Below are 263,362 nucleotides of genomic sequence, written 5' to 3'. Positions count from 1 at the left end.
AGGAAAGTGAGAGGTAGAGTCAACACTGCCAGCTTGAGGCCCACGGGCAGGAGGGCAGAGGAGGGAGGACAGTCCAAGGCAGAACGTGGTTCAACCAGAAAGCAAGCAGGCAGCTCTAGATCCTGTGGAGGTCATCAGCTAGGGCTAAGTGAGGGCCGGGGAAGACGCAGATAGGGGATATGATGGGATACACTGGGAAACCTGCCAAGCCCACAAAGCTGGGAAGAGGCAGAGCGAGACCCAGCCCATATACCCTTCCCCCCCTCGATCCAGTATTCACTTGAACAGCTTCTGACTTCTAACTCAGAGGTGTAGGTGCCTGGCTCCAGTCCCATCTGAGGGTACAAGAACATCTCCTGAGAGATTTCTGGTCCACTGAGAGATCATTTTGGCAGTGAGAACAATGGCCCTCGAATGGCAGGGAAGGGCCCCCAAAGCCCGCTGTGGTGCAGGAGCCAGTGGCTGCGCTCAGTGGGGAGGGGCTCCTGACTTGAGAGCAGCAGCTCCTTTCACCTGGTGCTGCTGTAGCTGCAGGCCCCGGGAGTTGGCTCCTTGGCCGTGATCTGAGAAGGGCAGAGTAGACTGAAGAGCAGTGGGGGCCCAGCTTCCGTGCCCCGGGTTAACCAGCCAGACCTCACCTCCTCATAGCTCATTGCAGCTCGGAAGCCCATACAAGGCCACGGAGAATCCCTATTGCTCAAGAACTCCCCCACTAGGGAACACCACGCTTCTCCAGGGACCCAGGAGGGAGACTTCAAGTTTAGGCTTCTCCGCATCCTCCATGTCATTTGCAAGGAACTTACTTGGAGAAGAATGAAATCAAGGGGTGGAGGCTGTGTGTGGCCTTGCCCTGCCAGTCAGCCCGCCACAGCCATTCACAGCACCAGAAATGAGTGACCTTCCGGTTTGCACTTGGCAAGTAGACCAGAACCGTGGGCAGGAGGAAGGGAAGAGGATCAGAATCCAATGGGGAGGAAAGTCTAGTAACTAGGTTCATTCACTCACAAAACATTTTGGTGCAGGGAAGAAAAGGTATAAGTTAGGCACAGAGGCAGGAGGATTGGGAATTTGAAGTTATACAAAACTGTATTGACAATTAAAAGCCAGCCTGAGCTACGTGGACTCTGTCTTTCAACACCCAAATAAGTGAGTAAATAAACCCCAGCAGGAAGGACGGTGGTTCAAGAGATTGTTAGGGTTTGAGGCTAGCCTGAGCTACACAGTAAGATCCCCGTCTCAAAATAAACAAGTAAATGCATCAATAGCCCGGTGTGGAACTGCATGTGTGTAATCCCACTCTGGGGAAGTGGAGGCAGAGGCGTCAGAAATGCAAGGCCACTCGAGGCTATGTATCAAGTTGGAGGCTAGCCTGGTATTCAAGACATGAGAGTCCGCCTTAAATACATGCATGCATACACACACACACACACACACACACACACACACACACACAGACACACACACACACACACACACACACACAGGGGCTAAAGAGTTGGCTCGCAGTTAAGAGCATTTAGTCTTCTACAGGACCTGGGTTCAAGTCCCAGCAACCACATGGTGGCTCACAACTGTCTGTAACTCCAGGTCCAGAGGATCAGGTGACCGTTTCTGACGTCCAGCAGCAGTAGGTATGTATATGGTGCACTGACATTCACGCAGGCAAAATGCCCACACACACACACACACACACACACACAAACCACATGAATGCACGCACACATACGAATATATAGGAAGACATAATGAGGGAGGTGGGGAGGACAGCCTAAAGATACAGACTTAAGGATTAAAAGCAAGTGTATTGGGCTGGAGAGATGGCTCAGTGGTTAAGAGCACAGATTGCTCCTCCAGAGGTCCTGAGTTCAAATCCCAGCAACCACATGGTGGCTCACAACCATCTGTAATGGAATCCAATGCCCTCTTCTGGTGTGTCTGAAGACAGCTACAGTGTACTCATATACTAAATAAATAAATAAATAAATCTAAAAAGCAAGTTTATCCCAGGAGACCAGGGGATCAGCAACCTAGTTCAAACCCCACTAATTCAACCATCCCTGCAAACAGCTCTGAGCCTTTATCCCTGCTGTGTCTCGTCTTATCTGAGGTCTGAAAGCAGGGACTCTTTCGAGAGGAATTTGGTGTGTTGCGGGGGGGGGCTCTGCAGTAGAGAAGAGAAGCAGGGGACACAGGTCACCCCCTTACTGACAGTGATATGAGAAGCACTGAAGTCTATACCACATTTAAAGCAGTTTCTGGTATGACCCCACCACAGGCCAAACTTGCCAACCGAGAAGGAGAAGGCCAAGGCCTCAGACATCTGAATCCGTTCTTCACACGGCCCCCACCTCATTTCATGCCGGTCTCCCAGGCTGGGACGGCAGTAAGGCAGGGCTGGCCTCAGTGGAGCTGTGCTAAACACTGGAAGAGTTTTTATGTTATTCCTGCTGGGAGGTGAGTGGAACAGAAGACCCATTTTACAGAAAACTGAGGCCTCAGCAAAGTAAAAGTGTGTCCATAGGATTCCAAAGGCTCAAGTAGTTGACCTTCTCTCTATTCACCCTGCTCCCTTTCTCTCTCAGTAGGTCTCACTATTAGACCAGCAGACTGAGCTGGCCTCCAACTCACAGATACCTAATTCTGCCTCCTTAGTGCTGGCATTAAAGGAATATAACACATGCCCAGGTTCTTTACTTTAAAATGGGGTCTCTTGTGGGCTGGAGAGATGGCTCAGGGGTTAAGAGCATTTGTTGCTCTTGCAGAGAATCTGGATTCAAGTCCTAGCATCCACATGGGAGTTCAAAATTACCCATAACTCCAGTTCTAGAGGATCCAATGCCCTCTTCTGGCCTACCCAGGCACCAGGCGTACATGTGGTGTGTTGGGTTTGATATGGAAGCCAAGAAAACTCACTTCAGAGACAGAAGCTTAGAAATGAAAGCTGTACTTTCTGAGCACTCAAGGAGGCAGCAGTTCAGGATCTGAACTGTGTCCCTGACGGGAGGTTGTACAACATATTTAAGGAATGGGAACACAAAGTCGGGGGCGGGAGGTTGGGGGGAGCTGCAGGATTATCCAATTGTATTTTGATATTATGGTTTAAGCAAGAGAGTGCCCATCAGAGACTGCTATGACCACGGTACCTGGTCTCAAGGCACCTTAGCTTTTGTAGCCAGGTCCCCTCCTGGACTCTGACCAGAATTTTAGAATGATAAAGGACAAAGGAATGGGCAAGTTACACGGAGTCATTTAGGGGGAAACAGGCAAGTGGTTATATTTTTTAGATAACCTTGGTTTAGATAACAATTTCTATATGCTTTACCAGTTAACAGACAATTAGGAAAACATCTCGAGAAATGGGATGGACCTTCATTCTTAGGCCCAGGAACATGAACTTGTTTGACCCTGCCAGCAAGATGGAGACGTTGTCCTTGAGATGGTTGGATCCAGACAACTGTTTCCTCACAAGTTGTCTCAGAGATGTGTGGACTCAGACAACTGTTTACAACAGAAGCTGTTCAGCTATGGGGAAGTCCACAGCCCCCTAAGGCCTGGGACCTGGAATTTGGCTTCTCCCTATGATTAAATGGATTCTGAAAATGAAATGGTGGTCCTTAGAATCTGTTTCTCTTGCCTGTTCCCAACATTCCCCTCTGTGTTTCTGTACCCGAATCGTATCCTTGATATTTTGCCTCCTGTCTATTATATAAAGTATTGTGTTATGCTCTCAAAATTACTGGTTGGATAGGATTAGTGAAGTTTTGGATAAACCGTGAAATGAGGTTTTTCATGCAAGGGATATCAAATGCAAGGCTGGATCAGGCTGGTGGTGAGACCAGTATATCAGTCCTTCTGACTTAGCATTTCAGCCTGTTAGGTGGGACAATGGACAATGTAATCTCTTCTGTCACTACTTCCAGCTCACATTAGGACGTTGTTATCGGGGATCAGGAAGGCTGAAATGCTAGTCAAAGGCTGGGCAGTGGGCATTTGTCAGAAGCATCTGATTAGCATCTGGAGAAGACAGAAGCCATCCCATCAGCTGGGCTGGTTAACATCAGCAAGTCCAGAGCTGGGGCCACAGGTGATCCCTGGACGGAGTCTGCCAGCCAGGTGAGAATCTGCCGAGAGAATCAGACTAGCGACAGAAGTTAAAACTGTCTAGTAAGTGGGGAAGGTGAGCAATCCCAAGACCAAGGGAAAAATCCCATTCTCAAGAACACGTGGGCGTACCTATCTGGAGTCCCTTTGATCTGTGGCAGGTGGATTCAAATCTTATGACTTTTTTGATTCTCTGATGCCTATGTGAATTTTACTTAACAAAAGATGTATATTAATTAGTATTAGCATTGTATTGAAATCTATATTTTAGAAAAGCAGTTAACAGGCGTCTGTAAGGCGGCAGGAATTGGCTCAGGCCTTTGAGACCTAGCAAAAGCTATAGGTTTGGGTCAAAAAGCGTGAACATTCTTTTCTTGGATCAGAGGGCTGGATACACAGATGTAACAGGACGTTTTTCACATGATGAGAAATATCTTTATGTCCATATTCACAAGACAACCAAAGAGAATTTAAAAGCTTGTGTTCGTGGCGGAACTGCAAACAGACAGTGCTCTATTGGCTTATCAGAACTCCATGGATCGGTGTTAAAAATCTGAATTTTTGAAATCTTAGTATAACAGTAGCATAGGAGGACATATGAAACATTTTCCATTTTTAATGTATCTTAAATCATCGTGAATTATAGGTGTGCAGAATCTTGCCTAGCTTCTGTTTTTTTGTTTTTTTCTATTTAAAGACAAAAGTTTCACTGAGAAGCCTTGGCTGGCCTGGAACTTGCTACATAGCCCAGGATGGCTCAAGCTTGCAGCGATACTCCTACTTCTGCCCACAGAGTGCTGGGATTACTGGCCTGTGTTGCCAGACCCAGTCTAACAGCACCTAAAGAGTTCTTCGACTTTCAATCCCTGCCCCACCCCTTAAGTGCATGGCTGAAAGACCGGCCAACTCCATACTCATAAAGGAAACAGAAATATTTTGCATACTTAGTATGAACCACTCTGATGGCTCAGCAGATAAAGGTTTCTGCCCCACAAGCCTGATGATCCAGGTTCGAAGGTCCCATATGGTGGGAAGAGAGAACCAACTCTCCAAGTTGAACTCTGACCTCCACCATCGCACTTTGGCAAGCCCTTGCTCTCTGCTCAATAAACAGATGTAATTTAATACTCAGTTCTTCATACTCCCTCCCGCCTTTGTTAGGCAGGAAAACGAATCCAGGGCCTTGCCACAGGGCACTCTACTACTGGACTACATCCCAAACCCCAAAGACTCGGACTTAGAGCAAGCCCAGGGGCTTCCTCAGATCTTCAAGCTCCCTTCCTAAGCCCACTCCATCCTCGAGGGGAAGAGCTGACTAAGGTTCAGAAAGTGCCTGCAACTCAAGTTGTCGGCCATCTTCCAGCTGGCGGTGGGGGTGAGGTGATGCTTACTTGATCTCTGAGGTTACCTACAGCTCTGGGGTCCAGGCTAGCATTTTAAAATAGCTCTTTCAGCTCTGCCCTCACGCTAGACTAAATCAAAGCCTATGTAGGGAAAGGGGCGGGGCTTAATGCTCAAACCACGCCCCCACCACTTTACCCTGAGCCCTATCACTTTTCTACCTTATAGACTGCTAACTAGGAATTTATCAAAGCTTCCTCCAAATATTTGAGAGTCCCTTAGAAAAGGGACAAGCTGGGCCCTGTGGTGGCACACACTTTTAATTCTAACATTTGGGAGGCAGGGGCAGGCAAATCCCTGAGTTCCAGGCCTGTCTGGTCTACACAGAGAGTTCTAGGACAGACAAGGCTAAGTAGGGAGGTCCTGTCTCAAAAAACATAGGTGGAGGCCAGAAGAGGTTGTCTGATTCCTGGAAATGAAGTTACAGATGATTGTGAGCCACCGTGTGGGTACTAGGAATCCAACTGGGATCCTCGGGAAGAGTGGCCAGTGCTGTTAACCACTGCTTGCCCCACCATAGCCCCATCCCCCTTTATACATTTTGAGTCAGGGTCTCAGTTACCCAGCCTGGCCTTGAACTTGTGGTCCACCTTAGCTACTTGAGTGGCAGAGATTCCAGGCCTGTGCTACCACAGTTGACAACTCGAAATGTCCTGCTGGCTCAGGACCTCTGGGTCACTTCCTTTCAGCCCATTGTCCTCTCTGGAGTCTTCAGGGTCCCTGGGCCTCTGAGGTCTCTGAGGAGTCTGTGATGTCTTCCCCCCCAACAACCCCACTCTGTGTTTTCAGTTGTTAATTGGGGAGGCACCAAGTGCTTGCAGGATATTTAGTATCGTCATTTCTATAATCCATTACCTGCAAGCTGCGATGGGTGCGTCACAGAAGGTCTTGTCACCCTCAATCTGGACAAAGACAACAGTCAGATGTGGACTGGGCTTAGCCCTGCTGCTGCTGGCTCAGAATGAGTAAATGCTGGAACCTCTCCCACTGTGCTAACAGGTTTGTTGTTTGAGGAAGGAATGTGGTCCAATAAAGAGCTGGCAGCTGGAGCTGGGGCAGAAGAGCAGGGCAGAACTAGCAGTGGGACAGAAGGACAGAGGCAGGAGACCTGAGCATGGACTGGAATGAAGCTGGGAGGTAAAAAGAGAGCCACATGGAGAGACAGGAGGATTCAGGCTGTTGGAGGCCAGCTGAGCACTGCCCCAGCAAAAGGCTAACAGCCTTAAGCTGTGTAGATGTCTCCACATCTTCATTATTAAACCCTGAGCAGGATCCCCTAGAGACCCATAATATTCTTGTTTTCTTTATGCGTTCACAATTTCATGCACATAATGCACCTTAGTCATACCCCCAACTCCCTCCCTTACCCCATCCCCATCCTACAGGCCCCTTCTTACTCGCAGCAACCCCCAACCCTGCTTTCGTGTCCCTCGTGTGTGCCCCATTTCACTTAATTAGGGTTATTTACTCCAGTAATGGCAACTTACCAAAACCTACACCACCAAGGGCTCTGACCCCCTCGTCCCCGGCAATCAGAAGGAGCTACAGCTTTACAGAGAGGGGTGGGCCTCAGGAAGCTCTCCCCCATCCGGATACAATGACACTAAGACCAATTTCTTGCAGATTTTATTTTATCTTTGTGTATATGAGTGTTTTGCCTGTGTGTCTGTGTACCACAGTGGAAGGGAAAGGCTGAATCCCTCAGAACTGGAGTTTTGGATGTTGTGAGCCCCACGTAGGTGCCCGGGAATTGATTCTGGGTCTTCTGAAAGGGCAACAAGTGCTTTAAACTCTTGAGGTATCTCTCTAGGCCCCGTGATGAAATATGGATGGGTCCAGTCTTGTGCAAGCAAACACCACTGCCTTGGGTTCCTGTGTGCAACCGCCATGTCCAAAATAGTGTCTTACCACACTCCCTTCCTCCAGTGCTTAAGATGCTTTCAACCCCTTCTTCCTCCACGACCCCTGAGTCTCAGAGTGGGCTACACAGGTGTCTCCTTTATGCTGAGTACTTAAAAGTGACTTATTCTCAATAGTTTTGATTTTTCTTTTTTTAAGCAGAGAGGTTAAGTAACTTTCTACTCGAAAGGGTAACATAAACCCCATTTGTCTCCACGGTGAGCACCAGGCCTGATTTCAAAAAAGGCCATAAGGCACCGGCTTCAGGAATAGACCACAAGTCCCAGAAACTAAGTTATAAGACACCAGCTCTTGGAACAGACCATAAAACCCAGAACAAGGTCATAAAACCCTCTCCCAAAGAACAGCCGGGGGGGGTGTTGGGGATTTGCTCAGTGGTAGAGCACTTGCCTAGCAAGCGCAAGGCCCTGGGTTCGATCCCCAGCTCCGAAAAAAAGAATAGAAAAAAAAAAAAACAGCCCGGGATAACCACAAAAATGGGGAAATATTTTCTCTCAGAATGGGCCACCTGGGCTGGGCAGCCCTATCTCACCTATGGTTGAGCATTCATGACATAGGAATGCAAACCACTAATCACCCGTGACTCCTTAGCACCCACCAATGAAAGTTTAGATTACCTGATCCTTCTAGAGCACCCCCACCCCACCCCCATTCCCTATACAAAGGCCTGCATGCTTTTGTCTGAGGTCGCCATTCGAGAGGATGGTTGACCCCCGCATGCTGGATGTTTCTGCAGAATAAACGCTCTTTGTTTTTGCACACTGAGTCTGGGGTCTTCCTTCAGCAATTTTCAGACCCTTACATGCTAACCACACAGACAGTAGAGAACCAAACGCCTACCTGGCGGTCAGGCCAAGCCTCCAAAAAAGCATCAGCCTCTAAGCAACGCTGATGGGACCTCTGGATGCTGATCCAAAGCTGCTTCTAGACAATGCTAATGGGGCCTCTGGATTCTATATCAGCGGGGAAATGCCCTTGCTGCCTGCCTAAGGATCTGAGTTCAATCCCCAGGACCCATGTGGTAGAAGGAGAGAACTGACTCCTGCAAGTCATCCTCTGACCCCCGCATGCATGCATGTGTTGAGGCCAGGGAGCTGTCACACGAACCATCAATTTCAGTTAAACAGGGCTGGTTTGTTGACCACACATCCCAAGACCTAGACTTGGGAGCTAAGACCCCCGAATGGTTCCCAGGGCCAGTTTATAAAGGCAAAACCCACAATGAGTTCACCTACGGGTGCAGAGAGTGTGCAGATTCAAACGGTCTTGGAAGTCTAGGCACAACCGTTCAAGCTGACCTTTAATTTGATTGGTCCTAAGTGGAGCTTACGCTTGTGGAATTTGAGATTAACAAACCTCAGAACATACAGATCATAACAAGGCGTGTGGTCATCATGACCCTGCTCTGAATCATTATCGTTCTATGCCAGTAGCAAAATGAAATGACTGGGGTTGGGGAATCATTATCGTTCTATGCCAGTAGCAAAAAAAAAAAGAACAAAAAAAAAAAAAAAAAGAAAAGAAAAAGAAATGACTGGAGGGCATGGAACGAAATGGTGTGTGTGCGAGCGCGCGCGCACACACACACACACACACACACATACACACTCACACTATGTTTAAAAGTAAGTAGAAGGGCTTGACACAGGGAAGATGCTGAGTGAAACCCAGGAGTGAGCCCCAGACTATCTGCGCTCATTTTGTATCTTGCACACCATAAATATGGGTGTGATCAGTAGGATTCTCCACAGGCCTGACAGGCCGTGGCACAAACATGGCAGCCACCTTCTGTTGGTGCCGGCCACTGCCTTAAGTAATTTTTTTCTGACACACGGTTTCTCTCTGTAGTCCACTGTCCTGGAACTCACTCTGTAGACCATGCTGGCCTGCAGCTCACAGAGATCCGCCTGCCTCTGCCTCCCGAGTGCTGGGATTAAAGATGTGCACCACCACTTCTCAGCTTAGAGTAATTGGTAATTACATTTATTTGTTTAGTGGAGAGTTGTTTCTTGAAACTCTGTGGGCCCTGAGGAATTGAACTCAGGTGGTCAGGCTTGGCAGCAAAGGTCTTTCCTGCTAAGTATGACAGAAAGAATTTAGACTCAAACAAATGTTAGCGGTGAAATCTCACACACCCACAGTACTGTGCCTCCAGGCAGCTGCTGTGGAAAATAGAGCCTCGAGCCTTGCTCAGGCTCTGAGTTAAAAGGTGTATTCTCTTTCACTTTGTCTTTGTGTTTGGTGTCTATTCCATATTCTATAATTCTTTTGGGTTTTTTAATGTATTTTTCTTATTTTGTTTATATTTACGTGTGTGTGTGTGTGTGTGTGTGTGTGTGTGTGTGTGTGTGTGTGTGTGTGTGTGTGGTCCTATTCTATCACTCTCTGAACTCTCTGATTATTCCCTTGAGACAAGTTCCCTTACTGAATCTGGAGCAAGGCCAGCAAGGCCAGCAACCCGTGGGACGTTGTGGTTTGCCCTGAAGTTACTGTATTTTGATGCTAATTCCACTGCCCCAAGGACAGCTGCCTAGTCAAGGACTCAGAACTCTGGTGACTTCACCAGAGCCACCTCCATTGAATTTGTAAAGTACTGGTGAGGGGCAGGTACAGGATAGAAGGAGGCCTGTCATTGGAGGAGAAGGAAGGATGGGTGGGAGAGAAGTTTGAAGGAAGAAGAGGAGAGAGAAGAGACGGAGAGAGGGGAGAAGCCATGGCAGGTGATGTTAAGATTCTGCTCTGTGTATTTACAGGTTGTTATTAATGTTCTCAAGGGATGGATGGTACCGGGCTTTGTATGTTTAAGTGGGCAATTATATTTTACCAATTGGATCTAAGATTATTGTGTTGTGTGTTCTTATATGTGAGGGTTTGAGTGTAAGAAAGTGCGGCTGGGCTGTGTTTCCACCAAGATAGCTAGCAGATATCTTGGGACACCGAGGTGCAGACCTAGCGGGGTAAAAGACACCGTTACTCTTTTTATTTTTGTATTTTTACAACAACAGTGGGAGTCCTCTTGGATCTGCTTCTTTTTTTTTTTTTTTTTTAAAGATTATTTATTTTGTATATAAGTACACTGTTGCTGTCCTCAGACACACCAGAAGAGGGCACTGGGTCCCATTACAGAAGGTTGTGAGCCACCATGTGGTGGCTGGGATTTAAACTCAGGACCTCTGGAAGAGCAGTCAGTGCTCTTAACCACTCAGCCATCTCTCTAACCCTTGGATCTGTTCTTTACAGATGCTGGGCTTACAGGGGAGAGCATGGCTATGCCAGCTTTCTGCATGGGTGCTAGGGATTTGAACTCAGGTTCTCATTACCTGCTGTGTCATCTTCCCAGCCCCCTTTTCTAAGAGATGGCTCAATGGTTAAGAGCATTGGCTGTTCCTCTAGAAGTCCTGGGTTCAATTCACACCACCCATACGGCAGCTCACAACTGTCTTGTCTAACTCCAGTTTCAGGGATCCGACACCCTCACACAGACATTCAAGCAGGCAAAACATCAATGTACAAAAAAATAAAAATAATTAAAACAAACAAACAAAACCAACAAGACCAGCTGATGTAGTGGTGCAGCCTTTAAGCGTAGCACTCAGGAGACAGAGGCAGATGTGGAACTCACAGGGATCTGCCTGCCCCTGCTTCCTCGGATCAAGGATAAAGGTGTGGTCATCACTCCCATCTTGGTTCAGTTTTTGAGACAGACTGTTTGACCGTGTAGCTTAGGCTAGCTTCCAACTCTGTCCTCTTGATTCTTCCTTTCTAGTGCTATGATTACAGGTGTGTCTTACCAAGTCAGGCCTGCTTTTATGACATTTTTATTACTATATAGATCCCTATAACCACCATCTCAATCAAGACAATCATTGCCCTACAGAAACTCCCTCACTTTGCCCTTTAGAAACACAACTGCATCAAACCACTGATCTTCCCGGTCCTGTCTGTGGATCTGTGGCAATGCCTGAAACCTGTAATCCGGCATTTGGGAGACAGAGGCAAGATCATTTTGATTTGATTTGATTTAGACATCATCCAAATAATAAAATAACTAGGACCAGCAAGGTGCTTAACAGGTTAAGGCATTTGCTATCAAACCTCAAGACCAGAGCTTGATCTCTGGGACCCATGAAGCGATGCGATTAATAAGGCCTTTGTGTCTGGCTTTGAATGGAATGTATAGTAAAGCCTTTGTGTCTGGCTTTGAGTGAAATGTTTTAGCAAAGCTTTTACTATGTTGGCTCAATTGCTTTTGAGGCCATTTGAACTTTGAAGAAATGTCTGTCCGGAGAATCTGCACCTGGTGCTACGTGACAGCTTACAGCTGCCCCAGCCTTGGTCCTAAGAGACTCCTGGCAAACCTGGAGTTCTTACTTTTGCTTATGGATAGCCATGGCCAAAAGTGAGCTAGCCTGGGTGTCCATCTTTCCCGAGAAGGCTAAACCCCTCAGCTCCTTCCGAAAATGAAGGCTTAGCATCTTGGTGAGTTTCTCTCTCTACTTCAGCACCTACGACCGACATTGATCATAGACCTGCATGGTGGAAGGCTTTTTTCTATTGAGTAATAATGTTGAACATGTGTTTTTGTTGTGTTGTTTTGATTTATGTATTTATTTTTAGACAGGGACTGGCCTGGAACTCTATGTGTAGCCAAGGCTAACCACGTACTCATGGCAATCCACCTGTCCCAGCGTCCTAAATGCTGAGCACAATTCAGAACACCCACTTTGTAAGCATGTTTCTGTGTGCTGTCCATTGTGGGTTAAATCGTCCCCCCTGGAAGAAGTGTTGAGGTCTTTATCCCAATGACTGTGAATGTAGTGTTATTAATTTGATGCCGATCAAATTAATCATTCATCTTTTTTTCTTATTTTTGATACATGGTTTCATTATGTAACTTTGACTGTCCTGGAACTCCATATGTAGATCCAGTTGACTCCAAATGAACTCACAGCAAGCCTCCTGCCTCTGTCTCCTGAGTGCTGGGATTAAAGGAATAGCTTTCATTCTGGCTTCATTCATCTTTTTTTCCTCTTCTTAGTAAGTGTGGGTCAGAATCCACTGTGGAGACCTTAGACAGAGAAAAGACAGGAATGAACACAAAGAGAAGCTTGAGTGGAGACACCGCACTGAGGAGCAGCCAGTGAGGAAGGAGTGCTCTGGAGCGGCCAGACAGGGAGGGAGACCACAAACCTAGGAGAACGCAGTGACCTTGGCCACAACTGGATTCTGGACTGTCAGAGACTCCTGGGTCCCCTGCAATGTTTCACCCCCTTGTCAGACCCTTCTGGGTCTCTTGCAGGGTTTGACCCCTGCTGAGCCCAGCTGATGCATGTGGAAGCCTTTTGTTCCTAACAAAGGAGCAGTCTGGCCTGGTACAACACGTTCCTGCCTTTGGTCTTCTCGTCTTTGTCTTTGAAATTTAGGCTGGTCTTCCTGGATTTTTCCCTAGTTTATTCAGGGCACGTGGTCGGTGTTTTGTCACCAAAGTCTGGAGCCAGGGTTTCCCACTGTGCTTCCCAGATATTTTCTACCTGGTGAACTTGGGGTATATATTTGGTGAATAAAGCTACAGGAGCCCCTTCCTCTTCTGGCTTGACACGAATAACCTGTGTGTGTGTGTGTGTGTGTGTGTGTGTGTGTGTGTGTGTGTGTGTGTGTGTGTGTTTCTTTAATCCCGCAGGCTTTCGCCCGATTTTCGGTACCGTGTCGTTGCGGGCACCGACACTGGACTTCTGGCCTCCAGAAGGTTGCGGGATGTATTTATGGCCCTGGGAACCAAACTCCTGTTCTCTGCAAGAGTAGCCAGTGCTCTTAACCTCTGAGCCACCTCTCCAGCCCCCTGGCTAATTTATTTTTAATCAATGTAAAGCTCTTGCTTTTGATAATTGTCCTATGTGTATCAGATGCTAGCATTAAAAGACTTAGGGGCCGGGTTGGAGAGATGGCTCCGTGGCTAAAGCATCCGTTGCTTCTACAGAGCACCAACAGGTGTCTATCAACTCCAACTCCAGCCCCAGGGCATCCGGCACCTTCACTGAGCTAAATCCCCAACCCCCATCTGACACCTTCTTATCTCTCCAGCCCAGATAAAACACTCTTATACTAAAATAAATAAATAATTCTTGCATTACTATTACATTCTATGTGTATGAATGCTTTGCCTGCATGTAAGTATGTGTACCTGGCACATGGCTGGCACCCTTGGAGGTAAGATCAGTATGCCAGCTCCCCTGGGATTAGAATTACGGTCAAGTGTGGGCTCCCATGCAGGTTCTGAGAATCAAACCTGTGCCTCTGGAAGAAGGAGAAACAGAAAAATATTTTAAAAAAAAATAGTGAGGGCTGAGAAAATGGCTCAGCAGCTAAGGGTGCCTGCCACCAAAACTGGGAACCTATATTTAATCCCTGGGCCACACACTGCTGACTTCTACCCATTGCCCTTTGACCTCTGAGCACTCTGATACATGCACATACACACATCCAGTTTGATTAACCAGGACCATTTGTGTCATTATTGAATCGAATTAATTCCTTCTCTGAGCCTGGTGGTTTTGTTTTGCCTCACATGTAGCTCGGTTAACCTCAAACTTGCTATGTAGCCAAGGATGACTCCTGAGCTTCCTGAGTCCACCTCCCAAACGCCAGCATTAATAGGCATGTCCCACCACGCCCAATTTCTGTAGTGCTGAGGATTAACTCCAGGCTTTCCGCACCGACCAGCACCCGACCAAGTGAGCCGCATGCCCTGCCCTCTAGTCCTGCTGTCAGGGGGATTAACTACCTGTTTCCTTGCTCACCAAGGCTCTGGCTCCACCTTTCTCTGCTCTGCTGTCTATGCTCACACCTCACCGCATCCCCCAACCCCCCACCCCATCTTTCTCCTGCTGAGGTGGAATTGCCTTCCTTTGTTTTTTGAGACAGGGTTTCTCTATATAGCACTGTCTATCCTGAAACTCATTATGTAGACCAGGCTGGCCTTGAACTCACAGAGATTCTCTCTCTGCCTCCTGAGTGCTGGCACTGAAGGTGTGCACCACCATTCCCTTGCTTTCCCTTTCTTCAGAGTTCAGTTCCTCCTTGCCTGGCCCAGCTTCTCTCCCCTTAGCATTTACTCATTGCTTGGTTGTGTATTTCCTGGCTGGTTTCTTTGTCTTTTATAGACCTAGACTCTGCAGAAGCTGCGTTTTATTGTTATTGTTTGATTTTATGTGTTTGACTGTTTGTCTGCACCTAGGTTTGTATACCACATGCCTGGTGCCAGTAGAGGCCGGAAGAGGGTGTCAGAACCCCCGGAACTGGAGTTACCAGTTGGATGCTGGGAGCCACACGTAGGTCCTCTGGAAGAGAAGGACCAAGTGCTCTTAACCTCCAAACCCTCTCTCTGGCTCGGTGGGAGGATTTCGTTTTTTGTTTTCCTACTTGTTAGCTGGTGAATTGGTTTTGGTTTTTCTCTTTTAAACACAGCAAAGCCTGGAGTACCATGAGCACTCTGGGAATGACTGTTTGGTGAATCGATCGGGGAATGAATGGGAAGAGAGAAACTGCCCATTCAGAAGAATGAGGGCTGGGGTGTGTAAGGTCCAGTGTTGGGATAATCTGCACTGTGTGAAGATGTCTCTGTCCTTCGTCAACCGCCTCAGCACCTTCTGATTTGTTTAATAAAGAGCTGGGTGGCCTGTAGACAGGCAGGAGAGGACAGGCAGGACTTTTGTACAGGCTTCTGGCAATTCTGGGAAAGAATTATACACAGGGGTTTCACCAACCAAACACGGAGGAAGAAATGGCTGCTGTACTGAGGTAACGAGCCACATGGCAGACCGTAGAGCGGTATGAATGGGCTAACTGAGGTTATAAGAGCAGCGGGGAACAGACCGGGTACCTTCTGCCCCTCGTCTGGCACATCACGACCCTGGTAAAGTGCTTCCATCCTGTGTTCTGCCTCCTTTCACAGGTGCCCGGACCTGTTGGAGGATGGTTTTGTACACTGTGTGAAGCCATGTCTCTGTCCTTCCTTGCCTGCCTCAGGCACCTTCTTGACTGGCTAAAATTAAAAGCCTACGGCCTATAGCAAAAGACAGGATAGTAAGGTGGAACTTCAGACAGAGAGAGGAACTCTGGGAAAGAGTGAGGCTTGGAAAGATTCACCAGTAAGTCCAGGAGGACATATAAAACCAAGGAGTGGTAACCAGCCATGTGGCAGAACTTAGATAGGTAGAAACAGGATAATTGAGTTTCAAACTAGTTGGGAACAAGCCAGGCTTAAGGCCTTTAATAATAATAATAATGATAATAATGATAATAATAATAATAATAATAATAATAATAATGTCTCTGTGTCAGTGTTCAGACCAAGGGAAAGCATAGAAAAGCCCAGACCTGCTTGGCCAGTTGGCCTACCTATCTGCTACACAGGGATAAAGTCATGTTTCCTGTCCTCGCTCTGCCATCCAAAGACACTCAGGCCCTATGACCTCTAGCACACGCAGCCTGCTGGGGCGCCTGAAGTGACTTTTGCCTAGGTTTGCCCAGAAACTGCCAGGATAATTTGACCCCAAGATACTACCATAAGCCTGAGAGAGGTTTGCAGGAGGCCCTCACTGTGTTCCCCGCAGCACCAGAGAACTAGGCATCATCCCAGCTCCACCATTCTCTAGCACATGGCTAGAATAGCTACGTTTCTTAGGGTCTCTGAGCATCTGACTACATACAAACCAGCCTGTTTTAATTTTTTATTTTTTGGCAGGCTTCATATAGCCAAGGTTGGGTTCAAACTCACTCTGTAGCCAAGGTTGGGTTCAAACTCACTCTGTAGCCAAGGTTGGGTTCAAACTCGCTATGTCGCTCAGGATGTCCTAGAACTGAGTCCTCATGTCCATAGCTTGAGTGTTCAGATTACAAGTGCAGGATACCACACCCAGCTTATTATATGTTTATTTGCTTTATTTCTATTACATTTTTATGTCTACTGATTTACAGGAATAAATCACTTTAGGAGAGATTCCTGCTGTTACTATGCTTTCCCTGTTATTATTAGACATATGTAACAATCGCTAGGCATTAGCCCACCCCTTTGGAGCAGATCTCTGCAGATCTACGAAGATGTACTGTCTCTGTAGTGATGCTATACAGACAAAGATGACTTCTTAAGTCTCTTTTTTTTTTTTTTTTTCGGAGCTGGGGACCGAACCCAGGGCCTTGCGCTTCCTAGGCAAGCGCTCTACCACTGAGCTAAATCCCCAACCCCGACTTCTTAAGTCTTAATGATGATCCTGTAAGAATTCCTAAAATTATATCAGTGATTATTAAGCTCTTTTATAGTGGGACAGCTATTAGGTCCTTTTCTGATAGTCGAAACTGCTATGAGAACTCTGCCAGTCTCCCAAGTGTCACCAGTTTTGAAAGAATAAAGATTTTAAACTATCCCCCACTGACCCTGCTGTGAGGACAAGTGCACCTCACAGCAAAGAATAACAAAATGTTTTGGGGATGTAGCCTGGCCACAGCCACCACAAACCATCTGGCCTCGATAAGGCCTGACTCAACAGTCCTGAGAGAAATGAGAACTAGGGTCAGCTTGCCCCAGAAGCAGGGTGGCCTAGAGTTGAACTGAGTCCAAGTTACAAACCAATGAAATTGCTTTGTGTGACTGTTGCTAACTGCCTATGTAATTTTCCCTATAAATCCCTTCCTCTAATTGGGCTTGGGGTCAACTCCTCTGTCTCCTGTGTGAGATACGTGTCGTCCCCAGAGCTCTGGTTCCTCAAATACACCTCTTGTTTATTACATCAAAACCGGTTTCTCGTGAGTTCTTGGGGGGTTGCGTCGTCTCAAGATTTGAGTGGGGGTCTTCCCCACCCCGGTGGTCTTTCAGTTTCTCTTAGATAGTAACCAGACTTTCTCCTACTCAGAGTGCATTCCAAGAGGTCATAAAAAGGTAACTAACGATTTGTTATAGGTGCTAGGACAGAAGATAAAATATTGACTGGGTTTATCTATCCAAACTTCACTAATAACTTAGTTATGGTTTTAAGCCTTCAGTGAACCTGTGGAGCTGAGACCGGTGGGGTTTAGCCAGAAAATTACTGCTAATGGATATGCGTGTAAACGCTCTCTGTTGTGAACGTCTAGTTCAATTTATGATTTGATTTTATGTGTGAACTTGTGATGAGCTTTTTAACATGTGATCATGTGTTCTGAAAGGTGTAAGTGCTGAGGACAAGAGATGAGAAAAAAACTTTTCCCTTGCCCCACTTAGGATCTTTCTGCTTTTCCCCTTTTTCTTAGATAGCTTTCGCAGGAACTTTTTACAACTTAGTGTAGCAATAAACTTTATCACTGTAAAAGCTATAATCTCTTTTCAATTGTCCCTTTTCCTTCCTGAGACTTCCGACTAGGCTGAAAGTTAGAGCCACTCAATTTCTATGGAGACAGAACAAAGACCACATTACCTAACCCCTGCTGTTAGGCTACAGGAGTCAATTGCCTAAGCCAGAGGCTTTAAGGCCTCAGAAAGAGCAAGAAAGATTTTTAGGAGTTTTAGAAAGTTTTAGAAATTATCATCAGCATTTCAGTCCAGTTAGGGAGCTAGAACATCCAGAGACCCTCAGACCTTAAAGCCACACCAGAGACCTACTGTGCCCAGTTTCTACCCTCTCCAGGCAGCGAGGCTCGGGCAGAGGAGAACTTACAGGAGTTGGTTCTCTCCTTTCACCAGGAGCTTAGCCATCTCCTACGTTTTCACTTTTGTTTTCTGTTTATTATTGTTTAAACCCTTTATTACACTTATTTAATGTACACGTGTGCCTCATGTGGAGATCAGAGGATAACCCGTGACAGTGAGCTCCTTCCACCAAGTAGGTCCCAGGATGACAAAGGGGGTGTCAGCCTTGGTGACACAGGCCAAGCCATCGCTAAGCCATCACTTTGGCTGCTTTTTTGGCTTTTGGTTGTTTTTTTTTTTGTTTGTTTTGTTTTTTTGTTTTGAGGCAGGACCTCAGTACAGATTGGCTCTGTGCATCGGAGGACGACCCTGAACTTCTGACCCTCTTGACTCCACCTCTGAGTGCTGGGATTCCTAGCGTGTACCACCACTGGGCTTATGCGATGCTGGGAATTGAACTCGGGGCTCTATGAATACTAGGTAAGCCCACCATCAATTCAGCTACATCCACAACCCTCATTTTTATATTTTAACTTGGTGCTCTAAAATTTCTTTTTAGATGTATTTGTGTATCAGTGTTTTGCTGTATGTACACACTGTGTTACAGTGTATGTATATTCATGCACTGTAGAAATGCTTGCTAGAAGCATTTCTATCTCTGAAGAAGGCGCCTGGAACTGGAGTCCTGGGTGGTTGTGAGCCATTCTATGTGTGCAGGAAACCAAACCTGGGTCCTCTGGAGGAGAAGACAAATGTCCTTAACCAAGGGGCTCTCTCTAGTCCCCGCTCCTAGCTTTATGGTCCTTATTTCCTCTGTGGTGCTGGGGATGGAGCATAGAGTCTATCCCTTTCCCTACAAGCTGGGCAAACCTGGGCAAACTGCTTAATCCCTGTGCCTTAGTCTCCTCAACTGTGAAACGGGGGACTCTTAACACCTGGCTCATGAGACTGCCATGATGAGGATTAGGACTGGGCTTGGCATACAGCCTGAGCATGGCCCACTGGTCGGTGTGCTCCTCTGTTGACAGCACATGGAAGACATGTTTTATAGGTCGGAGGTCACATAGACAATGCCCTGTCATACAGGTTTGTGTTTACACCGGGTCAAATGCCAAGCTCATGGACTCATTCAGTTGAGTTCGAGCCTGATGCCAGAAATACCTGGGGCCAATGGGAGAAGGAAGGTAAGCATCTGTACTCTGGATTGAGAGGGACTCGGGGAAGACGACCGGAGTGAAGGGGGAGTGGAATTTGGGAATGAGGACAAACTAGAGTTGACCATGATACAAAGAGCATTATGGAAGATAGGGGAAGCAGGCTACACAGAACTACACATGGTCAGTCACAGACACTTCTGTTAGAGCATCAGGGAAGTTGATTGCCCCATGAGCACCCTGTCCCAAGCCCCTCCTACTTCTGTCCTGGAAAGCTGGAGAGGTAAAAACTATGTCTTCTACATCCTACCCAGAGTTTCAGTCAGGTGAGACTTACACCTCAGAACTTCGGTGGACACAGTTCAGTTGTAAACAGATCCAGTGTGGCCTTCTCTGAGGCTCTGTACTGTGTACTGAGGCTCCAGATTCCTGCATCGCAGGGGTATGTTTGTCCGAATGTATAGTTTTGTGGTTTATTTGAGATAGGACCTTGCTATGTAGCCCAGGCTGGCCTAAGATCATTCTGTCCCAGCCTCAAGAATGTTGAGATTACCACACTTGGCTTAGTTCTTTTCTTCCCTTAAGGAACTGTGTGTGTTCTTCCTGTGACATGCCACCCCAAGTAGCTCTAGTAGATCCAGCTGGAAGGACCTCTGCCCAGGAAATTCTAGCAATCCTTGAAGACATTCTCCTAATCTTCCGGGAAGCTACCACACTCTGGTTCCGATTGTCCCAGACTCACTACTCCAGAGCTTTCAGACTGTAGGCATTTATATTATCCATGCTCTACTCATCTAACTACACACACACACACACACACACACACACACACACACACAGAGAGAGAGAGAGAAAAAATGAAAAAATCCATCAGTTGGCCCATAGGATATTTTCTTTCTCTTTTTGCTAGCTATATTTTTATATATATATATATATATATATTTATTTATTTATGGATACAGTATAGGCGTCATCAGGTGAACCAGAAGAGGGCATCAGACCTCATTACAGATGGTTGTGAGCCACCATGTGGTTGCTGGGATTTGAACTCAGGACCTCTGGAAGAGCAGTCAGTGCTCTTAACTGCTGAGCCATCTCTCCAGCCCTTGCTTTTTGTTTTGAGGCGAGGTCTCACCACCTAACTATAGCCGGTCTGGAACTCACTCTGTAGACCAGGGTACCTCAGACCTAGAGAGATCCAGCTGCCTCGGCCTCCCAGTTGCTGGATTTGAAGGTGTCCTCAGAAGCGTTTTCTTGAGTGATGTGAGAGAACACAGCCCTTGTGGGCTGGACCACTGTAGGGCATGTTGTTAGCGAGCAGGCATCTCCACAGCCTTCCCCGGAACCCGGTGACAAGGGGACACGTCATCACTAGCTGCTGAGATGGGACACACTCCCACGGACACCAGGCATTGCTGTCTTCCTCTGCATGCGCCGTCCCTTTATAAAAGGCCAAGCCCTCCTTCCTTCCATCTTTCTCCTCCACGCTCACCAGAGCCTCTCACAGCCCCTCCCGATGAGCCTCACAGTGAGATCTGTGGAATGGTGTGACTTTATTAAGAAATGTAGTTGAGCATAAGCCTGGAGGAGTCTAGTGAGCAGCATTCCGCCATGGCCTCTGCTTTGGGGTCCTTCCCGACCTCTCTTCACTGTGGACTGGGATAAGCGCATGTACCTTTCCTCCCCAAGTTGCTTTTGGTTATGATGCTTTATTACAAAAGAAATTAAACTAAGAGAGTAAGGTCCCGTGTGGCTGAGCATGGCCCTGAAGGTCTGATTCTCCTGCCTCCACCACCCTAATGAAGAGACTGTTATCACACACTGCACCTGGTTTATGCAGTGCTAGGAATTGAACTCAGGACAGCACGCATGCTTAGTAGGTGCTCTACTGAGCCACATGCACCCCTAGCCTTGGTTTGGTTATTTGAGTCAGGAGCCCAGGTAGCTCAGGCTAGCCCAAAATGCCTACCTTCCTGTCTCTTTCTACACAGAGCTTTGGTTCCAGGTACACACAACCTTTTATGTATGTGCTGGAGATGTGAGTTCCTATCTGAGCGCTCCTATGACAAGCACTCTCCTCTCTGAGCCATCTCCCGAACCCCATAATATTCTTGAATAGCAAAAGGATCTAATTTTGATTATTTGTCAGTTTTTATGGCTTTTGTTGGGGCAGTTGAGACAGGGCTTCATACTGTGTCTCAGGCTGGCCAGGAGGTCTATACATTGGGCTAGGATAAGGAAGTAAGCTCTAGAAAATACAGCCATGGAATGTGCTCCTTGTATCTTGATCATCTTGATAAGTCCCCAGAAACACTGACCTCTGGACCTTTGTGCATGCCTTGTTTGTTCCTTGACTACTTTATTTACGTCTTAGAACTATTCACATTCTTCGCATGTACCAGGAATGATAAAGAAAGCAGACCGGAAAAAATTAAACTAGTTTCAGCACTTGCTGGGATCATACTATAATGCTATCTAATTGTCTTTTCTCTCTCTCTCTCTCTCTCTCTCTCTCTCTCTCTCTCTCTCTCTCTCTCTCTCTCTCTCTCATCCCCACTCCCTCCCTTGAGACCAAGGACACCATGGGAAAAGAAATCCCAAGCAAAGGAAAACAGAAAATTTGGGCCAGCGGAGAGTAAGCCCTGTAAAAACAGGACAGAGTAATGGCAGAATGCTTCTTGTTCATATGCTTAGAGATATGCTAAAATCTAGAGGAGCGAAGATAAGTCAAAAACAGTTCTATGATTTTTATAGAAGAAATTTGTCCCTGGTTCCCCGAGAAAGGTAGGATAAATTTACAGACCTGGGGGAAGGTGAGGGAGAGGATAAAGGGTACTACCCATTCAACTCACGGTCCTGAAAATATTCCCATGGATGTCTAGCCTTTGGATTCTAGAGATACTTTAGATCCCAGACATGAACATATAAAATTAGGAAAGAAATTGGAAGGCACATATAGTGAAAGCCAGAGGAAAGACGAAACTGTTCCATCTGCACCTCTTATTTACGAGGTTTCAGACAAGAGAGGGACAATGACGAGCCCCTTGATCCCGGAGGCAAAACTGAATTGGAGGATGTCTTAGTCAGGGGTTCCATTCCTGGATCTCCTTGGACAAGGGAGTCAACTTACAGTAAGACCATTTCCAGTGCATTCAGTGATGGGATTCTTGTTTGCTTTGTGAATAGTACGGATGATGGGTGTGTTTCTTGTTCACTCCAATTGGAAGAAAAACGTTTTACAAACTAACTCAAAGCACAGAGACGGGAATGTCTGTACATTATGAGGAATTTGCCCCTGATCCTCATGAGATACAACCTCATGAATCTAGACCCACGGAGAATGTGGATCGGGCATTTAACAAAACTGTTAGATGGAAAGAATGTTCAAATCAACCCCCAATGCGGTTTAATGATTCCCATAATATGTGAATTATTGATTGGGCTGGGGATCAGTCAACCACTGGACAGAAGGAGATACCCACAGGTCTTTGGCTCTCAGATTAAGCTCATTTCCAATGGCATGTTTGGAAGTTAGCTGCAGCTCTCTATGAAGTTACATTAGAAACAGATAAAATTGGGACAGGATCTAGATTTCGAACAAGTGTTAGTGCAAGTATTAAGGCTCCTGTTCTTTTATTAATTGGTCAGGTTAGAATTCCTTTTGTTTCTTCTATGGTATTTAATGTAAGTTGTGTTCACTGCACACTTTCCAATTGTGCTAGCTCGTTGGAATCTGGTGTGTCTGTTATGGTGCTCTGTCAACTAGCTTTTGTTTTATCGCCCATGAGTATAACAGGACCTTGGTATTCTGAAAAAAGTTTACAAATATTGGAAGAAGTGAGTCAGGCTTTAAGGAGAAGCAAGAGGGCAGTGTGGGCTTGATCATTGCTGGGATAGCAGCTTTGGTTACATTAATAGCTAGCGCCACTGCTTCTGCAGTCGCTTTGATGCAAGAAGTTAAGACGGCCACTTTTGTTAATTATTTAGCAAAAAATGTTACTAATGCTCTGTGTATTCAAAAGGGTTTAGACAGGCGCTCGGAGCGATGGACCGATGCTCTTTATGCTACAATTCAAGTTATAGGAGAGGAGATTCAGAGTTTCAGAGTAAGAAGTCATCTGCAGTGCCACACTAAATATCAATGGAATTGTGTCATTTTTTTTTTTTTTTGTTTTTTTTTTTTTTTGTATCTGTGTACCGAACCCCGGGCTTTGTGCTTCCTGTGCAAGGGCTCTCCCCCTGGTCTAAAATCCCCAACCCCATGTCATTTCTAAAATTTACAATGACAGTCACTATAATTTGGAGAAAATTCAAGGACACAGGGTATTTGCCAGAGTTCTAACACCTCCCTGGACATTTTAGCTTTGAATATTGAGACTGAATTTAAAGGATGCTGCTCCTCTGAGTTTTGACGCTGTGGATACTGCTGATAAAATTTTAAGGTCAGTATTTCCATCTTGGCCAAACCTCAAGGATGGCTTATATAGTTTGATCATGTTGGCCCTTCTTGTCCTGGAAATTCTTTTATTCCTGCCCATTTTGATAAAACTTGCCTTTAACAACATCAACATTTTAGTGGCCAAAATACATGGCTTGAAACTTAAAAATGTATCCAGACAAAGCCGCTGGTTAAACAGGCTGGCAGTTAATGACAGGTAAGATTCTACACAGAGCCTTCCCAACAAGACTTAAACGCGTTGCCTTGGATAATGCATTTTCCCATGTGGTTGCTGGGATTTGCACTCAGGACCTCTGAAAGAGCAGTCAGTGCTCTTAACCACTAAGCCATCTCTCCAGTCCCAGGATAATGCATTTTTTTTTTTTTTTTTTTTTTTTTTTTTTTTTTTTTTTGGAGCTGGGAACGAACCCAGGGCCTTGCGCTTCCCTAGGCAAGCGCTCTACCACTGAGCTAAATCCCAACCCCAGGATAATGCATTTTCAATGACAGGTAAGGAAGGCATTCTTGACAGAACAACCTAAGACAGATGCAGTCTTGTTTATGAAATAAAAAAGAGGGAGATGTGGAAAGCTTTTGGTTCCACTTCTATGAAATTGGCAAGAATATCTGACATGGGCTAGAACCAGAAAGTAATACAGCCGAGAAATGTGTTCCTTATATCTTGATTATGTAGTCACTAGAAACAGTGACCTCGGGACCTTTTTTTAATGCCTTGCTTGTTCCTTGACTACTTTGTTTATTTATGCCTTCAAACTGGCCATATTCTATGCATGTACCTAGAATAATATAAAAGTGGACTGGAAAAAGTTAAACCCACTTCGGCACTTGCTGGGGTCATATTATAATGTTGTCTACTTTCTTTTTTTTCTTTAATCCTTGCTCCCTCCCAGTTGACTGACTGAGCTGGCTTGATCATTTTTTTTTAAGATTTAATTACCTATTTATTTAAAAGATTTATTAAAAAATTTAAAGATTTCCTTTTGAAAGATTTAACACCTTTAATTAAATTATTATTATTATTATTTTTTTTTGGTTCTTTTTTTCGGAGCTGGGGACCGAACCCAGGGCCTTGCGCTTCCTAGGCAAGTGCTCTACCACTGAGCTAAATCCCCAACCCCTAATTAAATTACTTAAATAGATTTAAAGATGTATACATGTATTTAAAAATAGATTCATTTAAAGAATCCTGTATACATAATATACAGAATAATGCCCAGAAGAGGGCACAGATCTCATTACAGATGGTTGTGAGCCACCTTGTGGTTGCTGTGAATTGAACTCAGGACCTCTGGAAGAGCAGTCAGTGCTCTTAACCACTGAGCCATCTCTCCACCCCCATTTCCTTTATTCTTTCTCTCTTTTTTTCTTCTTCTATTTTGACAAGGTCTTACTCACTATTCTGAATCTATATAGACCAAACTGGCCTTGAACTCACAGAGATCTGCTTGCCTTGTAAGTGTAATGGATTAAGTCGTTTTCAGTACAGAATATGATTTAGCTTGGTAAATGTTCCACGTACACTTGAGAAAAACAGGGCACTGCGTGGTGCGCACCTGTGTTCTGACCTGCGCGTAGCTGAACCACAGGACGGGTTCTAGGATACACAGGGCCTGAAGTCGACAGGTCAACTTATGCAAGCTCAAGGTCACACTGAACCATAGAATGCATTCCAGGCCACACATGGCTACCAAATGAAACCTTGTTTTAAACCAATGACACAGCCAACTGTTGCAAGATATTTGATCATACTGTGAACCCTGGGATTGTGTTACTTACTGAAAAACCCTGTTTCTAGTTATGGTGTGGCTAGGCCTTAGCACACACCTTTTTTTTTTTTTTTTTTTTTTGGTTCTTTTTTTTTGGAGCTGGGGACCGAACCCAGGGCCTTATGCTTCCTAGGTAAGCGCTCTACCACTGAGCTAAATCCCAGCCCCTAGCACACACCTTTAATCCCTCTGGTTGGAATACAAACAGGCCCTTAGTACACACTTAACCCCAAGCAACGACGGTAAAGTTAGTTTGTAGAAGGAAGCACCTGTGTTTGAAAGTGATTTCTAATTGAATGGAAGACAAAGTGACAAATCAGAGAAAGATATGACAGAATAGGGCATGCCAACCTCTCACGAGAAGAGAGAAAAGGAAAGCTACTTAAGGGAGAGCTGGGGTGGGGGTGGGGCAGTTTACCCAGAGCTGTTGTACAGAGTCAGGTTGCAGAGGGAGAACAGGGTACACACAGGTGAAGACAGAGTGAGCCAAGAGAATGAGAAGGACCCAGATTAGAACAGATTGCCAGATGTAGTTTGAGGCCAAGCCAAATTATCAGTCAGAGGCTGAGAGAGAAGCCAGATTGAACCAGTCATCTTGAAGAAGAGTTTGGGCCAGAACAGCTGAGTTGAATCAGGCAGGCAGATCTCAGAAAGAACTACAAAAAGGTGAGCTTATTCAACAGTAAATCACAGAGGCTAAAAACATTGTAGGCCTAGACTAGATTGTACAGAGGCTAGAAGCTTCCAGGACTAGGCCTAGGTTATCAGATGGAGGCAGAAAGCCACAGTTACTTCAAGAGAATAAAGTTACTTTTATAACCAACCAACCAACTAGAAAGAAGAAGATATTTAAAGAAATCACAGGGCTGGAGAGATGGCTCAGTGGTTAAGAGCACTGACTGCTCTTCCAGAGGTCCTGAGTTCAATTCCCAGCAACCACATGGTGGCTCACAACCATATGTAATGGAATCCGATTCCCTCTTTGCCATGTCTGAAGAGAGCAAATGTCTATTCATGTACATAAAATAAATAAGTAAATAAATACATAAAAAAGAAATCATAAGTTTGCTGTTGTTCAGTGGAGCTGAGTACAAATGTCAGCTGTGCACACCAGAGTGGCCATGTTGGTGTTTTCCTAATTTGCTGGGAAAGAACTATAGAAATATTTGACTATTGTAGACTCATCTGTTTTCCCTTATAGTTCAGTCACATTTAGCTTTTTTTGTAGTTTAAAGCTCGTTTTCAGTGAATATTCAGGATTGCTATAGTTGTGTGATTACCATTGTATTATTATTATTACTATTATTATTATTATTATTACTGTTATTATTATTTAGAGATAGGGTTTCTCTGTGTAACCCTGGTTATCCTGGAACTTGCTCTGTAGACCATGTAGGCCTTGAATGCACAGAGATATGCCTGCCTCTGCCTCCTGAGTGCTGGGATTAAAGGTGTGTGCCACCACTGCCCAACACATTTTTACCTTTAAAAGAATATATTTAGGGGTTGGGGATTTAGCTCAATGGTAGAGCGCTTGCCTAGCAAACGCAAGGCCCTGGGTTTGGTCCCCAGCTCTGAAAAAAAAAAAAAAGAATATACTTTTTTTTTCTAGCATGATGCCACATGCTTTTAATTCAAGCACTTGGGAGGCAGAAGCTGGCAGACCCGATTTCGAGGCTAGCTTGGTCTACAGAGCTTCCAGGGTGGCCAAAACTACATCATAAGACCCTATCTTGAAACACACACGCACACACACACACACACACACACACACACACACACACACACTATTTTACCTGTATGGGCGTTTTGCCTCTGTGTGTGTGTGTGTGTGTGTGTGTGTGTGTGTGTGTGTGTGTGTATACCACGTACATGCGTGATGCCTCAGGGGCAGAAAAAGAGCACTGGATGTCCTAGAACTAGTTGTCAGTGGTTGTGAGCTACCCCATAGGTGCTGCCATCCTCGCTGTGGTCCTCTGCAGGAGTGAGGAGAGCTCTTGCACTGAACCACTTCTCAGCCTGTGACATGCCCTTCTTCAACACCAGTATCATTCCCCACTCAGAATCCTATTCGTTGGTTCTGTTTGAAAACAAAACAAAAGAAACCCACTGTGGTTCCTGTTTTGAGTTCAGGGTCTATGTAAGGTAGTCTGAGGTCCATAACCAATTCCAGCATGTTAGGGGAGTTCCTGGGATGCAGCTTGACAATCAACACCCAAGCTACATGGGCTTTTCAGTGATGTAGCTGCCAGGAGCCACCAGTGCTCCAGTAAGCATGGCCCCAACTGCGCTCCTGCAATCAACCTCAATAAACTCACTGGTTCAAACTGGATTTGGTAGGAATTTTTCTTTGCTCAGTGGTTACCAAATCTGGGATGAATAGGCATCTCCCTAGGAAAGCCAGCACAACGAATCAAATTGAGTATAGGGAGTTAGTATAGGGAGTTAATTAGTATAGGGAGTTAGTATAGGGAGTTAGTGTAGGGAGTTAGTTAGTATAGGGAGTTAGTATAGGGAGTTAATTAGTATAGGGAGTTAGTATAGGGAGTTAGTATAGAAAGGAGTTAGTGTAGGGAGTTAGTATAAGGAGTTAGTTAGTATAGGGAGTTAGTAGGGAGTTAGTATAGGGAAGTTAGTATAGGGAGTTAGTGTAGGGAGTTAGTTAGTGTAGGGAGTTAGTGTAGGGAGTTAGTTAGTGTAGGGAGTTAGTATAGGGAGTTAGTATAGGGAGTTAGTGTAGGGAGTTAGTGTAGGGAGTATAGGGAAGGAGTGCACTGGGCCTGGCCTGAAATGAGGCTGGTCTGAGGAGATGGCAAAGAAAACAAGAGCCTACAGATGCTGAGGCAGTAGGATCCAGGACTTCCTTTCTTGCTTCATCTATGGCAAAAGCTCACTGCTCCCACTCTTGCCTCTCACCCAACCAGGCTGTATTCCCACAGAGGCCCTGGAGAGATCCCTTTAGACCTAAGTCAAGCGTCTCATCCTTGACTCCCTCCATTGGCCCTCATGCTTCAGAGAAGCCCTGGACCGAGCCCTCACCTGTTAGCCTATTCACTAGTTCCTCTCTGGCCTCCTTCAACAAACCAGAACCTGTGTGCCTGCCATGGAGCTCTGCTCAGACACCCCTGCTGCACCTTCTCAGTGTCACCTCCTCAGTGAGGCTCTCCCTATGCTCACTGACGATTCCACCCCGAAGCCAGCACCTCTACATGCCTGGCACCTTTTCCATTTTTCTTTGTGTGGTCTGAGTGCCCGAGCTCTTGTGGTCACATGAAGGCCAGAGGAGAACATGTCCTACTCTATCATTCCGTACCCTAGTCTCTTGAGACCTGGGGAAGCAGGCTAGTAGTCCGTGAGCAGACCTTCCTCTCTGTCTTCCCACAGTACAAGGATTGTGACTACACCCTGGTTTTTTAAATTGGGCACTGAGGATTTGAACTCCAATCCTCACGCTTGCACAGAATACACATTTACTTCCTGCTCTCCAGTCTTTTTCTGTCCTCTTTCTTCTTTCTTTCTTTTTTGGAGGGGGTGCTATTTCTCTGTGTAGCCCTTCCTGTCCTGGCATTCATTTTTTAGAGCCGGTTGGCCTTGAACTCAGAGATGTGCTTGCCTCTGCCTCCCAGTTTCCAGATTAAAGGCATGTGCTGTGCCTGACCAGTGGCAGTTCTTACCTCCTAATTTTTAGGTAATTCACTAATATTACTAATATTAAGTTGCCCAGGGAGGCCTTGAACATTTGATTGTCCTGCTGCAGCGTTTAAGGGGAGCTGGAATTACTGTCGTGCCTGGCATTGTTTTTAAAATTATATTTGTGTCTGAGTCTGCTCGTATAAATGGGAAGAGCGCCCTCTAGTGATAAATTGAGTAGCAAATGGCTAAAAAGGCTGTAGAGGGGTTGGGGATTTAGCTCAGCGGTAGAGCACTTGACTAGTGAGCGCAAGGCCCTGGGTTCGGTCCCCAGCTCCGAAAAAAAAAAAAAAAAAAAAAAAAAAAAAAGGCTGTAGAGCTCAGAGAACAACTTGTTAAGAGTTGGTTGTCTCCTTCCACCATATGGGTCCTGGTGATTAGATCTCGTCATTAGACTGGGAGCAAATCCTTTAATCCTCAAGACGTGTAGATGCCCCTGCTCCCCCCTTTTTTTAGATAGGATCTCACTCTATAGCCCTAGGCTGGCCTCAGATTTATGGTGATCTTCCTGCCTCAGTCTCCCAATTTTCTGGGATTATAGAAGTGTGCCACTATGCTCTGCTCACTACATGATTTCAAAGGTTGAGTAGACCTGAGCTGAAGACCAGACAAGGGAGTCCTCACCGGCTTGGGGCCTGGGAAGTTGAATTCACAGGAGAAGAGGAAATGTTGCAAGAAAAGAGGTCAATATGGACACAGAATTTAAATAAAAAGATGAACATGGGGTTGGGGACCCTGGGTTCAGTCCTCAACTCCGAAAGGGGGAAAAAAAAGATGAACATGGGAAGTGAAACAGATATATACCTGGGGGAGGGGGAGATTGCCACAAAACTTAGGAGGAGATTTTCTTTTTCTTTCTTTTTTTTTTTTTTTTTTTTTTTTTTTTTTTTTTTTTTTTATTTTTTTTGTTTATTCTTCCTTTTTTTTTTTTTTTTTTTTTTTTTTTTTTTTCCGGGGCTGGGGACCGAACCCAGGGCCTTGCGTTTGCTAGGCAAGCGCTCTACCACTGAACTAAATCCCCAACCCCAGGAGGAGATTTTCAAGAATTGGAGAGGCTGAGATTGTAGGATTAAAGGTAACTAGTAGGTCATGGCTAGCCTTATGGGGGAATGAGTCGGGAGGACTTGAACCGTTAAAGTCAACAGGTGATGGAGAGGATGGCTGAGACCAAGAGTACAGGGGCTGAGGGGGGCAGCAGACACTAATGCTGCCACCCTTTAATACAGTTCCTCGTGTTGTGGTGACCCCCACCTGTAACATTATTTTGTTGCTACTTCCTAACTGTAATTTTGCTACTGCTGTGAATTGTAATATAAATATATATGAGATGCAAGATATCTTATATGCGACCCCTGTGAAAGGGTTTGATTCCCAATAGGGCTTACGATACACAGGTTGAGAACCACTGCCTTAAAGATTCCTTGGACCAGAGATTTCTTAGGCCTATGAATTCGCAGAGTCCGAGTTAAAAATGGGAGGAGCACCTTCTAGCTGATAAACTTGGGTAACGATGAGGACGCTTTAAATCTCCATTCTGTTTGCGACTACACTGGTTGCCTGAGTCCTAACAGGCAGAAACAGCTTTGAATAGAGGGTCTGGCTATTTCCCCGGGATGAACACACACGCTGAGCTTTTGGGGTGTTGAACAGTCAACGTCTTCGCACAGAACTTTCCACCTAACCCTAGCAACTTGACGCTCTGCTTCGTGTCAATCCGACACACCCAAGCGCTGCTCCTTTTACAGGTGCAGTAAGCGTTCCCCGAGGCCGGACAGGGATCCCCGGCCTACCGACTGTGCTTTCTCTGCTGGCAGCCAGCCGCAGTAGGACCCAGCCCAAGGCAACTCTGCCTACTGACCCTAGCAACCACTCACCTGCTCTTCTTTCTCTATAGGCTAGAAATTTTTCTTTTCTTTTCTCATTGGTCCGCGTAACTTTACCGCAACCAATCAGCGGTAGCCACGGGAACAAACTCACTCCTACACAACCTGCGTTGTGGGGGGAGGTGACCTGGGAAGATATATATCTGTTTTCCGCATTGTTTTTTTAGAGAAGCGCTTTACTTTTTACTGTGTCGTAGCTGTCCCTGGAATGAGGCGCTTACACAGTTCATGCCTAACATAAAGTCTGGCCCTTGCTCGCTCCTGCCCCTCCTTCAAATGGCTCGGCCCGCGGAATGCCCCATCTTTCAGGCACTTGGAGAGCCGGAGTCTTGGAGGAGTTTAGGGTGGTGATTCTACAACGGTGACTGACAAGTGAGGGGCTTCAGCCCTCTCCCGCGACCACGCGTCACATCTCTCACTAGTTCCAGCTGCCTGCGCGTGGGCCCCAGAAGCGCGGGGAAAATTGGTACACGCAAAGCGTACTTGGTACGGTCCACTCCGCCGCGCCCCGCGCCGCCGGAAGTGAGGTGTCTTACCCCCGAAGTTCCGGTTCGCAGGGGGTGGGGAGTGTTGTTAACCGGAGCGGCTGCCGCAGTCGCGGTGATTGAGCGTGCTCGCGGCGCTGGGCTCCTGGTGAGTGGACCGAAGTCTGGTCCAGATTGCGGATGGGGTTGGGGGGTCGACGTGTAGGACTTTGCCCTCCTGGGTCACTGAGATCAGCCCGCCCCCCTGCGTTCCGCCGTCAGTTTTCGGCCTGTCAGATGGCTGGAGACCTCAGGCGGCGGCGCGGCCACGGTTCCAGAGGCCGGGCCCCGCCTGCGAGGTTCGCAACTCCTAGCGTTCACAGGTGCGCGAATGTGAGGCGACCTGAGCGGTTCTCTATCCTGCCGCTGCACCCTGGCGGTCGGCCGTTTCTCCGGTTCTCGGAGTGGACCCTGCTCGGGGGTACGCCAGGGTTCCAGACTGACGTACCCCGCTGGGCGCGCGTCTGCGCTGACCACCCTGGCACAGCTGTCACTGGTGGTTCCGCCTTCTCAAGCTGTGCCCTCTGCACCTTGCCTCCTCCACCCCTGGCGGGCCCAGCGTTCCCGCCTCTAAAGCATATCATCCCAGCTCCTTCAGAGGGTCAGCGGTGGCAGCCCCCCTCCTCCCAACATTGCTGCTTTTCCTCATTGACTTCCTAGAGGAGGCGTCTTGGCAGGCAGCATGGAAAGAGCCCTAGATTTGAAACGAGATTGACCCAAGTTCTAGGCCTTGCATCAGTGTAAGCCTCTAACCCCTTTGAGTCCCAGTTGCTCGTTTGTGAAACAGGGAGTTTATGCTGTTTTGAATCTAATGGCTGTCAAGGTGAAATGAGTGTTTACCCTTACACTCTGCCAGGGACCATGCTAGGTTTGCACAGTATGGATATCACAAATGTCATTTTCCTTGTGCAGGTCTCTGGGCCAGGGCAATGTTCCGCACCGCAGTGATGATGGCGGCCAGCCTGGCGCTGACCGGGGCAGTGGTGGCTCATGCCTACTACCTCAAACACCAGTTCTACCCCACTGTCGTGTATTTGACCAAATCCAGCCCCAGTATGGCAGTGAGTTCGGGGCTCAGGGAGGGAAGGAGGAGTCTACCTGGGGTAGAGGTGGGGCTATATGTCATAGAAGGATGGGAGAAATAGCCTCTGGCTGCCTAACTTAGAATAATCTGTGACAATCTTGGGGACCTGTCAGAAGGATGAGCCCCAGGTAGAGGAAAGTAGAAAATGACCTGAAACCACAACTTTTCCTCACTCCTAGGTCCTGTACATCCAGGCCTTTGTCCTTGTCTTCCTCTTGGGCAAGGTGATGGGCAAGGTGTTTTTTGGGCAGCTGAGGGCAGCAGAAATGGAGGTAATAAGTTGGTGGCCCCAAAGGACAGGGTCCAGAGCCTGGCAAACAATGACTGGGTTCCATATCATCCCCTGCTCACCCCACAGCACCTCCTGGAACGGTCCTGGTATGCTGTCACTGAGACTTGCTTGGCCTTCACCGTTTTTCGGGATGACTTCAGCCCTCGCTTTGTGGCACTCTTTACACTCCTTCTCTTCCTCAAATGTTTCCATTGGTTGGCTGAAGACCGTGTGGACTTTGTGAGTTGGGAGTGGCTGATGGGCATACTGGTGGATTGGGGTATGGGGCAACCCCAGCCATCTTGACGGTGTCCCTCTCTGCTCTGCCTCAGATGGAACGCAGTCCCAACATCTCTTGGCTTTTCCACTGCCGCATTGTCTGTAAGTGAGACTCATGAGGAGGTGGGGGTTACTTGAGGGGAAAGGGACCACTGAGGAGTATAGTGTGAAAAGTCAAAGCCTGTGAGCCAATACCTAGAGCCCTGGCTGCCCCCCCAGTCCACAGCTGCACAGGAAAGATAATTTAAGAAGTTACTTTGCATAGTCTCTACTCTGTTCCACTCCAGGGCTTCCTAACTGCCTGGGCACTCGGCTCTCTGCCTTCTCCCCTGGGCCTGGGTTGCCCCAACTCGCTGCCTGGGCAAAAGTCCTTCCCAGAGGGCTGATTCCTCTTGGGTATACACATCTAAGTAGATGGCTGGGTCTGTGGCCGTGATGGACATGGGGTGGGACCGTCCTAGAGCAGGAAGTGGTTGTCGGGCCTCTGCTCACCTCACTTCGCTCCCTCTGGGGTCTCCACAGCTCTTATGTTCCTCCTGGGCATCCTGGACTTCCTCTTTGTCAGCCACGCTTATCACAGCATCCTGACCCGAGGGGCGTCTGTGCAGCTGGTGTTTGGCTTTGAGGTAAAACTGGTTCGGGGGACAAAGCTGAGACGGTACCTCATGTGCTATGAGCAGTCCTACAAGTGCTTCCTGAGAACCTGCTATGTCTCCACCCCTTACTGGCCACCAGGGAGCCTCTGTCATTTGGTCCTGGCCACCCTCGTACACTCCTAGGCTGTTGCTGAAGGGCACCAAGAAAGGCTGGTATAGTTTAGAAGATTCTTGACCTGGGTATCTTAGCAGGCCTCCCTGGAAGCTGATGCCACAGCTGGCTATGAATGGAAAAGAGAAAATTGCTGGGTAGATCGCCCAGGAGACGTGTCCCGCTCACATTGGCTGAGTGCTTCCCACGTGCCAGGCTGTGCTGTGCTCATGAGTTACATCTCATAACCAACAGTGTCAGTGCTTTGGAGGTTGAGCCGGTCGCTCCCAGGCTGGGAGGACCCCAGTTGTATCTGAAGCCTGTGTTGGTATCACTGCACCTGCTGTACTGAAGCCTGGGCCTGGCCAGGGCGAGGAGAAGCCGGTGCTTACACCGTCTCCTATCCCTCCCTCCCTCCGTCCCTCCAGTACGCCATTCTGATGACCATGGTGCTCACCATCTTCATCAAGTATGTGCTGCACTCCGTGGACCTCCAGAGTGAGAATCCCTGGGACAACAAGGCCGTGTACATGCTCTACACGGAGCTGTTTACAGGTAACAGGATCCTGGGCCTCTCCCGATCCACACCAGCATCCTGCAGTGTGTCTGCCAGCCCTGTGGCGAGCTGCCGCCTTCCTTTCCTCCTCAGGCTTTATCAAGGTCCTGCTGTACATGGCCTTTATGACCATCATGATCAAGGTGCACACATTTCCGCTCTTTGCCATTAGGCCCATGTACCTGGCCATGAGGTAAGTCCGGCCTTGTCCCTTTACGCATTCTCAGACTGATCACTCCCATGACTTCTTACACTCACTGACTTGTCTCTTCAGGCAGTTCAAGAAAGCTGTGACAGATGCCATCATGTCTCGCAGAGCCATCCGCAACATGAACACACTGTAAGTGGGCTTATTCTGGCTATTCTCCCAAACTCCTAGATCCCTTGCTCCCAGTTCTGGTCTTGACATGTATTCTGCCATCTTAACTAGGTACCCGGATGCCACCCCCGAGGAGCTCCAGGCAATGGATAACGTCTGTATCATCTGCAGAGAAGAAATGGTGACCGGTGCTAAGAGATTGCCTTGCAACCACATCTTTCATACGAGGTGGGAGAAGGTCTGGGGGACCTGCATCTTGGGCACAGGCTCATGGGGACCTGCTGACCACTGCCTGATCTTACTCCCAGCTGCCTGCGCTCCTGGTTCCAGAGACAGCAGACCTGCCCGACATGCCGTATGGATGTTCTGCGGGCATCATTGCCAGCCCAGTCACCACCACCCCCTGAGCCTGCTGACCAAGGAGCACCCCCTGCCCCTCATCCCCCACCACTGCTGCCACAGCCCCCTAATTGTAAGTGGTCCTTCATTTGCTCACAGAGGACCTTCCTTGTCCTCAGGTACTTGCCCTGGGCTGAGGAATCGTTCATTCTGGGCAGGAAGGGGTGAGAAGATGAGAAATAGACAAATGAGGAGTGGTAACCAGGGCCGGCCAGAGTGGAGGACAGCTCCTAGTAGCCAAGCTCTCTGCCTGGGAGTGGGGACTGTCAACCCGCCTGCCCTCTTCTCACTACTGTTTTGTCTCTGTAGTCCCCCAGGGCCTCCTGCCTCCTTTTCCTCCGGGCATGTTCCCACTGTGGCCTCCAATGGGTCCCTTTCCACCTGTCCCACCTCCCCCGAGCTCAGGAGAGGCTGCAGCTCCTCCGTCCACCAGTGCAGGTGAGCCTTTTGCGTGCCAGAGCAGCTGGGGGTGGCAAAGTCAAAGCTAGAGACCTGGAGACTGACTTCCATTGTGTTTTTTGCCAGCCACTTCTCGACCCAGTGGAGCAGCCACCACCACAGCTGCTGGCACGAGTACTTCTGCCCCAGCATCTGGCTCTGTACCTGGCCCAGAGGCTGGTCCTGCCCCTGGCTTCCCTTTCCCTCCTCCTTGGATGGGTATGCCTCTGCCTCCACCTTTTGGTAAGTTCGTCGCTCTGTGGGATCTTCAGGTTAAAGAGGTGAGGCCCAGGTAGCTCAGACTGACCTCTGTGTCTCCTGCCAGCCTTCCCCCCGATGCCTGTGCCTCCTGCGGGCTTTGCTGGCCTAACCCCAGAGGAGCTGCGGGCGCTGGAGGGCCATGAGCGGCAGCACTTGGAGGCCCGGCTACAGAGTCTGCGCAACATACACACACTACTGGACGCCGCCATGCTGCAAATCAACCAGTACCTCACTGTGCTGGCCTCCCTGGGGTACGCATGCCAGATTCTAGTAGAGCTCACTTGTGTTCCATGTACCCTGTAATACATTCTGCTGCCTCAGGCCACTTGTCTACAGGCACGTACCAGAGCTCTTGGCCATGCTGGCTGCTTCTATCCTTCATTCCAGGAAGTGCATCCATGGCCATGTAGGAGCAGTGTATTAGTAGGCTGATGGTGACATTTACTTGTTTCTTCTAAGTTCAAATTATTGTTGACATTCGCTGCTATAGCTCCTGACCTCACACGTCTGCCAGTGCTGACACTGGCACCTCCTGACACTGAGGGAGCAGATAGCAGAAAGTCACCTGAAGCCAGCCCATGTTCAAGTGCTAGTGTCACCACTTGCTTGAAGACTTCCTGTACGTTAGGATAACAACCAAATTCCTAGCCAGGTGACACGTGCAGAGGGCTGGCAGGAAGCTGGAGTCCAAGAATTGGGCGTTCTGACCTCAGTAAACACCCTCTACAGTGCCCACCTCTCAGTGGAGATGGGAGTGACAGGAAAGCGTCAGCTGTCTGCCTGCAAGTGACTTAGAATCCACGAGGCCAAATCTCTTGACCCTTTGATTGTCCACCTGTAATCTAATCCACCTATTCAGTTATGCCTACTCCTCACAAGGACTCAAGGACAGCTTGCCTTAGAGCTTGTCCTGCAAGGCTCATGGTGGTGGACAGACGGTAGGAGAATCTGTGCAGCCCAGAATGTTGAGGTCAAACCTCTTGTCCTTTCTCTTGCCAGCCCCCCCAGGCCAGCTACTTCAGTGAACCCCACTGAAGAGACTGCCTCTACAGTGGTATCTGCTACCCCTTCCACCAGCGTCCCCAGCTCTGAGGCTCCTACCCCATCCCTGGGAGCTTCCCCACCAATTCCTGAAGCTGAAAAGCCTCCTGGTAAGTAAGTAACCTTTAGGGATGGGATGAAGGGTTCTCTGGGTTTCACTTCTGCTCTCTTCCTAGCTCCTGAGTCAGTGAGCACTGCAGAAGAGCTTCCTGAGGATGGAGAGCCTGATGCTGCAGAACTCCGCCGGCGTCGCCTGCAGAAGCTCGAGTCTCCCGTTGCCCACTGACACTGCCCAGATCTGGCCCTGCTCTCTTGAGTAGCCCTCACTGGAACACGTCCTGCCACCAAGTGCCAGCTCCCTCTCTGTTTGCACCAGGGAGTAGTAACCCCAGTTGAGAAAGACTTGGCAGGATCTCTGAGGATCAAGAAGTGTCTGGGCTTCCAGTTGATCCACCCCAGTGCCCCTGGCAGCCATGGGGGTGTTGGTCAGCTCTAACCTTCCTCCTCTACTTCTGCTATGTTCTACTGGGGCCTTGAAAGTAGAAGCTGAGCCTCTGGCAAGCCTTCTCTCCCACGCTTTTAGGGAGAAGGTAAAGCCCCTCTAAGCCCTGCTTGTGAGTATGGGACCATGCTGCAGTGCCGAACAGTATTAGCTTCTGTTCCCAAGTGTGGAAACCCAGAGGGGCTGAAGACAGACCAGGACCTTGCCCCACTCTCTGCCAAGACTGGTACCAGTCTCTTTTCCTCTACCCGTCTTCCCAGAACCCCCTTTGTGATGGTGGCTGTGCCCCCTAAGCCCTGTGGCATTTCCATGTCTTACTGGCAACCACACAACTCAGGGAAAGGAGTGCCTGGGGGTGGGGCACAGGCGGGCAGCACTGAGGGATCCTGCCCTGCCCCTCCCCAGCCTCTTTCCCCATCTCACCCAGCAGCCACTGCCTGGTGGGCCTGGCTAAGGGTGTGCTGCTCCTTAAACCACTGCTCCCCTGAACCCAAGGCAGGCCACCTCCAACCTGTGGGACTTGAGTTCAGGATTGGAACTATTTCTGTACCTAGTGGCTTTGGGCTTAAATTTGTCTTTTGAATTTGAATGCTTGACCCCAGGAAGGAGCAGTATGGGGCTAGGTACCTGGACTTTCCAGTTTAGAAAAGCTCTGGGCCAGGAGGGGACCACGGAGCCAAGGCCTAGCTGCTGCTTTCTTTTGGTTTTGTGTTACAGGAGTTTCTGGAGAGTTTCAGATGATTATTTAATTTGTAAATATTGTATAAATTTTAATAGCTTAAATTGTATATACAGCTAAATAAAACCTTGCATTAATGACTGGTGGAACTTGTCACCTAGGATCAGGGCTGAGCTCCTTTTACTTGCTCAGTCTATAGACTTAGGAATAGCCTGTGGTTTCTGGGATTAGGATGCTGAAATCATTCAACTAGAGAGCACTGGGAGGTTGGTACCTCTCTACCTTAGATCTGAGGTCAGACAGGGTAGCCAGGCACTATGTATGAACACTGTTTAACATTGTTTATCCAGTTTAATGGTGGGTTAGACATATGGCTTGTGGGGGGAGTGCCAGAAGTGGAAGGTCTGCATTTTGTCTTCAAACACATAGTTGATTCCAGGTCACAGGGTGATTCCCCAACCCTACCTAGTATAGCACTTAGTACCTAAGACATTCTGTCTCATCCACTCCAGTCCACGTCATTGTCCTGCACTGTGTCATCTGTTCTCCATAGCTTCCACCATGCCCCATCTATAGCAAAAGCTCCAGGCCAAGGATGGATTCTCTGAGGGGTCTACCCTGTGAAGCCCCCAGAACAGGGTTGGGTGGTTGCTTCCAGAATGGCTGACATAAAGAAATGTGCGCCAGTTTATAAAGGCACGGCAGTTTGTAATCTCAGGCTTTTCCACTGGTGTCCTAGTTCCTGAATTATGACTGACGGGCTCATTGTTAGGCCTTAAACAAGGCTTGTTCCCACTGGTTCACAACTCATTTAACCCATTAAAACTATTCTATGTCTGCCACATGGCTGGTTAGTTACCTCTCAGTCCCTCAGAGTCCAGGGCGAATCTCCCATCTAGAGTTCCCTGTCCGATTTCCCACAATCTAATCCTGCCTCTAGCTCACTGGCCATTAGCTTTTTATTGACAGGTGATGCTTCCACAGAATGCACAAGAGATTGTCTGTACAGCAGTCATGTCTGCCTTGTTAGCCTGATGGTTGCTGTGACCTCCTGTGTTGGATAGCTTTCAAGTGGACACCTATACATACCGGTCAACTCCCCCTTGACGAAAGCAAGGCCTTATCTCAAAGCCCTTTCATCCTAAGAATAAATTCTGCTCTTTGTGTCCCATTCCAGAGACTCCAAGTCCACTTCCTCCCTGGAGGCCAGTCTGTGGAGAGCACTGCCACACGGGCTGACCACCAGGCCTCAGAAGCCTTTCTGTGGCGAGCACTGCCACACGGGCTGACCACCAGGCCTCAGAAGCCCTTCTCAAGGAGCCAGGCTTTAAGTTGCTCATCAAAGTAGCCCTTGACTCGAAGAGTACCTGTCACCTCATTAACCTGGGTGACAGGCGTCTTTCCCAGCAGTGGGCTCAAAAATTCTTCCACATCCTTCTGTAGAGCCTGGGGAAAGATAAACTCTAGTCACCAGTTTCTTATTACAGGATCCCACCCCTTCAGCCCTGGAAGAAATCAGGCACACACCCAAGCCACTTACCCAGATGTCACCTTCTACCTTGCGAATTAAGGTCATCTGTCGGTTGCCATGTGTGATCTCCTTATAGACAGGGATGTTGTGCATCCGAGAGCGACGAACAAAGTAGGGCAAGCTGGGAAGGGGATCTATACAGGAATACAGAATAAAAAGCTTATAGCCTCACCCACCTCAACAAGGCCTTCCCCTGCACAAAAGCTGCAAAGGGCTCTGTCGGGGTTTATTGGTTTCAAACTATGTAGTTAAGACCTTGAACTTGTACCCCCCCCCCCCCCTGGAGCTGAGGACCGAACCCAGGGCCTTGCGCTTGCTAGGCAAGCACTCTACCACTGAGCTAAATCCCCAACCCCCGACCTTGAACTTGTAATCTTGTTCCCACCTCCCAAATTCTAGGATTATAGGCCTGCTGTACTTGCTATAGTGTGTTAAATCCTACTGGACAATACTGCCTCAGATTTCAGAGAGCGTTTCCTCTGTCTTTCCTAAGAGTCAAGGCTGAATTTTCACCTTGGTCTTCTAAGGTCCCACACAGACGTATCATCTAAGTGCTCAAGAACAACAAAGCTAGGCACAAATAAATGCTTATTCATGCCTATAAGTCAGAAGCTGGGCATCTTGGTCTACACCTTTAATCCCAGCACTCTGGAGGCAGAGACAGATGTATCTGTGGGCCCAGTCTGATCTACAAAGTAAGTTCCAGGACAGTCAGAGCTACACAGAGAAACCCTATCTACAAATGAAAGAAAACAAATGAAGGCAGGCACAGTAGCAGATTCCTTTAATCCCAGCGGAGGAATTGGAGTTTGGAGCCAGTCTGGTCTACAGATTAAAGACCAGGCTGTCAGGGTTGCACAGACACTTTTTTAAAAACAGGGGTTGGGGATTTAGCTCAGCGGTAGAGCGCTTGCCTAGTAAGTTCAAAGCCCTGAGTTCAGTCCCCAGCTCAGGGGGAAAAAAAAAAAAAAAAAAAAAAAGCCACAAAAACAGTTTACTAGAGTGTATGTATCTCTGCATCTTTGGGGACCCCCCCTCCCCAACCCTCAATTGAGAAATACTCTCTCCTTTCCCACTGACCCAGTGAGGCTGACAACTTCTGAACAAAGAGATGGGAGTTAAAGGGATTCTGGTTTTTATGTGAATTAGTGACTTGCCTACATACCTATGTCTGTGTGAGGCTGTCGGATCACCTGGAATTGGAGTTACATATGGACGGTTATGAGCTGCCAGGATGGTGGGTGCTGGGAATTGAACCTGAGTTCCCTGGGAGAGGAGCTAGTGCTCTTAACCAATGAGCAATCTCTTCCCCTTTGTTTGTTTGAGACAAAGTCTCTCTGAAGCTCCAACTGTCCTAAACTTTGCACTGGCAATGAGACTTTAAAAACAGAATCACACACTGGACTCTGTGCTAAGATTTTACATACTGAGCAGATGATACCCATTTTCCTGAATTCGAGGTTAAGAGAAACTAAATGACTAAAGAAGTCACACCAATGAAGGACAGAGCCAAATTCAAAACAGGCGCTCCACTTTCCTGTCTGCTAAGCTGCATTCTCTGTTACCCATGGTCAGTTGGACTGGAAGGAGAGAACTCAAAACACAGGAGTCTTCTCTGCTTTTTCACCACAAGGGAAGTTCACCCCAGTAACATAGGGGTCTACTGCTGGTCCCTTTCCTGGGCTTAAGACAATACTAACCCTCCTACATCTAAGAACTTCTAAGCCCACTGGAAAGTCCAAAGCCTTTATCGCTTGACTCACCTCTGGGAGGCTGCCAACCACTAGGAGTGGGATAATGTTTATGTTTTGGTGGCTCTGGGATTTTGGTAGGGGGGAGCAGGCGCTCCACAAACTGGTATTCATCCACAGACTCCACAAAGCTGGGGTTATCAGGAGGCCCCTGGGTCTGGCTCTAAGGCAAAACAAACAAACAAACCATCTTTCCTTTAGTTTAATCAACACAGAACTTCAGTTTAAAAAGAAATAGCATGAGTAAAACTTGAACTGGGAAAGCACCAGACTTCGATTTTTCAGTGTGCATGATAGGAGAGTGGGGGTGGGGGGCTGAAAAAACAACTCTCAGTCAGAATCCCAAGACTTCTCTAGGACTCAAACAGCAAACGTGCATATTCCTGAAAAGTCGATTAATTAAACGATTGACCAATACAGTATCCTTCAGTATTTTTCTCTAAATATGGTGTTGAGACGAATGACATGCTTGATCGAGCGGGGACATACAGCTGCTCTCACGTCTTAACCAACTGGAGGGATGCGGCAGCCACATTCCAAAACCCAGACTCTCCAAGTGCAGTCCAGACTCTGAACCTGCCCTCTCCACCTTGCATCTACCCTCCAGACAAGTATCAGCTGGAGTACACAGGAAAACTAAGACCTCGTGAGGGAATACAAAGTTCATGAGTAACAGTGAGGTTCACACACTGCCTTTTGTCCTCCGGGTTCTCACCAGCTGCCGTCGCCCGTAGCTCCACCGCACGCAAGTCTTCCAGTCATGGAGAATGACTCGGAATACATTTGCTGCCATCTTTGCTCCTCCAATGAGTGACATCTGCGCGCGCAGCCGAACTCGCCCCGCCTCTTCCTGCGCGCGCAGCCCCCAATGAACGAACGCCTGCGTAAAGCGTAAGCGGCGGCCTAGGACGGTGGTGGGCGGTACAAACAACCAACGATCTGCGCGGTCGCGCAGTAGTGACGTGGCACGCAGCAGGCGGTGAGGACGTGCGCGCCCCCGCTCCTTCCTCTTTCTTGACTCCATCTTCGCGGTTGCAGCAGCGGCGTCCGCGGGTAAGGTGAGACAAGGGGTGCGGCTGGGCCTGGAGCACGCGGTAGTAAGCGGTCTTTGAGCACAGAGGGTGCGGGGGAAGGCAAAGGACACGGGCGATTCTGCGGCCTTGTCTCCGTTTTCATCCGGGTCCCTGACGAGCCCGGCCTTCCGCATGTGAGACCGCGCAGTCCTCTGCCCTGATTCCTATGCCCGGACCTTTCTCCTGGAACGCTCCTTATTTTCTCTCACAAGCCTTTCTTTCTTCAGTAGCCAACATGCAGCTCTTTGTTCGCGCCCAGGAACTACACACCCTCGAGGTGACCGGCCAGGAGACGGTCGCCCAGATCAAAGTATGTAAAGATTCTTGGTCCCACCTAACTTTGCCCTTTTATTCCCAGGCCCACGGAGAAATTCTGTCTACTTTTAAACATTGCCTCTCTTTTGCTTTTAGGCTCATGTGGCCTCACTGGAAGGCATTGCCCCCGAAGATCAAGTCGTGCTTCTGGCAGGCTCGCCGCTGGAGGATGAGGCCACCCTAGGCCAGTGTGGTGTAGAGGCCCTGACCACTCTGGAGGTAGCTGGCCGAATGCTGGGAGGTGAGTGCTTTTTCACTGAGTTAATGGAATGTTTGTAGTTAAACCGTATGACAGCTCATTTAGGGACATTAGAACATAGTGATACTTAAGTCTTTAACCAGACTGAGGTTCTCAGTGTCCCCACTAAATTCTCCAAACCTGGTGGTAGCCCACCTTTAATCTTACTTCTTGGGAGGCAGAGAGCCGGGCGGATCAAAGTCTGGTTTACTAGGTTCTCCGTATGCTCCTGTCTGTTCTGTATGTAGAACGATAGCTGAGAGTATGGACTTCTTTGTATATACCAACCTTCAGCGCTGCATAAACTGGTTGTGACTTGGAGGTGGGAGCAACCATGGACAGCTATTTTGTGACCATGTCTCTAAATCTATGCAACTCTGTTTCATTACTTGTTGGGTCCAACTTGTCATTAAAAAGCTCAAGAATTGATGGGGAAGAAGAGTTGTGTAGGGCATGACCTTGCTACTTACCTGATGCCTTTCTCCCACCTCCAACACAGGTAAAGTTCATGGTTCTCTGGCTCGTGCTGGGAAAGTGAGAGGTCAGACTCCCAAGGTGAGCCATGCGCTTGGTATTTGGACTTTGTTTCTTTTCTGTCAAAGCAAAGTGAAGACCTTTGGGTTTCCTGTCTGTGTTCTCTTTTATGGAGAGGAGCTGGTGGGAAAGATGCCAGGCGTGGGAGAGGTCAACCAGGGTCTGATCAGTCCTTCCTTTTCCCAGGTGGCCAAACAGGAAAAGAAGAAGAAGAAGACTGGTCGGGCCAAGAGGCGAATGCAGTACAACCGACGCTTTGTCAATGTTGTGCCCACCTTTGGCAAGAAGAAGGGCCCCAATGCTAATTCCTAAGTCCTGTTGTGATCCTGCCACACTAATAAAGCCACTTTGCCCAGAATTTCTTATGCGTTCATCATTTGTAATGCTGTGGCCAATTTGAGGCTCACAAAGTGCCTTGGTCATCAGCACGAAGGCTGGCTTCAGAGTACAGGGAACCTGCCTTTAGTTCCAGCACTTGGAATCTACATAGTGAGTTCAGGACAGCCAGGGCTACCTAGACACCTCAACCAAGCAAACAGATGTACTAAAAAGGCGTTTGTGTTTAGAGGTAGCAGTGGAAGGGGGAGGGGTTTTGGGTAGAAGAGAACCTTCTGGATTTGGGTAGCCTCAAAAAGTTCAAAGCACAAGGAACATGGTATCCCTCAGCTTTAGATTGCCTGACTATCTTGGCATCTAAATCTTACCTGGCCTAATTTAATCACCACTGTGACAGACCTGATTAATGGTTCCACTCTCCTGGACTCCATTCTGCTCATCTATGTTTGTGACCTGCTTTCTTGGAATGTGGCATAATCATGGAGTAAGGCTGAGTTTGGACATTCCATCCATTCTCTCTGATGCTTTGAGACCAGTGTCTGGTCCATTGTAAATGTGACCATTCTGTTTTGTTCTATAAGGGCTGTGACTGTGTTCCATATTCATGTGTAGGTTAATACATCCTTCAGGTCTGTTGTAGGGATGGAACTCCAGTTAGAAATTAGAAACAAGTACTTGGTTCTTGAGACTCAAGGTCTCAAACTGCAGGCCAGGCTGGTTTTGAACCTCCAAAGTGCTGGTATTGGTATAAACACTCTATGCCTGAGTAGTACGCAAGGCAAAAATGCAGGAACTCATATAACCTACTCAGACTCTGTAGAGAAAAAGTAGTACAAAACTAGAGATTGAGCCAGGAATAGCCCAGGGGAGACAGATGGATCTGAGTTTGAGATCAGCGGTCTACATAGTTAAACCATAGCTACACAGTGAAAATTAGCCATGGCTGGGCTGTAGTGGACTTGAATCCCAGCACTCAATCCCAGGCAGGGAGGCCTCTGAGTTTGAGGACAATCTGGTCTACAGAGTGAGTTCCAGAACAGCCAGGGATAGACAGGAACTTTTAACTTAAAATACTGGAAAAGGGGATAACATTTGAAACTTAAAAATATCCAATAAAAAAAGAAAATAGTTAAGTGTGGTGCTGTACTGGGGTGGGGAATTGGCATTGTTTTCAGAAGAATGACCCTAGAAAAAGCTTAGTGTGTTCCTCCTGTCATTCCAGTACTGGAGAGTGGAGGCAGGGAGATAAATTCAAAAGCATCCCCTGCTATACAGGCAGCTTGAGGGCAGCCTGAGCTGCAGACCTTGCCTCAGGAAGCAAAAAAAAAGCAAAGAAATCCTTAGATTACAGACGTCTAAGAGATGTGATTAATGAGACTGAAAAGGAGAGCTGATCCGAACTACAGAAATTTGACAATGTGACAAGTGGTCATTGAAGGTACAGATTCTACAGGCTTTGCCAGATAGCTTTCTGGTTTGTGTTGGTCCATTTTCCAGTATGACTGGACACTAATACAGTATTTCCGTCACAGGCACACCCTCCAGATAATCCACTAAGGCCTACCTCTCAATAGGCCTCATAATACTTAACAATGCAAACAATTTCAATACCATCGGAGGGATGTTTTGCCTATTTGTATTGCTTTGCTGTGCTTTTGTTGTTTGAGACAGGGTCTCAGGTAGGCCCAGGCTGGCCTCAATTTGATATGCTTGCCTGTTATGTATTTTGAGCTCCAGATTTGTTAAACATGCCTGGTTTATTCTTTTTTTTTTTTTTTTTTTTTAATTTATTTTATGTATATGAGTACTCTGTAGTCTTCAGACGCACCAGAAGAGGGCATCAGATCCCATTACAGATGGCTGTGAGCCACCATGTGGTTTGCTCACCATGTGGGAATTGAACTCAGGACCTTTGGAAGAGCAGTCAGTGTTTTTTGTTTTGTTTTTTTTTTTTGTTGTTGTTGTTTTGTTTTGTTTGGTTTGGTTTTTTTTTTTTCGGAGCTGGGGTCCGAACCCAGGGCTTTGCGCTTCCTAGGCAAGCGCTCTACCACTGAGCTAAATCCCCAACCCCGCAGTCAGTGTTCTTAACCACCAAGCTCTCTCTCCAGCCCCCTATTCATTTATTTTTGTCTGTTGTTGTTAATAATATTTTGCTGGCCTTGTTTGTTTGTTTTCAAGATAGGGCATCAGTATGTAGCTCTGACTATCCTGGGATGCACATGAACTCACAGAAATCAGCCTACGTTTGACAACCCAGTGCTGGAATTAAAGGTGAGAACAGCTACGCCCTGCTAAGACCCTGGTGTTTTTTGTTTGGTGGTGGTGCTTGGTTTTGTTATTTAAAAGATAGTTTATTTTTGCACAATTTGGTACAACCACAAAGAACAAACTGGGATTAGCGACACAGTTTTTCAGAATTCGGCGAGCCAACGTGTTGGGAAGAGCTTGGGCGACTTCTGCGCTTGCCCAACGAGCTACTTTGGAGAGTTACTGAGAAGTCCCAGAAATGTGCCGAAAGGAAGCTACGCGCCTTCCCCCGCCCTCCACGCACACAAAAGCGGAAATAACCAAAGAAGCGCCGGAAGTGGCGGAACTGGTACAGGACAAGCGGCACCAGTTTCCATGGAGCCCGCGGGGCTCTGCGGCTTCTGCCCGGCCGGGGAAGCTGTACCAGCGCGCTACACCTGCCCGCGCTGCAACGCTCCCTACTGCTCGCTCCGCTGCTACCGGGCTCACGGCGCCTGCGCCGAAGACTTTTACCGCGACCAAGTGCTAAGAGAGCTCCGCGGCCGAAACGCTTCGCCCAGTCGTCTGGTGGGCGCATTACGCCGGCTGCGTGAACAACGCGAGGCCGAGGATGAGCCCGAGGAAACAGGCCTCCGGCCCGGCACGCGGCCGGGCGGTCTTTCTGGACTTTGGGAACGTTTAGCGCCGGCTGAGAAGGCGGCATTCGAGCGGCTACTGAGCCGTGGCGAAGCCGGACGCCTCCTGCCTCCGTGGCGGCCCTGGTGGTGGGGCCGCGGCACCGGCCCACGTTTTCTGGAGGAGCTGGATGATGACGCGAGCAGAGATCTTGCGGAGCCGGAGCTACTCCCTGCGAGGACCGGGCTGGAGTCCGTGGATGATGCCGCTGCCGCTGGGGAGCCACTTGCTGAAGACTCCAGTGTCGCCAGACCGCCCGCAATGCCCGCCCGCATCCCAACACTGGCCAGTCTGAGCCGCAGCCCTACCTCGCCACTGGTGCGCTTCCAGCTGCCCAATGTGCTGTTCACCTATGCTCACACTCTCGCCCTGTATCATGGAGGGGACGACGACGCACTACTCTCTGACTTCTGTGCTACTCTGCTCGATGTTTCTGGGGCCCTGGGAGCCCAGCAAGTCTTTCACTCTACAGAGGAAGCCCTGCAGGCCGCAGCCCACGTTCTGGAAGCGGGCGAGCACCCACCTGGGCCCCTGGGTACACGGGGTGCTATGCAGGAAGTTGCCCGAATCCTTCTGGGCGAGGGTCCTATCAATCAGAAAGGCTACACGCTGATAGCATTGGGACACCTGGCTCAGACCCTGGGTCGAGCCCGGAAACGAGCTGTGGTTGGTGAAGAGCGAGATCGCCTTTACCGGGCTCGGAAGAAGTGCCAGTTCCTGCTGGCTTGGACCAATGAAAATGAGGCTGCTCTCACACCCCTGGCTCTAGACTGTGCCAGAGCCCACCGAGCCCATGCTGTGACAGCTGAGGAAATGGCAACCCTTACTGGGGAGCTAGAACGGCTTTGGGGAGGCCCAGTACCACCTGCACCAAGGATTCTCATTGAGGAGCTTCCTGGCTGAGCTGGGCATCCATGTCATTACATTAATAAAGATGTGTCTGCTCTGCCCAGATGTTGGCAGTGCCTTTCTTTATAGATAAGCTTCTTTTGAAGTTACTGTGTAGTTGAAGATGACCTTGAACTTCTGATCTGCTTCCCACCCGGACAGTGGGAGGTTACAGGTGTTAGCTACCTTGCGGATATGCAGTGCTGGATAGCAAAGGCTTCCTGTGTGCTACACAGGCACTGTATAACTGAACTACATCCCCAGGCCTGAAGTGCCCCTTTCTGAGGGTAACCAGTTGTCTCACTCAGGCTTTTGGACCCACAAACCACTTTTAAGCTTTCATTAGTCAGCTAGTCATCCCCAAGCCTCAAGTCACTGACCCCAGGATAGAAGAAAAACAGCAAAGGTTGAAAACATTTATTCAACAGGGAAAAATTTCCTTCTGGGAGCAGGGGCTCCCTCTTGCTTTCAACGTTCTTGTTTTCGACGTGCTGAGCATCCCTGCCGAGTAGAACTGGTTCTGCTTCAGTAGACATACGGTATGATTCGGTAAGGCACGCGCTTGCAGTATTCCTGCCAGGCACGGCCATACTTTCGCAGGCACTGCTGCTCATCTCGGGCCTCACGGTGCACCAGCAGTGCAGTGAAGTAGAGCAGGTAGAAGTAGGGCAGCAGGTGGGACAGCCCTGTAAGGAAGGGGCTGCGTGGTCAGCCATCAGGATGAGCACCGGTTCATAAAGGCTTTCACAGCTGATGGCACATGGGGTGTCAGGCTTCCTAGGCCCTGGGTCCGCTCCAGTAACTGATTAGTCCCCACACCAGGCACACCGACCTACTCCAAAACCCACTCACCACAGGGCAAGGACCAAGCCAGAGCCATGATGAGGTCTCCCAGGTAGTTGGGATGTCGAACCATACCCCACCACCCAGACACCAGCAGCTGCCTCCCCGTGGCAGTAGGGATGGTCTCAAGACCTAAAGAGAGATAGCAAATGAAATGGAACCACAAAGCCTTGCTGTTTCATCTCACCCATGACCTAAGAGGCCCACTTACCAGCCACACTGGGGTCAGAAGGATTCTTTCTGAATGTATTTTTCTGGGAATTGGCCCCTCGGAAGATGTAGTAACCAACAGCTGAGGGAAAGCATGAGCAGATGGTGAGATCCAGGCCTTTTGCCTAAGTCTACCAAAGCCTGTCCAAATCCCAGGCTGTGCTATGATACCCAGGAGCCAGTTCCCAGCTTTAGAGGAGCATAAGAGCCTGCGACTTACCTGATGGGTACTGAATAAAGTATGAATGAAAGGGGAAGGGGAAATGAAGGACCCTCCTACTGACCCTTAATGAGGCAGATGAGCAAGGCCATGGGCAATCCCAGAGGCTGTGGATGGTACAACAGAAACTGGGCCTGCAGGCTGTAGGTGAATGGTACCCAGGCCAGGTCTCCAAAGACCAGCATGAAGCCAAAACCATCATGTATTATGTCCATGGTGGTGAGAACAGACTCCTGCAGGAACATGACCCAGACACTGGTTTAGTCCAGATGACATCCTCAGGATTCCCTGCTTGCCTCCTGCTGTCCAATCCAGCCTCACCTCATACCAGAGGGCATCACCCACATACAGCAACTGGAAGCCATTGACCAGCCACATAGCCAGTGAAGGACTCCCCCGAAGCTCCGCCTCCTGCATCAGCAGGGCCAGGTTGATGAAGACCTAAGGGAAGTGGGGACAGGGCCACTGTCTGAATAGGAGCATCCGAGTAGAACAGTACCAACCTCTCCCCTCCTTTGAGCTGTCTGCTAACATGTTGAATGGATCCAGGTTCTGTAGTCTCGAGACACTGGATTGCAAGTCTGCCTTAACTTAAAACCCCTGCTTTTGAATCTGAGCTTTGTCACTCAGGCAGAATATGTATCTTTGCTAAAGCTCACTGTCCCACTGCCACTGCCATGTGATAAACAGAAATAATCAGGGCTCTGCCTTGAGCTCTTGTTTGAAAATGAATATGTAGAGATAAGGATTGGCTTGTTATGAACCTAAACTTTGCACCCTCCCCTTCCTCCTTTTTATAATAAGACAGGGTTTCTTTGTGTATCCCTGGCTGTCCTGGAACTTCTTCCATAGACCAGGCTAGCCTCAAACTCACAGAGATCCATCTGCCTCTGCCAAAGTGCTGGATAAAAGTGTGCACCACCACTGCCTGGCTTTGCACCCTCATTTTATTAGCCCCAGTGGTCTGACTAGGGTAGCCTCTTTAGAAATACTGATGTAGTATTTTCCTTAACAAACAAAAATAAAAGGAGTCTCACTAAGTCGCCTTGGTTGACTTGGAACCGTGCAGACCAGGCTGGCCTTGAATGCAGAGATCTGCCTGCCATTGCCTCTGGAGTGCTGGGATTAAAGGTGCACCCTACTATACCCAGCCCTCACAGATAATCTTAGAGTGAGAAGATAACATTATAGTCTGGTGCATACGTGGGCAGGCCAGTCTCCAAAGTGACTCATGGAGGGACTAGGCCTGGTGGGATTACAGTAACTGTAATCCTGGTTACTTGATTAGCTGAGGGAGTGGAGGGGACCTAATCCTGGTTACTTGATTAACTGAGGGAGTGGAGGGGACCTTGAATTTTGAGACTAGTCTGGACCATCCTAATGAGACCTGTTTCAAAACAAACCAAACCCTAACTCAGATTCAGAGGACATTAGCACTCCTGCCTCTGTAAAGGATATCCTTTATGGTGATCGCAGGACCTTGCCCTTTGGAGCTCTCCAGCCACCAACCAGGTATGTATGATCTTAAAACAATGAGAGCTGGTGTGTTGTCAAGGTCACCAATGACAAACAGGGTATTAAATCTCAAAATCCCCAGAGGCAGCTGCCTTGTTCTCCAAGCCTCTTCCTAGTTGTCTTTGAAGTCAGTTTTGTACTTGGCCACTATATTCAAAGCTGCATGTGCTCTCCCAGCTCCCTGCCTGTTTTGCTTCCCCCACACAACCTGCCATCACCGTCATGCTATATAGATTGTTTTGTGGTGCTAGGGTTGGAACCTAGGGCGGCTTTATGTGTGCTAGACAAATGCTCTTCTCTCTCTCAAGATTTGGTATTAAAACCCCTCTTGGTCTTTTTCTTTTTTTTCGGAGCTGGGGACCGAACCCAGGGCCTTGCGCTTGCTAGGCAAGCGCTCTACCGCTGAGCTAAATCCCCAACCCCTCTTGGTCTTAATATTAAAGCAAAACCATGGGTTCATAGCATAGTAACATATTGGCAAATGAATGAATGATTGCTGTCCACCCAGCAATGCTAGCCCTCTACTCTTCTCCTTGCCCAAGACCAGCAGAGTTAAGTCCAGCATACCCAGCCGATGAGGCCAGGTCGCAGCTCACAGAAATATTTGAAGTCAAAGGAACCAAGGCGAGGGTTCAGCTCCCGTCCGAGAAAGAAGTCATACACAGAATTTCCTGGAGAACAACAGAGAGTGAAGGCACAACGGGTAGACGTCCCACCTATCTCACCCCTACCTCACTGGGACCCTGCTCACCTGAGTTTCCCCCAGGAGCCAGGGCTGAGGCAGGAGCTACCAAAGCCTTTGCATAGAGAAGGAGGCTGAAGATAAAGCTGGTGAGAGTGGTCGCAAAGGCCAGGGACAGGAGCATTCCAGGGAGTGCCCCCAGGGGCAGCCCAACTGACACCCCTAGCCCCACCAACAGGGCTGTTAGCACCAGAGCCTGGAAACCTGAACCACAACACAAAGTGAGCCCTGGGGTGGCTTGCATACTTCCATGGCCAACACATACACACAGAGTTCTGGGCCTGGAGCCGAGTAACAGCAAAAGACGTGGAAGTACAGCCAGATTCCCATAGGGAACATGTCATCAGAGCTAGTCTATAAACCTCCCACTACCCTTGGAACCCACCCCAACCCAGATTAAGGGAGGAGGAGGGAAAACCCCAGGCACCATTAATAGGGTAGCGCAGGCGACTCTTGTCCTTCAGTTCCAGCCCCTCGGCCACCTGCGGGTACAGGGCAAGTTTAATAAGGGCTGGACCTTGGTCCAGACCTCCCTGCACCCTCGTGTGTTAAAACATAGCGCACACCTTGCGTGCAGGCAGCAAATAGAGCGCCACCTGCAGGCCGAGCCAGATGAACAACAGCAGCAGAGCCCGTGGGCTCCACAGCTCCTCCAGCTCAGGCAGATAGGCTGGTAGGGCCAGGAGGCGCGCCGGACCCGAGCGGGCCGCCAGAAGCAGGTGGAACATGGTGGCAGGCAGCAGGATCAGCATCGCCGTGACGCCTGGGAAGAGGGCCACTGTGTCGCGTGACTGCTCCCCAGAGCTCTCTCAAGTCCACAGGCGCCTTGAGTCACCTGCCTGCTTAGCGAGTTCCCAGCGCCATATTCCTACCCTGATTTTCTTCTTTGTCCTCTTACCTCTGTTATTCCCAAAGACCATCCTGCTCTGCCAACTGTCTTTCATTACACAAACTCCCTGCTGTGCAGCCGTCAGCACACAGTCCTTCCTCTCCCGCAGACACCCCGCCACCCGCGCACCTGATCCTTCTGCCAGACTTCCCAAAAGCCTTCTAGACAGCTCGTATCCTACCCTACTCCCGTTAAGTAGCATCGGTTCAGCCACCTCCCCGAACCTTCCCATTTACCCAACGGCCCCCCGAATTCCAGTGGGGCCTGGGAGGCCTCACGAGAAGCCATGATCTCTCCTTTGCCGGGAAACAATGGTTCACAAAGTCGATCAGGGAAACACAGCCCACCCCATCCCAATGGCCTGGCTACGCCTCTGCATCAGTCCCCGAGGTGGAAAAGCTGCTGCTCAGTGATCTTTAAATGGACGCGCCCTCTGCCCACCCTGGGCCCAGCACAGTAGCCAATCAACGCTGGGAGGCGGGCCCCGTGCTGGCGCCTCAGAAGCTTAGGCACTGAAACCCAACCCCCGGCAGGTTCCGCCCCTGCAGGCAAGAGGAAGGAGGAGGACATATAAATTTATTAGTGGTTCACAAACCCGCCAGCGGGGAAGGGCCTCCAGGGTGAGAACAGGGCACGGGGAGGACAGGGCGATAGGGCTGCTCCGGGACTCGTCAGTGGATTCTAGCCGCGCTCGCAGATGACCTCGACAACACTGGGTTCCATGGGCACTGGGTCGGGACAACGTAGGGCAGCTGAGGCTACTACTTCGTCCAGCAGCAGGTGCACTAGCTCCTCATCAGCCACAAAGCGCCACAAATAGAGCTGCAGAAAGTGGCAGTCCACCTGCACCTGCTGCAGCCCGAAGCGCCCAAAGGTGCGCAAGCGCACACACTCCAGTAGTGTCTTCAAGCTGATCTTAATAATGCCAGTCAGCACCGACACCTGTAAGTGAACAGATATGGATGCAACTCAGTGACTGAAGGCTTTGGGGGAGGAGCATACATCCAAATTCTGAGCAGAGGCAAGGGAGAAAAAGACAGAAATGTCTAGGGCTCAGGTAAGGAGGGAACAATCCAATGTTGCCGCCATGAAGTAAGGGAGCAAATAAGCCCCAATATTCAGATCAGAGATGGGGACAGCATGAGTATGATGGGCAGGAGTCACCACTGAAGAAATGGAGGAAAGAGTTCCCTGAGCTTGGGCTGCTGTGAGGCAGAGATCCAGCAATGCCTGGAAACCCCTGAAGACTCAAGGCTATTTTGGAGAATAGAGTGAGAGCAAAGAAGCCTTGAAATCAGCATCCTGATGGACAAGGTGGTTTTGCCTTGGACCACCTAGAGATAGGGACTAGATAGAATGACCATTCGTTAAGCTCAGATTGGGTCCTAGGGCTTCCTGGATTGATGTGGGAGCCAACCTTCCCCCTGGGACCTAGATGAGAAGGTACTTCAGACCTTATTGAATTCCACAGGGCTGAACACATCGATTCGTTCAGAGAACAGCTTCTGAATATTGCTCAAGAGGTTTGTGTCCATCGGAGCACTGGAAGGGGGAAGGAAGGAGTCAGAGACCACTCTGCCCACCCTCTCTCTTTTGTCTATCTCAGAGAGGCTCCCTCCTAGCCAGACCTGGGTGTGTAGCTAGGTGCATAGCGGCCCTGCTGCCGGGAGCTGCTGTACACAGAGAAGGTCCTTTTGCTGGAGTCACTGCTCTGGGCCTTGCGGACACCCTCTTCATACAGGAGCCCCACCTGGTGGAGAAAAGAGGTGCTGCAAGGCCAGAGCATGGGTTACTGACAGAAACTTCCCTTATCTGCTTGTTGAATCATAGGTATAGTCACCACTTACACTCGGGAATAGAACAAAGGCAGGGCAAAAACTAATCTGAAACCCGATTTTTCAGCCCACCCCTACTTGAGCTTTTTGGGGGTTCTTGACCTGTATACTCCCTAGGGATGAAATGGGGGTTCTAGTGGCACAACACAGGTACAGTACAGCCAGACCCTTTGTCTTGGTCCTTGGGGAGCCGTTATCCAGGAGCCCAGCATGCCTGAGGCAGCACCTGTACATCAATAGCTGTAGTGTCCTCCACCACACGCTTCATGACAGCACGCACGTTCCGGGGCTCCAGAGTACTGAGCCAGTCCCGTGTCTCCACACTCTTGCGTAGCATCTGTGATATGACCAGGCCTTGCACCTTCACATAGTGTGTCAGCAGCCGCCGTGCTGTCTCTCTGGCCTCTGCACACAGTGTGCTCACAGGTGTAACAGGAGACTGATCCTAAGTCGGGAAAGCAGAGGACAGAGGTCAGAGGTACTAGAGACAGATCAGAAGCCACCACCAATGAGAAATGGAGGCTGAGATGGGTGCAGACCCCCAGTCTGGTTCTGGCAACAGGAGAATATCAGCCTCCTGTGTTCCCAGCATTAGTGCCCTTTCCCTTCTCCTGAGCTACTTCACCTGCACCAGAAACTGTTCATCGGTGAGTGTGAGGATGTAGGAGATGGTGGCTGTCTCATAGTCCAGGCAGAGGCGAGAGAGCAGCAGGAGCAGGGCAGGTGGCGTGGCACCTCCCTTTTCCCCAGGGCTGTCACAGAAGCCCTGGGCTGTCTGACACATGGAGCGGATGAAACCCACGATGAGGCCCTCACGGACTCCCTGGCTGCAGAACTCACCCTGTGAAGGGAAGCCCAGATCCACTACCAGTCCTTTCTTGTAAGCTGGAGAGGTTCAGTAAAGACAGGGAGAGCCCAGGGCTGTTCCTTGTTCTTTGCCCTAACCCTACTCTAAAGGACAGCCCCACCCTGCTTCCCAGCCTCACAGGTGGTAAGTGGCCGCAGTGAGGTCCCTGGTACCTAGCTACATAGCATTTCCCCCTCCAGACTGACTCCTGAGAATGTAAATCCACATGCAGCGTACTTGGGACAGTACCAAACACTAGTAAAAGGTGCTGGGGAGGCCAGTCAGAAGAATGAATAGTCCAAGGACAGACATACCCTGAAGTAGGGCTTATTGGAGAAGGAGACCTCCTTGGCGGTGAAGAGATGCACAGAGGCCAGTGAGGCCTTGATGTGGCTCAGAATGGAGCTGGCCACATTGGCCAGCAACTCAGCCAGGCTGGGGCCCTCCTTCCCAGCTAGGCGAGGTGCTGCCAGGGCCTGGCGAACATCTGTCAGGCAACTCAGGAAAGCAGCCTTCAGACCCTGCAGATGGTGGCTCAGGCGCTCCCGGGCCACTCGCTCCACAATCTCTGTGGCCGACTCTGAAAGCCCAGCGGCAGCCAACAGCGCCCCAGGTGCTCGAAGGCGCCGGTGGAAGCGATCTAGTGCCCGCACCAGCAGTGAGTTGTCACTGCCACCCTGCTCCTGGGCCAGCCGCCGCTCAACCAGTGCAAAGTAGCGGCCACCCAACTCCTGCGCGAAGGCTGCCAGCTTCTCTGCACCAGCAGGGCCCTGAGCGGCAAACAGCTCCTGGTAGGCCGCTGCCACCTGGCAGAGGCCACCCACAAAACCATTGCCACCACGGTCAGTGAACTCTAACACATCAGGTGCGGGAGGGGAGGGCCCCAGCTCGGTCTCCAGGCTGCTCAGCTCTTCTTCCAGGCGACCCCGAGCGTGTGCCAGGAACTCCTCACACAGCTCCTCAGCGGGCTCGCCTAGGGCCAGCAGCAGCTCCACGCACTCAGCCTGCTCCGGGGCACCTGAGCAGCCTTCCCTGTGGTGACAGAGATGCAGTGAGAACAGCTTGTGGGCTGCAGGGGAGAAAAAAATGTGGGGAGCACTCGATGTGATTGGAGAACAATGAGCAGGCCCGGAAACCACACCTGAAGCGCTGCCGCAGCTGCTGGGCCAAGCGGGCTGTGATGACCTGGCAGTCATCCTGGATGGCGCGGAAGGAGGGCAGGTGCTGGTACTGCTGCAGCACGGCCCTGGCACGACCCTGGTAGCGCACAGCCTGCCCATAGGCACCCAGCTCCACGCACTTGGTGAGGCGCGAAGGCAGCTCGAACAGGAACTGCAGCTTCCGCAGTAGTGCATGGACCCCTAGAGGACAGGAAGGGCACGTGAGCTGCAGAGCTCAGGGTGGCTGGCTCAGGGCCTGGCCTGTCCAGAGCCTACCTGCTAGCTTGGTGATGCGCTCGTGTCGGTCCTGTAGTGTAGCGCTGATTCGTGCGCTGAAGTTGGTGATCACTGCCATGTTGGTGGCCAGCCGGTCCATCTCGTCCTCCATCTTCCGGAAGTCATTCTTCATCTTTCGAATGGTGTCTAGAAGGGCAAAAGCCGCAAGAAGGAAATCAGTGATTTGAGTGAACTGGACTGGGACTTGGCATCAGCATGCATAGACAAGAAGGTTATCGTGTTGGTTCAACAAACCCTGCTCACCCCGGAAGAGAGTGAGACTACTTTTTAAATCTTTTTTTAAAAAATATTTTGTTTTATTTTTATTCATTTATTATATATAAGTACACTGTAGCTGTCTTCAGACACACCAGAAGAGGGCATCCGATCTCTTTACAGATGGTTGTGAGCCACCATGTGGTTGCTGGGAATTGAACTCAGGACCTCTGGAAGAGCAGTCGGGCTCTTAACCGCTGAGCCATCTCTCCAGCCTTTTTTTAATTTTTTAAAGTTTATTTATTTATTATTATATATGAGTACACTGTAGCTGTCTTCAGATACACCAGAAGAGGGCATCAGATCTCACTACAGATGGTTGTGAGCCACCATGTGGATGCTGGGAACTGAACTCAGGACCTCTGGAAGAGCAGTCAGTGATCTTAACCACTGAGCCATCTCTCCAGCCCTGGTTTTATTTTTAAAAAGCACCTACTTGCTGTCTTAACTGATTCCATTTTGTCCAAACATGCTCTCCCTTTTTCCTTTTCAGCTCATTTTGTTCTAGAAGGGAACTGGTGCCTGGCACCTACCAGACCTGTGCGAGCTCAGGGTTCCAGACCCCTTAGCCTGACAGAGGTTGTTGTACGTACCTCTTAGCTCCCTGCCTCTGTCCTATCATATATAATCCTGGAATTACTGACTAGGACTCAAACATGGAAGACCAGCTCTTACCCCAGCTCAGCCAAGTGGAGAGTAAACATTTCACTTTCCTCTGTGTTTTGATCCTCTCAAGATGATGCACACAGAGCTACTCTTTGAGAACCCCTAGAAGTGAACCCAGGAACAGGTTTCTGGCACCAATCTCTCCCATCAGACAGTATCCAGATCCCGACAACAGCCAGACACTTTGCAGGGCCAGCACTTCTTTGATTCATTGAAACATAAGCTCTGCACAGGCAGGGACCACCTGAGCACTCAGTCCTGGAATGCTCTCGGCACACAGCAGGTCAGATTATAAACTTGCTCACTCAGAGCTCCTTGTCATATGGTCCAGATTGTCAGTGGACTTCTAGAACATGCTGCATCTTCTGTAAAGTCCTTCTCCTTTCAAATGCTAAGGGCCTAAGCTAATACTTTTAACTGTCTCTGTGTCTCTTCTCTTCAAATCCCATTTTAGAAACCATGTTTACCTTTCTGTTGCCAACCCTATTATGCCATGCCTACTGGCTTTCTCTTACCTCCTTCTTTTCATTGCTTGCACATCAACAATCTGAATGAAGTTCTGGCCATTCTTGACTGGTTGCTTACATCATTAATCCCACCTATTCTTGCCTCTGGTCCACATCTCTTGACCATCACCTGGCTGTCCCTCAGCCTCGAGCCCTGCCCCATTCTGTAATCCCACCACAATCCTAACTCAAGTTGAACATTTATTTTCATTCTGGCTTTTTGAGACATGGCCTCCCTATGTAGCCCTGGCTGGCCTGCAACTTGTTATTTGGACCAGATAAGTCTCCAATTTACTGTGATGTGCCTGTGTTTGCCTCCGAAGCAAGCGCTGGAATTCTATTTAAGCACCACCAATTCAACTTTTTTTTTTTATTTATTTACTTATTACATATAAGTACACGGTAGCTGTCCTCAGACACACCAGAAGAGGGCATCAGATCTCTTTACAGATGGTTGTGAGCCACCATGTGGTTGCTGGGAATTGAACTCAGGACCTCTGGAAGAGTAATTGGGTGCTCTTAACTGCTGAGCCATCTCTCCAGCCCTCAATTTAACTTCTTAACTTCTTCCTTTTTGAGACAAGGTCTTATTGTAGTTCTGACCTGGAACTCTGTAGACCAGGCCAGCCCCAAACTCACTGAGGTCCTTTTGCCTCTGCCTCCCAAGTACTGGGATTAAAGGCATGAGCCATTCTGCCTGGTTTTCACACCTATTTTTTACTTCAAAAACATGAAAAACATGGGGCTGGAGAGATGGTTCAGCAGGTAAGAGAACCTGTGGCTCTTACAAAAGATCTGGTTTTCTAGCACCCAAATGGTGACACACAACCATCTGTAAGTCCAGTTCCAGGTATCTGATGCCCTCTTCTGGCCTCTGCTGGCACTACATGCATGTAGTACATAGACATACACTACACTGACAGAAGCACCACAGACGCACACAGTGCACCCACATCTTTTTAAATAACAAAAACAAAAACAAAATCTGCAGACCTAACACTTGCAAAACAATGAGATTTTTATTTTTTTCCACAGAGAAGTTGGTTACCAATAGTGAAGGGAACTCTTTTTTTTTAAAGAGATATGTTTATTTATTCTATATTAAGTACACTGTAGCTGTCTTCAGACACACCAGAAGAAGGCATCAGATCCCATTACAGATGGTTGTGAGCCACCATGTGGTTGCTGGGAATTAAACTCAGGACCTCTGGAAGAGCACTCAGTGCTCTTAACCACTGAGCCATTTCTCCAGCCCATGAAGGGGGCTCTTTACATCGGCCACACAACACATGAAGCAAAAACATTCACACTGTTCCTTTCCCGTAGACACAGAGCTTGAACCTAGGGCATCTCACATGCTAGGTTAGTGCTCTACCACTGTGCCACAGCCTTAGCCCTCACCTTCTTTTTGATTTTATAGTTCAACAGCAAGGACAATTATTATAAAATAAAAATGCCAGATATAAGTTATATGAGGAACAGAACTGGGAGAAGGGCTGTCCTGAGACAGCCCAGCCCTCAAGGATCAGCCTGACAAGTCATTGTAAACACTGGTCCCAGGTAAAGTCCCAGGCCAATAAGGACACAGATGGCACTGTCTTAAAAAACAACACAGCCAGGTGTATGGTTGTAGTGGTGGCAGCAGAAGTGAATGCCTTTAATGCCAGAGCACCAGGAAGGCAGAAGCAAGCAGATCTCTGAGTCTGAGGCCAGCCTGGTCTACAGAGTGAGTTCCAGGACAGCCAGAGCCACACGAGAAATCCTGTCTCAAAACTTAGCTTCCGGGGTTGGGGATTTAGCTCAGTGGTAGAGCGCTTGCCTAGCAAGCACAAGGCCCTGGGTTCGGTCCCCAGCTCCGGGGGAAAAAACAAAAAAAAACAACTTAGCTCCCAACCACACCCCTCAAAAAGAAAATGCCATAATGAAACACATCTCTTTGCAAGTTAACTTACTACTTTTTTTAAAAGGCAGAATTCAAGGCTGGAGAACTGGTTCAGCATGTCTGTAACTCCAGGATGTGACATCACACACACACACACACACACGCACACAAGGACCCGGGCAGTGGTACACATGCCTTTAATCCGAGCACAATTGGGCAGAGGCAAGAGTATCTCTAGGAGATTGAGGCCAGCCTGGTCTACAGAGTGAGTTTCAGGAGAAAACCTGTCTCAAGAGAAAATCAATAAAACACATTCATTTTCTCCTCATTTTTTTCTTTTTGAAATAGCATCTCACTATGTAGCTCTGACTGGCTCAAAACTCTACCTGCCTCTGCTTCCTGAATGCTAGGATTAAAGTTGTGCATCACCACACTCAGTCCTGTCTGACATCTTCTGCATAATGTAACTTGGTTCGTCTCACTTTTTAGCTAACTAACACTGTTTTTGGGTCACATCATTTATTCATCCATTTACATAGTCAACAGCTATTTGGATTGCTTCTACTTTTTGACTAAAAAAATTGTGTATGAAGTTCCATGTGAACATGTTTTCAGTTTTTTTTTTTTTTTTTTTTTTTTTTTTTTTTCGAGCTGGGGACCAACCCAGGGCCTTCGCTCGCTAGGCAAGCGCTCTACCGCTGAGCTAAATCCCCAACCCCATGTTTTCAGTTTTAATTTGTGTATGTATACATGTGAGCACATACAGAGGCACACATAGTATATGGACCTATGCATATCTGTATGGGATGTACTCACCACGAATACAAACATGGGAGGTCAGAAGTTGATGATAGGTGTCTTCCTCGTGTGTGTGTGTGTGTGTGTGTGTGTGTGTGTGTGTCTGTGTGCACATATGTGTGCAGGTGGCCACAGAGGCCAGACAGAGAGACGGATCCCTGTAAGCCAGAGGTTTAGGTACTTGTGAGCTGCCTAGATCTGAAGTGCAGTCCATCTCCCCAGTCTTCCCCAGCCTTCCTTTTACAGACAGGGCTTCTCAGTGGCCTGGATCTTGCCATCTCATCTCAGCTGGCTGGTCACCCAGGAGGCCCAGAGACACCCCTGCTCCACCTCATAGACTGAGGCTTCAGATGTGCCCTGCCACACTCTTTTCTGTTTGTTTGTCTAAGACAGGATCTCACTATGTGTTCCTGGCTCACTCAGAACTCAGAACAATGCTGGCCTCAAACTCTGAAAAATCTTCTGCCTCTGGAGTACGAGAGTTAAAGGTATGCTTTTCTTTTTTACATAGGTGCCAAGAATTTGAACTCAGGTCCTCAACCTTGCACAACAAGCACTTTACCCACTGAGCCTTTCCAGCACCCTCACTTGTTTTTTGTTTGTTTGTTAGGATTTGATATGAATGCTAGGCAAGTGTTGAATTTGCAGCAATCCTCTTGTCTTTGTTTCCAAAGTGCAGAGATTACAGGAGCTGCTTTTGTGTGTGTGTGTGCTCATATGTACACACACAGACACACACACAGCAATCATATTATATAATAGTAATATATTATCAGGAATGGAATTGCTGCTCTTGGGATAATTCTGTTAGCCTTTTGAGGGCTGGCGAAGCTTTTCTGCAGGAAGATACAGCTCTGTTCCCACTGCTATGTTATCAGGTTATATATCCTCCACATCCCATCCAACATGCAATACCACTAGGAGTGCAGAGAAGTCATGCCTCCTTAATTGATGAGGCGGGACATCTTTATAGGAGCTTGTTTTTCATTTGCATTGGGGGGGGGTGCTGTGTACACTGAGCAGCTATGCATGGCATATTACTCACATTGAGGTCAGAGGGCAACCTAAGGAAGTTGGTCTTCTCACTCCACCACATGGGTCCCATGGACCAAACTCACCCCAAGCACCTTTACCTGCTGAGCCATCTTAGCTGGAAATCTGAAGGCAGCACACCCTGTGTCTGTTTAGGAGCTCACTGTGTTTTTCCTTATCTAAAGGGGCTCTGAGCAGTGCACAGGCATGCAGCTTTCAGCTCCTGAATCTGTGAGCCGTTGCCTTAATCAATCAATTTTGGGGTGTGCATTCAATAACCATCCCTGTCCGACAGAGATTAGTGTTCATGTGGTTTGTGGGGTGACTCCTGGACGCCAACAATTTAGCTCAGTGGTAGAGCCGCTTGCTAGGGAAGCCAAAGGCCCTGGGTTAGGGTCCCAGCTCGAAAAAAAGAACCAAAAAAACCAAAAAAAAAAAAAACAAAAAAAAAAAAAAAAAAAAAAAAGAACTGCTATTACTAAATCTTTTTTTTTTTTTTTTTTTTTTTTTTTTTTTTTTTTTTGGAGCTGGGGACTGAACCCAGGGCCTTGCGCTTCCAGGCAAGCGCTCTACCACTGAGCTAAATCCCCAACCCCTGCTATTACTAAATCTTTTTTTTTTTTTTTTTTTTTTTTTTTTTTTTCTTTTTTTGAGCTGGGGACCGAACCCAGGGCCTTGCGCCCCTAGGCAAGTGCTCTACCACTGAGCTAAATCCCCAACCCGCTATTACTAAATCTTAAGGAGTGAGGACCTAGTCAGAAAGGAAGGGAGTGGGCTGGAGAGATGGCTCAGCAGTTAAGAGCACTGACTGCTCTTCCAGCAACCACACAGTGGCTCACAACCATCTGTAATGAGATCCGATGATGCCCTCTTCTAGTGTCTGAAGCCAGCAACAGTGTGCGCACATACATAAAATAAATAAATAAATCTTTAACAAAAAAAAAGGGGAGTGACAAGTTTGCTCTTAAGGCAGACTGATCAAAAACAAAGGTTACCACTAATAGAAATTTTCTAAAAAATTTCAATGACTCTTAGATGGCTTAGCACAGGTAAATGTGTTTGTCATCAAGCCTGATAACCTGAGTTCAATCCCTGAGACCCTCATGGTGGAGAGTGCAGACTGCAGAAAGTTATCTTCTGACCCCCACACAAATGTTGTGGCCCCACACATGCATGTACACAAAAGCTAAAGCACACTGAGACATCTTGGTGCTTCCTATGTGCTGCAGAGAAACTCTTTTTATTCTTCCCAGCTCTGGTCCTTAGGACAACCCTCCCACAGGAGTCATCACTTCAAAGGCAGTGGATTAAGGTTGGGACCCAACTGTAATCTGGGTCTCTTTCCTCTAATCCCTGTTTTTCTCAGCACAGGACGTGGGGTGGGGATGTGTAAGACTGTGAGGAGTGTGTCCCAATGGGATCACCTGTAGCTGAGATGAACTTGTTGTAGTTCTCATAGACAAGGGTCTGCATGTCGCTGTCTAGAGCCCGGATCTGCCGCACCATGTCCGTCTCACTGTCCATCAGCTGGGCCAGAGGACACTCTCTACGCAGCTAGAGAAGCAGGTAGTAACATTCAATGTTAGTGCTCACTCATGTCCCCCTGCCTTGCTTTCCGAGCAAGACAATCCTGATCCCATCCTTATCAGGAATTCCACATATGGAACCTCTACCATACTTCACAGGTTACCAGGTTAGACCCAATTTGGGATTTGTCAGTCTTCAGGTTCAGCTTAAAGTCGACCTAGGCCCAGCCTAGCACCTGTCAGAGCATGGCCACGCCCACTACCCCGGGCCTATCAAAACAGCAATGAAGACCTCAGGCTCAGTATCACCTCAGGTCAGTCCTAACTGGCCCAGGCTTCCTTATCCTCCAGATCTGCCTCTATTGCCTAGTAAGGACTGTCCTCCTCTTAGGAACTCTCGCTCCCGTCACCACATCAACAAAATCGGGGACATGATCTAGGGTCCAGTATATTTGGGGTCTGGACCCGCCCTACTTCGCACACACACCTTGTCCAGATAAACTTCCGGGTCGAAGTGCGCCCCATTGAGATCTGTTGGGTCTAGAGGGTCAGACCCAGCGGAGTGCCCCGTCGCCTCCCCTTCCGAGAGACCGTAGTAAAGCTTCAGCATCCCGTGAGCCTTCCGCCGACGCTCCGGAGCGTCTGCCTCGGAACCTTCTGGGGAATCCCCAGGCCCGGACCCTAGGCCAGGCCCCACAGCTGCCGCGGCCGCCATAGCTCCAACCTCAACACAAGGGGGTGAGACAGGGGAGGGAAAGGATAGCACTTCCGGGGACCATAAACTTGTGATACCAGGCGGTCCTTCAGGTGAAATGTCCCTCTGCAGCTGTAGGATATGTGAGACTAAAGTTCCGTCTTGCGTTTGTTCTTCAGGAGCGCAGAGGTTTCACTGAGGTTCCGGCTCCTTGAGCTTCTGTGATTTTGCTGTGCTACATGGGCGAACCGTGGCGAACCAATTCTGCATCCGCACGGGAAAGAGACTCACGGAAGATAGAATATGCGTCACAGGGAGTCTACAAGGTTCAAGTGCCCGTTCTGTAGCCTGCAATATGACTTTAACGAAGTGTTTCCCAAGGTCCTATCTCCAAGGAGTCAGTCATTCAATATGAGAAACTCTATTCTACTTAGAGAACAGGTCCTGTTAATCTTAAGAAGTTGGTGGAATGTGATACATGAGCAATTGGGATTGAGGATAATTCTTAAGTTTTAAAGATATAGGCATAGAGACGAAGCTGTTAAGAGAGGAGGGAATGAGGTCAGATTGGTTTATGCTGAGTTAAATAGAAGAAAATGAGACTTTACTAATAATGTACGTAAACGTTACCGAGGATAGGCTGATAGGGTGCTGAGCTGCCAAACACTGACTACCATCTGTTTTTATCTGAAAACCAGAACGTAAAAAAAAATCTAAATGATATAAGTTTTATTGTTTTTTGTTTTTTTCAAGACAAGAGTTTCTCTGCTTAGCCCTGACTGTCCTGGAACTGGCCTGTAAACCAGGCTAGTGTGAACAACTGCCTGTCTCTGCCTCCCAAAAGTTGGGACTAAAGGCATGTGATACCACTGTCACCAGCTCCACTGCCAAGGAAAAACAGTTCTGAATAGTATTAAAATTAACTTGTCATCCATCTGTCCAGCCCCCGGTATTTATTGTTTTTAATTATGTGTATTTGTGTGTGCAGAGGCCAGGGGCCAAAAAGTGTTGGATACCTCAGAGCTGTATTTACAGCAAGTTGTGTGAACTGCCCACCATGACACTGGGAACCAAAGTGCAAGAGCACTACACAAACTTCACCATGAGCCATCTTTCCACCTCAAGCCCCTTTCTGTCTTTCTTTTCTCCCTTTTTCTTTGATACAGGGTTTCACTGTGTAGCTTTGGCTGACCTGAAACTCACTATTGTAGACCAGACTGGCCTCAAACTCGGAGATCTGGCCACCTCTGCCTCCTGAGTGGTAGGATTAAAAGTGTGTGCTACTATGCCCAGCGCCCACTTCTTGACCTATCATTTATGGCTGCTTTTGTCGCAGACTAAATGGCTCAAAAAACCTAAAGCATTTACTCCCTTGGTCTTGAACTAAAAAGTTTCTTGACTTCTTGTTCAGTGGGCTATTCAGAAACTATACATTTGCAGATTTCAGTCCACGGAGCTTTGAGAAAGTGAATTTGAGCTAGAGAGATGATGGTTTCACAGTTAAAAGCACTTGCTATTCAGTTCCCAAGTTCACAATTGTCTGTAACACCCTGGGGGATTCAATGTCTTTTTGGCCTCCATGGGGAGCAGAAATACATGTGCACGCAGGCAAAGTACTCATACATCCAAAAAAATAAAAAGCCAGGCACGGTGATGTGCATCTACCTAGAACATTGGAGGGCAGAAGTGCAGGAGTTTGAAGCAGCCTGGCCTACATGAAAACTGTCCCAAAGGCTGAATAAACAACAAAAGGGCTGGAGAGATGGTTCAGCAGTCAAGAGTAGGTTCCTGAAAGCTGTCCCCTGACCATCACATACGCATCGTGGCAATGCTAACACTCTCACTTCACCCACACTAAAGTGAATGAGGCTAGACATGGTGGCACAATCCTTTGATCCAGGCAGTAAATCTCTGTGAGTTTGAGGCCAGACTGGTCTACAAAAATGAGTTCTGGGGCTGGAGAGTTGGCTCAGTGGTTAAGAGCACTAACTGCTCTTCCAGAGGTGCTGAGTTCAAATCCCAGCAACCACATGGTGGCTCATTAAACATCTATAATGGGATCTGATGCCCTCTTCTGGTGTGTCCGAAGACAGCGACAGTGTACTTACATATAATAAATAAATCTTTTAAAAAACCAAAAAACAAAAGTGAGTTCCAGGGTAACCAGGGCTGCCCAGTGAGACACTATCTCAAAAAACAAAACAAAAAACAAACAAAAAACCCAACCCTAGGTTAATTAGTACTAATTAAATGTCATGATCTTTTTTTTAAAAAGATTTATTTATTTATTTTATGTAAGTACACTGCTTATAGTCTCCCTGTCTTCAGACACACCAGAAGAGGGCATCGTATCCCATTACGGATTGTTGTGAGCCACCATGTGGTTGCTGGGAATTGAACTCAGGCCCTCTGGAAGAGCAGTCAGTGCTCTTAACCGCTGAGCCATCTCTCCAGCCCCCAAATGTCATGATCTTTAAAACCCTATTTTCATGCTATAAAAATATATGGGCCTTGAGAGTATACGAACCAGCACTGCACAGAGACAAGGAGGAAAGCACAGGATCTAGGTGACAAGAAGCACCAATACCAGAGAACAAGACAAGGCTGACTACCCAATCAAAGGGAAGACTACATTTTGCTGTTTCTGATTTCCTATGAAGTCTGGTGGCCAGAACTGAGAGGAAGAAGGCAGATTTACTGAGGTTGGGACAACTAGTCTGTAGTCATCCCAGAATACTATCTAAAGAAGGGGTGGGGCTGGAGAGATGGCTCAGTGGTTAAGAGCACTGACTACTGCTCTTCCTGAGGTCCTGAGTTCAAATCCCAGCCACCATGGCACATGGTGGCTCACAACCATCTGTAATGGGATCTGATGCTCTCTTCTGATGTCTGAAGACAGCGACAGTGTACTTATATATAATAAGTAAATCTTTAAAAAAAGAAAGAAAAGGGCAATTTAGATTCAATTTAGTTTGTGGTAAAAAAAAAACAAAAAAACTGTTAACTCCAGTGCTTCAACTAGAGCCTAGGATGTGACCAAAGTCTTCTTTTGCTTGGAAAAGTCTTCAGCTATTCTTCTAGACCCTAATCATCTGCCCAAACCTTGCTTGTGGAGCTGGGACACACCTCTCTACCTTTCTGAGTCTGGGCCTATTCCTTATACAATGTCCCCTGAGGGAATACTGAGCTGCCCATAAATGCAGTGGATGGAATAATGTGGGCTGTGTCCCCATCCTGATACCACAGGCTCCTACCACTACTCAGCACATTCTGCCCACCCCTCCACAATGGAACATCCTCAATACCCAGACATATTCCATTTGTTGGAATCAGGCTGCGTTCTAGAACCTTGCCCTCTCCAATGCCTTCCTCACTCTGGAACACACTGCTGTTTCCCACAGGACAGCCTAGCATGGCAGGATTTTGCTGGCCCTGGACAGTGACTTGAGAGCAGGCTGTGAGCAGGATGCGCTGGCGGGACCGCTTAGCTGTGTTATACTTCCCCCCAGGCCTGATGCTCACTATAGCTGCACTCATTCTCTTCTTCATACACATGGGTGTCTTTGCTAGTGATGTTCACAACTTCTGTGTCATCTACCACTACGACCGCATGAGCTTCCCTTACACGGTTGTACTGATAGTAAGTCTGGGGTGGGGCTCAAGAGCTGGTTGGGCAAAATCAAGGGGCTGATGGGAGTGTTTGTGATGTCAGGGGCCACTCTCCCATTGGATTGGTCTCCCAGTTTTCCCAGGTGATCAGCATCGGCTGGGCTGCCATGGGGTCACTCTACGCAGAGATGACTGGTGACAAGTTTCTTAGATGCTTTGCTTTGACCATCCTGAGTGAGTGGGGAGGTGTGCTACAAGGAGGGGGAGTTTTGAAAGCCTGAGACATGGCATGGAGGGGACAAACATGTTGAGCTGATGGGCTCTCTCCTCTATCCAGTCCTCAATGGAGCCATGTTCTTCAACCGCCTGTCCCTGGAGTTTCTGGCCATCAATTACCGAGAGGAGAGACACTGAGGCCTGGGGATTGGGGACAGGACTAAGAAGGGAGATGGAAAAAGCTGCTTCAGATGTTTTAATAAAGTCTGTTGTTTATTTGTACCTGTCTGCTCCTTTGAGGGTTGAAGTAGAAGGATGAAGACCCAGAGGCAAGCAGGTGAAGACCAATTTGATCAAAAGGGCTACAGACCTGGCCTTGTAGCCTCAGCCTCCAACTGTCTTGGCCAAGGGGATCTTAGTGTCTCAGGAATGAGGGAGAGGAGTAAAGCCCTCAAGCCTTCCCACCTTCTCTCCCTAGGACTCCAGGTCCTAAGCTGGCCCAAACATGAGCAAGGGCTCAGGAAGGACCTACACGGATGTGAGGGTTCATGAGCGGGTCCAGATTGGGATCACTGTCTGCTGCAGCCCGGCCGAGTCGAGACATAAGGGCGAGGAGCGCCAGGAAGCCCAGCAGCCCTAACAGGAGCAGCAGTCCTGCCCGCTGGAGCAGAGTCAGTGGCCGCTTCCGGGACCCAGCCCGGCTCCTAAGAGGAATGAGAGAAAAGTCAGGTCAGGCCCTGGGTCCCTGCCCTGGCACAGGGAGAAGCCTTAGCCACTGCCTTTGTGGACTGGAACTGGTCACCCTGCACTCCTGTATTCACCATCATATTGCGTTATTATGAAGCTTGAATTAGTAGGACACAAATTATCCTGGGAGCCTGAGTATGTTAAATATGAGGGACACTTAGAAAAGTCAGGTGGTACCACAGCGGGAAGGGGCCTCAGAGCCCAAACCCTTTATAGGAGGAAAGGGCAGAGACCCTGGGGAGGACATGACACACCAAAGTTGCCTGTCAAGCCAGGGCCTCACTGTGGCCCTGGCACTGAATGTTGTTTGTCCCCAGAACAAGTTCCACTGTCATCAAATTGTCCATGATGGGGCCTCTCCTTTCTGACGTTCCACCCTTGGGCCTGTGTACCTGAGCAGCTGGGCCAGCCAGCCCAGAGCAGGCCGGCGGCGGTATTTGTCGTCGTCACAATCTCCATGAACGCCTGCTGTCCGGTCATCATCCCGTGTGTCATACACTTTCCTTGGGGCTGTAGAGATAGAGACACGAGTATCAACAGGTTCAGACAAACTGATCCTGTGGCATGGGTGGAGGTCATATGAAGGATTTCCTGCCCTTCCCAACCTAATAGAGTACCTTAGGAACTGTGGGGAAGCAATATCTGAACTTGGAGTGAGGAAAAGCCATTCCACATGAGCTCCTGAGCTTACTCCACCCAAATCACCCTATATTTTTTGTTTTCTGTTCTCTGACTGGGAACAGTTCCCCAGCTCACCGTGTGTCAGGGCTTCAGTACTACCCATGTGTATGACTGTGTGTTGCTCGGGATGGCTTGGGGAAGGAGGAGGGCGGGGAACCTGGCTGTAGAAAGCTGGAGCAGCTGCAGTGCTCTCTCTCTCTTCCTGTACAGGAGTGGTGGTGGCTGTGGAAAGACAGAACTCTCAGTAGAGCAGGGAGGCAAGGTTCAGACAGCAGACAGAGATCACCACTTACCATTAAAGCTGGACCAGTCAGAGAAGTCTGAGGAATTGAGGGGCTCAGGCTCTGGGCTTATCACCTCATCGATCTGCAGAAAGGAATCTAAGTCAGTAGCCCGTCCACTCCTGCTGCTAACCCATCCAATCTGCCTCAGGAGAGGCCGGCACAAACAGATGGTCAGACAGACAGAGAGACTCTCACCAGAGGGAGGCCCAGTCCTGCGCGGGCCCAGTTGACTGTGGCTAGCTTTTCTCTCAGTGCTGAAGCCACTGGGCCAGCTAGGTTAGCTGGGGGGAAGATGGGGCCGTTACAGCTGGGGCACTGGTAGCCTGCAGGCGCTGTGTTTCTCGGTAGCTGGGCAGCACGCTCATTGATACAGGCCCAGTGAAAGAGATCTTAGGACCCATAAAATAAAAAAGGACAGACATAAGAGGCAATTCTTTGAGCTCTTACCCTTGACCTAGCAATCCCATAACCCCGAGGGCCAGTGTACAGCAGGAATGAATATGTGTGGATGCCCAGGGCGGCTCCTTTTCTCCTCACTTCAGGTCCCTAAGGCTTCTTGCCATTGAACCAAATCAAAGTAGAGTCTACCAATTTGGCCAGCCCATGAGAAGGTGTGACTGGAATGAAAATGCCTTCCACCCTTTCGAGAGTCTTCTCAGGTCTAAAATCATCATACTCCTTGGCTAATGACTACACAACACTTTCAGGCTGGGTGTGGGGCAGTGCCTATAATCCTAACACTCAGACTGGGTGGGGGCTAGTGCCTATAATCCTAACACTTGGGAGCTAAAGGCAAGAGTGTCAAGATTTCAAGATCAGCATCATGAAATCCCAGTCTCAAACAAACAAACAAAACCCTACATACAAGGACACTTTCAGGGAAGCATCCCAGACACAGATACATGCAGATATGCAGAGGCACAAATACACATGTGCTTAGAAATACACAAGCAAACTCAAGAGCCATTCCCTTAACGCACACAGTAGTCATACATGTAAGACATACACATCTGTGCACTCATGTCCCCTAATACTCAACCCCCCCACCTTCTTGTCATCCTGCATCCCTCGGGACATGGGCTCATATACACCCTTTACCCATCTTCTCACCCACAAGTACTAGTCAAGGTATACCTTTGTATGAGCGCACACACAGTTTCACATGGAGAATACAGGTGAAGCTGCCCCTTTTGGACCAGCACCTTGTAAGGTGGGTAGCTTCCTCTTGGTTCAGTCTTAAGAGTCAGTAACGTTCCCTAAAGTGGATCTTGCTCACAGCCACAGCTCATAGTCATCTCTAGCTCTCCAAGACTAGCAGAGCAGGAAGTAGGAGCTTTAACCTGGGGAAGATTCTAAGGCCTAGGAAGGGAAAAAGCTTGCATAGGCTTAGAAAACAGTACAGCAGCACCTAAAAGAATCAGGGTCTGAGGTTCTGCCCTCCAGGCTTGAGGGGCCCATTGTATTGCTGCTAGAAGGGTGCTATTAAACTGGTCTCCAAGCTGGATCCTGGGGCTGCCCTGACCCCTTCCCAGGCCTCACCATAGCAGACAAGGCGGGTGGTCTCCCGACTGGCCAGGGGTGTATTGCACAGGCGGCAATTGGGGTTGTAGTCACTATCTTGTAGCCACTGCAAGTAGGACTGCACGATGCACTAGAAGGGGAGAGAGATGTCACAACTGGTGCCCCAGGCTCCACGATGAGCATACCACTCCAAGGCCCAACTGCCTTGTTTCTCCCATCAGACTCAACATTTCATGTTCCATCAATGCACATTTATTGAGCAGCTACTGAAGGCATTGCAGAGCGCATCATGCGCCAAGTCCTCGTCCTTGTGGAGCCTTCAGTCTAGCATAGGACCCCTCGTGGATTTGGAAGTAGCCAAGCTTGTCTGTCCACCCACCCTGCTCAGACACTTCTCTAAATGCCCCACCTTGGCGTGATTGGCTACCAGGCAGTGCTCGCAGACGTTAACTCGGTGTTCAAAGCAGAACAGGTTCGTCACCTTCCTCTTGGGACACTTGCAAAGTCCCATGACCGATCCTAGGGAAAGGTAATCACTTAGCAGAAAGCCAGGTTCTGGTGGCTGCCACTTTGTTCTCACCAACACAGTTCGTCTCTTCTTCTAAATCCCCCAGTCCTGTCCCACACCAGTCCCATCACCAAATTCTTCTATATTGCCTCAGCAAGGGTAAAGCCACGTCCCCTGTACACAGATCGTACCACAAATGACTGATCCCTCATTCCATCAAGACCCAGACCCTAGACAGATCTCTCCACAGCAACTCCAATACCACCAGTCCCGCCCCCAAAACCCCACCCCCTCTTGACCCGCCCCCAGCCGGCAGACCACATTCCGGATGTTGGCGAACCTTTGCGATGCCGGTCGTGACAGGTGCGTACCGTAATGGAAAGAGCGGAAGGCCGGGGACTGCGCTCACCAACTCCGGTAGCTGCAGCTCCGCTCCCTTCGGATCCGGCCTCTCTGATTATCCCTCCGCTGCCACGTCTCTTCCGGGTGCGGCGCACAGTGATGACACCACATCACTGCTAGGACACGCCTTTGCTTTACGCTTGGCGTAAAACCTGTGACGGCAAAGAGGGGTCGGCCTCCTGCCTTGTGTCACTTCCGCCTTCTCGCTAGCCGGGCGGGTAATTTGAACGTTTGAAGCCGCAAACCTCCCGGTTGGCGCGAGCCTAAGTAGGCGACCGCGGCGGAAACTGAGCCCGACCATAGACATGTCGGAGCGGCGAACACGATCCGGAGGGGCCGTCCAGCGGTCTGGTGAGCGAAGGGGGCACGAGAGCAGTGGGCCCGGGTTGTTTGGGAAACAAAACTTGGCTCCTGGTGGAAGACGCCCCAAAGGGGTAGTTGGAAAACAACTTCTGCTGTTCTGGACTCGTCAAGCGTCTTGTTTCGTTTGGTTGTTGTCTTTTTTTCGAGCAAACTTGCTCAACATTAAACATGTTCTCCTTTCCAGGGCCCAGAACTTCACTTACTAAGCTTTCAAAGTCGTCCAAGCGGAAATCTGGCTCAGATCTCCCGAACACGTTCCCTGAAGTCTGGCCGAAGGTGAGTTCCTAGGTCATCAGGTGTGGGGGTTGGTCTTGTGCTCTGTGTATTCAGATGCTAATTTCCATACCCAGGTATCTCGAGTCAGGCTAGCAAGGTCAAGCATCTGCTCACTCACTGTTTTTTATCATCTCGGATTGGTTGATAAGAGCTTATCAGCCTATGGCTGGGCAGGAGAGGACAGAGGAGGCGGGGGCATCCGAGCCCGTTGCGGAGTCTCAAAGAGACCTTAGAGAAAGAATTAGGAGAGGGGGAGGTGTGGAGGGACCATGTAGTTTCCCCTTGAGGTCGAGAGGAGAAAACAGTCATGAGGACACACGTGGACCAGAGTAAGTCAGGGCAAGACTCAGATGCAGGTAAAGGACTATATGGCTGGGAAATAGGCAGCCTGAGAGGGTTAGAGTAGCTCAGAACCTGCACAGCATAGTGCCAGCAGCCATTTAATACCTCGGTGGCATTTACTCAGGCAGAGGGAAGTGGGGGGAAGACATGTTCTGCCGTCATTTAGGAGCAAAGACACACACACTGTGTTTCTATAGTTGCTGCCTAACATGGGGCGAGAACTTACGAACTAACAAACTTAGAACCAGGCTTAGAGCCTAAAAAGTCTTGGGAGGTGAGAAAAACATTTCTTCTTCTTTTTTTCTTTTTTTGTTCTTTTTTTCGAAGCTGGGGACCGAACCCAGGGCCTTGCGCTTCCTAGGCAAGCGCTCTACCACTGAGCTAAATCCCCAACCCCGAGAAAAACATTTCTTAGCAACCCCCTTCCCCCTAAATTACTTTATACTGACCTAGCAGGCTTTGAACTAATGTAAAGCTTCTGGCTAACACGTTCGTTTGTTTGTATGTTTGTTTCAGACAACTCCAGCAGCTCCAGTCAGAAAAGCCATCATCTTGAAGAAGATCGTACCTCGTGCAGTAGAGGTAAGGGGCTGAGAGAGGGATTTGGGAGTGAGATGTCAAAACTGGGCTGAGAGAGGGATTTGGGAGTGAGATGTCAAAACTGGGCTTAGCTATTGATCAACTGGTTGATGTTATCCCTGCAGGTCCCAGATGTCCACACACCAGTTCGCAGGAGTCCTAGGGTAAGCTCAGTTCCATCTGATTATATGCATAGGACTTAATTTGTTCGCCTTAGAGAGTGGGCATACTAAACACTCACTCCTGTCCAGGCAACAGCTTCATGGCTTGTCAGTTTAGATCTCACTGTGTAACACAGTTTCCTGAGCTGGAAGTTACTGTAGACCAAACTGGCCTTAAATTCACAGAGATCCACCTGCATCAGTCTCTGAAGATAGATTCAAATAATAGAGATGGGCGTGCTACCTACCAGGAGTGGCTCTAATTACCATTTGTGTTTCCTGCCTGCAGGTGTTACTCATTTTTAGTTCTTTATGCTCTGAGCATTTTCACTATTTTTCCTAAAAAGTTATGCCTTAAGCATAGGTCTGTAAATTGTTTTGCCACCAGGTAATTATGGTGGTACACATCTTTGATCCCAAGATTTGGGAGGCAAAAGCGGGCAGATCTCTGAGTTTGAGGGCAGCCTGATCTTCAGAGGGCTAGGACATCCAGGGCTACACAGATAGGGTTCTATCTCAAAACAACAAAACAAAACAAAACAAAAAGTTTGTTTTACTCCCAGCATTTATTTATGGTTGTAGAATGAGTTATGTTAGGGGCTAGAAAGATGGCTCTGGTTAAGAGCAGTTTTCAGATTAAATCAGATCCTAAACACCTATACCCCCAGTGTCCAGTGCCCTCTTCTGACCTGCACAAGCACATGCATACACAGTGTAAAAGATGCCCTGTGGTGGTGCACACCTGTAATCCCAGCACTCAGAAGACAAAGGCAGGCAGATCTCTGAGTTAGAGGCTAGCCTGCTCTACAGTGTGAGTTCCAGGACAGGGTTACATGTGGCCAAGCCTGGCCCTGAACTTAGTATGTGCTTAAAGCTGGTTTTGAATTCCTGATTCTCCCAAGTGCCGAAATTATAGACACACGCCCAATGATATTTTGTTCTTTGAACAGGGTTGTGTTGATCTGGCTGGCTTTGGTACTTTTCGAGTAACATATGCTGGCCTTGAACTCAAGGTTACCTTCTTTCCTTGGTCTCAGTGTGCAGGGGATTACAGGCGTGAGGCAAAGTGCCCAGTTTGATTTGTTATTCTGATGTGTATGGTGTTGGAGATCAATCCCAGTCTAGTCCCAGGTCCATACTAAGTAGGTGCCCTGCTGGTGGGATAATCCCAGCCATCTTTTTTTGGGGGGGGGCGGGGGGGGAGCCAAGGCATTGTTTTTCTGGGTAGCAGCCCTGTCCTAGAACTTGCTTTGTAGACCAGGCAGGCCTCAACCTCACAGGTTCATTCTCCCCAACCCCCCAGTGCTAGGATTAAAGGCATGCACCACCACGCCTGGCATCCCGACCAGCTTTTGACCCAACCAACTTTTAACCAAAGTAATGACATAATAAGCTGAAGTTTCATAGGAAGATTTTTCTAAACATAACCTTTAGAGCGGGAACTTCTGCGCTCAGTGCCAGCCTGCTCTCCAGAGAGACCTTGTCTCAAAAATAAAAATCCGCTGACTTTGCTGCAGATGACAGAAGTAGTGGTCAGCGGTCGTTCCTCTCTTGATGACTTCCTTGTATTAGAGCACAGGTGTCCTTGAGTTTGTCCTTTTTTTTTTTTTTTTTTTTTTTTTTTTTTTTGGAGCTGGGGACCAACCCAGGGCCTTGCGCTTCCTAGGCAAGCGCTCTAACCACTGAGCTAAATCCCCAACCCCGAGTTTGTCCTTTTACTATTTTACTAGGTGTTGGCCAAGTTTCACGTTCATCAAGTCAGTGAGCCTCCAGTGTGCAGGATTCTGCTGTACATGCTGGGCACTGACAGTTAAAACTAGACAGCTGGTGGTCCCCGATATTCCAGAAGTTTCCCTGTCTGGATGGCATGAGTGAATTAACTGAGTCACAGGCCGACTTCAGATAGCCGTGTTGTGATCGTAGAAGTAAGAGTGTTGTGATGGCATAGTTAGCAGATGAAAGCCTAGGCTGCATCTCAGGCGTGAACAGCCTCCCTGAGGAGGAACTATTTGAACTGAGAGTGGAGGTATGAGTAACCAATGCATTAGCCTCAAGTACATGTATCAGGTTGAGCTTTTGCTGTTGACAGCTTTGCCATGACCCCACTGGCCTTTAGCCAGAGCCCTTAAGATGTCCACATACACAGAGGTTACGGCATTGCAGTGTGCTGTAATACCACTTCTGTTGTACCTTCCTCTTCAGTTTCTGGATCATTATTTTCTGACCTCAGCCATACTGGCCCCTTTTGTTCCTTGAACCTGACTGAAACACCTGGTCCTCAAGGCTTTTGTGTCTCCTCTTCCTACTCGCTACCTAGAACACGGTTACTCCAGATGTCCATACAACTCTGCTGCACTCTGTCAAACCATAGCCTGTGTCCCCTTCTCAGTGAGCCTGCAATCCCAGCCTGCCCCCAAGGTTTGTCCTGCAGCCCTGGCTGGCCTTCAACTCAGAAATCTGCCTGCCTCTGCCTCCCAAGTGCTGGGATAAAGGCATGCGCCACCACCACTACCACCACCCAGCCTGCTCTGCGTTTTAACCCCCAGTTTCCCTCATTTTGCTCTTATGGCTACAGTGGAAGCACTGAAGTGCCAGTGGCTTTTTGTTTTCCTTGATGTATTCACAGTTCCCAGAACAGTCCCTGGTATAGGACAGGTCACCAATGGATAGTTGGTCAAATGAACATTTTTGAAAAATCTTTAGCAGTTATGTAGCTGGTAAGCCTGGATGCAGTAGTTAGGATGCCATCGAGCCAGCTTAGATATGCTAACAAGTGTAGCTATTTACTAGGTACACCTGGTGGTAGCAACAGGAAATAACTTGTCACAAGTGCCACTCCTTAGGAACAATATGGTTCTTCCTAACAGTGGGCATGGAACCCAGGGCTTCACATTGTGGGCATGTGTTCTGTGGCTGCATTTGTTGCTTAAAGTCTATCATGGACTGGGGTGGAGCGTCACAGCATGGTGTTTGCTGACGTTGGACAAGGCCCTGAGCCCCATCCCTACCCCATGAAGTACAAAGAAGCAGTAGAAACCCTGTGTGTCTTGTAGGCAGTCATTCCATCCTGAATTCCCTAGCTGATTAGACTTCTGTCCTGTCCTGATACAGGTCTCTTTTATCTTGGAAAAAGAGAACAACCCTCCGCTCAAGGTGCCCACTAAGGAGGACCTCTTCAAGATGTGTAGTGTCCCTGGCACTCCCTCCAGCACCCCCGTGCTGTGCACTCAGAATGTTAAGTCTAACTCTAGAGAAGTGGAGCCGGACACCAGAGATTTGGAAATGTCTCAGAAAGTCAGGCGGTCCTACAGTCGGCTACAGAGCCTCCATTGTGCCTCAACCTCCACCCCCGGCCGCCGATCCTTCTTTGGCTTTGAGGGACCTGAAGACTTGCCTGGAGTCTCACCTGTCATGCGTTCAAAGTTAAGGGAGACCCCAAAGGTGCCTGTGAAGAAACACTTGGTTCCAGATAGAATGCTCCCTGGAATCTCTCCCCCAATTGCGAAAGAGAAACGAAAGAAGAAGGTTCCTGAGATCACGGTGAGTGAGCAAGCAAGGTGTGCAGGGCCAGGCAGCTCTGCCTCGTAAGGGAAGGCAGTGCCTGAGGGTGTGGGTGGCGTGCTCTGGCCAACATGGCTGCTCTTCCCACTCATGTGCCCTCATTTCTTTCCACCAGAAGTCAGAGCTGGATAAGTGGGCTGTGGCCATGAATGCTGAATTTGAAGCTGCTGAGCAGTTTGAGCTTCTGATTGAATGAGATGACTGGGATGCCAATCATGACTGGGCTGAACTGGCCGACTTCCCTCTTCCTGTACATACTGCGCCCTTTGAGTAGAGCAGGATATATGGATTCCTCTTCACTAGCCTTGTTATTCATAATGGTGTTGCTGGCCCCTTATCTTGTGTCTAGTTACCCTGGACTTTCTACCTCTACAGTGTTGGGAGTGAGAAGCCATTTCTGCTCTAGCCAGAACTACTGTCAGGAACAGGTTTAGCTGTGGCCGTCCCTGCTGCTGGTTCAAGCCACCAACCAGTAAAGAGGTTCTGTGTTCTGCTTTGTTTCTGTAGAGAGAACTCAAAAGACTGGGGAGACAGTTAAATGCTCGAGGGAGGATCTGGACATTGAGTCTGTGGAGTCCAGGATATGAAAGGAGAAGGGGGGCATAGTTGGTTTTTTAACACAGTGACTGTCGTGTAGGAACCGGTCTGTGTCTGCTCTCTGCTGTTGACATTGGTGAAGGGTGTGCTGCTGCTTACAGCAGAGAGAGTGCACTTGACAGTGTGGGCCTCAGTGCACCAACGTCAGGTTTATAGTCTCTACTTTGACCTCTTTCTTCACCCACATGTTAAATACAAGCTGCGTGGTCTCAGCTCTGATATGATGTCACGTCACCTCTCACGTGCTAGACAGCTGGAGCACTGATGGCAGCTTTTGCTGTGAGCTTAACTATTGTCATGTAAGACCATTTCTGGGGTCTGGGAACACAAGTGGATGTATCATGGTTTCTGCGGCTCCTGCCTGCCTGCCACCTCCTCTCAATTATGGTAAAAGCTATGGTTTAAAGGCCATTGGACTTCCAACATTTACAAGTTCATTAGAATAGAAGCAGCCGGAATGAGAACTCGCGGAAGTGCCTGTCCTACCAGGATGCTTTCAGTGGAAAGCTCCTGCAGGGTTTGTTCTCACCTGCTCCTGTGGGCCCCGAGCTGGGTCATGCTGAGTCGTTACCACCACTGCAGCCTGTCTGCCTTTGAGGAACTACCGTGCAGCCTAAGGGAAGGGTGGCTTGATTTCAAATAAACTTTTTAGAATTTTGTACCTGTTTGTAGACTGCTTTTTATTTGATTGAAGATAGCCACTGCAGTGAAGCCTTCCATGCCATGTATTTGGGCTGCCTCACCTGTACGAGCTGCCAGCCTGGCCTCCATCCAATGACCCCCAGTTCCCAGTTTCTTCCTCCAAGCTAGGGCTTCCTGGAATGAAGGCCCAAGCTCTCCTACCAGGAGGGAAGAACTTGGATCTGAGGAAGGCTGCTAAGCACTCTTTCCCAGAGGAGGTATATATGGCATCGACTACAACTAGCCCTGTTTCCCTTTTCCTCAGGCTCTATCCAATGGAGGACCTGTGGCCCAGGTATAATAGCTCCTCTTGGACATTACCCAGCATCCAGGCTGGAGCACCCCTGAGAGGCTGACCTGAGACAGTGTGATTCCTAGGTCTGTCGTGTAGGTCTGTCTAGCTCATCCTCTGGTGAAACCTAGGCCATTATGTTTTCCCCAGAGCTCTTGCTAAGCCTAGAGTACTGTCTCAGCTAGACCGGCTGGCCAACAAGACCTCAGATCTGTTTGTCTTACCCCTTCCCACCTCTAGGGTTAAGATACATGCTACCACATCTGGCTTCTGTGTTGGTGGGGGATCTGAACTCAAGTCCTCATACTTGCATAGTAAGCCCTTCATTCACTGAGTCATCTCTCCTTTGCTGTACCATCATGTTGCATGCTTAGAGGGCATCTGCATTATCATAAATTAAAATGATACTGGCCAGATGTGGTAGCACTCACCCATACTGTGATCCCAGCACTAGGGAAGCAGAGGCAAGTGGATCTCTGGGTCCCAGGATAGCCTAGTCTTCATAGTTCTAGGTCAGGCCGAGCTATGTAGGGAAACTCTTATAAAACAAACGCCCAAGTTGTGGTAGCACATGCCTTTAATCCCAGCACTTGAGAGGTAGACGCAGGCCAATTTTCTGAGTTCAAGGCTATACAGAAATTCTGTCTTGGGGGAAAAAAAACAGCTGGACACTAGAGCTTGGCCCTGTAAGGACCTGGTGTTGGCCCCTCTTCAGTGTTGATGCTCTTGAGAGATCAGCCAGCCCATTCACAGGTACCATTATGGCAGTACTGAAGGAAGGGAGAACAGGGGTAGCAGGTAGCTTCAAACTTGTAACGGGAGGAGATGCTTTATTTCCATCCCAATAGATGGGACCTATGCTACACTGAGTAGGGAACACCCTCAAAGCAAGCCCACCAACGACAGACAGGATCTTAAGGAAGGGACGCTTACTCAGCAGGGAACATTTGTCTCTGTGTAAGCACAGCACTGGGGACAAGTTTGCAATTATATTAAAAAGAACTATTCTGAGTGAAGAAATGATGTGGGGTTGAATCTGTCAGCCAGCTGTGGTGGTGCCTATCTGCCATCCCTGCTCTTGTGGGGTGGAAGGGGCAGAAGCTCTAAGCCACTGTGATAAGTTTGAGACCAGCCTTTCTCAAACACAAGAACAAGACAAACCTTTGGTGTAAGTGTGCACCCTGCAGTGCTGTACATTTGGGGTGTGTTTATGTGCTAGAAACTCCTTCAGGGGCTGGAGCTCAGAGGTAGAGTGCTTGCCTAACACACATGGGCCTTTGGGCTTTGTCTCCAGTACCACTTACATGAAACGATTGAATATCTGTAATTGAATTGTCCTGTCTGTGTGTCTGCCTGCCTTCCTCTGTTTTTCGAGACAAGGTTTGTGTGTACCCCTGGCTGTCCTTTAACTCAGAGACCAGGCTGGCCTTGAACTCAGAGATCTGCCTGTCTGCCTCTTGAATGTTGGAATTAAAGGCATGCACAGCCACCACCTTGCAAATGTCCTGTATTTTTTTACATTATTTATTTTATGTATGTGAATACACTTGCTGTCTTCAGACACACCAGAAGAAGGCATCAGATCCCATTACAGATGGTTGTGAGCCACCATGTGGTTGTTGGTAATTGAACTCAGGACCTCTGGAAGAGCAGTCAGTGCTCTTCTGAGCCATCTCTCCAGGCCCTCCTGTATTTCATATGGTGATTTTTACCAAAGCAGAATTGAGCAGAATTTTGTCACATACCTCCCTTCAAAAAAGCAAAACCAAAAACCCAACCAACCAAAAAAAACCCCATAAGGGCTGGGGGAGAGGAGGAGGAGGTGATAATATTTAAAGGAGCCCCCTACTCTTGTATGAGTGGGGAATCACCTCAGCTTGCAGCATCAGGTGGGTGTAGCAGTAGAATAAAAACAGGCACAACCGGTTCCCACATGTCACCATTCCATGCTCGGCCCCTGGCACTCTCCCACATAGGTGGTTGTTCCCTGGCATTAGTTCTAGTGCCATAGCTCCATATGGAACTAACCTTAATTTATCTCAGCGGTGACTGGCTTCAGTGAGGCACCATGCCACGTTAGCCTAGCTAGCTTCTGGCCCCAGCAGGTAGTCACCCTGGCCAGAGGGAAACTCTAGTCCCAAATACCCGTTAATATCAAGACTCAACAAGGGGTTGGGGGTAGCTCACTGATAGAGCACTTACCTAACAAGCACAAGATCCTGGGTTGGGTTCTCAGCTCGGGGTGGGGTGGGGGGGGGCTTAACAAACTGTAACCCAGCAACCAGATTTATATGTTAAATACTCTTATATGTTAAATACTCAAAGTGTAACACATCCACACAATAAACTTACAACCAGTTGATATGGACATAAACCACCCACCTAGATAAGATAAAGTTTGCTCATCTAGACATACAAAATCCTATACAGGCCCATGCCTTAGGAATAGTCATAACAACCTGTAAATGTGCAGAGAGAAATCTTAACACCCGCCCACCGCCATGTTCTCTTCTTGGCTCCCTCTCCTCCCTCAGGTCTCCTCTGCCTCTCTAAAACTTTTCTCCCACCCATGCTTCCTTCTTGTCCAATGACAGGCCTCGTTCTATCCTACACCTGCCTTCACCTGCATAATGACATCACCCTTCGGGTGGGTACTGAGAAGCCGGGCAAAGAGCCCCGGGGCTCCCGAGAGCCCTCCTCCTGTTACTGCGCTTCACATTCTGTGTTTTGTCTGTTTCTCCAGAAAGGGTTTCATGTAATCTAGGCTGGCCTTTACACTGTTATTTACCTGAAAGGTGGCTTTAAATTCTTTAAATTCTTTATGCTCCTGTCTCCACTTCTAAGTACTAAGACTACAGCTATGCCTAAAATACTCACTTTTGGGATGTAATTGAATTTATACCCTGGAGATGGCTGTGGTCTCTGGAGGTGACTCAAGGTGTACAGACTTCAACCACACAAGCCTAACACCCCAAGTTTGTTCCTCGTCAGTAGTGGAAGAAAAGAACCAATTCCTGAAAATCATCTTCTGATGGGCCATACACACACACACACCTGTACTCGCTCACAGTGGTAATAAAGTTTTTCAAACACTGTCAACTGAGTGTATTGATTCTTTTTTTCTCCTTACGACAGAACAGCTCAGTAAGGTAGGATTTGCCTTGGTTCACAGTCTGCGGGTATAGTCCACCACGCAGGGAGCAATGGCAGCAGGCGTTGAGGAATCTGGTCGTGTAGCATTTGAGATGCAGGGAGAGAGGAGTACCGTGCTCAGAACTCTTTCTGCTTTTCCTTCTGTCTTGGACCCCAGCCCGTGCAGCAGTGTATCCTCCAAGAGAGGGTCTTCCTCTTCAGTTTACCCACTCTAGGAACTTCTTCACAGGCATGCCAGGAAATTTGTCTCCTAGGTGATTGTAGATTGTCAAGGTGACAATATTGACCATTAACACTGGGCATCCCGTATTGTACTTGCTGAGGGCTTTACCATCTGGGCTGGGCTTTGGTTGGGCAACACCAGTTCTGAGGACTCTGGCTTGCTGAATAGTGCTGGTAATAGGCGCTAGACCATTATTACTGAGGCCAGTTACTATCCAAAGAAAGCCATTGGTTAGAAAAGGCAAGCAAGCAAATGGATGGGGGAGGTGGGTCACTGACCAGGTCTGTGTCTCCTCAGTCTTGCACAGCCAAGAAGATCGCCCTCTACAAGCAGATTTTGAAAACAGCCATGCAGCCTACTGAGCCACAACTAGAAGAACCTAAGGACTCCGACGTGGAGGTGACAGCAAAGCTCTAGTGGCTCCCCATCTACTATTGACCCTAAGACAGAAGGCAAGAAAGATAGGCAGGCTGCAGAAATTCTTCCTTAGCCTGGGCCAAGACTTGTATTTCTGATCCTCAGTCTCCCACTGTGGAGTATCTCAGGTCCTTCAGCAGCCAGAGGGCCTCCTCTGGGAAATAGATCTCATTTGCTCTGGCCTTTCCACTGCTTCTTCCCCAGAAGCTGAGGGTTACAGAGATCAAATCCCTGTAGAGAAGAGAGGTGGACAGAGCCAGAAGGGGAAGGAGGGCTGGGCTCTTGGGTTGGAAGCCTTATACCATTTCAGTCACCAAAGCACCTTCTCTGCAAAGCCATCTTCAGGGCAAATGTTGGACGAGCAGCCGGAACCCACTGTCACATTCCTGTTCACACTCCTGAACACTCCTGAGCCCAGAGATGAAGAAACGTAAGGCTCCCTGAATGGTGTGCGTCTGTGAGTTACTTGAGGGACTTGGGAGGCAACTCCCACTCAAGACCATATGAACCTGCTAGGATTAAACTTTGGGCTGGACAGCAGGGAAGTCCACACGTGACTGATGGGGCTGGGTCTCAGGCTGGGAGACCCTGAGGTCCAACTCTTACCTCCACAGGGACACAGAGATATTGGAGAATCAGTTCGTGGATCAGGGTGATTGGGGCCCTAGGCGGACCTCAGAAGAAATACAGCTTTTGCAGATGGACTGCAATAGGTGAGTTTCAGGGACAGACCAATGGGTCAAAGTTTGCAAGACAGGTTGGTGAAGCCAGATCTAGTTCTTAGCTGAGGGCTTGGGCTGCTGTTGCAGCTTTGGGTCTCTGCTTGCTCTGAATTCTCTGCCTGTGTTTTTTGTTGTCTTTATTCTGTCAGGGCCCTCGACTCTCAGACAGACGTATCCTACAGGATCAGAATCTGTCCCATTGTTAGTGACCATAGCCATGGCCGAGTGGCAGGGGTCTAGTGTATTGCAGATTCTTACATTTAACTGTCAAAAGAACTGGAGAGGTAGTTGGTTGTGGAGGGGTTCTGTTCTGTGATGTCAGTCAATGGAGTTGGGGTCTACTCCATTCCTCCTGGCAACAGAGGTCCAGGGATGGAAGCGATGCCTCTCCTTCAGCGCTCCATGCCTTTGACCTTGGATCTGAGCAATGCACTTTTCCACTCACACTCCGCTGGCACTGAGCTCTCAGGCAGGGCTGATTCATACTAGAAACCTTCAGAGTCTTGAACCAGACCTTACAGAGCTCAAAGAGATAGCCAGCCTTCTGCCCTGCTCCTTGGAGACTGCAGCCTACCTGATAAGCAATTGGCTTAAGAAGAGCTGGGTGTGGTGAGGGGCTGCAATCCCAGCGTTTCGAGACGGAAGCAGCAAGATCAGGGGTTTAACATCATCCTCTCTCAGAATTCTAGGCCAGCCTGGGCTACTTGAGATCTTGTTATGAATAAGTGAATAAAGGTCGAGCATGTAGCTCATTTGGTTCAGCGTTCACCTTTCAGGAAGCTATGGTTTGAATCCCAGTACTGTATAAACTATGTGACAGTGTGTGTCAATCAGCAGTGGGAGGTGGAGTTAAAATAATCAAGAGTTCAATGTTGGGGGCTGGAGAGATGGCTCAGGGGTTAGAGCGCTGACTGCTCTTCCAGAGGCCCTGAGTTCAATTCCCAGCGACCATATAGTGGCTCACAACCATCTCTGATTAGGAATCCAACTACCTCTTCTGGCTTCTGAGGGCATCAGTCACTGGAACAGTCATAAACTAAATCTTTTTTTGTTTGCTTTTCTTTTCTTTTTTAAGATTTATTTTATGTATATGAGTACACTGTCTTCAGACACACCAGAAGAGAGCATCAGACCCCATTACAGATGGTTGTGAGCCACCGTGTGGTTGCTGGGAATTGAACTCAGGACCTCCTCTGGAGGAACAGTCAGTGCTCTTATCCACTGAGCCATCTCTCTAGACTGCTTTTCAAGACAGGGTTTCTCTGTGTACCCCTGGCTGACCTGGAACTCATTATGTAGACCAGGCTAGCCTGGAATTTACAGATGTCCACCTGCTGGGATTAAAGGTGTGCACCACTACTGGTCAGCTGAAATAAGTCAATCTTAAGGAAAATGCTGGCCATAGTAGCCCACTCTTTAAATCCCAGCACCAGGAGGCCGAGGCAGGCAGTTCTCTGTGTGTTGAAGCCAGTCTTGTCTATACAGTGAGTTCAATGCCGGCCAGGGCTACATGATGAGACATCTTCTCAGAAACAACAGAAAAGAAAAAGAGAAAGAGCAGGATTGGTTTTTCCAGACTGTTAATGCAGGTTATATGGGAGCAGCCGTTTCCTCTGCAGTGCTGATGTGGGGGATGGAGGCACCAGTCACAGAGCTAGTGCTGGAGGTGTGTGTATTATAGGGGCAACTGGGAAAAGAGCCTGGGGGTAAGGGAGCTCCTCTTTTGCCCTAGGCTTCAGGAAGCACTGTACGCTAACCAAAGGGAAAACCAGATCCTTGAAGAGAAGCTAGAAAACCTGGTGAGTCCCTCGGCCCCAGAGCCAAGCTTCGCCTGGCTCCTCCCTGCCCCCAGCCTTGACCCTTCGTTCCTGAGACTGAACTTAGCCCTGCTGGTAGAGCCATCTACCTCAGGTCCTGTAACCCTCTTTCCTAGCCTACCTTGTTGTACGGGGACCTGGAGGACATTTTGATCAGTCCAGAGGAATCTAGGGTCACCCAGGACACAGATAAAAACACCAAAGGCCAAGCAGAGAACATCTATGAGGAAGTAGAGAACATCCATGAGGAAGCAGAGGACATCCATGAGGAAGCAAAGGACATCCAGGAGGAAGCAGGGGTTACCCAGGAGGAAGTCCAACCTCTTGCACAACCAAAGAGTGTTTCTGGCCCGCGCTACTCCATTGATGTTTCCATACCTTTGCCAGCATCCAGCGTATTCCCAGAAGATTCATACAGGAATGCCCCATCAGTCAGCCCCTCTTTAAGCCCCAGCAATAAAGATCCCCACTGATTGCAGAACCAAGCATCCATGGGTCTCAGGTGAGGTAGACATCCAGCCAATCCAAGGAGAGCTAGGTCTCTGGACTTTCCTAATCCCATGGTGCTGCCCTCAGACTCACTCAAGGATCTATGATAGATAAGTTCTGGGGTAGGACAGGGAGGGGTTGTACTCATCCTTGAGGACAGAGGCTGTAATTTCAGAGGACAGACTAAGAAGGTCGGGAAGAACCTTATGTAGGTCATGGGGTGGGGAGCAGGAAGAGGGTGGGAATTCCCAAGGACTTAGAGATGCATTTAGATGGGGGGGGGCGTGACTGCTTGAGGGCTTTGCCTGTCAGTGTGTGCCCAGCCTGGGGGTCCTCACTAGGTTTCCACAATTCCTGAGGCTTTATTTATGACATAAACCGTGTGTGTGAAGGGAAGTCCTACTTTCTAAAGCCTGGGGAGGCGTCACTCAAGCTGAAGTACCTGGGTTGGGATCTCCCAAATCCACATAACAGTGGGATGCATAACACAAGTGGCCATTCCAGCACTTCCAAGGAGTGATGGGAAGCAGAGACAGAAGAGCCCCTGAAGCTCTCAGGCCAGCTAACCTACCTGGCCTGTGCAGTGAGAAAACCGCAGAGATACCTGTGGTGAGAAGTTTTGGATTTGGATTATTTTTTTAAAAAACATAGAAATATAAGAATATGTTTGCATTTTAACCCAAGGTATGGGATATGGGGCTGCTTCAGACTGTCCATAGCAGCTATGATTTGTCTCGTGCTCTAACAGGGGCGTGATTTTGCCAGCTGCAGATAATTTCTGCAATTGTGTGACGGCATTTGGAATCCTGGGGACTTTTCTAAGGGTATATAAATACTAGTGCCCCTGAGAGGTAGTATGGGTTCATTGGTTGGTTGGTTGGTATTGGTTGCAATTTGTTAAGTAATCATGGGCATAGAAGAACCAAGGAAATTTAGATGTCCAGACAGCGAATATCATACTTGCCCCAGGGACCTTGACTCCCCTAATCAGCAGGAAGTGGCCTAACCCCTGACTCTATTCATGGATGTCTCTCTTCCCCTCTATCGTTTTCTTTCCTCTCTAGTGTTAGGGGACTGAAAAGCTATAAGAAAAGGGTGAAGAAAGAAGAACCCGCATAGTAGTCAAGACAGCTATAGATACTGTCTAAACTGACAGCATGACCTCGATGGTACGGATAAGGGGAAGCTTTTATTGTAGAGATGAGAGAGAAGAGCTAGGGGCATTTGAAAGGTCCAGAGCAGAGAGAGAAAGAAGTAAGCTGGGCATGGCCAGGACTATTGGTGAGAGAGAGAAACTAGCAGGGGATGGAGAAGAGAGGAATCATAGTGAAAGGAGAGAGAGAGAGAGAGAGAGAGAGAGAGAGAGAGAGAGAGAGAGAGAGAGAGAGAGAGAGAAAAGAACAAGCATATCAAGAATAGAAGGGTTAAGCTGGGGAAGAGAAGGGAAGCCTGTGGTAAAAGTCAGTTACATCCTAATCCATTTTGGAAAATCTCTTAATTTTATGGAGCCTGAGCTCGAATTTCTCTCCAATCCTCCAAGAAAGCTTACTGAGGACAGGAAACCCTAGAAAGGATGAGGCTGGGAGTCAGGCCACGTCTGTGCCTGTTCTTGGACCTCCACACACCATTGGGAAGGAGATCCCTGCTTGTGGCTCCGCCTCCAATCAGGCTTGACTCTCCAACCATCCACAGTGTTGTGGCTCAAACCCAAGGCCCCACTGAGCTAGGCACTAAAATACAGCCCCAGCCCCTCGCCTCTGTTTAACTTTGAAGAACCCTGGGGCTGTTCCTAGCACAGTAGCTGAGGGAACACTTGACAGGGCACATTTGACCCTCTTTTAGCTTAGGCTGAACAGAACTCACACCTTTAATTCAACAGTACACCTCTTCAGAGAGAGACCCCATCTTCATCTGCCGGTTGGAGGCGAGTTCCAGGCATCCTGTGACCCACTTCCTGCCAGCCCTGGACCAGCGGCCCAGTGGAACAGTCTTATCGTTTTCCCTAAGGGAATTAATTATGCAGTAACGAAGCTGACCAGGGATGTTTTGGCCAACAGTTAATGATGAACCCATTTATCAGACTAAGGACCTCCTCCCGCATTTATTAAAAGACTATCATTTATTGTGTATATTTCCCAATATACACAAATTTTCCCCAGTTATGGTATTAAACCTATTCCCACTTCGTGTTCCCATTATATTGAATTTAGATCGGCTCAATCTTGAAGTATAATCCAGTAGGACTGGAGACCAAATGCCTAAGGTTCTGGGCAAATAATAAAGTGCTCATAAGCCTTTTGGCTCCTTAGATGGTTGATATTAATAAGGAAGAAACTTTCCAGAAGTCCTGGGTTTAATTCCCAGCAACTACATGGTGGCTCACAACCATTTATAATGGGATATGACGTCCTCTTCTGGTGTAGCTGGTGAAGGCAGCTACAGTGTAATAAAATATATAAAATAAATAGATAATTCTTTAAAAAAATAAGGAAAAAATTTTTTATTATTTTTTTTTTTCGGAGCTGGGGACCGAACCCAGGGCCTTGCGCTTCCTAGGCAAGCGCTCTACCACTGAGCTAAATCCCCAACTCCCTGGAAAAGATTTTTTAAATTAAGGGGGAGGCATATATGCCACAATGCTCGTGGAGGTCAGAGGACAGCTCTGTGGAGAGTTCTCTCTGTTCACCTTTACATGGGCTCCAGGAATCAAATTTAGGTGCCAAGGCTTGTGGCAAGCTGAACCATCTCTCCGGTCTGCAACCAATTTTTGACGTAAAAGAAATACGTTTGTCTCCAACGGTAATTTCAAGCTCTTGTCAGCTTAATCAGAGGGAGTCCATAACACATCCTCTTCTCAGGACTTCACAGTCAGCATCTACTGATTGCTCCACCCCACTTTTATGTAAACAAGCCTCTTTTTCTGACCCTGACATCATTTTTTATAACTCTTGTTATTCAAATATCTAACTCAGTTTCCCTTTGGGTGGGAATTCAGACTCCAGAAACTCACAATCAAACTGCCTTGTTATGCAAATAAAATTTACTTTCCTTGCCTAGTAAGAGACAAGATAGAACTTAGGTACAGACGAGACTGACACGGTCTGTACTGGCTTTGTCTCTTTCAAAGCAGAGTGAATATAAACTAAGGGAAATTCTGGAAAGGTCGAGGGGTTCCAGGGAAAGAACACTCACCTTAAGGACTTCCCTCAAGAGCAGACATCGGTGTAACCTGACTGCCCTGTTCTCTGAAAGGTCTCAGGCCTGGGAACCCAGTAATGTGGAATCTTAGGCACTACCAAGGCTGCTGGGCTGCAAGGAATCAAGTGAATTAGCCCTCAGCTAGCATTCAGGCACAGGGGTTTAGGTGTCCCCAGTCCACCTGGCCCTGCAGTTCCCAGCTTCAGTGTGTGCTGTTCTAAACTTGGTCCCTATGGCCACTCCTGTTGACACTGCCTGGCCGTACCAGCCTAAAAGTCTCATTCAAACCCAAGTCTCATGGGGAAGCTGTGATGGTTTTACAAGGCCTCTCAGTTCACACACGGCTGCCCCAGATTTGGTAGTCAAAAGAAGGTTTTGTGTGTGCTGTACTGTCCTCCAGACCCCTCTGTCCTCAAGACACTGGGCTAAGTGACAAACCTTCCTGTGTCCCGTCTGGTGCCATCTTCTGGGAAGTGCTGAGGCAGGAGATGCTTTCCTGCAGCTGGATGGTGCCGAGTGCGCACAGAGCTACAGCCTCACCACAGCTCTGTCGTAACCACAGCTGAGGCCCCTGCAGTTACGGGACCATGACTGGACAGACTTTGTGTGTAGCACAGTTGGTGACAGCTCAGAGGCTCCTCGGCATCAAAGGCTTCAGTGTGATGTATCCTAGTGAGTTAATGGTTATTTGCCCTCTGCCTGGCTTGAAAGGCCCAGGAGAAACACATTTTTTGTTTGTTTGTTTGTTTGTTTTGTTTGGGGGGGCGGGGTTGTTGTTGTTGTTGGTTGTGTGTATGTGTTTGCATATCATGTGCACATGTGTCACACATATATGTGTGGGTGCTTGTGCACAGGAGTCGGAGGGAGTAGGACTGAGTCACACCCTTGAGTTATTAGGGCTCCCAGGGTGGAGGCTGACCTCAGATGGGGACAAGGACTGCTTGCTCTGCAATGATATCAAGAGGGCAGGACAAGGGAAAGGGCCAGGGCTAGAAGACTGAGCATCAGAGCAGTGACCTGAGAAGCAATGGTCAGCTGAGGGCTGGGCCGGGACAAGGCTGTGGGCTTAAGAGAGGAGAGGCAACAGAGCTCAGTGAGTGACGGAATTTCTACCAAGCCTGATTGCCTGTGTTTGATTTCCAAAGGAAAGGAATAAACCGACAACCAAAGGTTGTCTCCTGACTTCCATATGTTTGCTGTCATATGAACACATACATCTAAATAAGTGGGCTTTGGGGGGTGGGTGGTGTTTTTTGGTTTGGTTTTGATTGGTTGGTTTTGATTGTTTTGGGTTTCTTTTAGATCTATTTTATTATATGTGAGTATGATCAAGCCAGCTCAGTCAGCCAACAGGTTCTCCAGAGCAGGATTAAAAAGAAAAACTAGACAATTAGACAGCACTGTAGCACGACCCCAGCCAGCTCTGAGGCTGAGGCGGATTGTTTTTTTCCAGTTTGCTTTTATACCACTTTAGGTACACGCAAAATGATAAGATCATTTTGGGTCAAGGAACAAGCAAGGCAATAAACAAAGTCCTTCAAACACCTTTCTGGGGGCTCATTAGAATGACCAAGGCGAAAGGACTGCCACACTGCCTCAGCTGAGCCGCTCTGAGCTTTGCATTAACGCAAATGTAAATGTTCTTAATCTGATCCTATTTCCTGAGTCTGAAGTCCAAGTCAGATTCCCGCAATTGAGTTTACTACTTTTTTTTTTTTTTTAAAGATTTATTTATTTATTTTGTGTATGTGGGTACATTGTCACTGTCTTCAGACACACTAGAAGAGGGCATCGGATCCCATGACAGATGGTTGTGAGTCACCATGTGGTTGCTGGGAATTGAACTCAGGACCTCTGGAATAGCACTCAGTGCTCTTAACTGCTGAGCTGAGCCATCTCTCCAGCCTGATTGGTTGATTTTTGAGACCAGGATTTCTGTGTGGCTCAGGCTTTTCTGGAATGGAATCTGTGGCTGGCCTCCAACTCAGAAATTCACCTGCCTCTGCCTCTTGAGTGCTGAGATCAAAGGTGTGCACCACCACTGCCTAACCCAAATGACTAGTATTTTATTTATTTTTTCTTTTCTTTTCTTTTTTTCAGAGCTGGGGACCGAACCCAGGGCCTTGCGCTTGCTAAGCAAGCGCCCTACCACTGAGCTAAATCCCCAACCCCATGACTAGTATTTTAAAAGCAGAGAGGACAGGGTATAAAACTGTTATCTGGGCCCAACTAGGATGTGTGGTGGGAGGACCTGTTATAGGACCTGACAACGCTAAAGATGGTTTTCTAGTTGTGCTCAGAGAAATAGTTGGGAGTGAAAGCTAGATGCAGCTGCTTGCTGAGGCCTAAGCAGACACTCCCAAACGTGAGGCCTGTTCCATATGTTCTGTGCCTGACGCCCCCGGGGTCATGTGATTCTACCGCACAGGCGCTGACTATAACCTGCGCGTGTTTTTTCCCCACTGTTGGTGCCTGTAGCAAAGAAGATGAAGGTCACTGACTGGGCCAGAAAACAGAGAAGGAAGAGATGTTAAGTGGCTCTCCTACCACAGGGGGGAGGGAGGGAGGGCGCTCACATGTTTTAGCTCCCTGCAGAGACTTCTTCTACCAATGCTCGAAGTCTAGAATGTTCAGTGCCCGTCCAGCCGAGGTAGCCCAGTGTCTATGAAAGTGTGAACACCAAGTGATTCCAGCAGCTAGAGCTCATTCCCTTCTTATTTATAGAGTGTTGTGTATGCATCGGTGTTTGTACGTGTGTGTACAAGTGTGCATGTGTCTGGAGATCAGAGGTCAGCATCTTCCTTCATCCTCTGCCTTTAAGATTTATGTGTATGGGTGTTTTGTGTGCATGTGTGTCTGTGTGCTGTGTGCATGTGTGTCTGTGTGAGTGCGTGTCTCTGTGTTGTATGCATGCTGGTGCCTGCAGAGGTCAGAAGAGAGAATCAGATCCTCTGGAACTGAACTTAGGTGTGACTGGCTTGAGAGCCACCATTTTGGTTCTGAACCTGGGTCGTCTGCAAGCTGAGTCATCCCTTCGGTCCCTTCATCTTATTTTTTGAGATAGAGTCTTTCATTGAACCCAGAGCTCCCTGATTTAGCAATATTGGCTGGCCAGCAGATCACTTTCCTAACCCTGGGGTTGGGATTCTAGACATAAGTTACCATGCCCAGGCCTTGTACAGAGGCGCTGGGGGTGGCACTCAGGTCCTCACCCTGGGGACTCAGGTCCTCATGCTTGTACAGAAGCACTTCACTGACTGAGCTTTCTTCCCAACCCTTCTTATTTTAGGCAGGGTCTCATGGGGCTGACGTCAAACTCACTGTTTCCTAGGCTGGTCTTGAACTTCCAATCCTCCTGCTTCTACCTCTAGGGGCCTGGCTTGAGTTGATTTTTCCAATGTTACACAGACAGATGTGGTTCACCATGCTCTGAGGCACAACCCAGACTCAAGCAAAACTATGCACGCACTCTTGCCTCTGTGCCCACCTGTGGCTTCAAATGTTCAAAGAACTAAATCTTTCCAGGATAGGGTGTGGCTATGCCCTGGGTGTCATCAGAACCTCTGCTCAGCTTATCAGCTAACCTTAGCAACTGTCCCCTAGTTCCTCTTTAAGGAAGGTATGTGCTCTCTAAATTGGCAATCTTCTGATAAGGCCCAAGGCCATCACCTGGGCCCTGATAATCAGCCTTTATATCTCTCCTGCTGGACTTTGCTTCCCCAGGGCCTGCCATGGAGCTGGCCCAGAGCTGAGTAAGTGAGGGTTAGAGCAAAGGAGGGAGTGTAAGTGGATGGATGGAGGGGTTGGTGGGATTAAAGCGATAAGTGGAAGAGCAGAAGGGGAAAGTGATGAGAGGAAGATGCATAAGCAGTGGGATCGTGGAGGAGGAAGGGGAGGATGGTGGAATGGGAAGAGAAGGAGGAAGAAGATAGTGGAAGGGGAGGAAGAAGAGGAATATGGTGGAAGGGGAGGAGGAGGAGGAAGATGGTGGAAGGGGAGGAGGAGGAGGAAGATGGTGGAAGGGGAGGAGGAAGAGGAATATGGTGGAAGGGGAGGAGGAGGAAGAGGATGGTGGAAGGGGAGGAGGAGGAAGATGGTGGAAGGGGAGGAGGAGGAGGAAGATGGTGGAAGGGGAGGAGGAGGAGGAAGATGGTGGAGGGGGAGGAGGAGGAGGAAGATAGTGGAAGGGGAGGAAGAAGAAGAAGATGGTGGAAGGGGAGGAGGAGGAGGATGGTGGAAGGGAGGAGGATGGTGGAAGGGGAGGAGGAAGATGGTGGAAGGGACAGATAAGGTGACTAAGGCAGAGCATGGTGGAACAGCCTCTAATCCCAGCAGAGAGGGGCAAGCAGGGCAGATGTCTGTGAGTTTGTTACTAGCCTGATCTACTGAGCTGTAGACCAGCCAGGGCTACAGAATAAGATTTTGTCTGTCTTTGAAAAAAAAAAAAAAAAGGATGATGGGTAAATTCCACATCCGGGGATATCGACCTTTGCTTTGCCTGGGCAACGGGTTTCCTGATTTAGCTTGTAAAACAGGCACCCCCTTTAAGAGTCCCACAAACTGAAATGTCTGAGGGACAGAGACAGACAATCCTGCCAGACTTCACTCCTTTCATGCTCTGACACTGGGCTAAACATTTCTACAGCGGCGGCAGCATCTTGCTTCATAAAGACAACAATATGGTTATGTAAGGAAAGTCTTTATCGTCACTATTTTCTAGCAAAGAAAATGGGCTCAGAGAAGCTACGTGAACTGTCTAACATCACACAGCACGTCTAGCAAAATGACATCATTTGAACTAAAAAATTGGCTCAAGCCAGCAAGATACCAGAGTCAGAGACTGGCCAACCCCAGTGAGGACACAGCAGGAAACCACGCTCACAGTGGGGCAGTCAGGATCCTGACTCCCAGGCCTGATATGGTATCCATTTTCCAGGGAGACCCCGAAAAGGACCATTCCCTTTGCTGGTAGTGTGTCCTTGCATTGTCCTGGTTCCCTCGGAGAAAGGCAAAATGTGGTCCAGGTGTCACCTCCCTGCTGGCCCTGCAGGATGTCTCCTGGCTCTTCACCCATAGGGGCAAAAGAACGTCACCACCCATAAGTAATGGTTAACCAGCCAGACACCTCATAAATAAGGAAGCCCAGCCAGGACTGCAGGGCTGTTACCACAGGATGCACTGGGCGAAAATACTAGGGGTGGGCATCGGGGCAGCCGCCCTCTTGGGGCTGGGGATCATCCTGGGGCACTTCGCCATCCCCAAAGCAACTGAACCTCTGGCCTCCAGTGCTTCAGACTCCCAGGACCTGGACCTGGCGATCCTTGACTCTGTAATGGGACAACTAGATGCTAGTAGGATCCGAGAGAACCTCCGGTGAGAAGTAGGTCTGCTCAAAGAAACCTGTTAGCTAGAGGCTTCCTCTGATAAACTCCACTCTCCCCTGCCCACCTGCAGAGAACTCTCCAAGGAACCACATGTGGCCACCAGCGCTCGGGATGAGGCCCTGGTGCAGCTGCTGCTGGAGCGCTGGAAGGATTCGGCGAGTGGGCTAGACACAGCCAAGACCTATGAGTATACGGTCCTGCTCTCCTTCCCCAGCACAGAGCAGCCTAACATCGTGGAAGTCGGTGAGGTCAAGCCCAGGGATGTCGGGGTGGTGAGAGCTGCTGCTCGGTGCACTGCTGACTCCGCCTTCTTACTCTTCTCAGTGGGCCCCAATGGGACGGTCTTCCACTCCTTCCAACCCTTCGAGAAGAATCTGACTGGGGAGCAGGCAGAGCCCAATGTGTTGCAACCTTATGCTGCCTACGCTCCCCCTGGGACCCCAAAGGTGAGCTGGAACACCCCTCCCCCCCATTATGATATTCTAGCTCTCCTTGGTTTTCGCCTCTCTCCCTCTAAAGCAGAGGCATCAGAGAAGTCTTCAAGTGGAGCCTCAAACCCCCTCCACTGATCTTACCCGTGTTGTTATTCCTATCCTCCATCAGTCATAGCGATCCCTGCCCAAAGCCTTGCGTAGCACATTAGAGAAGAGAGCAACTATCTTTATCTCCAGCTCTGGGTAAGGTGGGGAGACAGAACCAAGAGTCTTCTTGCTGCTAATCCATCTTTGTAGCCCTTTGTAATTGCCTTTGGATAAACCCGGGTACAGCTCTCTCCTTCTGGTCTCAGGGCCCCCTTGTCTATGCCAACCGAGGCTCGGAAGACGACTTCAAGAAGTTAGAGGCTGAGGGCATCAACCTTAAAGGCACCATCGCACTGACTCGCTACGGGAGCGTGGGGCGTGGGGCCAAGGTGAGTAGCATTCATCGTGCAGGGATCTGGGTGTAGGACCAGCAATGGACAGGAAAACAGGAGGAAGAGGACAGAGAGGAAACAGGAGTGGAAAGAGGAGGAGCATTAGTGTCACATGAACACTTGAGCTCAGCTCATGGTGCCTGGTACCACAAAGGCCAACAGGAGAGACACCAGAAGAGGGCATCGGATCTCTTTACAGATGGTTGTGAGCCACCATATGGTTGCTGGGAATTGAACTCATGACCTCTGGAAGAGCAGTCGGGTGCTCTTAACCGCTAAGCCATCTCTCCAGCCCTCCTCCTCCTCCTCCTCCTCCTCCTCCTCCTCCTCCTCCTCCTCCTCCTCCTCCTCCTCCCTCCCCTCCCCTCCCCTTCCCCCCTCCCCTCCCCTCTTCTGGTGCGTCTGAAGACAACAGTATACTTACATATAATAAATAAATCTTAAAAAAAAAAGAGAGAGAGAGAGAAAGATTGATTTATTTCTTTCATGTATGTGGGTACATTGTCGCTGTCTTCAGACACACCAGAAGACATCAGACCTCATTACAGATGGTTGTGAGCCACCGTATGGGTGCTGGGATTTGAACTCAGGACCCCTGGAAGAGCAGTCAGTGCTCTTAACCGCTAAGCCATCTCTCCAGCCCCTGTGAAAATTTAAAAACATTTTAAAAGTTCTTTTTAAACCTTTTTTTTTTTTCGGAGCTGGGGACCGAACCCAGGACCTTACCACTGAGCTAAATCCCCAACCCCTAAACCTTTTTTAAAAAACACTTTTATTTATTTGTTTAATTACTTTTTGAGGGGAAGATGCTCCTTCTGTGTGGAAACAGAGACAACGTTTAGCGGTGAATTCTTCCTTCTTCCATCTGTGTCCTAGGGTCAGGTTGTCAGGCTTGGTGACCAGGACATTTTTTCCTGTGATGCCATCTCGCCAGCCCAGGAATCGAGTCTTTAAGTTGTGTTTTATTCAGAGACTTGGTGATCTGTGAAAGTAGCAGGCTGAAGCCAGTTACAAACTGGCTTTTCAAAACAAACAAACAAAAGCCCCAGGCATTTCTAGCTGGGCGGTGGTGGCACACACCTTTGGTCCCAGCACTTGGTAGACAGAGGCAGGCGGATCTCTGAGTTCTAGGACAACCAGGGTTACACAGAGAAAAACCAAATCAGCCCAAATCTCCTGGCTGTGTCATTTCCTCCACAGCCAGGTTACAGAGTGAGAAGGCAGAGACACTAAGGCAGGCAGTTACTCTGCAGCTCAGTGGGCCCGGCCCCTCTGCTAACGGGGGCAGCCACACTTCTGAGATTTGCTGTGTTTGAGTCTCCTTTCTTCCTACTGTGTGCTCCTTCCCTGGGTGCTGAGCTCAGGCCCTGAGTCTGTTCAGTGTTTGCTGATACCAACTTTGTATCTAGGGCCTGAGGCAGGGTTAACTAAAACAAATAGACCTATGATATGATATGGTATGATATGATATGATATGATATGATATGATAACATAGGATATGTTACTAACATGTCCTATAAGCTCCTTCTGCCACACAGAGGACCCTGGGGCTCAGTGGATGGCCAGCCAGTCTAGCTGAATTGGCGAGTTCTAGATTTCAGGGAGAGAGTCTATCTCCAAAAATAAGGTAGAAGTGGGCATGCCTTTAATCCCTCAAGAGGAAGGCAGAGGTGGACAGATCTCTGTGAGCTCCAGGCTAAGCTAGGTCTATGTTGTGTTTTTCAGGTCAGTAAAAAAAAAAAGCCTGGCTCAGTGTCAGACACCTTTAATCCCAGCAAAGACAGGAGGATCTGCATGACTTTGAGACTAGCCTGAACCACATAGAGAGGTCCAAGGCAGCTCCATAAACAAAGCAAAAGCAACGACCCAAACAAACAAGAAATTAGGCAGAAAGTGATTGAGGAAAACACCTGTCACTGACCTCTGGCCTCCTATATGTGTGCACAGACAGAAGAACACACACACACACACACACACACACACACACACACACACACACACACACACACACACGAGAGAGAGAGAGACAGACAGACAGAGAGACAGACAGACTGACAGACATTGGGGTTGGGTGTTACCGGTAATTTAAGCTAACCACCCTGGTTAGTCCATCAACCAAGGTGATCTCCTGCTTCATCCTTTAGAATGCTAGGATTACAGCTGTGAGCTTCCGTGCCTGGTTTTTCTGTCAGCATTTTAAAGTCTGGAAGTTAAGAACATCGGCAATGTGCACCATTGTCACTGCCCCTGTTCAGCACCTCAGCATTGTTAAAAACCAACATTCTGGGGGCTGTAGAGACAACGCAGCTATTAAAAGTACATTCTGCTCTTGCTGAGGGCCTGCATTCAGTTCCAGATCCCATGTCAGGGGACTCACAACCACCTAAAACTTTAGTGCCAAGAGGATCTGGCACCTCTGGCCTCCTCAGGGACTTACACTTATGTATACAAACACACATACAGACACACACATACACACAGACACACACAAGTGAAAAAATAATAAATCTTGCAATGGAAATTCCCCTCCTCCCACCTCACTCCATCCCCCTTTCTTTTTTGTATTTTGAGACAGGGTTTTTCTGTGTAACAGCTCGGGCTGTCCTAGAACTCTATTTGTAGATCAGGCTGGCCTTGAATTTATAGAGATCTGAGTGCTGGGGTTAAAGGTGTGGGTCCCCACACCTGGTTTTTTGTTTTTGTTTTTTTGTTGTTGTTTTGTTTTTTTTTTTTTTTTTCTGAAACTGAAACTCTACTTAACAATTTCTCTTCACTTTGTACCACAGGCCTCTGATAACCTCAACTCCGATTTCTTTTGTAATTTTGATTGATGTGTATTAGTGTTTTGCTGGCATGTAAATGCAGTGCCCACAGAGGCTAAAGAGGGCATCAGAGTGTCAGATCCCCTGCAACTGGAGATGCTAAAGAGCTGCTGTGTGGGTGCTGGAAGCTACACCCAGGTCCTCTGGAAGAGCAGCCAGTGCTCTTAGCCACAGAGCCATCTCTCCAGCACCACCCACTTCCTTATTTTATTTTTTTTTAAATTTATTTATTCATTTATTATATGTAAGTACACTGTAGCTGTCTTCAGACACACCAGGAGAGGGCATCGGATCTCTTTACAGATGGTTGTGAGCCACCATGTGGTTGCTGGGGATTGAACTCAGGACCTCTGGAAGAGCAGTTGGGTGCTCTTAACCACTGAGCCATCTCTCCAGCCCCTTATTTTTTTTAAAATGATAAAGGACTTTAAACATTTGCTTTTTGTCTGTCTGTCTATGTGCCTGTCTGTGCATCCTTATGTTGTGTGGGTGCCTTTAGTGTCCAGAAGAGGGTGTCTGATTCATTTGAGGTGAAGTTTATTGTTGGTGGGGTTTTTGTTGTTGACTGTCTGTTTGTTGAGACAGGGTCTCTCTATGTAGCCTTGACTATCCTGGAACTTTCTGTGTAGACCAGACTCTCTCCCCTAATTCACAGAGATCTGCCTGCCTGTGCCCCCTGAGTACCGGGATACAGGTTATGCAAAACTGTGCCAGCAATATGTATTTTTTATATTTGACTTACTTAACCAGTTTAACATTTTAAGGTTTCTTGAGGTTGTTTGAGGACTTTATTCCTTCTCAAGGCAGACTAGCATCATTCCATTGTTGGACTGGGGATGTGGTCAGCTGGTAGAGTGGTTTCTTGGCATGTACGAGGCCCTAAAGTCTATTCCCAGCGGCCCATAAAACTGGATGTTGTAGCACATGCCTGTAATCTCAGCACTGGGGAGGTGGAGGCAGGAGGATCAGAAGTTCAAGGTCATCCTTGGATAAACCACCCCTTTCTTATTCATTCGTACCCTGGTGGACAGTTGGGCTGTTCACACTGTGGATGTCCAGACCAGTGCTGCTGTGAAGGGTGCACGTCTCTTCCTTTGAGACTCTGAGTCTCCGTCTGTAGCCGTGGCTAGCCTCAACTGCACAGCAATCCTTTGCCTCTGCTTCCTGAGTGTTGGTATTGGTAGGCTTTGGCCACCACAAATGACTTACATCTCACTCTTTTATACCTTGGTAGTATTCCACCACGGGATACCTACTTTTTTTTTTTTTTTTTTTTTTTTTTGCCAGACCATCCCCTAGTGGCCCAAGTAGTTCTACCATAAATGTTTTGGGCCAACACTACCTTGCTCATGGGAAGACAGCACCTCTGGTTTCCAGGTAGAGAGGAGAGGGGGAGCATAGGGCGTGTCCCCACTTGTCACTTACACATAGCTTGTTCTGCCTTCTGCAGGCCATCAATGCTGCCAGGCATGGAGTTGTCGGAGTGCTGGTATACACGGACCCTGGTGATATCAATGACGGGAAGAGCTTGCCTAATGAAACCTTCCCCAACTCCTGGGGACTGCCCCCTTCTGGTGTGGAGCGAGGCTCCTACTATGAGTATTTTGGGGACCCTCTGACTCCCTACCTTCCAGCCCACCCCGTATCTTTCCGCCTGGATCCTCATAACATCTCGGGATTTCCCCCAATTCCCACCCAGCCTATCGGCTTTGAGGATGCGAAAAATCTGCTCTGGTGAGCCTGTGCCCAGTCTGTCTTGACCCCAGACACCTGCAGATGCCAAACTTACCCTCACAGTCATTCTCTCCTCCCCAGTAACCTCAATGGAACATCCGCCCCCGACTCCTGGCAGGGAGCACTGGGTTGTGAGTACAAGCTGGGACCGGGTTTCGAGCCAAACGGAAACTTCCCGGCTGGCAGGTGAGGCAAGGCGTCTCTCTTCCCTCTCTTCCCCCAGTTCCCTTCTTCCCTTGACACCTTCTTACCCAACATTCCTTCTTCAGTCTTCGAGGCGGTCTCCCAGCCCTTTCCAAAATGGCTTAGTCTTTGGGGGAAGCTCACTGAAAGGAAATGACCCACCAGACCCCATGGGGTCTCCCTGCCCCTCCCACCCACTTCCCACCCAATTCAGCTACTACTACTTCCTTTGACCCTGCTCCTAGACCTGGGCAGTGCATTCCTGGCCCCTGTCCGCTTTCCCATCTGAACGTCCCTGGCCACCAGGTGTCCCCTCTTTACAAGCTAAGAAGGCTCCCAACCCAAAGAGAGCAGCTTTGCTTACTGCCTTTCTTGGTCCTACTGGGCAAACGACTGATGGTGTCACCTTCCCTCTCTTGCCTCACTTTCTTCTGAATCTGATAGGAGGACAGGAGAAGGCTTAAATTCTAATCTTATCCTTCGTCCCACCCCTAGTGAGGTGAAAGTGAGTGTCTACAACAGGCTGGAGCTGAGGAACTCCTCCAACGTCCTGGGCATTATCCGGGGGGCAGTGGAGCCTGGTGAGCCTGTTTGCACCAAGTCCTGCGCAAGTCTCCCTGGGTCCTGCCCTGGTTGCAGCCCACCTTGGCCTGCTCCCCCTCTGTTGTCCCTTCTCTGCCCCCTGATTCCAGTCCTCCCTTCAGATCGATACGTGATCTACGGAAACCACCGGGACAGCTGGGTACACGGGGCAGTGGACCCCAGCAGTGGCACTGCTGTCCTCTTGGAGATCTCTCGAGTCCTGGGGACCTTGCTAAAGAAGGGTGAGGCCATGCTCTCTTCTGGTCACTCCCCCAGAAGCCCCAGAGTCATTTCCTGCCCACTTCTTCTGTTTCCTTCCTCTCCAGAGCTTACTTGAGCCAGGCAGGAGCCCTGGAGGCATTAGAACCTGGGTGCCAGACCCTGGCCTTGGGAGCCTCAGGGCACAGTAACAGATTATTGATATATGCAGTCGTCCCCAAGATCCTTCTATGTGTGCTGGGAGAGTCAGGCCCCACAGGCTGCGAACATGATCCATCCAAGCTCTGCCCATAAGGTGCCTTGCTTTTAAAGCCAGGTCTCTCCATTCTGGAGACATTCCAGCACGGGAGACACTCAAGGGAAGGCATGGCTCCTCAGAGCAAGGAATCATAGCTAAGGAGGAAGCTGAGCGTCAAGGGATGCTCAAGGTAATGAGAGGAGAGGGCAGGAAGAAGGTTGAGGGCTTCTGTCTCTGGGTTGGAAAAGACACTTGTGAGATGAACTGGAGGGCTGTTAGCAACGATGGAAGGTCAAACAGATGTGGCAGATGCCAGCAGAGGAGGGCAGGTGTCAGCTGGGAGCAGCAGGTAGGTCCCTGGAAGACTGTGGCCAGCCAGTCTAGTCTACTTGGGTGAGTTTCAGGCCATGGAGCCCTCATCTCAAACAAGCAAACAAACAAACAAACAAACTTGGACAATCCTTTTCTGATGCATTTATTATAATTTAATCTCTCAAGTATAGGCAGAATCTAAATAATGGATTTATCTAAATAATAGATTGTCAGGAATTACTAATAACTAGTATGGAGTGTGGGCCCTCTAGAAACAAGAATGAAAACCAACAAAATCCCTAAGCTATGGACTGTACACACAAACGCCCTGGCACGGACACAGCACCTTGGCGATCTAACCCAGGACACACAGTGTGTCTCACTGTGTCCCTTTGTTTCTAACAGTGCCTTAGTCTGCTCTGTGTCTTTTGTTATATTTCCCTCAGCCTGGTTGACCTGACTGCCATCAGGTCATACATTACTGGCAAGAGAAAGTGTGGGATTAGTAGCTGCAAACATAATTCACGCTATATTTAATGCCTTTCTCTTCAGCCACAAGGTGAGTGTTAGGTGTGGTGGCTTATGTCTGAAGCTCAGTCCTCAGGAGGCTGTGGCGAGAGGCGTGCAAGCCGTTTGAGGCCAGTCTGGTCTACAGAATGAGTGTCAGAGCAGCCATGGCCACAGAATGAGACCCTCCCTATCTAATGAGTAAATACACCAGTGAATCAATAGGGTCTGGGGTTGTAGGTCAGTTGGTAAAGCGTGGGTAAAGTTGTAGGCCTAGCATATAGGAGGCCCTGGGTTTGGCAGAAGGAGCAAGAGAATCAAAGTTCAAGGCCATCCCAGCTACACAGTGAATTTGAAGCCAGGCTCTGATACAAAAGATGAGCTCTGGAATGGTAGCACATGTCTGTGATAGCAATACTGGGGAGGCTGAGGCAGGAGAATGGTGAGTTTAAGACCATTCTGTGTTACATAGGTAGTTCTGGGCCAACCAGGACTATATAGCACGACCCTGTTTTAGAAAACAACAAAATAAGAAACAGACAATAATGATCAGATGATCCAGCTGCAGCCAGAGGTGCAACAAAACAGGGAGCACGGAGCTGAGGGAGCACAGAGCTGAGGGAGCACAGAGCTGAGGCCGAGGGAGCATGGAGCTGAGGGAGCACAGAGCTGAGGCCGAGGAGCACAGAGCTGGGGAGCACAGGCTGAGGGGAGGGAGCTGACAGAGCTGAGGGGGGCTGAGGGAGCACAGAGCTGAGGCCGAGGGCGGAGCTGAGGGAGCACAGAGCTGAGGGGAGCTGAGGAGGGAGCACGGAGCTGAGGGGAGCACAGAGCTGAGGGAGCACAGAGCTGAGGCCGAGGGAGCACGGAGCTGAGGGAGCACAGAGCTGAGGCCGAGGGAGCACGGAGCTGAGGGAGCACAGAGCTGAGGCCGAGGGAGCACGGAGCTGAGGGAGCACAGAGCTGAGGCCGAGGGAGCACGGAGCTGAGGGAGCACAGAGCTGAGGGAGCACGGAGCTGAGGGAGCACGGAGCTGAGGGAGCACGGAGCTGAGGGAGCACAGAGCTGAGGGAGCACAGAGCTGAGGCCGGGGAGCACGGAGCCGAGGGAGCACGGAGCTGAGGGGAGCACAGAGCTGAGGGAGCCGGAGCTGAGGGGAGCACAGAGCTGAGGGAGCACGGAGCTGAGGGGGAGCACAGAGCTGAGGGAGCACAGAGCTGAGGGAGCACAGAGCTGAGGGAGCACAGAGCTGAGGGAGCATGGAGCTGAGGGAGCACAGAGCTGAGGGAGCACAGGGCTGAGGGAGTACGGAGATGATGAAGGGGCAAGCATCAGAGTCTCAAGGGTGTGGCTAGGGACTGTGGGCAGGTAGCCTGGAGGTGGAAACTGGGCCGCAGAATGCTGTAGGAGGCAGGGTCAGGCCCTGGGTAAATAAATCATACGCCTCTGGAACCTATGTCTGGATTTGCACCTGGCTGTGCTGCCTAGTGGCTATGACCTAGGGCAAGGCATTTAACTTCTAAGTGACTCCATTTCTTCAACTGTGAAGTGGGAAGACACTTTCTTTTTCCTTTATTTTTATTTTATGTGTATGGGTGCTTTGCTTTTATGATTGTCTGTGTACCATGTGCATGCAGTACTGTGAGGGCCAGAAGAGAGCATTGCATCCTCTGAAACTGGAGGTTGGAAGCCTCCATGTGGGTGCTTGGAGTAGAACCTTGGTCCTCTGGAAGAGCAGCCAGTGCTCGTAATGGTTGAGCATCTCTCCAGGCTCACCCTTCCCATCCCCCCATCACCCCTGTTGTCAGGTTGATTTGGGACAAAACTATTCAGCAACTACCAATCTATTAGCAACAAGTGTTTTGTGGGATATTTAGAGATTGAGGGTAGAGGATCAAATTTTCTCAAAGCAGGCCTACAATGGACCAGAGAGGAGGTGGGGCATTCAGGTCAAAAGAGGCCCACTGATCCAAGGATCTCAGGGTACAGTGTGTTGAAGGTGGGAGGCTAGAAAAAGGACTGTCTCCTGCAAGACTGGCAGAAGGGTGCCAGGTGGTGTGGTCTGACCATCTTTTCTAGCTCTTCCCTCCCTTCCATGTCCCCAGCCTACTCCCTAAGTCTCCTTGGGTCAGAGGACCCTGCCCTTCAACTCCTCATGGCTTCTTCTTCTGTCCAGGCACCTGGCGGCCCCGTAGATCCATCATATTTGCCAGCTGGGGAGCAGAGGAGTTCGGGCTCATCGGCTCCACAGAATTCACAGAGGTGAGTGAGCCTCACAAAGGAGTGAGTAGTAGGAGTCCTTGGATGGGGCAGCAATGGACTAATGGACTGATGTCGCTTGCCCTCTCTCCTACCCTCCCTTGGCACAGGAGTTCCTCAGCAAGCTGCAGGAGCGCACAGTGACCTACATCAACGTGGACATCTCTGTGTTCTGTATGGGAGGCTTGGCTAGCTGGGAGTGGGCTGGGAGAGGAAGGGACTGGGTCTGAACAGGCCCCCTTGCTTCCTCTCACAGCCAATGCTACCCTCCGGGCACAGGGGACACCCCCTGTACAAAGCGTGATCTTCTCTGCCACCAAAGAGGTACAAGGGGGTATGGGTGGATTATGCAGTATAGGGTGGGCAGGGCCGGAGCCCACAGGTCACATCTGGTTGTTGAGGCTGGGTTTCCTGAACCAGTGGATGTTCCTCTGTACCAGATCAGTGCACCAGGCTCCAGTGGCCTCAGTGTCTATGACAACTGGATCCGATATACTAACCGCAGTAGTCCAGTATATGGACTGGTTCCCAGGTGAGCCCATAAGTCAGATGGGTAGGGGGCCTATAGGCCCAGCTTGACTACCTGGCATCCCCAAGACCCCGTCTTCTTCCCTCGTCTAGCATGGGCACACTGGGTGCAGGCAGCGACTATGCCTCATTCATTCACTTCCTGGGCATCACCTCCATGGACCTTGCCTACACCTATGACCGGGTGAGTAGAGTCTTCCACATCACTCCCTTCCCAGCACTGCTGGTCAGATCTCAGGGAAGATCTAGTCCAGACCAGATCTGGTTCATTCACTAAACAGCTGTCAACTGTGTCTTAGTTTTGTTTCCTGTTGCTGTGACAAAAGCGACTTTGAGGAGGAAGGGTTTATTTTAGCACAAGCCCAGGTCCTGGTCTATTAGAGCAGGTCACAGTGGCAGGAGCACCAGAGAATGGAACACATTCACACTCACAGTTAAGAGCAGAAAGTAAGGAGTAGATGCTCAGTGGTTACTAAGCTCAGCCAATTTCTCCATCCCTGACCTAGGAATGGTGCTGCCCACAGTATGGTCCTGGCAGGGAGAAACACCAGCTCAGGACCCCAGACCAAGTTTCTAGCACAGAGTGACAGAGGGCAGGGAATATGAGATAAAGACAGGAGATGAAGAATGAGGGAGAAGGGGGAAAGGTATTTATTCTGAAGGACGAACAACTCTCTGAATAGAGACAGACAAGGTCCATAGGCAAATGGCGGTTTAAACATAAAAGGGGAAATCCCATGTTAGGATGAAGTGTTGAATTTTAATTGGGCATGCTAACTCGGTAAGCCAAAGGGGTCTTTTGATTGCTGGATTTCAATGTTTTGATAGCTGGACCTCAGAAGGAGGGAGTGGCCAAATAAGGGGATAGACCTTGGTGGCCAGCTTTAGGAATATAATCTAACAGCACTTAGATTAGCAAGGCAAAGGGAATCGGGGAGAAGGGCAGGGCCTGCCCAAGCTGGCCAGAGTCCCTTCAGTCCTCTCACCTCAGTAAATGTAATAAGATAGACTGACTCCCACAGACATTGCCACAGGCCACCCAGGACTTGTCCCAGGTGTTTCTAGATTGTATCAAGTTGACAGTTAAAACTAGCTGTTAGCATTGGGCAACACAGGCCGGCTTTCCTAGGCCTTGTTTCTGCTCATCAATAACCTGCATTGGCTGTATTGATTTGAAGTTGCTCCACCTTACTCATTCTGCAATGCTGTCATGTCCTGTTAGGCCTTATTCAGGACTAGGAAAAGACAGACTGCTGTCAATCAGTTGTAGAATGGCAGTGACTAAGCAGAACTGAGTGTGCAAACGTTTGTGTGGGTATCAGCACGACTTAAGAAATGTTAGGGAAAGATTCACTCGTGGGGATTGAGGTGGGAGCTACAGTGCATGCACCCTGTAGCTCGAGTGGATGCTCTCAATCCCTTTCCCCCTGGCTGTGCTGTCCTTGAGGTGGAGCTGGGATTCTCACATGCCCCAGGCTCACCCTATTTGGGTGCTGCCAGGCAGGCCAGTCCCTGACCCTCAGCTCCTCCTCTGAAGTGGAGCTTCTAAAGCCCACACGGTTCACATTGTGGCACTGTGGGTACCCAGATTTCCCACCCCAAGCCTACCCTACCCCCTCTTCCTTATTCCTCTAGAGCAAGACCTCAGCCAGGATCTACCCAACCTACCACACAGCGTTTGACACGTTTGATTATGTGGAGAAGTTTCTGGACCCTGGTGAGGAAGGGACAGGGGCATTCTGTGGCTGACAGAAGGATGGGCTGAAGATGCAGCCCTAGCCTTGTGTCCCCTCCATAGGTTTCAGCAGCCACCAGGCTGTGGCCCGGACTGCTGGGAGTGTGCTGCTCCGGCTGAGTGACAGCCTCTTCCTGCCCCTCAATGTCAGTGACTATAGTGAGACACTACAGAGTTTCCTACAGGCTGCTCAAGAGAACCTTGTCACCCTGTTAGAGAATCATAACATCAGTCTGGGTATGCACACCCCGACATGGAGTCTTGGGGAGCCCTGTATCCCCGGGCAGGGCTAAGCCAGGTGTTCCCTACCCAGGGCCCTTGGTGACCGCAGTGGAGAAGTTTAAGGCAGCAGCTGCAGCCTTGGACCAACACATCTTGACGCTGCAGAAGAGCAGCCCTGAGTGAGTGTCAGCAGTGGGCAGGTGCCTGGGAGGGGGCACTCGTGCACCAAGCCAGCAGCTGAAATGCTGGCTTGCAGAGTGACACACATGCTCTCCAGTCCTCTGCAGGTACGGATGGTCAATGACCAGCTAATGCTCTTGGAACGGGCATTCCTGAACCCGAGGGCTTTCCCAGAGGAGCGATATTATAGGTGAGCCTGTGCCAAAGCTCTGGGGAGGAGGGGTGAACAATTACCTCCCACCCTACACTGCTGTAAGCCCTGGCTTTCAGAGACCAGAAAGGAGTTTTATGCTTGCCTATTGACTGTGCTGAGTCCCAGGTAACCTCTCACTGACCCTTGCTTGCCCTTTCTCTTCAGCCACGTGCTCTGGGCACCCAACACAGCCTCTGTTGCCACATTCCCAGGTCTGGCCAATGCTTATGCTAGGGCCCAGGAAATCAACTCCGGAGCTGAAGCTTGGGCTGAAGTAGAGAGGCAGCTTAGCATTGCAGTAGTGGCCCTGGAGGGCGCAGCAGCCACCCTGCAACCTGTGACTGACCTCTAACCCTAGCCCTGTCCCTGGGGCCTTTTCTTATCTTGCACCTCTTGCACCTGTTTCTCTGGGTTATGTCCCAGTCCTTTCTGAGACCAGGAGTAGGTACAACCAGGAAGCACTCTAGAGTTTCTATAGCAACAGCTGGGAGTCCCTGGAGTTAAGGACACCTGCTCATGGTAGTGGGTGAATCTGGGGCCAAAGTAATATAGAGGCTAAGCCCTTGCTCAGCCTGCTTTCCTGTTCCTCTCCTCTATCTCCTCTCTTAACCCTCAAATAAACAAAGTCTAGACGTTCCTGTCCTTGTTTGAAAATCATAATGAGTTCCTTTTATTGTCTGGGAGTCGTGAAAAAGAGCCCTAGGTGTTCGGATCCAGGTCTCGTGGGAAATGAAACCGCTCAAGTGGGAGACCCAGGTCTGTGAATGTCCTTATCTTCCTCTGCCATGACCACTTCCTCCAGGGTGTGTCCCTGCAGCTTGCTTCCCACTAGTATGTGGCAGGTACCAGGGGATGGGAGTCCTTCCTCAGAGTACTGACCCCTCAGAAATATAACTCTATCTTTATCCAAGGTCAGTCCGTGGGCCTGGCACAGGTCCTGCGCTTCCTGGAGCCCATCCAGGGCCAGAAGGTGTACTATGAAGTCCAAAGGCAGGGTTTGTCCTCTGGGAGTGCTCAGGGCACGGGACAGGCGGGACAGGGCTTTTCGGCGGGCATAGCCAATGTGTTCCTGCACGGCGCAGCTCTGTAGGTAGGGCAGGGTCCGAAGCAGACGGAACAGTCGGGCATAGTTGTCTTCACGGAAGGCAGAGTCAACAGCCAAGGCAGTCTGAAGGGGTGGGCAGGCACGCAGGGCGGCAGGCAGCTGCAGAACCTCCTGCAGGGCTTCCACGGAACCTATACAAACAAGGATGCTCGATGCTTTCCGCATCAGGCGCAGCTCACATCCCATGCCCTCCAGCCCCACGCCATGTACACCTCTAGTTCCAGGCAAGCCCACTTCCAGAGCTTGGTTCTGCCTACCTGCCAATCTGTCATGTTCCCTCAGAGAGGCTAACCCACTTCTTCTCTCCTCTTCCAAGAAAGATCCAGTCTTTTTGAGGTGCCACAAGATCAGACCTCCTTCTGTCTAAATCCTTATGAGGCAGAAGTGGGCAGTGTTTTACATTTATATAGGGGCACGGCCAAAATAACTTGAAGGCTTGCCTGAGGCTGTCCTATAGTGCAGGCTATTATGCTGGACCCTAATTTAAGATTTCTGACTTAGGTTTCCCACTGCTGCTCAGTAGCAAAAGGATTTTAGGTGCTGGCTTCGCTACACTTTCTCTATCTGGAAAGGTCATTTTTTTTGAGGAAGACTCTGCACTAGTTTCCTTTCCAGGAAATCTTGGCCACTGGAACCTTGGGTCACTTTTGGAAATTAGTGAATTTAAGAGTCACTGTGTGTGTGTGTATGATCCAAATATACTGTATCTGCATATAAAAATCACCAAAATATCTGCCTGCCTCTGCCTCCAAAGTGTTCCAATACAAGGCACCTGTCAGCACGCCCACAGGGCTTTCTTATAATTAAGTAAACCACCCACAGAAGGGAACCTTTTAGCAACTCCTGTCAGATATATTTATGGGCCAGCCCACGGAGTAGTTCTTACAAATTTGGAAACTTTCTAGGTCAACTTCTCAATACTATCCTACTTTCTTCTACATCTACTATGCAGAAAACTGCCCAATTTGAGAATGACAGGCCTGGGGGGTCCCAGTCGGGACTCTTAGGAACTGACTTTCCCAAGGAGAAGCTATTGCTGAAGGATGGAAGCTACCGTACTCCCAAGCTAGAGTCTGCCGTTGTTGCTAGCTAGAATTGCTTCTCCCCGACCCCAAGCTCCTCGGGTCCCCGCACTTTGTTCTCCGGGATCCGACTCACCCAAGTTGTAGAGCAGAAAGAGGCCCTGAAAGGCAGCCTGGCGGGGGTGCGGGGCCTTGCCCCGCGCGTAGCAGCGCCGCAGCGAACCGAAGCCTTCTTGCACTTGAGTCTGAAGCAGCACTGGGTCCGCCACTCCGCGCGTCTCTTCAGGCCGCACCCGCGCCACCACGACCAGCAGCGTGGCCAGCGCCGGCTCCAGCACCGCCGCCGCTTCCGCGTCGTCCACGCCCTGCAGCGACAGATCCAACCGCACCGCCCGCAGGCGGTCGGCCACGAAGCTCGCCACCTCCGCGCACGACACGTCGGTGCGGTCGGCCACCTCACCCGCCAAGTAGCGCACGGTGGCCAGGAGCACTGGGGGCGGCCGCAGCAAGCTTGGCGGGGGCCGGGGTTTGCCGGCTGCCGGACGGCTGTACTCCTTCACTGTGCGCCTCGGGTCGGCTCGGGGAGCATTCCCACAGCCGCCTGGCTCAACCTCCAGTCGGTGCAGGCGGCGCTCGCGTTCGCGTCGGGCGCGCTCCGCAGCCGGACACATGTCTGGGCACAGGCCCATGGGCAGTTTGTAGTGGGACATGGCTGGGCTGTGGGTAGAGGATGCACACTCAGCATCGCTGGGCCAACGGAAGCGCGGTACTGCATCCTGCGGTGGGCTCGGGGAACAGGCTTGGGATCCAGTCTGGCTAGCACACCCCTCTTCACCCGGTTTTCTCGATTTGCGGCTCCGGCGGCCTTTAGAAACGCCTCCCATAATCCACCGCGCCTGGCTTCGGTTTTTCTCCTTTAAATCGTCCCATGATGCACCGGTTTGTAGTCCAGCCATGAGGTCACACCTCCCCAGGCCTGGGATTTGCTAGTTTAGCTTTTTGTTCTTAGGGCTCTCGAAGTAGGTAGTCCTACTTTGCCTATGTGTCCATCATTTCTTTAACATGCTAAACTAGTGCTGCGTGTCTGTCATTCTTCATTGTTTCTCTGGAGATATTCTCCTAATGCTTTTGTTTTAACACAAGATATCACTATGTAGCTCTGGATGGTCTGGAAGTCATTATATAGTCTAGGCTGACTTTGAACTCACTAGACACCCGCCTGCCTCTGCTTTCCAGTTCCCGGATTAAAGGCGCGGGCCACACACTCATAGGTATGATTTGCAAGACACAACTTATTCAACTCTGTTAGACGATGTAAACGCAACCACAGACAATAATAAGCAAACGGATCTGGTTGTGTTCAGATGTGTTTTATTCACATGTATTTAAATTTTATAAATTTTTCACTAGTCAAAGAATCCTTTTTCTTCCAACCATTAAAAAAAAAAGAAAGACCACCGAGGGCCTTACACAAAAAGGCAGTAGGCCAGGTCTGGCTACAGACCCTGGCTCTAGATGTGTGAATTGACAGATAAGTGGCCCAGATGCCACTCACATAAAACAGATAAGCAGGACCAGAAGTTCAAGTCTGATTCCAAGGAGGCAGGCAGGTCAGAGCTGAGAAGTCTGCTTTTTTCACACTTGACCCAGTTAACACAGATATGGCTCCTAGGGTCACAAGATCCAGTTAACAGAGACATGGCCCCTAGGGTCACAAGAGCAGGAAGCAAGGAGAGGCATGGAGGAGGCTGGCAGTGCTGGAGCTGACGTCCCAGGAAGGGTCCACCCCCTCAGGGCAAGTGTGCGTGAAGGGTCTCTGCCCGCTTCAGGTACTCAGCTGCCTTCTTCTTCACACCTTCCCTACGGGCGGGGGATGGGTCACCTGTAGAAAGCAGATGGCCCAACTACATTCAGAACCCCTGGTCACAATGTGTGTGTGTGTGTGTGTGTGTGTGTGTGTGTGTGTGTGTGTGTGTGTGTGTGTGTGTGTGTGTGTTTTCCCTCCCTGGGTCCTAGTGTCTTTGCCCCATTTTATGAGGCTATTAAAAAAATTAAGGGAACGTTCTGCCCAACGTTTCCAGTTGACCTGTGGGAAACAGGCTCATAGTCGCTCTTTCTTCTTTAGAATATGTCATATGTGTGTGACGAGCATGTGAGGGTCAGCGGACGGCCTTAGTGTAGGTCTCCCCAGACCTTCACCGTGTCTGAGATGAGGGTCAGCAGACCGCTTTAGTGTAGGTCTTCCCAGACCGTGTCTGAGAAGAGGTTTCTTTGTCGTTCTCTGCAGCCTATGCCAGGATCAGCAGCCCACAAGTTTCTGGGGATTCTCCTGTCCCTGCCTCCCATCTTGTCACTGGAACACTTGATTTCCTGATTCTGCTGTTGCACAGCATTTTGTGTGGGCTCTGGGCACTCTAGTTCAGTTCTCAATGCTTGCGCGGCACCCCCCCCCTCCGCCCACCCCAGCCCTTTGCCTTCCGCTTTCCCTCCGTACTGTCCTACCCACCTGAGACGCCCTGAAGCAGGATGTGCACCCCCTCTTGGTAGCCTTGGAGCGCAGCAGCATATGCACCAGCCTTTTCATTCCTCAGGGCTTGAGTGATGAGCTCTGTGGCCTGGCTGAGGTAAGCCGGGGCAGGGTCTCCATCCTCAGCCTCTTCCTCCTCCCGTCCTCCTGGCTCCCAGGGCTCCTGGTCCAGCCTTTTGGACTGTACCTCCATGGCTGCCAGCTCACTTGTGTGGGTAGGGCTGGGGCCTGTACTTTCTGTAATAAAACAGGGAGGAGTCAGAGCAGACTGGCCTTCTCTTTCCCAGGGCTGTTGCCCACCTCAGGCGTCAACAGAACACCAACCTGTTCCACTGGAGGGGAAGAGGCTGGACATCCCGGACTGACTTGAGCAGAAGGAAGCAGCAGGAGGTTGGTAAAGGGTTCAGAGGTTATTGCTGCGTGCGTGCGTGCGTGCGTGCGTGCAGGTGGGAGCAGGCCATGGCTGGAGGGCAGGATTTGGGGTTGGTTTATCATCTATGGTAGAACCTGGGCATGGGACCACCTGGGTATGGAACCTGGCTACCAGGCTCACAAGCAGGGCTTTGACCCTCTGAGCCACCATTCTGCTGCTCTACTGCCTTGAACCGCTGGTCTTTCTGCTTCTGCCTCTCAAGTGCTGGGACTCAGGGTGCGCACCACCAAGGCCAGCCACAGCAGGTCCGTGAGCCATAGGACCCTATGGTGATGTGCTACCTGGAGTTTGCTCAGAGAGGAGGACTCAGCTCCAATCTCCACGGCTCCTCACAGAGCTCCTCACAGCCGTGGAGGTTCTCCCTTCACGCGCCACGCCCCACGTCCTCTACCCCACACCCGCTCCTTACCCTCTTTGGAGTAAGGGTCGAAAAGGGCAAGTTCGGCCTCAGAGAGGGGACCTCGAGCTGGGGAGCTGGAAGCTTCTTCAGTGCTGTCACAGCAGAAGAGAAGGTCCAAGGCCTCCTGGGCAGGGCTGGATGGGAGGGGATCCACTGGGGAGAGACCACAGGGACACTGATGCCTGCACTGCACTTTCTGTTTCTCAGCTTTCAAAACAGAATCTCCATCTTGATTAACCCTTGCAGCAGCCATGGGCATTGACAGAGCCACAATCAGGTTGCTCAACCCTATTTGATAGACGACAAACTGAAGCTCAGAAAAGAAAATGACCCATGCAGAGGTCCTCCCCAGGAGGACGGTAGAACTGCCCACCCCTATGCTTTTCTCCCCCCCCACCCCCCGAGGTTCTCGAGGAGGACTCATTCCTTCCCTGACTCTGATATACCTGGCACCTCCAACTCCTCCTGGCCTCTCCTTTCTGCAGGCAGTGGCTGGAGTAGCCGGGCCTCATCAGAAGGTGGTGTGGGAATGAGAGGGGGTGGCAGGATTTGCAAGTCCCTGGACACCTCAGAAGGCCGAGTCACCTCTCCGCCCTGCAGGAGACAAAGTCCAGCAAGGAGGGATAAGTAATGTAGCTGGGAGGGAGGGGAGAGCTGTACTGGGGAGGGGGAGAGCAGACAGACTCACCCGGAAAAACTCCTTGAGCTGAGGGCTATTGTTGAGTGCAGGGATGGGCACCGTGAAGCGCAGCAGGTCCTCTGCACCCTTGCGCCGTTCCTCAATCACAGAGGCTTCAAACCGACCTGCAGACCACGGGGCAGGAGACCAGCAGTGTCACAAGGGCTTCTGGTTCACCCCACATTTCCTGGTTCTGCCTATATGTGCTGAGCAGGCTACTGGCCATCATCCCCATGTCCCCATAGTCTTTCCCAGCTCCTCCTCCAGATGTGCAATGACCCCTTCCTGCTGGCTTTGGGTTCCTGAGGAAACCAGCTCCTGTTCTCAAGGTATCACGCCAGAGACAGGGAAATAAGAAAGCTCCGTCTGTCCTCTTTCTTCCCGCAACACCCTCCCTCTGTTCCCTCGCTCTCTGTGTTCCCATGTTTTCTCTCTGTCTCTGTCTCTGTCTGTCTCCAATGTCTCATTATGTAACTGGTGGCTTCTGAACTTGCTGTGAAGACCTCAAACTCACGGAGATGCGTCTGCCTCTGCCTTCTGTGTGCTGGGATTGCAGGTGTGGGCTATCATGTCTGACCAGAGGGCGGTTTAGGGCTTGGATGTGATCAGGAGGGAAGTAAAGCGCAGAGAAGGAGGTGACTTGCCCAAGGTCACAGCGCAAGACGCTATTTCACGGCTGGGCAAGGTGGAGCTCACCCCTGTTAGCCCATGCTTGGAAGACTGTGGCAGGAGGATCATCAGAGGTTCAAGACTAGGAAATGGAAAAAACAAAACCCAAACCTAGCCACAACAGATGCGAAGCTCCATGTAGTCTAGTCCAGCTCTGCCGTAGTGCTGTGCTGGGGCATAGCCTGCACCTCACCCCGCTGTGCTGGGGCACAGCCTGCCCCTCACCCTGCTGTGCTGGGGCACAGCCTGCCCCTCACCCTGCTGTGCTGGGGCACAGCCTGCCCCTCACCCTGCTGTGCTGGGGCATAGCCTGCCCCTCACCCTGCTGTGCTGGGGCATAGCCTGCCCCTCACCCTGCTGTGCTGGGGCACAGCCTGCACCTCACCCTGCGATCCACGGTGGTCGCATTAGCCCAGGTGACTGCCAGCAACACATGACTCTGGGAACTCCTGTCATAATGGATTAATGGACTCCTGGGTTCTCTGTTATAAAAACTAGCTCGGTTCTGTCACTCATGTCTTCCTTGACTCTCTCTGTGTCATGCTCCCTGCCACCTTGGGGCTCTGCCAGCAACAGAGCCATCAGCAGATGTGGCCTCTGAACCTTGGACCAGAGCCATATGCCAACATAAGCGTCTTTTCTATAGTAACCAATACATCGTCTGGTTGCTGCAAGGGAGAACAGACTGATGCTCAGACACAGGCCTTTCTCCTTGATGAGCCTCACTTGCTGGGACTGTTCATAGCCCAACATAATAAGGGGTAGGCTGCTCTGAGCCTCAGTTTCCCCACATTCAATGAGACCATCTCAGAAGGCCCATCCAGGTTTCCAAAGATGTCTATTCAGGGTACAGGGTCACACAGCCCCCACCAGACCAGTTCCCCTTTGCCTAAATCTACCTGCACACTGGGGCAGGGGTTCAGAGTCAATACTCACCAAACACCTGAGCACGGGGGAAAGCCGGAAACTCCTCTAGGCGACGGAAGAGGTTGCGGTGAGTGTAGGCCAAGTCCCCGTGGAGCTTACGGAAGTCACTGTATCGCTTCCAGACTACTACCTAGGAGGCAGGGGAGAACTGACGTGGACCAGCAGGTGCGGAAAGCGGCCTTCCCGTGCTCAGTCTATGTTCGCTCGAGACTGAGAAGGACTGCGCACACCCTCTCCAGCACCAGCCATGGAAGAAGGCAGGTCCTTACAGTTACCAGCTACTCCCTTACGGATTCAGTGTGTGTATATGGGAACGGTCCCCCTTTCCCAGGAGTCTTACCTCTTTGATGTCCTCCGGGTCCTTCTTTGAGATGAACTGAGAAAGGAAAGGCAAGAGGGTGAGACGAGAGCCTGGCATGCAGCCCTACGCTACCCTCAAAAGCCGAGGGCCTCCAGTGTCCCTCAGAAGAAAGTGACTGCTGGAGTAAATGGTCCTGGATTTAAGGTTTTGACCAAGTTCTCTTTTGGGTTTTTGCACACAGAGTTTCATGTAGCCCAAGATGGCCTCAAACTGATCATGTAGCAGAGGATGGCCTTGTACTCCAAATCCTTCTACCCCTGCCTCCCGAGTGCTGGGATTACAGCCTGCACTACTAAATTAAACTATTTTATTATTTATTTTTGGTACTAAGGACTCAGGACTTCTTGAGATCTGGGCTAGCCTTCTGCCGTTGAGGTACATCCTCATCTCCTTGTATAGCTGTATCTTCATCTGGAAAAAGTGAGGGTCCTGAATACTTGTCTAGATAGCCCCCCATTCAACATTATTATTGTTATTTTTTTTAAACCTTTTCAAATGTTTTATTTATGTATTTTTTTTTTAATTCTTTTTTTCGGAGCTGGGGACCGAACCCAGGGCCTTGCGCTTCCTAGGCAAGCACTCTACCACTGAGCCAAATCCCCAACCCCGTATTTTTTTTTAAATCTAGGAGTGCTGTCTGTGTGTATACTTACATGCCAGTAGATGTTTTGTGTTTTGTGAGCCAAGCCACCATGTGGTTGTTGGGAATTGAACTCAGGACCTCTAGAAAAGCAGCTAGTGCTCTTAACCACTGAGCCATCTCTCCAGCCCAACTTTATTATTTTTTAAATTGGCTTTTTTTTTTTTTTTTTTTTTTGAGGGGTGACAAGGCTTCTCTATGTAGCCCTGGCAGACCTAGAACTTGCTTTGATGGTTAGGTTGACTTCAACGTCACAGAGATCTGGCTGCTTCTACCTTAAGTGGTTGAGAGTAAAGACATGTGCCACCAGGCTTGGCTCTCAATTTTTAGCCCAACTCCTTCCTAGGGCCACGGCCTGGTATTCAGAAAGCAAAAAACTACACTTCCCAAGAAATGAGAGTCCAGGGGCTGGAGAGTTGGCCCAGCAGTTAAGAGCACTGACTGTTCTTCCAGGGGACCCGGGTTTGGTTCTCAGCACCCACAAGGTCACAACTGTAACTCTAGTTCCAGAGGGTCCAACAACCTCATACTGACATAAATGCAGGGAAAACACCAGTGCACAGAAAATAGAAATAAATAAATCATTCTAAAAAGTGAGAGTCTGTCCCAGGATCCAGTTCTTCCTTAGGAGAGGAGCTATGAGCTCGCCTACCCATGAAGACAGAAGCAAGCCAGCACTGGGTTGGGCACTCTGGGAAAACAGAATTGGCTGTAGACAGAAGTAACCCTTAGTTTTTGCTATTATGTTATAGAAGTTTTACAGTAAGTTTGCACAGTTTAGAATCATTAACAACAGTTTTCAAAAACATCCTTTCCTTTTTCTACTAGATCTCAGCAAATCACACAGGATCAAGATGCCCATTTAAAAGCAAGGATGGGGACTGGAGAGGTGGCTCAGTAGTTAAGAGCGTGTCCTGACCTTCCAAGGACTACAGTTCAGTGCCCAGAACAGCACCCACATTGTGTGGCTCACAACCTTTTGTAATTCCAGCTGCAGGGGATTGGATCTGTTGTACCTTCCTCTGACCTCCACAGGCATAAGCACAGTCGTGATACACACAGACAAATGGGGGGGGCGGCGCTACAGTGATGATTCAGCAGTTAGAAGCACTCACTGCTGTGGCTGAGGACCCAGGTTTGGTTCTCGGCATGCAGATGGCAAGTAGAAATAATTTCTAAAAAAGTCCAATCCCAGGCCATTCAATGTTTTTCTAACCTCCGAGCCTATGAGGCTTGTATTGGTGCATATACATAAGTACAGACAAAACAGTCATTAAAATAAAAGTAAATAAATCTGGACTAGATTGATGACTCAGAGGTTAAGAACACTGGCTGCTTTCTAGAGGACAGAAGTTCTATTCCCAGCACCAACAGAAGGCACACAATGACCTATAATTCCAATCCATAGGGATCTCCCGCCCTCTTCTGGCCTCCTTGGGTATTGCATGGATAGCGCACTGATACATGCAGATAAAACATACTTGTTTGTTTTGTTTTGTTTTTTTTAAAAACCAACTACATTTTAATTTTTAAGTAAATAAGCCAGGTGGGGTGGCACACACTTTTAATCCCTAGGGAGGGGAGGTAGAGGCAGGTGGAGCTCTATGAGTTCAAGCTTGATCTATAGCACAAGTTCCAGGACAACCAGGGCTAACAGAAAAACCATGTCTCGGAAAAAAAGAAAACAAAATTAAGTAAATAAATCTATAGGGTTGGAGAGATGGCTCAGTGGTTAAGAGCACTGACTGCTCTTCCAGAGGTCCTGAGTTCAAATCCCAGCAACCACATGGTGGCTCACGACCATCTGTAATGGGATCTGATGCCCTCTTCTGGTGTGTCTGAAGACAGCTACAGTGTACTTACATACATAAAGTAAATAAATAAAATATTTAAAAAAAATCTATAAAGTAAAAGGATCATCCCATTGGATGCTGTGGCAGGTGAGAGAGAGAGAGAGAGGAGAGAGAGAGAGAGAGGAAAAAGAAGAGGAGGAGGAGGAAGAGGAAGAAGAAGAAGAGGAGAAGGAGGAGGAGGAGCGGAGGAAGAGGAGAGGAGGAGGAGGAGGAGGAGGAGGAGGAGGAGGAGAAGCACTTCTAGTATGTGGGAGGCCCTGAGTTCAACCCTAGCACTGAAAAAAAGGAAAAACTGTAAGCATGTGTAAGGCATGTGACTAGGTCTAAAACGCTCACAGGAAGACATATAAGAAAGGGTTATGAATGTTTTTTCATCCTTTCTACCCTCTGGCCATCTTCCTAGAGACAATTACTATATTTGTATTTTTTTGGCATGGGAAAAAAGCAAGGCATTGGGCATACCCACACTCTTGAGGTATTTAAAATTCTGGCTTACATTGATTTGGGAGCGATTTTTACGTGTTTCCTTCCTTTTAACAGTTGACAAGAGCACTAATCAAACAGTTGCCTAGTTGAAAAAAATTTAAGTATAAGAAAACGTATAGTCAGCCTTCGGGCAGCAACCCGATTTCTTCTGCTGTAGGCCTCCATAGTTACGCACCCATGGGTAAAATTCTAAAAGCATTCTTTCCTGCTGATGTTTCTACAAGCTCATTTTAAGTTTTATTGTTAGACACCAATTCCAGCTTGACTTCCTTATCTGTGAAGAGCAGTCTTTTTGAATTACGTTTTTAAAACCACACAAATATTGTATACTGTATATATAATAAATGTATAAAATACATTATATATATTTTTTTTTCTTTTCTTTTTTTTCGGAGCTGGGGACCGAACCCAGGGCCTTGCGCTTGCTGGGCAAGCGCTCTACCACTGAGCTAAATCCCCAACCCCTATATATAAATTTTTTAAAGAGCTTTTTATAGTCGGGCATGATGGTGCAAGCCTTTAATCCCAGCACTCAGGCAGCAGTTGCAGGCGGGTCTCGGTGACTTCAGGGCCAGTTTGTTTACATAGTGAGTTCAGGACAGCCAGGGTTGTCTCAGAAAAAGAAAAAAATAAATAAATAAAAAGGCGGGGGGGGTGTTTACGTATCAAGCAGGAAAAATTACCAAAAGTTACTCTAAGAGATTAAAGAGGAATATTGAGTTAATCCGGAATTTTTTTGCTTTGAGAAATTCGTAGACCGCATCTAGACACCATCATCAACAGGGGGGGGGTGGTGCCTGGCTGGGCGCAGAGCACTGCTCCAGAGTTTAAAAATGACCCTTAGCCCCGCCCCAGGCGGTGAGGCTCCTTAAGTCTTCTGCCTCAGACTCCTCTTAAAGGGGAAATCCATTTGTGTAGGCCAAACCGCGACCTCCCCGGAGCTCCTTACCTTTAAGGTACAGCACGGGTCCCGAACTGCTTAAAAGGGTAATGTTCCCCGCTGGGTCCCACCTCACCTGAGCAGTTACTTTGTACTCGGTGTAACCCTTGGGGTGGGTCCTGGGGTCCGAAACTGTGTAGTGTCGCAGGAAGTCATCCTTCTTCGCCTGGCGCGACATGACAGCGGAGCTGGCCGCCGGCTCCTCCTACTGCACGTCGCCCCCGCTCCGCGTGTTGAGCCTGCTGCCACCGCCAGGATCCGGCCTGCGCCCTTCTTCAGGCCTAGGGACCAGTCGCAAGTGACACAGCCGTTCTTGGCTTGGGGGCGTGGCTAAGGGAGTGTCTGACAAGTTCTAGGTCATTGGTAAAGCGGAGTTGTAGGTAGAGATTAAGGATTGGTTGTTTAGGAGAGGATTTACCAGCTGGCATTGTGGCCTGTGATTAAGCCCACCTCACCCTAATGTAAACCCTCCTTACAGACCTCCAAAACGTCTCCCTTATTCTCTTATTTATGAATTATTTTGAGCTATGGTCTCTGCTGTGTGGACCAATTTCTGGGCTTAAAATATCCTACCTAAGCCTCCTGAGTATCTGGAATTTAAGGTGCTTGGCATAGGGCCTAACCCATGCAATTTTCATTGTGTTCAAAATGTGCCTGGCAGAGCCAAGTTAAGTTCCCTGCATCTCTGTGCCAGAATAGCTGGGGGACTGACATATTCTGATGCTGAAAATGCTGGACAGTGACAGAGTCTCTGAAATCACAACACTTGCAGCTATTTGAATTCCCCTTAACTGCTTCAAATTTGGGGAGGTGGGACATTGAGAGGATCTCATGTAGCCCAGGTTGGCCTCAGACTCACTATTGTAGTTGAGGCTAGCCTTGAATTTTTGATCCTTCATTTTCCACCTCCCAAATGCTGAGGTCACAGATAAGCATCACATTTCCCTCCCATGACTGCATGCACCTGGTTTTTCCTCTATGGAAAGGTGTACTTGTCGCTGTATCTTCTGTAACAGATCAGATCAAGAGGCATGCTGGCAGAACACAAGTATGGTGAAAACCCAACACTAGGGCAAGGCCAAATTGCTGAGGAAGGTGTATCAACAGTGTTATCCCTAAACATAGATTCCAGCACATTCCCCCACCACCAGAAATCCCATCTTCAAATGAAAAAAGTGAAAAAAAGAACCATTAAAAAATCTGAGGAAATCTGGCTGTGGTGGTGAATCATGTTTTTAGGTGGATCTCTGTTTTGAGGGGAAAAAACAAAAACCAATCAACCAAAAAAACCCCAAACCATTTGTTATGGTTTGCATATGCTTGGACCAGAAAATAGCACTATTAGAAGATTTGGCTCTGTTGGAGTAGGTGTGTCACTGTGGGTGTGGGCTTAGAGACCCTCATTCTATTTTTTTTTTTTAAGATTTATTTATTTCATGTATGTGGGTACATTGTCACTGTCTCCAGACACACCAGAAGAGGGCATCGGAACCCCATTACAGATGGCTGTGAGCCACCATGTGATTGCTGGGAATTGACCCCAGGACCTCTGGAAGAACAGTCAGTGCTCTTAACTGCTAAGCCATCTCTCCAACCTGAGACCCTCATCCTAGATGCCTGGAAGTCAGTCTTCCACAGCAGCCTTCAGATGAAAATGCAGAACTCTCAGCTCTGCCTGTACCATGTCTGCCTGGATGCTGCCATGATGATAATGGACTGAACCTCTGAACCTGTAAGCCAGCCCCAATTAAATGTTATCTTTATAAGAATTGCCCTAGTCATGGTGTCTGTTTACAGCAGTAAAACCCTAACCAAGACAGAAGCTGATACCAGAGACTGGGGTATTTCTGTGATAGGCCCAGTCGTGCTTTTGTTTAGAAAAATGTGGATTTTGGAACTTTGGATTTGGAAAGCGGTGGAATGCTTTAAATGGGGGCTTAATGGGCAATCCTAGTAGGAATATGGAAGACTTTGTTACTAAGAATGATTTGAATTGTATGGACTTGGCCCAAGAGATTTCAGTGGAGAATTTCAATATGTGGCTTATATATTATTTTTGTGGTATTTTGGTGAAGAATGTGACTACTTTTTGCCCTGTCTGAAGAGTCTGCCTGAGGCTAAGGTGAAGAGACTCAGATTAATTGCATTGACAAAGGAAGTCTCAGAAACGCCCATCATAGACTTTGTTCTCTGGTTAAGTCTCATGAAGAGCAATGTAAATGAGCAGAGCAAGCTGAGAAAGAAAAAATATAAACTATATGGTTCAAGGGCACCAGGGGCACCCGGAAGTGAAATGGAGCTGAATCCTGTGTTCTAGGAGATAGCAGATTAAGGGAGTGGGACTTTGGGGCAATATCCTACCCAGCTAAATTTTGATCTAGGAATGGTGGTACGTACCTTTAATCCCAGAAGATAAACCAAGCAGATCTCTGAGTTCAAGATCAGCCTGGGACAGAGCAACTTCTAGGTAAAGAAAAGATTAAGTCCAAGCGTGGTGGAATCATGGTGGAGACAGGCATGCAGATCTCTGAGTTCAAGGTCAATTTACAGAGCAAGATCCAGGACAGCCAAGCTTAGGCAGTGAAGGAAAACAGAAAGCTAGTGATAATGTAGTAGAACAAGGGGGTCATGTTCCAGCTCCTGCAAGCAGCAAAACTTGGCAACTTCGGCCATGTGTCTCTAGCTTTAGAGTGAAAAACAGAAGGGACCACTGGGACAGTTGATGCTGGTTAGCTGGAGCTAAGAAATTAGAAAGAAAATGCTGGGAAGCATTTTCTGAGAGCACAAAGAAGCTGGGTTCTAGAGATAGCCAAGGCATTTGGTGATGTGTAAGCATCACCCAGGTGGTACTCGTCTTGAAGACATGAAGGGGTCATGAAGAACAGCTGAGGCTTGGCACTGTGAGAGGCCATGTAAGACCACTGGTGAAGGTGCAACCTTGGTTGTAGTTGATGGCCCAGGACTGAGGGGGTCATTCAAAGGAGTTGAGGCTTGGCACCATGAAGAGAATCTATGAGGGGCTATTGGTGAGGTCTAGCTGCAGCAGAAGACCCCAGTGTATTGGAGATGCCAGTACCATGGGATGATCACTAAGAGCAACAGTGGCAGTGGAATGGATCACTGAGCTCAGAGTGCTACAGAAGGCAGAGCTGGAGAGGTGACGCCAGCCCTTTGGAGGAGCCCAGAAGATCATGTGTGGATCCCAGACATTGAAAAAAGAAACTGTAATACTGAGGTTGCCTTGGCGTCCCCAAGATGCTATAGCCAGGGCCTATCTGCCGAGGAAAGCTACTAACAGGGAGTGGAACCAGCCCAGGAGAAAGAAGTTTGTTGCAGTCAACAAAGATGAAAAAGGAGTTGGAGATCTGAAGACTGCTTTGACATCAGACATGGAGATGCAGAGTTTGGAGTCTGCCCAGCTGGTTTCCTGTCTTGCTCTGGGGATTACAGTTAAGTGATTGGATGAATCTCAGAAGAGTCTATGAACTTTGGACTTTTAACATTGTTGAGACTGCTATAGACTATGGGGCTTTGGAAGGTGAACTAAACGTACCCTTTTATTATGCTGTGGGTAGGTTTGGCCCCATAGACTCATGTATTTGAACAAGCCTAGTAGTAGTAAAATGTTATGGTTTGTATATGTTTGACCCAGGGAGTGGCACTATTAGAAGGTGTGGCCCTGTTGGAGTAGGTGTGTCATTGTGGGTGTGGGCTTTAACACCCTCATTCTAGCTACATGGAAGTCAGTCTCCAGCCAGCATCCTTCAGATGAAGATGTAGAACTCGGCAACCCTTGCACTATACCTGCCTGGATGCTGCCATGCTCCCGCCTTGATGATACTGGACTGAACCTCTGAACCTATAAGCCAGCCCCAATTAAATGTTGTCCTTTATAAGACTTGCCTTGGTCTTTGTGTCTGTTCACAGCAGTAAAACCATAACTAAGACACCATGTAATTGAGAGTTGCTTAGGTTTAGTCCATTATCACCATGGAGATACAAAGGCAGACACGGTGCTGGAGAGGTAGTTGAGAGTTCTACATCTGAACCCACAGACAGCAAGAAGAGAGACACTGGACCTGACACAAGATTTTGAAACCTCAAAGCTCACCCTTAGGGACACACTTGCTCCAACAAGGCCACACCTCCTACTCACTTTTAAGTAATGGCATTCCCTAATGACTAAGTCTTCAAATACATGAGCCTATGGAGGCCATTCTTATTCAAGTCACCACAGCGCTGTGGTGGTGGTGGGGAAAGCCCAGGGACTTGGTTAAACACAAAGGGGATGTCCCCTGTGAAAATTAGACCGAGGCAAATCACTAATGATGGCACATCCACTGGTGCTCAGGATACAGAGGCAGTGCTGCACTGTTCCCCAACCCCAACACACGCACCCACACACAGAGGCACACATCCCAGCCCACACACCTCAGGCTGACCTTGGCTGCTGGCCTCTGTGAATTTGAAGGGGTTGGGGGTGTGAATGGTCCCTCTTGGCTTAGCACTTGATTGGAGACAAGTAACTGGTGTTAACAGAATGAGTTCCACTAACCACTCGTCTTGGGAGCAGAAAGAATTGCCAAGGAGATGGAGACAAGCAAGACCCAGTGGTTAAAGAGTGCTCGAGGGCTGGAGAGATGGCTCAGCGGTTAAGAGCACCCGACTGCTCTTCCAGAGGTCCTGAGTTCAATTCCCAGCAACCACATGGTGGCTCACAACCATCTGTAAAGAGTTCCGATGCCCTCTTCTGGTGTGTCTGAAGACAGCTACAGTGTACTTATATATAATAAATAAATCTTAAAAAAAAAAAAAAGAGCGCTCGTTACTCCTCTACAGGACCAGAGTTCAGAACCCAGCACCCATGTCTGGCAGCTCACTCTACTGCCTGTGACCGGCACCCTCCATGCACACAGGCACACAAATATAAATCTGAGAAGAAAAATTGGAGAGGAAAGGGGTGTGCTGTGGTAGCCTTTAATCTCAGCACTTGTGAGGCAGAGGCAGGCTGGTCTACACAGAGTTGCAGGCTAGCCAAGATTACCTTGTGAGGTGGTGAAACTTGTCTCAAAAACAAACAAACAAAAAACCCCGAAATACCATAAACATATATAAACAGTACCTATACACAGTACCAAAACCAACAAAATAAAACCAAAGGAGAGATGACTCAGAAGGTGAAGGTTCTGGCCATCAAGCCTGACAACCTGAATTCCATCTCCAGGACTCAAAATGTGTGCCCAATATCTTCATGTTGGTTTTTTTTCCCTTTTTAAAAATGATTTATTTTATTTATATAAGTACACTGTAGCTACACACCAGAAGAGGGCATCAGAACCCATTATAGATGGTTGTGAGCCACCATGTGGTTGCTGGACTTGAACTCAGGACTTCTGGAAGTCAGTGCTCTTAACCACTGAGCCATCTCTCCAGCCCCTTCCTATCTCCCTTTTTTTAATTCTTTTTATTGGTTTGGTGATGAAAGAGTAGTAGTCTAGCATGCACAAGGCCCTGAGGTTGAGCCTAAGTACAGTATTATTCAGATGCTAACACACACACACACACACACACACACACACACACACACAGGCAGCAGCTCACACAGCCCCAGCTGGCCTCAAGCTCTCTGTGTAGCTGGCATTATAGATGCACACCATTATGCCTCGCTTCCTCACTTCCTGTTCTCCTTCCTTCTCCTTGGCCTTGCTAAGCTCTTCTGTCTGCAGCAGTATAGTTCCTGGCCCTGTACAGATTTCCAGGCGCACCAGATGCCAGCAGAAGCAGTAGGGAGAGGTGACTTTGTGCCCTGTGTTTCCTGCCATGAAGTGAGGGCTCAATACCTGCTCTCTACTCGGTCCTGCAATGACCATAACCTTGTTGCTTTCCACTCTCTGCCTAATTCACTTCTCCCTGCTTACACACACACACACACACACACACACACACACACACACACACACACAGAGAGAGAGAGAGAGAGAGAGAGAGAGAGAGAGAGAGAGCACGAGCACCAGGAGCACTGGCACTGGGGTGACTCCATTGTATCAGTATCTGAATGCATAAGCTCCCATTGTTTCAAATCACAATCATAGCTGACACTCACCCAATGCTCATGATGCCCCTGACACCAGTTGATTCCTATCTATAGCAGGGGCTGACATTGTCTTTTGCCAGCCAGCCAGAAGCCCGGATGAGTCAGGCTAATGGGTGTCTCTGGGGCCTGGGTTTTATTCTTGCTGGGGTTGAAAGAGTGGAGAGAGGGTCAGCTACTGCTGTCACCTGATAAAGCTGAACACTTGAGACTTAACACGCATGCACAGCACAGGGGCTGGGGACAGTGCTTTTTTAAATAACAAGCCAGTGCGGCTCATTGTTCTTACTGCCATTTACTGTAACCTTAAAGCCTCCTCTGGGAGTTTTGACAGGAACTGATGGAGTTTCTAGAGGTTGCTCTGGCTAAGGACAGTGAACACCATGCTAACCTAAAAGAAAACATCTCCGATCCAAACAAGGCTGTTTGCTGGTTTCTGGCTGTATTATGACCGATTCCTTCTCCATGTTCTGGCCGCCATCACTCCTGAGTGACTCTCCCCGGACCCTGAGACAACAGTGTGTTCCTTGATGCCTTGGAATGTAATTTAATCAGCACAAAGAAAGCTGTGCTTGGAGTGGTGATGGCCAACCTGTGTTACACAGGGGAACTCCATCTAAAAGAAAACATTTTTGAGGGGTTGGGGATTTGGCTCAGTGGTAGAGCGCTTGCCTAGGAAGTGCAAGGTCCTGGGTTCGGTCCCCAGCCCCCCCAAAAAAGAAAACATTTTTGAGGAAGATCAGGGAGAGGCGAAAAAGGAGAGATCTTGGGAGAGCTGAGCCTGGTGTCTTAAGGTTTTACTGCTGGGAACAGACACCATGACCAAGACAACTTATAAGGACATTTAATTGGGGCTGGCTTACAGGGACAAGGTTCAGTCCATTATCATCAAGGTGGGAGCATGGTAGTGTCCAGACAGGCATGGTGCTGGAGGAGCTGAAAGTTCTAAATCTTCATCTGAAGGGTGCTAGGTTGAGGGTATTTAAGTCCATCCCCACCGTGACACACATACTCCAACAAGGCCACACCTCTTAATAGTGCCATTCCCTGGGCGAGCATATGCAAACCAGCAAACCTGGACAGGGAAGAACCTTTAAGTCCCTCAGCACTTCCGTTTGAGGACTGGAAAGGACAGTTGGGTTCTAGAGGACTGTTTTATTCTGAGGCCTGCGTTCCCTCCTTAGGGACCCAACCAGGCTTTTTTCAGGCCTTTGCTGCTCTGGAGGTGGCGTGGGCGAGGACTCAAGCCTACTGTGTTATCACATTCCTTTGGGTAACTGCCCTCCACCCTGGGACACAGTCCATTGGGCTTGGTGGCATCAGGACCTTGTTAGTGATTGGCAGGGCCCCCGCCAGTTTCTGCCTTGGGCATTTCAGTTTCAAGCATGAGCAATGACAGAAGATGGCAAGTCTAGGCTTAGACCTGAGGTGGCAGAATGCAGGTCCCAGGTGGGTCAAGTTTCTCTGAGGAAGGGATACTCGTCTATGGAATAAGGCGAACCCCGCACTGGGCCCTGGAGACAGCCTGGCTAGGCAGCTGAGGCCCTAGAGTGGCCCTGCTAGTTGTAGTCATCCCTGACTGACATAGCCACCTTCTGTACACCCTTCCCTCTCTGTACACCCCAATCTGTTATCAGCCTGTCTGATCCGGCCTCCTAAGCTGTGCAGGTTGCCCTATGTGCACTGGAAGCTAGGAACTGAATTTAAACTATTCATGAGTCCAGACTGAGGCTGGGAGAAGCCTTGTTTTTTTGTTGTTTATTCCTTTGTGTTTTGTGTGTTTTTTTTTTTTTTTTTTTTTTTTTTTTGTAATTAAAACTGATGAAGGCAGGTACTCCTTTAGGGAATTGGCAACCCCTTCTCAGAAACCTCTTCCTCCTTGATTCCCTCTTTTAGTGTCTCTTCCTGGAGGAAGGCTGCTTGGTCACCTGCAGAAGGATCCAGCTAGCCCTGCCCTGAGCTTTCATGCTCTGCCCATTCCTTTGACAAGGGAGGACTAAATCAGCCTTCTGCTCTGCTCGGTCCCCTCTGGACTCAGCATTCCAGGTGAGCATTAAAGTCATGACTCACAAATGGCCCAGCCAGGGACTGGGTGAGGAGGACTTTATTCTCACTGCTGGACAGGTGAGGAGGCGACACCCAGGATCCTGGCAGCAGCAGGCAGTCCCTCCCAGCCCAGTCTTTCCTTTTGGCATGGCGGCTGCAGGCCACTTTGGGAGATGGGTGACAGCCCTCCTCCGAGGGAACAGCAGTGGGCAGCAGTAGCAGCAGCAGGTCACGGTGGGGTTGGGAATGTTAGTCTGGCCAGCTGGTGCTTATCCCTCCGGCTGGTGTCAGATGAGGACAGGGACCTGGACAGTGAGCTGGGACACTGAAGAAGCTCAGTCGGCAGTAAAGACACGACTGGAAATGTCATCGAGGAGCCAGTCGATGCCAGGCAGCAGGTCCTCCCCTGTGACGGCACTGCAGCCCTGGATGCGCCAATGGTGGCTGCGGATGGAGTCCAGCTCCAGGGCCTGGGGACAGAAAGGACAGGTGGAACCACCACATGGTGGCTCACAACCATGTGTAATGAGATCTGATACCCTCTTCTGGTGTGTCTGACAGCTATATAATAAATAAATCTTTAAAAAAAAAAAAAAAAAAAAGGATGGCTCAGGTGGAACCACTGCTCTTCCAGAGGTCATGGTTCAATTCCCAGCAACCACATCTGGCTCACAACCATCTGGGAGATCCGATGCCCTCTTCTGGTGTATCTGAAGACAGCTACAGTGTACTTATATATATAATAAATAAAATAAATCTTTAAAAAAAAAAAAAGGAGACAGCGTGGTGGGGCTCCTATAATACAGTAGTACACTGGGGGAGGGGGAACCAAATCTCAAACAAACAAAAGTCAAGATGCTGAGCCTGCTAGAGGGATGGTTATGGTGTACCATGGCTCCAAGGCTGGGTCAGCATAACACACAATCCTGGCCTGTTTACCTACTATGTGACTGACATCGGGCAGGCTACCTAGCCTGTGTCTGCTGCACCCTCTGTAAGGTGACAGACTCTCCCTCATGGATTGTAGTACAATGGGGTGAAGAATGAAACTTGTGAACCTACACACGGCCCACAGCAACGGGAAGACTCCCTGCTTTCTGGCTGCTGAAATCCTGAGGTGATCTAGGTACAGGTCTGCCTCCTCCCAGACCGCAGGGCACTCCATGTTATTAATCATCAAGTCCCAGGACCTGGCTAGGTCTTGCCACCCAGCAGGAGCTAATAATAGCTGTTAATACCAATTATTAGCCAGGCATGGAGGTGCATGCTTGAAATTCCAGGTAGGAGGACTGCTGCTGAGTTCGAGGCCACCCTGGACTACAAAGTGTATTCTAGAACAGCCTAGGCTATAGAAATTGTATCAAAAATAAATAAAATAAGATGGGGCCTGGGGGTGGAGCTCAGCAGAGCTGCCTGGCATGCACAGCCATGGGAGCGAACGCTAGCACTGCAGAAACCAGACATGGTGGTGCACACCTGTAATCCCAAGTACTCGGAGGTGGGGGCAGGAGGATGAGTGAGCAGTTCAAGGTCATCCTCTGCTTCCTAGTAAGTCTGAAGCTTGCTAGGGCTGCCAAAACCCAGTTTCAAAAAAACAAAACAAAACAACAGTAAAATCAAAATAATAAAGTCCTAAAGACCCTTCAGCTTTACTCAGCACCAGGGCCTGACTCACCTCCTGAATAGCATTACAGGACAGTGCTCCAGGCAGGTCCTGCTTGTTGGCAAAGATGAGGAGGGTCGCTCCAGCCAGGCGCTGGGGAAAGAGAAGATGGGTTGGGGGTGGGGGAAGCTTCACATACAGCTTGATCCCTTTGGTATAAGACATGAGGTTGGTGGTCAGTATACAGGTCAGTAAGAGAGCTCCAGGCTGTGGAGGAGGCCCACATGGGGCAGGCAGTAGACAGGGCTACTGATGCTACCACACGTGGGTATCTCTCTCTTCCAAGCCTCAGGAAGAGGGTGTTGCCTACAATGATCCCCAAGCCCTCTGTAGCTCTGGCCATGTGCAGAAAGCATAGGTGTGCTGGGGGCTGCCCTGGGGTCTGGGATAAAACAACCTGCCCTGTCCTCCCAGTTCACAGAATCCTTGTGTTTTACTTCCAGCAGACGGCCCTGTTGGTCTCTCTACTTAATCCCCTTGGTGTGCTAGTCTTTGGAACCTCTCCTGGGCCTAGCCCTGCTGAGCCTTGACTCAGCCTCTGACAACAGTGACCTCTCTAGACCTCTTCAATGCTCCAGAAGGGGCTGAAGTCATACCAGGGGCATGTGTAAGCCTACAGTCCCATGCATCCCTGTGGTTCCCATACAGCCATTAGCAACTCCCTCTTACTCTCGCAAAAGTGCCCTGGCCTTCAACTAACTGAAATGTGGCAACATGATCCAAGTTCCAGAGCAGACAGAGCACATTAAGGGAGAAATGGCAGTGTCCAAATAAAACTAGCAGCTGAAGGTAATGGTAATGCCTGAGCATGGCTAAGGGGTGCTCACTGTAAGCCTGGCATTCAGGAGGCTAAGGCAGGAGGAGAAAGAGTTTGGAGCCAGCCTGGACTACATAAGGAAACCTGATCTCAAACACCTACCCCAACCCTGCTGCCAAACAAACAAACAAACCCAAAACCAAACACCTGCCCAAACAAATGAGTAGCCAACAATGAAGGAGTGTGGCACGCACATCATTTGGGAAGTAGAGGCAGGTGGACCAGGAGTTCAAGGACAGTGTTAGCCAGTTTGGGCCAGCCTGAGATGAGTAAAACTCTGTTGTCAACATAACAAGTCTTTCGATCCAGACAACAAATGGCAAGATTGGCCTAATCACTGCTTTAGGAATGTGGGAGTTAAGGCTCAGGTTATGGGTCTTCCGGAAGCCACACAACAAGGTTAGATTCCTGTGCAAGCTTCACTGCCCCCCTGAGCATTGCTGGCACCCTAGCCTTGAGGAAGCCCCTGCAGCAATGGGACTGAAACTCAGGGAGGTGGGGAGGAAACCAGTAAAAGCAAAAATGTGCGTCTGTCCAGGTCTCAGCCCAGGGCCCACTAAGTGAATGGACCCCTCCCTCCCTCCCTCCCTGAGTGTCCCAGTAAACCATGGCACTTGTGGCAGGCTGTGGCCTGGCTGCCAGTGAGCACAGGGCACACCTCCTCCACCAGTAGACTCTGCAGCTCTCGCTGACAGTCCTGCATGCGCTGGCGGTCAGCGCTGTCCACCACCCAGATGAGGCCATCTGTGCTCTCGAAGTAGTTCCTCCAGTAGGAGCGCAGAGACTTCTGGCCACCCACATCCCAGATGTTCAGCTTGAATCTGGGAAGGAAGGGACAATGGAGGTCAGTCTGGTCCTGCCCTCCCAGCCTCCTCCTAGCCCCACAATGGCCCTCAGTGACTCCACTCACCCCCGGTGCTCCAGGGTCTTGATGTTGAAGCCCAGTGTTGGCGAGATGGTGTCCACATCTTCTCCATTGAACTTCTTGAGGATGGTTGTTTTGCCAGCATTGTCCAAGCCACTGGGGTACACAAGCTAAGGAGATGTCCCTGAGCTCTCCTGGAGGACATGTCATCACCTTACCACTCTCCTAGGGACTGGTATTTCCCTACTGCATGTTGAAGCAAGTTGAGCACACACCTGACCCATAATTGGCCTGAGATAAATGTGGAAGTATGAAAATGGAATTCTATCATGTCGGCCATCTCAAAGTAACTTAATTTACACACCAAATATTGAGTGCCTACTAAGTGCCAGGCCCCCTCAGCTGTTAGTGGACAAAGCTACCACCCTTATGAAACACACTAGCAAAATGACTAAATAATGGGGCTGGAGAGATGGCTCAGCAGTAAAGAGCACATGCTGCTCTCACAGAAGACCTGGGTTTAGTTCACAGCACCCAATGTTGACTTCTGTGGACACCAACCACTCATAATGGTGCACAGACATACACGCAGGCAACGTTCTCACATGCATAAGTAAGTATTAAACATATTAAAGACTAAATAAAGCAGAAGAGAAAGCTGGGTACTTGAAACCAGTGAAGGACACTCCTAGCAGCGATGGCTTTCAGCTCAGGGACCAGATAGGCTCTGTGGGGTCTTGAGGCCCAAAACAGATCGGCCCGGCCTTTTGAAGGCCCAAGGAAGTGCAAGCATCTAGAGGTGGCAACCACCACCATCTGTTTCTGGAATGATCCACAGCCTCTGCTGCAGAGAACAAACCAATAGGTGAACTCAACAGCAGGTGAGAATGTGGGGCAGCCAAAACCTGAATGGAGAGCTCAGAAGGACAGGACAGGCTCTGCCTTTAGGACTTCTTCCTCCTCATTTGACCCTGGCCCACTGACTCCCACCTCTGAGAGGCATGAGTGAGTACCTCTCACCTTCTGCAGCCCAACTCTCGCCTTGAAAAGCCAGCTGATTACCCTGTCCTTCCAACACCATCCGCTGCCCCACCTCACTTGCTGCGGCAGAACCGTCTCCACCCACTCCCCCATCATCTGCTGAGTCAGTCTGTGGTGCAGCCTGGGAACAGGTGTTTACACTCAACCGCACCATCTTTGTGCTTTTACTGTTGTTTCTTCCCTGGTACTCCTTGTAAAGCAGTCTGGCCTCAAACTTGTGGAGGTCTCCAGATTCTGCCTCCTGAGTGCCAGGATTACAGGCACGGAACACCATGCCGGACCTTTCCTGCATTTTGTTTGAGTTTTTTTGAGAAAAGGTCTATGTAGCCTTGGCTGGCCTGAACTTGCTCTGTAGACCAGGCTGGACTCAAACCCATAGATTCACCTGCTTCTGCCTTCCAAACGCTGGGATTAGAGGTGTTCAATACCATGCATTTTTTTTTTGTTGTTCGTTTGTTTAAAATATTTTGAGTTTTTGCCTACATGCCCACTGAATCAAGATGAGGACATCAGGACCCCAGGACTGTTACACGAGGCTGCGAGGCACCAAGTGGGTCCTGGGCACTGAACCCCTGTTCTATGGCTTTTAACTACTGCAACATCTTTAGCCTCTTGCTTTCTGTAAGTCTACTATTATCAGACTGGCTCCTGATGCTTCCCGAAGCCTCTTCTTGCCAGGCCGATCTCAAAGACCTCCTGACTGGCTAGGTGGCCCATCTTCTGCTCCACCCAGCACGGCTAGTCGTTCCTTGGTCCTCTCCCAGATCCCATCCCTGTCTGCCTCATCTGACTTCACAGAGTGTCTACGCCTGGGTCTCAGCACTCCCCAGCTGGGCCATCCCATCATCATTTCTAGGCTGGTGGCTGCCACCTACCTAGCCAAGCAGTCAGGGATGGGGTCTTCCAAGGAATGTGCTTCTCTCACCTCAGCAAGTGGCTCCTTGTCCTTCTGATGACTCTGGCCAGAAACCAGTTCATGCTTGGCGTCATCTCCCTCATATTGTCCTCCCAGCCGGCAGCAAGTCCTCCAAGCACCACTGTCATAATACTTCCACCCTGGTCTAAGTCACCAGCCTGTGGGCCTTTCATAGTACAGCTGCCTAAAGGGTCCCAGCAGGTGGGCTCTCCCTCACTCCAGCCCTTTCCTCCTCTTCTTCCCACCATGCCTGTCTTATCCTCCCCAGGGCCTTGGCACTTGCAGGTCCTCTGCTTAAGTTTTCCCAGATATCTCTATTTCCCTTAAGTCTTTGTCCAACAGTTACTATCTTGCCATGGCCTTTGACCACTTGTGGACTATATTCTTCTCTGGCCACACTACACATTTTATTTGCTTTATCACTTTTCTCTCCCCTCTTATCACCTGAAGTGAAGGGTTTTTTTCTATTTCCATGTGACCGTATTCCCTAACAAAGTAGGTGCTCAGAGGTCATCTAATGAGTGTCTTTCTCAGAATTGTCTAAAACAGTCGCGAGTAGTAAAGTTCTAAGTGCACATTAATTTTCCTTTTTTCCCTCTGACACTTCGTGGATCGCAGATGCCTAATTGGCCTGGCACAGTGCAAGACGGGTGATGCAGGTGCCAGTTAATTCAATGAAAGGTCGGCAGTGGCCCTAATTGACAGTTGGACCTGTGGCCAACCAGTCCACGCCTACCCGTGGCAGTCCTCAGGACCCTGGGATTCTGACCCTAAGGGAACCGCCAAGGCCTACACCCGTGGATGAAGGGGAGGGGGTCAGCGCCGGGGAGGAGCAGGGCCCATGCTCCGATCAGCCGGAGCGAGTGTGACGTCCGAGTCATCACCACTGCGTCGCGCCTCGCAGTGATACTGGAGTCCCCCGTCTAAGCCCGCTCTTGAGACCACCGGTTTGCCTTTTGCACGCCATCCCCCGCCCTGCAGAGTGGTATGGCCCGACCCGGCCCCGCGCCGAGCAGTGGTAGCGCCGCGTGCGTGACGCACCACCGGCAATGGGTACCCACGGCGGCCGCGCCCCCGCGCCCGGCTCCGCCCACCCGGCGGGCCCCGCTACCCTCGCGACCGTTCTGGTGCTCGGAGGATACAGCATGAGCAGCCGCAGCTCTCGCTCTTTCTGCTTCATCTTCTTCAGAATGGTCAGAAGCCCCATGATCCCGTAGCCCCCTCCCGGCCGCCGTTTCTTCTAGTCCGGGGACCCCGCTCCCGTTTCCTATTGGCCAGTCTGGTGCTTGGTTCCGCCTTCGTCATCACGTGACCACAAGAGTGCGGGGCGCCGCCCCCTAGCGGCGCGACAGCGAATTTGCAGTCTGCTGCCTTAACCCTTCTCTTCCAGAAAGCTGAAGGTCGGTGGACTCGGGAGAAGTCCCTAAGTCTTCCGCCTACCAGAAGCTGAGTTTCTCGAGCTGTATCTCGTTTAGGTAGGGAATATACCCGCGAAGAGGTTCTGAGCCAGGAATCAAAAAAAAGAGCTTCACAAAGAGCTGATGAATCATCCGTGGCCCGTAAGATGGCCCAGTTACCCCGTGCATCTGTGACTTCCATTATCCCCATTTGCCAGTAACAGAGGACCCTGGTCCAGACTGTCGGAAATGACTCCATGCGTTTAGTTGAGGGGGATGACTCCCCTAGGTGCCATTTCTAAATGTGCGGGCAGTATGGGCTCCTTGGGTTATTTAGAGTTCTAAGCTCCCTGCCTGCGGTGCAGGAATCAGACCCGCACAAAGGATTGATTACCCTGCCTAGGACCCTGTCAGGTTGAGAAGCTCTATTCCAACTGTTAGGATAAAACTGGCGAGGCATGGTAGTGCAGACGTCAATCCCAGCACCAGGAAGGCAGAGACAGGAAGATCTCTGAATTCAAGGCCAGCTATGGCTAGTAGGCAGTAAAGAGACCCTGTCTCAAAAAACAAAGAGATAAAAAAACCTGAAGCCCACCTGGTGCTTAGCCTCTTGGCCGCCGGCATGTAATAGGTGTACAGTCAGAATATCTTTAATAAATGACTTTGACCAAGAGTTCGTTTTTAAAAAATAATTTACTTTGCTGGTCGTGATGGCACATACCTTAAATTCCAACACCTGGAAAGCAGAGGCAAGTGGATCTCTGTGAGTTTGAGGGCAGCCTGATATATATATATATATATAGTGTGTGTGTGTGTGTGTGAGTGTGCGTGTGTGTGTGTGTGTGCGCGTGCATCTATGTCTGTTCCAGAACAGGAACGACTACACATACTGAGTGCCTGTCTCAAAACAAACATTATTATTAGTGCGTGTGTGTGTGTGTGTGTGCGCGCGTGTGTGCGTGAGTGTGGCTGCACATACCACTTTGTGGAGCTGATTCTAACATTTTTATGTGAACTCAGAGCATCAGACTGTCTCGGCAAGTGTTTTTTATTGGTGAGACTTCTCATGGGCCCAAAGAGCTAGTTTTTCTTTTAGTCCTCCCCTTGTCTTTTTGACTTGTTGTAACAGGGTCTCAGGCAGCCAAGGCTGGCCTTAAACTCAGTGTGTAGATCAAGATTAATTGGAACTCTTTCTTCTCAAGTATAGGTTGGTCCACCATGCTCAGCCCATTTTTTAATGGGGTTTACTTTTTAAAAAGTTGTTTGGGGTTGGGGATTTAGCTCAGCAGTAGAGCACTTGCCTAGCAAGCACGAGGCTCTGGGTTCGGTCCCCAGCTCCGAAAAAAAGAAAAAAAAAGTTATTTGTTTAATTTACTGTTTCATTTTTACTGAGAAAGCCAGGCTGATTCCATGACAGGTTTCAAATTGGCAGTTAAGGCGACTAGGCCTAAATTTCTGTTTCCAAGAACCGGGCAATTCCAGGCAAGTCCAGGCCTCAGAAGCTGCCCCACCACCTGGCCTGAGGCAAGGACAATGGGTCAGTAGCAGTTTCCAGACTTCCTCAGCAACAGTTTCCAGATCTCCCCAGCAAGTTTCCAGCCCCCACGTCCTGATAATGAAAAGTCCATAGAGGTGGACCCAACAGATTAACATAGAAGTCACCTGCCAACCTCAGAATTCCCCAATGTGCTTTAAATCGAGCCTACAAGCTCACTTGATGGTCTGTCTTGGTAATGGGAGACCCTAGCATGCTGGACTTCTGCAGAATGAAACATTCTGTGTGTTTACATACTGCTTGAGTCTGGGCTATCATTCTTTGGTGAATCATGAACCCTTACATACATTGTGTATACAAAGGTTTGCTTACATGCACATCTGTCTGGGCATCAAGTGAGTGCCTGGTGCCCCAAGAGGCCAGAAGATGGCATTGGAGCCCCTGGAACTGAAGTTATGGTAGTTATGATCTCCTAGTATGCGGAGAGGTTAACTGATGCGTCATCTCGATGCCACCCCCCCTCCTCCCTCACCTGCCACCTTTGCGGTTGTATTGTGAGACAGGGTCTCCTGTAGTCCATGCTGGCCTTGAACTCCCTGATCCTCTTGCAAATCTGGGATTGCAAGTGTGTATCACTACCAGTTAAGGCTTATGGGGTGCTGGGGATTGCACCCAGGGCTTCGGGAATGCTAGGCAAACACACTAACAACTGAGCTACACTAGAGTAGACCTTGATTATCTTTTAAAGACTGGGAAGAGGTGTCTGGGAGCAGCTGGAGGGATATTTGTAGGGGTTGGACAGGAATTCAATACAGTATACGTACACACATGAACATAATAATAACAACAACATCAACCACCACCACCAAGATTGGGGTCTAGCCTAGGCTACCTTTCCATTTGTCTCATGGAAAGGAAAAAAGGCTATTCTTGTAACCTGTGGGAAACATCCTAGAGAACCAGGAAGACGCTATGTAGACCTGGGATTCTATTTAACTGTGACTATATATGTGCTCTTGAATGTGTGTACATGTGCTTGTGGATGCGTTCATATATTCGTGCGCATGCGCGCGCGCGCGCGTGTGTGTGTGTGTGTGTGTGTGTGTGTGTGTGTGTGTGTGTGTGTGTGTTCCTCCACCCAAAAAAAAAATGTAGCGAGACTTTTTTTTCTTTAAAAAAGATAGACTATTATGGGAAGATGGTATCATTTTAATCCCAGGTGTGGGCTATGGGGCTGCTTCACAGCTGCTGGCTGTGATTTGTCTCATGCCTTAGCAGGGCGTGGTTTTGCCAGCTGTAAATAGTTTCTGCAAGGGTGTGATATCTGGAATTCTGGGCACTTTTCAGAAGGTATATAAACTACCCGAGAGTTGGTTATTGGTGGGTTGCTGTAGTCGTGCACAAAGAGACAAGAACAAGAAATTAGATATAGTGACGGCAAGATCAGACTTGCCCCTAATCAGCAGGAAGTAGTCTATCGTTGCCTCCTTCCCTACCCCTGACTTCTCTCTCTTTCCCTCCTATCCCTTTTTATCTCCTACCTAGTGTTAAGGGATTGAAAGGGTGGAAAAAGAAGGGTGAAAAAAAAAAAAAAGAATCCGCAGAGTAGGTAAAGTCCACTACAAAATAATAATAAATTTTAAAAATGTTGATTTGTTTTGTTTTCTGAAAGAGAAAAAGAGTGCAAGCGAACGCTAGGATGTAAGGCATGTACCACCACTGCCCAGCTAAAGTTGAAATTCTCATAGCCAAGTGGAATGTAGCAATGTATGCCTCCAATCCCAGCACTCTGGAAGGGGATTCAGGATCAGGACTCAGGGTTCATCCTCAGCTCCTTAAGAGAGTGAAGAGCTGGGGTTGGGGATTTAGCTCAGCAGTAGAGCGCTTGCCTAGGAAGCGCAAGGCCCTGGGTTCGGTCCCCAGCTCCAAAAAAAAAAAAAAAAAGAGAGAGTGAAGAGCTACTGTCTTAGGGCTTCCATTGTTGTGAAGAGACACCATGACTAAGACCGCTCTTTTTTTTTTTTTTTTTTTAATTTATTTATTTTATGTACAGCATTCTGTCTGCATATGTGACTGCAGGCCTGAAGAGGGCATCAGATCTCTTTAGAGATGGTTGTGAGCCACCATGTGGTTGCTGGGAATTGAACTCAGGACCTCTGGAAGAGCAGTCAGTGCTCTTAACCGATGAGCCATCTCTCCAGCCCGACTAAGACAGCTCTTATAAAAGATACCTGGCTTACAGGTTTTGAGGTTTAGTCCATTGTCATCATGGAAGAGGCATGGCAGCATCCAGGCAGACATGGGATTGGAGGAGCTGGGAGGTCTACTTCTTGTTCCAAAGGCAACAAAGAGAAGACTGGCTTCCAGGCAGCTAAGAGGAGGGTTTCAAAGCCCACGCCCACAATGACACACTTCCACCTAATGGTGCCACTGCCTGGGCTAAGTGTATTCAAACCACCACAGCTACACCAGACAATTGAGACTTAGTCCAAAGACACAAAACAAAACAACCTACCCAAACCTCCACAGTTGTCAGAAGAGCTGCCTTTGAAGAGAGGAGGACCCCTTAAGTGGACCGTGACCCACGGCTGAGTTCCTGAGGCTCTGTGCAGGGCTCTGTTGACTTGGGGAAGGAAACGACTTAGCTTGACTTTTGCTGGAACCTATGGCTGGTGCTTGCTAAGACTAGAAGGTGGCTTGAACCAGGACTGTAGGATAAGCAGGGAGACAGAGTGAGACTCCTCTCAAAATTATAAATAAGTAAAGCACATGTCACCTTCCACAGAGCCACTCCTCCTTCCTGTCCCTTTGAAGGCAGTAGTGAACATAACAAACTCTTTATCTGGAATGGAAACAAAAACTACTAGGAGTCAGGGGTTTAAAGGAAAATTGCTAATCATTAAGCATTAGAAATATATTAATAAGGGGTTGGGGATTTAGCTCAGTGGTAGAGCGCTTGCCTAGCAAGCACAAGGCCCTGGGTTCGGTCCCCAGCTCCGAGAAAAAAAAAAAAAAAAAATATATTGAAGTATTTGCATTAATTAAGCATTAGAAGGATATTGAAGTATTTGCACTCATTTTTTATATCTAAACATTTTAAAGGTAACTTTAGATACATTTTCTATTTTATACTTCTGAGAACTATAATGCTGCCTACAGCCATACCACCCTTGGAAGCTAAGCAGGGTCGGGCCTGGTTAGTACTTGGATGGAGAACTCTGGGGACAGGCTTGCACAGTGCTGGAGTTCCTAGCCAGCACCAAAATAAGTACTAAGGAAGGGGGTGAAGAGAAAGGAAGGAGAGCCTGATCTTCTCTCTGGTAAGATATGTGACACTAGTATTTTTCTTGTCACATGCCCATTACAGAGGCACCGACCAGCACTTGGTGGCAGCATACTCAAATAAAGGTTTTGCCCAGTTAAATAGCAAAGAAAGTAGAATGTGCAGCCTGAATATTGAGACAGTTACTATGTACAGACCAGTTCTGTCCTGGCCTGCTTGAAGACTCCCACACCTCATCTCCCAAGGAGTCTCCAGTGTTCCAGGGCAAACCCTGTTGTCCCCAGGGTTTGCTCCTGACTTATCGAGTGGGTGTGTGCTCCACACAGGACTCTGTCAGGGACCTCAGAAGACAGGTCTGAACACTCAAGCTTCTTCATTCCAGGCCTCAGCCCAGCTGCCTCTCGTGGGCGGCACAAGCAGCGTCTCACGCGATTTGCAGGTGATGCGATTGATTACTGGCCCTCGGCAAGGCACTGGCAGGCATGTGCCAGCTTCAGGCCTCCCCAGAGCCTTAGGAGTTGGGAAGTACTTGAAACTCGAGTTGCTGGCAGCCTCTGCACCTGTTTCATCAGTCACCATGGTTCCCTTAAGAACAAGACTATAGAGGGACAGTATCATATATCATATATCTAATCCTAGTACTCAGGAGGCAGAGGCAGGGGGATTGACACTAGTTTGAGCTACATAGTCCCAGCCCAGCTTAGTCTCAAGAGTGAAACCCTGTTTCAACATGGTAACCTGCACTTGAGAGTCAGAGTCAGGCAGATCTCAGTGAGTTCTAGGGCAGTCTGGTCTACACAGGGAGTTCCAGGACAGCCAGGGCTACATAGACCCTGTCTTAATAAAGAAGAACTCGAATCCAAAACCCAACAACAGAAGAAACAAACAACAACAGGACCTCCCCCGGAAAAAGCTATCACAGTGTCTCCGTTGCTTATGACTCCTAAAGACCAGCTGATGACCTAGTGGGAGCAGCTATGTGTCTCCAGGTGTCCCTCCTCGCTGGGCCTGACTTGGCAACCTGAAAGGCAGAGGCAGCTTTGGTCTCCACCCACACAGCCACTGTTTACCTGGAGAGCTGCAGCAGCTCCTGCTGGCTGCTCTCTCTGCTCCTGTTTCTTCCAGACCGAATCTTGCATGTAGCCTAAGCAGTCCTTGAACTTACGGCCACCCATCCTGGACCCTCCTGTGTGCGGGGACTCCAGGTGTGCCCACTGTGGCTGGCTCTACAGGGTCCTTTCATCCTTCTCAGTTTGTGTCTCCAGAGCGTCCATGTATGTCTCTTACTTGTGCGTTTGGCCCCTTAGATCAGTCCTAGTCTACTGCTCCCTGCACATTAATCCCACCTGGGCCTAGAGTACACCACCCTCCTCTGCCTGCCACCCAATGCCTCTCTTTTCTTTCTTTGCTCTAATGCCCAGTGTCTTAAACTATATGTTTCTGTGCAGACACTGGTTGGGACTTTAGTTCAGTGATCTAGAGCTTGCCTGGCATAAGGCCCAGGGGAAGTCTACAGCACCACAGTCAGTGTCTTAATTAAAATAGTCGGGAATGGCGAAACAAACCTGAAATCCTAGTAGTTAGGAAATTCAGTCAGGAGAATCAAGAGTTCAAAGTCGATTGAATTCCAGGACAGGGCTATTCAGAGAAACTTTCTAGAGAAAAAAACCTCAAGGTCATTGTCAAGTACATAGCACGTTGGAGTGGAGAGGCCAGTGTAGGTGGCAGGAGACCCAGTCTCATCCAGAAACAGTGTCACCGTCCTAGAACCCAGCATGACTCCATCACATTTTTTTTTCCTCAGGTGGCTGTCATGGCACACGCCTCTAATCCCAGCATGAGGGAGGCAGAGGCAGGCGGATCTATGTGAGTTCAAGGCCAGTTTGGTCAATAGAGCAAGTTCTAGGATGGCCAGAGCTACAGAGTGAGACCCTGTCTCAAAAGCCCAGAGTAAATAGATTTTCATTTATTTTTATTTTGTATGTCTGGGTCCTTTGACTGTATATATGTCTGTGTGCCATGTGTGCCTAGAGTCTGCGGAAGCCAGGTGAGGGCATTGAGCCCTCTGGAACAGGACTTAAAGGCAGTTGTGAGCTGCCCAACATGGATGCTAGGAACTAAACTCGGGTCCTCTGGAAGGGCAGCAAATGTTCTTTGTTATGATCTAAGCAATGGACGTCATCAAGTCACATCATGTGACAGATCTCATGTAGGAGGTTTATTGGGCAGACAGTAGACAGAGGCTGCCACTGGGCAAGGGTGGAGGGGAAATAAGGGGAGAGGAGGGACTGGCCTTTTACGAAGGGTTGTAGCCCATGCACAGGGTGAGGACACGTGACTAGTGGCATCAGTAGGAATGTGCCACATCTTGGCAGGTAGTGAGGAAGTGTTCGTTCTGTTGTTGCAGGTCCCTGCAGGCAGTGGAAATGCCTGATTGCTAACACCCCTCCCCTTTGTTTGTTATAAAAGAAGAGGAACTAGAAAGGGGTGCTGGTGAGGCAGGAATGAGGGTGGTGTGCTCTTTAGGCTACTTCCTGCTGACTGGGGGCATCCTCATTCTTGAGGCACTGTTGTTCTTCACCATGGGGGGGGCACTCGTAGTCTGGGGGGAGCCTCAGGCCCTGTGGCTAGCAGTTGGCAGGCATGTAACCATAACTGATTGTTTGATTATGGATTTTTTTGAATTTGTCATTGGAGAAATGCAGGGTGAGACTAGTAAAAGCAGAAAAACGAGAGGGAACGGAGCTAGGAAGGCCAATATCTACTTCCATATGGGGTTTTCAAAGACCTGGGCTTGGTTGGAAGCATTGAGTTGTTCCTTTCTAGAGATCTGTTTGAAGTTGCTGGATTTTGTTTTTTCCCAAAGGGTTGATATAGAAGCAGCATTTGTCTTGGAGGAGGGGGCAAAGACCACCTTTTCCAGCTGTAAGATCTATTCCCCGTTAGTTTTGGGTTACCATCACAGCCAGGGAGTCGATCTGTCCTTGAGGAGTGAGTATGGTTTGGGCCACCTGCTGGAGGTTACAAGGTCAAGGTCAAGGACATGGTCTGTCCTGCTGTCCCAGTGGTGACACCCGCAGTTATTCCTGTGACAGCCAAGAGGGGCATGATTTGAACTGCCCTTTCATTAAGTCAGTCAGGTACTGAGTCCTTTACTGGAGTCGGTAGGGACTCTTCTCCATGTATCACCCCTATTGGGGAAGAGAAATACTAGCATGCAAACTCCTGAATAACTAGCAGGTAGGGGATGGTAGATTTGAGTATCACAGAGAATCGAGGTGTTATGGGCTGTAGGTCACTGGGGCAGAGACAAAGTATCAAGGGTTATGGTCTTGTTATAATCTAAGGGATTTAATGCTCCTACAGAATGTCTCACAAATTCCATAAAACCGTTTGCCATTGCCAAAGAGAGTGATAAGAAAAAGATAGGGAGCCGTGGCCACACTGGCTCAGGGCGGTTGGTAAATGGCGAGGTGAGGTTATTTGTCAGGGTCATGGGAGAGGCTGTAAGCCGCAGTTCCTCCTGGGACACACAGCCAGCAATCTCCAAGGCGGCCAGCCAGGTTGGGTGACATTCAGAAGCAGGTAGGCTGAGGTCAGAGTCTGAAGCAGGAGATGAAATGACAGGTTTGTATTATTTAAGAGACAGGATGTCAATGAGGCAACGGCGTTGGAAGAGTGTTTTGTTACCTCTTCTACTTCCCCTGTATCCAGGGGTCAAGTGATTGAGATATTATTTTCTCTGGATATTAATCATGTTTACTGGGAGTCTGGGGTTGAAGCAACTGTAGAATTTACCAGCAGTGCCTGTTTTCCACCTGTACTCCATGGGTCCTGAATATAGAGGTAGAAGGTCTTATCTCAAGGACAGAAGAGAGAATCAGGGTGGGGTTTTAATGTTAATGATATTGGCAAGACCAGTATGGGTACGTGGGTGGCTAGGAGGAGAGAAGGGACTGCTAGTGAGCTTGGGATCAGGTGGATGGGGGAGCAAAGGAAATAGAGGCTCCAGCTTTGGCTAGGAGATCCCTTCCCAATGAGGGGACGGGACTGGTTGGCACCACCAGGAAAGAATGAGTGACAGGAACACCCCTAAAACTACAACCAAGGGGTGGGGTCTGGTGAGGTTGGTAAAGCTGTCCCTCTACCCTGACGATAGGGAAATGAAAAAGGAGAGGTGGGTCCCCAAAACTCCATCAGCACCGAGTAAGTGGCCTCCTGGTGTCCAGGAGGAGGATGGGTCACTGACACTGTGATGACTACCCAGGGCTCCCTGTCAAAAATGGGCCAAGGGAACCTGGGCTCCTTCAGTTGTCCTTGGCCAGGCCTAGGAGATTATCTGGGAGTGATGCCCCTGTTCCAGGAGGGATATGGGGGCAATCAAGAACTCAGTGTCCCAGGGGTTGGGGATTTAGCTCAGTGGTAGAGCGCTTGCCTAGCAAGCACAAGGCCCTGGGTTCAGTCCCCAGCTCCAAAAAAAAGAAAAGAAAAACAAAAAGAACCCAGTGTCCCTCTTGATGGCACTTTGGACATGGTGGGGGTGGAGGTGCTGTAGGGATTAGGGCAGGCCCAGGCTGATGACCCTCTGAAGTGGAAACTTCTGGTTTCTTTGGAAAGTCAGTTATGTCAAATGATGTTTTGCTGGGGCACACAGGTAAAAGGATGTCTTGCTAAAGTAGACATGTGAAAGAATGTTCTGAAGCAGACACAAGTGAAGGGATGTTTTTCTATAGCAGACGCATGAAGGGACACATGACATTCGGAAGGAATATAAATATGACCCCACAGACAGTGGGAGCTCAAGCACTGGTTTGCTTTTCTCCACCTCCCATTGTTGGCTAAAGACACACATGTATTGGTTCGCCTTACACTGTGTTACTGAGCTCTGCTTGTGGGCTTGTGGCAATGCCTTGGAGAGAAACTGGCCAAAGGACTTCTTGTGGCTTCTGGCTGCTTCCACAGACTCGGGCTGGTTGGCAAGCCTTGGGGTTTCTTCTGGATTGAACTGCCCTTGCTGGTTCGTGTGTGATGACTGCCAAGTGGGCTGGCCTGCAGCTGCTGATTCATGTTCGGGCTTTGCTACTGGGATGAACTGCTGATATCTTGACAATGAAGACTGGACTCATCCCCCAAAGAACTATTTCTAAACAGTCCACTTCCCCCATGTCCTAATAACTTTTTTCCCCATTACCTCTGGTGATGGACTAGAGGGGAGGTTGAATGTTTATTAAAGTAGGTGATTAAAAAAAAAAAAGGAAAAAGTCAATATATGATATTGGAAGGAAATGTTCTGTTGTTCTTGTTATTTTCTTTCTGTGATGCTAGGGATTAAACCCAGGGTCTCAAACTTGCTAGACAAGAACACTTCCTGTGTCCCTAGCCTGACATGAGATGATCAATTGGAAGGATATTGGAAACTCCTGGGGGCAAGAGGAATGAGAGCACAGCCTGCTCTTCTAGGAGACCCAAGTGCAGATCCCAGGATCCACGCCAGCAGCTCACTACTAGTAACTCGGGCATAAGGATCCGATGCCCTCTTCTGGTCTCCTCGGGCACCTACACAAGATGGTATACACTCACAGAGACACACACAAACAACAACTACACAAGATGGTATACACTCACAGAGACACACACAAACAAAAAAAAAAAAAACCCAATCTTTTCAAAACAAAAGAATTTCTCCCCTCACCTGAAACTGTCCTTAGAACTTTTGCTGGCAGCTGAAGACTTGATACTTAACCCGCCTGCACTCCCTGAAAACCACTAGCTGGGGAGATCAGGAAGCATGTGTGGTAGCTGTGGGGTCATATGTGTGCCCAGAAAGTGTGGGAGAAAGACAGAGGCTGAGGAAGAACAGACCCAGGTCATGGGGGCAGGGCAGACAGATCTATCTCTAAAGTATCAGCTTTCCCCCCAAAAAACTGTGTGAGATTTCATGTCTTTGTTTGAGACAATCTCATATAGCCCAGGCCAACTGTAGCTGAGGATGGCCCTTGAATGCCCATCTCTAGTCTCCTGTGTGTTGAGATGGCTGATGTGTTCCACTGTTCCCAGCTTAGATTTTAGTGTCTTAAACAATGTCTCCAAATCCTGAAACATCATTTTAACATGAGTGAATCTTATAAACAAAACATCATTTGTCATAACTGGCTTTCTAAGGAAACCAGAAGTCTCTATGTCAACCCTCCTGACTACATCTGAAGCTGAACTCCTTCAGGTCCTGGGGCCTTAGGAGGCAAGAGAGCCCAGGCCATCACTGATGCTGGTTGGCCACTTTGGCCTGTGTTTGGTATTTTCACCTGCAGGCTTTTTCATCTTTCCCAGGTACACCTTAAAGGCCAGCACCAAGACTTCTGCCTGTGGAGTTACGGGTTCTCTCTCCAAGTGCCTAAGCTTAGAGCTATATCAGGGAAGCTCTGGGAAATGAAATAGGTTATGAGGAGCTGTTTACCCTCTGGGTTTTCGGGGCTTAGATTGGTGTACTGGAAGAGGGAAGAATTCTTAGAGTCATTTCTAGGAATCGAGGCAGCTTTTCAGGTTTGTCCTGGATGACCTCTAGGGGTGTCTCAAGGTTTAAGGACAGATTTACGGAGACCTGCAGGGAGGCAAGTTGCAAAATGGTCTCTAGTCAGAATGCCCCCTGGGTATTGTAGTTCCATTGTGGATCCTGGTCTGTCTGGTGGGACCTGCCTCGCATTAGTTTGGTGGGCTTCATCTGCATGTGCTCTAGCCTGTTCCCAGACTCGCCTGTGTTCCTTGGGAAGCAGATTAGTTAGAATCACACATGTGTCCCGGAAGATGAGAGTATAGGCTTGGGTAGTATGTTGGAATTCTCTAATGAAAGTAGAGGAGTTAGAGGTCTAGGACCCCAGGATTTTTTCTATTTGAGGGAGTTCACTTAATAAAAGGGGGGACATGTACCCTGACCATGCCATCCGCCCCATCGACCTCCTGCAAAGGGAGAACTGAGGCTGGGTTAGGCCATTTGGATTAGTTATCTAAGGGCTGCAAAGGCATATACATTTAGGAGCCTTTAAGTCAGGTACTAGGTGCAGTGTTCTGAGGTTCTCCAAAAGACACCCCAGTGGGGAGCTCGGAGGTATTGGCAAAGACACAGCTCCCGCGGGTGAGGGGATGAGTCAAGGCCCAAGACGTCCACAGAGTGGGGAGGGAGAGGGAGGACTATGTGGAAAATAAACGAAGCCTCACCCAAGGCAAAAGGTCAATGGTGGGGGTCAGCTAGGAGGGTCAACTGTAGCCTTAAAGACCGTGGTTGGGAATACCCGCTTTTCCAAAGGAGTGCAGGACACTCAGCAGTCACTCCCTTGGATCCAGGGAGTGTTTATGTTGATCAGGAAAGGAGGGACTTACCAATGTCCAGTGTTGCATGGAGTGCCCAGCAATCAGCTGAGAGAGAAGTGAGCCCATTGCAGGTGGACTGGGAATAGGGTTTCAACCCATGAAGGGGAGCACAAGCAAAGGCAGAGCCTTCTGAGACACTCAACATCAGTGTTATGATCTAAGCGACAGACACCATAACGTTAGACCATGCAACAGATCTCTCATGGGAGTTTATTGAGGAAGGGTAGACAGAGGCTGCCTCTGGGTGATAATGGAGGGACGGAGAGGACGGGGTCTTTTATGAGGAGATGTAGTGCATGCGCAGGGTGAGGATATGGGACTCACAGTAACGTAGGAACATGCTGAATCTTGGCAGGTAGTGAGGACTCATCTTGCTGTTGCTGGGTCCCTGGGGTGGGCAGTGGAGATGCCTGATTCCCACTACATTTAACCGCCGAGGCATCACTCCAGGCATGACTGTTTTGTTTTCTAAGTCAGGGTTTCATGTTGGCCAGCTGGCCTCAAATTCCTTTGTAGGAACGATGAGCTTGGACTATTCTTATAGATGTTTCCAGTTGCCTAGGACAGGACCTGCCACGTAGTAGATGCTCCAAGAGTCTTTCTGTGCAGTGCAGGCGAGAGGACTTGGGTTGGATCCGCATAGCCCACAACAATGAAACAAAACAAAACAAAAAAACCCAAGCAAACTAAAACCTCATGGGACCTGGTGACACTTATCCAAAGGCTCACTGGTCGTCTAGCTCAGCCTAATGGGTGAAGTCTAGTGAAGAAAGAGACTGGAGAGATGGCTCAGAGGTCAGAGTTTACTGAAGCCACAGAGCACGTGAGTTTGGTTCCCAATACCCGTGCTGGGTGGATTGTAGCCACTTTTACCTCCAACTCTGGGAGATCTGACCCCTCTTCTGGCCTCCATAACTGCACACATACATGGTACATATACACATAGCGGGGGGTCTGGGGGAAAAATAAACCCAGCAAGGTAGAGAGGACTCACTGAGGTTGACCTCTGACCTCCATATATGCGCATGTACAGGAACATTTATACACACACACACACACACACACACACACACACACACACACACTCACTCACTAAGAGGGGCAGAACCTGAGTCTCCTTGGCTTTGCCATTTTGACTTGACTGTCCCTCCTCTTACTGAGCCTCAGTTTCCCCAGTTATAAAGAACTGGTCCTTCCTTCCTGGGTTATGTCCCCAAGGGTTGCTTCCTTAGTCCCTGACTGGCAATCAGCTGCCTAAATGGTTCCCTTCTGCTAGCCTTTGCCTTCCTGTGTGTAGCTGATTCTCAAGACCTTGCTTCCCAACTCCAGCTGATGATAAGGAATGGAGAGAAATGGGTCAGGATAAAAGTCCCTGCAGAGGCTGGATAGACCATTTATAGGGTCCTGTGGTTGTGAGCACCTCTCCACCAGCCTAGCCCAGGTGCTTCCTGGTCCATCCCTATGTCTTGGCACTGTCTGAGGTGCTGGGTTGGCCAAAGGCAGCCTCTGTGTTGGGCCCTGTGAATTGCTGGCCTCCCTGGAATGGGCAATCTTCAGTCTACTCCAGCTAGGTCTCTGGTTACTTGCTCCTTGACTCTTGCTGGCTGCTCTCCAAGGACAAGAACAAAGAGACTCACTTTTCAGAAGCTCACTAGTGACCACCATCCATGTGTAGCTTCAGTCATGATGGCAAAGAGAGGGGAATTTCGGGCTGGAGAGATGGCTCAGTGGTTAAGAGCACTGACTGCTCTTCCAGAGGTCCATGAGGTCAAATCCCAGCAACCACATGGTGGTTCACAACCATCTGTAATGAGATCTGATGCCCTCTTCCAGTGTGTCTGAAGACAGCTACAGTGTACTTGTTAGATATAAATCTTAAAAAAAAAAAAAAAATAGAGGGGAACTTCATTTTGTTTGTTTGCTGGCTGGTTGGTTTTTTCAAGACAGGGTTTCTCTGTATAGCTTGGCTGTCCTGGAACTCATTCTGTGGACCAGGATAGTCTCGAACTCATAAAAATCTGCCTCTGCCTTCCAAGTGCTGGGATTAAAGGCATGTTCCACCACTGCCCGGTAGGATTTTCATTTTATAGACAAGGAAAGTGAAGCCCAGAGAAACCAGGCCTTAGCCAAGGTCACAAAGGCAAAAAAGCTTTGGGAGAGAGACTCTAGGAGCTGGGCTCCCAGCCGCCCCCAGAGCTCCGTTTGTTTACTATTTATACTTCCTGCCCTCCTCCAGAGGTTCCGGTGAGCTTCCTGGAAATCTGTGTGATTTAAGGAAAGCACAGCTAAGTGTAAGCAATGCTTCCCAGGCAGCAGAGGGCTCCTCAAAGAGTTCAGCTCTGCCGAGGCGCCCTGGATGTACCATCTCCTACTTCCTCTCGACTGGCACCGCCCACCATTAGGAAAGGACGGATGACAGAGGTGACTTCATAGAACTGCACAGAACTGCTGTTACCTACCCCTCGGGAGGCCTCTCATTAGCCATCCATGACTGGCGTGCTGAAACTGAAACTGGTCCTTGCTGGGTTATGTCCTCGCAAGTTGCTTCCCTATTCCCTGACCAGCAATCTTCTGCCTAGAATGGTTTTCTTTGGCAAGCCTTTGCCTTCCTGTGTGTAGATGACTCAACACCTTGCTTCTCAATTGTAGCTGATGGTTAGGGATGGGAAGAAGTGGGTCAGGATAAAAGTCCCTGCAGGGGCTGACGATACCTGCTTCAGTTCTCAGGAGGTGGATCAAAAATCCAAGGGCTGAGGCTGGAGAGATGGCTCAACAGTTGAAGGCACTGACTACTCCTCCAGAGGACCCAGGTTCAATTCCCAGCACCCACATGGTGGTCACAAACATCTGTAACTCTAATTCCAGAAGGTCCTCTCTGGCCTTCTTGAGTACCAGGCATATGTGCAGGCAAAACACGCATGCACAGGAAATAGTAAAAACATTTTTTTTTTGGGTTTTTTTTTAAGATTTATTCATTTATTATATATAAGTACACTGTAGCTGTCTTCAGATACACCAGAAGAGGGCATCGGATCTCTTTACAGATGGTTGTGAGCCACCACGTGGCCGCTGGGAACTGAACTCAGGACCTCTGCAAGAGCAGTCGGGTGCTCCCAACCGCTGAGCCATCTCTCCAGCCCCAGTAAAAACATTTTTAAAAGAACTCAAGGTCATCCTTAGCTGCATAGCTATGATGAAGCCAGTCTGGGCTGTGTGAGACGCTGCTTCTAACAACGGAGTCTGTGTCACCCTGGGAAGGAGACTAAGAGGAAAAGGAATTCCTGCTGAGTGAAGCTACCTAGATTGCTCTGAGCCCAGGATCCTCCCAGGACCCACTCACCACTTGCCCTTCTGGCAGCATCCTGATGGCTGTGGGACTTAGCACGTTCTCACTTCTTGTCCCTGTAGTTTAGAGAAGGCTAACCCCAGCTCCTGCCAAAGAGCAAGCCTGGGACCCTGGCTTTGCCATTCTCATGGATAGCAAGCATGCACAGGAGACTCAGGTCAGACCAAGGACTGGAAAGGCTGGGGAGACATTGTCGCACCTGCGGGGAAGTGTGGGAGGACCCCTTCTCAGAGCAGCTGCTTGTGGGCAGCTTGGTACAGAAAGCCTGCTTGAGAATGTAGCCAGGCCCACAAGTGTGTGTATGAGGGCGGCTCCTCTTCCTTCTCTTCATCATCTTCTCCCCCCCCCCTTTTTTTTTGAGACATGGTTTCTCTCTATAACCCTGGCTGTCCTGGAACTCACTCTGTAGACCAGGCTGGCCTTGATCTTAGAGATCTGCTTGCCTCTGCCTCCCGAGTGCTGGGACTAAAGGCATGAGCCACCACCACCTAGTGGGCTTTTTCATTAAATATGTACATACTTAATATTCTTGTATCCTGGAAAAATTGGGGTGGGGGGCCTAGGATCCTGCTATGTAGCCCAGGCTGGCTTTAAACATGAGACTATCCTCCTAAGACAAGACAGAGAGAAAATTATGGGGACCTGAAAAAGAGAAGCACACTTTACCCTGGATTCTAGATGAAGCTTCTTACCAGCTGAGAAGCAAGGACAACACAAACATTTGCTGTGTGTGGGGCTGGAGAGATGGCTCAGCAGTTAAAAGCAATTATTGCTCTCGCAGAGGACAGCTCGATTCCCAGTGCCCGCACTAGGTGACTCACAACGACCTGTTACCCCAGTTCATCTGGCTTTGAGGCACACGTTGTGCGTGTAAAATTGTGCAGATGCACATACAGACAAACCTCTAAATAAAATGCTGTTAAGCACATTTATTTATTATTGTATTATGAATATCTGTGGGGGATACACACACATGGCACATTCTGCATATGTGGAGATCACAGAACAACTTCGTGGAATTGGTTCTCTCCTACCATGTGGGTCCTGGGAATTTAACTTTTGATCATAGGCTTGGCAGAGAGTACATTTACCTCTGAACCACCTCACTGGCTGTAAATTATCTTTAATAAACCTCAACTCTGCTTCATACTGGCTCATTTTAAAATTGTTTTCTGTTTTGAAACAGATGACTTGGTTTTACCTGCGTGGAAGTCCCTAAAAAATTAAAAGAACCGATCAGGCTTCTGAGGCAGTGGCATGGAGCTGTGCTTCTATCCCTGTTTCCACTGCTGCTCCTGCCTCGGCACCCTGAGTTCTGAGGTCGCAAGTATAGGTCCCCATGCTTGGCTATTGGTGATGATGGTGTTGGCAAAGAAGGAAAACCCAAGTCTGGAACGATCTGAGCAACAAGAAGAAGAGACACCCACTGACTCCCTGTGTTAAAATCCAGTGCTTCCTTCTGTGGCCATGTCAGGTGACGTGCAAAAATGACTCAATGTTCTTTTGACCAGAAGACCCACAAAATTGTGCAAATCAAGAGGAGCTGACCTCCTTCTCCAGAATCTACCCAGATAAGTGTGATGTGCACCCCTCACGGAGAGAACTCTTTGTGACAGATGGGGAATACACCAACTGGTTACTCAATACCAAGTGGTCAACCCTGAAATAAGGTACATGCAAGTAACATTACACAGAATCAGCAGGTTAAATATATGCGTGTGTATATGTGTATATGCAACAACAATTAAAGGAAAAGCGACTATACATCTGAAAGGAAGGGGATACGTGAGAGGGTTTGGCAGGGAAGGTCAAAATGATGTAATTATAATCTCAAAAAGTTATTTTTAAAAAGAGGGTCAAATCTTCTTGTTTACTATGTAGCTGAAAAAAAAAAACCCTCAAACTGACCCATTTGCCTCCACGTCACCAGCCCTACCTAGCTATGAACCCCAGCATCTATGTTGAAAGATGTCACTTTAAGGTTTGGGTATGGTGTACACACTTTAAGCTTCAGTACCCAACTGGTAGACAGAAACAGATGGATCTTTGTGAGTTCAAAGCCAGCCTGTTTTACAGGGTGAGTTCTAGGCTACATAGTGAGCCCTTTCTCAAACATGGAAGAATGGCTAAAATGACAGAAGGCAGGAGGATCATCCACAAATTCTAAGCAGTGAGTTCCAGGTTGTCTTCACACACACACACACACACACACACACACACACACACACACACACACACACACACACCATAAAAAGAGAATGAAAATTACTTTAAAAATTAAAAACAAAAAACAAAAGACAGCTGGGCAGTGGTGGTATATACCTTTAATTCCAGTACTCAAGGTAGAGGCAGGTGGATAGGTGGATCTCTGTGAGTTTGAGGTCAGCCTGGTCTGCAAAGAGAGTCCTAGAACAGCCAGGGGCTGTTGAATAAAGAAAGCCTGTCTTGAAAAAACAAGCAGAAAAGTAAAAGACTTTTGGTTATTAAAAAGCAAAACCGGGTTGGGGATTTAGCTCAGTGGTAGAGCGCTTGCCTAGCAAGCGCAAGGCCCTGGGTTCGGTCCTCAGCTCCGGGGATGGGGGGGGGGAAGCAAAACCCCCAAATCTTGCCCAGATGTTGACTTCTGCTGTGCAATGTTCTAGGCTTCATCAAATCCTTATTAACCCATTTTACAGAGGAGACATGGAAGAGTGAGTGGACTAGCACAAAGCTTACTAGTCCTCTAAGTTCCTCCCAAAGAACTGTTACCCTGTAAGGCCTTCCCTGACCTCCCGGACAGGAAGCATCCTACACACATTTGAGTAACAAACTAAGGCTCAGCTTTCAGCAGGTCCTTCTATATGAAAAGTCAGGCCAACCTCAACCCTTTTCTTCCATGCTCTTCAAGGGCCAAGGAGGCCAGCTCTAAAACAAGGGGTGCCCAACACGGGAAGACTTAAACCAAGAGATCCTTGTCCCCACACAGCTGGAGGCCGGAGCATCCATTCCAACCCCAGCAGGTATGGAAGGACATTGGGACCAAGCACCAACACATTCTGGGTTGTTCCACTAAGCGATCCCCTCCCTGCACCTCAGTTTTCTCACTGGCTAGAAGCCTCTAGGTGTGTAGATCCTCTGGCGGTGAGTCTCCCAGGGAAATCTCGGGGATCCTGGATGTGTGAAGTCTCCACACTGAAGCCTTTAGTTCATTCACCCCGTGATGACGGAGCATCTGTTAGGTGAAGGCAGTGTTCACTTCCTAGAGCAAGGCAGCCACTTGGACCTCCAGAACTGGGGAACCCCCAACTTCCACCCACCAGACTGCAGGGGCCACAGGCCCCCAAGAGCTCGGTAGAGAAGACTGAGGGCTTGGAAGAAAGGGAGATTGTGCTCTCCTTCCAGCTCTGCCTCATGGGGTGGGAAACCCTAACTCTGGATTTTATGACCCGGCCCTTCAGGAATGTTCTTAATGTCTGTGTTTCCTCCAAATTCATGTTTTAAACACCACCTGGGCTACATAGTAAGACCCTGTCTAAAAAAAAAAAAAAAAAAAAAAAGAGGAGGAAGAGGAGGAAGAGGAGGGGGAGGAGGGGAGGAGGAAGAGGACAAACAGTATCAGTAGCAGAAGCAGCAGCAGCAACAGCAGCAGCAGCAGCAGCAGTCGCAGCCGCCACCTCCAAGCATGTGGCTCACTAGGCAGAGGCAATTGGTTTAAGGCCAGCCTGGTGCACATAGAGTTCTAAGCCAGCCAAGGCTACCCAGTGAGACCCTGTCCTAGAGAATAAGAACACTAAGCACTACGGAACTATAGAATGTGGTGCCACACACCCTTAATCTAAGTGCTTTGGAGGCTAAGTCCAAAGCATCGCTATAAGTTTAAGGCTAGCCTGGGCTACACATGAGACCCTAGCAACTCTTGACGAGAGCTGAAACTGCTGGTGTCTTGTTTTGGGGCTTTTCTGCCTCTAAAGCTATAGGAAATAAACATTGTTTAAACCATCCAGGCTATAGTATTGTGTTGGTGTGAGCTGACGAGGGTAATGTCTGAGTGAGGGGTCAGGGTGTGTGATCTCACTGGTCTGGGAATCCGTTTACCTCTCAGGGAAGCCTTGCAGGGCCATTTAAGGTTAAATATTACCCTGTACCCATCCCTGCCCGCCACTCCCTCTCCCTTCTGATGATCAAGCCATAAACACCTCTCTTTCCTCTCCCTCTAGAGATATGGTCCCAGGAGAGGCACTCCTGTGGACTGTCCACTTTCTCCTAGAAGTCACTGGTCTAGGAGGTCAAGGGAGTCTAGCTCTGGTTAGAGCTACAGACTGAAGGGACACTGTCTCCCCAATAGGTGCTTTTGGGGTGACATCATACCCAAGCTTCCTCCAGATTGTTCCCCTGTGGAGTTCACAGACCAGCTTAATGAGCCCCTCAGGTGCCTGCATCCAGCCAGCGGCCCTACCTGATGTTTGGGAAACAAGAATAATTCCAAGAAATGGGCAGCCTCGTTGTACCAGGTCAACCCAAGTCAGCTTCTGTCCCCAGGGCTCTCAGAAGCAAGGTGATAGGGTCCTGCTGGCATGTCCAATCTCACCTACCCAGACAGTTTTTTAATTATGAACATACATCAGTGATCCTAGAATCCAGATCCACTGTAAGTCTCCAAAGAGGAGATGCACCTGGCCAGACAGTCCTTTCTAATAGCTGAAGGGCTTATCTCATCCTGTTCCTTCCCTTCAAATGGCTCTGTGAACTAGGACTGATTTAATCATCCACAGCAAAGGGGTGAGCACACAGAAGCTACGGGCAGTAAATCTGGTGGGCAGAGCACCCGGGCTCAGTCAAGTCTTCCACCTCTTAAGGCTCAAGCTGGCTTTAGGACCAGTTCTAGAGATGGCAAAATATTGCTGCGTTCCAAAACTCCAGTCATTACAGACATTACTAATCAATCATAACATGGCAGACATTACTAATCAACTGCAGTCTTTTAACTTTTATTTATTTTACTTAAGAGACACCATCTCTTATAGCCCAGGCTAGGCTCCAGTTCTGAGTAGCCAAAGATCTCCTTGCCCTTCTGATCCTCTTGCCTCCAATTCTCAAGTGCTGGGGTTACAGGCATCTGCTCCTGTGCCCAGATTTAGCACTTTTTCTTTTCTTTTCTTTTTTTTTTTTTTTTTTTTTTTTTTTTTTTTTTTTTTTTTTTTTTTAGCTGGGGATCGAACCCAGGGCCTTGCGCTTGCTAGGCAAGTGCTCTACCCCTAAGCTAAATCCCCAACCCTTTTTTTTTTTTTTTTTTTTTATTAACTTGAGTATTTCTTATTTACATTTCAATGTTATTCCCTTCCCTGTTTCCCGGTAAACATCCCCGTAACCCCTCCCCCTCCCCCTCTATGTGGGTGGTCCTCTCCCCATCCTCCCCTCATTACCACCCTCCCCCCAACAATTACGTTCACTCAGGGTTCAGTCTTGGCAGGACCAAGGGCTTCCCCTTCCACTGGTGCTCTTACTGGGCCATTCATTGCTACCTATGAGGCTGGAGCCCAGGGTCAGTCCATGTATAGTCTTTGGGTAGTGGCTTAGTCCCTGGAGCACTTTTTCTTTTTTTAATATAAATTTGGACATATAGGTCCCTTTAAAATTCTTATTTTGGGGGCTGGAGAGATGACTCTGTGGTTAAGATCACTGGCTATTCTTCCAGAAGATCCAGGTTCAGTTTCCCGCACCCACATTTTTGCTTAGAAATACCTGAAACTCCAATTCCAGGGATCCAACACCCACTTTTGGCCTCTGAGGACACTGGGCCCAGACATGCAAGCAAGCAAAACACTCAAACGCATAAATTAAACTTAAAAGGTTTAAATCCTTCACCATCCCTGGGACAGGGTCTCATCGTTTAGCCCTGGCTGCCCTGTAGCTCACTCTGTACCTCACTGACACCTGCCTGGCTCTGCCTGAGTGCCGGGATCTAAAGGCGTGGGCCATCACGCCAGCTCTGACTGCGTATTTTGGCAGTCATGTCTCCAACATTGGTCTCAGAGAGTTTGGAGTGGTCATGTCGTCACAGTTCTTTTGTCAAACCCAGGAACTTTTATATTTTGGGATATTTTTAGTTCTTACTATGTAGCCCAGGTTGGCCTCAAACTCGTGAGTGATTCTCCTGCCTCGGCTTCTCCAGTGCAAGCACCACACTAAGAATACCCAGCCCCAAGCCTGGGAATTTGCTTCACCCTACCCACATCCTTTATAGATAAGGAAACCAAAGTTCAGAGAAGGTGAGTCACCTTCTGAAAGCTGCACAGCTCCAGCGTGGACTGTGAACCTGGGCTTCCCAAGAGGCTACAGGGGCTCCTTCAGGCATCCCACCCCACTTCTCCTCTAGGTTCTGTTGCTGGCACCTTGCCAGCCCTCCGGAGAGACCGTGTTGTTGCTTTCCCTGTCCACCCTCTCCCATCCTTCTTCCAGAGAAGGGGCCCAACCGGAAGGCTGTTCATGCTAGGAAGTTCCACCCACGTGAGAAAGCAAGAGCCAGGGATTCTGGGCAGCCCATGGCTTTAGGAGAAACTGAAACTGGGTGTGCTGGGGGAGGAGTGGTCACTGGGGATTTAAGGAGCCACCACTTCCTTGGGCCTCATAGGGCACTGGGAGGGGACAGCTGCTTAGGGGACACCCAGGACCGGACTGAACCTCTGTTCCCCTTGCCTAAGCCATGCAACTCTGTGGGAGTGGAGTGCTGCTGCCTGGGACAGTGAGTACAGGGGACTAGGAAAGAAAGGTTTTGGAGAGAAAGCAACCAAGGATCCCAGGGCCCAGACAAGGAAAGATGCAGTAAGGTCACCATGATCTGTGTGACCTGGGGCTGGGCTGCACACTCCCATCTCGGGGTTTTGTTCTTCCTGGGCATTGGCATGAGACCTTCCTTGGCTCTCACACTGCAGACCAGCCTCCAGCTTTGAACTTGGACCCTGCTTACTGCTTCTTCTCAATTCATTTGTTCTCACCTTGCGGTCTTTTCCAGATCCTTCCCTTCTCTCCCCAGTCTCTCGAATCACAGCTGCCTTCTTTCCCCGCTGACTTTCCCTAGCCTCTATTCTGGTCCTCTGGGGTCTGAAGTTTGCCCTGGGGAAGATACAGCCACAACCCAAGGGACGTGCAGTCTTCAGCCACAGTGACTGGAGTCTCGCCTGAGGTGGAGTGACAGGCAGGGTCCAGCTAGCTCTAGGCTTCTTTGGCTTCAGGTTCCATTTAAGTTTGGGGTCTTCAGGGTTGGAAGGCTCAGAGTTCTCAGCAGCAGTCCTCTCCCTGTCAAATGGACTCTCCATTAATTCTAGGCACTGCCCCACTTCAATGTGAGCATGGAGACTTGTAGACCTCTTCTGTGCCAGGCAGATACTCTTCAGGTAGGTGCTTTGTTTGAGAAAAGACCTCATGTATCCCAGGCTGGCTTCAAATTCACTAGGTAGCCAGGTCTGGCCTGTGCTAATCCTTCCATTGGAATTACAGTCAGGCACCACCACGTCTGGCCATTTTGCCTAGTTTTCATTTGTTTGTTTGTTTGTTGTTTTTCTCCTCCTTCTTTTTCCCTACTTCTGTGCCCTTCTAGCTTAGTGCCTGGTACATAGTAGGTGCTTAATAAATGTTTGTTGAAGGGATGGGTGGATAGCATAGTCAGTGCAGTCTTGTAAGCATGAAGACCTGAGCTTGGTCCATAGCATCATCCATTTAGACATCTGGTTGTGTACCAAGCGCTGTAACCTCCTCACTGGGACAGGAATGCTTGCTGACCAAGCAGTCTTTTTTTTTTTTTTTTTTTAAGATTTATTTATTTATTAAATATAAGTACACTATAGCTGTCTTCAGACACACCAGAAGAGGGCATCAGATCCCATTACAGATGGTTGTGAGCCACCATGTGGTTGCTGGGAAGTGAAGTCAGGACCTCTGGAAGAGCAGTCAGAGCTCTAAACCGCTGAGCCCTCTCTCTGGCCCTGACCAAGCAGTCTTATTGGTGAGCCCCAGGCCAGTGAGGGACTATGTCTCAAAAACAAACAAGGTGGGAGCTGGAGAGATGATCCACCCGTTAGGGGCACTTACTGCTCTTGGAGAGGACCAGAGAGTGGTTCCCAGACCCTTCCCAGGGCAGCTCACAACCAAACCACCTGTTACTCCAGCTCCAGGGGACTCAACACCCTCTTTTGGTCTCCAAGGGCATGTACACTCACATGCACACACAGGTCACCACATATGTACACGACTTAAAAATTAAAATAAGGTGGATGGCTTCTGAACATGAGTGATTCCTGAGGTTGCCCTCCTAACACAACACACACACACACACACACACACACACACACACACACACACACAGAGGAAATTAAATGTTATGTAAGTAAGTGAATACCAGGTCTTTGAGACTGAGTTGAGGACAAGCGCATGGAACCATATCAGACCCTGACCCTGCTGCCTTTGTGGAGTTCTGGGCTGGGAAGATCATAGAAATGGCAGCTCACTCTGGGATGTCTACTCCCAGCTTCTCTCCTCCACTTCAGCTTCTCTCTTCCACTGTCTGTGGACAGTTGGGAAAACGCCATGTGCCTCCATTTTACCACTGGGATTATTATGCTCAGGAAAAAGTCAATGCTGGCTTTTGAGAACGTGTGCTTGAGGTTGCTATGGTCTGGGTTCAAATCCCACCCGCCCTGCTTATGTAAGTTGGTCGCTGGTCGCTGGGTAGGGCTGGCTTTACTGTAAGGAGTGCAGTGTCTTTAGGAGGACTGTTGGCGCATGGGAGGAGACAGACTTTGGGAGAACAGGGCTTCTCAGGACTAGACTTGAGAGACAACGTTCCAAGTAGCTGATCAAGGTAGAGGGGGCAAGCCGCTGCCAGAACCCTAGAACCCCTGTCTCCTGCCTCCTAGGACCTCGAGGAGTCTCAGAAACAGCTGAAGAAGAAGCAGAAGAACCGGTTGGCTGCCCAGCGCAGCCGGCAGAAGCACACCAGTAAGGCGGATGCTCTACACCAGGTAGGGATGGCCTTGCTCTTGGTTCAAAAGACTGAGTAACTGACACAGAATTGTCCTTCTCTTTCTTCTTATCTATTTTGAAAATTTGTGTATGTGAGTGTTCTGTCTGCATTATACACCTACATTCCAGAAGAAGACATCAGATCATGTTATAGTTGTGAGCCACCCTGTGGGTGCTGGGAATTGAACTCAGGGCCTCTGGAAGAGAAGCCAGTGCTCTTAACTGCTGAGCCATCTCTCTATCCCCTCTCTTTCTTTTTAAAAGTTTATTTTAGGGATTGGGGATTTAACTCAGTAGTAGAGTGCTTGCCTAGCAAGCGCAAGGCCCTGGGTTCGGTCCTCAGCTCCGAAAAAAAAATTTAAAAGTTTATTTTATTTTATCTGTATTGGTATTTTGCCAGTGTTTATATCTGTGCACAACATATGTGCCATGCTCATGGAGACCAAAGAGGGCAGAAGATCCCCTGGACTAGGGTTACAGGCTGTTGTGAGCCCCCGTATAGGTGCTGGGAATAGAGTCTGCTCCCTCAGGAAGAGCAGCCAGTGCTCTTAACCAATGAGCCATCCCTCTAGGCCAGAACAGAGTTTCATTTAGCTCATGGTTCTAGGGACAGGGAACCAGTTCCATCATGACCCAGCATTGGCCCAGCGGGTAGTGAGAACCTCTTGGAGAGGCAAGGCAAAGCAAGGACATGACAAGGTGTGGGAGGAGTATGCCAGAAACATAACCCACTAACCCACAAGTGGATCAGTCCACCCTTCCCAGTGGCCTTCCTTCCACACTGTTCCCTTGCATCCATTAACTCGGGAGTAGATTAGTCATCCTTTACAGTAGCCTTCTCTTACATCTCCCACATTGCTTCTCTCCTGAGACTCCATGTGCCACGGAGAGGGCACTGAATTGTCCCATTCCATTCTGCTTGCAATCACCTACAGCAGGGCCTGGCAGGAAAAAGAGGCCTTATAATTTACTGCAGAGCAAATGACAGCATCAGGATAAGGAGCTCTGGAAACACACCGCGGGGGAGGACACGGACCGCCATCCCACCCACCACAGACAGGCTTTAACAGCACAGCTCAGCATCTGTCTGGTGTTCTGGATGCTGGGAAACACAACTCCAGACCAGGGTCATGGTACTGGACCAGTGCCATCACCGAGCTACATCTCCAGCCCATTATTTGTTTGTTTGTTTACTAGATTTTAATTGATGTAAGTGTGAGAGGGGCATATTACCACAGCGTGTGTGTGGAGGCCAGAGGGCAACTCTGTGGAAGCAGTTTTCTCCTTTCATGTTTGCATGACTCCTGGGATCAAACAGGCCATCAAGCTTGTGTGGCAAAGCACCTGTCCCTGCTGAATCTCCTCACTAGACCAACTTACCTTTTATTTGTTTGTCTATATATTTATTGAGACAGGCTTTCTTTGTCTAGCCCTGGCTCTCCTAGAATTCACTCTGTAGACCAGGCTGGCCTAGAACTCACAGAGAGCTGCCTACCTCTGTCTCTCAAGTGCTGGGATTAAAGACATGCATTACCATGCCTGTCTTATTTTATTTTTAATTGTGTGTGTGTGTGTGTGTGTGTGTGTGTGTGTGTGTGTGTGTGTGTCTATGTGCTTGTAGGGGCAGTGCCCACAGGGGCCAGAGATGTCAGAGGCCCCTGCAACTGGAGTTACAGGTGGTTGTAGCTGTCTGAGCTGGCGCTGGGAGTTGTAGTTGGGTCCTCTGGAAGACTAGTTCACGGCCTTAGCCACTGCTCTGCCTCTGTCTCTCTGGTGCCAACATGCCTAGTCTATGTGCTGCTGAAGGTTGATTTTAGAACTTCATTATGCCAGGTGAACACCCTGCCAACTGAGCTATGCTCCCAGCCGAGGTGCTGTAGAAATAGCCGCTCTGGGACTGCAGAGAGCGGTCAGCCGGCAAGAGCACTTGCTCGACCTCATAGATTCACACAGTGGAAGAAGAAGAGAACCGACTCCTGAAAGTTGTCCTCCAACCCCCACACCTGGACTGTAGCCAGATGTGCCCACATACACATGCACACACAAAATACACGCATAAATAAAGTACACTTTCAATTTCTGTAAGGAAAATAAATGGCCTTTCCATCTTTAGAAACCATTGCACAAATGGGGCCGCTGAAGGCTCTGAGGCCTTTCAGAATGGAGGACATGGCTATACCACATGTCATGTGGAACGTCCTTGAAGCGTCTCCTTTCAAAATGTCCACAAAGGGGACCGAAGGAGGCTGAGTTATTCAGACTTAACAAGATGTGGAAATAAAATCCTCTCCTCATCTTTGCCATTACCAACACCGTAAGTGGCACTTAGAAGTGCATTTATGGAAGGAGGCGAGGTGTACATAGAACACCTGATCCGTGACTGCATGCAGTGGGAGGAGAGCACTTACCACCACTAGGCCTCTGATCCTCACACATGGGTCATGCCACACGCCACTCCCTCAAAAATGTTAAAAAAAAAAAAATAGAAGCACAGTCCTTGCATGGCGGCACATGCCCCAATGGGTTCTACCAGGAGGGTCGGAGCCTTACAAGGAGAGGTGGACGGGCAGCTTGGCATGAGCCTGTGATCCTAAGGTTTGGAAGCTAGAGTCCGGAGGATCAGGAGTTCAAGGCCAGCTTGGGCTGTATGCAACTTTCCCCCAAACAAAATGGCATGTTGATGGTTGTCCTGTGGGTTCTCAGAACCCGGCATTTAGAAGAATAGAGCTTAGAAAATGCTGACTCAGGGATACCCGGCACCTATGCAACTGTACCCTGAATCCCTTAGAGTGTCTTACTGGTGCTTTCTGGGGACTGGGAGGCTGAGCCCTGGCCTTTAGTAGACTTTAGGTATTCAGGAAAGAGTGACCTTGAAGTTGCCCTATAAAGGCCTTATCAAGAGCCGTGTGGAGGCAGGGTTCCAAGCATCCTGGTAGAGGAGACAGCAGCCCAGCAGATCCCAGTGGGAGGGAGAGGGAGGAGGGCAGGAGTTAAGAGAGAAGCTTTGAGGCCCACAACAGTGCATTCAGAACCTGGAGTCTTGGGAACCTTTAATGGCTTCAGTCCACACTTAATAGCACAAGAGGGCATGGTGACACATGCCTAGAATCTCAGAATTTGGGAGGCTGAGGCAAGGCAGAAGGTCCACAGCAGGTTCAGGGTTAGCCTGAGCTATAGAGGAAGACCTTGTCTCAAAAAAAGCTGGATACTGGGAGATGCTTCAGTAGGAAACGAGAAGTTATTTCTCCGCTGGTGAAATGAGCCAATTCAGGCCGGATTATGTTGTATTAAATACAGGCTCATTGGGAAGCTGCTCTTGGTTGAGTTCAGTGGCCCCAAGGACAGAGACCAGGGAAGTCACCATGGTGGGGGAGGGGCGGTAGAAACAGAAAGTATACTCACAGAGAGAAGAGAGAGAAGGAAGGAGGGAGGAGACCAAATATCTGTTATATTTAGGGAAGAGGCTCTCGGGGGAAGGGCAGCCTAGCCCCTGGGCTGGAAAGTTCAGGGCAGGCAGTGCCTGGTAGGGACTGACGGCTGCTGGGAGAACCTGGAGGCCAGGTCTGCTTTGACAGGTAAGAACCCTTGTTACTGAAAGTGATCTCAATCTGGAGGGTTTCTACCCTGCGTTTGACCATTCAGTTTCTGGATAAAAGACACAAAACCTTTATATTTATAATAACCCTTAAGGAGCAGTAGAGCTGGGCAGATATCTTCCCTCTAGGCTATTCCGTCTATTTTCCTAGCAATAAACCAGAGTTATATGTTGCTGTGTTCCATCTGGGCTGCTATTAATGCCAATTGGCCAGACCTCATGGTCATGTTTTGGAATTTCTTACCCCATGGCGTCTTCTGCTTTCTCCACCTTCTCTCTCTTCCTTGTGGTCCTCAGAGCCCAAGCCCCGAACACCAAACCCTGCCTGTCTCAATTCTGTCCAGCTACAGGCTGTAGCATCTTTGTTCACCAATCAGGGATAACGTGGGGGACAAGGTCACATAGCCTCACTTGGGTCTTCTCCCTGGAGGCACCCAAGGTGAGTGGGGAGTTAGGGGCAGAATTTAGCATCACAATACACAGCAAAAGATCAAAGCTCAGCCTCGCTGGTTTTGCAAGCCCTCCCATCATGCTTTGCAGCTTTGATCTCTAATACCATCTTAAAGAGGCTGGGTGTGACATTAGAGGCAGAGATAAGCACATCCCAGGAGCTTGCTGGCTAAAATGTCCAGCTTCAGGGTTCTGGAGAGATCCAGACTCAAAGGAATATGAGGCAGAGAGCAAGAGAGGAAGATACCCAGTGTCTTCCTGTTACCTCCTTATTTGTTTATAGTGACCCCTCCCCATCCAAAGATACAGTCCAAATCCATCAAACAAGGATACTGTGACTGAATGGGCCAATGAAGTGTTGGGTTAGGGGTAGGGCAATTCGAAGCCAGGTGGAGATCCCTGGTGAGAAATGGTGCTTCCCAGAAGAGCCATACTGGGCTTTTGTGGCAAGGTCACAGCTCAGTGGGGATGTGGGGTAGAGTACCACAGCCAAGAGCTTCTATCTGGATATTGGTATCCTACAGCAGTGAGAACCCCAGATCGGGTGGTCCTGATGCTGACATCCCTCCTGCCACCCGTTTCTCCTCCAGCAGCACGAATCCTTGGAGAAACAAAACCACGCCCTTCGGAAGGAGATCCAGGCCTTGCAGTCTGAGCTGGCAAGATGGGGCCGGACACTGCATCTGCATGAACGACTGTGCGGAGTGGGCTGTGGTCCATGCCCTGCTCTGCTGCCCTCTGGATGCCCAGTGCAGGCCAAGCAACTCTCAGGACAACCTGCCCCTCATGGATTCCATGGCTGCCAGGAACAACTGTTCCAGACTCCTGGCTCCTCTCCCCGAGCCCAGCTCTCTCCAGGCCCATGCTATCATGAGTCTCCTGGCCTCCTCCCTTTCCCCCTGCCCTCACTGTCCTCGGACCCGCTCATGGTGAGGACACCTCTAGCCCAGCTATCCCCCAGCCCTGCCCTGTCTGCATTATCATCTGGTTCCAGCCGGCTGGGGTCTTTCTCTAAGCTTGATGCCCTCATACCCAGTCCCCCAGACCAGCTGGTCTCTCCACAGCCCCTCAGGCTGGAGCAGCCCACTAGTGCGAGGCTGGCATCCTCCGACTCTCCAGCTGCTCTAGGACCAGAGCGTCCACAGAACGGAGAGCATTTGCCTGCACAGTCTGGCTCCCCGACTCATTGGCAGAAGTCACCTGTGAACCCTAGCCCACAAGCCCTCACGGCCTTCCCCCTGCTCTCTTCTGCAAAAGTCCACTTCTAGCCTATGTCTAGAGAGGGGCTGCCTTACCTGGATTCCTGAGGTAGCCTGAGCACCCAAGCAGCTCCTCCATTTCTGCTCTTCCTGAGTTACTGAGTGCCTGCCTACCACTGTGGACCACACAAAGCCATCCTGCCCCTCACCACTACAAAGGATGATGGGAGGACCAAGTGCAAGAACCTTGAACCTGACTGGACACGGTCTGTGTCCTTGGCAGCACTCCCAACTCTGCACAGTACCTGTACACTACCATTGGGCTCTCCCAAAATGGCTCCTTCATGTCTCTTGGGACCACTGGGGCCATGACAGCTAGGAGAGTAAGTAAGATCTCTGAAAGCGTGGTCATTCACAGCAGCCCCAAGTGCCTTGAGCTCTTCACCCGGTTTTCACACATGGAACTGAGTGAGACGGTGTGTCAGAAGTGGACCCACTCCTGGATCAGAGCACACATCTCGGCCCATAGGATGGTAAATACAGTTTCCCCCACCTCTTTGCTTTGCCAGGTTGTTGGAGACTGGTTACACTCTTGGCTTAAAAAATATGTATATGTATATGTACAAATGAATGAACTGAGCGTAGTGGTGCGCTTCTTCAATCCCAGCACTCAGGAGACAGAGGCAGAGGCATCTCTGTGAGTTCCAGGACTGCCTCATCCACATCACTCCATGCCAGCCAGGGTGGTGTGGAGAGACTCTGTCTCAAAAAACAAAAGCCAACAAAATTATGTGTATGAATGGTTTTGCCTGTGTGTGTGTGTGTGTGCACGCGCGCGCGCACCACATGCATACTTGGTCAGAAAAGGTCATCAGATCTCCTGGGAATAGAGTTACAAATGGTTTGAGCCACCAAGTGGGTGCTCAGAATTGAACCTAGGTCCTTTGCAGGAGCAAGTGGCGTTAGCCCTGAGACAATTCCCAGGCCCATACACCCTTTTTTTTTTTTTTTTTTTTTTTTTATTCTTTTTTTCGGAGCTGGGGACCGAACCCAGGGCCTTGCGCTTGCTAGGCAAGTGCTCTACCACTGAGCTAAATCCCCAACCCCAGGCCCATACACTCTTAACTGGTAAAACCATGGGGTCTTCAAAAAGAAAGAGTAGGCTGGGTGATTGCTCACTGGATAAACTGCCTTCCCTGCAAGCCTCCGATTGGTGTTTGAGCCCTGGAAGGCTCACAGGGGGGGGGAGAACTGACTCCACAACATTGTCCTCCACGCTCTTCCAGCAGCCTTCACACATGTGTCCCCAGCCCCAAACTAATTTTACTTTTTAAAAGAAAATAAAAAAACAAGATCTAGAATCTTCAGAGAGGCATTCCTCATGGGCTGCATAACCCAACCTATTTCTGATAGCATTGGTGAGGGAACAGGGCCTGGAATAGGCCGGGCAATGGGGAGGTGCTCAGTGGGTAAAGCACTTGTCCACGAGTAAGGACGGAGTTAAAATCTCCAGAGCCCGAACAAAGCCAAGCCTCAGAGTGCGTGTCTGTGGCCCTGTATCCTCAACTGCAGGATGTAAAGCAGACACAGAAGAGCCCTGGCGTATGCAGTATAGAGCGAGAGATCCTACGTCAAACAAGATGGACCGTGAGGATGAACATCCAAGGTTGTCTACACACACACACACACACACACACACACACACACACACACACACAACAAACAGAAAAGAAAAGCTGAGATGAGATGGATTTGCTCAGGCATGTTAGTCATCAGGGTGTCAGACTTGTCTAGGAACTCACAGTGTAGCCCAGGTTAGCCTTAAACCTGCATCAGTCCTCCTGCCTCAGTGTCCCAATTGCTAAGGGGACCAGAAGCTGCTAGACAGGCCGAGAGGGCAACCCTCAATCTTCTGTTCAAACGTGAAAGGACTGTGCTTAGATCACTGCTCATTTGGCAACTACTTAAGAGCTTCTAAGAATAAAGAATATTCTGGAGGGCCAGCCAGATGGCAAAGGCGCTTACTCGCCATTTAAGGCTGGTGACCGGAGTTCCACACAAAAGTGGAAGAGTCCAGGAAGTTGTCTTCATGTCTCTACAGGTGTGCCATGGTGCAGCACACACCCCCGCATCACACCTGCACCCTAAAAAAGTGCTTGGTAGATTGTTAAATGAGAGGAGATGTTTGCAACATTGTAAGCAGAAAAGCTAGAATCTAGCCCTAGAATTGTCCCTATGGTTTAATCCAGTGTTTTCTTAAACACACAAACAGAGTGAAAGCAGTGGGTAGGAGCAGGGCTCTGAGTGGGGCTGTGAGAGCAGCAGGAGCTCTGTCAATGCGCTTCCAATTGTGTAAACACAGCTAGCTGGCCAGCACCAGCCTTCCGAGGCCAGCACCAGCCTTCCGAGAGGCTCAGCACATCCTGAGGTCTGCAGGAGGCATGCTGGTGACAAAGGGCTCCAAAATCAATCAATCAATCTCTCTCTCTCTCTCTCTCTCTCTCTCTCTCTCTCTCTCTCTCTCTCTCTCTCTCTCTCTCTGTCTCTCTCATCTCATCCAAGCCAAGCCAAGAACTCAAGGTGCTCTTTCTGTCTCTGCCCCCCGAGTGCTGGGATTATAAGCCAGAATTTGCCTTTTTTTTTTTTTTTTTTTTTAACTTTGTGAACACTTGGGGTGGTTTATTTATTTATCGTAAGTTTTAAGTTTTTCAGTTGACAGTAATCGTACATATTTTGGGACTTTGAGCGGCATTTCAGCACAGGTACACAGTGTGTAAGGAACAGATCAGGGCACTCACCTGATCCCATCACCTTACATACTACCAAGTCTCTGCAGGAAGCTTCAGAACCAATGAAACGATTCCATGCTTGATTTAATATATATATGGTGAGATATGATGATACATACCTTTAATCCCAGCACTTGGGGAAGTCAGAGTTATGAGGATCTCTGAGTTTGGAACCAAAGTGATCTACACGGAGACTTAATCTCAATAACACAAGAAGGGGCGGGAGAGAAGGCTCAGCAGTTAAGAACCCATACTGTTCTCGCAAAGGGCCCAAGTTTGGTCCCAGCACCGGTGTTAGACAACTCAGAGCCAACTGCTAATTCTAGCCTGGGGGCTCTAAGCTCTCAACCACTGAGATTGCAGGTGAGTGGCACTCTTTCATGTCCCACTTTCACATTAAAACAATTTATTGAAAGCCGTCGAGGTGGCTCAGTAGGCAGAGGCAGTGAACAGACCTGACAATCTGAGCTGGGTCCCCAGATCTCTCAAAAGGTGACAAGACAAAACGGATTCCTGAGAGTCGTACTGTGACCCCCACACGTGTGTCACCACACATTCAAACCTGCATTCGCTAGTTGTTTCTCTTTTACATGAGATAAAATTAATTAATTAATTAAAAAACCTTATTTATTGTCATGCCTATAATCCCAGAACTTGAGAGACAGAGGCAGGAGGATCACCACAAGTTCAGTTCTAAGGCCAGCCTGGTCTACTATGGAAGTTTAAGGACACTTTGTGCTATACATGTGAGACTGTTTCAGTGACAAAAAGTGGTGGGTGGTGGGTAGGGGGGCAGGTTGAACAGGTGGGTGGTGGGTAGGGGGTGGTGGGGAGGGGGGCAGGTTGAACAGGTGGGGGTGGTGGGGAGAGGGGCAGGTTGAACAGGTGGGGGTGGGTGGGGAGGGGGCAGGTTGAACAGGTGGGGGTGGTGGGGAGGGGGGCAGGTTGAACAGGTGGGGGTGGTGGGGGAGGGGGGGCAGGTTGAACAGGTGGGGGTGGTGGGGAGGGGGGGGCAGGTTGAACAGGTGGGGGTGGTGGGGAGAGGGCAGGTTGAACAGGTGGGGGGTGGTGGGGAGGGGGGCAGGTTGAACAGGTGGGGGTGGTGGGGAGGGGGGCAGGTTGAACAGGTGGGGGTGGTGGGGGGGGGGCAGGTTGAACAGGTGGGGGTGGTGGGGAGAGGGGCAGGTTGAACAGGTGGGGGTGGTGGGGAGGGGGCAGGTTGAACAGGTGGGGTGGTGGGGGAGGGGGGCAAGTTAAACAGGTGGGAGTGGTGGGGAGGGGGGCAGGTTGAACAGGTGGGGGTGGTGGGGAGGGGGCAGGTTGAACAGGTGGGGGTGGTGGGGAGGGGGCAGGTTGAACAGGTGGGGGTGGTGGGGAGCGGGGTAGGTTGAACAGGTGGGTAAAAGCAAAGCGTTTCTGTGCAAGCGTGACGAACCTGAGTTCAGACCCCAGATGCTGGGATGGAACAAGAATTGACTCCCTGGCAGCTGTCTTCTGACCTCCCCGTGTGATCTGTGGACCACATGCACATGGGCACCGGCATGCACAGCTCACACATGTGTATACTCTGTCTCTTTCTCCCCAAAACAATTATGTATTGACTGCCACTCCGTGCCAAGCACTAGTAAAGGTACTGGAAATAAGGAGAGGAAAACCCCTCGATGCCTGTCTGTGCGAGTCTTAGTGGGATGAGGGGAGAGATGAGGAGAAAGAAAAGAGGGATCCGGAGGGGGGTATGTCTAGCTTAACTACTTCCTGGTTCAACTGTGTGTGTGTGTGTGTGTGTGTGTGTGTGTGTGTGTGTGTGTGTGTGTGCACATGCACATGTGTCTGCTTCGTGGCTCTCCACTTCTTTTTTTTTTTTTTTTTTTTTTTTTCGGAGCTGGGGACCGAACCCAGGGCCTTGCGCTTCGCTAGGCAAGCGCTCTTCTGCTGAGCTAAATCCCCAACCCCACTCCACTTCTTTTGAGACAGGAATACTAGCTAGCCAATGAGCCTCAGGGATTACCTGTTCCCTCTCCACCCTCCTAACACTGGGTTATAGGCGTATACCTGGTCTCAGCTTTTTACATGGATTCTGGGGATCTAAACCTAGGTCCTTACTCTTCCGGTTCAACGCCTTCAGGATTCAGTGTTTTGCTTATTGCTGTTTTTTGTTTGTTTGTTTTTGAATCTGTAAGATAGAAATGAAAAGTTATCCACTTACAGCCCACTTCATGTGCATAGATCATAGTACATATCTGTACAGGTACAGTAGATAGGTATAAAGTGGAAACACACATTCACTTCCCAAAATCCAGAGTGGAGCTGGGCGCACACCTGTGCTCCTAGTGCTCCTAAGTCCGTCCCAGCACTCAGACGGGAGGAAGCGGGAGGATCAGGAGTTCAAAGCCAGATTCATCTACATAGACCGTATAGAGAGTTTGAGGCCAGCTTGGATACCTGAGACACAGTCTCAAACAATAGCAAAAATACCAAAGGTGTTTATGACAGCAATGCTCAGAATGGGAGAAAGCTGCGAGCAACCCAAATACCTAACACCTGTCAACTAATGATAGGTAGAGTGGGGCTGGAGAGATGGCTGAGTGGTTAAGGGCACTGACTGCTCTTCCAGAGGTCCTGAGTTCAAATCCCAGCAACCACATGGTGGCTCACAGCCATGTAATGGGATCTGATGCCCTCTTCTGGTGTGTCTGAAGACAGTTACACTGTGCTTATATATAATAAGTAAATCTTTAAAAAAAATAAAAAAAAAATAATAGGTAGAGTGGAATGTTTTACCTGGGCATTGCTACGCAGAAGGAATAAGGCATACAGCTGTCTGGGACAATATGCATAAAATGTCACAAATGTCATCATGAAGCACAGCAGTGATACAACTCCAGATTTCACCTAAAAGCCCAAGGAACCCCCTCATCTTTTGGAGACCCCAACATAGGTCAAACTGGATCCTTGGGCTCCTCTGTGGAAAAGGAGCTTCAGGACTAACCAGTATGAGGCACAGCTGAGGTTTATTAAAAATATTTTAATATAGACTTTAAGGGCAAGGGTTGAGAAGAGAGGCACTCAGGAAGGACACACCCCAGAGTATGAGTACCGGCTCCTCAAACACTTGTCTCATTTTATTGTCTTCATAATAACCATTCACACTATTTTGGTTGTGTTTGAAGCTGTTATCTTCAAAGAGTTGTTATGGAACTGAAATGAGATCACAGAGTGGTTCCCAGGGTTTCTGACAGGATTAAAATTGATAGTTTACTGTGGGGTGATGTCACAGGTGAGGCAGGCACAAGATAGAAGGAGGCCTGTCATTGGACAAGAAGGAAGGATGGGTGGGAGAAAAATTTGAAGGAAGAGGAGGAGCCCGGAACAGAAGAGAGGGTAGACAGCAGAGTAGCCGCAGAGAGAGAACATGGAGGCTAACGTTAAGATTCCACGCTGTACTCTTACAGGTTGTTATGAATGTTTGGATGTGAACAGGGCTTTGTATGTTTAGGTGGGCAATTATATCTTATCAATTGGGTTAAAGGTTATTGTGTTGTGTGTTCTTTATTGTAGCGATTTGAGTGTAAGAGAGTGTGGGGCGGCTAGGGACACTGAGCCGCCATGCATATTTTTGCCACGACAGCAACTGGATGGGTAGAGAGATTGCTGCCAGGCTCAGAGAGAGGCCATCGGCAGTGCGATATGGGATGGAGCAGAGCGGGTGAGACACTTTGTTGACTGAGACTAAGATATCTAGCAGACATCTTGGGCACTGCGGTGCCGGACCTAGAGCGGGTAAAAAGACTGTTTTACATTTTATATTTTTACAACAAAAGTTTACAAATGGAACAAAATGGAGAGAGAATTCCAAAGGACCCAGGTTCGATTCCCAGCACCACATGGTAGTTCACAACCGTCTGTAACTTTTGTTCCAGAAGATCTGACACCTTCTTCTGACCTCCAGGGCTACCAGGCATGCACAGACAGACATGGAGACAAACACCTATACAAATAAAACAAATGTTTGTTGGTTTGTTTTATGAGTCAAGGGTTTCTCTGTTTAGCCCCGGATATCCGGAACTCATTCTGTAGATCAGGCTGGCCTTGGATGCAGATCCTCCTGCCTCTTGCCTACCAAGTGCTAGGATTACAGGCATGTACCCCCATGCCTATCTATAAAAATGTTAAGAGACTAAAACGAGATTATCATTACTATAAACCAAGTTTATGGTCTTGCTTGGGATTCCCAGAACATGTCTGGAAAAAGAAACAAAACCCTAGCCAAGGTCATATACTCACAGGTCTTAAACCTGGCTGTGACTTTAATGTTTTCAATGCCCATTTTTAATGGTGGTTCTTAAATGCTTTAACTTCCCTTTTAGCCTACCATCCACCAGAGTAATGGAAAAGAGAGGTATGGGGTAAATGAACCTGATTAGAAAGTTTTTTTTTTCTTTTTTCTTTTTCTTTCTTTCTTTTTTTAGCAGCTCCCATCCGCATTGTCTGGAAATCAGCAGTTGAGCTCACAGGTCAGCAGTGACAGCTTCATCCACCTGCAAACACTTCAGGGATGTAGCAGCAGTTCAGTTCAGTAGAGTTGGGATAACAAACACAAATCAGTAATGTAACTACCTAACAGAGACAGCCAGGCCTCAGCCTGGACACACGTCAGCACGAGGGACCAGGGAAAGTCACCGGGAAATGTTCTTGGCTGTGTCTCACTCAACGGGACAAAGATCAGCGAAGACTCAAGACCAACAAGCGTTTAACACTACAAACGAGCCAAGCTCAGTCTCTGTCACTGTTGAGTCTTTTTATTCTTCATCCAAACATCGTGTGTCCTCTACTCATCTGGCCTCAGCATGTGTCTTGCCTCAGACATGAGTCTGCCTCAACTGACATCACTCTCCAAACAAACCTATTTCTCAAAAGCAACAAGAAGCTGCGACACATTAGTAAGAGGTTTTTGGTGTGTTTCTCTCTATAGAACCCCAACAAATGTATTTCAACTACACAATGTAAGGAGGCCAATAGATGGGTGCCATTAACAAAGAGTCCTTCATCACATGTCCTTTCACATGCTTACTTTAACAGAACATCCTTTCACCTGTGTCTACTTCAGCCAAACGTTCCTTCACTAGTCTGCCTTCGCCTTTCTCCTATGTCCACTTCAAGAAAACACTCCTTCATGTGTTTGCCCAAGCAAGACACCATCTGACAGAACTGACTTTCCCAAGAACCCCTAAGTTTCACCTGGCTCTTTGCTATCTTAGTAGAAAATATATGCTAAGGAATAGTGTCTCTATGTCTGCAGCTCTTACAGAAATGCTGATCATACAGTTAAGAGCACTTCCAGAGGTCCTGAGTTCAATTCCCAGCAACCACATGGTGGCTCACAACCACCTGTAATGGGATCTGATGGCCTCTTCTGGTGTGTCTGAAGACAGTTACAGTATGTACTCATTCATAAAATAGATAGATAGATAGATAGATAGATAGAAAGAAAGATAGATAGATAGATAGATAGATAGATAGATAAATAGATGCTGATCATGCTGCAGTCTTCGCTCCCCAGCTGGTGAGAAGCTTCATACAGACTGGGATGCGGGCTCTTTTCCTGCCCCCAGTTCTCCTTGGCTTGCTAATCTGCTTCAAGAAACCTCATGTTGGAGTACAGAGGCCAGAAACAAGAGGTGAACACTTGCATGCTCTGTTTCTTTCAAGTGCAGGGGAAATGTACAGTGTTAAAAGCTGAGTGAGCCAGGTGGAAAGCACACACACCTTTTTTTTTTTTTTTTTCCCGGAGCTGGAGACTGAACCCAGGGCCTTGCGCCTGCTAGGCAAGTGCTCTACCGCTGAGCTAAATCCCCAACCCCAAAAGCACACACCTTTAATGCCAGCACTCAGGAGGCAGAAGCAAGAGGATGTCTGTGTGTTTGGGGCTGCACAGAGAAACGCTGTCTTAAGAAAAAAAAAAAAAAGCCAAGTGAGTTGTCAAAGTAGGACCTCAGAAGCTCCATTATGTTCTGCGTTTTTTTTTGTTTGTTTGGTTTTTTTTTGTTTTTGTTATTGTTTTTAATTTTACTTTCTAACGTTTATTGGTTGGGGGCATACACACTCAGTTCTCCTTCTAACATGTGGGTTCTAGGGCTTGAACTCGGGTCGTCAGGTGTGAAAGCATGTGCTTTTACTCTCGGAGCCATCTCAACTCCCTGTTCTTCTTTTCTCTGGAAGTGTTCACTGCGTGAGGCGTCACTGAGCTGTCTCTCCTTCTGTGGCTGTGCTATTTTCATCTATGTCTGATAAACTTCGGAAAAATGAGCTTCACAAGGTGTAAATCAACTCCTGACACATGACAATTGCTCAATAAATGTTAGGGCTTCTCCCTAACATGTGCCAGATTATAGGCACATACCATCCCTCCTGAATTTTCGAGGAGCCTTGTAGCTCCAGTTCCAACACCCTTTTCTGTCCTCCAAGGGCACTGCACTCAAGTATATGCACACGACTATTTAGAAGGGATTAGCATTTAAACGTGGCATAGTGACTGACATGTTTTGGGAAACTGGGGTTGGGGGTGGGAATGGAGTTCTCAGAAGTTCAAGTCCGGCCTAGGCTATATAAGGAGACCCTTTCTCTTCCTCACATACACCCACACACACACACACATACTCACACCCACACACTCACCATACACACACGCGCGCACACACACACTTTAAAAAGAAAAAAAGGAAAGAAAAGAAGGAAGGGGGGAAGGGAGGGAGGGATATGAGCACAGTGACTCGCGTCAGCCATGGTACTTGGGAGGTGGAGGCAGCAGCCTGAGCTACAGAGCAAGGTCTTGTCTCAAAACAAACAAGGATGAATACTTAAAAGAAAGGCAGACAGAAGGAAGGAAGAGGAAGAAAAGGAGAAAGGAGGGTTGGGAGAGAGAAACACTGGGGTCTTGCTGCCACGAGGGAGCCATCAGCAGTCAGAACCATGGACAGATCCGAGGCTGCCTTCTGGAACCCTTGACAGAGAACCCAGAGGCTCACCTCACACTCAGACCTTCCTTTGATGAGGCTTGTGGTCCTCTGGGGATCATTCCCATTTGGCAGCCAGGAGAATTCCCCAGGAGTGTCTATCCGGTCTATGTGCAGATTCTCCTTCCCCTGCAAAAGGGTCTACAGTCCCTAAACCAGTGAATGCTGAACTCTCCCTAGGGGAGCTTGTCCTGGACCTCACAGACCCAATGGCTGTCCCCTTTTCTTCCTGTCATAGGCTTGTGTTTATCTGGCATGAAAGGACGTGATAGGGACCCCAAACTACTTAGAAACTCAGTCATGACCAGACCCCTGAATCTCACTCCTGAGTCCTATGCTCCCTGGGCATGTCTGAGCCTTTGCAAGGAGCACCAGTCTAAAGGGCCTTCTGATGTGTGTGTGTGTGTGTGTGTGTGTGTGTGTGTGTGCGTGTGTGTGTGTGCGTGTGCGTGTGTGTGTGTGTGTGTGTTTGGGCGTGGGAGGGGGAGGTGGGCAGTGGATTTCCTGGCCAGTTGCTCACCTTTTTAGGAATTTCACATTCTTTCTGTGATTTTACTTTTCCTCCTCTCCTATGCAGCCACCACCTGCAAGAACTACCTCTACTCCTCAACTACACACGAGAGCATCGAGGACCCGGATAGAACCTCAGAGCTGCAGGAGGCCGCTTTCAGCGGTCCTCTGGTACCCCATGCCTTCTCTAAGCCATGTACCTCACACCTGGGTGACCAGCAGGATTCTCCCACTTACAGTGTCCCAGATACTGCAACACAGGGAGGTAGTGACTACCCTATACCCAGGGCTGCATTTCTGACCCAGGCAGCTTTGCTCCCAGAGGCCCTGCCAGACTCTAGTCTTGCCTTCTGGCTTTCCTGAGAGGAGGGCTGTTGCCTAGCAAGTAATTGGGCCTGGGAATCCCAGAGGGAGATGGGGAGGGACTGGGGAGGAGCCCTAGGTGTGGTAGGAAGGGAAGCTATTAAGTGGCTCCTCCCTCAGCTCTGGGGACCCAGGGACTATATAGGCAGCAGGGTTCTTAAAGGAGACAGACAGGAGCTATTCTGACCCTGTCTCGAGAGGATCCCAACTCTTCAGAGTATTGCTCCGAGAGCCCTATTAGGACAATGGAATCTCTGACCTAACATTCTGCCTCTCCTCCCTACAAGCCCACCCCTTTCCAAGAACAGGATTTGTCCTGGGAGACCCTGTGAACAAAGGATCAGGGTATGGCTAGGCTTAGGCTTAAAGGAGATGGGGTAGCAGGCTGGCCCTGAACTCAGGTCTACCTGTCTCTGCCTCCCTCAGCTTGGATTAGTGGTGGGCCTCCATGACCAGCCATCTGTTTCTTTGAGGCAGCATCTCGTGTATCACAAACTCCTGTGTACTCAAGGATGACCTTGAACCTCTGGCCCTCTGCTCCTAAAAGCAGGATTACAGGGGGGCTCCAGAACACACTCATATATGCACTGCTAGAGCCCTGTACACGGTAGGCAAGCACTTAACCAACTGGGCTACACCCCCAGGTCACGAGTCCTCTTTAGAGGAGAGAAGTCCACCCTGAGATGCAGTTTCCTGAGCCAGTAGGTGCTTCGTGGCTCTGAATGTGAAGACAAGGTATGTAGAGGGGGTGGTGGTGGTAAGGAGCAGTCCTTACTGAGAGAACGGCAGGTTACGCAGAGAAATGCAGCGCTTGGACAATTTAAGGCCACAGGTCATCTCCCACAGACACAGGCCCATCACCACCAATCCAGAATACTCTGCTGTGTACACAAGGATGCCAAATTACCTAATGACTCACCACACAAAACCTGACCAACAGGAAGTAGAATAGCACACAGACCCATGACCGATCGAGCATCGTGTCTTCATAAGTCCTTCCATTTCCTGGTTGTATTTAAATCGGAATATCAAAGATCTGCCTTAGGGTTTGGCAATGATGATTAAAGGAGAACATGTACCCACAGTGTCAGTGTCATGTATGAATAGTGCCTGGCACACAGCAGAGAACTCAGAGTAGCTCGTACCTCACCGGACTTGCCCAGCCTGGAGCGGGTGGGAAGAAAACAATGCACGGATAAATCTCAGTGTAAAACGCTTCTGGACACCTGGCCCGTTCTGGCCTTGAGTGTGGTCCAGTCAGAACTAAGAAGGGTGGACTGCGTCCTGGCTCAGTGGAAAGGAGCTTGCAGCATAAGTCTGATGACCTTAGTTCAACGCCCAGAACCTACATGGTGGAAGGATGCTCCCTGTAAAACACACGCACACACACACACACGCACGCACGAACACACACGAACACGAAAGCACAAGCGTGCTCACACACACATAAATGAGAAAGATTTTTAAAGAAACAAAGACACCAGCCAAGGGATAGGTCATGAGGCTGCGCATGAAGCCCAGAAGTTATGAGTTCTTGCGCAGGCTTCAGTTTTGTGAAACCCCGCCCTGCCTCAAATCTGCACATGCGCAGAGGATTTGGCGGGAAAGTCCAAGGCTTCACTTGTGCAGATCAGTTTAGAGGCCGAGTTCAGATCGACGAGAACCTTAGTCCCTGGCCCTCAGTCTTTTGACTTTGGCGTGCTCTCTGAGAAAAGATTTCTGAGCAGGATCTCAAGAGTGGCTACTTTTCTGAGGTGCTAGAGGAACCCTAGTCAGTGTGCGAGCGGCAAAGCGTGGCCTCCAGAACCTGGGCGCTTCGAGGCTGAGGTAACCTCCCCGCTGCCTGGTGTCCCTGTGAGACTGACTTTGAGAGTGTTTTCCGCCTTTGAGGGCAGATTCTGGGCCCGGCCCCACTCCCCCACTTGTAGAGATCCCTTATCTCTGAAGTTACCTTCTCAGGCCTGGCTTGGGGATTGTCTAGCACATCCGTTGGATATCAGGCCTTGAACTGTAGGCTGGGCACTGGTGCAGATTGGAGGCTTGGAGAGTGTGGAGAGCTGGGGTGGCAGTGAGGGAGAGAGAATGGCGGCCATGAGCACTGGCTAACCACCAAGTCTCAGTCAGCCTCCAGATGGTAACCAGCTCAGAGATGATGAGAACTATGTCTTCTGGGCTGAGGAGTGTTCTTCAACCTTATCATGTCCAGGGTGGTGCGATGTTTGCCTATGACACCTATCCAGCTTTCTCAGATCCCCCGACCCAGTGCTTCTGTACAGAAACTTCCAGTTAGTCAAAGAAAGTGTTTATTCTGGCTAATAACTACTCCCTAATATATGTTCAGACAGACAGACAGACAGACAGACACACAGAGAGAGAGAGAGAGAGAGAGAGAGAGAGAGAGAGAGAGAGAGAGAGAGAGAGACTTTCCATTGAAATGTGACACAGGAATGTCACATGGTTTTTTTTCCCATGTTTTGTTTTGCATTCTTTGTTGCTTGGTGATTTTGTTCATTTCTTTCTTTTGTTTTGTTTTGGAGACTCATAGAATCAGGGTCTCATGTAGCCCAGACTGGCCTGAAACTCAGCATATAGCTAAGGATGACCTTGAACTTCTCACCTGCCTCCACTCCCCTGAGTGGTAGGATCATAGGTATGGACTACTGACCTATTTTCTGGGGCTGGAGAGATGGCTCAGGGATTAAAAGCACAGGCTTCTCTCTTAGAGGAAGCAGGTTTGATTCCCAGCACCCATACTGCTATTAGTAACTTCATTTCCAGAGGATCTGATGTCCTCTTCTGACCTCTGTGGGCACCAGGCTCAATGTGGTGTATAGACATATATAGAGGCAAAACACCGATACACACACACACACACACACACACAATTAATAATAATAATAATAATAATAATAATAGCAAAAACAATTATACTTAAAGAAAAATGCAAAGAAATTACTTTCCAAGACTCCCTGTTTTCCCCAGGAAGGGCATGTATATGTCTTCAGTTAATTAGGTATCTATCTGTTTGGCTTTTTTTTTTTTTCATGTGTATGTGGTGTGTGCATGTATTCACATGTGTGTGACGCCTGAAGTTGATGTTGGAATTGGCCTCCATTGCTCTTCCACCTTATCAATTGAGGCGATTTCTCTCAATCAAACCCAGAGCTTGTAAGTACAACTAGACTAGTCTTACTAGTCAGCTTGCTGTGGAGTCCTCGTCTCTGCCTCCTGAGGCTGGGATTCCAGGCCACCAGGCATTACATGGGTGCTGGAGAGACTGGAGACCCTCTTGGTCCTCACTCTTGCCTGGCAAACACTTCATATCTCAGAGAATCACAAATCTCTGAGCTATCTTGTCTGCTCTCTTTCCCTTTTTGAGACAAGGTCTGACTCTTGAGCCCAAACAGTCTTCAAACGTCTAACAGTTCTCCTCCTTCATCCTCTGAGGGTTAGGATTTCAGGTGTGAGCCATGATGCGTAGCCACAGGAGCCATCTTTGACCCTTTCCTGTACCTGGTCAAGTCCCCAGATGATGAGTGGGCATCTGTCAGGGCAGTCTGCACTGCAGCTCTGCTTTTATCTCTAAAGGCCATGCAACTGTTAGCTTCTGTCCAGAACCACAGGAGTCTGTGCAACGTGGTCCTGTTCATCTTCTCCTGTTTCAAGTTGTCTTCATTACTGTTCTGTTGCTGTGAAGAGACACCATGACTAAGGCAACTCTTATAAAAGAAAGCATTTAATTGGGGCTGGCGTACAATTTCAGAGGGTTAGTCCATTATCACAGTGGCAAGCAGGCATGACGCTGGAGACAGCTGAGAGCTACATCCTGATCCACAGGCAACAGGCTGAGAGACACACAGGGTCTGACACCTCAGAGTCCGTCCCTAGCAACACACGTCCTTCAAGGCCACACCTACTTCAATAAACTCACACCTCCTAGTCCTCCTTATCCTTCTCAAACGGTTTGCCAACTGCGGACCAAACATTCAAACGTGAGCCTCTAGGGACTATTCTCATTCAGGCCACCATACAGGCTGTTTCCTATATCTCAACCAGTAAACTGGACAGCTGCAGTCCTAGAAGGTGAAAGGCTCAGGCAAGAGAATCAGGAGTTTAAGATTATCCTTAGATACAGTTAAATGCCTGCCTGGGCTACATGAGAACCTGTGTCAAAACAGCAAAGCAAAGCAAACAAACAAAACACCACCAACCATCTATTGTGTGTGTGTACGTGTGTGTATGTGTGTGTATGTGTATGTTTGTGTGTGTGTGCGTGTGTGTATGTGTGTGTGTGTGTGTATGTTTGTGTGTGTGTGTGTGTGTGTATGTTTGTGTGTGTGTGTGTATGTTTGTGTGTGTGTATGTGTGTTTGTGTGTGTGAGTGTGTGTGAGTGTGTATGAGACTGTGTGTATGTTTGTGTGTGTGTGTATGTGTATGTGTATGTTTGTGTGTGTACATGTGTATGTGTGTGCGTGTGTATATGTGTGTATGTGTATGTTTGTGTGTGTGTGTGCGTGTGTGTATGTGTGTGTATGTTTGTGTGTGTATACGTGTATGTGTATGTATGCGTGTGTGTGTATGTGTGTATATGTGCGTGTGTGTGAGTGTGTGTGTATATGTTTGTGTGAGTGTGTGTGTGTGTGTGTTATTTATATACAAGTTAACATGAGGATGTGTACAGATGTGCATGCATGAAAAGGCCAGAGGCTTTTTTTTTTTTTTTTTTTTTGGTTCTTTTTTTTCTGAGCTGGGGACGGAACCCAGGGCCTTGCGCTTCCTAGGCAAGCGTTCTACCACTGAGCTAAATCCCCAGCCCCGGCCAGAGGCTTTTATGATGTCCTTCGATGCTTTCTCTCTTTTGGGTAGGCTCTGTGATCCATAAGGAAGGCTTTGTCCCTTCTCTGCACTTCCTCCCCAGATGATGTCATCCCCTCTAACAGCTCCAGCTTCACTGAAACACTGCTGACTCCATTTTGTATTTCCATCCTGATCTCCGTCCCTTGCACAGTAGGACACCGATTCCTCAGTGTAACCATTCTGTGTGTAAGTCCCGTCAGACCTCACAGAAACAGAGCTATAGGTTCTGTCCCTCACAGCTTTTTCTCCAGAGTCGGTGAGCACTATTGCTTACCCAATTTCCAGAAGCTACCCTTGATTCCTGTATCCTTCCTTTTCATTAGCGTAACGTGTCTCAAGTCTGGTTATCACACAGACGCTCCAGGTCCACATTAGCAGCAACTCTGTCCTGGAATAACAGCAGCTTCCTGAGCCTCTCACAGGCTTGACTGTGACTCACACAGTCCTTTTCCTCTTAGCAGCCACATATGAAAATTCCTAAAGCAGTGAGACGGCACCATGGGTAAAGGTACCTGCTGCCAAGCCTGATGCTGAGTTCCATCTAGGGGTCCCGCTGGGCAGAACTGACCTCTGACCTCCTGGGTTTGCTGTGACATATTTGTACCTACAAACAAAATAGGAAATTCTGAGATTAAAGATTAATTCTGAGTGCACTAGTACACTCAGCTGCTGGCCTGGTCTTAACCTTTCTGTTGGCCCAATCAGATGGCCTTGGGGTAGACCTGTCAGTTTAGGGTGTGTAGTAGGGATAGAACTGGGGGCCACATGCGTGCTGAGCATGAACTCTACCACTGAGCCTCACCAAAATGCCTGTCTTCATAGACTTAGGGAGTACAGTTTTATACCCCAATATCTCACCAAAAACTGAATTAAAGCTAATTATTTAAAATATTATTATTTTAAAATAATATTATTTTAAAATATTTCAAATTTCTTGAGTGAAATTTTCTTCCCTTATATAAAGAGGAGGTTTTCGTGGGTTTGTTGTTGTTGTTTGTTTGTTTGTTTCATTTTCTTTTCTTTTTTAAGAAGGGGTTTTGCTGTGTAGCCCAGGCTGCCCTTGAATTTGCAGCCATCCTCCTACCTCAGCTTCCTCTACACCAGCTTCATTTTTCTTATTAATTTCTTCAGAGAGTTCCATTGTTTTGTGCCGAGAACAAAGCTGTGTGTTCTGGGAGCTTTTTTTCACACTTCATGTCCCTTCCGTCTGCCTCTAAGAGTCCTTGAGGTAGGTGTCTCAGAGAAACAGGCTGTATAGCTCAACGTTGTAAAAGATCCTTTCTTTCTCTTGCTGAAGCTGCCCTTTGCCCTTCCAAAACTGTCACTTTGCTTCTCTTTCTTTCTTAAACTTCTAGTTTACTGCTTTAAGCAGTAGATCCAGTTGGTCTAACCAAAAAAATAAAAAGCCCTATTACCTGCAGTTTTACATGGAAATGATCCCTTGGACAGGTAGAATTTTGAGAGTGAAGTCAGTGTGATATGAATGCTGGTAGGTTGGTCATCATGTCGTAAGCTACAAATGGTGGGTGGAAGAAGCCAGTAGAAACAAATGATCCATCCATATACACACTGGGAGAGTCACATCAGCAGCTTGGTTTGGTTAGGAGAGGCTGAGCCCCTTGGAAAGGAGCTCATATATGACCCTCCCCGGTTTTAGCACCAGATGTTTAAAATGAGGACTTGACTGCTCCAAGGTATGGTTGAGGGGAAGGTTTTTTGTTTTTTATGAATAAGGGAGATACAGCCAGAAGCATCTGGAAGAGCAGTGATGAGAGAAGAGGGCGGAGAGAACAAGAGAGAGGACCAAAAGGCCGAGAAGAACAGAGAGAATCAAGAAAGCACATGTCTGAAATGGCAGGGTTATATAGGAATGAGACACTGGGGAAAGCTAGGGAAGCTTAGGGTAGGGACCTTGTGAGAAGAGCTGGGGGAGCCAACTCTTCGGTATGTTAATAGACACCACCGCTATTTGCCACCTGTTTCTTTTGGACCTGACACTGGGTTGGGTAATGAGATGAGAAAATATTGTTTTCTAGAGTGGGAATACAGTCCTGGACCTATTCAGCAGAGGTAACTTCCATAATTTCCATTGGCTTCCTATGGTTTAAGGGGAAATGGAAGATGTACTTAGATGAATGAGTAATTTAAGAGTTTGACTTCTGATTTATTGAGTCGTTTACTAAGACATTTTAATTTCATTTTCAGAGTATCTTTACAGCGATTGTTTACCCTTCCCTGCTAAACAAAACCAAATCTGGCATCGCTCTAAAGGCAGGTTTGTTTTTTTTTTTTTTTTTTTTGCAGCACAAAGGCTGGTGTTAAAGGTTATGTTTTACTAGAAAGGGTCGGAGGAAAATAGGTAAAAGAACAGAATGATCTCAAGAAGCATGAAAATACCCAAGATGCTGGAGTAGACCCTCAGTCTCTTCCTGTTCATATTTTAACACATTTTTTTTTCTTGAGACAGGATCTTACTATGGAGACAAGGCTGGCCTGGAATTCACAGATTCACCTACCTCTGCCTCTGGAGAGCTGGGGTTCAAGGTGTGAACCACCACACCTACACTTAACACTGTTTGTTCTCTGTGTAGCCCCGGCTATCCTGACACTCACTATGGAGACCAGGCTGAGTCTTCCTGATCATCTTCCTTCCTTGGGAAGAAAGACATGTCCAGCTCTCAGAGAGAAATGTGGCGTAACTCTTCATACCCCAAGTCATAATTTTCATAACAACTGATCGGAAAAGTTGATATTTTGGTTTAATATATTTGAACCAGGATGAGTTTGCCTGGAATTACCTGGGTTAAGGAGTGCCTGGGGATATAGTTTAGTAAAATGACTAAACTATGATAGGCTGTAGTGAAAATTTTATGGACCGAAGGAATCATACTGTTTTTGTTTGTTTGGTTTGTCTTTGTTCTTTGAGACCAGGTTTCTCTGTGTAGTCCTGGCTGTCCTGGAACTCACTCTGTAGGCTGACCTTGAACTCCTGAGTGCTAGGATCAAAGGCATGCGCCACCACCTCTCAGCTAGGAAGCATACTCTTTAATTAATTAATTAATTAATTATATGAATACACTGTAGCTGTCTTCAGACACACCAGAAGAGGGCATCAGATCTCATTACAGATGGTTGTGAGCCACCATGTGGTTTCTGGGATTTGAACTCAGGACCTCTGGAAGAGCAGTCAGTGCTCTTAACCACTGAGCCATATCTCCAGCCCAGGAAGCATACTCTTTTTTTTTTTTTTTTTTTTCCTTTTTTCTTTTTTTCGGAGCTGGGGTCCGAACCCAGGGCCTTTCGCTTGCTAGGCAAGCACTCTACCACTGAGCTAAATCCCCAACCCAGGAAGCATACTCTTAATAATCAATTCATGTAGCACTCTGACTGAGAGTAGCATTTCCTCCTTTGGTAAGGTTGCTTCCCTCCAATGTCCCCTAAAATTAAACAGTTTAACCTGTAAGTGCCCTGTCTGCAAAAATCTAGTGGAAAGAAATAGGCTTTGAGATTCTGAATCGACTTCAGCTATAGCAGGAAGACCTCTTGAGACTACCAAGGACTTTGGAAAGAGAACGTGGTCCTGAGACGTGGGTGATGGGTTTGTAGAATCAACAGGATCCCCTATATCGCTCCCACACTCATTTGTGGTCTCAGCAGCTTGCCATGTTAGGTTCACTGTGTCCATGTGTTTTGAATAAATGTAGACAATATTTTCCAATGTGGTAGAGATATTTAGTGACTGGTGACTGTGCTTCCCTACTGTCACCTTCCACGGCAACCCATTACCACACTCATTAGCATTCGGTCCCCCATAGGTTCTGTGTACTGACCCAGATGTTTCTTTATGTGAAACAAATTACTCAAACCTTGAAAAATCTTTCTTAGATGTCTTTTTAAATTTAATGCTTGGGAAGCTCAAGGGAGGCTCAGGTCAGATGGTGTGTCTGGGTTAAAGCTAAACAGTTTTGCTCTCTTAAATTCGCTTTTCTTGCAAAACAGTAAGAGGAAAACTTTTCAATAAAGGGTTGGAGGGGGTGGCTCAGTGGGTAAGACTATTTGCTCTGCAATCATGAAGATATGAGTTCAAATCCTCAGCATCCATATAAAGGAGCCAGGCATAGCCGTGCTTGCCCATAACCCCAGCATTGAGGGGGTGGGGGGTGGGGACAGAAGGGTCCCTGGAGCTCAATGGTCAGCCTAGCCAAAACAGGACACTTCTGGTTCAGTGAGAAACCTCATCTAGAGGCAGAAAGGCAGAAATCGGTAGAGGAAAATTCCCAGTTTCCTGCTTTGGCTTCCCCACTGCACACACAGGAGACGCACCTGCACACTCACATGTGTGCACCATACACACATGCACACAAAAGGCCATCCTTCATTGCTGATGCCTATATAGTATTTTGGGGTTTATGAGGCAGCCATTTATAACATCTCCTTTAGTCCTGCAGTTTCAGGAGAAGGTAGAATCACTGCTGTATGTGTAGACGCTAAGAAATGAAAAAGCTAAGTAACTTCAGGACTAAGACTTCATATAAATGGACCACTAGCAGAAGTGGAACTCAGACCCGGTGTTTTAGCACATGCTTTAGTCCCAGCACTTGTGAGGCTAAGGCAGGAGGATTTTGAATTCCAGGCCAGCCTGGGCTACATAGTGAGACCCTGTTTAGGAAAAGAAAATAACAACTCAAGGTATGATCTCCTAAACTCTTAGGTCTGTTGCACAACTAACTTCCTGAACTTTTCTGGATTTGTTTTCTTATATCCAGATTTTTAGAGTCTGACCTTTATTCTATAAGGTCCCATCAACTTAATAGTTCCTGGCACCTAATGTCACCATGACTACAGTAGTCTGTAGCTGGTCTTGGCTGCTTGTGGGTTCTTCTTTTTCCCATCCTTTATCCCCGCACCCCAATTTTACCTCTCCTGTCACGAAATAGGAGAGAAAGGGATAGAGGGGGAGAGAGAGAGAGAGATCCATGAATCTAATCTCCTTCCTTTTGTTTTTTCTTTGAACATGACTACGAACAAACCACAACCAACACCCCTGAATGACCACCAGCCACCAACCTTACCTATTGAGGCTTTAGTATTTATTTACTCTCTGAAAAGTTCCCAGAATTCCAAACGTCACACAACTGCAGAAACTATCTGGAGCTGACAAAACCACACCTCTTATGGAGCACCAGGCAATCCATCGCTGCTTTGGTCAGTCTGAAGCAGCCCCATATTCCATATCTGGGATTAAAACGAAAGCACGTTCTTATAATATTTTTTTAAAGAAAGCAAAATTCTAGAATTGTCACTACAGTGGCCAAAGTTGGAAAATAACCGTATAAAATTTGTAAGCTACCATGTGGTTGTTTTGGATTATGCTGTCTAATCTTTATTTTCAAATGAAGTAATTAGTGTGTGGTGTTTGTATCTGAAGCAGGCCCAGCAATGAATAGGAATAGACCTCAGCTAGAAGACAGTTGTTTTCCTTTTCTCAGCCAGCCAGCCATGAAGTTTACTCTTTGGACTTTCTTTCTTTCTCTCTTTCTTTCCTTCTTTCTTTCTTTTTAAGATTTATTTTTTATATATGAGTACACTATAGCTGTCTTCAGACACACCAGAAGAGGGCATCGGATCCCATTACAGATGGTTGTAAGCCATCATGTGGTTTCTGGGATTTGAACTCAGGACCTCTGGAAGAGCGGTCAGTGCTCTTAACCACTCCAGCCCTGGACTTTCATTTTTAGCAAATGTCCTTCATTTATTTTTCTTAGGTGCCTCCAGGCCTTAGGCTATAAGGAGAGGACTAGATCTGCAGCGCTCTGAATAACTTGAGTTTCTGAGGCAAACCTAAGACTCACCAGGAGGGCTCCCTGCCTACTTAGAAAAATCATCTGGAACCAACCCTGATCCACTTCACTTGGACTCCTGCCATACCCTGAGCAAGGGAAAATTACCATTTTTTTTCCCTCAGGATGTGCGCAGCATTTCCTCTCTGGTAGCTTTGCACTTGGCAAAAATCACTTTTCTTTTTTGACTGAAATCCTAGTCTAAATAGTCCCTACCTCTAAGCAGCCAAGGCCAGACACTGGGGTATCTCCTTACTTAATGGCCCAAGCTTGAACTTTGGAAATTTCAGGAAATTCAGTTTCTTTGGCACTTAGCTTTTATAATGCTGCCGTACAAGATTTTCCTCTGCTAAACAGAAATGGAGTAAGATAATATAGAGGGGAAAAAAACAATGAAATTAGTACAGAATATGACAGTGCACGCATGAAATCCCAGAACTCTGGGAGACTGAGGCAGGAAGATTGTTGAGAACGAGAGACAAGTCTGGGCCACATTAGCCACATTAATGAGCTCAAGGCTTTGTAGGGATGCACATGGAAAGCCTGTAGTGTGATTTTGTGCTTATAATCTTTATTTCTTCCTCTCTGTAATGCAAAGAAAGTAGGCTAACAAAGTAGTTGATAGACACACACTCCAATAGTGCTTCAGGGGTTGGGGATTTAGCTCAGTGGTAGAGCACTTGACTAGCAAGAACAAGGCCCTGGGTTCGGTCCTCAGCTCCTATAAAAAAAAACAAATAGTGCTTCAGTCTCCTGGTCTGAGTTTATGCTGCAGGTTGCATAAACTGTGACAAGTGAGATAATACATATTCAAAATGCAGAACCCCTGCAGCAAAAGTGATTGTTAGCTGGCCACACCCTGTAGCCCCGGCTTGTTTCAGTAAATATTATTTGGGGGTTTCTACCCCACCTTAGATTGTTTAATTCCTAAATAAAACACATAAAATCTTTATAATACGCTTTAAAGCACTGGATCTGGGCAGACATTGACCCTCTGTGCTATTTTGGCTATTTCCCTGTCAATAACTCCAGGCATTACTTACCATGTTTGACCTGGGACGCTCCTATGCCAGCAGGCTGGCTCTCGTGGTCATGCCTTCAGGATCCACCTACCTCATGGCACCTTCTTTCTTCTTCTTCCTCTCTCCTCCTGTGGTCTCTGCCTTAGACACTGAGCCCAGGAACTGAAGCCCTGCCTACGTCTCTTCGTCCTGGCTACAGGTTGTAGGCCTCTTTATTCAACCAATAGTTATGAATTAAGGAGTTAGCTTTGCACAACAAAAGCTGGTGTTTGGGAGAATTCTGTCTTGAGGCAACTAGACTTTGGGAAACAGAATTTAGCCTTGCAGTACATAGCTATAGACCAAACCTCAACACTAGCTATTCAGAAGGCTGAGGCAGGAAGATCACCTGAGCTCAGTAGCTCCAGACGAGACTGGGTAACTAACATACCAAGACCACACCTTTAAAACAAAAAGACAACAACAACAGCAAAATCTGTTATCTCAGCCCTTTGGACTTTGGTTGAGGTTCCCTCTTCCAGATGATTCTAGCTAGTGTCATGTCGACACTAACAAACAAGCAAACAAACAAGAAATTCCGTAACTAATCAGCATAGTCATAAAATAAAAAATTAAATCTTGAATGTTGTATATGCCTTTAATCACAGCACTTGGGAGGCAGAGGCAGGTGGATCTCTATGAGTTTGAGGCCAACCTGGTCTGAAGAGTAAGTCCTAGGTCAGCCAGGGCTACACTAAGAAACCCCATCCCAAAAACAAAACAAAACAAAACCCAACAAACCTGAATGGTGGTTTCTGCCCTGATATAAACATGGTTCTACTACAGCATGCACCCTCACTGTACAGGTAGGAGAATGGTCCAGTAATAATTGCTGTGCTGAGGGGGCCTGGCTCATGGCCACTGATGCTGTGTTGAACATTTTACCACTGAAGAGAAGCTGTGGACTAGATAGGCTTCCTTCCCTAGAGTTAAGGAGCCATCTTTAGCTTTTTACTGATTACTATTTCTACTTTTTTTTTTTTTAGGCTACCATCAACAACGATGAGTTTAAAACCGTTCACCTACCCATTTCCAGAGACGAGGTTCCTTCATGCAGGAACCAATGTGTATAAGTTCAAAATCAGATATGGCAACAGTATCAGGTAATTTGAAAGGTAGGAACAGAGCTCATGCAAGCTCAGGCCCGTGTGTTCCCCCAGGCATCCTCTCTCTGCCTCCCTCAGCCCAGAGAAGTGACTGCAGTAGCACCTGGTCAGGCTCTTTCCCAGGTACTTAGGGTTCATTGTATTTGTGCTTGTTATAATTTCCTAAATAGGGGCAACATACCTTTGAGAAGATATTTCTTAGAATTATTTTTGCTTGGATTTGTCTCAAAACATGCATGCATGCATGCATGACACACACACACATACATACATACATACATACATACATACATAAAATTGTAAATAGGGTTGGAGAAATTATTTGTCAGTTAAGAGCACCGATGTCTCTTCCAGATTCCAGCTCTGTTCCCTGAACCCATGTGATCGTTTCTCCTGTAACGTTACATCTAGCCTAGCCTCCACATGCACCACATGTATGTAGTACACAGACATCCATACAAGCACGCCCTATCTGTCTGTCTGTCTGTCTATCTATCTATCTATCTATCTATCTATCTATCTATCTATCTATCTATCTATCTATCTACTACCTATGAAATAAAACAGGCCGGAGAGATGGCTCAGCAGTTAAGAGTGTATATTATGGGGGTTGGGGATTTGGCTCAGTGGTAGAGCACTTGCCTAGCAAGCACAAGGCCCTGGGTTTGGTCCCCAGCTCCAAAAAAAGGAAAAGAAAAAAAAAAGAGTGTATATTATTCTCCCAAAGGACCCAAATAAGGTAAGATTCTCAGAACCCAAGTCGGGTGGCTTATAACTGCCTATGACTATAGCTCCAGGGGATATGATACCTTGTGTCTCTGAGAGAACCCACACACATCCATACACCCATTCACATCCATACACATCCACACACACACACACATCCATACACACACACACGCCTGACGTAAGAGCTTGGAACTAATGAGCAGATACAGTGTGTCAGGTAAAAATTTTAGAAATTTAATTTAAAAAAAGAAGAACCCGGGCTGGAGAGATGGCTCATTGGCTAAGAGCACTGACTGCTCTTCCAGAGGTCCTGAGTTCAAATCCCAGCAACCACATGGTGGCTCACAACCATCTGTAATAGGATCCGGTGTCCTCTTCTGGTGTGTCTGAAGACAGCTACAGTGTACTTATATATAAGAAATAAATAAATCTTAAAAAAAAAAAGAACCCAGACACATGCCTGTAATCCAGCACTGAGGAGATGGAGGTGGGAGAGTCAGGTGTTCAAAGCCAGCCTGGGCTACATGAGCTTCTGTCTCAAAACAAGCAAGCAAGACAACAAACAAGAAGTCAGTGCTATAAATAAGCAAATTTTCTTTTGGATTTGGATTTAATTTTTGATTTGACATTGGTTTATTAAGTAAGACACCAAAGAAACAAACAATACAAGAAATAATAAATTACAATTTATTTTTTAATTATTTAAAGAGGGTTTCGAGAGAGTCTCACTATGTAGCCCTGGTTGGCTTGGAAATCTCTATAGACCATGAATGGACAGAGAATCTTCTGCCTCCCCAGTGCTGGATTAAAGGTCTCTGCCGCCACTTCTGGCTATTTAACTTTTAAAAATCGTCAAAGGTCATTTTAGCAGTAGTGTTGGAGAAAGTGTTTACAAATGATGTATCTTTGAGGCTTTTAATCTCCAGGATGTATAAAGAAGTGCCAAGGGGCTGGAGGGAAGGCTCAGGGGTTAATAGTACCAGCTGCTCTTGCAGAGGGTTGAGCTTCTGTTCCCAGCACCCACATCCTCCGGTGGCTTACAATCTAACTATAACTAACTATAACTATAACTCCAGTTCCCAGGGTGCAGCGCCGTGTAGCCTCCTAGGACACACACACACACACACACACACACACACACACACACACACACACACACACACACACGTGATGTACAGAAATTCCTACACTTACATTTCTACAAATCTCATCAATGCCCAGCTCAATAGAAGAGCTGGAGAGTATTGGAGGCTGGAGAGATGGCTCAGTGGTTAAAAGGGCTTGGTGCACAATTATGAGAAGCAGAGTTCAGATTCTAGCACTCACAAATGAGCTGGGATTCACGTGAGTGCCCATAACTCCAGCTCTGAGGGATCTGACAAGCTTCTCTGGCCTTTGCATATACTCAGGCAGATGTGACCTCATATATGTGCGCCTACACTCATGCAAACTCAGACAAAAATAAAGTCTTCAAAACCTGAACAGCACTAGAATGTTGTATATGCTTGGGCATTGAGTCTTGAGAATATTTTGGTTTGGGGATGATATGCGAGAAAGTCCATTTCATGTGGATCTGTACTGGGGAAAGGTAGGAATATATTAATAACCCTCTCAGGTCACTATAGATATTCTCTTGACACTATACAAATCTTGCCTGGCCTGAAGGTGTAGCTCAGTAGTAAAGCACTTAGCTAGAATGTTCTGGGTTCAGTCCCTAGTACCATAAAACAGAAGCAAAAACTTGGAAAAGTCGGAGTTTGGGATTTCTACATGGTGGTTTATGGTTAGTTGCATTGAAGATCTGGGATCATGACTACAGGTTTTGAACTGTACTACATTAGAATTCATTGGTCTATTTCCTTTGGTTGTTGAGGTGCTTTGTATAGCCCAAGCGTCCCTGTGCTGAGCCTCCTGAATGCTGGGTTGCAACTACCATCTGCAACTTTTGAGTTTCTGGATTTGGGGATTTTTTGTTTTGTTTTTTTTTAGACAGGGTCTCATTGTGTAGCCCTGGCTGTCTTGAAACTCATGATGTAGACCAGGCTGGCATAGAACCCACAGAAATCTACCTGTCTGTGCCTCCTGAGTGCTGGAATTAGACGTGTGCCAGTAAGCAGGGCCTAGGTTGTGTTTTGATGAATGTTTTACTCAGCTTGACATTATAATATGAAGCATTCCATTAGTCATCTGGAAAGTTGATTCATTAACTTATGTAGATTGTCTAAATAATGACAGAGTTCATTATATAATACCAAGTAATAGTTGTTGGGCTGGAGAGATGGCTCATTGGTTGAGAGCTCCCACATGGCAGCTTACAACCGTCTGTAATTCCAGTTCCAGGGGACCTGATGCCCTCATACAGACATACAGCACCGGCAGAATACCAATGAACCTAAAGAAAATAAAAACAAATTATTTTTTAAAGTAATACCTGTTAATATTGCTACCAGTCTTATCTGGGGAGTACTTAAGTTATGAAAGCTGTGAAACCCACAGTAATGGATATAAGTTTCCAAATTTCAAATCTTTCTTTCGAAAACCCAAAACTTATTATTGACAACAAATATCGTCAGGTATTTTGTTTGGACATTCCCACCCTACTCATTTTTGAGAAAATACAAGTATTTTTCCATAGTGCTTCCTGTCTTACTGCATATTGTATTAGTTAGGGTTCTCTAGAGGGACAGAACTTACAGAGTAAATTTTTACCCTGGTCTTGGATATATCTAACATGATATAACTATCCCTTGCCCAGCTGCAGATGCATTATGAATTTTAGAATAGGTGGCAATGTAAAAGAATGAGAGGCATTCTTTTAGTATCTCAAACTTAAATATGATAACCACTGATAGTCTCCTTATTGATGTTTATTACATGATGAAGAAATCAAGGAAAGAAAACACAAATATCTGTACAAACACTTTAACAAAATGTGGCAAACATTTATATCAAGTATAACCCTTGTTTCTGCAACTGGTCACATGGTCTTAGCTGATATGTATAATTACTGTCTTTTACTACCCATTCTATATTTCCTCTACCCTCAGTAAGCACCTCAGTAGGTCTCGGTTCTGTTCTTAGAGGAGTGACCCATACCTTCATTCCTGAGGAGTCCAAGGCCTTTGTCATCCTGCCTGGACTAGACTGTTGTAGTTTCCCATTGACTTTAATCGCAGGACATGCTAGCACCAAGACTCTCCTGCACTCCAGACATAATCTCTCTTACCTCCATTGTGTAGAGGCAATCCAGTTTCCCCTTGGTAATCTCGATCAATCACTGCACCTACCACTGTTATTTGTTTCTTAGCCTCATGGCTTAAGTGGCCAGGGGAAGTCTGCACTTCCAGATTGAAGGAATGTTTGTTTTTCCTCCCGGCAAGAGTGCTCACCCATCTGGAACCAGAATTTCTAGGCCAGCAGATCTTAAGGCTGCAGAAACACGAAGCAAAACTTTTCCTAGTGGGTCACTAAGGGTGGTAGTGAGTGTAACTATTCCCTTTTCCACCCTTAATTCTTGAACCTATGGATCCTGGCTATCTGAGAAATTATAGCATGTATTGGACACTGATTCAAAGCATAGCCTGCCTTCTGCAGAGCCCTGCTGCAGCTGTCCAGGCTGCTGCACCTGATTGTCACTGTCACTGTGTCTTCAAAGGGCAGTTCTGTCTTTGTATCAGGCCAGCTGCTTCAGGATGTTGGGGAACATGGTAAGACCAGTGGTTTCCATGATCATGAGACCATTGTCACACTTCTCTGGATGTGAAACGAGTCCCTTGGTCAGAAGCAATACTGTGTGGAATGATATAATGGTAGATAAGGCATTCTGTAAGTCCATGGATGATGGTTGTGGCAGAAGCACATGCAGGAAAGGCAACTCCATTACCAGAATAAGTATCTACTGCAGTAAGGACAAGACATTGTCCTTTCCATGGAGGAGGTGGTTCAGTGTTGTCAACCTGCGCCTGGTTGCTGACTGGTCACCCTGGGGAATGGTATCATATCTGAGGCTCAGTGTTGGTCTCTGCTATTTGGCAGACCTGGTACTCAGGAGCAACTTTAAGCAGGTCAGCCTTGTGGAGTGGAAGTCATGTTATCAAGCCTATGTATAACCCTATCTCGGCCACTATGGCTCTTTTGTTCATGAGACTATTGGGCAATGACAGGGATGCCTGGGGGAAAGGCCGACTGTCCACAGGACGGGTCTTCCTATCTACTCAGTTATCAAACTCTTCTGCTGACGTCACCTTTGGATCAGCATTTACCTGGGACACAAGTATCCTCACGTCCTTTGCCCATTTAGAGAAATCTAGTCACATACTTCTTCCCCAGATTCATTTCTCACCACTTTTCCAGTCATGTTTTTTTCAAGTCCCTGACAATCCAGCCAATTCATAGAATACAGTCCACGAATCAGAGAACAATTGTACATGTGGTCATTTTTCCTTTCAAACAACATGTATGACCGTGTGCACTGCTTGAAGCTCTACCCATTCTAAAGACTTTCCTTTGCCAGTGTCTTTCAGGGCTGCCCACCAAGGGGTTGTAATAATGCTGCAGCTGTCCAGGGCATGCAGAGCCATTGGTAAACCAAACTCTAGTCTTCTTTTCCTCAGCCAACCAATCACAGGCCATATCTGTATCCAGAAGCTTTTCTACCCAGCCATTTTGTTCCCATAAGCTTTGACTTCCCCTAAGTTTTGACTTGTTCCCCAACTAGCTTGTAACTTTATAACTCATGTATTCTAGTCTGTGGCTACCACATGGCTAGTTGCCTCTTCTCAGCTTCATTTGTCTGGCTCCTCTGAGTCCGGGGCAAAATCTTCCACTTTTTTTTTTCTTTTTTTCAGAGCTGGGGACCGAACCCAGGGCCTTGCGCTTCCTAGGCAAGCGCTCTACCACTGAGCTAAATCCCCAACCCCAAAATCTTCCACTCTTGACTCTTTCCCAGAATTCCCATTTCTCTCTGCCACATGTTCCACCTTCTAATCCTGCCTCAGCTCATTGGCCATCAGCTTTGTATTGACAGGGGAAGCTGCACAGTGCACAAGAGATCGTCTGTGCACATACCTCATAAGGCTATAGGTGCAGGCTTGAAAGCACTTGGCATGGTAATGGGGGTGGAAACCAGAAGCATTTGGACAAATTCTTCATGTAACTTGTTTGTGCATCCAGGATCTGCTTGGGCCCAATCATGCCTTGATATGGATTACTGCTAGGCACATCCTATTTCATGATTTGGTGGATTAAGTTAATACCCAGCCCACGATAAGCAGCTCAGGTCATATGGCAACATGGTGGCCCATTGTCAAATGGTCAGTTTTCAATAAAGTCCAATATCAGACCAAGAGCTGACTTTCAAGGGGAGAATGGTTGTCTGCAGATGATGTTAGAGCCTTGCTCCAAAATCCCAAAGGTATCTTGTGATTCACTATAGGGACCTTCCAAAGGCTTCAAACAGTGTCACTGACTCCTCAAGTACTATCAGGTCTGCTAGATCACATGGTCCAAGTGGTAAAGTAGACTTCATAGCAGTCTAGACCCGTTGAAGAGCCTTCTCCTTTTCCAGCCCCCACTGAAAGCTAGCAGCTTTCCAAGTCACTTGATATATGGACTGGAGTAACACCCAAGTGAGGAACATGTTATCTTCAGAATCCAAACAGGCCCTCTAAACATGTCCCCCTGCCTCCTTGGTAGTAAGAAGATTCAGGTACAATAACCTATCCTTCACTTTAGAAGAAATATCTCTTCATGCCCCATACCACTGAACTCCTAAGAATTTCACTGAGATAGAAGCGCTTTGAATTTTGGATGGATTTCTCTCCTGTCCTCTGATGCATATGTGTGTTACCAACAAGTCCAAAGTGGTTGCTACAACCTGATCACTTGGTTCAATCAGCATGATGCCAGCAACATAGCGAACCAATGTAATATTTTGTGAAAGATATAAGCCATTAAGATCCTTTCTGAGTTATGACATAGGGCTGAAAAGCTAATAAAATTTTTGTGGTAAAACTGGAAAGGTATACTGCTGGCCTTGCCAACCAAACGCAAATTACTTCTGGTGGTCTTTACGCACAGGTACTGAGAAAAAAGGCATTTGCTAGATCAATGCTGCATACGATGTACCAGGAGATGTGTTAATGTGTTCCAGTAAGGATGCTACATCTGGTACAGCAGCTGCAATTGGAATCACTATTCAGTTGAGTTTTGATCATCAACTCTCATTCTCCATGATCCATGTGTCTTCTGCACTGGCCTGATGGGAGAGTTAAAGGGAGATGTGGTGGGAACCACCACCCCTGCATCTTTCAAGTCCTCAATGGTGGCACTAATTTCTACAATTCCTCCCAGATATGATACTGCTTTTGAGTCACTATTTTCCCTGGCAGAAGCAACTCTAAAGGCGTCCGTTTAGTCTTTCCAACCATAATAGACCTCTCCATAGGTCAGGGAATCAACATGAAAACTCTGTCAACTTCTAAGGATACCTGTCCCAGTTATACATTCTGGAGCTGAGAACATAACCACAGCGTGAGTCGGGGAATCCCCTGAACTTACTGTGCGTGGGACTTCAGCCAAAACTGCTCGAATCACGTGGCCCTTATAAACATCTACTTTAACTGGAGGCCCAGATGTTTCTTAGGGTCCCCCAGAATCTGCATCAGTTCAGAACCAGTACATATTAGACCCCGGAATATCTGATTGTTTCCCTTCCTCCAATGTATAGCATTACCCTTTTAAAAGCCTGCATGTCCCTCTGCGGAAGGACTGGAGAAAGGCGAACAGTAAGACTCATAGGATTTTATCAAGGTCCTTCATCAGGGGAGCCTGGTTGTGCTTTCATTTAAGGGATGCTGGGTCTGCAAACTGGCTCAAGTCTAGAAATTGGTTCACAGGCTAAGATTTCCTTTTGCCAACAACCATTTGTTTGAGAATTTTTCCACTTATACAGATCAAACAAAAAATTCAGTAGGTTTCTTATCTATTTCATGCCTGGAAACACCGTGCTTGGTTAGCCAATACCAAAAGTCCATGAGTCACGCCACCATAAAAATCACTTTAGCTGTGCTGTGCTTACAGATTAAGTCATTCTGGACAGTGCTTTGTCTATGCTCCCCACTTAGCCATTCAGTACTGCCACTGGGCCCCGGCCACTCTGGGGCCCAGACAAATTCACTGCATTTAATTCAACCAACTAAGCAGCAGTGTCTCCAACCCGGAGGTCTGACACAGGAAAAGGGCAACCAGGAAGCTCTTTGATGTGCCGGTGCCCATCTTACAGGGTCAGTGAAGGGCATATCTTTCTGGCCTTCCATCGTGGACTGTCGGGTTTTACACAGCGTACCCACTTAGCATTGTAGTTTCCCTGTGCCATAAATCCCTTCATCAACACTAAGCCAAGGGTATGAGGCGTCTCCAACTCCTTTTCAGTTGGCCATCATTTGAGAAACATTCCAGCCAACCATTCAAGCAAACATTTTGACATTTGTACAAGCTTACGTATTAAAACTAGACTCTGCAGTCAGTGAGCCTGTATCAGGACACTCAGCCTGATTTTTTTTTTTTTTTTTTTTTTTGTTTATGTTCCTCACACCATAACCACTGAGCTAAAACCCCCAGCCCTTTATGTTCCCCACACCATTATCCCACACCCTTGAACTCCATCCCCACAGGTGCTCCCCAGGCTTGCTTGGACAAATTAGCAAACCCATTAAGCTCCTCAGTACAGCAGTCCTCATGGGCTGCACATTCTTTGTTTGTTTGTTTGTTTGTTTGTTTGTTTATTACTTTTTCCCCAGAAGGACAGGGTTTCTCTGTGTAGCTTTGGCTGTCCTGGAACTTATCTCTAGATTAGGCTGGCCTCGAATTCACAGAGATCCCCCTGCCCCTGCCCCTCTTGTGCTGGGATTAAAGGCTTGTACCACCATGTCCAGCTATACACATTCTACAACTATCGGTGGGTCCTGAGGGTCATTAGTAATGCCTGGCATTTCCTTCAGGGAAAGTCACTGCTGATAGAGCAGACAGTGAAGGATTGATTTCCTCAGTCAATGGTGGTGAGATTAAACTCTTGGGAATCTGAGGGTTCAAAGTTCTCAGTTTCACTAGGCTTCTCCCACACACATATCCATCTCAAATTATAGTATCCCATTCCTTAACCAATAAGTACTCATAATTTAACTGATGACTGTCCAAGCTAGGGCCTGAATTCTTGCAGTAATTCAGCAGCCTCATAATGAAGGCTTGTTTGATTTTCCACACCTGAGTTCTGTGGCTCCTGGGAAGATGATTCACTTACGACTTTAATCCAGCAAAGGCAGGAGAAATCTATATGAATTTGAGGCCAACCTGGAGTCCTGCCTCAAAAAACCAAACAAACAAAAACTAGAGAAACCCTGTCTCAAAATACATACATATACATATACATATATATCCTAAAATACATATACAATATACACCTTACAAGTACACACAGAACACACACACATATCCTAAAAAAATTTAAACCAATATAAGACCTTACAAGTTTTACAGAGAAGACTCTTTGGGGGGCAACCTTGTACTAACTCTCAAACTACACTGTGTAAGGTGAGCGCCAGGTCAGCCACAGACTTTAATATATCTTGTTTCAGATGCTAGACAGGGCTTGCTTTCTTATGGTACTTCTGTTTCCCTTCTAGAGGAGAAGAAATAGAGGATAAGGGAGTCATCATCCAGGAGCTGGAGGTAGGCAAAGAATGAAGCAACTTCTGAGGAAATTATTTACTCCTGAAGTCAAGGATGAATCCACACCCAAACTTCATTTCGTTGTTGATGGTGGTTGTTTTGTTGAGATAGGGTTTCTCTGTGTAACTCTGGCTCTCCTGGAACTTACTCTGTAGACAAGGCTGGCCTTGAACTCAGAGATCCGCCTGCCTCTGAGTGATGGATTTAAAAGTATGTACCACCACTGCCAGCGTCATGCCCAGACTTATGTTACTTCCTAAGACTGGGTCACAAACTCCCTCCGGTAAATTGGTATCTCCATGCAAAGAAGCCACGATTTTTCCAGGAAGTTTTAAAGCGCATATCCTTGCTCAATTCTTACTAAGTCCGAGCCCTTTGAGACCAGTCGTTGTTTGTTTCCACTGGGGTTCCCAGACAGGGCAGCTCTGTTGTGGCAGTTGGCACAAAGAGGCTTCCGGAGGATGGTTGCCTTCCAGGGCTCTAGGAATGCCACTGCCCCAACCACCGCCTGGGGTTTGACGTTCAGGAAACTGGGCAGTAAATACACTGACAAGTGCCTGTGTCTTCATTTTAATTGGAAACATTTGCTATCACTTTGTTCCAAGTTCATGTTCGTTCCTTTTCTACCCAGCTCTGCTTGTTAGAGATTTCCAGAAAGAAGACTGAACAGGGATAGAGCTTTGTAAACTGATGAAAGCATTGGGCCAGCAGTTAGAATTCTGGGGGCCTGGCCCTGTATTCCAGTATGTTCTTTCACCTGTCTGATGAGGTTAATCTGTTTCCAAGATTATGGTGTGGATTTCAAGTAGATGTGTCCAATGCTGGGCACACATACAGGTTAGAAAGCATTTACATACATTAATGTGCATATTAAAGTTTGCAAACTGCTTTTTTTGTTTGATTGGCTTGTTTTTAATTTATTTTGAACCTGGGGTCATTATATATTCCTGCCTAGCCTGGAACTTGTGTAGACAAGTCTGGTTTTGAACTTTCAGAGATCCTCCTGCCTCTGCCACCCAAGTGCTTGGATTACAGGTTTGAGTCTCCACTATTGATTGGTCCTTTGTGCGTGTGCGTGTGCGTGTGCGTGTGTGTGTGTGTTTCATTTTTGCAATGAGTTCTTTTATCTCAGGCTGGTGTGTGTAGCTGAGGATGTCCTTGAATTTTCATCCTCCTGCCTGGAATTATAGGTGTATATATCATCACACACACACACACACACACACACACACACACACACACACACACACTGGTTTATCCAGTGCTGGAATTGAACCCAGGACTTCATGAATACGAAGTAATGACTCTGCCATCTAAGTTGCATCTCAACTCTTTGTTTTGTTTTTGTTGTTCGTTGTTTTGAGACAGGATTTCTTTATATGTAGCCCTGTATGCCCTGGAACTCACTCTGTAGACTAGGCTGGCCTCAAATTCACAAAAATCCACCTGCTTCAGCCTCTTAAGTGCTGGGATTAAAGGCATGTGCCACCACTGCCCAGCTCCCGATTCTTTTTTTTATGTTTGTTTATTTATGTGTATGGGTACTTTGCATATATATCAATCATGTGTGTCAGATATCTAAAAAGGCCAAAAAGAGAGTATTGAATCCCTTGGGACTAGAGTTACAAATGGTTGTGAGCCACCACTTGGGTGTTGGGAATTGAACTCTGATCCTCTGAAAAAGCTGTCAGCTCTCTGAACCATCTCGCCAGCCCCTTTGCTTGGTTTTTGAGATGGACTATTGTATGGTAGTAACCCTTGCTAGACTGTTTCTCATCACGAAGCCCAAACATACCTAGAACTAATGGCAATCCTCCTGCCTCAGCTTTTCAAGGACTGGAATCATGCCTGGCTAAAAAGTATTTAAAGACATTTTTCTTTATTTTATTGAATATTTTATTTATTTACATTTCAAATGTTATCCCCTTTCCGGGTTTCCCTCCGCAAACCCCCATCCCATCCCCCATCCCCTTTCTTCTATGAGGGTGCTCCCCCACCCACCCACTCCCTCCTGCCTCCCTGCCCTGGCATTCCCCTACACTGGGGCATCGAGCCTTCACAGGACCAAGGTTTTCCCCTCCCATTGATGCTCGACAAGGCCATCCTCTGCTACATATGTGGCTGGAGCCATGGGTCACTCCACGTGTACTCTTTGGTTGGTGGTTTAGTCCCTAAAAAGATTTTTTTTTGAGACAAGATCTCACTATGAACCTCGGGTTGGCCCTGAATTCATTCTCCTCCTGCTGCCTTAGCCTCCCCAATGTGATTACAAGCATGTGTCACCATTCCTAGCAGCAAACTACTTTTTATGTTTTCTTTCATTTTTACACATTTTATTTACTCATTTTCTATGTGTAGATGTTTGTGTACCACCCATGTGCCAAGTGCCTGCGGGAGCCAGAAGAGGGTGTTGGGTCCCCAGAGCTGGAGTTACAGGTTATGAGTTACAGGTGTGAGTGCTGAAATCAAATCAGAGTCCTCTAGAAGAACAGCCCTTGCCACTGAGCCATCTCTAGTGAGAATTCTGGAATCTTGGTTTATTTGAAAGCAACAGAAATAGTATAAAAATGTGCTTTCATTTTGATCTCAGGTGTAGGGATGTGACCGTGATTTGCCTGCTCTAGCAGAAGTATGGTTTTGCCAGCTGCAGATTGTGTGGCGTTTGAAATTTTGGGACCTTTCAGAGGGTGCATAAAGCTAGGGCCCCATAGGTGGGGTTGATTGTTGGTGGTTTAGGGAGGTTGGTTACGCTGTGTTAGTAGAAACAAAGGGAAAGAAATCAGATTCAGGGATATCTCTCCCTTCCCCTCCCCCTCCCCCTCCCTTCCTCCCTGCCCCTCTCCCTCTCCCTCTCTCTCCCCTCTCCCTCCCCTCCCCTCCCCTTTTCCTCTCCCCCTCTCTCCCCTCCCCCTCTCCTCCCCCCTCTCTCTTTCCCTTCCTCTCCCTAGACATCCATTGATCTCTGAGCCCCTGTATATGTGCACGCAGGTGCATATGGACACATGCACCTACCCACAGAACATATGTTTACACCAGAAAATGCCATCATAGTAGATACTAGCTGCCATTATAAGCAACACACAACGCTAGTATAGCTGATACAACAGCAAATGAGTTTCTGTTTCCCAGGGCCCAAACTTGAGGAAAACAACATTTACAAAAGTAAAATTAAAAATGTTGGAACTCGGAATGTTTTCCATAGAAAATAAGTGGTCTTCAGTTAGGGCGGAGTTCAGTGGGAGAATACAAGGCACCCAAGGCCATAGGTTCAGTTCCAATACCCACCTCTCCCCCCTCAAAAGGTCATAGAAAAAATATTAAATACACTAATTAGCTAGTTAATTAATTAATGTATGTGTGTGCGTGCCTGTTCATGCGCCACAACTCACTCATATGTGGAGGTCAAAGGACAACTTGTAGGAATTGGTTCTCTCCTACAATATGGGTTTCAGAGATTAAACTCAAACTCTCAAACCTAGTAACAAATGGGCTCTTCTCTCCTGAGCCAGCCTGCAGGCAAAGCAGTCATTTTATACTGCCAAAATTATTTAGACTCCTTAAGGAATCTAATTAAGAAGCCAAATTATTTAGACTCCTCAAGATTAATTATGGACTAATTAACAGTTAAAGCAAGACTTTTTGACTCGAGCAAAAGCAAAGTAACCATATGTCAGTAAGTATTGTTATTATCGTTTACTCATATCTGTTGTTGAGGGCCTGTTATGCTCTGTTCCATTCTCAGTCTTAAAGTAAGACTGGTAAAGAGACGCCCTGACAAAGCAGGAGGACGGAGTACACAGCACTTCTCTCAGTAGGGAAAATGGATGGGGACCACTAACAAATCCTCATTGCTGCAGGGACAGCTCTCTGCAGGGACAGCTCTCTGCAGGGCTGTCTTCTGAACTGTACCTTCTAGGTAGAACGGGGGTGGGAGGGTGGGGTTGGGGGGGGACTTGGACATGGGCTGGTGGAAGAGTGCAATTCAGGCAGAAGGAACAGCAAAAACATTTGAAGGGGAGGAGCAGAAGACATAATAAGGAAACAGCAAATGGTTCGGTTTCATTAGGACATAGGTGTGAGGCTCCCGAGATGTCAGCAGGTAAAGGTGCTGCCTGGCAAGCCTGACACCTTGGGTTTTAGTCCCAGGACACACATGGCGGGGTGAGAGAACTTCTGAAGGCTGAAGGCTGTGCTCTGTAGCATGTGTCTGCCCCGCCTCCACGAGTAGGGCCTGTGTGCGCATGCACATTTTATTTTACTTATTTTATTTTATCATTTTATTTTTTTGACATTTATATATTTATTTTTTGATATTTATATATTTATTTTTTATATTTAGATCTTTATTTATTTGATAGTTATGTCTTTATTTTATTTTATTTTTTGATATTTATATCTTTTTTATATTTATATCTTTTTTGATATTTATATCAACCTTTTCTTAATTGAAAAAATTATACAAATATGGATATAGTGTCTGATATCTACAGTGGTGGATCTCTGTAAGCTTGAGGCCAGCCTTGTCTACACAGTGAGTTGCAGGCCAGCCAGGACTATGCAGTGAGACTCGACAACGACAAGCAGTAACAAACAGAATGCAGGTGTCTGAAGAGAGTGAACGGTGGACATGGGAAGAGCTCTAACAGCATGAGAATACTTTTACATATCTCTTTCAGGATTCTATCCGAGCAGTCTTGGCAAACATGGACAGCCTGCAGCCCTTCGTTACAGAACACTTCATTGTGTTTCCCTGTATCCTTTCTTTCCTGGTCCTTCCCCACCGCTCCCCCAGAAGAGTGGAGCTTGATGTTTAAGTTAACCCCTATCTCATGTGGCCCAGGCTGGTCCTAGATCCACTTTCCAAGTGTTAAGTTACAAGTGTAACACCATGTAAAACGCCATGCCTGACATTTGGGCTTTTGAGGTAGCTAACAATGGCTGGTCTCACCATGTAGCCATGGCTGTCCTTCCCCTCAGTATGTTGTCAAGGGTAGCTTGGGATTCACAGTAATCTTCGTGCCTCAGGCTCCTGAGTGTTGTGATTATTGTCATGCAACACCACAGCTGGGTTTTCCCAGCTCTTAATGGTCCACAGGTGACACTGTAGACTCAAATGGAAGCAGTGAGACGGAAGACCGCTTAGAAGGTAGGTCAGAGAGGAGAGCTGGTGTCTCCGACTTCTCATGGTTTACAGGGACACATACTGGTCTCCTTCCTCAGGTCCTTAGCACCATCCTCAGATAAAAGCAAATGGGAGAGAGTTTCCCACCTGAAGTTTAAACATGGAGAAATCATCCTGACTCCCTACCCATTTGTGTTTACTCTCTACATAGAGATGAAATGCTTTGCTGAAAGTCTGCCTTCGGGTGAGTAATGATGAGAAAGAGGGGGATAACAAAGGACACTGTCAGGACTCTGAGCTGACCGCCCTGGAGCCGTCCGCCCCATGGGGCTCTAACCACACAGGACAGGCCCTGGAGCATTTCCTTCAAGCTTGGTTCAGTGCCCTGTGGCTTAGGCACAATTTTAAGTTATTAATCTGCCTGTGACGCCCTTGTGAATGGTGAAGAGACACACTAGCCTTGGGGATTGTATGTATAAGTATTGGTAGGTGGGAGTACATAGTGTGTCTGCAGAGTAATTGCTCAGTGCCAGATGCCCACGTAAACATTTAGTTTTGTTTTTGTTTGTGAGACAGGCACAAGGACATGAGTTTGAATCCCCGTTGCCTTTGGCCACATACATGTACCTGTAACTCTGACCTCTGACCAGGGACGAGGGTAGTGGGTGGGGAGTTGGCAGAGATGGGCAGGTTCTAGGAGCTCACTGGTGGCTGGCCAGCCTAGATGAAATGCTGAAGCACTGATTTAGTGAGAGATACCTCCTCAAGGGAATGAGATGGGGAACAGAGGATACCCAGGCTGTCAGAGAGTAAAATTGATCCTCCTTTGAAGAGCATTCTACTGAAGTACAACTGGAATCAACTCCACTTCATCATATAGGAAAGAGTTGTTCTGGAGCAAGGTAGGGCAGAAGCTCAAAGTCACTATTTGTTCAGGAAAGTTGTACCAGTCAAAAAAGGAAAGGGCTCAGGCAGAAATTTTATCTCAAGCCAGTTCCTAGAAATAAAATCCAGAAAGTCAGGTAAAATAGTCTTGCTCCATTATGACTTTCAAATTTTCCATTGTAGGGAAACCAACAGATGATATTCCTCTTGAGTTGGTAAGTTTTGCCTTTTCTATACAGAAATGAAAATTGTCTCTCTTGCTTCAGAAAAAGTGCTGTTCTTGTATCTTCTCTGCTCCTCTTGGTGCTCAGGTCCCACTGACTGTAAACGTGAGTCCATCTGTCCCCCTTCATCTAGATTTCAGAGGCAACGTCTCTGCAGAATGTCTTGCTGAAGTGGAGATGTTACAAGATGCCTTTGGTAGGCAGTCCTCTGTGCTAGGCCCTCTAAACTGTGAGCCGCTCTAGAAGAAGAGGGGATGGGCTGGAGAGATGACTCAGGGGTTAAGAACACTGACTGCTCTTCCAGGGGTCCTGAGTTCAACTCCCAGCACCCACACGGTGGCTCGCAACCATCTGTAATGGGAGCTGATGCCCTCTTCTGGTGTGTCTGAACACAGCTACAGTGTACTCATATATAAGAAGAAGAAGAAGAGAGGTCCAGGAGTCTGGTTTCTTCTCTGCAGGTCCTAGCTGAGAAGGAAGCAGAAGAAGCTACAATGAGGAAACGGAAACTCATGGAAGAGCCCAGCACCCCTAGCAGGCCAGGGCCACACAGGTCAGTGGTGGAGAGGCTTTGCCGCCTATTCTGTTTGTTGACTCTGCCCTTGAGCAGCTGCTTGCTTTGGAGGGTTCTTCAGTACCTTGCCCGCCCTAGGGGAAACTGAAGAAAGGAAATAAGTTGATAGTTTCTATTTCATTTGACCAGTCTCTCAGCAAAGTAAACTTGTTCTGTTCCTCAAGTTAGAGGCTAAACTGGAGTGTAGCTTGACAGAATGCTCACCGAACAGGCATGAGGCCCCAACATCAAAACAGGCTGGGAGGACACCATCAGATCTATAGAACTAAACTCAACATAGTGAGTATGTATGGTATTATGCAATAGAAATCACAAAACGTAGGAATTCTCAGAATATTATACAAAACAGAAGGGGGCTGAAGACATAGCTTGGTTGGTATGTTTTCATGCCGTGCAAGCCTAGGGCCTGAGCCTGGTCCCAGAGCCCCTGGGGCTGACAGGAATGGTGGCACAGGCTTATAGCTATAGTACTGGAGAGATGCAGTCAAGTGGACCCATGGGGCTCACTGGCTAGCCAGCCTAGCCTACTTGGCAAGCTCCAGGCCAGCAAGAGACCCCGTCTCATATAAAAAGTATACTTGAGGAACAGCACTGGAGGTTGAAATTTGCCCTTCACATATGTGTGCATATGTGTCCATTCACACCCCTGTACCTGCATACCTGGACATACACGAACATACACATGCAAAGGACTCTGGAAAAATTAAAACGAACAAAATAGAATGTTTTATCCCATGAACAATTGGCTAAAATGTATTGTGTGCAAGCTCCTGTCTGTGTGGGGGTGCATTCCCGGCCTCAGCTCTCAGGGGCAGAGGCAGTAGAACGGCTCACTGCGAGAGGCCGGTCGGGATGCTGGAGACACTGTCTTAAGGTGTAGTGTGCATGAATTGTCAGAGGGAATGCGGCATATCCCAACATGCTGACATTGCTGCTGGAGAGGTTACTTGTGTCAGTGGAAGAATCAGTCGGTAAGACAGTTTAGTCATTCTTACCGTCCCAGGAAGGCCAGCCACCCGGAATAATCCAAGGTGGGGCTGCTCTCCAGCCTAAGGTGCTTTCATGTCAGTGAAAGTAGGTTACAAGGGTGACTGCCTTCTGTGTGGATGTCACATATCATCGACAGCCATGTGGAGCGTCGACAGCCATGTGGAGCAGAGCGTGGTCATATCTGAGGTGTAAAACTTGGTTTTATTTTTATTTAACTGATTTTCCTACAGAGATGAGGCCCCACATCTCCCCTGGGTTTTGATGTACAACTGAATATTTCATAGTTTGATACCTCTTTCCATCACATTTACTGTGTCTTAAACATGCCTTTAGATGTCTCCAATTGAAATTGTATTGTGAATTAAAGCAACCAAAGAAAATCTTGCCACACAATTTATCCTGCCAGCCAGGAGTAGTGTAAAAATAGCCAACTTGCTGAAATATTCATTTGGGCTACATTTGCTTGAATGTGGTGATGTTGCCACAGCCAATGACATTTCCTGGGCTTCCCTCCCCCACTTCAGGGCCAAGATGGAGACATGGAGTGAAGCTTCCAGCACTGAGAAGGCTCTGCAGGAGCGCAAGAGGGTAAGCATCAAGACGAGGCTTGGAGACTCTGGCGGCTCCTTCTCGGTTCCAGGCCGGCTCCTGTTACCTGCTGCTCGGTCCTGCTGCACACGGACTTGACTGAACTCATTCTTGGGTTTCACTCTCTGTAGAACAACATTCAACTGTTCTGCACTTGTCACTGTCCCCAAAGTAGTTGTATAATGAACACACCCTGGGTCTTTTGATGATGACAGTCTTCTCGACTTAACTGCTCATGTTTTATAACTTAAAAATAGGTCTGTATTGAATAGGCATGAAATCCGATGTAGAATCCTCACCATAGAAAATATTTTGCCTTAATCTACACTGGAGTTTGAGTCTGGGCCTGTCTCGTCTTTGCTGGTGAGGTGGGCACCTCTCAGCACTAGGCATTGGTAGGGGTGGAGGTGCCCGCCTATAACTCTAGCACTCTGGCCTAACCACACTGTGAGTTTCAGGTCAGCCAGGGCTGTAGAGTGACACTGGGGTGTGTGTTTGCTGTGAAGTGATGTCTTCAGGGCTGATGCATCAGTGCATTCATAACCCCACAGCAGGCGAGGTTAGCTGAATTAAAACCTAGGCAAGGTCTAGGCAGTATCATCCCTTCTTAAACTCAACCCCCAACTAAGGAAGGGCAGATCGTGAACTGCTGGGGGAAAGGGGAGCTATTTTATGCTGGAGTGTAGCCACTGGAAAGCTGCCTGTGACTCAGTAAATAACCCTACACACAAACCCTACACACAACCCTATACACCAAACCCTACACACAGACCCTACACACAAACCACACACAAATCCTACACACAGACCCTACAAAAACCCTACACATAAACCACACAGACCCTACCACAGACCCTACACACCCTACACACAGACCCTACACACAGACCCTACACACAGACCCTACACACAAACCATACACACAAACCCTACACACAAACCCTATACACCAAACCCTACACACAGACCCTATACACAGACCCTACACACAAACCATACACACAAACCCTACACACAGACCCTACACACAGACCCTACACATAGACCCTACACACAGACCATATACCCAAACCCTATACACAAAACCCTACACACAGACCCTACACACAAACCATACACACAAACCCTACACACAAACCCTATACACCAAACCCCACACACAGACCCTACACAAAAACCATACACACAAACCCCACACAAAACCCCATACAAAACCCTACACACAGACCCTACACACAAACCGTACAGACAAACCCTATACACCAAACCCTACACACAAACCCTACACACAGACCCTACACACAGACCATACACACAAACCCTACACACAAACTCTATACACCAAACCCCACACAAACCCTACACACAGACCCTACACACAAACCATACAGACAAACCATACACACAGACCCTACACACAAACTATACACCAAACCCTACACACAGACCCTACACACAAACCCTACACACAAACCCTATACACCAAACCCCACAAACCCTATACACCAAACCCCACACAAACCCTACACACAAACCGTACAGACAAACCCTATACACCAAACCCTACACACAAACCCTACACACAGACCCTACACACAGACCCTACACACAAACCCTACACACAAACCCTACACACAGACCCTACACACAGACCCTACACACAGACCCTACACACAAACCCTACACACAGACCCTACACACAAACCCTACACACAGACCCTACACACAGACCCTACACACAGACCCTACACACAGACCCTACACACAGACCCTACACACAGACCCTACACATAAAAAGGACATAAACACAGGAGCTGGATGTGCTGAGAAGAGTGAGGGGAAGAGGATGAGTGTGGGAGCAGGAGTAAGGCGATCAGATATAGTATTTGCACCGATAGAATGCTGAAAGAATACATTTTAAATTACTTTGTAAAAAATGCAGGAAGTTGGACATGGTGGCACATGCCTTCAATCTCAGCATTTAGGAATCAGAGGCAGGGTCTGCATTCTCTGATTCGCAGTCAGCCTGGTCTTTATGAGAGTTCCAGGCCAGCCAGGGCTACGTAGTAAGATCATGTCTCTAAAATAAACTGAGGGTTTGCAAGATGGCTCAGAGATGGGAACAGGGTTAGAAGATGGCCCAGTTTTGTGTCAGCTGCACAGACCACCGAGTGGTCCTAGGTCGAAAGCTGTTTCCTCTGCACTCCCAGCCTCTGGAAGTCAAGAAGAGGATTGAGAAAGTACAAGAGGGGTGCATGAAGCCTTGGAGAACAAAGTGCTCTACAAGCAAGGTAATTGCTATAAAGGAGCATTTCCCTCGCGCTACCCTCCGTACCTTCCTATTCTTAGTTTGACACATCATCTCCTGTAAGAACAGTACCCACAGCTTCTTACTCAACATAATTACCTTTTCATCTCAACTCGGGGCTTAGAGAGAAGCTGAGCAAAAGGAGCATGTTTATTGATTTTGACTCAACGCCCAAAGACAGCCTCCGTCGCTGCCCCTGTTCCCAGGGAAAGGATTTCTCCCAAATTAATGCAACCACAGTGACTGTCAGTGCAAGCCACTTGAGCTGGAAGAATTGAATTTGCTCCTATGGTTCAGTGCTCGGCATCCTCCCACCCCTTTGTGGAAAGTTTGGGTGAGAGGAACACATACAGCCAGAGAGGATTGTGCATGTCTGAACACATTGAAAAGCTTTAGCAGGGAATGCGTAAAAGAATACAGTACTTGTCTCATGAGACCTGTTTGGGGGCAAATAGGAAGGGAAGACCCTTTCTCTCTGTCCTTTTAGATTCCAGACCCAGAGGGCCAGACTGGGAAAGGGTTAAAAGATATTAGCAGATAAATGGCCCCATGTGGACCAGACTGCTCAGGGTATTCTCTCAGTGTGCTCCACTTGTAAGGAGGTCTGACTCTGAACTGTGCGTGGCTTTCAAGGTGTGACACCTTGCTGGCCTTCTTCAGTGGCACCACGGTCTTCCTCAGCCTGTCTTTCTGCCCCTCAGTCTGTGCCAGTATACTGCCTGCCAGGGAAGCAGCCTTTGTGAGAGGACTTTCCCTGCTTCCGGGATGAGCTTTGCTCTCTCTCTCTCTGACCACTAAGACCCAGCCCTCATAAATGCTGGACTCTTCAGTCATCTCTGCAGCAAGATTTAAGTCCAGAATCATAGTTTCCTTAAGTCTGTAAGAATTATCCTTTCAAGAAACTAGATCCAGGCCCTGGGAATCTTCCTTGCTGTCCAGGAGGTGAGAATGGCTTTCTTCCTCCTGTAGCTCTCTCGTCTGTGTAGGAACATGGGCATGCCCACTGTAGACATCAATTTGAAGGGTTGGTGAAAACACTCAGAAAGATCTACCATTCTAACTTGAAATGTATGCTTAGATTAGGGGCCAGTGCAACTTCCTAGGGACCTACTGCAACTGTCTCTCCAGCACTCTGTACTTCACCAGAAAGCAGCTCACCCAGAATAGCACCCATGTGCTGTACAGTCAGGCCTCAGGCTATGCTGGGTGAGGAGAGGCCAACTGGCAGACATTCCAAAGAAAATGTATGTTTGTTTCTGACCATCAGAGCGTTTACTAGAAATGTGGACCTGGAACCACGTTGTATGATATCCTCTTCAAGGTACAAATTTCTACAAAGAATTTCTACAAAGAGTGGCACACGGAGATTTAAGGCTGTGTTGTATCATGAAGGCATTTCCACAACTGAGGCTCCTTTGTCTGTGGTAACTCCAGCTTGTGTCAAGTTGACACATAAAACTAGCCAATAAACCATCCTAGTCTACAGAGTTTCAGGATAGCCAGGGCTACACAGAGAAACCCTATCTTGAGAAAACGAGAGAGAGACAGAGAGAGATTTTATCCTTGGTCTTTTTGTTTCGTTTTGTTTTATTCTACTCTGTTTTGTTTTGTTGTTTCAATAGAGCTGGGATGAAGACTCCCAGCAGGAACACCAGGATACCCCAGCCTCAGATTCCACTGCTGTCACAGAGCATGGTAAGTTGGGGAGCTTCTTGTTCGTTTTCTTTGTGTCAGGCTCTTGTGGTAGAGCCCAGGGTGGCTTCTAACTCTTGAGCCTTCTCTCGCCTTCCCCTCCTCAAAACTGAGATTACAGGCATGAGCCACCATACCCAGCCACCCCCTGCTTCTGACATTGAACTCAGTAGCCCAGAAATTCCAAAGCATTTCCTAATGAAGTGGAAGGTTTCAAAGGAAAGCTGGAAGGGACGTGGCCCCCTTTTCTGTGGGGCTGAAGGACTATTCTGGGAAGTGTGTTCTCTTCACCTGGGGCATCAGCGTTAAGATCGAAGGTGCAGCCGAGGCTGGAGCTGGAGTTCAGTTGGTAAAATACTGAATCCATTCGCATAAAGCCTCAGGGACAATCCCCAGCACCTCAGAAAACCAGACAAGGTACACACCTGCATCCTAGAGCTCCAATGGTTTACCAAAAACCAAGTTAGAGGCTGGCCTGGGTTGCATAAAATGTTGTCTCAAAAAATAAATAAACTGAAGGTATAGACAGATGCTCTGCCTGGTCTAGGAATGCCCAAAGAGGACTCCTTCCAGCAGTCCGAGCTTTCCTCTGAGTAAGGACACGGAGCGGGATGCAGTTATCCAGATGCAGGATGTGAGCCTGCGAATTACTGGACAAGTTGTGGCTTCCTGTGGAAACATGTCAGTTCTGGTGGACGGCCGAGACTTGAGCCGTATAAATATCTCAAACTTGACTTTGAAAATATGCCAAGGTCAGAATAGAATCTTGCTGAGCAGAGATGAAATTGGAAAGGTCAGAGCAAACATTTCACCTGACTCTAAAGAATTCTCGGTGTGTGCGGCTGCCCTGTGGTCTCCTCTTAGATCAAGGAGTCCGTGGGTCGGCGTCTCTTCCCTGCCTGAGTGTTTTCCTTACAGATGCTATGTTGGGGCATAGCCTGCCAGGGCTGGTTGTCCCTGCACTGGAACACGGCAATCCACCACCACTGAAAGAGCCAGCAGCCAGAGGCTTCTTGGGGTTTCTAAGGTAAGACAGAGTTGTTGCCATCAAACTGAAAAGCAGTCTCTGGGTTCAGTTGCTTCACTGGGTCTTGGAGGGGGAGAGAGTAGAGGAGGAGAATCTTCCTGTGCTTTATTTCTCAGTTCTTTCAGAGATAGATAACAGGAATGGAATTGAGAGTGAGGGCCCTGACTCAAAAGACTGGGTACTTTTTTTTTGGAGACAAGGTCTCACTACAGAACCCTGGCTGGCCTGCTCACAGAGATCCCTCTGCCTCCGCCTCCAGAGTGCGATGGAAGGTGTGCACCATCGTGCGGGGTGCCCTTCCCTGGAGACAGGGCCTCCCTTTGTAACCCCGCAGGTTTTAGCTTGGGCTGCTCTGCTGTCTGTTCATTTTTGCACAGTTCTTTCCACCCTGAGGTCCCCACATGAGACCTGTCTCACAAATGTCGATTGAGCAGAAACGTCTGTCTTTCTTGGGTCATTCCGATGATTTGGAGTCTAGAATGCGTTCACTCTCCGTCCAGATCTTGGTGTGTGTTCAGAATCCTTTCTGCAAAGAACACTGAGCAAATCTTTGTCTATCTCGATCTCAGCCATTCCGCTGCACTTCTCTCTCCTTTATTACCCTCTTCCGGGGATAATCTAATTTGGGTGCCTTCTCAGATGCTGTTTTGGACTTGGGTTTCCATTCAGTGGTTCCTTAGAGCAGAATGCCCTGGCTAATGAAGCACTAACGGGAAGGAGGGAGAAAGGAGCCACCCCCCAGCCTCAGAGCCCTCTGCTTGCACCCTGCAGCGCCCTCTTCCCGTTTCGGTACTTCTTCAGGAAGAGCACTCAGTGAGCCCTCCAGGCACACAGCACGGGGCACGGGTCAGCATAGGAAAGAAGATGTCCCCTCTCAGTGACTCCTCCTCTGCTGTGCCACACCGCCTTTGCTTCTGTTTTCTTTTTGTCTTCTGCTTATTTTGAGACAAGTGTTACTGTGACATAGCCCAGGCTGGCTTCAAGTCTGTGTCTCGGCTCCCACGTGCCGTCCTTTTCTCCCAACCCCTGGTCATGGGGATGCTGGCACCAGACCACCGGGTCCTCGTGTGAGTTTATCCTGTTGTTTGCCTTTGGTTTTTCTATTTAAAACACTAAGAAGAAGGCTGGAGAGATGTAAGTACGATGCTATTGCAGAGGACCTGAGCTTGGTTCTCAGGACTCACATCAAGCAACCTACAGCGGCCTGCAGCTCCAGCTCTATCAGGACCTTCTTCTGGCCTCTGCAGAACCTTGTGCACCCCAGCCCCCTGCCCCATAATTGGAAAAGCAAAACAAAACAATGCTAAGAAGGGCCAGCAAGGTGTCCCAATGGGTAAAGCACCTGCACCCAAACCTCATCACCCGACTCCAACCGCCATATACGCACCATGGCTTGCACACCACACAAAATAAGATGTAATTGTATTAAAAGTTCTAAGATAAATAAATAAATAAAACACTAAAGAATTCTACTGCCCTAAGGTTTAAGTCTTCTGTCTCTCGTACATAGGATTCTAATGCCTGTTAGGTAACAGGATAACTGCTCATGATGGACCATTGGTTGAACTTGGTGAACCAGAGCATAAGAGAGAACAGGGGAGCAGTCAGGGCCTCCCCCAAACCCCCATCTCATGTTGTTGCTTAGTGAACCACATGAGATGTATACCTGCTCTCAGCTCTTAGTTCTTAACTAGGAGTCAGGGAATAAGGTCACACAAGGTTCACTGGCCTGAGTCCCACTCCACTGCCCCCAGCAAACTATCCCGTCCTCATTTGGGACACAAAGGATAGTGCTCCCTAAGGTACCTCGACAGGAGCACAGCCAGTGCTGGTTAGGGCCCTGGAAAAGGCCAAGGTTCCCAAACCCTTTCTTCACCCAAGAGCCATCTAGAGACCCATCATGGGCTTATGTGACCTCAAAGAGCCAAAAGAATAATTGTTGGAAATTTAGGAAAACCCATTTTAGCTTTTCAACTTAGTAAAGCCCAATATTAGGATGGACTACCCCAGTCTTTAAAGACCACTTGTCTGTCACATGCCACAAGGTTCCTAATGGGAAGCCAGGGTCTAAAGTGCTGATTCCTCTGAGTCCCTTTGCTTGGTTATCTCTCCCTTTGATAAGGAAAAGAAATAGGGTGTTGGGGGAGGGGGGCAAGCAACCCAGGACCTGGGGCCTGAGCAGGGGACACCAAAAGCAAGGGTGTAGGGATGAGGGACGAGCAACATGGGTGGTACCAGTTTCTCCAGACCCTGCTCACTACATCTGTCCTACAATCCTGAGGAGAACTTCACTCTAAAGCCTGAAGAGCTGAGTGCCCATGCTGGCTGGGAGTGGCTAACATCGGGACCTCGGCTGCCCTTTGTATCTGGAAAGTGAGAGGTAGGGTTTGAAGACTCTGAGGAACTCTCAAGCTCTGGCAGCTGTGGGCTGGTTAGGGCTAAGAGGGGCTGCCTGCAATCACTGAAGACCTTTGGTCTGGGTACTTCTTCATTCAGCTTCCAGCTGATGTTGACTAAGGTTTTTGTTATTGTTTGCTTGTGTTCTGGTGCCAAAAATGGATGGAACCCAGAACCCCAAGCTTCCTGGCAAGTGTTCTGCCATGGAACCACACCCGCAGTCCTCAACATGTCACATTCTTGTCTCAGGTGTCACTTAGCACCATGGATAGATACTATGATATGAGAATGTGACTCTTAAAGGGAGCCTTTCCTCTCTAAGCAGAGTCAGACTCAACGGAGCCACTGAGCTTGGAGTCTAGCTGGGCTTGTATGTAGGCTGGTCCCTGCTATCCCAGGGACTAGCGAGGCTTTCTAGCTCAGACTCTACCCTGCAGCTGGCCATGTCATGATTGAGCACTCCCAGGACTCTAGGAGACTGAAATGGACCTTCCCTCGTCCCCCACCACACAGCTTAGGTGCCCTCACTAGTGGGGCGCCTTGAACAAAAGAATCTCATTCTTGGATTGGGGATGTAACTCCACTGGTAGAGGGCCTCCTTAGCATGTATGAGGCTCTGGGTTCGACCCCAGAATAGCATGAACTGAATATGGCGGCTCGAGCCTCTGATTCCAGGACTTAGGAGGTGGAGGCAGGAGGATCAAGTTCAAGGTTGCCTCTGGGATACGTGAGATTCTTTTAAGAAAAAAGTTGATTTTCAATCCCATTCCTTTGCAATCACGAAAAGACAGATTGGCAACAGGGCTGAGGGTAGCAGGTTTAAGACAGAGAATGGCTGATCAGGTAAGAGTCCTGCCCAAGCTCACAGAGGGTGAAGAAAACCCAGCTGCCCACACGACACAACGGGCCACCCCTGGGCCTGCCTCACCCCCTCTAGGATTCAACAGTAGACAGCCTAATGGGAAGGGAAATGTCTGCAGACTGCATTCTGAAGAAACCCCAGGTCCTGATCTCCAGGTGGGACTGTACAGAGGCTTCAGGCTAGGAGGGGCCTGAAAGCTGATATCTAGGAGGGCGGGGCTCTAAAACACCAGCAAATAAAAGCCGGGAGAGCCAGCACCAGTTTGGAGACCAGCAGGAGGCACCTGGAGTCTACAGTTCCTGTCGGACTGGTAAACTGCTGGAGCCAGGCTGGTGGAGCTAGGGAGGGAGGGGCGCTGGGCCAGGGCCTTGTAGGCCGAAGTGGCCAGGGTTGGTATGTACCCCAGCCATGAGAGACATCCCAGGGGACAGTGCATAGAAGGATGGCATACACACAAGTGGCTGCTCACTGCCTTCCAGAGTAGCTGAGGCAAGGAAGCAAGCACCCCACACATTCCCACCCAAGGCAGAGAGGATCAACAGTGCCACCCAGGCACACCTCACCAGTCGGAAGACCCAGAAGCCTGGCTTGCGGGGGGAGAGACACAACTGCAAAGACTTCCCTTCCCACCCACTCCTTTTCAGATGCCCATGGCACCACGAGTCTTGCTCTTCTGCCTGCTGGGCCTGGCAGTCACTGAAGGGCATGGCCTGGAGGCAGCCGTCCCAATCCCAGGCTGCCACTTGCACCGTGAGTAACTCTGCTAGGACAGTGGATGGGGGTGGGGGTTGGAGGGTATATGGGGGTTGGAGGGATGGAGGGAGTGGGTAGCTGCAGACAGGAAGCACAGGTGACCAGGCCAGCACAGCCTTCACAGACTGCTTTTTGTCTCCTTCTAGCCTTTAACGTGACAGTGCGAAGTGATCGCCACGGCACCTGCCAGGGCTCCCACGTGGCACAGGCGTGTGTAGGACACTGTGAGTCTAGTGCTTTCCCTTCTCGGTACTCTGTGCTGGTTGCCAGTGGCTATCGACACAACATCACCTCTGTCTCTCAGTGCTGTACCATCAGCAGCCTTAAAAAGGTAAGGGGCCTGACCCCGTGGGGGCATGAGGGTGGGGGCCCAGGGTGGAAAGGAATGGGAACAAACTTGGGTCCTCCCCCCACAGGTGAGGGTGTGGCTGCACTGCGTGGGGAACCAGCGTGGGGAGCTCGAGATCTTCACGGCTAGGGCCTGCCAGTGTGATATGTGCCGTCTCTCCCGCTACTAGGCCCCGAAGGGCTCAGGCCTCCAGTCCTGCCACTGATAGGTCGTGCTTCTCTGAGACCAGCCCTCTTTGGAGTCTGAAGATGGGGCTTCGCCTCTGTTTACCTGGCCTCCTCAGCAGTCTCACTGCTGCTTTCTCCTTCGCCCCTATCCTCAATAAAGCAGGCAGTACTTGAGTTTCGCTCTTTATTAAGTCTGCCCCCTAGCCAGGTGAAGGGAGCAGACCATGATTACTGTGACCCCCCCTCACCCCAGGACAATGTGACTCTCTTCTTGCCTGTGCCCTCACCCCTCCCCCTGCCCAATAAATAAAAAGGGGATAAGGAAGTTCAGGGCAAGGGGGAGGAGAGGAAGATGTCCCTGGACAATGTCTTGTTGAAGGTGAGCTGGGCAGAATAAATAGACTGTGCCCCCATGGTGAGGATGAGGAAGGACCTGGCCAGACCAAGGCAGGCCAAGCCAGGTGCTGAGTGTCCATGGCCCAAGCCAGGAGCAGGGGGAGAAGCCCAGCTGCCGCCTGGAGCCTAGCTGTGTAGGGCAGGGGAGGATCCCCGATGGCAGCTTCCCAGTCGCAGACTTGCCCTGGTCTAGTCTTGCCAGAATCTTGCCACAAGGGCCTGAGAGTTCTGCTGCCAAGACTACCATCTTGCCTTCTGGTCTCCCCTCCATGAAAGCTGTTCCCATGGGGCTGGTAGGGAGTCCTAGAGCCACGCTGGCAAGGCCACGGGGAGGCATGGGCCTCCCTGGGCCCCTGGGCAGAAGGGATGGAGGGGCTGATAGCTCTGGGTCTAGCTTCTCCTGTTCTAGATTTATCTAGCTCTGACCCCCACTGGCAGCCACCTGGGGCGTAGGCCTTGGGACAGGGGCTTCCTTGGCCCCTTGGGTCCCCTGTAGCCGGCGTAACCGCAGTTCCTCCAAGCCTCGCCAAAGTTCCTGCCGCTCCTGGGCCTTCTGCTGCTCCCTGGGGAGAGAGGGTGAGGCAGCTCTTCCTCTTCTGGCAGCTTCACTGCCACCCCACTATAAAGTGATTAGGACTCTGTGGGGAACCCTCGGCTTAGAGAAGAGGAGAGGAGAGGGCAAGCTGGGTCTTGAGCTGTCCTGACTGAGGCGCTGGTACAGGGTCAGAGCAGCCAGTGGGCATGGGTACTGAAAAGAATGGCTGGGGTGTACTCGTACAGGACAGACACAGGATGCGGCTGAGCACCCTGGGAGGGGTCCTCTTCATTCTCCCCACAGCCTAAGGGTCTGATTCCTTCTTATTTCTCTGTCCCTCCCCAGTGGCTAGCCTCCTGCCCGGTACTCACTGCTGTTTTTCTAGCTTGTAGGAGGCTGTAAGCTCATCAAACAGCTTCCCATTCATCTCCATGAAAGTCTTGAGCACGTTGTAGATCAGGGACACGATGGTTCTGACATAGCAAGGAGAGGTGTGAGGAGATTCATGAAACACCACTCTGCTTGCATCCGGTCCCAGAACACTGTCCATCCATGTCCCTGCTTTTACCTCCCTTTGACATCCCAACATTTGCTCAGGGGCTGGACTAGTTGTGGTGTCTGTCTCCAAAGGGTGGGAAAGCTTGGGCACTCACTGATTCCAGTGCTCCTTGGACACTTGGTAGAGGGTCCCAAATACCGCAGGCAGCACAGTGTGGCAGTTGTCCTCAATGAGGCTCAGGATGTACTCATTGTTCCAGAAATACAGAGCCCGCTCTGCAACCTGAGCGGGTGAAGCAGGGAGAGGGCCTAGTCGTGGCTTTTGGGTGTGCAAGGTCTGCTTTTTCTCTTTAGCCTCAAACCCAGAACCCCTAACCTCCACACCCCATCCTGAGGGCTTATCTGACCCACTGGAGAAAGAAGTGGAGGGAGAAAAAACCCTGGCTTTACAGGCAACGTGGGCAGCCCTGCTCCTCCAGAGCCCACTGCGTGTGCACAGCCCCGCAAGGCATTCCGCTTCTAAGGCTCGGCTATCTGCTGAGGGAATGGGGTAAGAACACCCATCTATCTCCACCACCCTGTACTTCAAGGTGTTTTAAAAGTGAAATCCTAGAGCCATCATGAGGAAGAACAAACTTCCACCAGGTTATGACTCCTAGGGATGGGAGTAAGTATAGAATAGCATGGGGAACGAAACCTCCTGGCCAGAAATTGGGGACCAGTGAAGTCTAAAGTCAGCGAGAAAAGAGGAGAGGGGCCCACAACTGCAGCCCACGTTGGGTCCGTTTCCCTGGTTTACAACTATGAGCTCTTGTTCCTCTCAATAGGAAATGTTGGCCCATTTTATATTCAGGGAAACCCACTTAGACTCAGACAAGTGTAAGGCCTCTCAGCCAGTGGAATACATATCTAGGTCTGGCCCTAGGACTCATGACCCTAAGGCCATCATCTCCCTGTTACCAGACCTAGGGCTGAAAGAGAACTGAGGTGAGAAGGGGGTTATGTTAGGGTAGCTGAGAATCCTTGCCAGGCTCCGCCCCTGCCCTGATCCCACCCCACCCCCCTTTTGTCATATACCTGGAAATGGGGGCTGGAGACACAGCGAGCCACCTGCTTGAAGAGCGGCTCCTGGATCTTCACAAACTGGGAGGGCTCAATGACATCGAGAATCTCTTCCATCTCCCCCAGGAACATCACCTGGGGAGAGGGCAGGGCAGCAGCTCGCATTCCCTGCGTACACGCCTGCTCGCCTTCTGGAAGCCGAGCCCTCCCCACTACTGTCGGGGTTGTGAGAACCCTTCATACCTCCTTCTGGGTGCAGGTTTTAGGCCAGTATTTGAGAAGCCCCCGGATAACCTAGAGGGTGGAGAAGAAGTCAGACCTGAAGAGCGAGGGGCCCACCTTCCCTCCAAGGCACTCACATGCTCTGTCAAGGTCGCATCCTTCTCCAGGAACTGCACCACACAGTATGCCAGCTGCGGGGCCAGGGTGGAAAGAAGTAGCCAAGGTCAGGAAGGGCCAGGAGCCAAGAACCAGCTGCCCAGGACAGCGTGCCAGGCATCTATCTGCTCATTACTGCCTTCACACGCTTGTTCACTGAGCACTCACTGCTGCTCTGGACCTACAAGGCACCCGGCTCTGAGTGCTAGAGACTCACAGAGCTGGTGTGTGAGGCCAGCTCTCAGGTAGAGGACACTGAATGAGTAGAGACTCGGGGGTGAGAGAGGATCAGTAAGTGTCAACTTGACTTCCTGGCCCCACAGGCAGCCCTGCGTGTCAGCAAATGCTGCTGCTGCTGCTGCTGCTGTTGCAAGGCCAGGCCTGGGCTCACCTGAGCATGAAAGACAGACAGTGACTTGACAGAGTGCAAGGGGATGAGGACTCGAACCAGGAACTGTTTGTGCTCAGTCTTCAGGGGCAGCGCAAAGCCATTGATGATGCTTTGGAGTGGACAGAAGAGAGGAGCAGAGCTCAGCCAAGCAGGCCCCCAGTCCCTCCCACCAGAAACCCCAGGCCCAGCCAAAGCCCAAGGAGAATTACCTTCCTAAGATCTCTAACAGCTCAGCCACACCATTGAAGTGCTCCAGCTCATAGATGAACCTGCGGGAGAAGAGATAGATCTGGAGGGTGGGAGCTTTGGGACAGGTCCAGCTCCCCGTCACCCTTCCTGCCAACAGTTCTGACTCATCTCACACAGCTGTCCAACTTTCCCCACGGGAGTGCTCCCTTCCTGGTGCCCCAAAACAGCGCCCATTGAGTCCACACCCACATGGAAAGACCCAAAATGTCTTTCTCAGACCAGGCATCTCAGCCACTGTCAGCCCCAGTCTCTCTTCCTGGAGACAGCCCCAGCTCACTTCTTCAGGTCCCTAGCACTCCTTACCTGGTGCCCAGCCAGCCAGCAGGCACCTAGCCTAGGACTTTCAACTTCCACGCAAAGGCAAACACCTCTACCCCCGAGGAGACAGGGCCGAGGAAAGCCATTACAGAGATGAAGTTGAGACTCCGTAGCTAAAGGCTACTCACCTCAAAGTTAATAAGTGGGGGAGTAATGGACTCTGAGCCTCTCTGTTTTATCACTAGAAACAACAGCTAATGTTTCAGAGGCCCCACCTCAGGCCAGGAGCTATGCCAGGGGTTTTGGAGGCTCCACATTAGCACAGGCAGTGTGCCCACTTCAAAGGATGAAGCAAGAGCAGAACCTCAAGGGGTTGCCCAAGTTCACCAAAACACTGGAACCAAACTCAAATATAGAGCCATGGTCTCAACTACAAGGTCACAGGGACTCCCCATGTCCAGTGGATATGGTGTTCGGAACATGCTCAGAAAGGAAGAACAGCCTATAGGTGATTATAGGCCAGACTGGTAAAGATTAGATCAAGCTCCTACATCCCTGCAGGCTGCCTTGGTTCCTCTAAACTACGTAACTATCTTCCTATAGTATTCTCACTTGGCCTCTATTTTCTCATCTGTAAATGGGAATAAATACTTATTCTCTGCAGGTTTCACAGGCTCCCTATAATGAATACTACGTTGCACACCCAGAACTTGATAAACATACACCCCCGGAGGCCCAGCAGGTCCCTTCTTCCCCGCCTCCCTCCCAGATCTCTGCTGGGCAGGCAGGGCAACGCACCGGAGGAAGATGTGGTTGCACTGTTTGCGGATGTAGGCCCGGAGACCCAGGAACTTGCCGTATACCCGATGCAAGATGGTCTTGAGGTACTCACGTTCCCGGGGGTCCTCGCTGTCAAATAGCTCCAGGAGCTGCAGGACCCAGGGTCAGGGTAAGATAAAGCCAGATGTCAAGCTGTTTTCCCCCATCCTATCCCATGTCCCTTAGATAGCCTGTGCCTGCTGTATGGTGCCACCCCGCCTGGGCTCCCCAAGTCACCATCAGGACAAACTTTTGATCCACGTATCTCTTGGCCACAGAGGGCTGGAAATCTGGACTCTCCAAGAACCGCAGGAAAAACTCATATACCAGCTGGGGGTGGGAGACAGAGCAAGGAGTGAGTTTAGCTACAGCCTTTCTACTTCCCTTACCCTGCAGTTCTCGGCCAACAGTCAGGGTCTCCCCTGTCATCCAATCTACTCTGAAAAGCAGCCCCTGCTCCCCAGCCCTTCATACCTGTAGATGTGGCCACGAAGGCTCAAGGTTGGGCTCATCTTCTTCAGGGTCAAATTCAGGGTTCTCGCTGGGTGGCAGGGTCCGGAAGATATTTACTGATATCTGGTAGAGGAAGGGTTGGGGGGAGTTGAAGGATGAGACCACAGAAGCAGACGTTTGGGGAACTCTTAAAGCTCCCTCTATCCCAAGCAGGTAATGAGTTTGTGGCCTTCCTGCTCAGCCTTCTAAGTAACTAGGATTGCCAGTATGCAATCAGGTTACCCACTTATTTTGTTTGTTTTTTGTTTGTGGGGACAGGATTTTATCTGTGTAACAGAGCTCTGGCGATCCTGGAACTCTCTCTGTAGACCAGGCTAGCCTTGAACTCAGATATCCACCTGTTTCCACCTCCAAGTATTGGCATTAAAGGTGTGCGTGCCACCACTGCCTACCATGGCCAAGCACTTTCTAAGTACAGTGAGGACATGGGGATTGAACTTGAGGCCTTACGCTGAGTTTTACCACCAGTCCTCATTCAATTCTCCTGGACTGACCTACTTCCCAGCAAGGAACTCATTCCTCTGGGCCATCTTCATCTAAACACCAAGTTCATACAAGCCCTACGCCAAGGGCTGGAGACCCAAGGGTGGCTTGACACATCCGTACGTGGATGTGATTCAGCGGTGATGGAAAGGTTGTAAGCAGTGAAATCCCCAGGCATTCAGAGCCAAGGCGTTTCTGGCCAGACTGTGAGAGAGAGCTGCACAAAACAGCCCATGCCTTAATCAGACCATGGAAGACAAGTGGCCTGGAGGACAGCTACCCTAGGTTCATCTCACTAAGTATAGGGACAACAGGGAAAGGAGATCCTGAGAGGGTACTGGGAGGCAGCAGTGGGACTCAATAGAAACAGAAGCAAGACCTCTGAGGCCAAACTGAAGGGTGTACGTTAATTCTTCCCACCGGGGTCGAGAGGTAGATTAATAGGGTACCCGAGGCTGGCCAGTGCTTACCATGCGGATGATGTCTGGGTAGACAGGCTCAATGAGGACCCCCCGGGTGCTCCCCACACATTCCACAAGTTCATTGAGGGCTGCACGCTTCACCTCCTTGCCCTTGAGGTCAGCCACACAGTCCAAGAAGTCAAACATCACCCCGCATTGGGCCAGTTTCCGGCTTAGCAACTCATGTAACTCAGAGGCTGGCACATCTGGGGAGAGGGACAGGGAGACTGCCTGGATCAAGCTGTCACTCTGGACAGGGGTGGAACTCCTCATCCCTCGGGATGACTTTCCAGGAAGCCTCAGCTGCCACCATACAAGGTACTGTGGTACAGCAGGCAAACAATTCTAGTCCTATCCTTCACTCCTGGGAAGCTGAGGGTAGGAAAGTGGTCTTCTCTTCTAATCCAGGAGCAGAGACCTCATGATTTTAAAGCAAGATCACAAACCCTGAATATGCAGGCACGGCTCCCAACAGCCACTACCTCCCCTCTGCACATGGATCTGTGAACCAAACGTAGAAAGCGGGCAGGAGTGAAGTTGGGGGTGGGGGGCACGTGGTGATCACAGGGAATCATGCCAAGCACCTACCCAGGACCTAGGCAGCTGGCTGGACTGATAGTAGCCTCCTGAAACCTAGGCTGTGTGCCCCACCCTTGGCCCTTGCCTGCCCCTGGCACCACTTCAAGATGCCCCACCTCCAGAGATGACAGGCCAGTCAGGCCATGCGTCAGCAGAGGCCTGGAGACTGGGGGGTCAGTTCCAGCGGAGTTCCTGGCCTAAGAGAGTATCCAAACTCTACCTGACAGCTGCTTCTCCTTTGGTCCTCCCCCACCTTGCTTCCTTCTGGGCTTAGGTACCCTGGCAACCAACAACAGCTCACCTTTGAGCAGGGGCAGTGGAGTGAGCTCTTGCTGGTTGCTCTGATAGCGGAACTGAGAAGAGCTGTGTGAGCGACGGGGCCGGGCCCTGCGGAGGGACCGGCGGGAGAAGCCATCCACCTTGTCTGGTGGTGGCACTGGAGACAGCCCCGGGGAGGAGGGGCTTGTGGGGGTGCTCGCAGGGGGCAGCTTCGTCTCCATGGCCAGAGGGCAGCACGTCAATCTTTCAGAGCCCAAGGGGCTCCTTGTGGGTCTGGAGTAAGCTGAATGAGACCACACACACTAACTGGGACCCATCCTGTCCAGCGTGTTGGGGGGTGGGGGTGAAGACCACAGTCCTGACCCCCCCAGGGCCTCTGGCAACTGCCCAGTCCTGGGGGGGCAGGCAAAGTAGAAAGGCAATGGCTCAGGTCTTTCCTGGAGGTCCAGAAGAGTCCAGTCTGGGTTCCCACGCTGGCTCTTCTGAAAAGTCAGGTTAGAAAGGTCAGCAGGAGAGACACAGAGAGCAAGCAGGTCGGTTCTTTCCAAAGACAGCCCGCGCGTGCTGCAGTTACTCCTTCACTTCTTTTCCCTCCTTCCCTTGCTAGACCCCAAAACAAGGGTGCAATCATGGCCCTCCCTTCTTCCAGACCCAAGCTCTAGAGTAGCCCCTCCCCAAATACGGCCTATGGCTTCTACTCCGGATAGGGACTCTGTTTAGCATCTCCAGCTCCTTACAGCAGTGTGACTCTCCAGCTCCACTAATGTCTCCCGTCCCGGTGCATTCACCCAAAAAATATGGGTCCTGCTCTCGTGCGCCCGCTTTTAGCACCTCTAGCATCCCTCCCCATATCCCGCTCCTTCCTGCTCTCCAAACCTCAATGTGGTATTGGGGTACACACTCACTCCTCAGAAATCCAGACTTTGGTCGCCGACCCTAGAGGTTGCCTTGATGGAGGAGACGACGGTTCAAGGGTCCTTAGCGGTGGTTCCGCCGCTCGGGGCGCTGGGGCTGGGCGGCGGCGCTCCTGGGTTCGCTCCCAGGCTCTGGGGGTGCTGGAGCATGCCCCCAGCTCAGCCCCAAAAGGGGTCGGGCGCTCGATGGGCTCTGGGCTGGGCCCTGGCAGCACGCGACCCTCGGCAGAAATCTCTGGACTCAGATCCGCGCGGTGCAGCGCAGCGGGAGCCCCGGCTCGCTGCGCACCGGCACCCGCCGCCCAGCTGCTCAGGATGACATCAAGTCACCTCCCCCCTCCCGGCCCTCACCTCCCTCCACTAGGGGGGGCTGCGTCAGGGAAGACTCAGGGCCGCTGGGAAATGTAGTCCCCACTCTGCTTAAAGAAAGCGACAGAACCTTACGGGTAACCTCAGAGCAAGGGGGAGAAACACCGCAAGACAAAGCTGAGGATTTTAAAACCTGCAAGCAAAGTGGGACAGACCCAGCTCAGAACTGGACTCCAGAATTCTGGAAGGAACACTGTGTAGGGAAAAAAGAGGACTCTGGTGTTGGAATCTGCTAATGCCAGGACTGCAGCAGGACAGAGGCCTAGAATGATGTACCAGGCCCAAAATTTGGTCTGAGCCACTGTGCCTCAGCCTATTCCCACAAGAGCCTCATACTCAGCCCAGAATGAAGCTGGACACTTACAAAAACCCCTTGAATCCGGCATTGGAGGGGTTAATAGTCTGCTTTGCGTTAGCGCCTGCTGGGAGGGGTGTGGCTCACTAGAGGCTCCTGGGAAATGCAGTCCATTCTCCCGGCCTGCAGTGCCCCTCCTGTCACTTACTGTCTGTGGTGACATCATGGTCTGTAGTTTAAAGGGACATCCCTGTGATGCCAAAGCAAGGAGGGCAAAAGGCGCTTGCCCCTGGAGCTGCCCCCATCCTAAGGCACAGAACCTCCCGCTTCCTCTGGCCCCAAGATGTGCCCTGGAGAGTGGGGAGTTCTTGATCAAAACCCCATTGCTGGGTATGAAAGTCTCAGCTGTATTCCAAGAGTTTGGCATTCTGGCCAAAAGTTCCCAACCTGCAGTCCTGAACTCCAACACTCTATTCCCTACAGTAACTGTGAGATCTTTACCCCGAAGTTTTACCTGGGTGACAAACTAGTCCGTGCTGAGCATGGAGAGAGAGAGAGAGAGAGAGAGAGAGAGAGAGAGAGAGAGAGAGAGAGAGAGAGAGAGAGAGAGAGAGAGAGAGAGAGGTTGGGGAGAGGGGTGAGCTTGAGGGGGGGATTGGGGTGCAACTCACCCATTTATGGACCCTGGTGATCACTTGTAGAGCAACAAACGCAAGGCCTGTATTGAGGACACCGTTCAGTCGGCCTAGAATCTAGCACCTCAGTCATGGATACCCAGAGACAGTTCTCCCTTTGCTCAGAAATGGCAGATCCTGACTTCCTGTTTTGGTCTGCTCTTCATCTGCCAGACAGAACAGAAACCTCTAAACTACTACTTGACCCACCTCCAAGGCTCAGACATGGCTTCCCTCTCCTTACTCCCTACGAGTAAGCTGGGGAAGCCAGACCCACAGAGCCTCTTACCACCAGACCAGGACCCAGGACTAAGACAGGAGGAATGCCTTGCCTATGACAATATCGTGCCCTCCAGACTCTCTGGGCTGCAGTTTTCAGGTCGGGCTGTCTGAAGACAACTGGCCGTGCCTGGCAGGGGCCTAGATGATGCAGGAAATAAAACTAGTGGAAGAAGTGGCTTTGGGATTCTTCACTTTTGATGCTGAGGATGACAGGTGACGCCTCACACAGGCTGAGCAAAAGCTCTACTACTGAGCTACATCCCTTGCCTCAGAAGTAGAATTTAAATTAACTTTCAACAGACATTGAAAGATAAAGGGGTCAGGCTAAAACGTCTTTTCTTACTATTTTTAAACTTGAGGGAGGGGTTGGTTTTGTTTGTTTGTTTGTTTGTTTTTTCCTTTTTTCTTTTTTTTCGGAGCTGGGGACCGAACCCAGGGCCTTGTGCTTGCTAGGCAAGCGCTCTACCACTGAGCTAAATCCCCAATCCTTGTTTGTTTTTTTAAGACAGGGTTTCTCTATGAAGCCCTGACTGTCCTGGAACTTTCTCTGTAGACCAGCCTGACCCCCGAACTCAGAAGTCCACCTGCCTTTGCCTCCCAAGTGCTGGGAATAAAGGTGTGTGGCACAATGCCCACTTCTTTGTAAACTCCTGTTCTTAGCAAAGTTTCATTATATTTATTTATATCTCTCTGTACGCCTGCGATCCTATGTCATCCTCGCTCTCCTGGGACTCACTGCTTGAAATTTGTGAGGGAATCCTCCTAATTTTGGCCATTCTTTACAATTTTGAGATAAATGGTGGAGATTGGACCTCATTATTGAGAACAGGCTGGTCTCAAACTCACTGAGATCTGATTTGTTTCTGTCCCCAGTGCAGGGATTAAAGGTCTAATGTGCCACAACCATGTCCTGTATACATACTTAAATAATTTGTATTTTTTTGAGCCAGGGTTTCTTTATGTAGCCCTGGCTTTTCCTGGAAGTCCCTATGTAGGCCAGGCCAGCCTGGAGTCCACAGAACCTTTCTCTGATTACCAAGTGCTGAGATTAAAGGTGCAGGACAGCCAGTTTGGTAGCCCAGGCTTACCTAAAGCTCACAATGTAGCCCAGGCTGGTTGATTGACAGCCAATCCTCTGCTTCGCTTTCTCAGTTGCTGGGCTTGCAGATGTGAGCTACTACATTACATTATTAGTAGTAATTAATTTTTTTACCTTATTTATTTATAATTAATGTTTGTTTGTTTGTTTATAAATGGTCTCGGGTAGCCCAGACAGGCCTTAGCCTTTTTACGTTGCAGAAGGTAACTTTTAATTGATCCTTCTGCCTCCACTTCCCATGATTACAAATTAGCCATCACCAAGCCCAAATTATGCCAGGGGTCAAACCCAGGGCTTCACATGCTCAGCAAGTGCTTTACCAACTGAGCCACATCCCTAGCCCTAATCTTGTCCAATGGTTACTATTATTGATTAAGTACACAACTGATGAATACAGGACTACCCAAGCCTGCCAAGGACAGATAGATCTCTCGATTCAGTCCATAAACATTTTCAAAATGGCTACTGCCGTCAATCTATCTCTTTGAATGGGGCCTCACAAAGTTTCTCACTTCTCTCGGAGGCTCTCTAAAGGCCCTACTACATACTGAGCTGCCATGATGCCATTGTAACAGAAAGGTGGAAGATGTGACCATAAAGAAGGCAAATCAAACAAACAAACAAAAAACCCCAAACAGCAATAAATAACTAACAAACAAACGAATGAATGAATGAATGAATGAATGAATGAATGAAAATAAAATAAAAATAGAATCTTGGACTGGAGAGATGGCTCAGTGGTTAAGAGCACTGACTACTCTTCCAGAGGTCCTGAGTTCAATTCCCAGCACCCACATGCTGGCTCACAACCATCTGTACAGCTACAGTGTATTTATATATAATAAATAAATCTTTTTTTTTTTTTTTTTTTGGGGGTTCTTTTTTTTTTCGGAAAACAAAAGTAGAATCTCCTGTTGGGCCTGAGGTGGCATGCCTGAAGCTCCACCACACCATGAGATAAATGACAGCAGAGAATTAGGAGTTCAAAGCCAGACTTGACTACAGTTTTTGAGCAGCCCAAACTGTCAGACCTGGTCTTGAAGCTCATAGATGAATAATTTGCATTTGGTTTTGGACCCCTGGACAAAAGACTGGTTGATATAATATATATGATTTACTTATTTATTATATATGTGAATACATTGTCACTCTCTTCAGACACACCAGAAGAAGGCATCAGATCCCATTACAGATGGTTGTGAGCCACCACGTGGATGCTGGGAATTGAACTCAGGACCTCTGGAAGAACAGTCTGTACTCTTAACTGCTGAGCCTCTCTCCAGCCCTGAGGTGCATATTTTACATACCAAAGCAGACCTGGCCTCCAGGTTCTCCCAGCAGCCCTCAGTTCCTTTCTGGCAGATGCCACTCAACATCCAGCTCAGAGGCTGGGCTGCCCTTCCCCAGAGGTTCTTGCTTATAAAATCCAGGCATTTTAGTCTCCCTCTTTCTCTCTCTGCTCTCTTCCCCCTCCCACTTTCCCAGCACCATGGTGACTCCCCTGGCCTCAATTCTTGGGGCCAGTGAACTCACCTGAGTGTAGCTTCCCAATAAATCTGCCTTTAATATAATCTAATCTGGCTTGAATCGGTTCATTTCACAGATGGTAAGGAAATAACCTACCACTTACCAAGAGCTGAGAAGAAGCCAGGTCTCTGCCCCAAGCCAGGATTTTTGCTTATGCCTGCTTCTACATAGTTTGTCTGTCTGACTGTCTGCTGTTTGTTTTTAAGAAAGGGTGTGGTGGGTGTCCTGGGTGGGAGGCAGAGGCAGGTGAGTTGAGGCCAGCCTGGTCTACAAAGTGAGTTCCAGAAAAGCCAGGGCTGTCACACACAGAGAGAAACCCTGTCTTGAAAAACTAGAAAGACAGAGAGAGAGAGAGAGAGAGAGAGAGAGAGAGAGAGAGAGAGAGAGGTGAGGAAGGAGGAGAAAGAAAGGAAGGAAGAAGGAAAGGAGGAAAGGAAGAAAGAAAGAAGAAAGAAAGAAGAGAAAGAGAAAGAGAGAGAGAGAGGGTAAGGAAGAAAGAAAAGAAGAAAGGAAGGAATGAGGGAAGCAAGAAAGAAAAAGAGGGGAAGGAAGGGAGATCATCCCTAGCCCACCCAGGAAGTAGCTATGTAGTGGAGAATGACCTTCTAAGTTTCTGTTCTCTTTCCCTCATCTCCCAAACTCTGGGGTTACGGGGGTGCACCACACAGTTGATGCGGTGGTGGGGATTAGACCCAGGGAGGGCTTCATGCTAGGCAAGTCCTGTGCCAGCTGAGCTACACCTGCAGCCCCCATCTCCCAGGGCCCCTGAGACTCCTCTGAGCTGGCCTTTGGTGTTATACCGAGTCAACTCTCCATCAAAGCTAAACTAGAGCTGCAGTTACTCTGGGTGTCCGTGGAGAAAAGTTCAGCAGCCAACTCTGTAGGACAGTGGAGGGAAGACTCATTCTGTAAATGATAGGAGATTAAATATTTTAGGCTTTATAGGCTTCTGTCTTGATTCCTGAGCCCTGTCACTGTATCAGGACAGCGGCCCTAGACTACATTTAACAGTGTATGGGCACTGAAGTGAATTTTGAGAGACTTTTTTCATGTCAAAAACTGTTATTTGTTGGGAGTTGGGAGAGACGGCTCAGTGGTTAAGAGCACTGTCTGTTCTTCCAGAGATCCTGAGTTCAATTCCCAGCAACCACATGGTGGCTCACAACCATCTGTAATGGGATCCGATGCCCTCTTCTGGTGTGTCTGAAGACAGCTACAGTGTTCTCGTATAAGTAAAAAATAAACCAGAATACAAACAAACAAACAAACAAAAACCCAAACCTGTTGTTATTCTTCTTTTCCTATGTCCCCAACCATTTAAGATCAGAAAAGTCCAAGAGGCAGGAGCATCACCACAAGTTCAAGGCCAGCCTCCTTTGTATGGTGGAGTTCCACATCAGCTAGGAGGACACTAGCCTCAAAACAACAAAACAAAAGCTTAGAAGCCATCTTTAGCTGCCAGGCTGTAGGAAACAGGAGATCCCAGTTTGTGGGAAGTTGAATTATTGATTTTAGGATTAGAGATATAAAAGCCATTATTTCAGAGAGGGCCCCAACAGACCGCAGAAGGGACCTAAATCTCCTGCTGTGCACTCTTTAGATAGGAATGGAAGAGGGGGGAAGAGAAGGCCTTCCTGGTGATGGGCTAGACAACCTTCACAATCCTATGTCCTAGCTCTTAAGTTGGGAACAATAGCAAACTGAGTGAAAACGAGGACAGGGTTGCTCCTAAGTATGGCTGAGGAGAAGACCGGCGTCCCTGTGGATGTGAGGACGAGTACAGCCAGAGCAGGGGGAGAGAGAGAGAGAGAGAGAGAGAGAGAGAGAGAGAGAGAGAGAGAGAGAGAGGGCTGGAGAGGCTTAGGTGACAGGGTATGTCAGCCAGGATGGCTCTGTACCATGTACTTATGAGTAGGGACTGAGGGAGCCCAAGAGGGTAGCATAGACCTTGACAGATAGACATTAGGCACAAAAGACTTGATGAAAGAGACATAAGCCTTTGCCAGAAATAAGGAGAATGGCTCCTCTTAGCAAGTAGGAACTATCCCCCCACTAACACAGGACAGGTTTCTCTGTGTAACCTTGCTGTTCTGAAATTCGCTCTGTAGACTATAGGCTAGTCTGGAACTCACTGGCCTGGTGTATGTCCCCAAGGGAATCCTGGTTTTGATCTAAATGCCAGACTTTGGGAAAAGGGGACCTGACAGAAATTTTAAAAAGGAGAGAAATGTGTGTGTGTGTGTGTGTGTGTGTGTGTGTGTGTGTCCGAGCGCGCGTTCATGTGAGAGAGAGAGAGAGAGAGAACACGTCTTCGATCCCAGCTTTTAGAAGCAAAGGCAGATGCATCTCTCAATTCAAGGATAGCTTAGTCTTCAGAGAGTTCCGAGACAGCCAGCACTACACAGAGAAACTTTGTCTTGGAAAAACAAAAAAAAGGAGGAGGAGGAGGAGGAGGAGGAGGAGGAGGAGGAGGAGGAGGAGGAGGAGGAGGAGGAGGAGGAGGAGGAAGGAGGAAGAAGAAGAAGAAGGAAGAAGAAGAAGAAGAAGAAGAAGAAGAAGAAGAAGAAGAAGAAGAAGAAGAAGAAAAGAAGAAGAAGAAGAAGGTGCCTAGCGAACAAAGCTCCAAAAAAAAAAAAAAAAAAAAAAAAAAAAAAAAAAAAAAAGAAGAAGGAAAAAAAAAAGAAAGAAAGAAAGAAAGGAAGGAAAAGAAAAGAAAAGTGGAAACAAATAGTGCCTCTTAGGGAGTTAATAAGAATGGATAAGATAAACGGCTAAAAAAAGTTTTATAGGGTTGGGGATTTAGCTCAGTGGTAGAGCGCTTGCCTAGCAAGCGCAAGGCCCTGGGTTCTGTCCTCAGCTCCGAAAAAAAAAAAAAAAAAGTTTTATAGGGCTGGGCGTGGTAGTGCATGCAAGCCTTAAATTCCATCACTATGAAGGCAGAGGAAGATGAGTTTGAGGCCAGCCTGGTCTACAGAGTGAGTTTCAGAACAGCCAGAATACAGAAAAACTTGTCACAAAAAAAATGTTTATAAAATGCAGATGTGTATTTGTTGCCAAAATGCAGTCTGCAAAACTCGCACTGACTTTACTCCTCTGATTAGCGGTCTACAAAGTTAGGTGGGTCGCTGTTCCTTTAAATTCTTCCCAATCAGCTAAAGAAGGTGGACAAATCGGCACATGCGCACTCTTCCTGGCCCGACTGTCGCCCCTACGGTTACAGCCTTCCCGCAGCTTGTAACAAGGAGGTTAAAGGTCCTCCCACTCAGAATTTATGCGCAAGCGTAAACTACGATTGGGAGCTTTTCATCTCGCAAAGAGTCCAGTCCCTTTTTCGCTCCTTAAGGCTCCGCCTCCCACGGCCAATCAGTGGGCCTCGCCCTTCTCAATGACCAATGGCAGTGAGCGTGGGGGCGTGGTTGGGCGTCCGGGGGCGCGGCCTGGCGCTGAGAGAAGCGGCGGGGCGAACCGGGGGCTCTAGTGAACAGCGCAGCCGGACGGAGATCGCCGGCTGTCGGCCAGCGGAAGCGGCCCGGGCCCGGCGGTCCCCGAGATGTCACGATGGCTGTGGCCATGGTCGAACTGTGTGAAAGAGCGTGTCTGCCGCTATTTGCTACAGCACTACTTGGGTCACTTCTTTCAGGAGCACCTCAGCCTGGACCAGCTCAGCCTGGATCTGTACAAGGGCAGCGTTGCCCTGCGGGATATTCACTTGGAAACCTGGGTGAGGAGGCACAGCAGAGGCGGGATGGTGCGGAGAGAGGGATCACGGGCCACCAAAGGGTCCTCGCTGAAGATTTGGGCTGGAGGACTGACACTGTGCTTGGAGAGGCCAGTGGGTCCCCGACAGCCTTCACCAGGCCCCCTGGCTGGTCCTTCACCTCTTAGCCAGAAGCTAGAAGAAGAGTCCCTGTCTTCACCTCTCTAGGGGAGGGACAGATTAGGAAGTGAGATGTCACTTATCAAAAGAATGCCACCATCATCATGCGGAGTTTGGGGGAGCTGGTTGGGTAAGGGGATTCCCGAGAGTTTAGGAGGGGGGCAGAGAAACGTGGAGAGCTGGGCAGTGAGTTGGAACTAGGGTGGTTCAGGGGAGGCTTTGAGGGTGTTAAGACCCCTTCCAGGGGCACCTGTGGAAAGATATGTGCTGACCTCCTCACCCCGATGATCCTGTGCATAAGGGGAGGAGATCTCCCCCGGATGTGGATGTCAACAACAGCGTCACTGCCTACTGTGTTGATCCACTCCTCGTGTGCCTGTTGCAGCTTTCTACTTCCTGCTTTTGGGAGAGTGGGAGGGGCCTACCTTGGGTTTAGGGAGGGACTTGGTCTCTGGGATCTCTACCTGGAGGGCAGCCCTCCAGGAAAGATGTAGAGGTTTAGCTTCGGGCTAGCTGGGGGTGGGGGATGGGAGGAGAAGCTGGGATATCTCCCAGCTTAGGAGATCTGAGTCCTAGGGTATGGAGTTGGAAAGGAGAATGGGCTGGCAAGTGAGGGCCACTGAGTCACAGCTGATGACTGGGGAGTAGCCATGGAGCCACCAATTAGAGGTACCAGCTTAGGGTTGGTATGGGGTCATCCTTCTAGCTCCAGAGAAGTAGAATGGGCATGTGGCAGGGCTTTCTCTACTCTGGCTGGCCTCTGGGTCTGCAGCTTCACTCAGAGCTAGAGGTGAGCCATGCCTCTGGGAACAAATGTGGGTTGAAGAGATGGTGCCATCTCCTCATGGCCTGTAATAGCAGCAGTCTAACCTCCGCTTCTTAGGCTGCTCAGAAAAATATCCAGCATCTGGGCTCCCCCTTTTTGCTTTCAGCCAGAATGCCTTCCCAGTCCACTCCTGTTCCTTTTGTGTGTGTGTGGGGGGGGGGTGTCCAGGGCACTGGGTGTTTTCTACCCCCCCCCATACACACACACAGCACAGGCACTTCACTTAAGCCCCCCTCTCAGCTCTTCATCCCACAGCCCTACCTTGAAGGCTTTCAAAGCAACTGCATGGCCCAAGGACTAAGCTGAGAAGGGGATGGAGCCCTGGGTCCCAGCCTGTTTTCACAGTATCTCGAGTGACTAAGAGAAGTGCCTAGGCCTCAGTTTCCCCATCCGTGGATGAGGAATTTTGACTCAACTTCTACTTGCCTCCTGGCTCAGCCTGGGTTTGTTTATTCATGGCCCCAGCAGGTGTTTACCGAGGACTACCCAGAGCACCTGGGTTCACAGGGAGAAGACCAGTGACTCATGGCCTTAGACACTCCCAGGCAGACCGGCATACAACCCCAGCACAGACATTTCCATCCTCTGTCTCGAATGCATAGCTGTACTGTGGGTCTAGGATTGAGGGTCCATTTGGCCTTGGGTCAGTCCCTCTCCCGGACGTGACCCCTGAACTTTTTTGCTTGCCTAGGATGGGCACGCACTGCTTGTTGCCCCCTTGACTAGGTCTCTCCACTTGTTCTCACGCCCGGAATGGGGGCCACAGTCCTATTTCCTTGTTCTTCATTCGACCAGCTCATCGTTGGTATACTGCTGGGTTAGGTGCAGGCTCTACTCACCCCTTCCTGGTTCTTGCTGACTGAGTCGGAGCCTGGCATTCTGAGACCCTGGCTACAACCTGGCCAGGCTGGGAGGTGAAGGCATTTCTTATCTTTCCCTGCTGCTGCCTCTGGTTGCCACATAGAAGGTACTCAGAATCGCATATATTATGTAGCCCAGGTTGGCCTCTAGTTCAAAATACACACCTTGACACACCACCCCCCCAATCTTCTGGCCTCTGCTTCCCTAGTGCTAGGATTACAGGTGAGTTCCGGTACATCAGCTGTACTCTGCTGGAGATGGAACCCAGGGCTTAGCATGTGTTAGGCAAGCACTCAACCAACTGTATACCAGGCTGGCCTAGATCTTGAGAATCCACCTACCTACGCCTCCTGAGTACTGGGAAAGGCATGGGAGCCACCACACCCAACAGTAAATGGAGTTTTGAACCAAGCATAAGAAGGAGACTTTAGCCGGCCCAAAGGGTTTGATGGTGAGACAAAAACAGATCAGGGCCTAAGGGAAGGCCATGTAAATAGCATAAGGGATGACCATGCCAAGGGTGCTCTCCAAGGCAGTGGCTGTGCAAGACTGTGGCAGGTAGCCATATTTGGAGCCTCGGTGAACTGATTTACCTTGCCTCTTACCCAGTCTGTGAACGAGGTTTTGAGGTCAATGGAGTCACCACTGGAACTGGTGGAAGGCTTCGTGAGCTCCATCGAGGTGGCTGTCCCCTGGGCTGCACTTCTCACTGACCACTGCACTGTGTGTGTGTCAGGCCTTCAGCTTATCCTGCAACCCCGCCAGAGTTCAGGTGAGAGCAGGGTAAGACTAAGGGTGGGGCAATTGCTGGGAGTGGGCCCAGGAGATGTCTGGGGTTCTTATCTTGAGTCCTTGCTCCTTTCCACAGGACCAGAGGCTGCAGACTCTCAGACTTGGGCCTCGTGCATGACCACAAGCCTGCAGCTGGCTCAAGAGTGCCTTCGGGAAGGGTTGCCAGAACCCTCAGAACCACCACAGCCCCTAGAGGGGCTGGAAATGTTTGCACAGACCATTGAGACTGGTGAGCAGGCCCCTGCTTGCTACTAGTCTGTTCTCGGGCCCTCCACAGTCTACAGGACAGGGATTTTAGATAGTAGTATGGTGGCCACCTTCCTACTCAGACTGTGCCAGTGCCCCACCTAACTCTAGACTCTCTTCCTTCCTTCCCAAGTGCTCCGGAGGATCAAGGTGACCTTCCTGAACACTGTTGTGAGGGTGGAGCATTCACTGGGTGATGAGGAACGGAGTGTGGCTGTGGAGGTCCGAGTGCAGAGGTAAGGAGTGCAGGGGAAGGACAGAAGACAAATGCCTCCATCCCATCTCCGAGCCAGGCTCCTAGGAAGGGACAGGGTCTAGTCAGGTTGGGCATTGGTGAGATTTGGAAAGTGGGCTATGTTGGGAGCCTACACTGTGTATAGACCTAAAATCACTCAGATTGTAAGAACTTTGAGACTTAGAGAACCAAAGGTTAGTTGAGCTTTCAAGATGGAAGCCAGGTTCCTCAGGCCCATGTTGCTAGGACAGCTTTAAAGAGGGGGGCTTGGGGTTGTCTGGACAAGGCCAGGCCTTTCACTCCGCAGACTGGAGTACTGTGACGAAGCAGTGCGGGACCCAAGCCAGGCACCACCTGTGGACGTGCACCAGCCACCTGCCTTCTTGCACAAGCTGCTGCAGCTGACTGGGGTCTGCCTGTACTTTGAAGAGCTGCCCTCCCAGGTGGACCCGCCAAAGCCACCTTTGCAGATCGGCAGCTGCACAGGGTACATGGAGCTCATGGTGAAGCTGAAACAGAATGAGGCCTTCCCGGGGCCCAAGGTGAGTCCCAGGCCTTAAGAATTTGACCCATGGGGCTGGAGAGATGGCTCAGTGGTTTAGAGCACTGACTAATCTTCCAGAGGTCCTGAGTTCAATTCCTAGTAAACACATGGTGGCTCACAACCATATGTAATGGGATCTGATGCCCTCTTCTGGTATGTCTGAGGATGACGACAGTGCACTAAATAAATAAATCTAAGAAATAAAACTGATAGAATAAACAAGTCTTTTAAAGAAGAGTACACAACAAATGAATGATCATCGTATTCTAAAATTCTTCATCCACACATATATACACTGAAAACTCCCCCCTCTGTTTAATCATTGAATCAAAAATAAAATCATTTCAAATAAAGAAGAAAGAGTTTGACCCATCTATCCCCGGAAGTGTTGGCTGGCCCCAGGCGGACCCTACCTGTAATCCCAGCGTTTGGGAGCCTAACAGAAGATTACCTTCGGTTCGACTCCAGCCTAGGCTACAGAGTAATTCTGGTTCTTACAGTGAAGATTACTGTCTTCTTGGCAACTGGAAAAACACTCTGAAAGATCAAGTTGGCCAAGGCCACTCAACTGTTTAGCAAGTTTAACATTACAACTCATGTCCCCAGGGTACAGGCAGGTGGGTTGCCATTCTTGGGATGGGTGGCATGTAAAGGCTGCATGGCTGTGTGTGCACTTGGCCCTCAGTTGGAGGTATCAGGACAGCTGGGATCCCTGCATCTGCTCTTGACCCCGCGTCAGCTCCAGCAGCTCCAAAAACTGCTCAGTGCCATCAACCTTGCAGGTGAGGCTGCTGGGCAGTGGGTAGCAGATGGGGCGCGATCTAGAGATAACCAGGCAGGCTGTACTGAAACATCTTCCCTGCAGATCCAGGAGGCCTGGCAGACAAGCTGAACAAGAGCCGCCCACTAGGTGCTGAAGACCTGTGGCTCATTGAGCAAGATCTGAACCAGCAGCTGCAGGCGGGTGCCGTGGCTGAGTCCCTCAGCCTGCACCCCATCACCAGCCCCCTCAATTTGGACAGTGCAGGTCGGTGCCAGGCCCTTTCAAATTGAAGGGGCAGTTTGTGTCAGTGCAAAAGCTGAGGGGCCAAACCTGTCTGTTTCTGACTTCTCCTCACCTCACCCCCAGACCTATTCTTCTCCATGGCTGGCCTCACAAGCAGTGTGACCTCCGGTGTCTCTGAGCTCTCCGTGTATAGTGTAGACCTGGGCTCCTCGGTTCACAGCAACATGGCCTTCCATCGACCCTCAACCCCAACCCACTCAGGTGGTAAGTCACTGACTCTCACAGATGCTTATTTCAGGAGCAGGGTGGTGTGGAAGGAACCTCAGGACAGTGGGTAGATGTAAGCAGGAGACCCCAGCCATGTCTGCAGAGCCACCATCAGGGGGGTTCTCCAGGGTCCTAACTCAGTGGAAGCTGGTGAGGCAATCTACACAGTCTTGGTTTTATAGTAAGTGCTTTTGGAACCCTGCTCCCCTTTCTACAGAACACACATAGTAAGACCAGGCTGTATGTTGTAGTTCGTAGGTAAGTAAGTGGGTAGGGCAAAGACTGGTATGTGTGTTTCTTTTTTTTTTTTTTTTTTTTTTTTTTTCTTTTTTTGAGCTGGGGACCGAACCCAGGGCCTTGCGCTTGCTAGGCAAGCGCTCTACCACTGAGCTAAATCCCCAACCCCGGTATGTGTGTTTCATATCAATTGATCCTTCTAGCACCATCTTGCTGTCCCATGGTCCAATTTAGCCAGACTTTATTTATTATTTCTCCTCCTTAAAAAAAAAAAAAATTTATTGAGACAGGGTTTTTCTATGTAGCCCTGGCTGTCCTAGAACTCATTCTGTAGACTCAGATACGCCTGTCTCTGCCTCCCAAGTGCTGGGATTAAGGCATGTGCCACTATGACCAGCCTAGCCAGGGTTTCTTCAACCCCCTTCTCAGTGGTCAACTGTGACTCCACTAAGATACCAAGGGGCCCTCATTGAAGCCTCTGTTCCCTCAGGCAAGACGGCTCCGACTCCCCTTCTGGATACCATGCGCCCTGACTCACTGGTGAAGATGACCTTGGGAGGTTTGAGCCTGACGTTGCTTCAGACAGCTTCCCCATCTTCAGGATCACCTGACCTCACCACCCACTTTTTTGCTGAGTTCGATGCTGCCAAAGATGGGCCGTTCGGGTCCCGAGACTTCTACCACCTCCGGCCACGCTTCCAGAGGGCCTGCCCTTGTAGCCATGTCCGGTACACCACAACCCTAGTCAGGGACTCACAAGGAATACCCAGAGCCCACAACCCAACCCCTGAAGCTTGTCTTCTTGCCCACAGATTAACAGGCACAGCCGTGCAGCTGTCCTGGGAGCTGCGTACTGGCGGCCACAGCCGGAGGACAAGCAGCACAGGAGTGCACTTCGGACAGCTGGAGGTGCTGGAGTGCCTGTGGCCCAGGGCTGCCTCAGAGCCAGAGTACACAGAGGTGAAGGCAGAGGAAGGGCCTGGGGTTCCGGTGGGTGTCAGGGCCAGCCTGACCTTGTTCGCCTGTGTTTCCCTTACAGATCCTGAGTTTCCCCAGTTACTCTGGCTCCGAAGCCTCAGCTCGGCCCTGCGCCCATCTGCGCCACACACAAACCTTTCGCCGGGTGCTCAAGGTAAGCCAGAGTGCCGGCTGCCCTAGCCAGACTGCACCTCCCTTCAGGGTTCCCTGCATATCTGTCCCCATTCTGACCTTGCTATTATTGTGGCTTTCTCTTCCCCTGCCTCTGCTGAACCACTAAGGTCGACAAAGCCAAGTGTTGCTGGCTTTTGTTGTATAAACCAGCATAATCTGGGTGTGGTGGCTTGGGGTGTTTAAAGCCCCTTCTGTTTCTGCTGTGGCTCCAACCCAGCTCCTCTCCCACCACTGGGAAACCTAGGAACTTTGGTTTACGGAAGCTGCTTCCTACCCTGTCCTCACTCAACCCCACAACCCTTGCTGACCTGTTCACATTACCCCTAACTAGAGCCGGTCCCGGCGCTCCACTGCCTGCCATTGTCACTCAGAACTCTCCCTGGACCTGGCTGACTTCCAAGCTGATGTGGAGCTGGGGTCGCTGGACCGCCTTGCTGTCTTGCTCCGTCAAATCACCACACCCTCTGAGCCACCCGCTGGCCTACTAGTGAGATGCCCTGCTGGTTCTATGCTGGGGTGGGAAGTAGGCACTTAAGCTCTGTCAGTCCCCTGTAGCAGCTCTGATCCCCAGCCCTTCCACAGACAGAGCCCCCACAGGCCACTGAGCAGCAGACAGTGTTTCGTCTCTCAGCACCCCGGGCCACCCTGAGGCTACGCTTCCCCGTCCCAGACTTACGGCCTGAACGGGACCCCTGGGCTGGCCAGGCTGTGCGGGCTGAGCAGCTGCGACTGTTGCTGAGTGAGCCTCAGTTCCGCTCAGAGCTCAACAGTGGGCCTGGCCCCCCAGCTCCTACCCGCTTGGAACTTACTTGCTCAGACCTACAAGGTAAGAGTGTCCAGGGAACAGCTGGGCTGGTCCCCAGGACAGGTAAGGAAGCCTTTTATCCCCGGGACACTGATAGGACTCTGGGTGGGCAATGGTAAGGAAAAGAAGAGGTAGCAGCAAGGCTGTCCTTTCTGTCCCCTGCAGGAATCTACGAAGATGGAGAGAAGCCACCTGTCCCCTGCCTGCGGGTCTCTAAGGCTCTGGATCCCAGGAGCACTGAGGCCAAGTACTTCCTACCTCAGTAAGTGGAGTGCTAGAAGGGGCGGCTGGGGAGGAGCCATCTATTGGTACTTCGGCAGGGCACCAATAGGCCTGTGTCCTGGCAGGGTAGTGGTGACCCTGAACCCCCAGTCCAGTGGCACACAGTGGGAGACAGCCTCTGAGAAAGGCCGGGATCTAGAGCTGTCTACCGAGAGTCCATGTGAGCTCCAGCAGCCTGAGCCCTCACCTTTCTCCTCCAAGCGGACCATGTATGAAACTGAGGAGGTGAGGCTCCCTGGCTTTTCCACTGTGGGTGCCATTTATGGGTCTGGGCTGTGGCAAGGGGCCTCCTGCTGAGAGGAGCATCTTCTATTCTGGGTACCAAGAGACTCTGAAGGATCCATCCCTGCCCAGGGGTGGGGAGGTAAGTTCAGGAGAATAGGCCCTTCAGTACCAAGATCAGGATCCCATGGTCAGCACCTAACACAATGGTGTACTCAGGTCTCAGGATCCTCCTCTGAGGTTGACGAGTGCAAGGGCTAAGTGTGAGGCAGCGAATGGCCTGGGACAGGACACGTGGGTTCCTAGACATGCTCCACTGCCTGGTGGCTTGTGTGCTTCCTCCCAAAATTGCTGTCTTGAAGGTTATTGTGAAGATTACAGGGATTCCCATTCATGAAGTCGTTAGGTTAGGGAGGAGATTCTTGGGTACTCTGTCCCAGACAAACATAACCCACCCTGGGAGAGAAAGGATGGATGGATGGATGGATGGATGGATGGATGGATGGATGGATGGATGGATGGATGGGTCTATGGATGCCAAAATCTTCGATTCTGAATCCAGAAACAGGCCAGTGCAAGTCTCCTGGCTGACTTTCTCACCTGTCCAGATGGTGATCCCTGGAGACCCTGAGGAGATGAGGGCATTCCAGAGCCGGACGCTGGCGCTGTCCCGCTGTACTCTGGATGTGATCATGCCCAGTGCCCACATCTTCCTGCCCAGCAAGGAGGTCTACGAAAGCATCTACAACAGGTGGCGAGACGGGGCCGGCTGGGCTTGGCTGGGCTGGGCTGGTGACCGTGTCCTCTGACCTCTGCTGTTGTTGCTCTCTCCTGTCAGGATCAACAATGACCTGCTCATGTGGGAGCCTGCAGACCTACTTCCCACATCCACCACTGCTGCTCGGCCGCCCGGCTCTTCTGGGTTCAAGATGTGCAAGTCAGCCTTCAAGCTAGGTATGAGAAGAACATTGGCTGGACAGGAAGGGGTAGTACAGGTCTGGGTGGGGCGGGGCCTTCCCTCCACATCTTCTTCCTACTCAGCTGCCCTATTCACTCAGACTCGGATTCGGATGAAGAAGACACCCAGTTCTTCTCGATGGCATCAGGTGCCCCCCGGACTCCTGCCCCGGAACCTTCCCATCGTCAGTCTCAGAGTACCTTCTCCACACTGGTGACAGTGCTGAAGGGTCGGATCACTGCGTTCTGTGAGGCTAAGGTGAGGCAGCCCAGAGCAGGTGAGCTTCTGACTCCAGAGAGTTCTAGGAGCCATACAAGCCTGCCAGCTTCAAGTTAGGAACCAGGAGAGCAGAAAACTTAAAGGGCCAGCGGTCTGCCTCCCCACTCCGACTGCCCATCAACCCTCATAGCTGCCAGCCACTTCCCAGACTTTCTCTGTAAAGCACAAAGGTCCCAGTGCAGCCAGGTCCTTCCCCTTTAGTAAGAAACACATGGTACAGACCTCCAATGATATCCTGAAGGAACCCGGCCTGCCTCAGGCCAGGATGTTAAGAGGCCCCTGTCCCTGGGTGTCAGGGATGCTGGGTGCAGCAATGAAACTGAGCGTGTGCACATCTGCAGGATGAGACAGGGAAGCGGCTGGATGCCACTCACGGGGAGCTGGTACTAGATGTGGAGCAAGGCACCATCTTCAGCGTAGCCCAGTACTGTGGCCAGCCGGGGCTTGGCTACTTCTGCCTGGAAGCTGAAAAGGCAACACTCTACCATCGAGGTGTGGGGGCCGCTGCAGCATACATCGCTGGGCAGGGAGGTTTCAGGAGGGCTGTGTGCCGTGAGTGGGGTGGTCACAGCCTCAGCTGGGCTTACAAGGCTTTTTTCTCAGCGGCCATTGAGGACTACCTGCTGCCCACTCACTTGGAAGTACCCAGCTTTGCTCCCCCAGCTCAGCTGGCTCCAACCATCTACCCATCAGAGGAAGGGGTGACTGAGCGGGGAACGTTGGGCCGCAAGAGCCAGGGTCCCCCCATGCTGTCTGCAGCTGTCCGCATCCACCTGGACCCCCACAAGAATGTCAAGGTACAGGTTCCTCTGCTGCTCACCCACATGCACGACTTAGGTAGCTTCCTCTGCACACTGGAGCTGGGTTTACACCGTCCTGACTAACTGCTCTTCCGTCCCCAGGAATTTTTGGTGACAATACGGCTGCACAAAGCCACTCTACGCCACTATATGGCCCCTCCTGAGCAGAGCTGGCACTCCCAGGTGAGCAAAGTTTCTTGGGAAGTCACATTGCCCTGTAACTCCAAACTGATTTGGGTAAGCAGGTCAAACATGGGCTGAGGAGACCAGTGTGAAAAATATAGGCTGACAAGGGGTGTGGTAGACAGCTGGTGGGCAGCAGGTGTGGTGCCAGCCAGGACAGGGTCTGGACAGGAAGGTATTAGAGGAGCTCATAATGTCCTTACTGTCCCCTCCCCTGTCCCCTCCCCTTCCCCTCCCTCCGGCCTGTGCAGCTATTGGACTTCTTGGATGTACTGGATGACGCTGTGCTGGGCTACCTGCCCCCAACAGTCATCACTATTCTGCACACACACCTCTTCTCCTGTGCTGTGGATTACAGGTGCCATGCAGGGGGGCTGGGGGACACAGGGTCAGGGGCCAGCCTTACATGTAAGAAACCTGCTCCAGCCTAAGTCTCCCCCTCAGGCCCCTCTACCTCCCTGTGCGTGTCCTTATCACTGCTGAGACCTTCACCCTCTCCAGCAACATTGTCATGGACACATCGACCTTCCTGCTCAGGTATGCAGGCTGCCCCTAGGCCTGGCCCATCCTATTCCCAGCTGGGCTGCAGCTGACTTCCTGCTGCCTGTCTACCCGGAGCCCCATGTTCTCACATGTCCTCAGGGATGTGCGTTGTCTCTGCTTCCACCCAAAATCAGTCTTGTAATCTCACTCTGGGAGTTCTACAAAGCATACAAAAGGACAGCAAGCTAGAACCAAGTGCATAACTAAATGCAGCCCAGGCTTGGGGTTCAGCTCCACACGGCACTGAAAAGGAAGGAGAAAGAAAGCTATTCCTGTGAGCCTGATTTCAAAAGCTGGTAGCGGTAGAGTAGTTACGGGATCCCAGCTCTTATGAATCTGAAGCCAGAGAATCCTGCCTGCACAACTTAGTAAGTCTGTCTCAAAAAGTGGAGAGAGGTGGCCCACATTAGACCATGTATGTACCTGATGAGGGCAAGGTCCTGTGTTCAATCCCTGGGACTATGTGGATGGATGTATAAACGTGTGGTAGGGGGATGGGAGAGGAGTACAAGTTCAATAAGAGAATTAGAAATGTTTTGAGTATCTTTAAGTCCCAGGAGAGTGAGTACTGCCTGCTGGGTCTTCCACACTGAGCCCAGGCCCCATGTCCGTCCTGAGACAGGGCTGAGGCTGACAAGGCGCCATGACTGCAGCTCCTTAGGCTCTGGGAGCCCTCTGCCCCTCCCCTCCTGGACCCCTGCTGCCCCTTTGCCCAGCTGCCACTGAGCTGCCACCTGCAGTGGCTCCTGGGCCCTTCTCAGCCCTGTTCCCCACCAGGTTCATCCTCGATGACTCCGCTCTGTACCTGTCTGACAAGTGTGAGGTGGAGAACCTGGACCTGCGGCGAGGTGGGCAGGGCCTGGGTCGACTCCCCCACTACCATGGGTGACACCCAGCTACTAGTCCGAACTCCACATACACGCATGCACACGCATGTCTGCACAGCTGTGTCTGACAGTGAATTCTTCCCCTGGTGAGGGGTGGGGCAGGGGCAGTGTGGACAGAGACCATGAGAGCCTTTCTTCTGTTCTCTGCCTCAGATTATGTCTGCGTCCTGGACATTGACCTCCTGGAGCTTGTAATCAAAACCTGGAAGGGCAGCACCGAGGGCAGACTGGTAAGTGTGAGGCCACCAGGAGTCGGGAGAATTGTGGCTGTCACAATGTGCCCTTACCTTGCCGGGCTGCCGCTAGTGTTACTCCGGGGAAGGGTCATGTCCCTGTGAGTGTCCTTCCAACCCACTGAGGGCAACAGATGGCACCTGAGGCAGGACAGGTGGCCCAGGGAGACAGCCACTGTGGAGCCCACATCACTAGGCTGCAGTTGCAGGGCTGTGTATGTGAGCAGTACTCCATCAGTCGTCTGGAATGACTACATATTTGGGCAGCCTTAGCTGGCCAGACAAGGGAATATCCCCTTGCTCTCCCCCCTCTGTGTGGGAGACAGAGCTGAGATGCCCTGTGGGAAGGGGAGCCTGGTTTGTGTGTGGCTCCTGTGCCAATGCCATGCCCACCACCCACAGAGCCAGCCGCTGTTTGAGCTGCGCTGCTCCAACAATGTGGTGCATGTACACAGCTGTGCTGACTCCTGCGCCCTGCTGGTCAACCTGCTCCAGTATGTAACCAGCTCCGGTGACCTGCACCCCCCACCCCAGCCCCCCAGCCCTACGGAGATCGCCGGCCAGAAGGTACAGATGAGGTCTGGCCACACAGGCTACCAGAGTTTGGCCAGGCCCCTCTCTTTACACATACACAAGGCCTGGGATGAAGCAGCCCTGGAGCTGCCCCTCCCTCTGGTGTTCACTCCTGCCCCTCCTCTTTCCTGATTCAGCTTTCAGAGAGCCCGGCCTCCCTGCCTTCGTGCCTACCAGTGGAGACAGCCCTCATCAACCAGCGAGACCTGACTGATGCCCTTCTGGACACTGAACGGCGTAGCCTACGGGAGCTGGCCCAGTCATCAGGTCAGTGAGGGTGCCCCAGGGATAGCAGGCCCAGGCAGGTTCCCCCAACCACATCTCACACTGGCCTCTTTCTCCCACAGGTGGCCCACTTCCTCAGGCCTCTCCCGTCTCCGTCTATCTGTTCCCAGGTGAACGGAGTGGGGCCCAGGCCCCCTTGCCTCCTCCTGGGGGCCCTTCTCATACCTTGGGGTCCTGTTCTGAGGCAAAGGAACATGACAAAGAAGAGGAAGGGGATGGAGACACCCTGGACAGTGATGAGTTCTGCATCCTTGACGCCCCTGGCCTAGGCATTGCGGTGTGTGTTGGGATGGGAGTTCTGGATGCTCAGGGGTTGCTCGGCCCTTCTAGAGCTCTTGGGTAGGAGAAGCAGCCCTGGCTCTTGACTTGAAGGAACAGATGGGACAGTCCAGAGGAGGACACAATACAGACACGGACTAGTTAGCAGAAGGGAGGGCTGTGTAACTACCAAAGCTGGTACAATTAATGTCCACGCTCTCTGAAGCTCCAGGTGACAGGCCCAGCAAGAGACTCCTGGATAGACCGCTCAGACACAGGCACTGGGCTGGTAGACTGGGAGGGCCAGTTTTTGTTAAAAGGGACAGTGAGGAGACATAAAGGTCGGCTCTGCCATAAAGGGGTTGAGTGTGCGGTCACACCTCTTTGTTCAACTCTTTCTTGGCAGCCCCGAGACGGCGAGCCCATCGTGACTCAGCTGCATCCAGGCCCCATCGTTGTGCATGATGGCCACTTCTCCCAGCCCCTGGGAAGCACTGACCTGCTGCGGGCGCCTGCCCACTTCCCAGTGCCCAGCAGCCGTGTGGTACTACGGGAGGTCTCCTTCATCTGGCACCTTTATGGGGGTAGAGACTTTGGCCTTCACCCCACTTACAGGTTAGAGGCGTGTAGGTAGCAGCTGGTGGGATTAGAATCCGGGTATAGCCTAGCTGTGACCTCCAGCAGCCAGCACCGCAAGCCTCATGCATCGCCCACCTGCCTATCCTGACCTTGATTCTTCCTCACCCTCAGGCTCTCCTACTCCAGGCTAGAAGGCCTTTGCTGAGGCTGTAGATAGAAGATGTTTCCTCAGAGTCAGTTTGTCCCCATGTGCCTTTTTTCACAGAGCAAGAGTAGGCCTCGCAGGCCCTAGGGTCTCACCTTCCCGTTCCTCTGGTCCCAACCGGCCACAGAACTCCTGGCGTACCCAAGGTGGCATTGGACGGCAACACCAGGTCCTCATGGAGATCCAGCTCAGCAAAGTGAGTGGCTGAGTTGGGGGTGAACACAGAACATAGAAGTGAGACTCTGGGGAGAGAAACCATGCCAGCTAGCACCAGGCAGTAGGCTATGATACAGACAGATTCCAGAGGGGCTGGACAGCAGGAGCCACAGGTTCAATACTGTGTCTATGTGAATAGGAGCCCAGTCCAAAGGGACGGAGCCCAGAAGGGTGTTTCTTAGAGCCACCTACCTGGTTGAGGAAGCATGAAGACAGATGACAGAAAACACAAGGCTGTTAGTAGTAGAGAGGGCTTAAGAGGCTGCATCCTAGCAGGGTAGGAGCCAGAAGCATTCAGAAAGAAGCTTAATGAGACAGATGGGGGCCTGCAGGCCGGAAGCCAGTGAGTCACAGTGAACAAGTCAAGGCCCCTGTGAGCCCAGAGCATGCCCACCTGTGGTCACAGAGCATGGCTTAGAGAGGCTGGGGCCATCCTGGGCAGAGAGCAGGAAAGCATTTAGAGACCAGTGAGGTACGAAGGAGCCTCCAGGGTCACTTTCAGGGAAGCAGAGGCTGGGGGTGGATTTGGGTGGATTTGGGCGGATTTGGGTAGGCCAAGTTCAGTATGCCCAGATTGGTGGTCATAGGTTCAGCTGTGTCGGCACTCAAGCATGTCCCACTCATGGGGTGGGACAGGGACAGGAAGGCTCTCTGGGAGGGAAAGGACCTCAGCCGGACCTCCCCATCCCTCTTGGGCCTGGCTCCCAACTCAGGCCTCATCTACCTGCAGGTGAGCTTCCAACATGAAGTATACCCAGAAGAGTCAGCCATAGCTGGGGGCCAGGACCAGGAACTGGATGAGCGACCACTGTCCCGCCAGGTGCTCATTGTTCAGGAGCTAGAGATCCGAGACCGGCTGGCCACCTCCAAGATCAACAAGTTCCTTCATTTGCACACGAGCGAGCGGCTGCCACGGCGCACACACTCCAACATGGTAAGAATGCACCTGGGTGTGGGCAGTGTCTTTCCCATAGTCTCCCTGAAGGTACGTCTGGAGGGCAGGGGTGATGGCAGTCAGGAATAGGGCTCACAAGGCCCAGCAGACACCTAGTTTATCCTCTGCCTTAGCTCACCATCAAGGCACTGCACGTGGCTCCCACCAGCAGTGTAGGAGGGCCGGAGTGCTGTCTTCGAGTCTCCATGATGCCTCTGAGGCTCAATGTGGACCAGGTGAGTCGATGGTCAAAGGCAGAGCCTCAGTGTGAGCCCTTCCCCATTGCCAGGCGCTGGATCTGACCCAGAACTCTCCCTACAGGATGCCCTCTTCTTCCTCAAGGACTTTTTCACCAGCCTAGCAGCCAGCATCAACCCCATGGTCCCAGGGGACACTTTGGAGGGTGAGAGACCCGGCCAGGGAGGGAGTCTAGATCCTGGTTACCCCACATCCTCTGTTCCGTCCTTGATCTCTGACCTTTCTTTCTGCAGCTCACCGAGAGACCCACAGCCGGCCCAGCAGCCCCCAGGAAGGGCAGTCTGAGGGCACAGAGACAGCCAGCAGCCCCCAGGAAGCTCCAGGCAGTAGCCACAGCTCCTCTGACCAACAGCCCATCTACTTCAGGTAGGGTGGAGGGGCTCTGGGCCAGGCTGTCTGAGAAGCTGGCCAGTGACCAGGTTAGAGACCAAAGGTTCTCCTCTCCCTTCTCTCCCCCGCAGGGAGTTTCGCTTCACATCTGAGGTGCCTATCTGCCTGGATTACCATGGCAAACATGTCACTGTGGACCAGGTGGTGAGTAGTTCCATCCCGCAGGAACGAGCTACTCTCTATGGGTCCAATGTCTGGGACCAGGATTCACAGTGCGTATCCCAAAACATAGCCACGCAGCCTGTGTTCCCTCCCAACAGGGCACTTTCATGGGACTCCTAATTGGCCTGGCCCAGCTCAACTGCTCCGAGCTGAAGCTCAAGAGGCTTTGCTGCCGGCATGGGTGAGCTCCCAGCCCCTTTGGGGAGAGTCTGCCACCTTCCCTCTGCAGTTTCTCATGGGTCGTATGGCCTTGGCCAGGTCCTCATTGCTCTCAGGCCTCGGCTCTCCTTGTAGTAGCTTTTGTTGTCCACAGCTCTGGGTAAGACCCTGAGATGAATGGATGCTCACACTTGTCTTAGAGGGACTTAGTCCACTGCCCCGGCCCTCAGTGTGTGACTCTCCGCCATCTCATCCTTGTTGCCTCTCTACCTTCCAGGCTCCTAGGTGTGGACAAAGTGCTTGGCTATGCCCTCAATGAATGGCTGCAGGACATCCGAAAGAACCAGCTGCCTGGCCTGCTGGGAGGCGTGGGTCCCATGCATTCGGTTGTACAACTCTGTGAGTGTCTGGCTTTGAGAACTCTGTTTTGTTTGGTTGGGGTTTTTTACAGAACAAATATAGATCAAGGGAAGTAAGGAAAGCTCCCAAAAGTGGGAGAGGTTCCCAGGAAAGACTCCACTTTCTGAAATAATTCCATTCACTTTGTGTGTACACGTGGGTGCCTGCATGCCATAGAGTGCGGGAGTCAGAGGACAGCCCATGAGTATTAATCCCTCCTCCCTCTCTGCAAGCCCTCAATATTGAACCTGGGCCAGCCGACCTGGTGGCAAGCACCTCTATCTGCTGAGCCATCTTGCTGGCTCTCCTACTTTACTTTTTATTTTTTATTTATCTATTTTTTTTTCGGAGCTGGGGACCGAACCCAGGGCCTTGCGCTTCCTAGGCAAGCGCTCTACCACTGAGCTAAATCCCCAACCCCTACTTTTTATTATTTATTTATTTATTTATTTATTTAGGTTCTTTTTTTTCGGAGCTGGGGACCGAACCCAGCTACTTTTTATTTTTTAAACTGGAGTCTCACTATGTAGCTGTCTGTCTGTCCTGGAACTCACTATTCTCGGACTCGCAGAGTCCACCTGCCTCTGCCTTCCAAGTGCTGGGATCATAGGGCACTGGCACTGTTTTATTTTTTGAGCCAGTCTTGGTAGCCCAGGCTGGCATCACAGGCATGTGATAGGACTTCTGGATGCCAGGTGCTATGTCATGTGCCTGTAATCCAAGCACTGGGGAAGCATAGGCAGGAGGATTGCTTGTTATTTCAAGAACACAAAATCAACCTGAATATGGGCCAGGGTAGGCCAGAGAAAGCTACTTAGCAAGATTCTGTTTTTCAAAAAACGAAGGAAAAAGAAACTATCAATCTCAGCACTTGGGAGGCAGAGGCAGGCAGATCTCTGTGAGTTCAAGGACAGTTTATTCTACAGTGTGTCCCAGGACAGCCAGGGCGTTCACACAGAGAAACCCTATCTCAAGAACAGGGAGGGAGGGGGAGGGGGAGGAGGAGGGAGGGAGGGGAGGGAGGAGGGAGGAGGGAGGAAGGAACTGGCTTGGGAAGGGGTAAGCGTCCTTGGGCAAGCTCGGCATCTCTGGTAATCCTGTCCTCCAGTCCAGGGGTTCCGGGACCTGCTGTGGCTACCCATCGAGCAGTACAGGAAAGATGGGCGCCTCATTCGGGGGCTGCAGCGTGGCGCTGCCTCCTTTGGGTCATCCACAGCCTCTGCTGCTCTGGAACTGAGCAACAGGCTGGTCCAGGCCATCCAGGTGAGTGCAGGGCTCGAACAGGCTCCTGACTCTGTCCCCACAGTCCCCACAGTCCCACTGAAAGCTGGAACTTGAAAAGGCTGGGTGTCTTTAAAGGCCACATGACATGGAAGTTCCCATGGTGGGGCCAAAGTGCATTCTGCAATACGGTTATCAGAGCCAACCGTATTTCCATGCTCCCAGCTACCTGTGATGAATGTACCTTGAGCAGATGCAGAAACCCGTCCTAGTTAGTTCATCCGGGTTTTATACTTTACTGGGCCCCGGAGGCCACCCCCTACCAAAGTTCGGGTCTTAGGGGAGTGATTGAGTCCTGGGGTAGGGCTAGGCGAGCCTGCAGGCTTGTGGGAACACTGCGTGGAGAGAGCTTTGAGCTCAGCCCTCAGGGACAGTCAGAAGGCAGTCTTGTTTGGATAACTCTTAGGGTCTATCTGTACAGGGGTGCCCTCTAGCGACAGCTCAGGCCGGCCTCAGCATGCGCAGCCCAGGGGTGAGGCCCACAGGGAAGTTTTCCAGTGCCTTCAAGCATTGAAGCCCAAAAGATTCCTCCTCATCCTCCTCCTCCCCCTCCTCCTCCTCCTCCTCCTCTTCTTCCTCCCCCTCCTCTTCTTCTTCTTCCTCCTCCCCCTCCTCCCCCCTTCTCTTCTTCCTCCTCCCCTCCTCCCCTCCTCCTCTTCTTCCTCCCTCCTCCTCCTCCTATTTGCTTATTTATTCTGTGTGTGTGCCATGGCTTATATTTGAAGTCAGACATTCTGGGAACTCAGTCCTTTCTACCATGTGGGTCTCTGAGGTTGGGGATTGATTTCAGGTCACCACACAGCAAGTGCCTTGACCTTCGGAGACATCTTACCAGCCCTGGAAGGGTGTGTAGATATCTCCTTGAGTTACGGAGGTCCTTGAAGAGGTGGAGAGGTAGCCCAGCAGTTAAGGCCGATGCTGCACTGCAGAAGCCTGGGTTTAGTTCCTAGCACTTCACAGGTGGCTCTAACTCCAGCTCCAAGGGATCCAGTGCCCTCTTCTGACCTCCAGGAGCACTGCATTCTCACAAATCACACATAAATAAAAATAATTAACAAAAATGTAAGGAAGTTCTCAGAGGGAGGTAATGAAGGGGAAGAGGAAGGAGGAGACAAAGACCAGTTAGGACAGGCAATAGTTATGCTAAAGGAGGTCTGGTCTCCAGACTGGCCTGCAAGGCGAAGGCCACTGTCTGCTTGGCCACCTCTCACCATCCAACTCTGGTGTCCTTCAGGCTACAGCTGAGACAGTATATGACATCCTGTCCCCTGCATCTCCCATCTCCCGATCCCTACAAGACAAACGTTCTTCACGGAAACTACGCAGAGGTCAACAACCTGCTGACCTCCGGGAAGGCATGGCTAAGGCATATGACGCTGTTCGAGAGGTGAGAACTACCCTAGACCCACTTCCAGCTGCCTCCACCCCCAACCCCTCACTCTCACTGACCTCTGACCTCCACAGGGTATCCTGGATACAGCGCAAACCATCTGCGATGTGGCGTCAAGGGGCCATGAGCAGAAGGGACTGACAGGTGCCGTGGGGGGTGTGATCCGACAGCTCCCCCCAACTGTGGTAAAACCAATAATTGTAGCAACAGAGGCAACATCCAACGTGCTAGGGGGCATGCGTAACCAGATCCTGCCAGATGCACACAAGGACCATGCTCTCAAGTGGCGATTGGAGGAGACCCAGGACTGACTGCAGGCACCCAAGATCCACCCACTGTCCCAACATGCCCACTGTGTCCAGCCAGCCACAGTGGTGCCACCAGCTCCCTGTTTTCCTGATTGCTGTGACCCACAGCTAGGCCACCAGGTCCTTCAAAGGATGGCCACTGTGAAGGATACCTGCCCAGCCTGCTTGTTGCCAATTGACCGGGAGAGTGGGGCCTCCCGGCTCTGGGGCCTCTGCCCTGTCTGTGCACTTTCGTCTGGGGAGAAAGGATGCTGCTCCTCCCTGCTACCTGGGCCCACACTGCTGCCTTGTTCCAGAATGAGGATGGAGGCTTTTGGACCTATGGACCCCACTCAGCCAAGTGTCTCTCCGTGTCTCATGGGGAGGTGGGGGATAGATGCCATGTGGGTCAGTGTATTTTTAAGCTCCCTGAGGGTGTGGGTCAGTGTCTGCATGAAGTGGAATAAACTTGCCCACCGCCAGGTCCTCTGTACCTGTGAAGCCACAGTCTGCCCCTGCCTGCGCTGCATAAACCTTGACCTGCCCATTCCCACCCCTGCACGCAGTACCCATCTGTTGCCACCAGGAGGCACCACACTCCACCCTCAGCCTTAGGCAAACCAGCCTCCCTCTTCCACTTTGGGCTCAGCCTACCTACTATGCTGGGTGCTGTCATCTTGGCACTACTTCCAAGTGAATCTGGGGGAGTTGCCTGGCAACCCCAGAGGAGGCATCCCTGGGAACCTGCACCAAACCCCATTTCTTGGTTCTATAACTGTCAGACTCCAGGGTCCAGCCTTAATCTTGAGTCTGGAGCAAAGCTAGGCTCCTGGCCTCTCCTGAGAGGCTCCGAATTGTGACCTAACGCAATACCTGTTAAGTCTGCCAGCCAAGACAGTGTCCAGGAGTTTCCCACTCTGGAAGGGTGAGTCGTAGGCACTCTGGAAGCTATTCCCACCATTTCCAGAGAATGGCTTTTGAGGTGTCCAGGTCTTATGCGGGGACAATGCTATGTTGTCCCAAAGACACCTGTTGCCCCCATCCCACACACATTGTTCACAAGGGAGCACCCCAGTCCACCCTCAGGAGCACTGACAGGAAGTGGGTGGGCCTGTGGGAAGAATCACTTTTGGGTATCCCTGATTACCTCTGAAGTTAGCTGTGGTCTCCCCTTTTTGGCCCCATCATAGATCTGAGTATTGAACAGAGGAAACCTTTCCTTGTCCCCCACCCCAAATTTGCCAGTGGTTAGCTAGGGCCAACAGACTAGGCAAGAGGTCAGGCCAATAAAGTCTGAAGAAGAGACAAGCCCATGGGTGGCCAAGGTCTGATGCCACTAGGTAGCTGAAGGCCCACTCTGGCACTTCCTGGACCCGCCCCTGCCAGCTGGGGCACAGTCCAGGCCTGCTGCCCTTCGGACCCCACTTAGGACCAGTATTGATGGCAGTGGGCTAATCATTAACACTACCAGGGCTGGGCCAACGGCTCAAAAGGCTTGGCCTAGGGTGGCCCCACTTCCTCCTTATGCCCCGAAGGCCAGCTAGGTGCAAGGTAAGAGCTCCCAGGCTGTCCTCCAGAAGGCTGTGGAATATTCCCAACTCCAAGCCTTCCTGCAAAGCCATCAGCTCTTCTGAGCAAGGGGCTTTAGGGGAAGCCCATTTCTCTTCTGTGCCTCAGTTTCCACCTTTGGGTAAGGTGGCTCCGGCATCTGTGCTGGAGCTTCCCAACATTGCGAAGACAGGATTCCTAAACAGCTATGTCTCTTCTGGAAGGGCAGTGCCTCATGCAGCAGGAGGCTGGGCTTACCTGGGCCTTGAGGGGGCTGCTGGGCTCTGGGGAAACCGTAAGTCTGGCACTTTCCTTTGCTGGTCTGTCCTCCTAGGACGAAGTCAGCATCCCCTGTTTCTCTGGGCCTTTATCTGTCACTGCCAAATGGGGCATGACCCAAGCACACTCTAGAGGCTTCCTTTTCTTTCCTGAATCCCAGCAGGACCAACACTGGCCCTGTCACTGAAACCTCTTGGGCCAGAATCTGGGGAAGGGATGAAAATGGAGATGTGTTCCCAGACACTTGGGTCAGCTCAGGGATTCCATCTCAAAGCTCCTTGTCACAGCAGGGACAGAATGGGTGGAAGGATAGTCAGCTTCCCACCAGTACAGACCAGTGTGCAAGACAACCTTCGAAGCCCTGGTTTGCAAAGGTAGAGGGTGTAGTACTTCAGAGAGGTTAAGCTACTTGTCTGAGGTCACACAGCTCAAGGCCCTTGCTGGCTCAGACTATTAAGGTACTGAATTCTAGCTACTGGCTCGCTATAGTCCTGCTCTTAGCACTCACTGAGCTGGGTTGGGTAGCAGCACCCCACTCCCTCCTCCCTTCTTCCTTTTTTGCTGTGCTGATGCTTAAGCCCAAAGCCCTAAGCCAAATACTCTACCACTGAGGGTCCCTGCCCTCCCCCACCTCTTTCCTTCACCTCTCTAGCTTCCTGTCTGTCCTTTTTCCTTTTGGTTCAGCCTCATTTCCCTCTCTCATCCCTCCTGTTCCTTCGGTCTTGTTTCTAGCTTCCTGGATAGGGCCACCCTCAGGCAAGTGGCCTTAGAGATCTTTGATTACAATCCAATCATCTTGCTGTCCCTCTGCCCATGGCCGCAGCCAGGAGGGTGGGCAGAAGCTGAAGGTAGGCTCCAGCTCTGTTTAGAAGGAAAAAGAGGAAACAAGAGATCTCGGGGCAGAGGGTGTGGGTGTCAGTGGGCTACAGTAGAGTTGTAAATCAGAACCACTCCCAGTCTGATGAGGCAGCTCTAGGGTTGAGCCTGGACTTCGCCCAGGAAGAAGGTTGGCGTCCTACGGGGTGCCAGGTGTGGGCCTTGGATGAATGATAAGAAGCCTCAATAAAAAGTGTGGACTTGGAGCCGAGAGGCCTAGGGGCATGAGTGGGCAGCTGTGGGGCTCTTCCCAGGATCCTGCCAGAAAGGAGGTGCCTGCAACTGTGCTCTGACCCCCATGGCTCCCACCCCCTGTAACAGCAACTCCATGTGGAAGTGCCCGCTGGTTCCAGTGGGGCTGCTGTTATCTGGGGTGGAGGCTGGTGCCTGCAGAGGAAGAGGAGTCAGCCACCCAGCACTCCAGGAGAAACTCAATGGCAGTCCTCAGGCTGGGAAGGCAAAGAGTGGTGGGCTGTCAGCAGGCTGCCAAGATGGAGTGCACAGGGCTCTGACCTATGAATTGACAGCCAGTACTCTGATCTCGCCTCTGGCTGCCAATTCCATAGGTCACAGGTATGTTCGCCTCAATGCCAGCCATAATGACGCGAAGGAGCGGGGCAGGAGTGAGGGGATATCAAAGGCAAGGCTCCTCCTCCCTCACCACTCCCTCCTTCCTGTTTCCCGTTGTGAAACCCTGCCCTGCAGTGCGCCCATGGGTTCTCTTCCCAGCTTCTTTGCCAGGTTCTTCCTTGGTTGCTGGTGGGAACTTGCTATGTGGACTGGTGTAGCCTTGAACCTGTCTCTGCCCGCACAGTGCATAGGTATGTGGGCTTGTGCCATTGTGCATAGCACCAAGGACACTCTGGATCTCTTTCCAGGCTCAGCCCAAGCATTTGCCACCCTTGTTTCTGAGGTGCTGTGGGCTCCATAACTTCCTGGTTCTTAACCAAGAAGCTTTTCTGTTTCAGAGACAGGGCTCGTGTAGCCCAGGCTGGCCTCAAACTTTGTGTAATGTAGGGTGACTAGGAAGTTTTGATCCTCTTCCCTATGCTCCTGAATGCTAAGACTGTGAGCTAAACTCCACTCCCAGTCAGGACTCTTTTTATTTTTGTCATCTTTTAAAAGTGACTTATGTATATGCACACACCGTCACTCTCTTCAGACACACCAGAAGAGGGCATCAGATCCCATTACAGATGGTTGTGAGCCACCATGTGATTGCTGGGAATTGAACTCAGGACCTCTGGAAGAGCAAATGGTGCTCTTAAACTCTGAGCCATCTCTCCAGCCCGTAGCCTAGGATTCTTCTTGGATTTTTGTTTTGTTTTGAGACAGAGTCTCATTCACTATGTAGATCTAGCTGTCCTGGAACTTACTCGGTGACCAGGCCAGCCTCGAACTCCACCTGCCTCTGCCTCCCAAGCACTGGGCTTAAAGGTGTTCACCACCACCACCACCACCACCCCCGACTCCCCCCACCTCACCCCACCACCACCCCCCCTCACTCCCCACCCCACACCACCACCACCACCACCACCACCACCACCACCACCACCACCACCACCACCCCCCAGTCTCCCCAGCCCAGGGCTTTTCTTAAAAGTGATTGATTCCAAGTGCCACCTGGGCTCCCAGGGCCTCCCACTTGCTCCCAGGCGTCCCCTAAGCACTGTAGTCACGGAGTCCCATGCTGCACACAGTTAATCTGTGTTTGTACACCCATCCCATGAAACCAACCCCATGCCCTCAAGCCCATACATGCACCAATTAAGTTTTACCAAGCATTCTGAGATTCTATCTTGCACTGCCAGAGGCAGGGGACTTTAATGCCCAGGCTGGGCTCTCTCCAACTGCTCCTTTCTCTTGATATTCTCACTTCTGAGAGACCTGGAAACTCAGGCTCCCTAGGCTCAGCCTAGGCTGATGCAGAGGCATCTGAGAGGGCAGGACCACACGCACTGCCATCCCACCCTGCTTCAGCCCACTCCCACCCCCTATTTTTTTAGATTTATTTATTATATATAAGTACACTGTAGCTGTCTTCAGACACCAGAAGAGGGCATCAGATCCCATTACAGATGGTTGTGAGCCACCATGTGGTTGCTTGGATTTGAACTCAGGACCTCTGGAAAAGCAGTCAATGCTCTCAACCACTGAGCCACCTCTCCAGCCCACTCCCACCCTTTCTATTCTATTGTTTGTGAGACAGGTCTCAGTATGTATACCAGGCTGGCCTGAATTCACTAGGTAGAACTTGGAGATCCACCTACCTTCCCCTCCTGAGTGCTGAGATCACAGGTGTATCTCACTGTATCTGTAAATCCTTTTTCTTAGCAGAGGAACTTGAGGAAATTTCTATTTAAAAACTAGTTCCTGCTACTAAAAATGTTTTCTTTTTAAATGTTTTCTTGTTGGTCTCATACAGCCCAGTGTAGCCACAAATTTGTTATCCATTTGTCTTGTTTGGAGACAGGGTTTCTCTGTGTAGCCCTGGCTGTCCTAGAACTCACTCTGTACACCAGGCCAGCCTTTAATTCACAGAGATCCACCTGCCTCTGCTTCCCAAGTGCTGGAATTAAAGGTGTGCACCAGGTGCCATTGTCTTTTTAAAAAAGATTTGTGGAGTCAGCAAGATGGCTTAAAAAAGATTTGTGGAGTCAGCAAGATGGCTTAGCAGGAAAAGACACTTGCTGCCAAATCTAAGGACCTGAATTCAATCCCTGGTGCCCACACAGTGGAAAGAGAAAGCAGACTCTTCCATAGTTTATCTTCTGACTTCCACACACAATCTGCACACAGAGAGTAAATAAATATAATTTAAATGTATTAAAAAGATGTGTGGGTGTGCATGCACAGACACGCGCCTCACGTGTGTGGACATCCACAGAAGACAGAAGACAATGCCAGATACCCTCAGGCTGGTGTCAGACGGTCGTGTGACACTTGGCATGGGTGCTTCCTTATGAAGATCAGCAAGCGCTCCCACACACCGAGACATCTCTCCGGTCTCCCTTTTTTGCATATTTTTGAGACATGGTCTCTCTCACTCTACATCCCAGGCTGGCTTGGAACTTGAAGCTACCCTTTTACCTTTGGCCAAAGTCATACAGGACCTTCTCCGAGGACCTTTGCAACAACATGGGTGACTGAGGTCCCAGCTTTATCTCTCACAGTTTCCATTCCTGAGTGTCTTTGACCCCTCTACCTCAGCTATCTCCACCCTTGGGTTCCCATTCACCACAGCTAAGATGCAGATTAGGGACCTTCCTGAATCCACAGTATCTGCCCCTCCCACCTCCCTTATCTGAATGTGTATCTTATCCTTGCCTGGCCTCAGTCTCGAGGGGACAAAGTCCTCAGTTACTCATCTTGCAAAGCTGGTTCCACACCTCCTGGTAGGGTAGGCACTGGAGATGATGCCCCGACTGAACAGATGGACACTGTAGAGTGACACTCTTGGGCCCAGACCTTACTCCCTCCCAGGTGCTAGCTTAGGACGGAAGGGATGGCAGCCTGCCCCTGGCCAGGGTGTCCTCCATCTGTCTCCACTAAGCTCATCGAAGCCTTCAGTGGTTCAGGGAAATGTCTCAACTCAGAGCACACTCAGCTCCCTCTGGGCCAGTGTCTTCATCCCTGTTGGCTTGTGGGTCTCTCTGCAGCAGACCCTGGACCTATAAACATCTCTCCTTGCTGGCTCCTTCCCAATCTCCTCTCAGACACCCCAATGTCTCCAGGATACCTTCCTGTGCCCCTGGAAACTTGCTTGAGTCACTTGCCCCATCCACTTCCCCCATAATGGAAGAGGTACAGGTGGCCTGTTAGTGACACTGTCATACCCCATCACCAGTATCTATTTCCTTTACAGCATCCCCTTGGGAAGGACGGTCATTGACTTTGTTTCCTGTAACCTCAGAAACTAACACAGGAAATAATAAATGTTTATTGGAGGACCCATCACTTGTGTGAACAGAGATTCCGAAGGAGGGACATTATGAGGAGGGTTGGCGGAGTGCCTGGTGGTAGGAGATCCGTAGGTGTGGTTGGTCGTCTTCTCCACCACTGCCAGCATGGCACACATGTGGAACCGCTATCTTAACCAAGGATCCCAGGAACACCCTAACTCACATTCCCATAGCAAAGAGATGGCCAGTAGGGAAGGGAGTGTGAGCTGGACGAACGTGAACAAGGATCCCTGAGAGATGGATCTGAGTTCAGCTTTTCCTGCAGGGAAGGGTGGCAGTTACAAATACATACAGAAAGGAGAGAAAGCCACCCGACCCTGCAGCTCCTGGAGGAGGTAGCTTGTCCTTCTGCAAGCCTCGCTCCCTAGAATCACCACCAGGGGGTGTCCGGGACACCTCTATGAGCTGGGCCTGTTCTTTACCCCAAGACCCACATCCTGCCCTTCTGCTCTTTCCTAAGCCAACCGCAGTATCTCCCCAGGGTCTCCCCTGGCACCTCTGAGCCACAATTTTGTCGTCCACTGAGTGAGTTTGAAAGTGGGTCCCTGTGTAATAACCACATAATGGGTCACTAGTGTTTATATACAGGGAGTGGCGTGGCTGGGTCTGGAACCCTAGTTTATTCCATCACTACTGAACAGTATTTTGTTATATGAATGAAAATAGAATTGATTGTTTTTGCATTTTCAGTATAAATAGACTTAGCCCCTGTCCTAAGGGCTAGGAGCAATGGGGCTCCAGAATTGTCTCTATTATGGGGGGAGGGGTGGGGAGATGGCTGGGGGGAAGGGGTGGGGGAGGGTATACCTGGGTTAAGGCCACTTTGTTTTTCTTTTTGAAAATTGTGAAACCTTCGGAAATGTTGCAAGAACAGAACAATCAACAACCACGGACCCTTTATTTGGATTGGTGGACAGCTAATATTCTAGGGTAACATCTGCTTCCCCTCTCTCACACACACATTTTTCCTGAACTATTAGAGACCAGCATACAGGGCATGACCCTTCACCATGAAATTTTTCACCATGTATCTCCTAAGAAAGTATGATACCCTTACACAACCACAAAGTTACCAAATGTAGGTCCGCCCCACTGATGCAACCCTGTTCTCAATTCACAGTTGGCTTCTAGATGTCACCGAGTGCCCTGGACAGCTAGGGCCTGTTAGGGTTTCCTCCTTAGTGTCCCCTCTGTCTTTCAACCTGGAGCCACGAGCTTTCTGGTTTTTCAATACCTTGGTACTTTACTCTTATTATTTTTTAATGTTGCAGGGATAGAAACCAGAATCTACTTCCAGGTCCATCTCCCTGCAGGCAAAGCAGTTTCCTTGCCACGGTGATATTACAGCTCCATTGCCTTGTCCAGTGGCTGCTGGGTGTCCCTCTCTGCTCCTCAAAACTCCACCTTTCTCTCTAGGCTGTCTCTGTCTTCAAATCAACAGGAAGAAATGCTCTTATCAATCTTGCAGCATTGGGGATTGAACCTGAGGCCTCCTGCACACCAGATGGCCACTCAGCCACTCCTGCCCACTTACCTTTTACTTACTTAAATTTTTTAAAAATCATTTGACGTGTATGGGTTTTGTGCATGTGTGTCTGTGTATCATGCGTATGCAGAGCCCCAGAAAGCCAGAGAGGGTGTCACACGGAAAATGGAGTTGTAGATGGTTCTGAGCTGCCTGCCGTGTGGGCACTGACGATAGAACCCAGCTCTTCTGCAAGAATAAAAAATGCTTTCTACCTCCGAGCTGTCTCTCCAGCCCTTTAGTTTTTATTCACTAGTTACTAGTGTGTGTGTGTGTGTGTGTGTGTGTGTGTCAGAGAACAGCTGCTAAGAGTCAGTCCTGGGGTTGGGGATTTAGCTCAGTGGTAGAGCGCTTACCTAGCAAGCGCAAGGCCCTGGGTTCGGTCCCCAGCTCTGAAAAAAAGAAAAGAAAAAAGAAAAAAAAGTCAGTCCTCTCCTTCCACCTTTGAGATCTGGGCTTGAATGTAAGTCCTCAGGTTCGCACAGCAAATGCCTATCCCCAGTGAACCAGCCTTACTTCCGTTTTGAGACAGGCTGCCCAGACTGGCTGGCCTTGAATTTCTGATCTTTTTGCCTCAGCCTCCCAGGTAGCTGGGCTCATGGGCCTGAGTCACTAACCCCAGGTACACGGTGACTCATTCCTGTGCTTTCTGGCTTCCTTTTCTGCAGCTGTCCAGCTAGAGAAATCTGTGGAGGTAACAGGAGCCACACGCAGCCCCTTCTGCCTGTAAACCCAGCACCCTGGGAGCATAGGCAGAGAAATTCAAGGCAAGCGTGGGCTGCCTTGCAAGACTATCCTAAAAAACCTCAAAACAGTTGGGTGTGAAGTACATACTTGTAATTCCACAGTTCCGGAGGCAGAGGCAGGACAATCACTGCGGATTCTAGGCCAGTTCAGCTATATAGTGAATTCCTCTTTCACAAACTAAAAAATAGAGCCAAACGTGGGGACTCAGGCCTTCTTTAGTCCAAGAACTTAGGAGACAGAGACAGGCAGATCTGTGAGTTTAAGACCAGCCCAGTCTTCTTAGTGTATGTTAGGCCAGCCAGGGCTACCTAGTGAGATGCTGTTTCAAAATAAAATTAATCCACCGAATAAACAAAAAAGCTAAGGTAGCCTAGCAGCCTGAAGGGACAATGGTTTTATACAAAGAAAGGTGTGCCTTCTAACACAATCCACAGGAGTAATCCACAGTGAGCTCGGTCCTAGGTGAGGTGTGTACCCCAAAGACTGATGGATCTTGGAGACACTTTGCAATTCTACCTGCCACAATGCCCAAAAAGGCAAGAACGTGTTTCTGGGGCTGGTTGTGAATGGAGGGGTCCCAACATGTCCTAGGGGTGAGCAAAGAGAAGGGTATACATGGCCTTGGTAGAAGGATTCAGTTTCCTCTCTCAGATCACCACTGCCTGTTCTTCAGAGTAGGGTACAGATGATCTGGTGAGAGGAAGGTTCTGCGGGAGCACAGGGTCGAGCTCAGTAGTCTGGCCAGCTGCGAGGACTACTCAGGAGCCATCTCACATCTCCTGCAGAGAGAGTCTCTGAAGGGATGAGGGAAGGGAGTGTTACGTCCATGGCGGAGCTGCTCAGCAGATTACACAGCCCGGCCCCTACCCAGGTGTGGATGTGGGATCCCGGGCCACAGAGCAGAAGGGCTGCACTTGCTGCAGGTGTCCCAGGCTCTCGGTCTTGGTACTTTCTGAGACACAGAGCAGGGACCACAGCTACTCTCTGTTCCTGAACTGTAAACCTTACAAGGAAGCTCAGTGTAACACCTGACCTTAGAGGAGACAGGATGGGGAGCCTTGATCAAGGAGATACAGCAGAATAGGACACAGACTGACTTCATGAGCTCAAGACACAGGCCAGGGCCACCCTCCAAAGTGCCCGGAGGGGACATGAAGAAGTTAATGGCCACGCTCACATATGATGGACTAAGAAACTTGGAGCCAAGCTGGGAAGCCACATCTTGCTATGTAGTCCAGGCTGGCCTCAAACTCTACGATCTTCTCGCCTCAGCCTCCTATAAGCTATTATCATAGGTGTGGACCACCGTAACCCCTGCAACCACCATCTCATCATGTAATTAAGAGGAAGCCAAGGATTTGGCCCTCCTCTACTGTAGAAGGCAGAGCGTTCCTGTTTCCAAGTTTTCAATAATAAAGCACTTCCTGGGAGGCCTGCAGGCTCACTACCGTCCTCAGGGTACTGCCTGTCCTTAACTAAAGTGGTTTGGGTTGGCCTTGTTTTTGCTTTTTTTTTTTTTTTTTAAGATTCATTTTGCTCTTCCTGAGGTCCTGAGTTCAAATCCCAGCAACCACATGGTGGCTCACGTAAAGGCAGCTAACAGTGCTCATATACACGATAAAATAATAAAAATCTGTTATCAGCTGTCTTCTTCAGACACACCAGAAGAGGGCATTAGATCTCACACAGATGGTTGTGAGCCACCATGTGGTTGCTGGGATTTGAACTCAGGTCCTCTGGAAGAACAGTCAGTGCTCTTAACCACTCAGCCATCTCTCCAGCCTATGTTCTTTTTTTTTTCTTTTTTCTTTTTTTTTTCTTTTTTTCGGAGCTGGGGACCAAACCCAGGGCCTTGCCCTTGCTAGGCAAGCGCTCTACCACTGAGCCAAATCCCCAACCCCATGTTCTTTTTTTTAAAGATAGATCTCTCGATCCTATCGAAATGAGTGAACACTGGTTTTGAATCTCATAGGTAGCCAAGGTTAACCCTGAATTGCTGATCCTCCTGTGTCCGTCTTCCAAGTTCATCATCATGCCTGGTTTCTACACTGCACTGGTGAACAGGAAACAGCGTTGTATGAGGCAAGCACTCCACTAACTGAGCTACCTGCACCCTGAACTTCCGCTTGGCTGAGAGTGTTCAGGGGAGTCTAGACCTCAGCTTTTCGAAGCACTGTGGAGTTGGGTGCATGTGCACGCTGTCAGGTACGGGGCAGGGGCATGCCTAAAGTGAAAGGTGTGGAGGAGCTGGTGAGCTTCAGGTCAGAGTTCCCTCTAGCCTGTTCTTTAGAAAGAGGCTTTAAACCTCTGCCTTTCCACCTGCAGGACCTTGTGGGTGGGATGGGCCAGAGTGTAAGTAGTTTAGATTCCAAAGGTCTAATTTCTCCTTCAGGCCTGTGTTTCTTCAGGCAAATCACCTGACACTCTGGTCCTCAGACCTTTTCCTTACTAATATTTGACAGCAACCAAGATTCAGCCAGCAGTGAAAGACCCAAGATGTGTAGGAAGGATAGACCCCCCCATCACACCCCCCTCTTTTTGGATACAGAGACCAGTCTCATCACATAATTCTGGTTGATCTTCAACTCACTATGTAGACCAGGCTACCTTGAACTCAGAGAAATCCACCTGCCTCTGGCTGGTAAATGCAAGCAAGTGCACCTGGGTCCGTGTTTGGTGCTTTAGATGTTTGCGTGGTGCACATGAGCCCTTGTGAGCTTTGAGAGGCCAGAGGAGAATGTCAGGTGTCCTAATCTCCATCTTACTCCCTCGAGGCAGGGTCTCTTGTTGACCTTGAAGCTAGGCTGTCTTTACTGTCACAGCTCTGGGGTTTCAGGCTTTATATGTGGGTGCTAGGGACTTGAACTTAGGGCTTTATGCTTGGATGGCAAGTGCTCTTAGCAGCTAAGCCATTTCTCCAGTCCTGTTTATTTTCTAATAGAACTGGTCTGCTGCCAAATCTACTCCTAACTGCGGGAGCAGAAGTCTGTGCTTATGTATAGACTTCCTAAGTGGAAAGAATGAGCCACTGCTCAGCCAGGGAGAAACCTGTGTTTTGGGCTTTCCCCAGTCCAATTTCTTTGCCATATTTGGAGAAAAGCTCCTCCACTTTTTTTTAAAGTTGTTTTTAGGGGTTGGGGATTTAGCTCAGTGGTAGAGCGCTTGCCTAGGAAGCGCAAGGCCCTGGGTTCGGTCCCCAGCTCCGGAAAAAAAAAAAAAAAAAATTTAAAGTTGTTTTTAGGAAGCCTGATATGGTGTTATACACCTTTAATCTCGGCACTCAGGAAGCACAGATAGCTGATCTCTGAGTTGTGGGCCAACCTGGTCTACATAATGTCAGGCCGGGACTATAGAGTGAGACCAGGTCTCAAAAACAGGGACAGGGGAAGTTGGACATAAAGAGATGGCTCAGCTGGTGAGTACTGGATATTCCTCAAGAGGACCAGGGTTTGATTCTCAGCATCCACATGGTAGCTTCACAAGTTGCTTTAACTCTTGTCCCAGAAGATCTGATACACTCTCTGGCCTCTGATGGCACTGCAAACATACACACACACACAGAGAGAGACACAGACACACAGACACACACACACACACACACACTCACAGACAGACACACACACAGACACACACACTCACACCCACACACTCACAGACACACACGCACACACACACACACGCAAACTCACACACTCACAGACATACACTCACAGACACACACACACAAACACACACATGACACACAAACACACAGATGCACACACACACACACACACACACACACACACACACACACGACATTGTTTTGTTTTGTTTTCTTTTCTTTTCTTTTTTTCAGAGCTGGGGCCCGAACCCAGAGCCTTGCGTTTGCTAGGCAAGTGCTCTACCACTGAGATAAATCCCCAACCCCACGACATTATTTTAAAAATAAAATTTGTCTTTAGAAATATTGCAAACATATTTTTTTCTTCTGTATAGCTCTGGCTGTCTTGGAACTCACTCTGTAGACCAGGCTTGCCTAGAACTTATAAAGCCCTGCCTGCCTCTGCCTTCTGAGTGCAGGCATTAAAAAGCAGGTGCCAATGGAGGGCCCCAGTCCAAAAATTACTTTCTTAGGGCTGGAGGTGGCTGAGTTCAATTAAGAACTGACTGGGGGCTGGGGATTTAAAGCTCAGATGCCCTCTTCCTAGGTATCTGGGCCCTGGGTTCAGGTCCCCAGCTCCGAATAAATCTTAAAAAAAAAAAAAAAAAAAAAAAATAGAGTCAAGAAACAACGGGACGGGGGGGAAAAACCAGCATGGGAGGGGGAGAAGGGGGAAGGGGCATCCCCAGAAAGGGATCAAATAACAACAAAAAAAAACAAAAAAAAAAAAAAAAAAAAAAAAAAAAAGAAAAAAAAAAAGAGATTAGAAAAAAAAAAAAAAAGAGAGAGAAAAAAAAAAAGAGCACTGACTGGGGGTTGGGGATTTAGCTCAGTGGTAGAGCACTTGCCTTGCAAGCACAAGGCCCTGGGTTCGGTCCTCAGCTCCGAAAAAAAAAGAAAGAAAAAAAAAGGAATGCCAGCTTTTTGGGGGGCTGGAGAGATGGCTCAGTGGTTAAGAGCACAGACTGCTCTTCCAGAGGTCCTGAGTTCAAATCCCAGCAACCATCTGTAATGAGATCTGATGCTCTCTTCTAGTGTGTCTGAAGACAGCTACAGTGTACTTATAAATAAATAAATTGTATTAAAAAAATACTTTCTTAGATCAGGGCAATAGGGGACCAAAGAGACTGAAGGCAAGGAAGTGGGAGATTTTTGCTGGGGGGCAACGCCTGTGTGTGCGTGTTTGTGCGTGTGTGTGTGTGAGTGTGTGTGTACACACGCATGCATGCTCGCTTGCTCTTCCCCCACCCCCTTTCTCACACTTTGGCTTGCTTACTTTCTTCATTTTCTCACCAAACAGAGAGTGCCTTACTCAAAAATGGGAGGGAAATTAGGCGTCTCTCGCAATCTGGGACATTACAAGATAGGAAGGTACCCAGGACCTAGGGAAGTAGGGAATTAACTTCTGGGCCCCTTGAGCCTCGATGAGGGAGGGAAAGAGGAAGGGTGAGGATCCTTTCAGCCCTCTCAGTTCCTTGGACAAAGCTGAGTGAACACATACATCTCATTTCATTTATAAATAACCCAGGAACATTTTGTTTTCAATTTTCTGGGGCTGGGTTTTCTCAGTACACAGGACTCTGGGGAGACGTGGAAACCATGACTGGTCAGTGTGAGTATCGCTGGAGACAGAGCCCCATGTAGCTATTCAGACGTCTGAACAACCACCTCATTTAGGATCCTCTGCCTCCGGCTCTTCTCTGAACCACCCCTGAAATTACATCTCCGGGGTGGACCCCTCATCTAGGCTGTGTAAGAGGCAAAAGTGATTTAGCTTCCAAGGCTGGCTGAGGTCCGGACTGGGCTTGCCTGAGGCTCCTGTCACAAGCTGGCACACAGCTGAGGGTGACAGCCCCTGTCCAAGAGCTTCTTTCTTGACTTCTGTGTCTTACTGTGATGGACGGAAGAAGCTAATGAAATGAGGGTTGTGACAATGGCTCTGTGGGAAAAACACTTGTCAGGGCTGTGATGACCTGAGCTCAGGTCCCAGGGCCCGCATGGTGGAAGGAGAGAATTGTAGAGAACATCTTATATACTGTATGCATGCATGACCTGTCAACTAAAATGTCTATGGCCTG

At 49.1% G+C, this 263,362-nt stretch overlaps 18 protein-coding genes across 26 annotated transcripts; 10 read left to right on the top strand and 8 right to left on the bottom strand.

The window, feature by feature from the left end:
- The first annotated feature begins 31,191 nt into the window (after positions 1-31,191).
- Positions 31,192-38,274, top strand: Syvn1 (synoviolin 1). 2 transcript variants are annotated; one of them, XM_032891091.1, is made up of 16 exons: positions 31,192-31,667; positions 32,471-32,619; positions 32,822-32,914; positions 33,001-33,153; positions 33,246-33,294; positions 33,715-33,818; positions 34,368-34,494; positions 34,589-34,688; positions 34,770-34,835; positions 34,926-35,042; positions 35,123-35,286; positions 35,523-35,651; positions 35,739-35,894; positions 35,977-36,163; positions 36,912-37,063; positions 37,142-38,274. In XM_032891091.1, the coding sequence occupies exons 2-16, from the start codon at positions 32,488-32,490 to the stop codon at positions 37,237-37,239; spliced, it is 1,827 nt and encodes a 608-aa protein (XP_032746982.1). In that variant the 5' UTR covers positions 31,192-31,667; positions 32,471-32,487; the 3' UTR covers positions 37,240-38,274. The 2 variants fall into 2 exon arrangements, with proteins under 2 accessions (XP_032746982.1, XP_032746980.1); XM_032891089.1 differs by having other exon boundaries at positions 31,193-31,667; positions 37,130-38,274.
- A 1,126-nt stretch (positions 38,275-39,400) lies between these two features.
- On the bottom strand, positions 39,401-42,267 carry Mrpl49 (mitochondrial ribosomal protein L49). The gene is made up of 4 exons (XM_032891092.1): positions 42,132-42,267; positions 41,429-41,579; positions 39,675-39,799; positions 39,401-39,580 (listed from the first exon to the last, which is right to left on the bottom strand). Exons 1-4 carry the CDS (start codon positions 42,231-42,233, stop codon positions 39,434-39,436), a joined length of 525 nt encoding a protein of 174 aa, XP_032746983.1. The 5' UTR covers positions 42,234-42,267; the 3' UTR covers positions 39,401-39,433.
- A 96-nt stretch (positions 42,268-42,363) lies between these two features.
- On the top strand, positions 42,364-43,934 carry Fau (FAU ubiquitin like and ribosomal protein S30 fusion). 3 transcript variants are annotated; one of them, XM_032891093.1, is made up of 5 exons: positions 42,364-42,469; positions 42,717-42,799; positions 42,901-43,045; positions 43,542-43,597; positions 43,763-43,934. In XM_032891093.1, the coding sequence occupies exons 2-5, from the start codon at positions 42,725-42,727 to the stop codon at positions 43,886-43,888; spliced, it is 402 nt and encodes a 133-aa protein (XP_032746984.1). In that variant the 5' UTR covers positions 42,364-42,469; positions 42,717-42,724; the 3' UTR covers positions 43,889-43,934. The 3 variants fall into 3 exon arrangements, with proteins under 3 accessions (XP_032746984.1, XP_032746985.1, XP_032746986.1); XM_032891094.1 differs by having other exon boundaries at positions 42,373-42,474; XM_032891095.1 differs by having other exon boundaries at positions 42,383-42,474; positions 42,720-42,799.
- A 2,563-nt stretch (positions 43,935-46,497) lies between these two features.
- Znhit2 (zinc finger HIT-type containing 2) lies at positions 46,498-47,809 on the top strand. Its single transcript, XM_032891087.1, has one exon. It carries the CDS (start codon positions 46,535-46,537, stop codon positions 47,735-47,737), a length of 1,203 nt encoding a protein of 400 aa, XP_032746978.1. The 5' UTR covers positions 46,498-46,534; the 3' UTR covers positions 47,738-47,809.
- Positions 47,810-48,124: 315 nt separating this feature from the next.
- Positions 48,125-52,575, bottom strand: Tm7sf2 (transmembrane 7 superfamily member 2). The gene is made up of 10 exons (XM_032891086.1): positions 52,378-52,575; positions 51,819-52,015; positions 51,680-51,734; positions 51,262-51,456; positions 51,078-51,181; positions 49,317-49,436; positions 49,060-49,228; positions 48,777-48,857; positions 48,575-48,697; positions 48,125-48,408 (listed from the first exon to the last, which is right to left on the bottom strand). The coding sequence occupies exons 1-10, from the start codon at positions 52,427-52,429 to the stop codon at positions 48,248-48,250; spliced, it is 1,257 nt and encodes a 418-aa protein (XP_032746977.1). The 5' UTR covers positions 52,430-52,575; the 3' UTR covers positions 48,125-48,247.
- Positions 52,576-52,696: 121 nt separating this feature from the next.
- Vps51 (VPS51 subunit of GARP complex) lies at positions 52,697-64,060 on the bottom strand. The gene is made up of 10 exons (XM_032891088.1): positions 63,433-64,060; positions 62,844-62,973; positions 56,260-56,406; positions 55,965-56,184; positions 55,138-55,855; positions 54,602-54,817; positions 54,203-54,421; positions 53,770-53,891; positions 53,596-53,683; positions 52,697-53,083 (listed from the first exon to the last, which is right to left on the bottom strand). Exons 1-10 carry the CDS (start codon positions 63,658-63,660, stop codon positions 52,823-52,825), a joined length of 2,349 nt encoding a protein of 782 aa, XP_032746979.1. The 5' UTR covers positions 63,661-64,060; the 3' UTR covers positions 52,697-52,822.
- A 2,912-nt stretch (positions 64,061-66,972) lies between these two features.
- On the top strand, positions 66,973-67,662 carry Tmem262 (transmembrane protein 262). The gene is made up of 3 exons (XM_032891085.1): positions 66,973-67,279; positions 67,383-67,482; positions 67,586-67,662. The coding sequence occupies exons 1-3, from the start codon at positions 67,106-67,108 to the stop codon at positions 67,660-67,662; spliced, it is 351 nt and encodes a 116-aa protein (XP_032746976.1). The 5' UTR covers positions 66,973-67,105.
- A 48-nt stretch (positions 67,663-67,710) lies between these two features.
- On the bottom strand, positions 67,711-71,718 carry Zfpl1 (zinc finger protein like 1). Its single transcript, XM_032891084.1, has 8 exons — positions 71,615-71,718; positions 71,107-71,216; positions 70,716-70,827; positions 69,372-69,565; positions 69,186-69,258; positions 68,968-69,114; positions 68,604-68,721; positions 67,711-68,168 (listed from the first exon to the last, which is right to left on the bottom strand). Exons 2-8 carry the CDS (start codon positions 71,206-71,208, stop codon positions 67,982-67,984), a joined length of 933 nt encoding a protein of 310 aa, XP_032746975.1. The 5' UTR covers positions 71,209-71,216; positions 71,615-71,718; the 3' UTR covers positions 67,711-67,981.
- An 86-nt stretch (positions 71,719-71,804) lies between these two features.
- LOC116890675 (sororin-like) lies at positions 71,805-78,147 on the top strand. The gene is made up of 6 exons (XM_032891083.1): positions 71,805-71,958; positions 72,155-72,246; positions 73,105-73,170; positions 73,293-73,331; positions 76,440-76,868; positions 77,005-78,147. Exons 1-6 carry the CDS (start codon positions 71,913-71,915, stop codon positions 77,083-77,085), a joined length of 753 nt encoding a protein of 250 aa, XP_032746974.1. The 5' UTR covers positions 71,805-71,912; the 3' UTR covers positions 77,086-78,147.
- Positions 78,148-93,640: 15,493 nt separating this feature from the next.
- Naaladl1 (N-acetylated alpha-linked acidic dipeptidase like 1) lies at positions 93,641-107,147 on the top strand. The gene is made up of 18 exons (XM_032891082.1): positions 93,641-93,851; positions 93,933-94,105; positions 94,187-94,308; positions 94,650-94,772; positions 99,049-99,332; positions 99,414-99,518; positions 100,011-100,096; positions 100,220-100,339; positions 103,550-103,635; positions 103,743-103,806; positions 103,889-103,956; positions 104,073-104,164; positions 104,254-104,344; positions 105,796-105,877; positions 105,959-106,132; positions 106,209-106,296; positions 106,395-106,487; positions 106,656-107,147. Exons 1-18 carry the CDS (start codon positions 93,652-93,654, stop codon positions 106,840-106,842), a joined length of 2,238 nt encoding a protein of 745 aa, XP_032746973.1. The 5' UTR covers positions 93,641-93,651; the 3' UTR covers positions 106,843-107,147.
- Sac3d1 (SAC3 domain containing 1) lies at positions 107,133-109,547 on the bottom strand. Its single transcript, XM_032891081.1, is given in 3 exon segments — positions 107,133-107,726; positions 108,754-109,525; positions 109,527-109,547. Coding segments are annotated over 3 exon segments (1,290 nt in total). The 3' UTR covers positions 107,133-107,229.
- A 421-nt stretch (positions 109,548-109,968) lies between these two features.
- Positions 109,969-118,830, bottom strand: Snx15 (sorting nexin 15). Its single transcript, XM_032891079.1, has 8 exons — positions 118,609-118,830; positions 114,593-114,628; positions 114,262-114,382; positions 112,666-112,781; positions 112,424-112,571; positions 111,987-112,130; positions 111,124-111,381; positions 109,969-110,499 (listed from the first exon to the last, which is right to left on the bottom strand). Exons 1-8 carry the CDS (start codon positions 118,708-118,710, stop codon positions 110,408-110,410), a joined length of 1,017 nt encoding a protein of 338 aa, XP_032746970.1. The 5' UTR covers positions 118,711-118,830; the 3' UTR covers positions 109,969-110,407.
- Positions 118,831-126,689: 7,859 nt separating this feature from the next.
- Arl2 (ADP ribosylation factor like GTPase 2) lies at positions 126,690-133,253 on the bottom strand. Of its 2 annotated transcripts, none has more exons than XM_032891077.1 (5): positions 133,114-133,253; positions 130,060-130,170; positions 129,730-129,970; positions 128,345-128,425; positions 126,690-127,139 (listed from the first exon to the last, which is right to left on the bottom strand). In XM_032891077.1, exons 1-5 carry the CDS (start codon positions 133,176-133,178, stop codon positions 127,005-127,007), a joined length of 633 nt encoding a protein of 210 aa, XP_032746968.1. In that variant the 5' UTR covers positions 133,179-133,253; the 3' UTR covers positions 126,690-127,004. The 2 variants fall into 2 exon arrangements, with proteins under 2 accessions (XP_032746968.1, XP_032746969.1); XM_032891078.1 differs by having other exon boundaries at positions 129,808-129,970; positions 133,114-133,250.
- Positions 133,254-155,477: 22,224 nt separating this feature from the next.
- Batf2 (basic leucine zipper ATF-like transcription factor 2) lies at positions 155,478-163,244 on the top strand. Of its 4 annotated transcripts, none has more exons than XM_032895298.1 (3): positions 155,478-155,578; positions 157,749-157,853; positions 162,493-163,244. In XM_032895298.1, the coding sequence occupies exons 1-3, from the start codon at positions 155,540-155,542 to the stop codon at positions 163,165-163,167; spliced, it is 819 nt and encodes a 272-aa protein (XP_032751189.1). In that variant the 5' UTR covers positions 155,478-155,539; the 3' UTR covers positions 163,168-163,244. The 4 variants fall into 4 exon arrangements, with proteins under 4 accessions (XP_032751189.1, XP_032751188.1, XP_032751187.1 ...); XM_032895297.1 differs by having other exon boundaries at positions 162,490-163,244; XM_032895296.1 differs by lacking the exon at positions 155,478-155,578 and adding an exon at positions 156,106-156,230.
- A 12,217-nt stretch (positions 163,245-175,461) lies between these two features.
- On the top strand, positions 175,462-210,971 carry Majin (membrane anchored junction protein). Of its 2 annotated transcripts, XM_032895293.1 has the most exons (11): positions 175,462-175,600; positions 186,519-186,635; positions 196,049-196,094; positions 200,771-200,846; positions 201,335-201,460; positions 202,285-202,316; positions 202,787-202,878; positions 204,414-204,477; positions 208,408-208,480; positions 209,396-209,504; positions 210,276-210,971. In XM_032895293.1, the coding sequence occupies exons 2-11, from the start codon at positions 186,535-186,537 to the stop codon at positions 210,319-210,321; spliced, it is 765 nt and encodes a 254-aa protein (XP_032751184.1). In that variant the 5' UTR covers positions 175,462-175,600; positions 186,519-186,534; the 3' UTR covers positions 210,322-210,971. The 2 variants fall into 2 exon arrangements, with proteins under 2 accessions (XP_032751184.1, XP_032751185.1); XM_032895294.1 differs by lacking the exons at positions 175,462-175,600; positions 200,771-200,846; positions 201,335-201,460; ... (1 more) ...; positions 202,787-202,878; positions 204,414-204,477 and having other exon boundaries at positions 186,535-186,635; positions 210,276-210,321.
- A 2,276-nt stretch (positions 210,972-213,247) lies between these two features.
- Gpha2 (glycoprotein hormone subunit alpha 2) lies at positions 213,248-214,206 on the top strand. The gene is made up of 3 exons (XM_032891076.1): positions 213,248-213,513; positions 213,663-213,847; positions 213,933-214,206. The coding sequence occupies exons 1-3, from the start codon at positions 213,408-213,410 to the stop codon at positions 214,032-214,034; spliced, it is 393 nt and encodes a 130-aa protein (XP_032746967.1). The 5' UTR covers positions 213,248-213,407; the 3' UTR covers positions 214,035-214,206.
- Ppp2r5b (protein phosphatase 2 regulatory subunit B'beta) lies at positions 214,203-222,194 on the bottom strand. The gene is made up of 14 exons (XM_032891075.1): positions 221,839-222,194; positions 220,956-221,415; positions 220,085-220,281; positions 219,093-219,194; positions 218,856-218,948; positions 218,598-218,728; positions 217,502-217,561; positions 217,293-217,401; positions 216,883-216,936; positions 216,767-216,817; positions 216,539-216,658; positions 215,617-215,744; positions 215,335-215,436; positions 214,203-214,991 (listed from the first exon to the last, which is right to left on the bottom strand). Exons 2-14 carry the CDS (start codon positions 221,152-221,154, stop codon positions 214,844-214,846), a joined length of 1,494 nt encoding a protein of 497 aa, XP_032746966.1. The 5' UTR covers positions 221,155-221,415; positions 221,839-222,194; the 3' UTR covers positions 214,203-214,843.
- A 7,387-nt stretch (positions 222,195-229,581) lies between these two features.
- Atg2a (autophagy related 2A) lies at positions 229,582-249,205 on the top strand. Its single transcript, XM_032891074.1, has 40 exons — positions 229,582-229,814; positions 232,267-232,429; positions 232,526-232,678; positions 232,829-232,931; positions 233,238-233,472; positions 234,160-234,256; positions 234,340-234,501; positions 234,604-234,744; positions 235,475-235,712; positions 235,797-235,944; positions 236,024-236,116; positions 236,468-236,623; positions 236,719-236,962; positions 237,107-237,203; positions 237,289-237,448; positions 238,054-238,196; positions 238,284-238,399; positions 238,504-238,661; positions 239,024-239,174; positions 239,286-239,479; positions 239,585-239,665; positions 239,917-240,023; positions 240,110-240,202; positions 240,986-241,056; positions 241,249-241,325; positions 241,731-241,895; positions 242,039-242,168; positions 242,249-242,463; positions 242,851-243,059; positions 243,289-243,424; positions 244,175-244,378; positions 244,513-244,614; positions 244,700-244,781; positions 244,870-245,002; positions 245,098-245,170; positions 245,287-245,369; positions 245,625-245,746; positions 246,855-247,009; positions 248,262-248,414; positions 248,492-249,205. The coding sequence occupies exons 1-40, from the start codon at positions 229,644-229,646 to the stop codon at positions 248,726-248,728; spliced, it is 5,751 nt and encodes a 1,916-aa protein (XP_032746965.1). The 5' UTR covers positions 229,582-229,643; the 3' UTR covers positions 248,729-249,205.
- Positions 249,206-263,362: the final 14,157 nt, after the last annotated feature.

Source organism: Rattus rattus, chromosome 2, assembly GCF_011064425.1.
Source record: "Rattus rattus isolate New Zealand chromosome 2, Rrattus_CSIRO_v1, whole genome shotgun sequence".
NCBI lineage: Eukaryota > Metazoa > Chordata > Mammalia > Rodentia > Muridae > Rattus > Rattus rattus.
This window is presented reverse-complemented; position numbering and strand designations above follow the sequence as displayed.

Excerpts from the sequence above, each read along its gene's own strand:
- Syvn1 (XM_032891089.1), top strand. The coding sequence starts at position 32,488 with ATGTTCCGCACCGCAGTGATGATGGCGGCCAGCCTGGCGCTGACCGGG. Across the intron at positions 32,915-33,000 it reads TGAGGGCAGCAGAAATGGAG|CACCTCCTGGAACGGTCCTG; the intron begins GTAATAAGTTGG and ends CTCACCCCACAG. Across the intron at positions 35,895-35,976 it reads GCCTCTGCCTCCACCTTTTG|CCTTCCCCCCGATGCCTGTG; the intron begins GTAAGTTCGTCG and ends GTCTCCTGCCAG.
- Mrpl49 (XM_032891092.1), bottom strand. The coding sequence starts at position 42,233 with ATGTCACTCATTGGAGGAGCAAAGATGGCAGCAAATGTATTCCGAGTC. Across the intron at positions 41,580-42,131 it reads GCTACGGGCGACGGCAGCTG|AGCCAGACCCAGGGGCCTCC; the intron begins GTGAGAACCCGG and ends GTTTTGCCTTAG. Across the intron at positions 39,581-39,674 it reads AGGTAGAAGGTGACATCTGG|GCTCTACAGAAGGATGTGGA; the intron begins GTAAGTGGCTTG and ends ATCTTTCCCCAG.
- Fau (XM_032891093.1), top strand. The coding sequence starts at position 42,725 with ATGCAGCTCTTTGTTCGCGCCCAGGAACTACACACCCTCGAGGTGACC. Across the intron at positions 42,800-42,900 it reads AGACGGTCGCCCAGATCAAA|GCTCATGTGGCCTCACTGGA; the intron begins GTATGTAAAGAT and ends TTTTGCTTTTAG. Across the intron at positions 43,598-43,762 it reads TGAGAGGTCAGACTCCCAAG|GTGGCCAAACAGGAAAAGAA; the intron begins GTGAGCCATGCG and ends TCCTTTTCCCAG.
- Znhit2 (XM_032891087.1), top strand. The coding sequence starts at position 46,535 with ATGGAGCCCGCGGGGCTCTGCGGCTTCTGCCCGGCCGGGGAAGCTGTA.
- Tm7sf2 (XM_032891086.1), bottom strand. The coding sequence starts at position 52,429 with ATGGCTTCTCGTGAGGCCTCCCAGGCCCCACTGGAATTCGGGGGGCCG. Across the intron at positions 51,182-51,261 it reads GGCTCCTGGGGGAAACTCAG|GAAATTCTGTGTATGACTTC; the intron begins GTGAGCAGGGTC and ends GTTGTTCTCCAG. Across the intron at positions 48,698-48,776 it reads TTCTGACCCCAGTGTGGCTG|GTCTTGAGACCATCCCTACT; the intron begins GTAAGTGGGCCT and ends ATCTCTCTTTAG.
- Vps51 (XM_032891088.1), bottom strand. The coding sequence starts at position 63,660 with ATGGCGGCCGCGGCAGCTGTGGGGCCTGGCCTAGGGTCCGGGCCTGGG. Across the intron at positions 53,684-53,769 it reads GCACCTAGCTACACACCCAG|TGCTCCGATGGACACAAACC; the intron begins GTCTGGCTAGGA and ends TCCCCCTTCCAG. Across the intron at positions 53,084-53,595 it reads GCCCTGTGGAATTCAATAAG|GTGTCGGTGCTGACTGGCAT; the intron begins GTCTGAAGTACC and ends GTTCACTTACAG.
- Tmem262 (XM_032891085.1), top strand. The coding sequence starts at position 67,106 with ATGCGCTGGCGGGACCGCTTAGCTGTGTTATACTTCCCCCCAGGCCTG. Across the intron at positions 67,280-67,382 it reads CTTACACGGTTGTACTGATA|TTTTCCCAGGTGATCAGCAT; the intron begins GTAAGTCTGGGG and ends TTGGTCTCCCAG. Across the intron at positions 67,483-67,585 it reads CTTTGCTTTGACCATCCTGA|TCCTCAATGGAGCCATGTTC; the intron begins GTGAGTGGGGAG and ends TCCTCTATCCAG.
- Zfpl1 (XM_032891084.1), bottom strand. The coding sequence starts at position 71,208 with ATGGGACTTTGCAAGTGTCCCAAGAGGAAGGTGACGAACCTGTTCTGC. Across the intron at positions 69,566-70,715 it reads CACCCGCCTTGTCTGCTATG|ATCTCTTTCACTGGGCCTGT; the intron begins GTGAGGCCTGGG and ends ATGGGTCCTAAG. Across the intron at positions 68,722-68,967 it reads TACTGAAGCCCTGACACACG|CCCCAAGGAAAGTGTATGAC; the intron begins GTGAGCTGGGGA and ends CTATCTCTACAG.
- LOC116890675 (XM_032891083.1), top strand. The coding sequence starts at position 71,913 with ATGTCGGAGCGGCGAACACGATCCGGAGGGGCCGTCCAGCGGTCTG. Across the intron at positions 71,959-72,154 it reads AGGGGCCGTCCAGCGGTCTG|GGCCCAGAACTTCACTTACT; the intron begins GTGAGCGAAGGG and ends TCTCCTTTCCAG. Across the intron at positions 73,332-76,439 it reads CAGTTCGCAGGAGTCCTAGG|GTCTCTTTTATCTTGGAAAA; the intron begins GTAAGCTCAGTT and ends GTCCTGATACAG.
- Naaladl1 (XM_032891082.1), top strand. The coding sequence starts at position 93,652 with ATGCACTGGGCGAAAATACTAGGGGTGGGCATCGGGGCAGCCGCCCTC. Across the intron at positions 93,852-93,932 it reads AGGATCCGAGAGAACCTCCG|AGAACTCTCCAAGGAACCAC; the intron begins GTGAGAAGTAGG and ends GCCCACCTGCAG. Across the intron at positions 99,333-99,413 it reads GATGCGAAAAATCTGCTCTG|TAACCTCAATGGAACATCCG; the intron begins GTGAGCCTGTGC and ends TCTCCTCCCCAG.
- Snx15 (XM_032891079.1), bottom strand. The coding sequence starts at position 118,710 with ATGTCGCGCCAGGCGAAGAAGGATGACTTCCTGCGACACTACACAGTT. Across the intron at positions 114,629-118,608 it reads AGTACAAAGTAACTGCTCAG|TTCATCTCAAAGAAGGACCC; the intron begins GTGAGGTGGGAC and ends TTCCTTTCTCAG. Across the intron at positions 112,782-114,261 it reads CCCCCGTGCTCAGGTGTTTG|GTCGGTTTGAAGCCTCTGTG; the intron begins GTGAGTATTGAC and ends CGTGGTCTGCAG.
- Arl2 (XM_032891077.1), bottom strand. The coding sequence starts at position 133,178 with ATGGGGCTTCTGACCATTCTGAAGAAGATGAAGCAGAAAGAGCGAGAG. Across the intron at positions 129,971-130,059 it reads AAGACCCTGGAGCACCGGGG|ATTCAAGCTGAACATCTGGG; the intron begins GTGAGTGGAGTC and ends CTTCCTTCCCAG. Across the intron at positions 127,140-128,344 it reads CCTGTAATGCTATTCAGGAG|GCCCTGGAGCTGGACTCCAT; the intron begins GTGAGTCAGGCC and ends TTCTGTCCCCAG.
- Batf2 (XM_032895295.1), top strand. The coding sequence starts at position 156,186 with ATGGAGACTTGTAGACCTCTTCTGTGCCAGGCAGATACTCTTCAG. Across the intron at positions 156,231-157,748 it reads GCCAGGCAGATACTCTTCAG|GACCTCGAGGAGTCTCAGAA; the intron begins GTAGGTGCTTTG and ends CCTGCCTCCTAG. Across the intron at positions 157,854-162,489 it reads AGGCGGATGCTCTACACCAG|CAGCACGAATCCTTGGAGAA; the intron begins GTAGGGATGGCC and ends TTTCTCCTCCAG.
- Majin (XM_032895293.1), top strand. The coding sequence starts at position 186,535 with ATGAGTTTAAAACCGTTCACCTACCCATTTCCAGAGACGAGGTTCCTT. Across the intron at positions 202,879-204,413 it reads AGCAGGCCAGGGCCACACAG|GGCCAAGATGGAGACATGGA; the intron begins GTCAGTGGTGGA and ends CCCCCACTTCAG. Across the intron at positions 204,478-208,407 it reads CTCTGCAGGAGCGCAAGAGG|AGCTGGGATGAAGACTCCCA; the intron begins GTAAGCATCAAG and ends TTGTTTCAATAG.
- Gpha2 (XM_032891076.1), top strand. The coding sequence starts at position 213,408 with ATGCCCATGGCACCACGAGTCTTGCTCTTCTGCCTGCTGGGCCTGGCA. Across the intron at positions 213,514-213,662 it reads CCCAGGCTGCCACTTGCACC|CCTTTAACGTGACAGTGCGA; the intron begins GTGAGTAACTCT and ends GTCTCCTTCTAG. Across the intron at positions 213,848-213,932 it reads CCATCAGCAGCCTTAAAAAG|GTGAGGGTGTGGCTGCACTG; the intron begins GTAAGGGGCCTG and ends CTCCCCCCACAG.
- Ppp2r5b (XM_032891075.1), bottom strand. The coding sequence starts at position 221,154 with ATGGAGACGAAGCTGCCCCCTGCGAGCACCCCCACAAGCCCCTCCTCC. Across the intron at positions 216,818-216,882 it reads ATGCGACCTTGACAGAGCAT|GTTATCCGGGGGCTTCTCAA; the intron begins GTGAGTGCCTTG and ends TCCACCCTCTAG. Across the intron at positions 214,992-215,334 it reads TACAAGCTAGAAAAACAGCA|GGAGCAGCAGAAGGCCCAGG; the intron begins GTGAGTACCGGG and ends CTCTCTCCCCAG.
- Atg2a (XM_032891074.1), top strand. The coding sequence starts at position 229,644 with ATGTCACGATGGCTGTGGCCATGGTCGAACTGTGTGAAAGAGCGTGTC. Across the intron at positions 235,713-235,796 it reads TGCCCTTGTAGCCATGTCCG|ATTAACAGGCACAGCCGTGC; the intron begins GTACACCACAAC and ends TCTTGCCCACAG. Across the intron at positions 236,117-236,467 it reads CCTTTCGCCGGGTGCTCAAG|AGCCGGTCCCGGCGCTCCAC; the intron begins GTAAGCCAGAGT and ends ACCCCTAACTAG.